This window comes from Muscardinus avellanarius (genome assembly GCF_963383645.1).
Source record: "Muscardinus avellanarius genome assembly, chromosome: 5".
Taxonomy (NCBI): Eukaryota; Metazoa; Chordata; class Mammalia; order Rodentia; family Gliridae; genus Muscardinus; species Muscardinus avellanarius.
Window position 1 is genome coordinate 140,994,910 of NC_137790.1, and position 282,560 is coordinate 141,277,469.

At 52.2% G+C, this 282,560-nt stretch overlaps 8 protein-coding genes across 10 annotated transcripts; 4 read left to right on the top strand and 4 right to left on the bottom strand.

Moving 5' to 3' along the window:
- Positions 1-1,913: 1,913 nt before the first annotated feature.
- Positions 1,914-5,176, bottom strand: GNAT1 (G protein subunit alpha transducin 1; the record flags this gene model as incomplete). Its single annotated transcript, XM_080695510.1, has 8 exons — positions 1,914-2,104; positions 2,180-2,333; positions 2,404-2,533; positions 2,886-3,014; positions 3,089-3,246; positions 3,883-4,024; positions 4,089-4,131; positions 5,071-5,176. 8 exons carry the CDS (start codon positions 5,174-5,176, stop codon positions 1,914-1,916), a joined length of 1,053 nt encoding a protein of 350 aa, XP_080551636.1.
- Positions 5,177-8,657: 3,481 nt separating this feature from the next.
- On the bottom strand, positions 8,658-30,327 carry SEMA3F (semaphorin 3F; the record flags this gene model as incomplete). Of its 2 annotated transcripts, XM_080696107.1 has the most annotated exons (18): positions 8,658-9,068; positions 9,656-9,789; positions 9,943-10,010; positions 10,158-10,315; positions 10,470-10,511; positions 10,598-10,686; positions 11,675-11,897; positions 12,001-12,145; positions 12,264-12,333; positions 12,421-12,535; positions 13,287-13,426; positions 13,552-13,671; positions 15,156-15,249; positions 16,539-16,631; positions 17,168-17,287; positions 17,359-17,421; positions 17,500-17,660; positions 30,216-30,327. In XM_080696107.1, the coding sequence occupies 18 exons, from the start codon at positions 30,325-30,327 to the stop codon at positions 8,658-8,660; spliced, it is 2,358 nt and encodes a 785-aa protein (XP_080552233.1). The 2 variants fall into 2 exon arrangements, with proteins under 2 accessions (XP_080552233.1, XP_080552234.1); XM_080696108.1 differs by lacking the exon at positions 16,539-16,631.
- A 30,379-nt stretch (positions 30,328-60,706) lies between these two features.
- Positions 60,707-92,914, bottom strand: RBM5 (RNA binding motif protein 5; the record flags this gene model as incomplete). The annotated part of the gene is made up of 24 exons (XM_080695511.1): positions 60,707-60,832; positions 61,523-61,652; positions 61,729-61,826; positions 63,417-63,491; positions 63,712-63,891; positions 64,203-64,274; positions 64,348-64,497; positions 64,985-65,146; positions 71,209-71,300; positions 71,489-71,573; positions 71,955-72,040; positions 74,038-74,110; positions 74,190-74,267; positions 74,441-74,528; positions 75,124-75,221; positions 76,484-76,644; positions 77,908-77,973; positions 78,425-78,485; positions 80,646-80,729; positions 83,132-83,205; positions 83,668-83,737; positions 88,499-88,654; positions 89,504-89,669; positions 92,898-92,914. 24 exons carry the CDS (start codon positions 92,912-92,914, stop codon positions 60,707-60,709), a joined length of 2,448 nt encoding a protein of 815 aa, XP_080551637.1.
- A 1,955-nt stretch (positions 92,915-94,869) lies between these two features.
- Positions 94,870-96,498, top strand: LOC308263204 (E3 ubiquitin-protein ligase ARIH2-like; the record flags this gene model as incomplete). Its single annotated transcript, XM_080696109.1, is given in 3 exon segments — positions 94,870-95,146; positions 95,149-96,272; positions 96,427-96,498. Coding segments are annotated over 3 exon segments (1,473 nt in total).
- Positions 96,499-102,237: 5,739 nt separating this feature from the next.
- On the bottom strand, positions 102,238-210,372 carry RBM6 (RNA binding motif protein 6; the record flags this gene model as incomplete). 2 transcript variants are annotated; one of them, XM_080695856.1, is made up of 20 exons in its annotated part: positions 102,238-102,363; positions 103,254-103,383; positions 107,162-107,259; positions 110,645-110,719; positions 112,584-112,844; positions 114,368-114,463; positions 118,927-119,073; positions 119,717-119,802; positions 120,045-120,126; positions 120,557-120,599; positions 121,941-122,038; positions 125,289-125,449; positions 126,031-126,300; positions 132,270-132,330; positions 134,191-134,265; positions 168,228-168,301; positions 192,210-192,279; positions 194,955-195,041; positions 200,080-201,343; positions 210,329-210,372. In XM_080695856.1, the coding sequence occupies 20 exons, from the start codon at positions 210,370-210,372 to the stop codon at positions 102,238-102,240; spliced, it is 3,348 nt and encodes a 1,115-aa protein (XP_080551982.1). The 2 variants fall into 2 exon arrangements, with proteins under 2 accessions (XP_080551982.1, XP_080551981.1); XM_080695855.1 differs by having other exon boundaries at positions 126,031-126,306.
- A 20,418-nt stretch (positions 210,373-230,790) lies between these two features.
- Positions 230,791-237,190, top strand: MON1A (MON1 homolog A, secretory trafficking associated; the record flags this gene model as incomplete). Its single annotated transcript, XM_080695512.1, has 5 exons — positions 230,791-230,905; positions 232,221-232,706; positions 235,341-236,106; positions 236,815-236,962; positions 237,050-237,190. The coding sequence occupies 5 exons, from the start codon at positions 230,791-230,793 to the stop codon at positions 237,188-237,190; spliced, it is 1,656 nt and encodes a 551-aa protein (XP_080551638.1).
- Positions 237,191-243,892: 6,702 nt separating this feature from the next.
- MST1R (macrophage stimulating 1 receptor) lies at positions 243,893-258,424 on the top strand (the record flags this gene model as incomplete). The annotated part of the gene is made up of 20 exons (XM_080696649.1): positions 243,893-245,128; positions 249,061-249,249; positions 249,316-249,444; positions 249,585-249,755; positions 250,042-250,202; positions 250,509-250,674; positions 250,779-250,915; positions 251,216-251,383; positions 251,474-251,567; positions 251,662-251,871; positions 251,976-252,122; positions 252,202-252,367; positions 252,506-252,607; positions 252,679-252,885; positions 253,647-253,727; positions 253,851-254,032; positions 254,118-254,227; positions 255,340-255,505; positions 255,729-255,865; positions 258,169-258,424. 20 exons carry the CDS (start codon positions 243,893-243,895, stop codon positions 258,422-258,424), a joined length of 4,215 nt encoding a protein of 1,404 aa, XP_080552775.1.
- Positions 258,425-268,306: 9,882 nt separating this feature from the next.
- LOC308263657 (uncharacterized protein) lies at positions 268,307-271,918 on the top strand (the record flags this gene model as incomplete). Its single annotated transcript, XM_080696650.1, has 1 exon — positions 268,307-271,918. The coding sequence occupies one exon, from the start codon at positions 268,307-268,309 to the stop codon at positions 271,916-271,918; it is 3,612 nt and encodes a 1,203-aa protein (XP_080552776.1).
- Positions 271,919-282,560: the final 10,642 nt, after the last annotated feature.

Genomic DNA, 282,560 nt, shown 5'->3' on the forward strand with positions numbered 1-282,560 from the left:
CGGAATGGGTCCTGAGTGGGGGGCAAGGGGACCTGCTGCGGGGCAAAGGGCCACCGGTTTTGTCTGTAACCCCACGGTGGACTCCCTAGGATGCAGCCTGAGCCTCAGTCCTCTCCTGAAGTCTGAGCCTGGGGCTGATCAATGGGAGTGGACTCTGCCCCAGCCGCCCCTGTGGGCAGCTTGCGGATTGGCCATCGCCCTTGTCGACAGCCCCTCCCTCAGAGCACTGTCCCCAGAGCCCCGGGTGGATGTGGTGTCCTGGACAGGGCGGGCAGACGTGGAGGGGCTGGAGCGGGCCGGTGCTCCGAGCCTGCGTTAGGGAAGGCTCTAGTTTGCATCTCTCCCTGGCTCTCAGGGTCCCGGCCCCACCCCTGGCTGCTAATTGACCTCTGTGGGGGCTGCATGACCAGCGCCAGCTTGGACTTTGGACCGACCCCTGAAGCTACTGGAAGAAGCTGCCACAGACTTGTCACAGGAAACTGGGAGAAAGGGCTGTTTGCTGAACCCAGACCCACGAGGTGCCCCCTCCCAGGGGCAGGAGATTGGCCTGGGGCACGCTGAGTCACTGTGAGCCCCAAGGCCCGGCCTGCTGTGTCCTAGGGGCCAGCTGCTGTGGGGCCAGAGGCCCACGAAGGGCAGCACAAGGTTGGGGAGAGCCGGCCTCAGGGCTCGGGGTGCAGAGCTCTAGGTCTGTGGCTAGTGGGGCGGCAGGCTGGGGCCCAGGGGTCCTCAGGACCTGGAGCTACGGGCAGCTTGGGCTACAGGGTCTCAGAGCGAGGGACAAGCCTTAGTTCAAACACCTGTGAAGAGAAAAGGAAACTGAGTCAGTATTCCTGAGACTCAAAATAAATGGGTTTAGGCACGGGGAGGCGGTGTGTCCCTGGAAGCTGTGACACCCAGGGTTGGGGGCAGGGTCAAGAGAGGCTAAGAGGGTGGCACCGGATGTGGTAGCCCACGCTTGTAATCCCAGCACTTGTGAGTCTCGGGAATTTACTGAGACTCTCTGCAAACTAGCAAGTCCCTGTTTCAAAACAAAAATATTAAAAAGGGCTGCAAACCCAGGTGTGGTGGTAGGCCTTGTAATCCCAGTACTTGGGAGGCTGAGACAGGAGGACCGTAGGTTCACCGCCAGCCTCAGCTACTCAGTGAGGCCCTTCACAACTTAGTGAGACCCTGTCTCAAAACGAAGAACAAAAATAGGGCTGAGGATGCAACTCAGAGAAGTAGAATGCCCTGGGTTCCATCCCCAGTACCACATTAAAAAAAAGTGGCACTGGGCATAGTGGAGCACCCTTATAATCCCAGTACTTGGGAGGCTGAGACAGGGTTTGAGATCAGGGGAGTCTCAGCAAATTTAGGGAGACTTAGGGATTTAGGCAGACCCTGTTTCAAAATTAAAAAAGAGAGAGAGGGCTAAGGTGTAGTCTCTCTCAGCGGTAGGACTCCCCTGAGTCCAATCCCCCCAGTAGACACACACACACACACACACACACACACACACACACACACACCCTTTCTCTCTCTCTCTCTCTCTGAGGGCGGAGCCTGAATGGTGGATGGGCGGGGCGTGTTGCACCGGGCGGGGGCCTTGCTGGGTGGCTTTTTGCGGTGGGCGGGGCCGGAGCGGTGGGCGGGGCCTTGCTGGGTGGCTTTTTGCGGTGGGCGGGGCCTTGCTGGGTGGCTTTTGCGGTGGGCGGGGCCGGCGCGGTGGGCGGGGCCTTGCTGGGCGGCTTTTGCGGTGGGCGGGGCCGGCGCGGTGGGCGGGGCCTTGCTGGGTGGCTTTGCGGTGGGCGGGGCCTTGCTGGGCGGCTTTTGCGGTGGGCGGGGCCGGCGCGGTGGGCGGGGCCTTGCTGGGCGGCTTTTGCGGTGGGCGGGGCCGGCGCGGTGGGCGGGGCCGGCGCGGTCTGCCTGCCTCAGAAGAGGCCGCAGTCTTTGAGGTTCTCCTTGATGATGATGTCGGTGACGGCGTCGAAGACGAACTTGACGTTCTGCGTGTCGGTGGCGCACGTCATGTGGGAGTAGATCTCCTTGACGTCGCGCCGCATGTTGAGCTCGAGGAACTGCACCTTGATGTAGTTGCCCGCGTCCTCGTAGGTGTTGGGCCCTAGACAGACAGACAGACAGACAGCCGTGAGGGAGCGCGGGCTCGCTGGGGCCTGGGGCGGCGGCGGCGGCTCACCGTCGTAGTCGGGGAAGCAGATGCTGAGATGCGCCTTCTTGATCTTCTCGGAGAACACGTCCTTCTTGTTGAGGAAGAGCACGATGGACGTGGTGGCGAAGTAGCGGTGGTTGCAGATGCTGTTGAACAGGTGCAGGCTCTCGTGCATGCGGTTCTGCGGAGGGCAGCGGCCGTCGGCGGGCGCGGGGGCACGCGCCCCCGCCCGGGCCCCGCGGGGCACTCACCACCTCGTCGTCCTCCACCAGCACCATGTCGTAGGCGCTCAGCGCCGCGATGAAGATGATGCAGGTGACGCCCTCGAAGCAGTGGATCCACTTCTTCCGCTCCGAGCGCTGCCCGCCCACGTCGAACATCCTGCGGGAGCGGCTGAGCTCGGCCTGCTCGCCCGCCCGGGCCCCCCAGCCCAGGCCCCCAGGCCCCCAGGCCCCCAGGCCCCCCAGACCCGCCCATCCCAGGCCCCCAGGCCCCCAGGCCCGCCCACCCCAGGCCCCCAGGCCCCCAGGCCCCCAGACCCGCCCACCCCAGGCCCCCAGGCCCCCAGGCCTGCCCACCCCAGGCCCCCAGGCCCGCCGCCCCAGGCCCCCAGGCCTGCCACCCCAGGCCCTCCCAGCACCCCCTGCTCCCCAACCCCCCAGACCCCCAGGCCTGCCCACCCCAGGCCCCCCAGTCCCCCAGGCTCCCCAGCCCCCCAGGCCCCCCAGCCTACCTGAAGTTGAGGTCCTTGAAGGAGAACTGCGTCTCGATGATGCCGGTGGTCTTGACCCGCGAGCGCAGCACGTCCTGCTCGGTGGGCACGTAGCCCGGCGTCACCAGGCGCTCCAGGTCCGAGAGGTAGCTGCGGGGAGCGGCGCGGTGGGCGGGAGCCCGCAGCCCCGCCGCCCCCCAGCCCCGCCCGCGGCCGGCGCTCACTAGCCCGCCGAGTCGTTGAGCTGGTACTCCGAGGCGCGCTCGAAGCAGGCCTGGATGCCCGAGTCCTTCCACAGGCGCTGGATGATGTCCGACATCTCCTTGGGCATCGTGCCCTCCTCGATGGTGTCCGCCATGTGCATCAGCTTCCGCGCGTCGTCCTGCGGGGCGGCGCGGTGAGCGGGCGGCGCCCTCGGCCTCCCGCCCCGGCCTCCCGCCCGGCCTCCCGCCCCGGCCTCCCGCCCCGCCTCCCGCCTCCCGCCCCGGCCTCCCGCCCGGCCTCCCGCCCCGGCCTCCCGCCCGGCCTCCCGCCCCGCCTCCCGCCTCGGCCTCCCGCCCTCCCGCCCCGGCCTCCCGCCCGGCCTCCCGCCCGGCCTCCCGCCCCGCCTCCCGCCTCGGCCTCCCGCCCTCCCGCCCCGGCCTCCCGCCCGGCCTCCCGCCCCGCCCCGCCTCCCGCCTCGGCCTCCCGCCCCGCCTCCCGCCCGGCCTCCCGCCCGGCCTCCCGCCTCGGCCTCCCGCCCCGCCTCCCGCCCGGCCTCCCGCCCCGCCTCCCGCCCGGCCTCCCGCCCGGCCTCCCGCCCCGCCTCCCGCCCCGCCTCCCGCCCCGCCTCCCGCCCCGCCTCCCGCCCCGCCTCCCGCCCCGCCTCCCGCCTCCCGCCCCGGCCTCCCGCCCGGCCTCCCGCCCCGCCTCCCGCCTCCCGCCCCGGCCTCCCGCCCGGCCTCCCGCCCGGCCTCCCGCCCCGGCCTCCCGCCTCGGCCTCCCGCCCCGCCTCCCGCCCGGCCGCCCCGGGCCGCACCTGGCGCGCCGAGTCCCCGTACTGAATGTTGAGCGTGGTCATGGCGCGCACGATGGCCAGGATGGACTGCAGCGTGTTGCCGTAGATGATGGCGATGAACTCCAGGCACTCCTCCAGCGAGTACCCGTCCTGGTGGATGATCCTGCGGCGGGGCGACAGTCAGCGCGCGCGGGGAGGGCCCCGCCGCCCGCCCGGCCCGCGCTCACTTCATCTGCTTGACGATCGTGCTCTTCCCGGACTCCCCGGCGCCTGGAAGGGAAGCGAACCGGCCTCAGGCTCCCCCGCCTCCCGGGACGGCGAGGCGAGGCGGGGGCCCTGCCGCCCCGCCCAGACCAAGCCCTGACCCTGCAAGAAAAGGGCCAAAGGCGGCCCCGGGGGGGGGGGGGGACCTCGACGGCGCGGGCCTTCCCGGGGCTGCGGGGCCAAAGTAAAGCAGCCCTGGAGCGCCACGGTGTGGCCACGCCGGGCACTTCACGGATGGGATTATTCCAGCCGGTGTCCAAGAGGCTCAGAGGGAATTAGTGACTTTGGAGGGAGGCAGGACACAGTTGGCATCCCCTTTGAGCCTGCCCTTTCGAGGGCGTTGGGCACAGTTAATGGGATTCCCGGCTTAGCCTCCCTTCGCCCCCTCTGTCCACCCGCAGCCACCGGCTGGAGCCTGCCCACCCACCGAAAGCAGCCCCTTGGCCTGGTGGAGTTGCACAGTGGTCCTGAGACAGGCTTGGGCCGGCTCCGTGCCCCTCGTGGCCAAGGGGCTGAGTCTCCGCCCGTCGACCCCCTCAGGCTTCCCTGGGGACCTTTTCACCCCCTTTATGCTGTTTAAAGTCCTGGCACCCAAGGGCCATCATTTGTGGGTCTGGGTGGTCCTGGAGGCTCCCTGCCCCTGGGGAGACTGTGACCTCCTTCCCAGAGGAGCAGCCCATTCTCGGGCTCCAGTGAGGGCCCTGGTTTCCAGGCCTCGCCCAACACAGGCGACGGGAGGCCTCCACGCACCGGCACTAGGGTGCGTTGGGCACCCATCTCTGCAGGGGGAGGCTGTCCTCAGCCCTGGGCATGGGGCACCACACCAGGCATGGCCTTGCGGACTCCACTCCTACCCATCCCGGCCTGCTCTTCCTCCTCCCCGTGCCACCCGGCCTCACAGAGGGCTGCCTGTCTGGCCGCTGTCCCTCCTGGGGCCCGCCCTACCCAGAAGCAGCAGCTTCACGGTCCGAGCGTCCTTCTCAGCATCTTCCTTCAGCTTCTTTTCCAGTTCCCTGGAGTGCTTCTCCTCGGCACTGGCCCCGGCCCCCATGGCCCCCGCGGCCGGCGAGCGGCTGGCGCTTCTGAATGGAGGAGATCTCGAGAGTCCGGCTAGGCCAGCCCTGGCCTCCCGGACACCCTCTGACCTCGAGACTGGCTCTCCAGAGGCCTGGGCTGGCCCTGGTGGGGCTGCTTAGTGGGATTTGGGAGCAAGGGCCGGCCAAGGGCCAATCAGAGACAAGGGCAGGTGAAGCCAGCTCAGCCCCCAACCCTTCTAATCAGGCTGGCATGGCCCCAATCCCTCAGCTGCTGACTCTGCACCCCCGCTCCCCCTCCCGGCCTCTGGAGAGGTCCTGGACAGTTCCACCCCTGCACCACAGCAGGAAGACATGTTGGGTAGGGTGGGGACTGAGAAAAGGGGAACCAGACCCCAGAGCCCTGGGGATGCCAGCAGGAGGGTGTCACCTGCCCAGCCCCGGGCTTCCCTGGGCACACAACAGGCAGTGCGTGAGGGGGGTGGGCAGCTCCGGGCCCGGGATCTGTGCCCTGCTTGGGGTCACGAGGAAAAGGCAGGCTGCACTTGCCCCTTTCCAAGCCAGGCTTCCACTCGCTGTGTGTTTCTGATGGGCCCAGCAGGCACACCTGCGGGAATATTTCCGTCCTGACGCACACATGGCCTATACGCCTGTGCCCATATGGGTGTCTATCCCTCTTTTTTTACTTTTATTTTTTTGTGGGTCTGGGAATGGAACCCAGGGGCATTCTACCTCCGAGCTACATCCCCAGACCTATTTTTAATTCTTTATTTCTTTTATTATTATTTTTGGGTTTCTTCTTTTGGTGGTACTGGGGGTGGAACCCAGAGGCTTTCTACCTCTGGGCTATACTCCCAGACCTATTTTATTTATTTATTTATTTATTTATTTATTTATTTATTTATTTATTTATTTGGTGGTACTGGGGGTGGACCCCAGAGGCTTTCTACCTCCAGGCTATACTCCCAGACCTTTTTTATATTTTATTTGGAAACAGGGTCTCACTAAGTTGCTGAGAGCCTCACTCAGTAGCTGAGGCTGGCTTCGAACCTGTGCGATCCTCCTGTCTCATCCTCCCAAGCGTGGGGATTACAAGCGTGCGCCACCATGCCCGGCTTCCCAAACCTATTTTATATTTTATTTGGAGACGGGGTCTCACTACGTTGCTGAGAGCCTCACTAAGTAGCTGAGACTGGCTTTGATCCTCCTGTCTCAGCCTCCCAAGCACGGGGATTACAAGCATGCGCCACCACACCCGGCTAATTCTTTACTTTGAAACAGGGTCTCACTGAGTTGGAAGGGCCTCACTGAGAGCTAAGGCTGTCTGTGAACTGGGATCCTCCAGTCTCAGCCTCCAGATGCTGGGATCCAAGCGTGCGCCGCCACGCCCGGCTCCCCTACACCTCTTCTCATGCTCGTGCTCTTCCATGCATGAAAGGTAAGTGTTCACATACCTTTGTTTGCATGTTTATGGGTGTGCACGTGATAGACATGTGAATGCATGCTTGTGTGTATATGTATACGTACATGTGTGTGTGTATTCACAGGGCTAAGGATCGAACTCAGGGCCTCATGCGTGCTCGGCACGGGCTCTACCTCTGAGCCACATCCCCAGCCCCATGTGTACTTCGCTTTGTGGGTACACGTAGTGGCGTGGGTTCTGCGTGCCTGAATGTGCAAAGGCGTGCGGGTGCACCTGGCTGTGTGCGTGCCCGTGCCTGAGCACGCGTGGGCTTGCCTGTGCCCGTGTACATTGTATGTTTGGGTGCACCAAGGCCTCCGGCTGCAGAGCGGACAGGTCTCCAGCATCTCTTCTGCAGGCCTGTTGACAAGTGGGGAAACTGAGTCCAGAGCATGGAGGAGCGGGCCTGCCTGCCCACCTCGGGCACGGCCGGGTGCGGGGAGCTTGCTCCACTCGACATCAGGAAACCCAAGCTAGGGCTCTCAGGGCTCTCCCGTGGACGCCTTTCCTGAAACCCAGCTGCCCTTTGGCATTCAATGCTGCCATTGACCCAAAAGGCCACGAGGGGGTGCCAGGGCCCCAACATTCGCGTTAAGGCTGCCCTAAACAGGTCCGTGGAGGTGGCTGCCGCCAGACCACAGCCTGGCAGCCTCCAGGGCACCCTGCAGGGCAAGGGGGGTCTGTCTAGGAGCAAGACTGTTTTCATTCGTGCCACTTTTAGCCTTCGGGCTCCATCCACCCCACCCCACTCCACCCCAGAGATCTCCTTGGCGCTTCACACTGCCCAGGGGCCGGGGCCATGCAGGAGCCCAGGCTCCAACAAGACCTGGTTGCTACCTGCTGGCTTTTAGAAGTGGGATGGAGCCAGGAGTGGCGGCACATGCCTATGATCCTGATACTTCGGAGGCTGAGACAGGAGGATCCCAGGTTTGAGACCAGCCTGGCAATTTAGTGAGACTCTCAGTAACCTGGCAAGACCCTGTTTGTAAAACAAAGAATAAAAATGGCTGGGGGCATAGCTCAGAGGTAGAATGCCCCTAGGTTCACTTCTTAATACCCGACAAACACCAAAAGGTAGAAAGTCCCTGGGTTCAATGCTCAGTATGACAAAATTAAATAGGTAAATAAGAACAGATGTGGACAATACTGCCTCCCAGCCCCCATCACCAGTGTGGCCCTCAGCTCCCCACACCACAAGGAGAAGCCAAGTCGGTCCCAGAGCCAGTGTTTATTAGCAAGATGGAGCCAGAGGAGGCCGTGCCCAGACCGCAGGGGGCTGCCGGGAGCCCAGCCATCTGCCCAGTGCCCCCAGGGCTTGAGGTGGGCCCGGCACCCTGGAGCCCCTGCAGGCCTAGGCCTCCCTGATGGACCCCTCCCCACAGGGCTGCGCCCTCCAGCCCCCCTGCACCTGGCCCCACAAGAGACGCTGAGGAGGTAGTGGGTCAGCCCTGCTGGCCAGGCAGGGCGAGGAGGGCTGAAGGTTCTGCCCTCAGGCAGGACTCCTCTCTTCCTATCCCCAATAAATAGAGAATAAATACCTGGGGAGGGCTGGCCTCGACTGAGCACCCTGGCCCAGGCGGGGCCAGAGTCCTGTGACCCCTTCTTCCCTTCTCTGCGTGCCTGAGCCCGACCCCACGCTCCACGCAGTCCCAGCGCCCATGCCTGCCCCCAGCACGGTCGGCCGCGGTCGGTCCAGGGCCCGTCCAGAAGGTCTGGCTCCCTGTGTCCTGCAGATCTTGGCGGTGGCCTCGGAGCAAGTGGACTTCCAGCTGAGTCTAGGGCCCGTGCGGTCCCGCCTGGCCCTGCCGACTTGCGGGGGCCCGGTGAGGCGGGCTGAGTTTTCTGTCATCTCTGACCAGTGCAGGTCTAAGTTCTGGACGAAGCTGCCGCTGAGGCAGGCTATGTACAACCCACCAATAAATACTGTCTTTGCAGGGGCAGGGTGTGTATAGAATATAGATATTTTATATATATATATATATATCTTTTATATTAAAAGGGATGAAGCTGACCCACACAGGTTCAGGCGGCTAGCCTCATGTGTCCGGAGGGTGGTGCCGGCGGTTCCGGGGCTTTCTCTGGTCCTGGGGCTCAGGCGGCCGCGGTGCCCCTGGGGCCTCCCTGGGGCCGGGAGGCACGTGGCGCCGGTAGTCCTGACAGTACTGGTGGATCAGGCCCACTTCTGGCTGGGCCAGCAGCTGCGCCAGCTCCTGGTAGGGAGGCGTGGGGAGGCCCGCGCCAGGGGGCGGTGGGGCACTGGCGGCCAGCGGGGGGAAGAGGGCGGCGTGGACGGCTTCCCGGCCCAATACGTGCAGCTGCACCCGTGTGACGACGTGTTTGAAGTTGTTCTCGGTGGCCGTGCAGGAGTAGAGGCCGCGGTCCCCGAGCTGCAGAGCGCGGAGCAGCAGGCCCTGCTCCGTGCGCAGGAAGCGGTCCTCGGCACGGATCTGCGGGGAGGGGGGTGTCTCAGGGGTTGCCACGCGCCCCTGCGGCTCCCAGCAGGGCCACCTCTGGCCACTCCAGGCCGGCAACCCACAAGGGACTCCCACATACCAAGAACGCCCTAGGGAAGTGTCCACGTCATGAGGGATGCCGAGTAAGGGTCCCCACATATTTTCCTTTCAGGAGGGAGGACCCCAGGAGGGTCCTGTTCAATGAAAGAGGATTTTGGCACACACGCGGCATTTAAGTTTCATTTAATGAGAATACTCCGCTGCAGTGCCCACGTGGACTTTCCAGGTGAAGAGGGGCGTCTGTGGGGCTTTTCCACTAGCTGAGGACCGGCACAGGATTACCATGTCCGGGAGCTCACCCAGGGAAGGTGGCACACCCAGTGGGCACATGTGTGGGACTTGGTCAGGCGTACCACAAAGCCTGCAGTGGAGCCTTTCCACGGGGCTCCTCTGCATCTATTTCCACGCAAGAAAGGAGGCGTGCGGGCTCACGGAGCAGGGGCTGCACCAGGTTGGCACTACGTCTCACTGATGTCCCAGGGTACCGCATCCCGGTGCGGTATGTGGGCGCAGAAACTCACCTCTCGGCGCCGGTCGCCAGCGTCTCTCTGGAACAGCCACTTCACGGTGGCTTGGGGTGAGCGGGGCTGGCACTCGAGGAAGGCCGCGCTGCCCGCCACGCCATACTGCACGGACTCCACCGAGTTCTTGTTGGCTGCGGATGGAGAGGGGCCTGAGCGGACACAGCGGCGCCCGGGCGGTCTCCGGCAGGCACCCGGGGGCCCCGCTGGGCATCCACCGCGTGAAAGGTGACGGGACACCAAAGCCCCGCCCGGGCGCCCTCGCCCCAGCCCCCCACGCTCCTCACCGTTGGAGTTGAAGCCGCGGCACTGCCTGATGGGGTTGCCGTGCCTTACGTCCTGTCTGCGGCTCCGCCTGCGGGAGGACAGCTCTTGAGAGAGTGCTCCCAGGACGCCTGCCCCCTGCCCGGGCGGTGATGTATTGCTGAGCACCAAGCATCCGCATCCACCTCCAACCCCCAGGAGCAGCCCGGCTGGACCGCGAGGGTCTGGCGACCCACACCTCTTGGAGGACGCTGTGTAGCGAGAGCAGGCCTGGCCGTCCCAGGCGCAGTAGGGGTCCCGGGCGAGGCAGCAGTCGGCACAGGCGGCCCCGTAGGCCTGGCAGCGGTGCAGGCTCAGGTGCGTGACGCCCACGGCTGAGGCCACATACAGTTGTTGCTGGGGACGGGGCAGGGCATCAGTTCCTTCCCCACACAGCCACACTGGCAGCCGCCGGGGCTCCTCCTCTTCCTCGTCCCGTGCCTGTTTCTCCATCCCTGTGCCAAGGGCATGGCCCCATGCGGACCCCCGGCCCATGCTGCCAAAGACTCACCCTCTTTGAAGAGATGGTCATGGTCTTAATGGGCGCTGGGTCCTAGGAGAAGACAGACATTAGCTGGGGACCTGGGGCTGATGGCGGGGGCTGGGCTGGGGCGGCCAGGACCGGGGCATCCCACAAACCTTGAAGACCTCCACCTCCTCTAGCATGAGCTCCTCCACCTCCTGGTCATCCTTGGGCAGCACAATGACCTTCTGCACTGTCCCGCGGTCTGGAACGGGCCGGGCGGGACCTCAGTGGGGCTGGGGACACTGGGGAAGGGGCAAAGCCTCAGCCCCTTCCCCACCAGGGTCCCAACCCCCCGAAGGCAGTGGAGTTTGGTGCTGAGGTTGTAGGTGTTCCCTGGCACCAGGGAAGAGGGTAGGGGACCAAGGGGGCTGCGGCGATGGCTGCCTCGCCCCCAGGATGCTGGGGCGTGCGTGTACACGACAGAGTGCCTGTATTTGAGTCCATGGACGCTAGGTATGTTAGCTTCCCTGCCAGACGAGGCCCCAGGTGCCCAGTGTCTCCGCTCTCCTGGGGATGGGAATGGGGTCTGCTATCCTGATCTTCAGCTATCCTAGCAAAAGGGAGGTGACGAGGACGAGGGTGACAGGGCTGATGCTGGGGTCTGGATGTGACGACCCCCTGGAAAAGCTCATCAACTGGCAGAAAGGCTCACAGGTGAGTCAGTGGACCGCAGGGCCTCGCATGTCGTCAGTAGGTAACCCCGGTGACGGGTTAGCAACTGCCTGTGTGGGGTACTGGGCACTCTCCTATTTTATTCTTTATTTGGAAGCAGGGTCTCACTAAGTTGCAGAGGGCCTCACTACTTTGTCGAGGCTGGCCTTGAGCCGGCGATGTTCTGTCAGCCTCCCCAGTGCTGGGATTCTAAGTGTGTACCACCGTGCCCAGCCTTATTTTATTTTGGGAGTCGCGCTAAGTTGCTGAGGCTGTCTGCGATCCTGTGATCCTCCTGTCTCAGCTTCCCACCCAGCCAGCTGATCCCGGGCAGACCTCTGGAATCCTGCGCCCTAAAACGAACCTTTTTTGCCCCAACGTGCACTTGTCTGGGACTTTGATCACAGTGATTTAAAAGCTGACTACGACAGCTGGCTGTGGCGAGCCCGTGGTGACTCGGGCAGGGCGGGTTCCAGCCCGGTCGGCACTCCCCCACCCCCGGGCCCAGCGTGGGAGGGGCCGGGAGCAGCGGCGGGTACCTGTGCCCAGGAAAAGCACCTCATAGCGCCCGTCAGCTGCGTCCACCTGGTCCACAGCGACAGTGGTGAGCCGGTAGGGGGCGCCCGTGCGCACCACCAGCGGCCGCCGCTGCAGCGGGTACACGGCCTGGTACATGAGCGGGTGGCTGCGCATGAAGCTGATCACGTCGTCAGGGTAGTCCTTGGTGGACTTCATGGACGGCGTGAAGGTCCCGCCAGGACACTGCGGGGAGGCGGCGGGGTCAGCGCGGGCCGCGAGGCTCGGCTCGGCCCTGCCTGGCCCTCCTCCTCCGCTTCCCCGCGCAGCACCTGGCTGCAGGGCGTACCGTGCCGGGCCGCGGGTAGGGCATCTTCCCTGAGAAGGGCATCCACTGGTAGTTGGGGCCTTCCTTGTGAGCGAAGGGCCCGTTGAAGACCATGCGGATGTCAGCCATGGAGTAGACGCACACGGCCGAGCCGCGGAACACGGAGCTGCGCGCAGGGCGGGCAGCTGGGCGGTGGCGGCCTGGGCCCCGCCCCCCAGCCAGGCCCCGCCCCCCACCAGCCCCGCCCCCAGGCCCCGCCCCGGCCGGCCCCGCCCCAGCCTCACCCCGAGGAGGTAAAGACGGCGTAGATGACGGGGTTCCTCACGTCCTGGGTCCGCTGCACGAACACGTCCTCTGTGGAAGAGGCAGAGGTGCCGGGGGCCTGGGCGGCAGCCCGCCCCCCGCCCGCGCCCGCCCGCCCCCGGCCGCGTCGGGACTCACGGAGCTCGTCGAAGTGCGTCTCGATGCCGTCCTCGCCGGGCACGGAGCACACGAGCCGCGCCTTGAGGAACGTGCTCCACTTGTTGACCAGGCAGCAGTGCCCGCCGTCGTCGTTCTGCGGGCGGGCGGGGGCTCAGCGGGCGGGGGCCTGGGGGGGCTCAGCGGGCGGGGGCTCAGCGGGCGGGGGTCTGGGGGGGCTCAGCGGGCGGGGGCCTGGGGGGGGCTCGGCGGGGCGGGGGCTCAGCGGGGCGGGGGGGGGGCTCAGCGGGCGGGGGGTTTGGGGGGGCTCAGCGGGGCGGGGGTCTGGGGGGGCTCAGCGGGCGGGGGCTCAGCGGGCGGGGGTCTGGGGGGGCTCAGCGGGCGGGGGCTCAGCGGGCGGGGGTCTGGGGGGGCTCAGCGGGCGGGGGCTCAGCGGGGCGGGGGGGGGGGCTCAGCGGGCGGGGGTCTGGGGGGGCTCAGCGGGGCGGGGGTCGGGGGGGGCTCAGCGGGCGGGGGCTCAGCGGGGCGGGGGGGGGCTCAGCGGGCGGGGGTCTGGGGGGGCTCAGCGGGGCAGGGGCTCAGCGGGCGGGGGGGGGATCTGGGGGGGGCTCAGCGGGCGGGGGGGGATCTGGGGGGGCTCAGCGGGCGGGGGCCTGGGGGGGCTCGGCGGGGCGGGGGCTCAGCGGGGCGGGGGGTCTGGGGGGGCTCAGCGGGCGGGGGGTCTGGGGGGGCTCAGCGGGGCGGGGGTCTGGGGGGGGGCTCAGCGGGCGGGGGTCTGAGGGAGGGCTCAGCGGGGCGGGGGTCTGGGGGGGCTCAGCGGGCGGGGGTCTGGGGGCGGCTCAGCGCGGCGGGGGTCTGGGGGCGGTTCAGCGCGGCGGGGGCCCTACCAGGCAGATGCGCCCGACGCGGGCGTACACGGCGGGGCTCTGCGGCGCCTCCGCCGACCGCTCGCGGAAGAAGAAGTAGAGCTTGTCGTCGTTGCGCTCCGCGCTGTCGGGGATGAGCTCGGCGTGGATGAAGGACGGGTCTGGGGGCGAGCCAGCGCTGCGTGAGACCCTCTGCTAAAGCCGCCCCTTTCCCGGGCCACGCCTGCACTCGGCTGGGCAGGCCGGACAGGGCCGAGCGCTCCTGCAGGGCCCCAGGGGCGCTCACCATTGAGCCACCGGGAATTGTACTGATCCGTGCGCATGGCTGTCTGCTTCCCAAGAGTGCGGAAGATGGCTGCGTCCGTGCCCATGAAGTCGATGTACACACCGGCATAGAGCTCCTCATCTGTGGGTGCGGGCAGCAGTCAGGCGGCTGCCCCTTGCCCAGGCCCACACAGCTCCATGTCCCTGGCAGGGTCCCACGGCCCCCAGGCCCCATGGGCAGAAGGGCACCACCCCCGGGTGCTGGTGAGCGTTGGCAGCTGGCTCTGGGAGGGCTGTGTCTAGTAGCAACGGCCAGCTCCTGTGATGAGCCTCCCTCAGCTACTGAGCTCAGCTGCTGACCTGAGGCCACCGGAGCTGGGCAGAGCCGCCAACACCACTGTCTACACCAGGACAGAGGAACACAGCCCCAGAGCACAGGTAGTAATAACGTGTAGCCGGCCGCTCATGGGGCGCATGCTTGTAATCCTAGTACCTAGGAGGCTGAGACTGGAGGATCGCAGGTTTGCGCCAGCCTCAGCTACTCAGTGAGACCCTGTTTCAAAATAAAATATAAAAAATAGGGCTGGGGGCGTAATTTGGAGGTAGAATGCCCCTGGGTTCAATCTCCAGTTCCACTAAATAGATAAATAAAAATAAAATGTGTAGCAAAAAAATTAGGAAGTAATTAGTTCTGAGTATTAGCTATTGTCATCACCTTTGTTTTAATATTATAATTTATTTGATTATAAGCTTTATGGTTTTTTCTTTTTTGGTATTGGGGATCAAACTCAGGGGAATTCTACCCCTACGCTACAGCCCTAGATCTTTTATTTTAAAACAGGGAGGGTCTGTTACTGAGGGTCTCACTAAATTGCTAAGGCTGGCCTGGAACCTGTGACCCTCCTGTCTTGGCCTCCCAAGCCCTGGGATTACAGGCGTGTTGTGTTTAACTGGCTCACAGAAGCCCTGAGCTGGTGTGCACACCACTCAGCCTTTGCTAAGCCTGCCCAGGCACTGGCTGGTCTGGGCCCACCATCCGGCTGGAGCCTTCTCATTTGTCAGGGGGAAGCCAAGGCCCGCCCGGCCGGGGCCTTTCCCAGGCTCGCAGGAGGCACAGGGCCCAGCAGCTTCTCCAGGCACTGGGCTGAATGGCCAGAAGCAGGCAGAGTACCTGGACCAGGGGCAGCAGCTGCTCCCGAGCCCCAAGACAGGACCCCTCCTTAGAGAAGTACCCCAACTTGCCCCGACCCTTGTCCTGTTCAGAAGCATGCTCTCCTCAGCTGGCCAGAGCCAGGGCCTCCCTGCTCCGCGGGGACCCTCCGAGCCTCCCACACACGGAGACTGAGCCGAGGCCCCGCCACCTTCAGGCCAGCTCAGCAGCTTCACCTCTCCAGGCCCTCTACAGCCCCACTTGCGAAGACCACACTGTGCATTCCTGGGGTGACCGGCCTCCAGGGGGCTGGATGAGGAGTCACGCCACCTTGTCTCTGCCCTCAGCTCACCCCGCGGTCCAGCTTGCTTCTCCCTGCCAGGGAGGGCCCCTGGTCTCTACCCGGGCAAGGGTTGATGCCCCCACTCTGGTGGACGTGTTCAGACTGTAGAAGCAGGGTGGGTGGGGGAACTCACTGATGAGGGCCGAGGCTGTGTCCAGCTTGGGATCGTAGGGACACTTGCCCTTCCCTGACTCCAGTCTCTCGGGCTCCAGGTAGAAGATGTAATCCTGCAGGGCAGAGGAGGGCTCAGCACTGTCCACAGTCCCAGCCATGATGGGTAGGGCCTTCAGGTTCCCAGGGCGAGAATGAGGCCCAGAGCCCAGCCTGCACTTGCTGTCCTGGGGCCAGGTGTCTGGGACAGCCGGCTGTGGTTCTAGGGGACCTGCTTCCTAGTCTTAAGCCCCCAGCCAAGACACAGATTCAAGTCCCAGACAGCCCGGTCTTGGGGGCCATGAGACGGCAGGGGGTGGGTTTATGAGACCCCCATGATAACTGGCTTAGGAGGACACCGTGAGGCCCGACTCTTGAGTTGTGGCTGCCTGTCTTGGGCCACAAAGGGATGCAGACCCGGCCGTGGTAGGGCCACCGCGCAAGGGCCCGAGTTCCTTCTCTTGCCATCAGGCCTGAGCAGGCTGGAGGCTCTGAGGTCTCTGTATCCCTGGCTTTGTGCTCTACCTTGGTCCTCAGGGTAGAACAGGCCAGTCTTCCGGCCTCTCAGCAGGGCCCCGGGCGCCAAAGCTCACAGGGAGCCAGGAATGGGGGATCCCACCCAGACCACATTTAATTCACCACCCCCACACCTCCCAGCCTGGGAGATGCCAGGAGGAAGGCCAGCGAAGGCAGGGCCAAGGTGAGCCCGTGGCCTGGCAGGGCAGGCAGGGAAGGGCAGCGGCGCAGCGGCAGGGGAGGCAGCAGGTGGCAGGATGGACATGGGAAGGTACACACAGGCCCGCTTCCAGTCACACCGCACACATGCCTTCCTACACACACGGGGCTGCACACGCAGCCCACACGCACTGCCGCTCACACCCTGCGCACACACGGAGCGGCCGGCCCCTCGCGCTCCCCGCTGCGCACACTCTGTCAGTCACTCACCGGCAGCCCCTGCCCCCCTGCCCGCCCCGGCCCAGCCCCAGCTCGGCTCTGTCCTGCCTAGTGGGCTGACCACCCCAGGAGGCCCTAAGGGAGTCAGGACCCCAGGTGAGCACGGGAGGCCCGGCAGGGACACAGGGAGCGCGGCCTTCCCGCCCGCCCGAGGTGAGAGGAAGGGAGTCAGGCGTCTGCTGGCCCAGCTCAAGCTGTCTCCACGCGTGTCCCCAGGCTGAGGGCTCCTGTCTCCCCACCTGATGGCTTCAAGATTTCTTGCCTGCGGGGTCACATTGAGAATCCACACCTGCCTTCAGGGCCTGAGGGCCGCTGTGGGGCGTGGTGGGGGTGGAGGGGAGCCAAGGAGGCCAGCCCAGGGCGAGCTGACAGCCGGAGCTGCCAGGCACAGGCCTGGAGGGGTGAGGCCCACCTGGCGCGGGGCCGTGGGTGTCGGGCGGAGGGCGCCATCTGTGGCTCTGCTGCCGCGGCCTCTGACCGCCTGCGTCTGGGTCCACGGCGGGGCCTGGGAAGGTGAGGGACAGAGTTAGAGCGAAGGGTGGCGGGGGCTGGGGGAGCGGGCTTGGGCTGCCAGTCTCTCACGCCACACGGGCCCTACCGTCCGTAATCGCGCACACACAGGCCTGACACGCGCCCGCACACACAGGAGCCCCTCAGGCCCAGTTGCGCTCACAACACACAAGCCCTACAAAGTCACGCCAGCTCGTGCACACACCCACATGGAAATGGAGGGGCAGAAGCAGGCAGGAGGCAGAGCTGGGAGGGGTGCTCCCCGGCCCCTGGCCCGGGAGGAAGGCAGCTTCCCCAGGCCACAGGGGAGGCCAGCCTGGGCGTCCGGCGCCCCAGTCGCAGGCAGGCACAGCTCTGAGAACTGTGGAAGGCACCGAGCTGGCCGCATGCCGTGCTAGGAGCCTGGCGCTAGCTCTGCCGCCTCCGCACTGACCGGTGAGCCTGTGAGAAGGGCGCTGAGGACACAGACCCGTCACTCACCCAGGCTCACAGAGCACCAGGCTGGGCGGCCGCCCACGGCACAGGGCTTACCTGGGCTCGGCGGCCGCGGTTCACGTAGGTGCACATGGGGTTGTAGGCACCCGTCCCGCACACGTACAGGTGCGTCCTGTTCCAGGGCTGAATGAGCCTGACGAAGTTCCCGCACTCGCCCTGGGACCAGAGCGGAAGCCGTGAGGCCGAGCCGCCCAAAGCCCACCCCGCTCCCCGGGAGCCACACTCACGTTGCCATTCTTGCCCGAGAGCACGCACTCCTCGATGCGCTGGGGGGAGGCCGCCCAGTGGATCTGCGGATGGGGTCAAGGTTAGTGGGGCTGGGCGCCTGCGGTTCCTGCCCGCCCCGCTCCGCTCAGGACGGTCCTTACAATGAGGGGCTCCCGGTTGATGTCGTGCAGGTCCAGGGACAGCACGTAGTCCTTGCTGCCCACGTACATGCGGTCGTGGTCCTCATCCTTAAGCAGGATGCGGTAGTCGGTGGTGTTGAGCAGGAAGTTGAAGAAGTGGGCGGTGCCCGTGGCCTTCAGCTCTGTGGGGAGGGGCAGAGCACCGGTTAAGCCCCTCGGGGTCGGCTGGCCACACAGGCCGGGACACTGAGGCCGGGTGTCTGTCAGGACACCTCTACACAGCTGTCTTAGCCTCCAGCTTCGTCGTCTCCAGTCCCTGGCAGTCCGGGAAGAGAAAGGGGTACAGACAGGCACGCTGGCAAAGGAGCCACTCCCCAACTGAGGTCCTGATGGGGACGGCGGCCAGTGCAAGGCACTAGAGCTCCAGGCGGGCTCACTGCTCCCACGCCCAGGGTGGGGCCAGCTTCCCAAGGGCCTCAGAGGGTTAATGAGCAGACGCTGGCACAGGGCCTAGTCGCCCTGTCCACACTCCGGCTGCCCACCAGGCAGAGGGCATAGCTGGTGCAGCACGGCCCCCACCTGGTCAGAAGGGCCAGCCAGGGCACCTGAAAGCCCCGAGGGAGCCACCCCCCACACTTGAGGCTCTGCCCAGCCCTCAGGCATGGCAGGAGCCTCTGAGGGAGGTGCCCCTGGCCAGAGGGTCCTGGGCTGGAGGGACAGGTCCTGTTGAGTCCTGGGCTTCTCTTCTGCCCGGGCCGCCAGCCGCGGCCCTTTCTCAGGGACATGGGGAAGCCCTGCTCCTTGGGGATGAAAGGAGAGAGCTCAGCCAAGGACAGGCCCGGGAGTCTGGGAAGCCTGGGATCCGCACCGGGGAGCAGAGGGTCCTCGCCAGCCCCTCCTCTACCCAACCCCAGCTCCTTTCAGCTCAGCGGGAGAAGCTGATGAGGAAGAGGTGCGCTCACACACGGGGCTCAGATGGCGGCACACAGATGCACACATGGCTCGGGTGTGCAGGTGTGCACAAATGCCCCGCAGCTGAGGGGTCCCTGCGCGGGGTGACCGCGTCCCACCGAGCACCTGGAGCAGGGACAGCTGGGCTGAGGCCCTGAGCGCAGCCCCACGGCAGCTCCTGCAGGTGGCTCAGCTGGACGGACCTGCTGACCCAACTCCAGCTGCCGTGCCAGGGACCCTGGGGGGCTGGGGGACGGCCTGGGAGCGTGTCAGGGATGCAGGGCAGTGAAGGGCCCACCCAGAGCCACGCCTGGTGCTAGGACCTCACCCTGAGGGGGACGGAGGTAAGGCCTTGCCCTGTCCAAACCAGACTGCGTAGCAACAAGGAAATCCAGGTGATGACCTTGGCCAGCCCCGGGACGCAGGGACGCCAGGACGCCAGAGATCAAAGGGCTGATCCCTGCCTGGCGGTGGCCTCGCCTGCCCGGCTGGCCGGCGGCGCCTCTGAAGTCCTGGGCAGGGCAGCCTGGGCACCTGCCCCACACCTGCTGTGGGCACTCGAGCCCCCGCCTGGCCACCCCATCACGGTGACAACAGGACAGTAAACACTCCCCGCCCCGTGGTCGGCCAGGGAGGAAGCGGGGCTGCCAGTGGAGCCCCGGCAGGGACAGCCGCCAGGGGTTATTTATACCCTGGCTGGGGCACTGCTGTTCTGCCCTTAGGCGTCCTGCTGGGCTCAGGGCACCTGGGGGAGGCGGCAGAGGCTCCAGACCTCCAGCTCCAGGGACCTAGCCAGCCATAATCCAGACCCAGAGCCACATCCCAGCTCCCACCCACTCCCAAATTCCCAGCGCCCCAGGATCCAGCGCCTGCTGAGAGGAAGGCTGAGGAGTGCGCACTCACAGATGAGGAGGCCTGTTGCAGGGCGAGAGGCCAGCCTTGCCCGCCTCCTGCCGCTCCCCTCCCTGTGGTGCCTGGGTGCAGTGGGGTGCGGGCGCCTCTCACCCCTGCCACGTGCTAGGCCTCGTGCTCACACATCCAGCTTGCAGGTGAGCACGCTGGGGCCAGGAAGGGAAGTGACAGCCGGGCGGGGCGGGGGGGGGGGGGCTGGAGCCAGGCCTGCCTAGAGCAGGGCCAGGCCCGGAAGGTGGCTCACCCTCCATCCACAGGACACATGACTCAGGACCTCTGGGACCCTCCCAGCGGCCACAGGATATGGCGTCAATGGTTCTGGGGTCCAGGACCCTCTGGCATCACAGGACACGATGCTTCAATGCTTTGTCACTGGGGAAATGGTGGCGGGGGAGAGGCCCCCAGGAGGCCGAGCAGGATGGGGAAGGGGTGGGACCCGGGCTGGAAACCTTGGCCGGGCCCCAGTAGGCCACTCTGGCTCTCTGAGCCACACTTTTAAGCCTGAATATGTGGGGCCCTCCCGGCACTGACGGGCACGGTGACCCTGCATGGGGTGACCCTGCGTGGGGTCCTGCCGCCATGGCAGAGCAGCCAGGCAGCCGGGTGTTCCTGGGTCCCCCCCACCAATTCCATGGCGTCTCTGCCTTATGAGGACAGGAGAGTTGGGATAATGAGGTCCTGAATTCCTTCCCTGAGGAAACCCGCTTCCTTCTGAGGAAGCCAATGTCACAAACCCTTGGAGGACACCCACCCCCCATCCCATCCCTGCTACCCACTCCTGGTACAGGGGGTAGGGGGAAGGAAGGAAGGAGCTTCCTGTTGACTCAGCCCCAGCCCTCCCCAATGACTCCAGCATGGCCTCACCCTCCCCGACTCCTAAAAGCAGAGCTGAATCCAAAACCATTCATCCAGACCAGTGCAGGGAGGGAAACCAAGGCAGAGGGGGAGGGGCTTCCAGTGTCCCAGACAGAATTAGGCATAGGGCTCTGGCCTGACTTCTATTTTATTTTATTTTCTGACACTGAAGATTGATCTCAGGGGCACTGAACCTCTGAACTACACCTCCAGACCTTTATTTTTTTATCTTGAAATAGAGTCTTGCTAGGTTGCTTAGGGTCCCACTAAGTTGGTGAGGCTGGGGTTGAACTTGGGACCCTCCTGCCTCAGCCTCCCTAGTACTGGGATTACAGGTGTGTGCCACCACACCTGGCTGGGCTCTGGCCTTATTAACTTACAGTGGGAACGCCAATGGCTTTGGAAGCAAAGGTACTGACAGTCCCTAGTTGCAGACAGGTAGACTGAGGCCCTGGAAGAGCGGTACGCAACCAAGATCAGGTAACACACGGTGCAGTCAGTGCCTTGGCCCCAGCTGTGTGCCACAAGAGAAAGGAACTGCAGGTCTGTACTCCTCCAAGAAGCCGGGGCAGCCCAGTGCAGTGGCTCAAGCCTGTAATCCCGGCACTCAGGATGCTAAGACCAGAGGACCACAGGTTGAAGGCGGGCCTCAACAAGAGAGAGAGAGACGCTCGGCGACTTAGCAAAACCCTGTCTCAAAGACTAAGCTGGCGCACACTTGTAATCCCAGTACTTGAAATAGGGGATCGCAGGTTGTGGCCAGCCTCAGCAACTTGTGAGGTCCCCTGCAACTCAGTGAGACCCGTTTCAAAATAAAGAATGAAGCCAGACGCAGTGGCACACGCTTGGCATCCCAGCATTCGAGAGAGAGGCTGAGATGGGAGGATCCTAGTTCGCAGCCAGCTTCAGCTACTTAGTGAGGCCCTTTGCAACTCAGTGAGACCCTGTTTCAAAATAAAGAATAAAAAATAGGACTGGGGATGTAGCTTGGAGGTAGAATGCCCCTGGGCTCCATCCCCAGTACTGAAAAGCAAGCTAGCAAGCAGGCTGAGGGTATAGCTCGAAGGTAGAACACCCTGCATCCAATCTCTACTGCCACAAAGAAGCGGGGGCTGGGGGTGCAGCTCAGAGGTAAAATGTCTCTGAATTCAATCTTAAGTACAAAATAAAAAGTCAGAGCAGGTGGTCAGGCAGACCTTGGACTCCCTGAGGACACGTGCAGCATCAGCAGAGCTAGGTCCTACTGGTCCCGGCTCCCCGAGAGGGACTTGGGGCCCAGGTGACACGGGGGGGGGGGGGAGATGTGAACCCGGTCTGGTCACCTCCTCGGAGCATCCCTGCCTCTACCCAACTTACCCCAGGCCCAGCGCCACCCCTCCCTGAGGCCATGGAGAGATGTAGGGGGCCGGCTAAGCTGTGACCTGGGGGAGGGAGGGCCCGCCTGGGGGAGCCCCGCCTCGCCTTCTCCCAGCGTGGCCTGGGCTTGGTGGGGCGGCATCCGGGGAGGAAGAGCCTTTTCTGGGACAGACACCTCATTTCCGCAGTCACTCCCAGCTCTAGGCCTCTCCCAGGGCCAACGCAGGCTCTGGCCCGGGCTGCAGCACACACCCCAGTGCTGGGGCCGGGCCCTGGGCCTCTCTCCATCTCTGCAAAGCAGAGTGATGCCTTCCTTTAAAGGAGGCTGGGACAGGCGTGGTAGCATGCACCTGTCATCCCAGTACTTAGGAGGCTGGGACAGGAGGATGGCAGGTTCATGGTCAGCCTCAGCAAGTACTGAGACTCAGCAACCTAGTGAGACTCTGTTTCAAAAGTAAAATAAGAGCCGGGCGTGCTGGCGCACGCTTGTAATCCCAGCATTTGGGAGGCTGAGAGGAGGGTCGCGGTTCGCGGACAGCCTCAGCTACTTAGGCCCTCCTCAACTTAGTGAGACCTGGTTTCAAGATAAAGAATAAAAAATAGGGCAGGGGGGTGTAGCTCAGAGGTCAAATACCCCTGGATTCCACCCCCAGACCTGCAAAAAAATAAAAAGTAAAAAATAAAAAATAGCCGGGCGTGGTGGCGCACGCTTGTAATCCCCACGCTTGGGAGGCAGAGAAAGGAGGATCGCGCAGGTTCTAAGCCAGCCTTGCTGGCATAAGAGACCCTGTTTCCAAAAATAAAAATAGGTCTGGGAGTGTAGCCCGGAGGAAGAAGGGCTTCCAGGAACCCCAGTACCACCAAAAATAAATAAATAAATAAATAAATAAAGACTGTAGGCCAGGCCAGGCCCCAAGGGGCGTGTCCATAGCCCTCTGCGGCCTGGTCTCCAAGGCACCAGGTCTGCTCAGTGAGGCAGGGCAGCCACAGAAAGGAGCAGAGGTGGCACCCCACCCCCTCGGTTACAGCCTCACAAAGCAGTAGGGTCTGACTGACAGGCGCCTCCCTGGTCTGCCAGGGAGGCAGAGCTGCGGACTGACAGGTGATAGACAGGTCTCTGCAGCCGGGCCTGACCTCTGACCTCGGGTGGGCTAGGAGGGCTCTGAGCCTCAGCAGAGGAGAAATGAGGGTGGGGGCAAAGAGGCGCAGCGTGAAGAAGTGGCTTTGTCAGCGCTTCATCCATGGGCAGGCAGGCCTCCTGACCTTCTGGGAGAGACGGAGGCTGCCCCACAGGACATCCCTGTGGGCCCTTAGGAGGGTGGCCCTCTTTCACTCCCCAGAGCTGGGGGGGGGGGCAGAGGAAGCCCCAGGGGCTAGACTGGCCCCCTGGCTCCCAGCCTAATCCTCTTTTAATGAGCGGCCAGCCGGAAGGCCTCAGCCCCTGGCCACAGCCCTGCAGCTTGGAGCCCCAGCCAGGCTGAGCCGGGGACAGGCCAGCCCAGCTTACACGCATACCCCACTCATACCCTCCACAAGACCTCACTGCTGAGCGGGCCGCCCCAGGAGCCAGCGCCCACAGGCCCGCAGCCTGCACTCTGAGGCCTCTTGGCTCTTGCCCCTTGGTAGAGCCAGGTCTTACCTGGGGCTGGGCAGGAGAGGCTGTCACCGCGGGTCCCCTGTCCCCTGGGTGCTCTGGATGGGAACCCCGGAAGCTGGACCTAGAGTCCTGCCTTGGGCCTAAGCTGTGCTCCTGGGCGGCAGGCTCCATCTCCCTCTGGCCCTTCTAAGCCCCTCAATATTGCCCCAATCCCCTCCCTGGCCAAACCTGCCAGCGTGAAGACCCAGAGGCCTCCACAGGAGCCACCAGCACCCCCCAGGCAGGTGAGCCAGGTCGGTGCCAACGAAACCAATTACAGCCGCTCTCACCCAATTAGCGACTAATTATGGCCTTGCAGTCCATTCAACATAATTAACATGTAAATGACTCCTCGTGTTTATATTCAATAACCACTCTGAATTTAATTTCAATGTCTGAACCGGGACCCAGTTACCATATTTCACCACCTAGAGCGAGAGTGGAGGCGCAGGCGTGGCCCAGGCGCGGAAGGCTGGCCTCCCTGGTTCAGCCCTCCCGGGGGGGTGTGGAGGTGAAGTGGGAGGTGAGGAGCCCCAGGCCTGGAGATGGGAAGTCCTCTGGAACAAGGGGCTACTGTAAACATCCCAGCTGTTCAGTAAACACAGGGTCGTTGGTGAGAGCCAGCCGGCGCTCCCTCTTCCCTCCCTGTTGGGGCTGGGGCTGGCCCGCAGGCCCAGGCATGCTGTTCCCACGCCCGCTCTGCCCCAGTGCCCATCTGCCCCGCCCAGGAGGACGGGCTGGGGTGCTCATCCTCACGCCTGGAAGACCAAGGAGGGAGAGCAGCAAGGCCAGAACCCAGCCTGCGCCTTGTCCGCCCCCACGATGCCCAGGCACTTCTGACCCTCCGTCCTTGCATATGGGGGCTCTCTAGATAGGCCTGCCACTGCCACTGCCATCACATGGCCCCGGGCACCTGACCCCCAGGCCTGGGCCGAAGGTTCAGGGGACCAGGAGGTCTTCAGAGACCCCGGTGCAGTTCCCTGTGAGAACACACTGGTCAGCTCAGCTTGGGAAGGACACAGTGTGGTCAAGAGACCTGTTGCAGCTGGTGGAGGGGACTGGCCAGGCGTGTGGCCCAAGAAGGGTGAAAAGGTCGGGGAGGTTTATCCCCAGAGGGAGGGCTGGGCCATCCTTTTCTAGGTGGAGAGAGGTAGCTGACTGAGCTGCCCCCAGTCCCAAAGGCCCGGCCCCACCCCTCCTCCCACATTCCAGACCTGGCCCGGAAACCCCTCACTCCTTCCTCCACCACCTCCTCCTCCTCCTGGGACAGCAAAAGACAACAGACTCTCCATGGCTCATTTACCCTGATAAATCACCCAGCCAGACAGGCCAGCATGGGACCTACCGGGCTGGTGGGTGTCAAGACCCTCCCCTGCCTGCGCCCAGCCCCCTCTGCGGCCCTCCTGGGGCTCCTGCATCCCCCCTAGCCTCAGCATACCGCCCTCGCAGGATACCACAGTACCAGCCCCTCACCGTCATCCTGTTGGGGAAACTGAGGCACAAAACACACTGATCCCTGGAGGCTGCAGTGGGGCTGGGCCCAGGGCCCGGGAAATTCTTAACCAGCAGCCAGGCCGGGACGGCAACCCCTAGGCCTGGTGCTGGGGCAGGAAGGGGTTGTGGCTGTCCACCTGTGATCCCAGGACTTAGGAGGCTGAGACAGGAGAAACACAGGTTCGAGGCCAGCCTCAGTGACTGAGCTAGACCCTGTTTCAAAACGAAAAATAAAAAGGGCTGGGGGTATAGCTTGGAGGTAGAAAGTCCCTGAATTTGATCCCCAGTACCAAAAAAAGAAAAAAGGCAGTGCAAGCAACCTGAGGGCCCCAGCTGCTGCAGGAGCCCCCGAAATCCTAGCCATTGCCAGGGAGCTCTGGGAGGCAGCTCGGCTAACCAGAGGCAGGAGGTTGCAGCAGACTCTGCTGAGGAGGGGGTGCGGGCTCTTGGCTGGGCCGGGCCTGGAGGAGAGGCAGGAGGGGGAGGAGGAAGGAGAGTGGGGGAGGAGAGGCTGGAGCTGAGGTCTCAGGCCCCAAGGGCTTCCTGGTCCCTGGAGGAGCTGATGCTTGCCCCCCACTACAGCCCTGCACAGCCAAGCAAGCCATGCAGGAGGGCCAGTGTTTGGAGGCGGCCCTACCCCCCCACACAAAGGCTGGTCCCCTGGATCCCAGGCCAGCAGCCTCTGCCCAGGCCCCATTCTGTGCTGGGTCAGGACTGGTGACCACAGTCCGAGCCCAGGAAGCTTCCGCCCTCTCCCTGGGCCGCCGGCAGCCTGGGTAGGGGGCTGCGGGCCTGCCAAGCTCCAGCGCCCACGTGAGCTGGGCTTGGATTTCGGCTGGAGCCTTCTGGCATCCAGGCCTCTGGCAAAGGTCCTCTTGCTATTTCTAAGAAAAATGCAGCAGGAATCCTCCCTGCTTCTCCAAGGGCTCCCTTGAGGCGGGGCTCAGATTCCCAGGACAGGCCAGGTCAGGCCATCGAGTACATACCCGCTGGGCTGCAGGAGCCAGATCAGTGTCCAGGGAGCCTTGGGGGGTCCCTGCAGCCGGCCAGGTGCCCCAGCGGGCTCAGGAGCTCAGCTTGGCCGGGCCGCTTCCGTTCACGGAGATGCGCCCCTAGCGTTGGGCCTGCCCACAACACGCAGTGCCTCTGCCACAGGGAAGAGCTAAGAGCCTAAGGTGCCCAGCGCAGGCCCCCGGCCCTGCCCCCACCTCCGCAACCCCTCTCCCTCTGAGGTACTTCCTCTTCCACGGCAGGAATTCTGGCCTGCAGTCCTCTCCAAGCACCATCTCCCTAAGCAAAGGTTAGAACTCCACAGGGAGGTGCAGACTGCCCGGGCACCCCTTCTCTCCGCCACCTGTCGGCCACCTTCCTGGTCAGGGAGGCATCCTTCGCTGCTGGGGTAGAAGCAGCAGTCGCGCCAGGACCATCTTCAGCCCCACTTCCCAGGAGGAGGTGGAGTCCCAGAGAAGTTCGGCCCTCAAGGTCTACCTACCCACAGCCAACACGGGGTCACACAGCCATCACGGGCAGAGCTGGGGTTTGCCTGCCTTTCAGGGCCAGCCAGCTCAACCACCATCACCTGTGTTCAATCAAATCTAATTGCCCACTCTGGCCTGGGCGGAGCTGGCACCACCTCTGCAGGGGCTGAGGTCCGAGGTGCACACCAGGTGCTGGCAGCCAGGCGCCCCACTGAGGCTCGCTGTGTCCGGGGCCGCCGGGTGAAAGATGCCTTTATGGGGCTGAGTGAGATTTTTATCCCAGCCGTTTCTCTTTAAATTCTTTACGATTACGAAGCAGCGGGGGCTGCCAAGAAACATGATTTACTCTTTGAGCATGCACAGCTCCTCGTTCGGTGCCAAGGGAAGCCAGAGCCAGCAGGGAGGGGCGGGCGACGTGCCAGCAGGCCAGAGACAAGGCCTGTGTTGCGGAGGCCCCGCCAATGGCGGTCTCATCCGAAGCTTGGCTGGACCTGGAGGGCCCCGACCACAGGTGAGTTCCGGGTCAAACACGAGGACCCCATCTCTGCCTTCTCCATGGGCCAGTTCTCACCAGGCTTGGTAGCTCCAAACCCCCTGTGGCTGTGGAGGCCACTGAGCCAGGTCCAGCTCCCTGGTGTCAACCTGGCCTCTAAGCCCTGGGCCTCCTCCCTGCTATGCAACTGACAGCTTCAAGCCCAGGTTTGGAGGCAGGGAGTCCCTGTGGCACAAGCAGGCCCTTTAGCTCCCAGGCCAGGCCAGGCCCTGCTCCATCGGGCGCCTTCCTCTCCAACTCAAGTGACCGAGGACACGCTGGCCCCTGCTGACTTCTAACCTTGTCATCTCCAACAAATCCTGGCCACCTTGGTCCTCGGATGCCACATGAGTGGCGGCATTGCTCCGAGCCAGGCCATGGCAGGTAGGTGGATGGCAACAGCCCCCAGCCAGTCATCCGTCCCCACTGGGAACCGGCCAGCGACACCTGCGTCAGAGGGCCCAGGTCCCGAGAGGCTCCAGACACTCAAACCCTTTGCCTGTGGGGCACTGGCATGCCCATCCCTGACTTGAGGGCTCCGGGGGACTTTGCTCCATGGACAGACCGAGTTGGCAGCCTGGGGACAAGCAAGGCTCACTTGTGCTGTCTAGCAGGCAGAGGCAGAGGGCGGGCAGGATGCGGGACCTCCAGCCCCGGCTCACAGCAGGAGGCCGTGCCCACAGCACCACCCCATCTCCACTCTCGGTCCTGGGACAGGCTCAGGCATCAGAGCCCGGCAAGGCCAGCACATGAGTGGCCCGGGAAGCCCCTGAGCCTCCTTCCTGCTGGGAAATGCAGGCAGCCCCTCCTGGGGCCTGGGAGGAACCCGGAGGGACCGCAGCCTGGGGACATCCTGGCACCTCCTACCGTTTCTGTCATTTTCATGTTTCTTGACCTCCCTTGCAAGGTGATCTTCTGCTCCTGCCCCGCCTCAGTTTCCCCAGTAGCCTTGCTAACTGTCATCACAAGACCCTTCTCTCCTGCCAAACACCTCTTGGCACCTAGTCCTGGCCCAAGCCAGTCCAGGCAGCAGCAGTGCATGGGGGGGTTGGCTTCCTGGGAAAGAGTAAACAGTCCCCACGCTGAACAAAGGCCCTGGCAGGGCCTCGCACCTCACCAGTGCCACTGCCGCTGCCCGGGCGGAGGTAGTGCTGGGCCGGGTCATCTCAGGGAAGGAAGCGCTTTTTCACCCAGACTTGGCTTGTAGCTTCAGCTGAAGAGGGCTCTGGGTCTCGGCGAGGTGGGAAGAGGGTCTGCTTCCAGGCTCCCAGCCCCAGGCACCCAGGAGCTTTCCAGAGCCCGGGGCTGGGGCTCCTGGGAAGCTGCCCACTGGACCTGCCACTGCCCGGCCACGCTGTGGCCACTGAGGGACGCCAAGGAGGGCTGCGGGAGCCCCGGGCCTCAGTGACGCCGGGGGACCTTTGCCCTCACACCCTGCTGGCTGGAGAGCTGGCCGGGGTGCCAGGCGGATGGGCGGGCACAAGTCAAGCCTGGCCTCGGTTCCTGCCTTTGTTCCTCCATCTGCCCTGGATGGGGTGGCCCCTCACGCCAGTGCCCCCGCCTTGGAGGGCCTAGCCCTACCAGAACAGAGCCAGCACCTCCCGGCCCAGGGAGATACTGAGTCTGGGAGCCCAGGTGCGCAGCAGTCCTTCTGAGATCACCCCTCTCCTCATGCGCAGCCTGGAGAAATCGCTGTGCCTATTTCCTAGTCCCTGGCCCAGCTGCGGGACCCCGTTACTCTGGGTCTGGGTCTCCACTCCAGCCCACACTCCAGCCCACACCCTGGGTGGGGCCTCCTCCGGGGGCCATGTGATGTGTACACACTCGGTGTCGGTGTGTCGGGGACACATGGGGGTGGAGCCAGGACTCCTGGGCTTCCCAGTAGCGCTGGCCAGCAGGGTGTCTGCTGTCTTTTCTGCAAGCCTGCCCATGAGCACCCCGTCCTGTCCCCCAGAGTCACTGGGGGGAGGGGGCCGGCACACAGTAGGGCTCAAGTATCTGCTAAGTTTTTGTGGCTAAGCACAGAGCTGGGAGGCAGGTCAGGTGTGAGCAGGCAAAGTTCTTCCCAGCTGGGGGCTGCCTGGGCAAAGGTGCAGCGGCCCCGGTGGGCCGCCCCAGGCCACCTCCAGCCCCACCACAGGAGCACGCTGGGCCAGCGCCAGCAAATGGCTTTTAGTCACCGTGGGTGGCGGCTGCAGAGCTGAGAGGGACGAGCCAGCAAGGTCTGGCGAGGCCGGGCACCAGGACTGTTTCTGGCCTGGCCTCTGCCTCCCGTCTGACCTTGGCTCTGCCCTGAACCTCAGTTTCGCCCTTTGGAAAATAGGGACAGAGCCTTTGCCCCCAGCGGCCCCAGAAGGCCTAAAAGGACACGCAGAGGTCCTCCCCATGCCCCAGCCCCTTGCTCCTTTGCATGGATACAAGGTCCCCAGGGTGTGAGGACAGAGCCTTCCCCTGTGGGGGAAGAAAAGGCCCCTGGTGGCACCCAGGCAGGGAGGAGCTGCGGGCGGGACAGCCCCTTCACGATTTATTAATCTGCTGTAAGGAATTTCACCAGGGAAGGGTGGAGGTATGGCAGAATACATCTCACCTTCCCAATCCTGGGAAATGGGGGGCATTTTTCTCACCCAAATGTGTTAACCCCTCTCTGCCCACCCGGGCACAGCCTCCGACATCCACAGGGATGCCCCTCTCTTCCCACCAAGGCCATGGTGGGCTGAGGACAGGGGAGGGGCTCAGGCAAGCCTGAGAAGGAAAGGTCAACTTAGCCTTCCACCCAATATGGCTGCCCGGAAATCTGGCCAGCCAAGGAAGGCTGCCGGTCCCACCCAGGGCAGGAGGCTGGAGGAAGTTACCCTGGCTGCAGGACAGCTGAGGCTGAGAGCTCAGCAGTGACCCCAGGCTCCCTGGCCCTGGTGTGGCTGCTGCCCCTCACCCCAGGCCCAGGGCAGACTCTCAGGACCGCCCCCTGGAGGAAGCAGCCAGCCAGGTGGACTAGTGCTGACTTAGGTATGAGCACCCAGTGTTCACCAGCCTGGTGGCCGGGTGCGAAGGGGACAGAGCTGGGGCCACAGCACTCCCAGGCTGTGGACCTGGCCCCTCAGTAAAGCCCTCCAGTGGACCTGGGCCCATGGCAGGAACCTGTAGTCCCAGCTACTCAGGAGGCTGAAGTGGGAAGATTGCTGAAGCCTAGGAGTTCAAAATCAGACCCAGCAAGATAGCAAGAGCCCTCAGCAAAGGAAAAAACAAAAACAAAACCTTCCTAGGACTTTCCAGGCAAAGCGCTCTCTGGAGGTCTGGGAGCCAGGCCCTCAAGGTATGCCTTCTCCCTGAACCCAGGTGGCTGTCCAGGTTCCTCCAAACTCCAAGTGATCTGGCTCCAGTCCTTCCCAGCTTCACCAGATCCCCTGTCCCTGCGCAAGGCTGTGCCCTTTGTCCCTTTTTTGCCCTGACCCTCCTCCTTCCTGTGTGGTAGCGCCCAGTGCTAGGAAGAAAGGATGGTTTCTGGAAGCCCACAGCTGCTTACCTTTGAAAGAGAGCCTGACGCGGGGTGTGGCCGGGAGGTGGTCCTGGGTGGGGCTGGTCGGCCAGGCCCCAGTCAATGTGGAAGCCCAGAGGAGGAGGCCAGCGACCAGCATCGTGGGAGGGGCCGAGGGCCCAGGAAGCAGGCGGCTCTGCAGACACCTGGAGGAAGCAAGATTGGCATGCGTGAAGCAGGTGATGTGAAGCAGGTGACTACGCGGTCCCTACCATCATTTCCTTTGGGCAGTTTCTCAGTTTCTACCTGAGCAGAGTCATGGGGGGGTTCTCCACGCTTACATGCCCAGCCCTGGGCCACGAGAGGCCCCACATGCAGACCTCTTACATACACAGGGGAGCCTGAAGACCAGGCCGCTGGCCTGGGATCACCAGAGCTAATGGAGCGGCTGGAGACGCCCCTGTCCCCCACAGCATCCTCAGAGCCCTCAGTGTCTTTCCCACCTGGAGGGATGGGGAAGGGGGGATCCATCCCTTCCTGCTCCAGCCAGTCTGGAGCTGGCTATTGGGGTGACGAGGGGGCATGAGAGAGTTGGGGGGATAAGTGAGACATGCACAGACAGCCCAAAGCAGAAGAGGCTGTACCAGCTGAAAAGAGGAGCAGAGAACAAGAGGGCCCACTTCTACTAAAATCAAAGCAGGAAAGCCCCAGGTCAGATAGGCAGAAGGACTTCCTGCCACAGAAAAGCTCCAGCTGTGTCCCTAAGGGCACAGAAGAGGAGCTGGGGTGTCCAGGGGCTTGGGGCAGGGTCTGAGCCAGTGGCATAGTCTCCTGTGGAGCCCCCACCTCCCTGGCAGGTCCAAGTTTCAGCACTGTGTTTTTCAAATATTGTCTCCCCAGGCAGGCTGGCTGTTGGGTAAACGCAGCCCAGCACCAGTTGTCAGAACATATTGCTCCCTCCCGGCACGAACCGGCGCCAAGTCCCCCCCGGCACGCAGAAGCACTGGGGTGGGGGCCTCAAGAACACCAGCATGGGCCCCATCCCCCAGATCTGCCCTGTCTCTTCCCTTCTCCCATGGGAAGCAGGGCCCGGCACATTTCTAGGACTCTGGGATGGGGGCGGGTGAGAAGGAGCCTGCTACCCCCCACCCCGCTGCCCAGGACACGCAGGCCCCACACCTGCCCCTGAGCACCCGGTGACCCTGCCTCCCCAGCCAAGGCGCACCATGCTGCTGCCTCCCAGACAGGGAGCTGGGACAGGAAGCTCCGGCTCCCGGCCTACTCTGTGCACTGTGGAGCCCGCTCCGGTCCTGGGATGCCTGCTGCACCTCTGTGCTCCTAGCCCCCAGCCCAGGCACTGGGGCGGGGGCATCAGAAACAGACCCCTGACCGGTGGTGCCCCTAGCAGGAAGCACCCTCCGGGCACAGTGGGGAGGCCCCCACTGGAGTCTTGGAGAGCCACACACCCACGCCTGCATGCCCACGCAGGTCCCCGCAAGCAGAGTTTGCTCAAGAACCTGACCTGCTAGTGGGGCGGGTGGGGCTCTGGGGAGCGGGAGGTCCCCTCCTGGCCTCTGAGAGCTTTGGATCTGTGCATCAGGGCCCTCCTCCTGATCTTATTTTTCCTGCATCCTCGGTCACAGTGACAAGGTCAGGGTCACCAAGGACAGGGCCGGAGTCGCTGTGTCCAGGGAGGCGGGGACCCTCCCACAGTGCCCCTACAGGCCTTCAGAGGTGACCGAGGCGGCTGAGGTCTGAGGCCCATGTCCAGGCAGGCTGCATCTTAGGCAGCCTAGGGGTGGCAGAGAGGAGAAGGAAGGAAGGAAGGAAGGAAGGAAGGAAGGAAGGAAGGAAGGAAGGGGAGGGAAGGAACGAGGGGAGGGGGAGGGGGCTCCCACAGTCCCTTCCCCTCTCCCAGCCCCCCAAGAGCCTCCAGATGGGATCCAGCTCAGGTGGGTGGACAGAGGAGGCACAGCCACCGCCACCTGGGAGCCCACCAGGAGGAGATCGCAGAAGGAGGGGTGGAGAGCTGGCGGGAGGCAGCAAGGGAGGAAGGCAGGCGGGCGGGCGGGAGGAGGAGAGAGGGAGGAGAGAGGGAGGGACGGAGGAGAGACGCCTGAACAAAGAAACGAGGAGCTGGGGCTGGCAAGGGGTGCAGGGAAGGGGCGGCCAGAGGAAGAGGTCCGGAGGCACCTGGGGGCGGGACAGGGGGCCAGGTGGTCCGATCGTCCAGCCCGATCCAGACCTCCCAGGCTCAGGGTGGGGGAGGGGTGGGCAGCCGGCCTCAGGGAAGGGAGGTGGGCTCCTGGGGGCCGGGAGCTGCCTCGATGGAAGGGAGACAGGAGCTGGGGCTGTGGGGGAACCGGGGCGGAAGTGATTAAAAGCACCCCATCGCTACCCAGCCCCTCAGACACAACTCCCCTGGAGCTCCTTCCTGGCGACTGGCTCCCCCTCCCCCCACACCTCAAGGACCAGGAAGCCGAGCCGCCCCAGCAGAGCCGGGACTGAAACCCCGCTTTTGTGGCCGGGGCTTCCCAGTCAAGGTCACCTGGGCCTGGCTCCATCCTCCCCCGAGGTATGCGGAGCAGCAGGCCAGGCTGGGCTGCTGGGCTTTCTCTCCGGCCCCCACCTCCGCACTTCCGGGCCGGCTCCTTCAGGGCCGAGGGGCAGCAGCAGGGGTGGGTGTGCGGGGGCCCTAGTGGTGACCAGACACCAAACCCCACGAGGCCTGGGCACACCCCCTGAGCAGCCCCGCGAGAGGCCCCAGCTCCATCCCACAGCCTGGGCTGGGTCGGCTCCCAACGCCTGGACACAGTTTCCTCATCTCTGCAACTAGGAAAGCGGCTGCTGGGAGCAGACAGGGGGGGAATTCAGAAGGGCAGGGGTCCCCAACCAAGTGCCTTCAGTTTGTTGCCTCCGTAGGGCTAAGGATCTGGTGGCGAAAGGCTGCGATCTGCAGAATTAGGAGTTAGGGACCCGGCCACCCCAGCTCCAGCCCAGGGGAACGCTCTCGCCGGTGCTACCCGAGTGCCGGGCCACTCAATACCCTCCACTCCCAGATGCTGGGGCCAGCGCCAAGCCCCTGTGGTCCCTGTCCACCTCATCACTGGGGCTTGACTGCAGGCTCACCTGCGCCCCACATGGGGGGCCCCTAAACCCAAGCAGGACTCCTCGCTGTGAAAGCCAGCCCAAGATGCAGAAGGGGCAGGGGGCAAAGCGCCGGCCAAAAAGCCTCCAGGCTGGCAGCCCTGCCCCCTGATCTGCCCTACAGCGCTCCCTCCCACGGCCCGGGTCTTCGGGCAGGGACGCTGAGGCTGGGCAGGCTCACCCCGGGGGCGCGCGCTGCCCCCGCGTGAGCGGAGAGGGAACGGAGAGGGGCAACCGGGATCGGAACTCCGGGCTCCGACGGTGCGAGGGTGAGGGCGAAGGTTTGCGCAGAGCCTTGCGGAGAAAAGTTGCTGGCGCACTGGCGACCCCGCGGGCCCCTCCCAAGCCCCCTCCCAGCCAGAGGCCGGGGAGGGTCCGGCCCAGCAGCCCGCGGGCCGAGCCCGGCGCACCGGGCACTTGCGCGGAGTTGCAGCCCGCGGGTCCCGGCGGGGCGGGGCGGCGCCGCCCCCTCCCCGGCCGCGGACTCACCTCTCCGTGGCGGCGGGGCCTGGGCGCCCGGGCGGCGAGCGGCTCCCCGTGGGCCGGCGGCGCTAGCGGGCCCCCGGGGCCATGGCCTGCCCGCGCTCCGCCGCTCGCCCGACCCCCGCGGCCGCGGCTCGCCCGGCTCGGCGGCGCGGGCACGTCAGCAGCCGAGGCCCCGGGCCCCGGCCCGGGCCATGGGAAGGCTCAGGGGCGCGCGGGGCCGCGTCCCCCGGGGCGGGCAGCGGGCGCCCCCTGGCCGGCGCGCCCAGGGCGCATTCCCCAGCGCGGCGCCGGGCGGGCTGCCGGTCCGCGGGCGCACCGGCCCTGCTCGCGCTGCTCGGGCCCGGGCCGCCGGCTCGTCGGCGCGCCGCTCGGCTCTCGCGGCCGCTGGCGGGACGGGGCGCGGGGAGCCGCGGGGGAGCGCCGGCCATTGGCCGCCCGCGGGCCGATTTGCATGGCCCCGCCCCGGCCCCGCCCCCGGCGGCCCGCCCGCCGCCGCCCCGCCCCCGCTCCACCTGTCCGCGGGCGGGGCGCGGGCTTCCCGGGCGGGGGCCGCGCGGGAGGCGGCGATCGGCGGCCCGCGCCCCGCCCCGCCCGGCTTTGTCTCTCCGTGGAGACGCCGCGCGCCGCGCCGGGTGTTTACGCGCGCCCTCGAGTCCCCGGCGAGAAGGGCGGCGCGCCCGGAGCCGCCCGCCCGCGCTCACCTGCGCACCCTGGCGCTCCCGCCTCCCACCCGCCGCCGGCCGCGCCCCGGCCCGCGCCCGAGCCCCGCGCCGCCGGGCCTGGGACCGCCCGGGCCGCTCAGCAGGTGGCGGTGCAGCCCCTGGGACGGCGGGCACGCGGGACCTCCGCGCGGGCTGCCCCTCGGCTCTGTCCGGCACCCAGCCCGCCGCTGTTTCGGGCCAGCGGCTCCCACTGCCCTCCCCTGGCAGCCCTGTATCCCAGGGAGACCGAACGAGCCGGGGACGCTTGCTTTCCAAAAGCCTGGTGAGGGACCGCAACCAGAGAGGGGCCACCTGGCCCTGGGAAGGGTCCTCTGCTCAGCCCAGCCCCCAGAGCACCTCCCCGCCGCCCTCCCTGGGCCTCGGCAGTCCGGTCCGGAGGCTTCCTCCCCCCTTCTCTTCCTGGCTAATCCTACCAGGAGCAGGGCTCTGGGCCCCTGTCCCGGGTGCCGGCAAGTGCAGGGGGTGGGCATTGAGATCCTGCTGCGGGCCTCCTGGCTCAGGGGTGGGGTGCTGCCCGCCTGCTCCCTGCACGGGCTCCTGAGCTGAGGGGGCACCGGCTGGGTTGGGGGTGACTCTGGTGACTTGAGGGACAGCGCCGGTGTCTCTCCCCTCTGTCCCTCTTGACTCAAAACACTGGCGTGGTAGGAGTGTAGCTTGGGGGTACAGGGTGTGTTTCGCCCGCTCAGGGCTCTGGGTTCCATCCCCAGCACCAGGCATGAAAAGGCAAGACGCGGTAGGTGACTATCATCCCCCTCATCGCCTGCCTCTGTCCCAGGAACACCGAGGAGGCACCACCCGCCATGGCCTCCAGCATCAGCAACAGGGCATGGTGGCACCGCAGTCCTGTGTCCACGCCAAGCCCTCGTGCTGCATGGGGCCTGGACTGGGCACACGGGCATCATGGTATGTTGTTGCACAGTGTGATTTGCAGAAATGTTGTGTAGCCCTCTTCCATTTTGGCTTCAAGTTCAGGGATCCACAGATCCCTTGAAGCCAGCCCTGGGCACTAGGGTTGGGAGGCCCCACCGGCCAACAGGGTTGATGGGTATTTGCCCCGGGTACGCCACAGATGAACCAAGGAGCAGGCCCTACCCTACTGTCTTCACTGTGGAGAAGAGGGACAGGCAGGGTGGCACCTGGAGGGGGCTGCATCTTCACGAGCAAGATGAGAAGACCCTAGCTCGGAAGGACCAGGCTAGCATCGGCTGGCTCCAGACAGGCGCTCAGGGGAGAGGTGAGGGCCAGAGCCCGCGTGGCATGGGAGTTCAGTAAGCCTTGATGTACTTATTGTGGTGCTGGCAGTTGAACCCAGGACACTTTACCTCTGAGCTACACTCCCAAACCTGTTTGATATTTGACTTTGAAACAGGGTCTTGCCAAGCTGCCGGGACTGGCCTCAAACCTGCAAGCCTCCTGTCTCATCTCAGAAGTCCTGGGGTTACAGGCATGTGCCTGGCTTCAATAAATCTTTAGTGAATGAACACGAGAGCGGGCCTGCCTGCAGCCCCAGCTCCGGGAGGGACTGCGAGCCCCGAAGCCAGGAGGACAGAAGGAGACCTCAGTGCCATCCACCCAGGCCTCTTGCTCCTCTGGACCGCTGTCCCCGCCCGCCCGATGTGCTCCCTGCCGCCCCAGGTCCCACTGTCCTCAGCTGTTCCCGTTCTGCCTGCCAGGTAGACAGACAGACTTTTCGTTGGCCAGGCATCCCCTGGCCCACAGTGGTACCAACGTGATCACACAGACAGACCAAGTCTGGCTCCCCTCAGACCTAACGTGTGGGGACCCCTCCTGGGGCCGGCCTCTCCCTTCCCAGGTGGGCCCTGCGTAACGTGCCGAGGAGTGCGGCCCTGTCCTCACTGTAGCCCTGGGACTTCTGGGGGGCTCTGGCCAACAGTGGGGTCCCAGTTGGGAAGAAGCTGGCGGGGCCCCAGCCTGGCTGACTGCTCCTGCAGAGGCAGGAGAGCCTGTCAGCTCGCACGCCCCAGCCCAGCGCGCCTGCTCCTCCTCCAGCCTCTGCAGCAGCCCCTGGACCTCATCCTCTGTCCAGGATGCAGTGCCCACGCTGGGCAGCCTCAGAGAGACCCCGCCCCTCTGGACTCTGCCTCTGAAGACTGGACTTGGGAGGCCTGAGCCTCTGCACCCACCCGCCAGCCCTGGAGGAAGGTGGGGGCTACAGGGCACCCCCACCCCGCCCCCCACCGGCCCCACTGTCGGGGGAACCTGTTTCCCGGCCCAGCAGGCGGAGCAGGCCCCGGCCCGCCCAGCCCAGCCTGGCTCAGGTTTCCCCACTTTCTGGTTTCCTCATCTCCCCTGCCCCAGGCGCCGCCTGCTCTCTGGCCCGGGAACCGGATCCTCAGATCCTGGCCTGGTGAGGGGGAGTGGGGGGGGGGGGCAAGGCCAGCCTGCAGCAGCACCAAGGCAAGGCGGGGGAGGCAGCGAGGAGGACCCGGGCCCAGGGCCAGGAGGAGGTTCCTCCTGCCCGACCTGCCCCGGAGCTGGCTCCCAGCCCATCAAAAGCTGGAAGGTCCCACCTCCCTGGCTGCTCCTAACCGCCCCTGCTGTTGGTCTCTCTAGCAGGAATCTAAACCCGAATCTCCTCCAGGCATGGCCCCAGCACCTCTTTCACCCACAAACGCTGCTACCCCTCTCTGCACCAGGGCTAAGACTGCCTCGTCCTCCCACCCTCTTGGGCCCCTCAGGCCTCCTGAGCTCTTTCAGGGCTCCTGCATCTCTCCCATCTCCCAGCCTTTCCCCAGAGCTCCCTGGGGCCAAGAATGCCTCTCCGGCTTCCTTCTAGATCCTTCGGGCCTCTGGACAAAAGCGGCATCTCCCAGGAATCCTGGGCCAGAAGCTGCCTTGGGCCCCTGCAGGTCCTGCACCCCCACCCAGGCACTAAGAGTTTGTATCCCAGGGCCCAGCACAGTGGCGCACGCTTACAACCTCAGTACTTGGAGGCTGAAACAGGAGGATCACGGGTTTGGGGTTTGTGGCCAGGCACCTTAACAAGGACCTTGGCAACTTTATGAGATCCTATTTCAAAAGTAGGGCTGGGGGTGTAGCTTCTAGGTAGAATGTCCCTGGGTTGGATCCCCAGCACTCCCCCAAAAGAAGAGAGAAAGATAAAGACCTCCCTCTCTCTCTCTCTATCTATCTATCTATCTATCCATCCTGTCCTGGGGAACCCAGGCTCCTCTGCATTTTCCAGGCTGAGTGGGTCCTACATGTTACCCTATACCTCTGCTCTGTGTGTGTGCGTGCGTGTGTGCGTGCGTGCGTGTGCGAGCCGGGCGGGTTGAGTGGGCCTAACCTCTGCTGGCTTCCAAGTGACCCGTGGCCACCGGCCAGCCTGAAACATCCTGTTTAGACAGAGGCCAGACAGCCCTCCCTCACGCCCTCAAGCCTGTCCAGGCAGAGAGCTCAATCCCTGTTTGACCCTCAGGGCCAGACCCAGGAAGAGTAGGGGCAGGGACCTGGGGATCCTCTGCCCCTGTGGCAGAGGTCTCAGCCCCGGGAACCTGGGTCCTAGGTCAGTAATGGTTGGCCAGTCCCAGCCTCTGGGCAATGGACCTGGCTGAGGACACTCTGCCTGGGTATAAAAATGCCCAGCTCAGGACCCCTGCTTGCCCAGCCCGGCCTGGCCCGCAGGGCAGCTCAGGCCCAAAGCCCAAGAGCAGCGCCCGCTCTCGCTCACAGCCACTTACAAAGCACTGGCAAACTCCTCAAGTTTTACTTTGCACCACACAAAACTCAGGTGAAGCCGGGTATGGTGGTGCAGGTCCTAATCTCAGTACCTGAGAGGCTGAGACAAGAGGGTGGCGGGTTTCAGGCAGCCTCAGGAATTTAACAAAACTCTATTTCAAAACAAAAAAACAGAGCCGGGCGTGCATGCTTGTAATCCCAGCATTTGGGAGGCTGAGACTGGAGGATTGCGGTTCGCGGACAGCCTCAGCTACTTAGTGAGGCCCTCTGCAACTCAGTGAGACCTGGTTTCAAAACCTTGCTGGCTTAAGAGTCCTTGTCTCCAAATAAAAGTATAAAAAAAATCAGTCTGGGAGAGTAGCCCGGAGGTAGAAGGGTTTCCAGGAACCCCAGTACCACCAAAAAAAAAAAAAAAAAATAGGGCAGGGTGTGTAGCCCAGAGGTCGAATGCCCCTGGGTTCCATCCCCAGACCTGCAAACAAACAACAACAAAAAAAAACGGGCAGGGTGTGGTGGTGGTGGCGCAAGCCTGTGATCCCAGCATTCAGGAGGCTGAGGCAGGAGGATCGCGGTTCGCCTCCAGCCTCAGCTAGTGAAGCCCTCTGTGACTCAGTGAGACGCTGTTTTCAAATAAAGAATAAAAAAGTAGGGCCGAGGGTATAGCTCAGAGGTAGAATGCCCTGGGTGCCACCTCCAGTACCGCAAAATAAATAAATAAAAATAAAAAGGGCTGGGGGTAAAACTTAAGAGATAGGATGTCCCTGGGGTCCATCCCCAGCACCAAAAAAGCAGTTCTCTTCCTGTTCAGGGCCGCCTCCCGCTAGGAGGAAGGCCGTCCGTCTCCTGCTGTTTCCCAAGCGTTGAATGGCTGACTGAGCGCTGCAGCCCCGCAGCCGAGGGTGGGCAAGGCGGGCGCCCATTTGCTGTTTCTGGGTCCCTGACCGCGCTTCAACTTAAAAGGCAGTGGTGCTCCAACCCTGAGCTCCCGGGAGCAGGGCTGCTAGGAGAGGGCAGGCTCTGAGCGTGCGAGGCTCTGGCTGGCCCGGCGGCATCTGCTGAGCACGCTGCCTCCACGTGTCCGGTGGCCCGGCCCTGGGGGAGGGCGGCGGCTCTGCAGCCAGGCCTGCGAGCTGGGATCTGGACTTGCTTAGTTCCCAGTGACTGGGGAATGTCCCTTTCGTGACAGCGGTGGCGGGTGGTGCGGCCTCCCCAGCCCCTCGCTCCCAGCAGGGGAGTGGGGCCCCATGAAGGCGGCCCCTGGCAGGGGGAGGGCACGTGCAGACACGGGGCACCCCTATCCTAGCCCTGCTCCCTACGTGTGGCGCCAGGTCATCCCCGAGGAGGGTTGCAACCTGCGGTCTCAGTCCCTGCCCTCACACCACAGAGCGGGGTCCAGAGCACCCCAGTGAGGTCTCAGCCTCCCGGAGCCAGAAACAGAGAGGCGCACCAGCAAGGCTGTGGCACAGCAGCCTGGGACCAGGCGGTAAGGAATGCTTCTAGAATGCAGAAAGCCTCCCTTTACAGCGTGAAGCCTCAGCGCCTGGGAAAGGTCCGGGCGCAGGGCTCCCCAGGCGTGTAGGGGCTGGACCTGCACCCGGCCCTGGCCGAGCCCGCCTCCAGCATGGGGGACCCCCTTGCACTAGCTGGCCATGGGGCCAGCCCTGCTCCTGACCCTGGGGCTCTGTGCCTCCTCCCGCCAGGGTTTCAGTCCCTGGGGCCTTGGCAACACCTGCTCTGTGGCCCCTCACCAGGGCCCTGCTACCTGGGGAGCCCAGGCGGGGGGCCCGGCTCTCCTCGGAGGTCAGAGTATCATCATGTACCCATTTTTTCTTGGTCCTGGGGATGGGACCCAGGGGTGTTCTACCTCTGAGCTGCATCCCGAGCCCTTTTCATTTTGAAACAGGGTCTCAGTAAGTTGCCGAAGCTGGCCTCCAACCTGCGATCCTCCTGTCTCAGCCTCCCAAGTCCTGGGTGGGATTACAAGCGTGTGACATGGTGCCCGGCTTGTGGACCTTTTTTAACAGGGGAGCCCTGGGACCTTGAGGAGTAGAGGCCTGGGGAGCGCCGTCTGGGGACTCCAGACTAGGGCGCCCCTAAATGTTGGGGTAAGCCACTGCGAGGGAAAAAGTGAGGGCTGATTTGAGGGTGGCCGACGGCGCAGGCTGGCATAGGTCAGACAGGGAGGGGCCCAGGGTGTGCTGGAGCTTGGGGGTCTTCAAACATGGCCAGGCTTCCCCCAGCCTTCCCTTGGAACACATCCATTGGGCCTGACCTGGGTTTTGGGGTGGGAAGAGGGCCCCTCCCTGGCATCTGTAGCCCCGGCCAGCTCCCTACCCCCTTCTCCTGAAACCTGGTATAAGCAGAATCTGAGGGCATGTTTCTGCAAAGTGCAGGTTTGCTGCTGGAAGGAACCTTCTAGATGGAGGGATAAGAGAAGGGAGGGCGGAGGCAGGGCCTGCTCGGAGGGGACAGCAGAACCGCAGACCTATGCACTCCCAGAGACTTCGGAGAACCTGGATCCTGCCACACAGTACGCGTGTGTCCCGGCCCTGCCCAAGCACCTACCGTGTGCCACCCGGCCTGCAGCCACTGTCCCACCTCACAGGGAGAGGGTCGCGTGTGTGTGGTGTGCTGGGGTGGAACTGGGGTGGAACCCAGGGCCTCCTGCGGGCTAGGCAAGCGCCTGCCACGGAGCCCCGCCCCAGCACAGGGAAGCTGGGCCAGGGTACTGGTGGAGGTGCACAGAGGGGCACTGCTGTCCCCAAAGGAGGGGATCAAATAGGGCCGGGCGCGGTGGCGCACGCTTGTAAGCCCAGCATTCAGGAGGCTGAGACAGGAGGATCTCAGTTTGAGAACAGCCTCGGCTACTTAGTGAGGCAATTCAGTGAGACCATGCGGTGGCGCAGGCTTGTGATCACAGCACTCGGGAGGCTGAGACCGGAGATCGCGGTTCGCGGACAGCCTCAGCTACTTAGTGAGGCCCTCCGCAACTCAGTGAGACCCGGTTTCAAAATAAAGAATAAAAAAATAGAGCAGGGGTGTAGCTCGGAGGTAGAAAGCCCCTGTGTTCCACCCCCAGGCCTGCCAAATAAAAAAAAAAGAAAAAAAAGAGAAAAGAAAAAAAGAAAGGAAGGAAGGGAGAGAGAAAGTACGGAAGGACCCCACACCCTCACTCTGGGTACCTCCACAGGCCTGTGGGCACCAGGGAGCCGCCTCTGCTCCCTGCCACCTGTTTTTACTGGGGACTGAAGTCGGGGGCCTTTTACCTCTGTGCCACACTCTTTTTTTTTTTTTAACTTTGAATCAGGGTCTCACTACGTTGCTGAGGCTGGCCTCATTCCGGTGATCCTCCTGTCTCAGCCTCCCAAGTGCTGGGATCACAGGTGTGCGCCAGCGTGTCCGACTTCTCTGTCACCTGTTGATCAAACCCCCCCACCCCCAGGGGGAAGGCGTTTGTGTCTCTGGGTCCAGGGGTCTAGAGAAGCCATCTCCACTCCCTGCTCTCCCCTCTGGCCACAAGGTGCGGTCTCCTTGCCTTTCCACACAGGGACCCTCACCCTCCACCTTGCCGGACCTTGGATAAAGACATCGCTTGATGGATGGGAACCAGGGCCCTGAAAGGGTCCCGAGTCAGACCTAATTTGCCTGCTCTGTGACCAAAAGGCAGTCGAGGGTCTCTGGAGGCGCCTGGGCGGCTCCTCTGCTCACCAAGGCGTGCTGGGGACCCAGCCTGCAGCACCTGGGGTTCAGGCCGGTGCCCAGGCTCCGCCCCCAGGGGCCTTCCCCGTCTCCCTCGTCATCTCTGGGTTCAAGTGCTCCCCAGAAGCCCGCCCTGGGTGTCCAGCTAGTCTGCCCCACAGCTCCCAGGGCGCGCTTTGCCCTGGTCTCTGTCAAATGTCACTTTTTCATTCTGCAGACACTTTTTCATTGCCAGCCCTGTGCCACGCCCAGGCACCGGGACTTGCTTGGCATCCCAGTTTGGCCTGAAATTTCGACAAAACTGAGCCGGGCGTGGTGGCACACGCTTACAATCCCAGTACTTGGGAGGCTGGGACAGGAGGATCGCGCAGGTTCAGAGACAACCCCAGCTACTTAGTGAGGCTCTCAGCAACCTAGTGAGACCCTGTTTCCAAATAAAATATAAAAATAGGTCTGGGAGTGTAGCCCGGAGGTAGAAAGCCCCTGGGTTCCACCCCCAGTACCAAAACAAACAAAAAAATGGACAAAACTGTGTTCCCGAGAGGCAGGCTAGATTCTCATGTCTGGAGCCGAGGGCTGCGGGCCTAAGCAAGGGAAGACCTTGATGGCCCCGGGTGGGGGATCTGTGTCCCTGCAGGGACGCCTCTGCCTGCTGGAGTCCTCGGAAAGTGCAGAGCCAGCGGAGCCTGACCTGCCTCAAAGCCCTGCAGCCTTGGCCTCAGGCCCACAGCCCCCCAGGAAGTGGAGTAGGCCCAGGCTTCTTGTTTGCAGTACTGGGGATCAATCCAGGAGTATTCTACCTGCCAGCTATATCCCCAGCCCAAGTGTGTGTGTGTGTGTGTGTGTGTGTGTGTGTGTGTGTGTGTGTGGTACTGGGGATGGAACCCAAGGGCATTACTACATCTGAGCGACACTCCTAGCCCCGTTTTTTATTCTTTATTTTGAAACAGGGTCTCACTGAGTTGCGAAGGGCCTCACTAAGTAGCTGAGGCTGGCCGTGAACTGCGATCCTCCTGTCTCAGCCTCCCAATGCTGGGATGACCAGCGTGCCCACCACGCCCGGATTTGCGTCTCCAATTTTTATTATTTATTTATTTATTTTTGCAGGTCTGGAATGGAACCCTGAGGCCTTCTACCTCCAAGCTATACCCTTGCCCTATTTTTTATTCTTTATTTTGAAACAGGGTGTCACTAAGTTGTATTTTTATTTTGAAACAGCATCTCACTAGGTTGCTGAAAGTCTCACTACTTGCTGAGTCTGTCCTCGAACCTGCGATCCTCCTGTCTCAGCCTCCTGAGTGCTGGGTTTTTAAGCGTGTGCCACCATGCACCACAAGGGGCTCTGCTTTGACCCCAGTGGCCGCCATGGCTGTCAGACCTCCAGCCCCCACAGCAGCGCAGCATGCGGGACCCACTCATACCTCCTCAGGCAAGGCCAGCCCCACTGACCTCCCCAGAGGTAGCCACCTGGCCCACCTGCCTCCGCCCTGGATAAGCCAGCCTCGCTCTGGCCGGACACCAGCCTCCAGCCCAGGATCCTGCAGACAAGCAGGCATCAAGGGCTGTGAAAGTGGCCAGACGCCAAGGCTGGGTCAGCCCAGGCCAGCAGGGAGGCGTCCTGGCCACAGGTGCCCATGGGGCAGGACTGATGGGTGGCTGCCCGGAGGGGTGACACCACTGCTGGGCCTTCTGGGAACAATCAGACTTCATCCTCAAAAGATGGGTAAACACAGGAGTGTGGTGGTGCACACTTGTAATCCCAGCATTCGGGAGGCTGAGACTGGAGGATCTCGGTTCACATCCAGCCTCAGCTACTTAGTGAGGCCCTCTGCAACTCAGTGAGACCCTGTTTCCAAATAAAGAATAAAAAATAGGGCTGGAGCTGGGCGTGGTGGCGCACGCTTGTAATCCCAGGATTCGGGAGGCTGAGACAGGAGGATGGCGGCTCGTGGATGGCCTCAGCTACTCAGTGAGGCCCTGTGCAATTTAGTGAGACCCTGTTTCAAAATAAAGACTAAATAGGGCAGGGGGGGTAGCTCGGAGGTAGAATGCCCCTGGGTTTCATCCCTAGAACCGTGCGCAGCCCCCCCACACACACCCGCACACACACGTGAGGCCTGGAGGAGTAGGGCCTTGCCCTGAGCGCCCATGAATAAGCCTGCCTGCATTGAGGTTCCTGGCAATCTTGGCCCTACTTCCCTGAGCCCTCATGCCCGCTGGCTGTGTGCCCCACCCCAGGGCCCAGGAGCCACCTTGCCCCTTGCCAGGGAGTACCTGGGCTGTCCCACCCTCCTGTCCCTCCCTGGCTGGCCTGCAGGGCTGGTGGGGCAGCTGGGGGAGGGCTGCGGATGGGTCTCCCAGGGGCGGGCTGTGCCCGTCCAGGTGTGGGGCTTCCGGAGGCCCCTTTGTCCTTATCTTGGTTCCTAGGTGGCGGGGCCCAGATAAGCGGTCTAGGCGGCTGAAATTCCAGCCTGGCAGCTCTCCACCACGGGCGTGGGGGCTTGGGATGCACCATCCGTGCACTGTCCCCTAGACCCGCCCAGAGAGGACCCTGCACCAGGGCCCCCAGCAGCACCTGCACACTGGGGCCTGCACCCCACCCCGCCCCGCCCCTCCCCATTTCTTGGCAGCTCACCCCTTTTCTACCTCCCTTAGCTGGGGTGGGGGCTTGCGGGTAGGGCGCCTCCAGCCAGCGGGAGCCCCACTCGGAGAAGCCGAGCCCTGAGTGATCCCAGAGACCCCCCAAGCCCAGACCCGACCACCCTTCCCAGGATCTCGGCCTCCTGCTCCCCGTCCCCTCCCCCCTCATTAAGCCTCCTAAACCCGCCAGCTCCCTGAAGCAGGAAATTGCATTCTGCCAAGATTAAATGGACTCGAACGCCCTGCCTCTGCTTGCGAGGGGGGAGCTGAAAGGAGACAAGTTTGCTTGAGGTGCGGGCCAGGACCCCATGGAGGGGGGAGCCCGCAGGACCGAGGGGGGTATGGGCAGGGGACAGGAGCTGAGGAAGCCACTCTCTCCTGGGGGCGGGCGGGGGAGGGGCAGTTCCCATGGGGGGGGCAGGGCGGGAGGAAATGGTGCCTGGGAGGTGAGAGAGGATGCCTGTCAGGTTGGGACCAACCTACAGGAAACGGGAAGAGAACTTTGCGGGCACACAGTGCCCAGGAGAGGTGGCCACACTCTGCCCTGCCCCCCCATGGAGCAGGGCAGTCTGCGACCCCGTGTGACCTGAGGCCTGGGGAGCCCCGCACACCCCATTTCATGCACAGGCGACACTGAGGCCCCTCCACAGCAGCACACCCAGAGGACACCGCCCCACGTCCCAGATGAGGGCTGCCCCGGGCCAGAGGGCCCCCAGACCCAATCCCACAGGAGAGGAGAGTGGGCGAGGGACCCCTCAGGCCTAGGGTCAGGCTGGGGTCTAGGTTTGCGTCTGCTCAGATGGCTGGGCTCAGGTGGACCACCCTGGCTGGGGGTCATCCCTGGGAGCACCCGCCTCAGAGATGGGGCAGGCATATCTGTGGAGCAGCCTGGAGGCTGGGGGCTGAGGGCCGCCCTCCCGGCCGGGCCCCACTCAGGCCCGGCCCACCTGGCTTCCAGACCCTGTGCGTTCACGTGGGTGCCCACTGCAGGCAACCTGAGCCGGGCGGGTGGAGCCCCAGGACGGAGGCCGGCTGGCTCCATTCTGGCGCTGGTGAGAGCGGGCTGCAGGCATCCCGATGTGTGGGGAGCCGGCCCTGGTGTCCAGGGAGGGCGGGCAGGCTGTGCTATGCGGCACCCAGCAAGGGCTGAGAAGGCGCAGAGGTGGGGTGAGGAGGACCCCACAGGCGGGTCCCCGTGTTCCTGGCCTGAGGGTCCCTGGTCACTTCCTGAGAAAGGTCAATTCCTCTCTGTCTGGGGCGATTGAGCCCAGGGGCATTCGACTGCTAGGCTCTAACCCAGCCAACGGAGTGTGTGTGTGTGTGTGTGTGTGTGTGTGTGTGTATCTTGTTGTGACCCTTTTTGTCCTTTAGTGTACTTGGCATTGAGCCATGGAGCTGCACCCCAGGTCTATTTTATCTGTACTGGGGTTGAACCCAGGGGCATTCTACTTCTCATCTATACCTTGCCCTTCTTATGTTTGTTTGTTTTTTTTTTAATTTTTGCTTGTGCCCAGCTTATTTTATCATTTATTTATTTATCTGTTTGTTTGTTTGATATGGTACTGGGAATTGAACCCAGGGGCATTCTGTCTCTGAGCTACACACATTCCCAGCCATATATATATATATATATAATTTTTGTGTGTGTGTGTGGTACTGGGGGTGGAACCCAGAGGCTTTCTACCTCCGGGCTATATATTTATTTGGAAACAGGGTCTCACTAAGTTGCTGAGAGCCTCACTAAGTAGCTGAGGCTGGCTTCGAACCTGTGTGATCCTCCTGTCTCAACCTCCCAAGCGCTGGGATTACAAGTGTGTGCCACCATGCCCGGCAAGACCCTGTTTCAAAGTAAAAAATGAAGAGGGCTCGGGGTGTAGCTCAGAGGTAGACTGGATGCCCCTCGGTTCAACCCTCTGTACCAAAGGAAAGAAAAAGAAAAACAGCGGAGATGCACACCTGTCAGCCAGGCCGCGGCTGCCCAGAGAACAAGGGCATCTGTCTTGGTTTTGAGCTAGCACCTAGCTCTGCTTTCAAATGCCCCTGGGGAGGCCGGGCCCTGATACCTGGAGCCCTGGGGACCCCTCTCCAGGGGGCAAGGGCAGTTCAGGATGCCTTGAGGTTCAGGAATCCGGCTGTTCTAGGGAGACCACCTGTGAGCGTGACACCCATATACTCGGGGCGGGGGGAGGGCAGGAGCTGTTGGCTCTGACCCTAGAGGAGAGGAGGCGCTGGGAGTCTGGGCAGAGTCTAATCAGTGGGCACGGGCCCGCGGCCTGTACTCCCTCCGGGGCTGATAGCCTTGGGTCAGCTACCCCTGCTGCTCTGCGCCCTGTGGCCCTCCAACTTGGGACCTCTGGACAGGGCTCCAGCACGGCATGCCTGCTGGGCCCCGGGCCTCTGTGGAGTTAGGCTCAGCTGGGCCTTGCGGCAAGCGCCCTGGGCCAGGTTTGCCAACCCTGCTGCTCACGCAGAAACCTCCAGTGCCCGCGGGACGTCCGCCGTGGGGCCTCCAGTGGGGCCCTAGACGACCTGTGCTACGGCGCAGAGCCAGTTTCCTCAGTGGCCCAGGATGGAGCTCAGGATGGCCTAGTGTGCACAAGGCCCTGAGCTCAATCCCCAGTACCAAACAAACAAGCAAAGATCAATCCCCAGCCAGGTGCACTGGTACACACCTGTAATCCCAGTAATGGGGAGACTGAGACAGGAGGATCGTAGGTTTAAGGACAGCCTCAGCCACTTAGTGAGGCCCTATTTTTTATTTTTTTTTTATTTTTGTGGTACTGGGGATGGCGCCCAGGGGCGTTCTACATCCAAGCTCCACCCTCAGTCCCATTTTTTTATTCTTTATTTTTTTTATTCTTTATCTTGAAAGAGGGTCTCACTGAGTTGCAAAGGGCCTCACTAAGCACCACACTCAGTGAGACCCTGTTTTTTTTTTTTTTTAAAAATCAAATCAGGCTGGGGTGTAGCTTGGAGGTACAATGCCCCTGGGTTCTCTCCCCCAGTACCCCCCCCACACACACACAGGGCTAGGAATGTCGCTCAGTAACTGGGAGGTAGAGCACTTCTGGGGTCAGTTCCTAGTGCACAAAAAGAAAGACAGAAAAAAAAAAGAGAAAGAAAACTCAGCCCCTGCCGTCAGGGGTCTTCAGGGAGACTCCGTCTGGGGGGAGGTCTGGCCTGCCCTAACTTCCATGACCCTGGGAGGCCACCGCGGGCTCCTCCACCTGGGGGCTCCGAGCCTGGGCTGCCCCTGAGCAGGCTAGCCTGCGGCTTCTCTGTCTGGAGCTGGGAAGGAGGCGCGGCCTGCGTTAGGGCAGCGGTCAGCCTCCCCCATCCTCCGCCGCCTCCTGGCTGAGGTCCTGCCGGGACTCTTGCTCACTTGCTGGCTGTCTTGGCAGGAAGGCAGAATCAGCCATGCCTGCATCGCTCTGCCTGGGCCCGTGGACCCGGTGGGAATCCTCACGCGGAGGAGCGCCAGGCGCAGACTTCACCGTGCTGCGGTGGAGCCCAGGGACCTCGCTGGGCTTGGTGGGCAGGGCAGCCGGGACGCGTCTCCAGGCGGAAGGGACTCAGCTCATCTGCTGTTCACTGGAGAAGACAGCCAGGGAGGGGCGTGCGCACCCCTAACAACCTGTCTGGGGCCCAGGACTTCCCTGCCGGGGGGCAGGAGGGAAAGGGGAGCCTCACAGGGGTCTCACGGCTGGCTGTGGCCTCAGGCACTCAGCTGGTGGGTCCGGACCCCCCAGGGGCTGTTCCTACAGGTTTTAGCCCTGTGCTTGAGTCCCAGGAGGGCTGGGAGGGGCTCCCTTTTGTCTCTGGCATTCATTTGGTGGCCCTGAGGCCGCTGGCCTGGGAGATGGGGGAGAAGGGCCGATGTGTAGCCTGTGGCCAAGGTGGGCATCTGCCTGTCTGTCTTGGGCGGGAGGTGGGGGCCGGGAGGGGGTGTCGCCCTCATGAATTTATGGTGACTCTAGTGAAGCCTGGTATAGGCAGGGCTGGGGGCCGGGCGGCTCCTGGCCAGTGCGTGTGCCTCTTCAGCCGCTCAGATGCCCCTGACCATATCACGCCAGCCCCACCCCAGGTTCTGCCGGCTAAGCTTCTTAGAACCAGGACCCAGCACAAACAACATCTGTGCCCTGTTGTCCCAGGACGTGACCCTGGTGTGTTGAGACCCTTAGAGGGGCCTGGGGACACCGTGGGGCGCCTGGGAAGGCCCTGGGGACTCCCTGCTCCTGTACACCCACACCCAATCCACACACTGCGGCCACAGAGGCTGCACCCTTGCCCAGGTCTCTGCCCGCCACGTGGTCCTGTTCTGGGCCTAGCCTGGTGGAGGGATCCGGGAGGAACTGGTGCGGGGGGGGGGGGTCTTCCCACCAGCCCCTCTGACAGGCCACCTCGCCTGGGGGCTCTGCTCCCTCCCCCGCAACAGTCTAACAGTCAGAGAAGAAAAGAGAAGAAACGAAGTGTCTGAGGATGAGGACTGAGGGGTGGAAATTACCTCAACTGAATTTTAAAAACCCCTGGCTGGTTTCCATAGTAACAGAAAGGTGCATCCTATCACCATGGCAACAGGCAAACACCGAGGCCTGCTGCTGGGATTGGGGATTTGGGATGTAGCCCGAGGGGGCGGGCCGGGGAGCCGGGTCTGGAGTTAGTCCATCCCCGCCGTTCTGGGGGTCCCTCGTCCCCTGGCAGTGGAGTCCCAGGAGAACAAATTGTGGGGTAATCCCCTGCCTCCCACCGCCCACCCCTCCCGTCTCACCGTCTCCAGCCTGGGAGCCTGGAGTGGGGTCCCAAGCCTGTGTAACTGGATTCTTCGCTGGGCAGAGTCTGGGCGTGGAGACCGACCGTCCAGCTCAGCCTGGACCTTAGTGGGTCGGGGTGTGGCAGTCCCCATCGGGGTCACTGGCCTTGAGGAAGACGCGCTTGGCCAGGGGTCAGCTCCAGGATACCCTGAGGACAGCCAAGCCATACCTTGAAGACAAGGACACACCTGGGTGAAGGCTGTGCACCTGGGGGTGGTGCTTCTCAACGGGCAGCAGCCACCCTGCGAGGATCTGGGGGACACCACTGGAGCTCCAGCAGCCCCCCTCGGCTTCCCCGAAGCCAGGGACTTTGTGGCCATCATGGGAGTGCCAGAGACAGAAGGAAGCCACGCCTGCCTCCCTGCCCCTTGGCGACCCGAGGCCCGTGGCCCATGCCAGGGGCTGGTCATCAGGCTCGCTGGCCCTGTGGCCTGTCGTTCTAGCCCCAGAGTGGGTCTCTTGGGCCACCCGGTGACGCCAGGAGCTGCTTGTTAGACACACCAGGGACCCTCCGCCCTTCCATTAATGCACTAGCTCTACTGTGGCTGAGTCAGAGAGCAGAGAGCCTGTGGGCCGCGCGGCCTTGGAGACCTGGCCCTGCAGGAGCGCACACAGCCCGCGTGCGCGTGTATGTGTGTGTGTGTGTACGCGCGTGTGTACACAGTGAGCGACAAAGTGGTGTTAGCCTTTGTAGGATTTCAGGAAGACACCTGAGCTGCTTCCTCCTGGGCTGTGTGTGTGTGTGTGTGTGTGTGTGTGTGTGTGTGTGAGTGTGTCTATCTATGGACAGAGGGCTGAGGTAGAGGTTTGCAAAACCAGTCCTGGGGCAGAGAAAAGACTTTTCTTTGGCACTGGGAAACAGAACCCACTGAGCTGCACCCCCAGCCTTTTTGACTTCTTTTTGTTGGTATGTTGTAGTCATACATCTTAATGGGATACCAGGTCCTTTTTGTGTGTGTGTGTGTGTGTGTGGTACTGGGGATGGAACCCTTCTACCTCCGGGCTACACTCCCAGATCTATTTTATATTTTATTTGAAAACAGGGTCTCTTAAGCCAGTGAGGCTGGCTTTGAACCTGCGCGATCCTCCCGTCTCCGCCTCCCGAGCGCGGGATGACAAGCGTGCCCACCACGCCCGGCTCAACCAGATCCTTCTTAATTTTTACTTTATTTTTCAGCACTGGAAATTGACCTCAGAAGCATTCTACTTCTGAGCTACACCCCCAGTCCTATTTTTTTTATTCTTTATTTTGAAACAGGGTCTAAGTTTCGGAGAACCTCACTAAGTAGCTGAGGCTGGCCCCGAAACTATGATCCTCCTGTCTCAGCCTCCCCAGCTTCCCAAGTACTGGGATTACAAGTGTGCACTATCATACCCAGCTAAGATCCTTTTTAATTAATTAATTAATTAATTAATTACTGTTTGAGTACTGGGGATTGAACCCAGGGGCATTCTACCTCTGAGCTATACCTTCAGGACTATATTTTATTCTTTATTTTGAAACAGGGCCTCACTAAGTAGCTGAGGCTAGCCTGGCCGCGAACCTGAGATCCTTTTGTCTCAACCCCCAGCTGATTGTTTTTATTTTTATGTTGAAGCAGGGTCTTGCTAGCTTCCCCAGGCTGGCCTGGAAAGCGCTATCCTCCTCCGCTGACTCCCTAAGTGAAGGAGTTACAAGTGTGTGCTACTGCACCTGACTAAGGACTTTTTATCACTAGCACCCTTGGTATGGAGGGGCTGAGGCAGGTCAGACTGGCAGGGGTGCCGTCCTGGCCCCTGGGGGGGGGGAGTGCCCAGACCACACCTCTCCAGGCCTGGGTCTGCATACACAGGTCCCGGGCTCAGCCCCGCAGCCCCGCTGAGAGGTTTTGAGGTTCTGATCTCCATCTGTGGCCTCTCCCAGGGCGCAGCTCCAGGTGGGGTGCAGCCGAGTGGACAGTGGTGCTCCCCCAGGACTTGGGCCTGTAGCCTGCAAGTGGGCGCACCGGGTCCAAGGCAAGAGGCCGACCCAGAGCTGAGGCCCACTCTGTACCAAAGGGATGGCCGGCCCCAGGCTTCCAGGGGGGAAGGGGGCCTGGGGCCCGCTGCGCAGAAGCCAGAGAGGGAGGCGGGGGTCCCCCTGGCTGCCCCTCCACTCCTGAGTCAGAAGCAGGCTTGGAATCCATGGCTGACCCCACTGGTCACCTGGGCCCACACTCGGGCCAGGAGCGCCCAGTCTCACTGGAATCCCCGTGGCTGCCTTCAGGGCTGCCTTCAGTGTCCTCGCTGGTGACTGTCCCCTGGCTACAGCAGTGCCCACACGGGAGTAGAGGCTAAGTGTGTCCCCAGGACACTCCTGTCTCTGCCTCCTGAATGCCGGGATCACAAGGTGTGCCACCATGCCTGGCCCGCCCTATCTTTATTTTGAAGCAGGATCTCAGTCAGTTGCAGAAGGTCCCACGAGGCGCACCTGCGATCCTCTTGTCTCAGCCTCCCAAGTGCCACGCCCGGCTTGTTTTTGGTGGTAATACTAGAGATTGAACCCAGGCACATTCTACCTCCAAGGTATACCGCAGCCCTTTTTAATTTTTTTATTTTGAAACAGGATCTTGCTAAGCAGCTGAAGCTGGCCTCAAACCTAGGATCCTCCTGTCTCAGCCTCCCCATGCTGCGATCACAGGCTAGGGCCACCGCGTCACAGTGGGCAGAGTGTGGATTCCAGCACCCTGCCTGGCTCTGCTCAAGTCGCATGTGCTGGGGTCGGTGCTTCTGCTCCACAGGTGCACGGGGCTCAGCATCTCCTGCTTCCGGAGCCGCACCTGTTCACGCACTGAACATCGAGCTGCTGGACCTGGGGCCCAGATGGGGAGATGCTGGAGATGGGAAGGGGGCCAGCCCAGAGGAGCTTGTCCTGGGCTGGGGGCAGGAAATGGCTGGGATCTGTGACCTAGAACAGGGGCTGGAGTCACTCCCTGATCTTGCCCCTCAGAGGGTGCCAAGCGGCCCTCCTGCCAGCCCTGCTCCCCGCGACTGCGGGTCTGTGGTGGGGGAGCCTTGGCCGGGTGCACCTCGGAGGCAGATCCCTCCTGCCCTAGCTCCTGAGCCCTGTCCCCTGCCAGCTGCCCTCCCCAAGCCTGCCCAGCCCCCTCTGAATGTGGAGCCCAGAGAGGGGCACTCCAGGGAGCTCAGCACCGGAGGCCGGGCGTCGCCCTCTCCGAGGAGGCTCGGGTCCTTGGCTGAGGCCGCTTCTGCAGCTCCCTCTCAGGACAAAGGTTTGGGCTGGACCTGGCAGACCCCCGCTTATGGCCTCATAAATATTTATCAGACTCCAGGGGCCTGAGCCTGCAGCTGGCTGGGCAGGGGCGGGGCGGGCAGATGCAGGAGGGTCTGGGCGTCCCTAATGAGGGAGTGGAGAGAGGAGAGTGCCACCTGGGCCCAGGGCTCTTCGGGGAGGAGAGGACAGATGGACAGCGAGACAGTCGGAGGAGCCTCAGGGACTCCGGCCTCCCATGCACCCCAGGAATGTGAGGAGGAGCCTGGAGGCGGAGGCTGAGAGGCGGCACTGCAGCCTCCTCCGTGGGGCATCCTGGAGCTGCCCCCCCAGATGGTACCCTCCTCTCCAACCCTGGAGCTGGGGCCGCCCCCTCTTCCCGCCCTCCCTTCTGCCCACACCCTCGCTAGAAAGGCTCTGCTGTCCAGGCCCCCCACGATAACCCTGTTCTCCATCCCCAGACCTGCCTCCCACGTTCAGGGCCCCCCTTCGCCCACAGGAACCCCTCCCCGAGGCCCTGCAAGCCCCTTGGGCGCCCAGCGCACAGTCCCGCTGGGGCCACAGGTGGGATGGACGCTCCCGCTCAGAGCGGGGCCTGGGGAAGTGGGGGGACTAGGGGCAGAGAGGGCACGCTTGGGGCCCGGAGCCTCCTCAGGCAAGCGCGGCCTGACAGGGGGGACTGCGCCAGGCAGCGAACCCCCAGCAGATAATGAGGGCGGCGGGAAGGCGGCCGCGGGCGCAGCCTGGGGGAAGCCGCCTCGAGCCCAGAGCGCTCATTAGTGCAGCTAAGTGGGTCAGCCGCTCCCCCAGCCGCGCCAGGTGTGGGCGGGAGGGAGGATCCGAGCCCATTGTCTCCCTGCGAGCCCCAGGCCCCGCTCCCGCACCCCCTTCCTGAGCCTCTGCCCCTTAAGGCCCCCCCTAGCGCCCGCCTCTCCCCCTCCCCCGGAGCCCGACCTCCTCCCCAGGCCCCTGGAGGCAGCCCTCTCCCCGCCGGTGCCCACCCCCAGGTGCGGCCCTCAGCCAGCCTCCCTGAGGCACCCTCCAGACGGAGCCACACCTGGGAGAAATTGAAATCTTAGACGCTTCCCCGCCCCCGCCCAGGAGGCTGACATCCCAGTCCCAGCCGCCAAAGGAGAGAAACGCGGCTCTGGGGGGCCCCCCCGCACAAGCATCCGGGTCCAGGCGGGAGCCCGGCAGGGCCTTCCTGACCCCCTCCCCGGTGCCAGCTGGCCCTGGACATCCCCGCGGGCTCGGGCTCCAGGGGCCAGGATGATGGAGACCATCCTAGTACTGGGGGAGGGGCGCGGAGCAGGTCTTCTGTGTGGGGGCGCCGGGTCCCCCTCTCAAATCCGGGCAGAGCTGGCTGAGAATGGAAACTGGGAGCCTGTGAGCTATGCCTCCCTCCTGGCCCCTGGACAAGGGCTAGAAAATGGATGAAACGCTGCATGATGTGAGGTTAGGCCTGGGGGCTGAGTGACCAACCTGTCCTCACCAGCCCCACGCCGTCCCTGGGCCTCCGTGCATGACTTCTCTGGGCCTGGCTGCACAAGAGTTAATCTCAGGGCTCCCACCCACCCCACGTGCACAGTCAAATTCCAGGAACGCTTTCCATTAAGGACCTTGGAGCAGATTTCATTTACATTAATAAGAACCAGAGAAACCTGTGGGGGGGTGGCTGTGCTCGCTGCTCAGTTGTCTTGAGTCTGGCGGGGTTCGCCAGGGGCTCGCGGGCCTCCTGGCCCTAGAGGACAGGCCTGTGCCAAGCCAGTGCTGGGTGCTAGGGGAGAGGTGGGGCCCGCAGAGCCCGCTGGCCCTGAGGGCCCGGTGGTGAGCCTGGAGCTCTTGGAGCAGACCCACTGTGGCCCGTCTTTGAGCCTCAGTTTACCAATCTGTTGCTGTCCTCTCTCCTGCCCTGGAGGGGGGATGCCCAGGCTCCAGCCCATCTGCTTAAGGAGTTGGTACCCTTCCTCAGCCTTCTCCCCCTCCAGCTTGGCCTTTCCGCCCTACAGGGGAGCAGCAGTTGACCCTCTTGGGTCTGTTCAGCGAGCTCAGGAACCTGCTTTGGGTGGAAACTGCCAAGATTCACCTACCTGGAAAAAGCCCACAGAATGACTGCGTATGTGCACGAGAGTGCGTGCCGGGCGCTGGCCGGGGCCAGCCCTGCTGAGGTCCTGGGGCTCCCCAGCCCTTCCCGGGGCCTGGCCCCTGGCCAGGGCAGGCTGCTCCTTTGTGGGGGATGGAGAGCCTCTGTCCCCCTCCCCCAGGGGGCAGGGCCGGCTGCGTCTGTATGTAGCTACGGCTGAGCTTGGATGACTGCTGTGCCAGTGGCCAGGACAGAGTGGGCATGAGTGCAGCTGCAGGTGGGAGCCTGGCACACTTGGAGGGTGCTTGAGCGTGCGTGCGTGTGTCCTGCTGATGGTCCCCCAGCCCAGCCCCGGGTGGGGGAGGAGGAGGAAGGAGAAGCCCCAGTCCTGGTAGTTGGCTGTGCTGGGCCTGGGGACCCTGGGCTGAAGCCAGCCCTGCAGAATAGGATCTGGGCTCCCACACCGCCCTGCCCTGCCCCCCTCCAGCTTGGGGGTGGTGGGGAGAGGCTCGTGGCTCCTTCTCCCACAGCCTCTGTCCAGCTGGGAGCCTGTCACAATGGAAGGTGGGCAGGGCCCCGCCAGGCTTCCGAGCTGCCTCCCCCAGGCGGAGCTCCCGCTCAGCTGTCTTATCTCAGCAGCCGGGGCACTGTGCAATCAGACGCCCAGACCCCTCTGTGCCCGCCGCCCCCTCCCGGCCCCCTCAGCCCTGCAGACCTCTCCAGCTCTTCCTGGGACCCTCCCGGCCGGCTCTGTGTTCCATCCTCTTTCCTGTCTTGGTCTGGCTTCTCTCTCCAGGCTGTGGGGCATCCCAAGGCCCAGGTCCCTTCAGGGTTGGAATGCATCGTTGCTGCTGGAGCCTAGGCTTGTCCCCACACAAGGGACGTCTCTGCTGACCCCTAGGACCTGGGTGGGTGCACCCAGGTTGGAATCGGGGCTCCGCATTCACCAGCAGCTCAACCCAGCGAAGCGACCTCCAGCAACTGCTTGGAGCTTGTGCTGAAAGTGGTGCTCACAGGAAGCCACTGAGGGCCTGTCGCTGGCCTGCCTGCCTCCTTCCAGAAAGCTCTTCCTAGCTAGGTGTGGCCCAGTTCGGACAGGGCTCTGGTCTTCCCCCAAGTCCACGGGTCCACCCCGTCCTGCTGCCCTTTGGGAGGCCAGGGGGGACCTGTGGGCACCCCATTTCCATCCGGAGCCCGGGCAAGCTTGCCTCCGAGCTGCAGGTCTGCTGTGGGCCTGTTATGAGTGTTTCTGTGAGTCAGTAATCATGCGGAAGGGTGGCAGGAGCCTGAGAGGCCGGAATGCATTATCGACCACAGAAATTATTTACCTGGTTGGCAAGGATTGCTGAGACTGAGCACTTACTGCGTGCACCACCAGCCTGGCTCTCGCCTGGCCTCTGGCCGCAGTGGGAATACCTCCCCTCCTAGCCAGTGGGGTCCTTGGTGTGGGGCGGGGGGGCTCTCAGGAGATTACAGGCTGGCAGGCTTGGAGCCCCCCACAAAGAGCTCCAAGACCCAAGTTCTAGGCAGGTCTTCCTGAGTCTTGGAGGCCTGGGAAGAGGCCCTGGGAACCCAGGACCTCAGAGTTGGTGGGACGCCTCCAAAACCCAGCCCTGCCAGCTAAGGTGATGGAGTGCTGCCACCTGGAGGCCACCGGCAGCACAGTCCTCTCAGACAAGCTCCCGGCTCCCTCTCCTCTGTCCCTAAGGGCATTTGTCCCTCCGGAATCAGGGTGGCTGGGCCCCGGGTGCCCTTGAGACCCCCCAGCCAGACTATGCATGCCTGGGAAGCTTAGCTCAGGCCTGGCTGCTCATCTGGGCTTTACAACTTGTTTGATGCACGGCCATGACAGCTGCTCCTGGACGGCCCTCAAAGCTCTGCACGCTGCAGCAGCTGTCCCAGGCGGGCAGTCTGGACTCAGGCTCGGGAACCCTGGAGGTTCCCTCGAGGTCAGCAGAGGCCCTTTCCAAATTTGGGTGTTAGCTTTGCCGAGTTGGGAAGTGTGGTTACTTTCAGCATGGCACATCAGGCCTGCTGGGAGGCCCAGCGCACAGGCCAGGGCAGAGGCGCACCCGGGCTTGCGTGGAAGCCACCGAGTCCTGGGGCTCGGTCCCAGCCTCTAGCTGTCCGCTTAGCCCAGGTGCGGGGTGGCTGCAGTCGCCTGCCTGAGTAGGCTGGTGAAAGGTGCGGCTGCCCAGGAGGGTGAAGGCCAGAGGGGCCTGCGTTTTTGCCTCAGTCTTGTGCCCTGAGGATGGGCCGGCGGTGCTAAGGGCAGGTGCTGGCCCAGAGCAGTGCAGGGGGGCAGCCTGGAGCCACGCAGGGGAAGGGGCCGGGCAGCGCAGAGGGCCGAGGGCCTTCCAGGCGTGGGGAAGTCAGCTGTGCTCCATGCTGGTGGGCGCTGGCGCCCCAGGAAAGGGGCTTCCTGGCAGCCTGGGCCGCGCAGGGTGCCCGTCATTAAGAGCTCACCGAAGAGCTGTCCAAGTTGCCTGTCAGATGTCACTAATTAGGCTGCCGGCGGCTGGCTGCTGCCAGGTGCCATGTGGGCATCCGGCATCTCCCTTGAGGCAGCGGGATGGGGCTGACCTGCCCCAGGGCTGCCTCAGCCGGTAGGCATGTGTCCCGGAGAGTCATCCCTACCCTGGCTTCAGGAACTCCGGGCCTCATTTGTGAGGTTCAAAAGCCGGGTGTGGTGGCACACACGCCTGTAATTCCAGCATTTGGGAGGCTGAGACAGGAGGATCTAGGTTTGCAGACAGCCTCAGCTATTTAGCGAGGCCCTTTGCAACTCTGAGTTTTTTTTTTTTTTGGTGGTACTGGGGTTCCTGGAAGCCCTTCTACCTCTGGGCTACACTCCCAGACCTACTTTTTATATTTTTATTTGAAAACAGGGTCTCTTCCGCCAGTGCGGCTGGCTTTGAACCTGCGCGATCCTCCCGTCTCTGCCTCCCAAGCACAGGGATTATAAGCATGCGCCACCACGCCCGGCTAGTGAGATTGTTTTAAAATAAACAACAAAAATAGGACTGGGGTGGGCTTGTAGGCCGAATGCCCCTAGGTTCCATCCCCACTGCACCTGTGCATGCGCGCGTGCACGCACACACACACGTAAAAGGCTTATTCTAGGTGGACATGGTGGTACACATCTGTAATTCTACTACTTGGGAGGCAGAGATGGGAGGATTGCAGATTTGAGGTCAGCCTCAGCCACCTAGTCAAAACAAAATGTAAAAAGGGCTGTGACCTTTCCCGACTACTCCCAGCCTGCAGAGCTCAAACTGGCTGCCTGGCAGTGTAGTGCGCCTCACGGCGGTGGCCCACGGCTCTGAGGCCCTGGCTCGCTGCCGGCGGTCTTTCTCCAGCTTGGTGCTGGAGATGAGGCTGGGCTGCCTGCACCTAGGACAGAGCCTGCAACGTCCCAGCATCCCATGTCTCAAGTGGTGGGGCAGCGGGGTGCTGCGGGAGGGAAAGCCGCCATCTAGCTCTTGTCTCAGCAGAGGGCAGACGGCCACCACCCGGAGGTTCTGCCCGCCCTGGCCTATCTGGAATCACCTGAAAACTGGACAAGTACTTACATTCACTTGGGTCTTAGAAACTGCACGTGGAATGGCTGGGCATGGCAGCCTCTGCCTGTACTCTTAGTACTTGGGAGGCTGAGATGAAAGGAAGGCCAGGCTCCAACTTAGTGATGACTCAAAGAAATTTGGCAAGACCATATTTCAAAATAAAAAATAAAAGCCGGGCGTGGTGGCGCACGCCTGTAATCCCAGCATTCGGGAGGCTGAGACCATAGGATCGCGGTTCACGGACAACCTCAGCTACTTAGTGAGGCCCTCTGCAACTCAGTGAGACCCGGTTTCAAAATAAAGAATAAAAAATAGGGCAGGGGGTGTAGCTCAGAGGTCGAATGCCCCTGGGTTCCACCCCCAGACCCAAACACACACACACAAAAAGCGGAGTGTGGTGATGCATGCTTGTAATCCCAGTACTGGGGAGGCTGAGACAGGAGGATCTGGGTTCACAGCCAGACTCAGTTACTTAGTGAGACCTTGTTTCAAAATAAAGAAAAAACCAGGCCAGGGGTATAGCTTAGAGGTATGATGCTCCTGGGTTTCATTTCCAGTATTAAGAAACTAGAAGCGGAAAAACTCACTTGATTATGGCTGAGTTTCCATGTTAAACTCTCGGTTCAGTTTAAAACACGCCTGAAGCCGGGCGTGGTGGCACACACTTGTAATCCCCGCACTTGGGAGGCTGAGACAGGAGAATTGCACGGGTTCGAAGCCAGCCTCAGCTACTTAGTGAGGCTTTCAGCAACCTAGTGACACCCTGTTTCCAAATTAAAAGAAAAAAAAAAAAAGGTCTGGAAGTATAGCCTGGAGGTAGAAAGCCTCTGGGTTCCACCCCCAGTACCACAAACAAAACAAAACAAAACAAAACCGGCCTAAAGCAAGGTGTGGTAGGCATGGTTGTGAGCCCAGTGCTTGGAGGCTGAGGCAGGACTGTAGGTTTCAGGACAGCCTCAGGAACTAGTGAGACTTATCAACCTAGCAAGACCCTGTCTCAAAAGAAAAATGAGGCCAGGTGTGGCCCACACTCTTAATCTTAGTACTTGGGAGGCTGAGACCAGAGGATGGTGGTTCACAGCCAGCCGCGCTATTTAGTGAGGCCTCTGCAACTCAGTGAGACCCTGTTTCAAAATAAAGGATAAAAAATAGACTGAGAGTGTAGCTCAGAGGTAGGTTCAACCCCCTGCCCCACCATAGGAAAAAAAGATGTTAAAGTCCTGCTGGGTGTGGTGGCGCACACCTGTAATCCAGTGACTTGGAGGCTAAGGAAAGAAGATTTCGAGTTTGAGGCAGCCTGGGCAATATAGAAAGTCACTGTCTTAAACAAAACACAAAGCTGTGTGTGCTGGCGCACACTTGTCATCCCAGCATTCGCGAGGCTGAGACAGGAGGATTGCGGTTCGCAGACAGCTTCAGCTACTTAGCGAGGCCCCTTGCAACTTTCAAAATAAAGAATAAAGAATAAAAAGTAGGGCTGGGGGCCGGGTGTGGTGGCACATAAGTTTGTAATCCCAGTGCTTGGGAGGCAGAGACAGGAGGACCGCGCAGGTTCGAAGTCAGCCGCCCTGGCTTAAGAGACCCTGTTTCCAAATAAAAAATATAAAAATAGGTCTGGGAGGACTTCCAGGAACCCCAGTACCACAAAAAAAAAAAAAAAAAAAAAAAAAAAAAAGGTAGGACTGGGGGGTGTAGCGTGGAGGTAGAATGCTCCTGGGTTCCATCCCCAGTACCCCCCCCCCCCACACACACAGTAAAAACTCTGGCTGGGATGTAGTTCAGAAGAAGAATGAATGGCCAGTGCCATGGGGGTGGGGGGAGGAAGTCTAGGGTTCCAGCTCAGAGGTGGCGTACCCCCAGGTTGACCCTGGGAACAGCCCAACAGCACGCGCTGGAGGGGGGCTTGGTGAGCCCGCCTACCTGTGTGGCCCTGTGTTAGATCCCAGGCACAAGATAAACAAAGTAAAGAGGAAGGACGGGCAAGGAAAGCGCAGAGTGCCACCTTAAGACTCACCGGCCCTCCCGGCCCGCTCCACCACCCTCACCCCACCCCGGGAAGAAAGAGGCAAGACACCCCGTTGTCAAGGTATTTCTTTTGTAAAGGAGCCAGATTTGGCAACTAGGCTGAAAATCTTCCAAAATTCTGTACAAATGTGTAATATACAAATATACACAGGCTTCTGCCAAGAGAAGACACCAGGAGACAAATGGCAGCGGCGGCTGGCGTCAGCACCAGCAGGGCCTCAGCCCTGGGAGGCCACGCCACGCTACATATGTACACGGAGGAGAAAAACCCGCTGCCCCAAGGTCTGGCCACGAGCCGGGAGTGGGGGGAGCCCGAGGACGAGCGCTTCACCCCAACTGTTAGCAGCACGAGGGCGCCCTCGAGACCGCGCGAGGCAGGAGCCGGCCAGCTCGTGCTCCTGCGGGCTCTCAGCATCACTCCATCTCAGTGAACCGGGCAAACATGGCTTTCCGGACGGCATCTTTGTAGGAGTCGGCACCCGACAAGCCATACGCGCTGCCTTTTGCTCCGAGGCCAGCTCCTTTCAGCCGGACTTGAGCCTGGAGGAAGACATTGTAAGTGGCTGGCCGGCCGGCTGGCAGGCAGCGCACCCCAAGCAGGCCCAAGGTGATGAGGGAGGCAGGATTTCCTACGGGGCACTGGAGACGGAAGTTCTGGAGCAGGTGAGCCACAGCCCAGGGTGCCTCAGTAGGCACCCGTGCCAGGCAGGTGCCAGCGCTCCGTCACACCTCGCGAAGGTGGGCCTGGGACACCAGCAGCACAGCCACGCAGCCGCGCACGAGGGCGAACGTGGCTGCCAAAGCCTGGCCTCGGCTGCCTCCACCAGGTGCAGCGGCGAGCAGGACCCTGGGACCATTTTAGTCCAGGCGTTGGCTAACTTATTCATTTACGTACGGCTTTTGTGTGGCCCTGGAGATTGAACCCAGGGGCAGTCTACCCCTAAGCCATACTCCCAGCACTATTTTGCTTTTATTTTGAAACAGGGTTTAGTTAGGTTGCTGAGTCTCACTACTGGCCGAGGCTGTCCTCACACCTGCGCTCCTTTCTCAGCCTCCCAAATGCTGGGATTACAAGTGTGTGCCACCACGCCCAGCTCATCTTAAGTGTGAAGTGAGCGAGGTGCGGGGAGGAAGCCCCCTGAAGACATGAGCCGCACCGCTGAGCATCCAGACCCCTGGCACTGCCCCCCAGCACGCTGCGGCCAGCGCCTCGGGCCACCACCTACTCACCTCAATGGGCGCGGTGATGCCCTGGCACTTTCTCCCCAAGCCCGAGCCTTCCCGCCAGCCCATGGCCTGCAGCATCTTGTTGCCGATGTTGCTGTGGTCAAGGCCGTCTTTGGTGGGCTGCTCGTAATTCCTGCCGGTGGCAAACACACAGTTACTTAACACAGCCTGAGCCCAGCCAGTGAACTGGGAAACGGCGCGTCACATACACAGTGCCAGCATCAGACTGCTTCTTGCGTTTGGGCTCTGGCGGTTCCGGGATGCCATACTTTTCTCGTCTTTCTGCAGCTCGATCTCGGTATTTCATCTACACGGAGAGAAAACACCGCTGGAGCGACCCAGACTTCCACTGCGACAGTCCAACGAGCCTGCGCTCAACGACTTTCACCGCCGTATTTTTTATGGGTCTGGGGTGGAACCCAGGGGCATTCGACCTCCAAGCTACAGCCTCCACCTTATTTTGTATTCTTTATTTTGAAACAGGGTCTCACTGAGTTGCAGAGGGCCTAAGTAGCTGAGGCTGTCCGCGAACCGTGGTCCTTCGGTCTCAGCCTCCCGAGTGTTGGGATGACAAGCGTGCGCCCATGCCCGACAGACCACAGTATTTTTTAATGTGGAGTGTGGCCTTTTAGACTGGTCCTAAGTACCAAGTGCCCTTTCCCCCCACCTAGTTACATCACCTGTCAAGGCCCTGAAAGGGAGGAGGGAAGAGCTGCCCATCCCCCTCCACACGTGGACAGGCCCAAGTCCAAGGAAAGAATGTCCAGGCAGCTTCCAGGGACCCCTCCAGCAGTCCCTGGGAAGCAGGCGCTGTATCTAGCGGGGCACGCAAAGCCTTAGGTACAGACACCGACCAATGATCTCGGGGGAGTTTCTTTGTTTTTTGTGGCACTGGGATTCAGCCCAGGGTCATTCTACTCAAAGCTACATTCCCAGCCTTGTTTTATTTTATTTTTATTTGGAAACAGAGTCTCGTTAGGTTGATGAGAGTCTCACTACTTGCTGAGGCTGTCCTCGAACCTGTGATCCTCCCGTCTCAGCCTCCCAAGTACTGGGATTATAAGTGTGCACCACTATGCCCAGCTCAGGTGGGAAGTTTCTAGCCCACAGGCCTGTGTACATTAAAACCCAGGTCACTGGTCCCATGGGTTGGGGTCCTCAGCCTGGCCCACACCCCAGACACCTCTCCCTCCCACGCCACCTCGTGGCCCACTAGCTCCTGGGCCTAACTTGAAGCTTCCCAGAAAGGCTTCCCTGGCCAGGCCAAATGAGCCTTCTCACCTTCGACAGCTGTGTGTCTCGAGTGTGTGGCATTCAGAACCTGTGGGCAGTCCTGAGGGAGTGCTGGATGATATTGGATGCATGTGTGCATACACACACAGACACACACACAGCCCGGGGTCTAGTCCACACGAACGAGCTGGCGTGGTTGGGTGACCTCCGTGAGAAACCCTTCCATCCCACCCTGGATCTGACTGCTACAAAGACGACTGCAGAGCCAGCATGGTGTGGCTGCGCTCAAGAGGCCGAGGCAGAAGGGTCGCTGGAATGCCAGGCGTGGTGGGCACGCTTGTAACCCAGCATTGGGAGGCTGAGACCAGAGGATCGCAGTTCACAGACAGCCTCAGCTACTTAGTGAGGCCCTCTACAACTCGGTGAGACCCGGTTTCAAAATAAAGAATAAAAAATAGGGCAGGGGGTGTAGCTTGGAGGTCGAATGCCCCTGGGGTTCCACCCCCAGAACCGCAAAAAAAAAAAAAAAAAGTCACTGGAGCCCCAAAGTTCAGGGCCAGCTTCAAAAACATATGGAGATCCTGTGTCAACACACATTCCAACAAGACAAAAGCCGCTCAAGGCGCTTCTCTGCCGCCTTCTGGCCGCACACCGCCTCACCCACCTCTCTCTCCCTTAGCTCCAAGGCTTCTAGCTCCTGCTCGCTCAGCCGGGACCGCCGGTACATGTCCATGTTTTGCTGTACGAGAGAGTTCACAGTTAGAGCTCGAGCGCCCTGGCGTGGTACGCTGACACACAGCACCGCCTGTGAGCTCCAGGCCAAAGCGCAGCGGCCGGTGCGCACTCGGCCTGGTGCGGGCGGCACGGGCTCCTCTCCACTCCACACAGCTCCTAGAGGCAGCCAGTCACGGCGGCGCCCGCGCCCCACCTCAGTCACCACGAGGGGCGGGCCCGGCCACCTTGTGCAGGTCGGAGAGCTGCTGGTGCCTGACCAGGGCGTCTCTGTTTGGGAACTGGCGCCGGCACAGCAGGCAGGCCATCTTCTTCCAGTCAGCCAGCTTCTCTTCCTCGCTCTCAAGTCTCTCCACCAGCTCCTCCTCGTTGTCACTGTCGCCACTGTACGCAGCAACCAGGCCCCTCTGGGGACAAGAGGCGGCGGGTCACGGCAGAGTATTAACAGGATACCGCAGCTCTGACCTGGACTAAGTGGCGCGCCCAGCCCCGAGTGTGCGGACGCCTCGCCACCCCGCCACCTGCTACCCCTCCTCACAGTGAGGCCCTTCACACCTGTCTGGAGCACCCGGCCGACAGACAGGAAACGTGCTCCTGAACGACTATTTTCAAACCACTGACCATGGATAGACACCTCGACACAGCAAGCCAGATGAGGCGCTATCGAGGAGAGTATGCCACTCGTCTCTCCAGACACAAGGAGACTCAGCCTTCTTACTTTGAGGGGATTGTCCTCTTCTCCGTTCCGGGCCAGTTCTGGGACGAGCTGCTGCCTTTCCGCCAGGGCTCCCTGGGAAGCAGGACGAGCCGTCAGCTCAGGTCTCCACGGGCCCCTGGGAAGCAGGCCCTGCCCGCCGCCTCACCTTTCTCTCAAAGAGGGCGAAGCCGGCGTCGGCCGCGGCAGACTCCCTGCGCTCTTCTTCCCTCAAAGGGTTGGTGGGCTGGAAGCTGTTTTTAAAATTTTCTTTCTGCTTGTTTAAGCTCTTAGCCCAGCGCTCCATGTCTTTGGCAATCTAATGTCAGACAACAGAGGGCACCAAGAGCATTTAACCCCTGTCCCACTGCAGCGGGCTGCCAGTTCTCTCAGCCCGGCTTCTGACAGTCCTCTTGCGCGTGCCTCCACACCCGCAGCGCTACTGGGCACGGCCAGAGACCGGACGAGGGCTTCTCACTCGAAGCCCGAGCCTTCCAGGGGCTCCTCTGCGGAGAAGAGCTTCAAACCCAGGACGTGGCATGCCAGGCAAGTGCTCTATGGTGAGCTGAATCTCCAGCTCGCCCAGATTCAATAAAAGCTATAACCTAAAAAAATGAAGAATCAAGCCGGGCGTGTAATCTCAGTACTTGGGAGGCTGAGAAAGGAAGATTGCAGGTTTGCAGCCAGCCTCGGCTACTTAGCGAGGCCCCCTTTCAAAATGCCCCTAGGTTCCATCCCTAGTACAAAAAATAAAAAATAAAAAATGAAGACTCAGCCATCTGGTAGCCAAGGGAGATGGTGTACACCTGCTGGGCCGTTTTGCTCTTGGCTTTCTCCTTCTTCTCCTTCCCTTCCTTGGTGGCAGGCAGGCCTGCCTGCTGGTGGGAGCTGGACTCTGCAGCTGGCACGTAGGTCTCCTTCTCTCCATCCCAGTAAAGGTACTGCTGTGTCAAGGAATTATAGTAGTACTAGAAGGAAAAGTACAATTAATGTGGGCTTTCTGCTACGTCAAGTTTTGTTGTTATTTTTTCTTTTTCCAGCACCAGGGGATGGAACCCACGGGCATTTGACCTCCGAATTACACCCCCTGCCCTATTTTTTATTCTTTATTTTGAAACAGCATCTCACTAAGTCGCAGAGGTCCTTACTAAGTAGCTGAGGCTGTCCACGAACCGTGATTCTCTGGTCTCAGCCTCCCCAATGATGGGGTTACAAGCGTGCACCATCACGCCTGGCTTGTTATTAAGTCCAGAGGTGGTCTACCTCTGAGCTACATCTCCTGTTACACCCTCCTATTTTATTTATTTATTCATTCATTTTTTGTGGTAATGGGTATGAAATCCAGGGGCTTTCTACTTCCGGGCTATACTCCCAGACCTATATTTTATTTGGAAATAGGGTCTCACTAAGTTGCTTAGAGCCTCAAGTAACCGAGGCTGGCTTGGACCCTACACAACCCTCCTGTTTCAGCCTCCCAAGGGCTGGGATTACAATCGTGTGCCACCATGGTTGGCTCCTTCTGTTTTATTTTGAAACAGGGTCTAAGTTGCTGAGGCTGGCCTCAAACCTCCCATCCTCCTGTATCAGCTTCTCAGGCACTGAGATTACAGGCATTTGCCACCATGCCTGGCTTAAACATTTTTTGGGGAGAAGGGGGATATACTGGGGATTGAACCCAAGGGCTTTCTAACACTGAACTACATCTCCAGCTCTTTTTTTTTTTTTCTTTTTGGTGGTACTGGGGTTCCTGGAAGCCCTTCTACCTCCGGGCTACACTCTCAGACCTATTGTTTTTATACTTTTTATTTGGAAACAAGGTCTCTTAAGCCAGCGCAGCTGGCTTCGGACCTGCGCGATCCTCCTGTCTCCGCCTCCCAAGCGCGGGGATTACAGGCATGTGCCACCACGCCTGGCCTCCAGTTCTTTTTCTTTCTTTTGGTGCTGGGATTGAACTACAGGCATTGTACCTCTGAGCTACATCCCCACCACTATTTTTCTGTGGTACTAGGGGATGAACATTCTTTGACCTATACCCCTAGTCCTTCTGATTTTTTTTTTTGGTACTGAGGATGGAACCCAGAGGAATTGTACCTACGAGCTGCACCTCCAGCCCTATTTTTTTAGTCTTTTATTTATTTATTTTTGCGGGCCTGGGGATGGAACCCAGAGGCATTTGACCTCCAAGCTACACCCCCTGCCCAATTTTTTATTCTTTTTATTTTGAAACAGGGTCTCACTGAATTGCGGAGGCTCTCACTAACTAGCTGATGCTGTCCACGAACCGTGATCCTCCGGTCTTAGCCTCCCAAATGCTGGGATTACAAGCGTGTACCACCATGCCCGGCTATTCTTTTATTTTTTGAAACAGGGTCTCACTGAGTTGTGAAGGATCTTGCTAAGTGCTGAGGCTGTCCGCGAAGCGCAATCCTGCAGTCTCTGCCTTCTGAATGCTGGGATTATAAGCTTGCACAACCACATCCAGCATGATTATTTTTGAAACGGTCTCACGAGATCGCTGAGAGTCTCACTACGTTGCTGAGGTTGGTCTTGAACCTGCGATCCTCCTCAGTCTCAGAAAGTACTGGAATTACAGGCATGCAGCAATGTGCCAGCGTTTTTGAGACAAGTTCTATGTTGTTCTGGTTGGCCCTTAACTTTCAATCCTCCTGGCTCAGTTTCCTGAGTTACTAGGTTTAAGGTGTGTACCACCAGAAATGCCCCCCCCCCTTAAGTGATGCTGGGAACTGAACCCAGGGCCTTGTACATGCCAATCAAGTACTCGACCACTGAGCTATGCTCCTAGCCCTGACCTACATTCAAACTCACAGAAATATTTTGTCTAAAGATAGGTCAAAGCTGGGTGCACTGACACATGCCTGTAATCCCAGTACTTGGGAGGATGAGACAGAAGGATTGCAGTTTTGAGGGCTGCCAGCACGTAGTGAGATTCTCATCAACCTAGTGAGACCCTGTTTTGAAATAAATATAAAATAGGGCTGGGGGTATAGCTTGAAGGTAGAATGTCCCTAGGTTTAATCCTCAGTAACGCACGCATACACATGCACACACACACACAAATTAAGTATGCTTTCTTCTCAGCTGGGCCTGGTGGTACATGCTTGCAATCCCAGTACGTGGGAGGCTGAGACAGGAGGATCAAAGGTTTGAGGACAGCCTCATCAGTGAGATTCTCATTAACCTAGTGAGAACCTGTCTCACAATAGGGCTGGGGGTTGTAGCTTGGAGGTGGAATGCCTCCGGATTCATTTCCCAATGAAAACGCGCGCGCGCGCACACACACACACATGGCTTCTTCTCAAGAGTCGGGTCCTCATTCATCCTTTGGCCTACCTAGAGGGTACCCCAAGAGCACAGTCCATCTTTTCCACAGAGACTGTTTACTCAGACCAGGTAGCCAGAGCAGATGAGCGCACCATGGAGACGCACACCTCCCAGGCTGAGCCGGCGACCAGACGGCTGTGGGGCTGTGACTAGCAGCCCCGGACCTTCAGTCTCGTCACCCGCTCTCCCTGCTCACAGGGACCTGGGAGAGGTCTGTGTGCCCTCCAGGAAAGGTGGTGTGCCTAACACAAGCTGTGCACTGCCCACGGCCACACCAGGGAAGCGGCCGGACTGCACAAGGGAGCGTGGGGAACTGTGCAGAGGCGGCCGCGCACAGCGCTCTGCTTCTCAGATGCCGCGGCTCTCGATGCCAGGCTCCTGGTGGAAAGTACTGACTTTACTGTTCTACATACACAGCTGCTGTTCATGAGCATTTATTTATGGAGCGTTAAAGTTGCTTTTCCTCTTTAAAAACTGCACACACCACAAAAATATTACTGCAGATATGCCCTCAACACAGGCAGGCTAAGTAAAAGAAGCTGGACACAAAAGGACATATACTGTCTGATTCCATTTCTATGGTTGTCTAGAACAGATAACAGAGACTAAAAGACTTGAGCCAGGAGGATCATAGGTTTGAAGACAGCCTCAATAAGTAGTGAGACTCCTGAACCTGGCAAGGCCGTTTCCAAATAAAAATAAACTAGGGCTGGGGATATGTGGCTCAGAGGTAGAATGCTCCTGGGTCCAATCCCAAGGGGGGGAGGGGGAGAGGGAGAGGGAGAGGAGAGAGGGAAGGGAGAAAGAGAGAGAGGGAGACACACACACACACACACACACACACACACACACACACACCCACCCTACAGGAATGTGGAGTAACTCTTTACTGTATAGGGTTTCTCCTAGGGGTGATAAAACTCAGTTATACACCTGAAATAGTTAAAGTGGTGAATTTTTTTTTGCAGTACTGGGGATGGAACACAGAGACATTCTACTACCTCTGACCTATACTCTAGTCCTATTGTTTGTTTTGGTGGTACTGGGGTTCCTGGAAGCCCTTCTACTTCTGGGCTACACTCCCAGACCTACTTTTTTTATACTTTTTAAATTTGGAAACAGGGTCTCTTAAGCCAGCGTGGCTGGCTTTGAACCTGTGCGATCCTCCTGTCTCCACCTCCCAACCGCGGGGATCACAAGTGTGTGCCACCACGGCCAGCTTCTAGCCCTATTTTTTATTCTTTATTTTGAAACAAGGTCTCACTGAGTTGCAAAAGGCCTTACTAAGTATTAGCTGAGGCTGCCCTCGAACTATGATCCTCCCGTCTCAGCCTCCTGAGCGCTGGGATTACAAGTGTGCGCCACACGTCCGGCTTAAAGTGGTGAATTTTATGAATGTGCATTTTATCTTAATTAAAAAAGAAATACGAGCTGGGTGTGGTGGCTAATGCTTGAAATCCCAGTATTTGGGAGGCTGCTACAGGGGGATCACAGATTCAGTGACAGCCCCAGCTACGTAGTGAGACTTTGTTTCAAAAAAAGAGTGAGAGTGGTGGCATTTGCTTGTGATCCAGCGCATTCAGGATCGCGGTTCGCGGATGGCCTCAGCTTCTTAGTGCGGCCTCTGCAGCTCAGTGCGACCCTGTCTCAAAATAAAGAATAAGCCGGGTGTGGGGGGCGGACGCTTGGAATCCCCGCGCTTGGGAGGCGGAAACAGGAGGATCGTGCAGGTTTGAAGCCAGCCGCACTGGCTTAAGAGACACTGTTTCCAAATAAAAATAGGTCTGGGAGTGTAGCTCGGAGGTAGAAGGGTTTCCAGGAACCCCAGTACCACCCCCCCCCAAAAAAAAAAAAAGAATGAAAAATAGGAAATAGCCGGGCGTGGTGGCGCACGCTTGTAATCCCCGCGCTTGGGAGGCGGAGACAGGAGGATCACGCAGGTTCGAAGCCAGCCGCGCGTGCAGACTTAGGAGACCCTGTTTCTAAATAAAAATATAAAAAAAGGTCTGGGAGTGTAGCCCGGAGGTAGAAGGGCTTCCAGGAACCCCAGTACCACCAAAAAAGAAAAAAAAAAAAAGAAAAATAGGAAATAGAGCATAGAGCAGGGGGTGTAGCTCAGAGGTTGAATGCCCCTGGGTTCCATCCCCAGACCTGCAAGTAAATAAAGAAAGAACTCAGTAAGACCCTGTTTCAAAATAAAGAATAAAAAAATAGGAAAATAGGGCTGGAGGTAGAATGCCCCTGGGTTCCACACTCAGTACCTAAAAAGAAAAAGAAAAAAAAAAGAAAGAAAGAAAAGAAGAAAATATAGGACTAGGGATGTTGAAATCCAAGGCAGGCATGGTGGCATATCCCTGTATTCCCAGTACTTAGGAGGTTGACAGGAGGACTGCAGGTTCAAAATCAGCCTCAGCAATTCAATGAGACCCTGTTTCTTTTTTCCTTTTGGTCATAATGGGGGTGGAACCCAGGGGCTTTCTCCGGGCTACACTCCCAGACCTACCTTATTTAATATTTTATTTGGAAACAGGGTCTCACTAAGTTGCTGAGAGCCTCACTAAGTAGTTGAGGCTGGCTCCGAACCTGTGCGATCCTCCTGTCTCAGCTTCCTAAGTGTGGGGATTACAAGTGTGCGTCACCACGCCCGGCTAGTGAGACCCTATTTCTAAAAGAAAAATAAGCCAGGCATGGTTGCACACACTTGTTATCTTAGTAATACTTAGTGATCCTCTGCAACCTAGTGAGACCCTATTTCAAAAAATAAAAAATAGGGCTGGGAGCTGGGCGTTGTGGCGCATGCTTGTAATCCCAGTATTTGAGAGGCTGGGACAGACGGATCATGGTTTGTTGACAGCCTCAGCTACTTAGGTCCTTTGCAACTCAGTGAGACCCTGTTTCAAAATAAAAAATAAAAAAATAGGGCCAGGGGTGTAGCTCAGAGGGAGAATGCCTCTGAGTTCCAACCCCAGTACCACACACACACAACAAAAATTAAAAAACAAAGAGTTAAAACTTATTTGGATATGTAGATCAGTGGTAGAACACTTGCCCAGCATGCTCTAGGCCCTAGGTTTGATCTCTAGTATAGCAAAACATAAAACTCACCTGGGCCTGATCCACATATTTCTTGGCAGAGAATATTTTATTTCATGCCTCATAAATCTACCAAATAAAGCCAGGCGTGGTGACACACACTTGTAATCCCCGCACTCGGGAGACTGAGACAGGAGGATCGCACAGGTTCGAAGCCAGCCTCAGCTACTTAGTGAGGTTCTCAGCAACTTAGTGAGACCCTGTTTCCAAATAAAAGTATAAAATAGGTCTGGGAGTATAGCCCGGAGATAGAAAAGCTCCTGGGTTCCACCCCAGTACCACAAAACAAACAAACAAACAAAACAAAGCAAAAACTACTAAATAAAATTAAGTCAGGCATGGTGGCGCACACTTATGATTCTAGTACTTGGGAGGCTGAGGGAGGATCATAGGTTTGAGGACAACCTTAGCAAATAGTTGAGACTCTCATCAACCTAGAGAGATTCTGTTTCAAAATAAAACTGAAATAGGGCTAGGGGTGTGACTCAGAGATAGAATGCCCCTGGGTTCAATCACCAGTACTACAAAAAAAAAAAAAAAAAAAAAGAAACAAGAAAAACGAAATCCTGCCTCTAGAGGAAAGCAGCATACTTACCTGCGAGTTGGGGTCGTAATAGAGCCCTGTGGTGGGATCATAATAATATCCTGAAGACTCATCATACTGGTAAGTGGAAGTGTCAGGGACAGCTTTGAAAACAAGATCAGCAGACAGTCACACAGGTCAGAACTGGCCCGACAGCTAGCTCTAGGCCAGTGAGCTGAAGCAGCCCCCAGCATTCTCTCTCCTTACATCCCCCGTGTCCCTCTGAGGAGCCTCAGTAACAAAGCCCACTAGGACCTTCCAACCGCCAACAGCCCCATGAGGTTTGGCTTACCATATTTGGTACCAGGAACTACACCAGTGGGGGAAGCGGCTGGGGCCTGGGTACTTGTGCTAGTGCTAGGCTGTGCTTCCGCAGGCTGGAAAGAACAGCAGCTTCAATAGTTTCAACTGGAAAGCCCTTTCAGAGCTAACTCACTGCAATCACCCAGAAGGAAGGGCTTCCCTCACACATACACTGCAGCAAGGACCTGGGGCGATCCTTCAGCAAAGCACACGCTGATAACCTTCTAAAGGTCAAGCTGAGGCATGCACAAAGTATAAATACAACCCATTTGTAATTTATACTTAAAACACATGCAAAAACACGAAACAAAATTATTTTACTAATACTATAAGACAAAGAAACAGGTGGGGATGTGTATTCAGTCCTGGCGTATGTAGCTAGAAAGGGAAATTTTGGTCAGCAACCCAAAGTTTCCCCCAAAGCCTTGATTCTGTATTCAGGAGGGTAGGATTACCGGAGAGCCAGGTGGATTGGAGGTCTGATTATACAGCTGAGGACTCTGGGACACCACAGCTGCTGAGGTGGTGGTCACTGCTGTGCCTGATGGTTAGGGAGAGAGGTTAGAGAGAACTGTCACCCAACTCCAAGCCAGCTGTCCACAATGCCCAATATAGTCTTTGTTCCTTCACCCCTGGAACTGGGGATTAAACCCAGGGTACTCTACCACTGGGCTACAACCCCCACCCCTTTTGATTTTTGAAGTTGCCCAGGCAGACCTTGTAATACTCCTGCCTCAGCTTCCTGAGTAGCTGGGAGTATAGGTATAAACTACCACCCTCAGCTGGGCGTGGTGGGCACGCTTGTAATCCCCGCGCTGGGGAGGCAGAGACAGGAGGATCGCGCAGGTTCGAAGCCAGCCGCGCGCGCTGGGTTAGGAGATCCTGTTTCTAAATAAAAATGTAAAAATAGGTCTGGGAGTGTAGCCCGGAGGTAGAAGGGCTTCCAGGAACTCCAGTACCACGAAAAAAAAAAAAAAAAAAAGAAAAAAGAAATAAATTAAAAAAATATATATATATATAAAATAAAAACAAACTACCACCCTCTTTCCTTTTTTTGTTTCATGGTTCTGGGGATTTAACCCACAGGCATTCTACCTCCAAGCTATATCCCCAGCCCTATTTTTTATTCTTTATTTTGAAACAGGGTCTCACTAAGTTGTGGAGGGCCTCACATAGTAGCTAAGGCTGGCAGTGAACCTCTGATCCTCCTGTCTCAGCCTCCCAAGTACTGGAATTACAAGTGTGCACCACCATGCCCAGCTCCCAGCCTTGTCTTTTATTCTTTTCTTTCTTTTATTTTGGGGGTGAGGGGGGCCTGGGGGTGGAACTCAGGGGCAGTCAACCTCCGAGCTACATCTCCTTCCCTATTTTTTTATTCTTTATTTGGAAACCGTGTCTCACTGAGTTGCAGAGGGCCTAAGTAGCTGAGGCTGTCCGCGAACCGTGATCCTCAGGTCTCAGCCTCCCGAATGCTGGGATTACAAAGCGTGTGCCACCAAGCCCGGCTTGTCTTTTATTCTTTATTTGGAGAAAGGGTCTCAGTACGTTGCGGAGGGCCTCACACAATAGCTAAGGCTGGCCGTGAACCTGTGATCCTCCTGTCTCAGCCTCCCAAGTGCTGAGATTACAAGCATGGCCACCATGCCAAGCAGTCCTTCCTCTATGTCAGTTAATAACCTACTTCTCCTAAGGAACATGGAATCTATGACATTTTCATCTTACAATCCTCCTAGAATGGGATACAAAATTAAAGATTCTGTATGATATAGCAAAGAAAAAAGAAAAAAAAAATTAGTATTTACTCTGGGTTAAGAGGTTTGACTATAAGGCTTTTAAAATTCTGGACCAAAAATGTAAGCAGCAGCTTCTTTTTCTGTCGTACTGGGGAATGAACCCAGGGGTGTTTTGCCTCCAAGTTACCCTGCCAGCCTGGTTTATTTTTATTTTGAAACAGGGTCTAAGTTGCAGAGGCTGGTCTCAAACCTGCAAGGTGGGATTTCAGGCATGTGCTACTGGCTCAGCAGAAAGGTAGGTAGGTAGGTGTGTGTGTGTGTGTGTGTGTGTGTGTGTGTGTGTGTGTGTGTGTGTGTGTGTGTGTGTGTTGTTTACTGGGACTGAACCCAGAGGCATTTGCTCTCTGAGCCACACTCCAGCTGTATGTTACTTTTTTGTTTGGAAACAAGGTTTCAGGGTTGCTGAGGGCCTCACCATCCTCCTGTTTTAGCCTCCATGCCCAGCTAAGCAGAGGCTTCTTTTTATGACCCTTTCACGTGTGAACACTCCTCTAGGGTTACACTCTGCTCACCTGAATTTATATGTGCACTTAGGACTTCTGACAAGAGGGGAAAGACAGGGCTGACTCCTGGTGTACACGAGCCCCCCTGGCCTGCCCCAGAACCTTGAATACACGCTAACATGATCAGCCCCACATCCATGCAGGGGTATGGACTTGTACCTGAGGCCTAATTAAGACACCTAGTCACATTTCCTCAACCACAGCTGCTCCAACAAAGGCAAAAAGAAGATGCTATTTACCACCTGCTGCAGATGGTGCCTCAGATTCCAAGCCTCCAGCTTGCTGCTGATAAAACTGCTGGTAGTCCTGTGAGTACTGGAGAAAGATACACCATTAGCTCCGCTCTTAGGTACAGCCCACTGACTAGACACCGAATCTTAGTGAAGTTACCTACCTGAGCATACTGGGCATAACCATCTTGGCCTGGCTGCAGGTAGCTATAGTCAATACTGCTTCCTTCACCACTCTGAGGCTGCAAAATGTCAAAAGAAAAGGAAGCAAAGACACACTCAGTGGGCACCAAGAAGCTAGGAAGTACTTCCTAAACACTTCTGTGAACTTCTATTTTAGGTACCACAGGAGAGGCCATTCCTGCAAATGTGGGCCTCTTGACCATACTATCTTCAAGAAGACCCTCCCTCTCACCTGAGTTGATGACCACTGGGCGGCAGCAATGGCGGTGCTAGCTACAGAGAAGGCGCTGACTCGGTTGCCGTCGGGAAGGACCAAGTCTCTGAAACCACAAAGGGCCAATCATGTGATTCCACCTTAGTCTGTCCCCACTTAGTGCCACCTCAGTGGTTCATGCCAGCTTTCGTCAGGGCTCACATGGCAGCAAGGCCACGTTTCAGTGGCAGCGGCGCAGGGGGTGTCTGGGAAAATCTTTCAGTAGACCAGAGTCCCTTCTCGTAACAAAGCTCTGCTCTGTAGCTGCCATCTGCTGGGTGAGCAATGACACCAAGAAGGGAAGCTTAATGTGCTAGACCAAAGCACTATACACACGAAGCTCTGAGCACGCTGCTCAGAGGGAAGGATGACTTCTGCAGAGGTCTGCACCGTACTGCTGCCGCCTGCGCAGAGCACATTCTCAACCCATTGCTACCCTCGCCTCAGCCCTACTTTAAAAGCACTGCTGGCAACTTGCATACACTCGTTATGAGCACAGGAGGGAACAAGCTCCAAGAAAAGGTAATCAGCTCCCTCTTGGCCACGAACCAGGGAAAGAGCGTCTCAGTACTGAAAGCTTGGACTTGGGGTACAGCTGGCAGAGAGCCCTGGACAAGGGTACAGAGGCAGCGGTCTGAAATAAGAACAATCAAGTCACTCACTTTCTGGCACTTTTTGCAAAATCAACCCCAATAGTTTTCCCATCAATTTTCAAAGGAGGGTGGAGACTCTGCAATATCTGAAGCAGCTGAGAGGCATCCTGAAGGAGAATGTAAAGAAAAACAATTCCATGATGTAATTAGAATCCCTCTTTACCCGCTATCCAAGAAGCAAAGCATCTCGCCAAGTGTGGTGGCGCGCGCCTGCCTGTAATTCAGGTACGAGAAGGCCAAGGCCCCCAGTTCAATCCCCAGTACCCAAAACACAACAAATGGCAAAAATAAAAAAGACTTCTCTCTGTGTTTGTAGATACAAAACCTTGAGAAGAGATATACCTCAAGGACATAAAAGTATCCAGTGTTATGCTAAACCAATGTAAAGCAAAAGCAAAAGGCTTGAGCTGAGCCTCAGACCTCAGTTCTGCCAGTCCTTTGCAAGGATATGCATCACCTTTTAACACTTACTGAAGAGGTAAGCGCTATAATTTAGCATGGCTAGACTGTGATTGTACTATATAGACTTGAAACCTGGGCCTCAGAAGCTTCACATACACTACTAAATTGGGTGCAACTGGCCAGGCGTGGTGGCGCACGCTTGTAATCCCAGAACTTGGGAGGCTGAGACAGGAGGATCTTGCTTCATGGCCAGCCTCAGCCACTTAGCAAGGCCTTCCGCAACTTAGTGAGACTCTGTTACCAAATAAAGAATAAAAAATAGGCCGGGCTATTACACACTTGTAATCCCAGGATTTTATTTGGGAGGCTGAGATAGGAGGATCGTGGTTTGTGGACAGCCTCTGCTCCTTAGTAAAGAATAAAAAATAGGGCTGAAGGTGTCGCTCAAGTAGAATGCTCCTGGGTTCCATCCCCAGGTCTGGGGGGAAAAAAAAAAAAAAAAAAAAAAAGGGCTAGGGGTGTAGCTCGGTGGTAGAATGCTGCTGGGCTCAATTCCCAGTAACAACAACAACAATAACAAACACACACAAATAAATAATAAAAGAGTGAACTGTATTTGTCTTTGGGGAATGAACCCAGGGGCATTCTACTTTCAAACCTACACCCCCAGCCCTATCGCCCTATTTTATATTTATTTGGAAACTGTGTTTTGCTAGGTTCCTAAAAGTCTCACTACTTGCTGAGGCTTTCCTCGAACCTGAGATCCTCCTTTCAGCCTCCCCAGCACTGGGATTACAAATGTGCACCACCATGCCCAGCACCTATCTGTCTTAGAGCTGGTTTTTTTATTTCTTGGTGCTGGGGGTTAAATCCAAGGTTTCCCCCATGTAAGCACAACTCTACAGCTGAGCACCACCCGCAGCCCCATGCTGTTTCTCATGGAGGAAAGACTTGACAAGACCCTTACCAGGGCCGAGGACAGCTGCACAAAGGCGAAGCCTCTGTTCTGCTGGGTCTGCTTGTCTTTTATGAGGCGAATGTTATTGACGGCTAGAGATGCATAGGGAGACAGTGCTGTCATGATGGAATCCACCACAGTGTGCGGAGCTATGTTCCGGAGAATGATCGCTGGAGTAAATGAAACAAGACACAAAGACGCATTCGCACCACCAATGCTTCACGAGCAGGCTAAATGCAAACAGGAGAGTCATTTGGGGAAGAGGCTCCTAGCCTATTTTTCACTCTGACATAGAGAAAATTCTAAAAACCAATCTTAGCCAGGAATGGTGGCATAACTTAGTAATCCCAGTATTTGGGAGGCTGAGATAGGAGGATTGCAGGTTCAAGGCCAGCCTCAGCAACTCAGCAAGACTGAGCTGGGAGTGTAGCTCAGAGGTAGCATGCCTTGGGGTTCAATCTCTACCACCACATACACACAGTGCACCAAAACAAACACACAAACAAACAACAATCCAAAAAACCTTTTTTTAAAATGGTACTGAGAATTAAACCCAGGGGCTTTCTACCTCCACGCTCCACCCTACACCAATTTTAGCTTTTTTTTTTTTTTTGCGATACCGGGGATGGAACCCAGGGGTATTCTACCTTCAAGCTACACTCCTAGCCTCTTTTTTTTTTTTTTTTTGGTGGTACTGGGGTTCCTGGAAACTCTTCTACCTCCGGGCTACAGTCCCAGACCTATTTTATATTTTTATTTGGAAACAGGGTCTCTTAAGCCAGCGCGCCTGGCTCCAAACCTGCGTCATCCTCCTGTTTCTTCTTCCCAAATGCAGGGATTACAAGTGTGCGCCACCATACCCGGCTATTCTTTATTTTGAAACAGGGTCTCAGTGAGTTGCAGAGGGCCTCATTAAGTAGCTGAGGCCGTCTATGAACCACAATCCTCCCATCTCAGCTCCCCAAATGCTGAGATTGTAAGTGTGTGCCACCATGCTCGGGTAGTTTTGTTTTAAAACAGGATCTTGCTAAGTTGCTGAGTGTCACTACATTGCTGGGGCTGTCCTTGAACCTTCGATCCTCCATTCCCAGACTCCAAAGAACTGGGATTACAAGTGTGTGCCATCACACCCAACTAAAAACCAATCTTTTAAGGATAACCCAAAGCTGCTTTTGCATATATCTGTAATCCCAATATTTGGAAGTCTGAGACAGGAAGATTGCAAGCTTGAGGCCAGCCTCAGCAACTTAGTGAGGCCCTCAGCAGTTTAGATCCTTTTTCAAAAGAAAAAACAAAATAGGGCTAGGGGTATAGTTCATAGGTGGAATGCCCCTGGGTAAAAGTATACACACACAAAAAAAGGGTAAGGGAACTGAAATTCCCCACAGAGGCCAACTTTTAACACAAAACCAAAGGACTGCGCCTGAACTTACTATCACAGTAGTAATCCACGGACTGAACCGACTCCGTGGTTCCAGGGGGCACTTCTTGTTCAGAGTCTAGAAGGGGAGAAAAGGGGACTCCACTGAAGACAAAGAGACCTCAATGCAGTTTTAGTGAAGAAATACATTAAACCCCCAAAGTTCTTATTTTAAGCACTTCTAAGTTTTTTGCTCTTTTCAAATAATTTGTGGTTAGAGTGAAACCTATTTTGCCACAGGTAACGTGGGATGCAAACACTGGGCCAGCGCAGGCCTGGGCTTACCCGCCCTACAGAGACGCCGACAGGGAACGCAAAACCAGGCGGGCAGATGTCATTTTGGAAAACAAAAGAAAATTCCGTGCTCTCACATCGTCGGCAACATGTACCTAAGCTCAGGCAGGGCCCGAGGGGCACGGGCACGCTGCTTGTGTGAATGTCTAGGATGCATGCTGTGCCTCGGGTCATGGACAGTCATCCTATCAGTCAGGTTTTCATTGCATTTTCCAAACATCTGAATCCACGCTTACCAAACTTGTCTGCTCCACATCGGAAGCATTTTAGTCTTTTCCTGAAATTGTTAAGGCAGCACTGAAAAAAAAAAGTTTTATCTGTAATTATTTCTTACATAGGCCAAACTTTCTATTAACAACGTGGGCTATGGCCATGAGGCCACAGGCGAGTCTAGAAACTAAGATAAAAAAAAGCAGAAACTGATCATGTATCCACGACAAAGGGGATGGCCTAAAAATGTAGAGCGTTACACTCTGTAAATTTTTTTGAGAAGAACAAATTTTGTCATATTTTGAAGTAGAATTCTACTTTTATCAGGTTGAGGAAAGGTTTCAATTCACTCAAAAACCTTACAGGAATCCACTGGCAAAGTCTTTATTTATTTTTTTTGGTACTAGGGATTGAACTCAGGGGCATTCTACCTCCGAGCTCTAGTCCCAGCCTTAATTTTTTATTCTTTATTTTGAAATAGGCTCTCACTAACTTACAGTCGGTAAACCCGAGATCCTCCTGTCTCAGCCTCCAAAGCACTGACATTACAAGCATGCACCACCACGCCCGGCTTCTTTCTTATTTTAAAAGAGCACTCTACAGACTACTCTATATATGCAGACATGATGTAATCTGAATGCTACCTAGTCCCCCACTGGATACCTGCAGAACAAAGAATTCTTTTCTTTGATGGTACTGGGGGTGGAACCTATCTCTGAGCTATGCCCCTAGCCCTGTTTTATTCTATTTATTTTAACACGGTCTTACTAAGCTGCTGATGCTAGCCGCAAACCTGTGATCCTCTTGTCTTCGCCCCCCAAATTAATTGGATTACAAGCATGTGCCACCATGTTGGACTTAGAACAAAAAATTTGAGTACTCTCAAAAGAGTAATGTAAGCCAGGCATGGTGGTGCTTCCTTTTAATCCCAGCCACTCAGAAGACTGAGGCAGGAGTTAACGTTTGAGGCAAACTAGGTGTGGCCTATAATCCAAGGAGCAGGGGGACTGAGACAAGAGGGCTGTAGGTTTAAGGCCAGCCTCAGAAAGACCCTGCTTCAAAATAAAAAGGGACAGTGGCATATCTTGGAGGCAGAATGTCCCTGGGTTCCATACTCCCAGTACCAAAAGACAAAAAAAGACAAAAAAAAAAAAAAAAACCAAAAACTTGGATTGAGCCAACAATGATGGTGCATGTTTGTTTTTTTTTTTTTTTTTTTTGGTGGTACTGGGGTTCCTGGAAGCCCTTCTACCTCCGGGCTACACTCCCAGACCTATTTTTACATTTTTATTTGGAAACAGGGTCTCCTAAGCCAGCGCGCGCGGCTGGCTTCGAACCTGCGCGATCCTCCTGTCTCAGCCTCCCAAGCGCGGGGATTACAAGCGTGCGCCACCACGCCCGGCGATGGTGCATGTTTGTAATCCCAGTACTTCAGAAGTTGAGACAGGAGGACGGCAGGTTTGCAACCAGCCTCAGCTACTTAGGCCCTCCCCAACTGCAATGAGACCCTGTCTCAAAATAAAGAATAAGGCCGGATGTGGTGGCATATGCTTGTAATCCCAGTACTTGGGAGGCTGAGACAGGAGGATCACGCAAAGCCAGGTCTCAGCAGCTGAGTGAGACCCTGTTTCAAAATAAAATATAAAATAGCTGTAGGAGTGTAGCCCAGAGGTAGAAAGCCCCTGGGTTCCATTCCCAGTACAAAAAAAAAAAAAAAGGATGTGGTGGGGCACGCTTGTAATCCCAGCACTTGGGAGGCTGAGACAGTAGGACCACAGGTTTGAGGTCGGTCTCAGCAACTTAGCAAGACCCTGTTTCAAAATAAAAAGGACTGGTTGTGTAACTTGGAGGTGGAATACTCCTGGGTCCAATCCCCAGTACCACAAAAAGAGAGGTAAAACACTTCTATGTTCAACCCCCTGTACCAGAAAATAAGTAGAAAAAAGGGACCATGCTAACAGTTGAGAGCTCCAGAATCTAATAAGAAGTGAAACACACCTAAAACTTTAATTGAAACGCTGGGCTTAGAAACCTGATCTCTATAAAATGAAACTTCCTCAGAGTTCTGGGGACTGTGTCCTCTTAATACAGGAGGACCCAAAGAAAAGTCCGAAAGCAGAGAAAATATTCTATGAGAGCTGGGGATTGTGCAATTATCAACTTCCTTATTTGGATACAAACAAAACAAATAAAGAGAAACCCAGCATAATCCTGAAGGAGTTTTATTTGGGAAGAACACGTGCTTACCTTGTTACAAAGCCAATCTTCAAACTTAGGTCTGGGATTGCTATAATGCATTGCAATGTGCTTTCCTTGAATCACCAACTTTTTCTGTAAGAAAAGAAGTAGTTAGTTATTTCCATTGTGAGGAATGTGTGTCCATTTTCCCAGGGCAGAGCACACTTCGGAAAAATCAGTGCTCTGGAATTAAATGGACAACATACGGGGAGGACCAACCACCGCCACCTATACTCTGCCCATCCAATCCTTCAGATAGGCAGTAAGAGAATGGGATGTGGAGCAAAGGTAAACGGAGTCAGGGAGCGCTGAGAAAGCTGCCAAACGCTAAACGCTGCCATGCACCAGGCTGTCTCCAGCAGAGACAGAAGTCCTAACATTCAGCACTGACAGGCTGCCTGAGAGCGAGTTATTGCAAAAGCAGAAGACAGGCCTCTCCCAGTTGAGGCTGTCTCCTGTATCAGCCCTGAGCATGGTGTCCTTGGGCTCTGCTCCACTGCTTCCCACTTCCCCAACCGTAAGCAAAGCCTCTCATTTCCCCTTCCCCAGAACTCATATGCTTCAGGACGTGTCCTCGGGGTGACAAAGGGAAGGGAACTCATTTTAAAGGGGATCTGACTGCAACTCTGTCAGGAGGGACTATTCTGAACGCCACCAACTCTAAAACAGCTAAATGAGATTTCTTCCTGGAACGCAACCGTGTCATGTCCGAGGTGAGAGATGTGCTTCTCACTGAAACGGATGATACTTGCTACAGGATGAGTAATCAGGAGGCCAATGAAGTTTCTTCAGGGGGTTAGGGAAACTGCATAAAGTGTGCGCCACATCGTCCTTCAAGTCAATCATATGACTAAAGGGACTTAACTTTAAAAGGTCAAAACTCCAAGCTGAAAGTCTAGCTAAGAGTAAACCTAGTACCTGCCCCCAAAGAGCCTTCCTTTAACAGGAACAGCTTTCCTTTTTAGGGGCTATGGTGGGATTAGGGATGATCTGATAATGTTAGACCAGATTTAAGTAGGTTAGAGACGATCAGATTTTTAAAAGGAGTCTAATGCCTCTAAACATACATACTGTTGAGCAATTTGGTTCTCATAAATCCTGGAAGATTTGAGACATGCTGTGAATTTTGTCTCTGCAATATCCAAAGGCAAGATTGCATGTCTGGCCAGGAGGGAAAGAGCTGACGGGCTCTCACTCACTGTGATGTACAGAGGCACACATAAGCTAGGAGATAGGCCAACAGGTCATCCCACTATGAGGGATGTGTGTTGGGGGCTCCTAACTATCACTGAGTCCCTAATCCTACTGGACTTTTATTTCTGGAGTGAAATTTGAATTGTAATGAAGTATTACATATCAATATAGCTTTGTATACATTAAAATTGTGGAGACTTTGACTTGTAGGTTTTGATTTCTTAGGAGTCTTGAACTCCTAGGTTAGCCATTCTGACACATCCACCACATCAGAAGATGCTGTCAAGAGGCGGACTTGCACGAAGTCTGCGCAGGTCCTGGATTCACTAGGATGACCTCCCTGTAATGAGATGAACGAAGCTGCCCTTGCACAAGATCAGGCTGTGACTTCTGGGCTAAGAAACCCAGAGTCTTAAAACTCCTAACAAATCGTCCAAGCGAGACCCTTGTTAGGAAGTCTTGTCAACAATTATATTACCAATCAAGGACTATGAGCCTATTTACGGGCGACTCAAATTCTAAAGATGCTGCAGAAAAGCATCACCGTGAGCCCAGCAAATCTGCCAGAATGCACTTGGTTAAAGGCATTCAAATCTGTGCCTTGGAGCTTATGCAAAAACTTTTACTTAAGTGCCAAGGACTGAACATTATCTGGACAAACTGAAGAGTACTTCAGTTACGGCTACGTCAAAGAACCATCAATAGTTTGAACAGACTATAAAAGGCATGTTCAGGGAGATCGGAATGTTAAGGCCACTCTAAATAGATTAGATTGGCAGCAGGACACCTCTCCCAGGCTAATCTCATCAGACTCGCTGTTCATAAATTCCACTAGGTCATTAAATAGTCCCGAAGACCCATCTGAGTAGTCATGCCTCCGGGGCTGCGTGTAGTCTCCGGGCAGAAATAAGAAATGACTTACAAAACTGCCTGCCACACATTTTTATTATGTTCTCTTCTTTGTCAAATGGAGAGTCTGATACTACGCTTATGCTCAGTGAATACAATGAACATACATGTATCAGGTGGGGAAAGGTAAAAATCAAGGTATCTTGGCAATTACCAGACAGGTACTCAGTAGTTAAAGCTCTGCCAGGTAGTCATGTTTAAAAGCAGAATAAATTCTGCAATGCAGTACTTGGGTACTATATTTATTCTAATAATATCAATTTTAATATATACAAAGCTTTTTTTTTTTAAAGTCACTCCTTTGGAACAAACCACTCCTTCAACCTTTTTTTTTTTAATTGTACAGACTTGTTCCATTTTCATGAATATCTAGACTTGGTGAGTGAAGCAACCTGATTGGCTTCCATCCAGCTGGTAGCATCTTGCAAGTGATAAAACTCCACGAAGGCGAAACCACGGCTTACACCTAGAGACAGCATTCAGATATAGACGGGATACTCGTGTTAGTCAGTTCCTTTATAACAGGCGAATCTCTCCCACTGCTCCAACACTGCGTGACCAAGCCAATTGGGGAGCAGCTTACAAATGTGACTCGACTTGGGGATCTTCTTGATACTTTGCCATGGCAAGGAGCAGGCCGCCTGAGCTAAACGCCACTCCACTGATTCCACGCTTAAGTAACCATGCAACCGGCTAGCCACAGTCAAACGAGTTTACCAATCACTACTTACCGAAGGCAAAAAGCCCTATAAGCAAAATTTAAAGAAGGTCCTCAGATGCTAATACCGTTTTCAAAGATTCACATTCCTTAGCCATGGCAAACCTTTGTTCTGAACTCATGTGCTTGGAGATGGGGCAGCAGGATGCTCTTTAGGGACTGAGGTGGGAGTGGGAGAAACAGAGCAGGAGGAGCGGAGCAGGCGCTCACCTGTTTTCCGCTTCATTAGCCTCACATCAGCGGGCTGAGGGCCTTCAAAGGACTCCATCATCTCGCGAATCTGCACAGGTTTTACATTCATAGTTAGGCTTTAGCCACATACTACTTCACAACAAATAAGGTTTAAGGACAAGGAATCACACTGTGTTTAATTAGCCACATTTCTAACTTATATCATCAAACCACAATTTTCCTAAAAGGTATAAAGAAAAGGAGTACTTAGCGTAGAAACCAACATATTATAACAGCCTTAATAAATTAACAGCATTCATTAAGCCAGGTCTAGAGGTACACGGTTGTCATCCTAGTACTTGGGAGGCTGAGGAGGAGAATCTCAGGTCTGAAACCAGCCTCAGCAACTCAATGAGACCCTGTTTCAAAATAAAAAATCAGCGCCGGGCGTGGTGGCGCACACTTGTAATCCCCGCGCTTGGGAGGCTGAGACAGGAGGATCACACAGGTTCGAAGCCAGCCTCAGCTACTTAGTGAGGCTCTCAGCAATTTAGTGAGACCCTGTTTCCAAATAAAATATAATGTAGGTCTGGGAGTATAGCCTGGAGGTATAAAGCCTCTGGGTTCCACCTTCAGTACCACCAAAAAAGAATAAAAAATAGGGCTGGGGATGTAGCTTGTGAGGTGAAATACCCGCGGGTTTCATCCTCAGTACTGCAAAAACAAAAACAAAAAACAAATAGGCCTGGGGTCCTAGCCTGGACGTAGAACATTGGAAGTAGCACACCCTCCTCCCGCCACAGAAAGCATTATGGCTATTAGGATTGTTCTAGGATGTCAGGCCCAGGCCCTACTCAAGGGTACTCCAGTACTGAGTTATATACCCATCTCTTTTTATTCTTTTGAAATAGGGTCTAGGAAGCCAGGCGTGATGGCGCACACTTGTAATCCCAGCATCTGGGAGCTGAGATGGAGGACTGCAGGTTAGAAGATAGTCCAGCAAGGAGTGAGACATCAGCCTAGTGAGACTGTTTCAAAGTAAAAATACAACAGGGATGGAGGTGTAGCTAAGAGCTCGACTGTTCCTGGGCTAAATGTCCAGTAACCCCCACATTCCCAAGTAGCTAAAATGCTACTAGTGTGCTGAAACACAAGAAGGCTGAGAGGTATAGTATGAAGCAAATCTGTATGTTGGGCCAATGAGTTATAGTGCTGTTGTCTGTGAGTTCAATGTTAATGAATCAAGAAGCATCTTTGTGTGTGTGTGCGCGTGCACGCACGTGTCCGTGCAGTGTTAGGGAATGAACCAAGGGAATTCTATCTATGAGCTACATCCCATGTCCTATTTTATATTTTATCTGGGAATAGGGACTTGTGAAATTGCTAAGAACCTCAATAAATTGCCGAGGGTGGGTTCAAATGGGTATGCTTCTGACTCAGCCCTCCTAAGTACTGGGATTATAGGTGTATGCCACCTGCCTTTAAGGCATCTTTATTTTTTTTTATTATTATTTTTGGGGGTCTGGGGATAGAACCCGGGGCATTCCACCTCCAAGCTACACCTCCTGCCCTATCTTTTATTCTTTATTTTTGAAACGGGGTCTCACTAAATTATGGTGGGCCTCACTAAGTAGCTGAGGCTGGTCGCGAACCGCGATCCTCCAGTCTCAGCCTACCGAATGCTGGGATTACAAGTGTGTGCCACCACGCCTGGCTGCTTTAAATAAGAATACAGGAAGACATCGTTAAATAAGAATACACGAAATAAGTTTTGACATATGGGATGACAAGCAAGTTGCAGCTCCCAAGCATGCAGGACTTCTGTGTTTCCCCCAAGAGCAATTGTTGCTGCAGGTATACACTGGTGGTGACTTTTGGGAACATAATTACCATGAATAAGGCCGATCAACTCTATTTTCACACCAATGGACACTCAGCCACCAGGAGATTCTGGCTCATATTTAGTAACAAGTAAGTCAACAGACTGAATATAGTTACTATAAAAGCAGTGACACCTAACATTTATAGTAACTACAGAGTTTCTCTAAGATCTTGCATATTACAAAGGGAGGGTGCCTAATCAAAAAGGAAAATAGAAGCCGGCCGTGGTGGGCACGCTTGTAATCCCCGCGCTTGGGAGGCTGAGACAGGAGGATCACACAGGTTCAAAGCCAGCCTCAGCTACTGTTCTCAACTTAGTGAGACCCTGTTTCCAAATAAAATATAATGTAGGTCTGGGAGTATAGCCTGGAGGTAGAAAGCCCCTGGGTTCCACCCCCAGTAAAACACACAAGAAAGAAAGAAAGAAAGAAAGAAAGAAAGAAAGAAAGAAAGAAAGAAAGAAAGGAAGGAAGGAAGGAAGAAAGGAAAAGAAAAGAGAAAAAAAATAAAGACAGTCATAGCGGCGCACGCCTGTAATCCCAGCATTTGGGAGGCTGAGAGGGGAGGATCGTGGTTTGGTTTGAAAACTGCCTCAGCTACTTAGTGAGGCCCTTTGCAACAAAGAATAAAAAATAGGGCTGGGAGTGTAGCTTGGGGGTTGAATGCCCCTGGGTTCCATCCCCAGGACTGAAAAAAAGAAAAGAAAAAGAAAGCAAAACAACATAGGTGATACACTCAAGTTAAAGAGACAAAGTAGTGTGACTTTTTATCTGGTGTTTCTGGGACTGAACCCAGGGGCTTTCTACCTCTGACACACCCCCAGCTTCCCTCTGCCTAAAGTTTTGAAACAAGATCTCCCTGAGTTGCTGAGGCTAACCTTGAACCTGTATTTGAGAGGCTAAAACAAGAGGTTGCAGGTTCGAAAACAGCCTTAGCAAGTTGGTGAGTCCCTGCTTTTTCTTTCTTTTTTTGGTACTGGGGTTTGAACCCAGAGGCATTCTAGTTCAGAGCTACACACCCAATCCTGTTTTTTATTCTTTATTTTGAAACAGGGTCTCAGTAAGTTGCAGAGGGCCTCCACTAAGCCACTGAACCTGCGACCTTCCTGCCTCAGCCTCCAAAGTACTGGAATTAAAAGTATCACCACACCCAGCCAGTGAGGCCCTGATTCAAAGCAAATGAAAACAGGCCCAGGGTATAGCCGGGAGACTGCTGTCTCAGTCTCCAAGCACTGGGATTACAGGCATGTACCACTGCACCCAGCTACTACCCACTATTTTTTTTATTTTGGGGTACTGGGATGGAACCCAGGGGCATTCTACCTCTGAGCTACACTGACTGAGCTGCAAAGGGCCTAAGCAGCTGAGGCTGTCTGTGAACCTCGATCCTCCTGTCTCGGCCTCCCGAATGCTGGGATAACAAGTGTGCGCCACCACGCCCAGCTCACTCACTATTAAGTAAAACATACTGACTCACAATCATTTTAATTGTTCATTTTTTTTCTTTTTGCCATACCAGGGAGTGAATCCAGCGGCATTCTATCTCCAAGCTACACCTCCATATCCATTTTTTATTCTTTATTCTGAAACAGGGCCTCACTAAATTATAGAGGGCCTCATTAAATAGCGGAGACTGGTCCTGAACCCACAATCCTCCTGTTTCAGCCTCCCAAGTACTGGGATTACAAGTGTGGAACACCACACTCGGCTAATTACGTTGTACTTCTGCGTTTAGAAACCAAAGCTATGAAGCCAAAACTTATCCTCAGCTTTGTCTAAAATTAACTGAAGCCGGGCGTGGTGGCGCACGCTTGTAATCCCCGCGCTTGGGAGGCTGAGACAGGAGGATCGCACGGGTTCGAAGCCAGCCTCAGCTACTTACTGAGGCTCTCAGCAACTTAGGAGACCCTGTTTGCAAATAAAGTATATAAAATTAACTGAAAATCTGTCAGCGTATTACTTTGGTTACTTCAAGACAAGAGGTGTCGGTAACTTGGTCCTGGCTAAGTTGCCGAGACTGGCTTTGAACATGCAATCCTTGGTCTCAGCCTCCCAAGTACTGGGATTACAAGCATGTGCCACCACACTTGGCATTTTTTTTTTTTTGGGGGGGGGGTCATAATAGGGATTGAATCCAAGGGCATTCTACTTCTGAGCCATACCTCCAGCACTTTTTATTTTGAAACAGGGTCTTACTAACTCACCCATCCTATCTCAGAGTCCCAAATGCTGAGATTATGTAAGTGTGCCACCATGCCAGGTGCATTTGAATATCTCTCTCTTGTTGTGGTAATGAAGATCGAACCCAGAGGCATTCTATCTCTGAGCTACACACCCAGCTCTATTTTATATTTTGAAACAGTATGCAACTTAAATTGCAGAGGACCTCACTAAGTTGCTGAGGCTGGCAATGCATCTGCGATCTTTCCTCTTTCCATCTCAGCCTCCCAAATACTGGGCTTACAAGAGTGTTCCACCACTCTTGGCCTACTTTTTTTTATTTTGAAACAAGATCTCACTAAGTTGTGGAGGGCCTCACTAAATTGCTGAGGTTTGCTGCAAATCTGTAATCCTCCTGTCTCAGTCTTCCAAGTACTAGGCCTTCCTTTTCAACGTGCCTCTCTGAGGTTCCAAATGGACAGTATAATTTTCACCAAAGGCTGGCCAGATTATGTTTTCGCTGATACATCCTACCTAAGAGGTAATCAACTCAATAAAAACGTATTGATTACCTTCTAAGAGCTAATGAAGGAACAAGAGCTGGTCCTTACACTTGGGAGGCTAAGACAAGAGGATTACAGGTTTGAGAATAGCCTTAGCAAGTAGTGAGACTCTCATCAGCCTAGAGAGACTGTTTCAAAATTAAAATAGGGCTGGGGTGCAGTTCAGAGGTAGAATGCTCCAGGGCTCAAACCCAGCACCCGACATGCTAATGACAGTCAAAGCTGGCTGTGCTACTGGATGACGTAGCAGAAATGGCTTCCCCTTACGTCGCTCTCCGTAATGGTGATGGGGAGGCCACGCAGCATGATGGTCTTACTCTCCCTCTCATCACTGATGTCATGCCTATAGTCATGCTCGCCATAGTCGCCATCCGAATGGTAGCCATCTTCAGACCGGTCACTGTTCCTCCTTTCACGTTCTCTCTGTGCACAGTAAACAAAGTGACAATGAAATCAAGGCTGTTCCCTTTGATACAGGCGCTCCTAAAATTTACAACTGGGGAAAGAGTTAGGAGGTAAGAGTTTCCCACACTACTGTCCACTGCCGTGCTCTCGAACAGTGATAGTACATCAACATGCAATTAGAAATAAAAAATAAAATGGCTTCTTAGAAGCATAGAAAAGGGCCCAAAAGGTGCAAGACTACACAAGCAACACATACTTCTAAACAAAGTTACACATACTGTATGGGGAATGTGACAGAGAGGTGGGATGAGAAGACCAGAGCCACGACGTGCACCACAGACTCCAAAAGTCTGAGGCACAGACCTGGCACATTACACAACCTCATCGTCCCCTCTTCAGCGTGGGAACAGTAACTGCTCTTTGAGGCTGCAGTGACACTGAACAGCCAGTGAAATCAAGTGCTCAAAGGGCTACACGTGACTCCTCTGTAAAGGCCTGGATTGTTAGTATTATTTTTTGTAGTACTGGGGATGGAACCCAAGGGCATTCTACCTCCAAGCTACACCCCCAGCTCTATTTTTTATGCTTTATTTTGAAAAAGGGCCTCACTGAGTTGTGGAGTGTCCTCACTAAGTAGCTGAGGGTGGCTGCGAACCGTGATCCTCCTGTCTCAGCCTCCAGAGTACTGGGATTACAAGTGTGTGCCACCAGGCCCGGCTCTATTATTTCTATTACTCTAAGTCTCAGGTTGTCTTGGAAGGGTATAGTCAACTCAAATATATTTTTAAATAATAGAAAGCTTGACTTTTCAAGAATATTGAAGTACAATCTATAGCAAGTCTATAAAAACGGCTGCAGGCCGCTCACCTCGGGACTGTCATAGTCTCGGTAGTCGTCGTATCTGTCACCTCTCCGGTCATCACTAGACCTTTTGTAATCTGAGTCTCTCCGCCTGCTTCTGGATTCACGCTCATCACGCTCATCTCTGTCTATAATGGAACCGTACCTTCCACTACGCTCTGTTCTACTCACTCTGTAAAGGAAAATGATTTTCATTTAGTCTAAAGTAAGTCATGTTTGTGCCTTCAGAAAACACACACACACACAGTCTATAAAATATACCCAAATAATTAAATGTACTCCATAACATTTTCTATTAAATTCCAATTTTCAAAGATATCTACAACCCTAATTATAAAGATAATTTTAAATAATCTATGCTAAATCAGAAAATATAGCTATCAAGCCAGGCGTGGTGGCACATGCTTGTAATCCCTGCGCCTGGGAGGCTGAGACAGGAGTTATCACACAGGTTTGAAGCCAGCCTCGGCTACTTAGTGAGGCTCTCAGCAACTTAGTGAGACCCTGTTTCCAAATAAAATAGAAAATAGGTCTGGGAGTGTAGCCCAGAGGTAGAATGCCCCTGGGTTCCACCCCCAGTACAACTTAAAAAAAAAATCAATTTTTTATCAAATGTTTGGGCTGAATTTCTTGAAGAAAGGGTCATAGTCTCAAAATCTTATGTTTTCTCAAGTTGACAGTCTACACATTATATTATCCTTTCACTTTCAACTGAAATACTAGTGACCAAAGAGAAGAAGAAATTTCTCATTTTTCATCTGATTTCAAAGAAGGGTACATCCTATTTCATCTACTTTCAAGGGTACCACATCTACTAGGAAATGAACTAAGAGCTTGAATGAGCTAAGTTACCCCCAACCCTACCCCAACCAGGCTATTAGTTAATTCGCTCTTATATAACAGGACGATTACAGATTACAGGATCAGACAGGAGGATTGCAGGTTTGTGGCAGGTACTTAGCCCCCACCCCCCAACTTAGTGAGACTTTGTTTCAAAACAAAGAATAAAAGCCAGGCATGGTGGCACATACTTGTAATCTCAGCATTGGGGAGGCTGAGATAGGAGGCTTTGCAGACAGCCTCAGCTACTTAGTGAGGCCCTCAGCTACTTAGGCCTACCACAACTTAGTGAGACCTTGTTTCAAAATATAGAATAAAAATTAGGGCAGGGAGTACAGCCTGGAGGTCTAATGCTCCTGGGTTCCATTCCCAGACCCGCAAAACAAAGAATAAATAATCAGGCTGGTGGTGTAGCTTGGAGGTAGAATGCCCCCAGGTTCAATCCCCAGCACCACAAAAAAAAAAAAAAAAAAAAAAAAAAAAAAAAAAAAAAAGTGAATGTAAACTGGGCGTGGTGGCACACGCTCTTACATAGGAGGCTGAGACAGGAGGATCACCCAGCCTTGGCAACTTAGCTTGGTATTCCACAACTTATTGAGAACCTGTTTCAAAATAAAAGATAAAAGAGGGCTAGGGCATAGCTCAGAGGTAGGATACCCCTGGGTTCAATCTCTAGTACCATAAAAATGAAATTAAAGTATATAAATTTAATAACAAGAATAAAAAAAAGTCTAAGACGACTGCATGACATTAAGTTTGGGACCAAAAGAGCCTAAAAGGGTAAGTTTGTTGGAAGCCAGGCATGGTGACACACACTTATAATCCCAGTACCTGGGATGTTGGGACAGGTAGATTGCAGGTTCATAGCCAGCCTCAGTTTAGTGAGACCCTCTACAAATAAGTGAGATTCTGTTACGATATAAGAAATAAAAAAGTCGAACTAGGGGTATAGCTCAGAGATAGAATTCCCAAGAGTTTAGTACCTAGTGCCCATACATACACACAAAATAAGTTAACTGGAACCAAAGACTGCTGCCTCAACATTAAAATGATGACATCAAGTGATATAAACAAATCTCTTTAGGCTGTCAGGTCCCCCCCCCCCAGGGATTGAATCCAGGTGTTTTCTATCTCCCCTGCCCTTTTTCTTTTTTTTGCAGTCCGAAGATGGAACCCAGAGGCATTCGACCTCCAGCTACACCATCTGCCCTATCTTTTATTCTTTATTTGGAACAGGATCTCACTAAGTTACAGAGGGCCTAAGTAGCTGAGGCTGTCTGTGAACTGCGATCCTCTGGTCTCAGCCTCCTAAATGCTGAGATGACAAGCGTGTGCCACCATGCCCGCCTCCCAGCTCTTTTTCTTTTTTTTGCAGTACTAGAGATGGAACCTCCAAGCTGCATCCCCAGCCTTTTTTTTTTTTGCGGTACTAGGGGTGGAACCCAGGGGCATTCTCCCTCCAAGCTATACCCCAGCCCTATTTTTTTATTATATATTTTGAAATAGGGTCTCACTGAGTTGCAGAGGGCCTCACTAAGCAGCTGAGGCTGTCTACGAACCACAATCTTCCTGTCTCAGCCTCCCAAATGCTGGGATTACAAGCGTGCGCCACCACACCGGCTCCCTATTTTTTATTATTTATTTTAAAACAGGGTCTGAGTTGCAGAGGGCCTCACTAAGCAGCTGAGGCTGTCTACGAACCACAATCCTCCTGTCTCAGCCTCCCAAATGCTGGGATTACAAGCGTGCGCCACCACACCGGCTCCCTATTTTTTATTATTTATTTTAAAACAGGGTCTGAGTTGCAGAGGGCCTCACTAAGTAGCCGAGGCTGTCCGTGAATTGTGATCCTCCCGTGTCAGCCTCCCAAATGCTGGGATTACAAGCAAGTGCCACCACACCCGGCTTTCCTTTTTTATTTTGAAACAGGGTCTTACTAGGTTGTTGAGTTTCACTAAATTGCTGGGCTGTCCCCAAATCTGCGATCCTCCTGTCTCAGTCTCCCAAGTTACTGAGATTACAAGTGTGCACCACCATGTCCAATTTAAGCTGTCAACTTGATCTACCCCAGGACCTAGCGTCACTACTAAGAAGGCTGGAAGTTGGATAAAGGGTACAACAGCCAAATGCTCTCATTTTAATTCTCTACTAATTCTTTGGCTCTTTCCCCTTCATATAAAACATGGTTTCAGCTCTATAAATTTGATCATATTGCTATTTAGGGGACAATAATCCCAGCATTTGGGAGACTGAGACAGGAGGAGATTGCAGTTTGCGGACAGCCTCAGCTACATAGTGAGGCCCTTTGCAACTCAGTGAGACCCCATTTCAAAATAAAAAATAGGGCAGGGGATGTCTCTGAGGTAGAATGCCCCTGGGTTCCACACAGTACCACAATAAACAAACAAACAAACAACTCAGCAACATCACAAAGGTGCTCATTAGTAATGTCTAGCCCCCAAACAGATGCTCAAAATATCTGCCTCATCGGTAATTTTTAAAAAATATTTCAGTCCCTACTGAAATGTTGAGGCTACAAGTACATAATGCAGTAACTTACCGTTTGTCTGATCCCATTGTCCCAGAGAAGATCTAGCACAGCGCCAAAGGTTCAATTTTTATTTTTCTAGGAGACAAAAAGAGATTGAGCAAAATTCAGAAATCATGTAACGCAATTGCTCTACAAACTATGACAATACTGAGGATGAGATTTCATGGAACCATCAAATCCTTAACAGTGGCTAAGGTAGGGGGGGAAGCCGGGACCAACTGTCAGCACTAAAATCCTGCTAATACTTTGTTAAGAATGAACATCGCAGGAAGATATTCCATATTCAATAAGAAACTCAAACAAGAAAGCAAACAGATTTCTCCCTGCTCCTACTTGAGGATTACAAAGCAAAAAGGGCAGAGCTGCAATCAGCTCACTGTACACAGATCGAGGCAACTCCAAGGGGACAGGTGACCATCAAAATCTCAACCAAGTGTCTTCGCGAATATAAAATTCAACGTTAAGTCCATGACACATCAAATTCAAAATTTTCTGACGAAAAGGTAAAAACCTCTTGGACGCTGGAACGCTGATTTGATTGGAATCTGCTACATTTATGAGGCACGGCTGATCCCAAGCTATTTCAGTAAGACAAGCAACCCCCAACTCGACTTGATTCCTCGGTGGCAATAACCAGCAGTCGGCGAGCTCGAGCGGTTGCAACGGGACCCGGCGCGGGCACGGCCGAGCCCGGCCCCGACCTGCACAGCGTCCACCCGAGGCCGTCACACGCCAGGGCCGGGGCGGCGCGCCCGCCGGGCAGCCCCGTCTCCGCCCGGCGCCCGCCTCCACCCCCGAGCTAGCGTCGCGGCCGCGATGCCACCCGCCGCCGAGGCACCGGGCGCCAGGCCCCGCACCGCCATCACCGAGCCGCCTTCGGAGGGGGATGAGCGGCGGCAGCGGGGCGATGGCGGTGCGCCTCTGCCAGGGCGGCGCACTAGAGGCCGCGTCCCAGCACGGGGGAAACGCCTGGCGCTAGAGCTGCGGGCCCCGGAAGCTGACAGACCTGACGGCGAGGAGGGCGCGGCCCCCCAACGCCCCGGGGACGTTAGCCCTGGGCTCCCGGCTGGAAGGAGCGGCTCTCTCCGGCAGCTGACAGGGAGGCTCGACGACGGCACCGGCGCCACGGCCCGAGCGTCGTCACGATGGCCGCCGCACTCACCCCCGGGAGGGACCGCAGCGGCAGCGGCGGCGGCTCTGCGCCCCAGAACCTCCCGCACCGCTCGGCCGCTCCACAAAATGGCGCCTCGGCCGAAGACAGTCTCCTACCCACAGTGCCCCGCGCGCGCCCCGCCCCCGCCTCTGGGCGCCGTCCAATCAGCGAGCGCGCCTCGGTGCGCGAAGACTGCCGGGAAGTGTGGTCGCCCCGCGGCCTGTCACTGCCGACGCCGGCTGTTCATTTCTTGCGTATTTCTCTTTCTTCACCTCGACAGAGTCACGGATCGCCTGGGAGGACCCGGATGAGCACTCCTCCGGCCTCCACCAGGCCTGGAAGTCGTTTGCTTTGCTACAAGCGACTGACACATTGTAAAAGACGTTTCATGCGATCTCAAAAGAAACATTACAGGCCACTTCACTGGACTGATGTGCTACTTTCCAAACATTATCTTTTTACCTTCATACGCTAAGACAGGATATTAAACCCACTTTGTTTTTTCAAGTGAGGCACTAGAGGTTTATAGATTGATATTTTCTAAAGCAAAGACTTAGAATTAAGAGTTACTGGAGGAAGCAGCGCGGCCCGGCCGCCGCTGGCCCAGCGGCTCCGCACCCGGCTGCTCCGAGTGGCCCGGCCCGCCGAGCGGCCGGCCGCGGCTCCCGATGGAAATCATATGACAGTGTATTTGGGCGACATCTGCCTGAAAGATTTAAAAAATTACAGAAAACAAAAACACTAATGCATTCGAGAAAGTGGTAAAGTTTGGGGGGAAGGGGGAAAAAGCACCTGCTTTCCTGATCTGCAACTCAACTGGATGCTAAGATGTCCGTGGACATGAATAGCCAGGGGTCTGATAGCAATGAGGAGGACTATGACCCAAATTGTGAGGAAGAGGAGGAGGAAGAGGATGAGGACCCTGGGGATATAGAAGACTATTATGTGGGAGTAGCCAGCGACGTGGAACAGCAGGGAGCTGATGCCTTCGATCCGGAGGAGTACCAGTTCACTTGCTTGACCTATAAGGAGTCCGAGGGTGCCCTCAATGAACACATGACCAGCTTAGCCTCTGTCCTAAAGGTTTCCCATTCAGTTGCTAAACTTATATTAATTTTCACTGGCAAGTCTCAGAGATGTTGGACAGATACAAGTCCAGTTCTGCTCAGCTGCTGGTTGAGGCTCGAGTTCAGCCTAATCCATCAAGACATGTACCTGCAGGCCATCCCCCTCACCACTGCGCAGTGTGTATGCAGTTTGTACGGAAGGAAAACCTACTCTCTCTGGCCTGTCAGCACCAGTTTTGCCGCAGCTGCTGGGAGCAGCACTGCTCAGTCCTTGTCAAGGATGGCGTGGGTGTGGGAGTCTCTTGTATGGCTCAGGCCTGTCCACTCCGTACACCAGAGGACTTTGTGTTTCCGCTGCTTCCCAATGAAGAATTGAGAGACAAATACAGGCGCTTCCTCTTCAGAGACTATGTAGAGAGTCACTACCAGCTCCAGCTGTGTCCTGGTGCAGACTGCCCCGTGGTTATTCGTGTACAGGAACCAAGAGCTCGCCGAGTGCAGTGCAATCCCTGCAACGAGGTCTTCTGTTTCAAGTGTCGTCAGATGTATCACGCTCCCACGGACTGTGCCACAATCCGGAAATGGCTCACGAAATGTGCAGACGACTCTGAAACAGCCAACTACATGAGTGCTCACACGGAAGATTGTCCCAAGTGCAACATCTGCATTGAGAACGGAGGCTGCAACCACATGCAATGCTCCAAATGTAAGCACGACTTCTGCTGGATGTGCCTGGGCGATTGGAAGACCCACGGCAGTGAGTACTATGAATGCAGTCGGTACAAGGAGAACCCTGACATCGTCAACCAGAGTCAGCAAGCCCAGGCCAGGGAGGCCCTCAAGAAGTACTTGCTCTACTTTGAGAGGTGGGAAAACCACAACAAAAGCTTGCAGCTAGAGGCACAGACATACCAGCAGATTCATGAGAAGATTCAGGAAAGGGTCATGAACAATCTGGGAACTTGGATTGACTGGCAGTACCTACAGAATGCTGCCAAGCTCCTGGCCAAGTGTCGATACACCCTGCAGTACACCTACTCATATGCTTACTACATGGAGTCTGGTCCCAGGAAGAAGCTGTTTGAGTACCAGCAGGCTCAGCTAGAAGCTGAGATTGAAAACCTCTCTTGGAAAGTGGAGCGTGCAGACAGCTATGACAGAGGGGTGAGTACCTGGTGTCCTCTGTGGTGCGGGTGAGGGAGATGCTGGTGGGTGTTGGGTGGGCTTTGATGCCATGAAGCCCTGGCAGGTCGGTGTGGCCAGCGCTCCCTGCTCCTGGCAGTGGCCATGCAGGTGCCCATCTGGCTTCCTTCTGCAGGACTTGGAGAACCAGATGCACATAGCAGAACAGCGGAGGAGAACCCTGCTGAAGGACTTCCATGACACCTAGGCTGGGACGTGGGAGTGCCGGGCTGCGGGGGCCGTGGCTGCACAGCCTCTGCCGCCGTACTGCATGCCGCAGGCTCTGCCCTTCATGAACCCCAGGACGGCCAGGGCCCACTCCTGAGAGACACTGGCAACACACCTTTTGGTTGATTTCTGTTTTCTTCTCATCTTTTTGCTTTTTGTTTCTACCAGGGTAAAGGCCGTGTTGAATTGAATTGGCCTCTTTTCAGGACTTTTGATTCCCCCTGGATGGTTATTGGGAGGGAGGGAATTTTTCTTTTTCCTTTTTGAATGGCTTTTTAATAGTATTAGATCATTACAACTTATGTAATTTTCAAAGGTTGTACAATTATTTAAAAAAAAGGCAAACCATAGTATAACAGCCCTTTTTAAAAATAAATTGGCATCGGAGTGTTTAAAAAAAAAAAGAATTAAGAGTTACTACTTGGACGTCTAATTGGCATGTCAGTTAAAGCAGCCCAAAGCATCCTTGTCTCCTCTGCAGCCCCGTCTAGCTCATAAATGGAAAATCCCTGCTTTCTGTTGTTCAGGACAAAACCTCAGGCTGTCACTTGGCTCCTCACTTTCCCACACCTAATCTGTCAGTAAACCCTAGGCAATTTGCCTTCAGGGTCTATCTAGATCTCACCACTTGGAGATGTCTCCACTGCTGTCCTACTCAAAGTGCCCTGTCCTTGATTTCCATAGTAGGCAACGGAGAGCTAATAATAGGGGTGGAACTGGGAATTGAACTAGTTTGCTTTCAGGAAGCAACGTTATGGGCCACTTCACTGGAGAATATAAACTACTAAAATATTAACTCCAGAACCTGGGTGTGGTGGCGCATGATTGTAATGCCAGTAGGTGGGAGTCTGAGGCAGGAGGATCACGGGTGGGAAGACAGCTTCACCAAGTAGTGGGACTCTCATCAACCTTGCGAGACTCTGCTTCCAAATTAAAATAGGAGCCGGGCCTGCTGGCACACAGTTGTAATCCCAGCATTTGGGAGGCTGAGACAGGAGGATCTCAGAGGACAGCCTCAGCTACTTAGGCCCTTTGCAAGTCAATGAAACCCTGTTTCAAAATAAAGAATAAAAAATAGGGCTGGGGGGTACACCTTGGCGGTAGAATGCCCCTGGGTTCTATCCTCAGTACCACACACACACAAACAAATAAAATATATTTAAAAAAAATAGGGCTGGGTGTAGCTTGGAGGTAGAATGTCTCTAGGTTCACTTCCAAGTACCAAGGGGGTGAGGGGAACTCCAGAGAAGAGTCTGCTTAGTCACTACTCATCCCCGGTGCTTCTATGGGTGTGTGGTGCAGGATGCGCGCTCAGTATTTGCTGAGTGAACAAGTCCACCCACTACCAAAGCTGAAAGTGTAACGTGTGTGGTAGAAAAACCAAGAATACTTGGAAGGAGGAGGAAGTTTGGGCCTCTGATGGTCAATGAGATGGTGGTCATCTCTCAAAACAAGTTTCTTTTCTTCGCTGATGGAGATTGAATCAGGGGTATTTCTGATCCACACTCCCACCTTTTTATTTTTATTTTGAAACACAGTCTTGCAAAGTTGCTGAGGATGTTGTTAAGTTACTGGGGCTGACTTTGACCCTGTGATCCTCCTGTCTCAACCTCCTAAGAACTGAGATTATAGGTATGTGCCACTGGGCCTGGCTAGGACCCTGTTTTAAAATAAAAAAGGGTGGCACATGCTTGTAATCCGCCTTTGGGAGGCTGAGACAGAAGGATTGGAGTTTGCAACCAGCCTCAGTTACTTAGTGAGGTCCTTTGCAACTCAGTTGAGACCCTGCTTCAAAAAAAAGGGGGGGAGGGGGTATAGCTTGGGGATAGAATGCCCCTGGGTTGCATCCCCAGTACCAAAATAAATAAATAAATAAATAAATAAATAAATAAATAAATAATAAAAAGGAATAGCCAGGTGTGGTGGCACACACCTTTAATCTTTGTACCAAGGAGGCTGAAAACAAGAGGATCACAGGCTAGAGAACAGCTTCAGCAAGGAGGAAGACCCATCAACCTAGTGAGACTCTAAAAATAAAAAATAGGGCTGGGAGGCAGCTCAGAGGTACAATGCCTCTGTATTCGATCCCCAGTACCACAATAAGACAGACAGACAGACAGACAGAGAGAAAGAGAACCAAGGCATGATGGTGCACGCTTGTAATCCCAATACTTGGAAGACTGAGACAGGAAGATCACAAGTTTGAAGCCACTCTTCTATGCCAGGGCCTGGTGGTGCAGGCCTGTAATCTCAGTACTTGGGAGGCTGAGACAGGATGATCACAGGTTGGAGACCAGCCTCAGTCACTTAGTAAGACCCTGTTTCAAAATAAAAACTAAGCCGGGTGTGGTGGGGCACGCTTGTAATCCCCGCGCTTGGGATGCTGAGACAGGAGGATGGCACAGGTTCGAAGCCAGCCTCAGCTGCTTAGTGAGGCTCTCAGCAACTTAGACTCCAGTGCTGATAAACTAGGAACTATATGATCAAAATTTAAACCGGTAAGAACTTTCCACACATCTGTGAGAAGCACCATTTTTTAAAATGGTACTGGGAATTGAACCCAGGAGCATTCTACCTCTGACCCCACACCCCCAGGCATATTTCTTATTTTTATCTATTTATTTTTGGTGGCACAGGGAGTGGAACCCAGAGGCCTTCTACCTTCGGGCTACATTCCCAGATCTATTTTATATTTTATTTGGAAACAGGGTCTTGCTAAGTTGCTGAGAGCCTCACTACATAGCTGAGGCTTATAAGCGTGTGCCACCACACCTGACTTATTCTTTATTTTGAAACAGAGTCTCACCAAGTTGCAGAGGGCCTCAGGAAGTATCTGAGGCTGGCTGTACACTTCAATCCACCTGTCTCAGCCTCTCAAGTACTGGGATTACAAGTGTGCACCACCACGCCTGGCTGAGACTGTTTCAAAATAAAAAATAAGTCAGGTATGGTGCTGCATGCTTAAAATTTTGGTACTTGAGAGGCTGAGATAGGAGGATTGCAGGCTTGAGGCCAGCCTAAGCAACTAGAGAGACCATGTTTAAAGAATATAAACTAAAAAAGGCTGGAAGCCCCCTTTGGGTTCAATCCTTACTACCATACACACAAATCCCTAAAACCACACACACAAAGCTGGGTGTGGTGGCATATGCTTGTAATCGGGGAGTTGAGACAGGATAACAGGATCGAGGACAGCCTTAGCGACTTAGTGAGTCTCTGTTTCCAAATAATAGCTAAAATAGGGCTGGGGGTATAGCTCGAAGGTAGAATGCTCCTGGTTTCCATCCCCAGTACCCTCACCACCACACTCACACAATGAAAAGAAAAACAAAAAAACAAAAATTAAGCCGGGCATGGTGGGACACGCTTGTAATCCCAGCACTTGGGAGGCTAAGACAGGAGGATTGCAGGTTCATGGCCAGCCTTAGCAACTTAAGCCGTCAGCAAATTAGTGAGACCTTGTTTCAAAATAAAGAATAAAAAACAGGGCTGGGGTGTATCTCAGAGTAGAATGCCCCTGGGTTCAATCCCTAGTACCGAAAAAAAAATATTATAAGATTTAGGCCTTATTTTCAAAATCTCTAATACGATTGCAAAATTAAACTAGGAAGTAATTTTATAAAATACCTATGCAAAGCCGGGCATGGTGGTGCACGCTTGTAATCCCCAAGCTTGGGAGGCTGAGACAGATGGATCACACAGGTTCGAAGCCAGCCTCAGCTGGCTTGAGACCCCGTTTCCTAATAAAATATAAAATAGGTCTGGGAGTGTAGCCCAGAGGTAGAAGGCCCCTGGGTTCCACCCCCAGTACCACCAGAGCAAAACAAAACAAACAAAAAACCAAAACACAACTACGCAATGGGTGAAACTAGCTTCTGTCTGAGCTTACATATTTCTTTTTGGTTTCCATCCTAGAGATTAGGCCCAGACATGTTCTACCTCCAAGCTACACCCTTAGCACTTTTTCTTTTAAACAGTGTCTCGCCAAATTGCCAAGGCTAGCCTCGATCCTCCTGTGTCAGCTTCCCAAATCCCGAGATTCCAGGTATGGGCCCCACACCTGGCTGGTGTTGAAGTATTTCTTTCAGGGAAAGTGCTGCTGTCATCAAACAAGGCTCAAGTCCACTGAGGTGTCATCACATCTGCAATTATTCAGTGTCCACCTTTACTACTGGGCTGAGTCTGAGAGAGCTTGGCACTGGTCCTGCAGTAGGCCCCAGTGACAAGTAGACTAAACCCTCCAAACATTCACCAGCTGATACATTAATAAGTCACTGCACGATGCCAGTGGAGACAGACAGGACCAGCCTGCGATCCCAGTACTTGGGATACTGAGACAGGAGCATACAGGTTGGAGGCCGCTCTCAGCAACTCACCAAGACCTTGCTTCAGAATAAAACCACAGCCAGGTGCGGTGGCATGTTTGTAATCCCAGCGCTTGGGAGGCGCTCAGCAACTTAGTGAGGCCTTGTTTCCAAATAAAGTTTAAAATAGGTCTGGGAGTGTTGCCCAGAGGTAGAAGGCCCGGGGATCCATTCCCAATAACACACACACACACACACACACACACAAAAAAAAAAAAAAAAAAAGAAAAAAGAAAAAGAAAAATAGAGAGAGAAAGGCAGGCAGGCCCTGGGTTCTAAATCCAGTACTAAAAAAAAAACCAAAACACCCCAAACAGAACTAAACTTGGATGGTGCTTCTACTGAGCAACCAAAAATGAATGAACACCGTGAGCATTATAACATTAGCGGGTCGTTATTATGAAGCATTGATGAATCACAAACTCACTCCATCTACATCTAATGGGGTGACAAGGAGTTAGCGCTCACCAGAACAAAACTGGACCCACTTTCAAAAGGGTTGTGAGCAGTAGAGAGTATGGAAGCACACTACAGACGTACCTGTGGCATCTCTCAGATGGGCGGCCTCTGGGCTCACCCCTGTCTGGCCTGAAAGGTTCAGATGGCTCCTGGTGGCAAGTCCCAGAGACTGCGGCCCTAACCCTAAACTACCATGGTCCCAATTTGGTTTCTTTGCTTTCCTTTTGGAGGCTTAAACAGATATCAAAGATTCAGAGAGTAGCAAGGCATGGGGGTGCAGCCTGGAACCCCAGCCCTAAGGAGGACTGGTCGCTGGAGGCCAGCGCAGGGTAATTTAGGGGACCCTGCCTCAAAAATAAAAAGGGCAAGCCTGTAATCCCAGTACTCAGAAGGCTGCGATAGGAAGATCACAGGTTAGAGGCCAGCCTCAGCTGGAAGCAGGGTCTCACTAAGTTGCTGAGAGCCACACTGAGCAGCCGAGGCTGGGTTGAACCTGTGCGATCCTCCGGGCTCAGCCTCACAAGCGCGGGGATGACAAGCTAACGAGGTGCTGTTTTCATGGGTTGAATTGGAAAGATGAAGGAGAAACTTGATGGCATCCACACAGCGATGTTCGCAGGTCGCACTAGCAGCCCACTCGAGCTGAGGGAGGGTGGTGGGCCAGAGCCCTTGCAGCAACAGCTGCCATTTCAGCGTCACGTCACACCGGCCCCAGGCACTCACTGTCCCACCACTAGACCCTTGTTCTACACATCTTTGGGAGAAAAACTTAACAGAAAAGACTCACATTGAAAAAAAGTTTATTTAAAAAAGTTCTAGCAGCAAGAACAGTAACAAAACAAAGAGAGACAGACAAACAAGATAAGAAGGAGGCTGGTCCTGTGGACTCAGCTGCCTTAGTCGAGCTCTTTATACCGAGCAAACATCACTCTCCGAACAGCATCCCGGTAGGTCTCGTTGGACTGTCTCCTGTTGGTTCTTCCAGGAGCCCCGACACCAGGCCCCTTCACCCGGCCTTCAGGCTGCAAAACAGAAGTGAAGTGGGGCCTCTGAATTATTCACCCTCGGCGGATTGCTGACCATAAGCAGTTCTGGACTACTAAGGAGAATATGGGAGATTTTATTTTATTGCTTGCTTGATTGATTTTTTTGGTGGTACTGGGGTTCCTGGAAGCCTTTCTACCTCCGGGCTACACTCCCAGACCTATTTTTACATTTTTATTTTGGAAACAGGGTCTCTTAAGCCACCAAGGCGGGCTTTGAACCAAGCACAGGGATTACAAGCGTGCGCCACCACGCCTGGCTACGGAAATTTTAAAGAAACTTTCAGAGCCAGGCATGGTGGCATACACTTGTAATCCTAGCATTTGGGAGGCTGAGTCAGGAGGATTGTGGTTTGTGGACAGCCTCAGCTACTTAGTGAGGCCCTCCGTAACTCAGTGAGACTCTGTTTCAAAATAAAAGAATAAAAAATAGGGCAGGGGGAGCCGGGCTTGGTGGCGCACGCTTGTCATCCCCACACTTGGGAGGCGGCGACAGGAGGATCACACAGGTTCGAAGCCAGCCTTGCTGGCTTAAGAGACCCTGTTTCCAGAAATAAAAAAGTATAAAATAGGTCTGGGAGTTTAGCCTGGAGGTAGAAGGGCTTCCAGGAACCCCAGTACCACCAGAAAAAAAAAAAAAAAAAAAAAAAAAAAAAGAAAGAAAGAAAAATGATCTGAATCTCATACTATCCTACCACATGCTCTAAGAGTGTGATGACCCCCAATCCAAATACTTTCTCCCCTTCCCACTGCGACTGCCAGGCTCCTGAGCAGTCTCATGCTAAAAGGCAAGGGCATCACTCGAGGCCAGGGAGTGAAAAGGAGGTGTGTCCAAGGCTCAAGGAACCCCACGGCAGAGACCATCCTACCTCCTCTGATGCACTCGATCCAGGATGGCCGGATCCCAGGCCTGTCTCCTTTCTCCAGCCAGTGGCCTGTTGGACACAGCCTCCTTTGCTGCTACTGTCAATGTCTTCTTTATCAACAGGTTTACGATCACTGCAAGAGAAGTAGACATACTTATACCATCGTTTTTTTGGGGTACTGAACCCAGGAGCATTCTACACCCCTCACCCCAAGCCTGATTATTTTATTTTAGCTTATTTTTTGTGTGGTGCTGGGGATAAAACTCAGGGGTATCAGACCTTTGATCTAAATATCCCCAGCTAGCTGGGCATGGTGGCGCACGCTTGTAATCCCAGCATTTGGGAGGCTGAAACAGGAGGATCACGGTTTGCAGACAGCCTCAGCTACTTAGTGAGGCCCTTTGAACTCAGTAAAACCCTGTTTCAAGATAAAGAAAAAACAGCTGGGCGTGGTGGCGCACGCGTGTAATCCCCGCGCTTGGGAGGCTGAGACAGGAGGATCGCGCAAGTTCGAAGCCAGCCTCTGCTGGCTTGAGACCCTGTTTCCAAATAAACATAAAATAGGTCTGGGAGTGTAGCCTGGAGGTAGAAGGCCCCTGGGTTCCATCCCCAGTACCACCAAAAATAAAATAAAAAATAAATATCCCCAGCTGATTTTATTTCATTTGGAAACAGGGTCACATCTATGATCCACCTGTCTCCGTTTCCCAAATACTGAGATTACAGAAGTCCTCCGCCATGCCTGGCTAACTTTATAAAATTTTAATTTTTTTTCTTTTGGTGGTACTGGGGTTCCTGGAAACCCTTCTACTTCAGGGATACACTCCCAGACCTATTTTTTCTCTTTTTTATATTTTTATTTGGAAACAGGGTCTCTTAAGCCGGCGAGGCTGGTTTCGAACCTGCACGAGTATCTGTCTCCGCCTCCCAAGCGCGGGGATTATAAGCGTGCGCCACCACGTCCGGCTAGAACTTTAATTTTTATTGGTGCGCTATAGTCCTCATCACAACACATAATGTGGATCACTAGATGGTGGCATCTATTCACAGTCCTCGCCCCCCACTCCCCATTTCCCTCCCTCCCAATACTGAGTGTCCAGGTTAATAAGGTTATATTCACATGTATACACATTCAAATGTAGCTTTTCCATTGACTAATCTCAGCCCTCTTCCTTTCCCACTCTTCCTTTCTAGCTTTGCTGAGGTTTCCTCTCCATTATCTGGAGTCCTTTTGGTATCCCTAATACTCCTAGCTTGAGCATTTTAGAAAAAACATGTCCCTTCTCTTTCTGTGCTTGGCTGATCTCACTTAACATAATGCTCTCCAGGTCTTCCCATCTTCTTGCGAGTGACATGATTTTGTTCTTGCTTATTGCCGAGTAGAATTCCATTGTGTGTATTTCCCATACTTTTGCAATCCATTCATCTGTTGATGGAGACCTAGGTTGGTTCCATATTTGGGCTATCACGAATTGTGCTGTATGAACATGGGCATGCATGTTACTGTAGTTCTCTGATTTCAACCCCTTTGGAAAGTTACCCAGGAGTGGTATAGCCAGATCACATGGTGGATCCATTCCCAGTCTTCTGGGGGAATGTCCACACTGATCTCCATAGCAGATGAACTAGTTTGCACTCCCACCAACAGTGTAAGAGTTCCTACTTCCCCACATCCTCGCCAGCATTTTTTATTTGATTTCTTTATGCTTGCCCCTCTGATTGGGGTTAGAAGGAATCTCAGTGTAGTTTTGACTTAAATCTCCCTGAAGGCTAATGACATCAAACATTTTTTCACGTATCTACTGCTGATCATTTGAGTCTCTTCTTTTGTGAAGTGTCTATTCAATTCAGTTGCCCATTTCTTAATCGGGTTGTTTCTGCTAGCGTAGAGTCTTTTGAGCTCTTTGTATATTCTGGATATTAGGCCTCTATCCGAGTAGTGGCTGGTAATGATCTTCTCCCATTCTGTACGATTTCTCTTTAGATTTTTTTTTTTTTTTTGTGGTGCTGAGGATGGAACCCTTCTACCTCTGGGCTATACTCCCAGACCTATTTTATATTTTATTTGGAAACAAGGTCTCTTAAGCCAGCGAGGCTGGCTTCGAACCTGCATGATCTTCCTGTCTCCGCCTCCCAAGCCCAGGGATTACAAGCCTACGCCACCACACCTGGCTCTCTTTAGATTCTTGATGGTTTCCTTCGATGAGCAGAAACTTTAGTTTGATGCCATCCCACTTGTTAATTCTTGCTTTAATTTCCTGCGCTTTGGAGTCTTGTTGAGGAAGTTACTGCCTGTGCCTAAATGTTGGAGCCACTACACCCGTCTTATACATTGTTTCTTTCTTTTTTAAACTATACCATCATTTTTAAGGTGACTTGCTGGTGAGCCTAATAAAACCTGGTCTTCTTGATTTGAATCTGCCTTCTATAATGTGTATTAAGTTACATTTTTAAGTGCCTGCTATTTATATACTAGGCTTATCCGATACAAAAATACAATAAAGGAACCCCAACTGTGGCCAGGCGTGGTGGCACACACATCCGCGAGCCTGAGACCAGAGGATTATGGTTCACGGACAGCCACAGCTACTTAGTGAGGCCCTTCACAACTCAGTGAAACCCTGTTTCAAAAAATAAAATGAGCCGGGCGTGGTGGCACACCCTTGTAATCCCTGCGCTTGGGAGACGGAGACAGGAGAATCGCACAGGTTCGAAGCCAGCCGTGCTGGCTTAAGAGACCCTGTTTCCAAATAAAAATATATATAAAAAAATAGGTCTGGGAGTATAGCCTGGAGGTAGAAGGGTTTCCAGGAATCGCAGTACCACCAAAAAAAAAAAAAAAAGACTGAGCTGGGTGGTGGTGGTGCATGCTTGTACTTCCAGAGCTCGGGAGGCTGAGACAGGAGGATCACACAGGGTCGAAGCCAGCCTCAGCTACTTAGTGAGGCTCTCAGTAACTTAGTGAGACCATGTTTCCAAATAAAGTATAAAAATAGGTCTTGGAGTTTAGCCTGGAGGTAGAAAGCCCCTGGGTTCCACCCTCAGTACCACAAAAAATTTAAAAAATAATAATAAAAAAATAAAAAGCATGGCCAGGCGTGGTGGTGCAGGCGTGTAATCTCAGTATGGGGAGGCTGAGACCCGAGAATCGTGGTCGTGGCTAGCCTCAGCGTACACGGCAGCCTCCTCTTCATCTTTCCCGCGAGTCATTCCTCCCAAAGGCAGCGTCTCCCTTGACACGCCGTCCCGGAGCCTTTTCTAGTCTACTGCACACAATCAGACAGTGCCTGGACACTGTGGGTTAACCGGATTCTGTGTAGCCAGGGCTTATGACTTGGCGCTGACTGGAACCAAGTTAGAAAACCAGGGCCAGGACTGGTAGCTCAGCCTGTAATCCCAGTACTTAGCAACCGAGACAGGAGGGCTGCAGGTTCAACGCCAGGCTCAACACTCAGTGAGACCCAACAGAGGAGGGAGGTGCAGTTCAGAGATAGAAGAGCCTTGGTTCAGCCCTCAGTACCCCTCCCCACAAAAAAACAATAACCAAGTCTAGGAAGTTAGAGATTTTATATTTTTATTAGTATCCAACCACTTTATTTAGCACCTATATGTGTGAACCCAGGTTCTCTGAAGCAAAAACACAAGACTCTGACATTTATCTCCGTCCTGTAAGGAGGGCACAGCATTACTGCTGAGAAGAAAAGGATTCCTAACGAGGGCCGCTGCAGCCCTGGCTCCAAGCAGATCAAAGAGCCAGCCAACCTTCTGCCTGTCCACAGGCCAGGGTGGCTTCAAGCTCAGGGTGCTCAGATAAACCTCACTTCCCCGAGAGAGGAAAAGCAGCGCCACATTTGGAGAAGACACTTTTACCTCCAGTCTTGAGGCTGGGAGTGGAGAGGCTTCTGTCTTACCTGTCAGCTTCCCTGGAGGGTTTAACTCGTTTTCTTTCTGGAGAGTCAAAAGCCTGGATCTTTTCCCTGCGATCATTTCCTCTTTCCTTAAACTTTCCCTGTTGGTAAGCAGAAGAGAAGAGCTGAGATTTCCACTTGAGGTGTCTGGGACTCCTGATCTTTTTTTTCTTTCAAGAGGAGTCTTCTAAGCCAGGGGTGGTGGCGCACGCTTGTAATCCCAGCACTAGGGAGGCAGAGACCAGAGGATCGCAGGTTCGCTGCTGACCTTAGCTACTTAGCGAGGCCCTTCGCAACTCAGTGAGAACCTGTTTCAAAATAAAGACTAGAAAATAGAGCCAGGGGGTAGCTCGCAGGCACAACACCCCTGGGTTAAAATCCCAGTACCTAAAAAAGGGGAAAAAAAAAAAAAAAAAAAAAAACAACAAAAAACAAAACAAAACAAAACAGGTGTCTTCTATGCTGCCCAGGCTGGGCTGAAGTGATCCTCCCACCTCTGTCTCCTCCCAAGTGCTGATACTAGAGACACACTAGGCTCTGATATTTTAAGGTAAAGATTGGCTGGTGTGGTGGCACATGCCAGTATTGGAAGGATCAGAGAAGAGGATCACAGGCTCTAAGCCACTTAGCAAGGAGTGAGGCTCTTGGCAACATTGTGTAACCCTGTTTATAAATAAAAGGTAAAAATAAAAAAATAGGCCTACACAAGCCAGGTGTGGTGGCACATGCTAGTAATCCCAGCATTTGGGAGGCTGAGACAGGAGGATCACAGGGTTGAAGCCACTTTCAGCAATTTAGTGAGGCCCTCAGCAACTTAGATCCTGTTTCAATTTCTAAAAAAAGGCAGCCATAGTAGCCCACATCTGTAATCCCAGCACTGGTAGGCTGAAACAGGGGGATCACACAGGATTGCAGCCAGCCTCAGCAACTTAGTGAGGCCCTCTGCAACTTAGTAAGACTCTTGTTTCAAAACAACAAAATAGAAGCCGGGTGTGGTGGCACACGCTTTGTAATCTCAGCATTTGGGAGGCTGAGACAGGAGAATCGCAGGTTTGCAGCCAGCCTCAGCTACTTAGTGAAGCCTTCTGCAACTTAGACCCTGTTTCAAAAATAAAAAAATAGGGCTGGACGTATACCTTGGGGGTAGAATGCCCCTGGGCTCAATCTCCATTACTGGAAAAAAACAAAAAGTTGCCTATCTTTAGCCAGGCATGGAGGGGCACGTCTGTAATCCAAGTAGTTAGGAGGCTGAGACAGGAGGATCACGGATTTGAGATCAGGTCAGCTATTTCATGAGACTCTCAGCAACCTAGCAGACCCTGTTTCAGGATAAAAACTTTTGAAATGGGGAGGGAGGGGCTGAGGTTGTAGCTCAGAGGTAGAAAAACTTGAGTTCAATCCCAGTATCAACATTATTAAAAAAAAAAAAAAAAAAAAAGCCTGGCGTGGTGGCGCACACTTGTTTGTAGGCAGCCTCAGCTACTTAGTGAGGCCCTCTGCAACTTAGTGAGATCCTGCTTCAAAATCAAGAATTAGAAACAATGGGCTGGGGGTATAGTTCAGTGGTAGAATGCCTGTGGGTTCCATCCCTAGCAATACCACCCCCAGAAAAAAAAGGTCGAAAGTTGCTCAGTTGGTAACTCCTGCAATCTCTTGCTCCTTCACACTCTTCTAGAGAATGCAGCGACTTCACTGTCTGGTGTATTTGGAAAGCACAAATCAGCATGCTTAGCGCAGCTGTCTTTCTGCTTCCAAGAAGCAGGCGATCCCCCCACCCCAGACTTCCACAGGTGGTGAATCTCTTTTTTTTTTAGTGACAAGGTCTCACTAAGTTGCAGCCAGATTCACCAAATAGCTGAGGCTGGTCATAAACCTGTGATCCTCCTGTCTCAGCCTCCCAAGTACTGGGATTACAAATGTGTGCAACTTCTCCTGGCTAACAGGTGCATTATTAATCATCACACAAGACCTGCCCCAGAGCTGGGTGCGGTGGCACATGCCTGTAAACCCAGCAACTTGGGAGGCGGAGACAGGAGGCTCTCAAGGGCCAGCCAGGGCAACTTAGTGAGACCCTGTCTCCAAAACAAGTGGGTGATGGTAGAGCACAGGTGCATGCCTGTGACCCCGTGCCTGGGAGGCGGAGACAGGAGGACTGCAAGGTCCAGGCCAGCCTAGTCGGCCAATTTAGTGAGATCCTGCCTCAAATAAATAAAAATAAAATATGAGTTACAGATCTAGTTTAGAGGCAAAGCATTCCTGGATTCAATCCCTAGTACCACAAGAAAAACAGATCTGCGCCTGGCTGGTAGAGCCTGGCTGTGTGCTGCGTCTACCTAGCTGTGTGGCCTGGAGAGCAAGCGGCTGTCTCCAACTTAGCCTGTCACAGCAAGAATGCTACCTCAGCAGCTCCAGCCCAAACTCTTCCATGCTCCCAGCTGATTTCTTTTTTATTTATTTATTTTTTTGGTGGTACTGGGGTTCCTGGAAGCCCTTCTTCCTCCGGGCTACACTCCCAGACCTATTTTATATTTTTGAAACAGGGTCTCTTACGCCAGCGCGGCTGGCTTCGAACCTGCGCGATCCTCCTGTCTCTGCCTCCCAAGCGCGGGGATGACAAGCGTGCCCACCACGCCCGGCCTTGATTTCTTGCTCAGATGAGCAGGAAAGAGTAGTACTTTTTTTTTGGTACCAGGGACTGAACCCAGGAGCATTCTAACCTCCAAGCTAACTCCCATCTTATTTTATATATTATTTGGAAATAGGGTCTCATTAGGTTACCGAGAGTCTCGCTAAGTTGCCACGGCTAGTTTTGAACCTGCAATCCTCCTGTCTCAGCCTTCCAAATACTGGGATTATAAACTTGTGTAACCACACCTGGTTAAGAGGAGTACTTTTTATTCAACTACCTGGAGGAGGACTTAATACCACCTATAAAAAAACATTAACATTAACATTACTGGGAATGGAATTCAGGGACATTCTACCTCTGAGTCACCCCCCCTTCCAAAGCCGTATATTTTATTCTTTATTTTTTTGTGGTACTGAGGATGGGACCCAGGGGCATTCTACCTCCGAGTTACACTCCCAGCCTTATTTTTTAGTCTTTTTTTTTTTTTTAATTGAAACAGGGGTCTCACTGAGTTGCAAAGGGCCTCTCTAAGTAGCTGAGGCTTTCCATGAGCTGTGATCCTCTGGTTTCTGCCTCCCAAATGCTGGGATTACAAGTGTGCACCACCATGCCTGTCGCTTATTCTTTATTTTTTGAAACAGGTCTCACTGAGTTGCAAAGGGCCTCACTAGGTAGCTGAGGCTGTCTGCAAACTGCGATCCTCCTGTCTCCACCTCCCAAATATGAGGATTACAAGTGTGTGCCACCACGCCCGGCTTAAATACATCCATTTGAAGGTAGAAACACAGACTTTTTTTGGGCCTCTACACTAGAGTACAAAGGAACTGGGGTCAATGTAACAGGTCACCAAAGTTTACCTCCCGTTCTCTCCTCTCCAGATAGGCTAGCTCCTGCTCCGATTGTTTTATCTTCCGGTGGATTTCCAGGTTTTGCTGAGAAAAGAGGAGATTCTGTGAATACAGGTCTAGAGATAATGGTTTTAGAAATGCTTCAGGCTTTTCCCGATAGCTGCTTTAGGACTGTAGCTTTTCTCATGGACCATCCTACCTCACAAGCAACAACTCTAGCTGCCTTGCCTCAGTTTCATCAATGAGGAAGCAGGATTCGAATGCAGGCTTGTCACAAAGTTTGATTACATGGTGTGGCATGAGAGGGAACACTTCATTATACATTTCTCCAAAATGTGGAAGAGAAAAACCTGGTTCACCTATTTCTCTAAGTAACAGGAAAGAGGACCTGAGCTCGCCAGTGAAGGAAAACACGTGCCTGCACGCTCTGCCCACCACTGCCATCGCATCCCCAGACAGTCACCCCACACACCCACCGTTCTTTCAAGGCCCAGGGAAGCATGAAAAAGAACACCTGGGCCCTACACACAAACACAGTGCTGTGAGTCCCAACTCAAGCCTGACGCCACTCAACAAGTTGTCTCATATCTATCAAAGAGAGGGATTCCAAAACAGCTCTTGCATGGTGACCTGCTTCTCTGTACTGAATGACTCCAAGGAAAGAAAAAATGTAATGGTGTATTGAACAAGGGCTAGTTCAGTTTGTGGATTTATAACCGTGGCTCCTCTTTTTTGACAACTACTTTTTATCACTTTTCCACTTAGTAGTTTCTGCCAGAGAGCTGAGATTCAAATGTTTCCTCTGATGATTCAGAATTCTAGAAGGTCAAAGGGATTTGGGAAGCTGGGTGTGGTAGCACACCCTTGTAATCCCTGCCCTTGGGAGGCTGAGACAGGAGGATGCCCAGGTTCAAAGCCAGCCTCAGCTATTTAGTGAGGCTCTCAGCAACTTAGAGAGACTCTTTTTCCAAATAAAAAACATAAAATAGGTCTGGGAGTATAGTCTGGAGGTAGAAAGCCTCTGGGTTCCACACCTAGTACCACAAAAAAAAAAAAAAAAAAAAAAAAGGGACTTGGGAAATAGTCTATATCAGGGATTGTCACCAGGAGCTTCTTAGAATCCTAGAAATTTTGGAGAGCCTCCACAGGGCTAGTTAGGAAAGTGGTGTTGTGGCTATTACCAACAACAGAATTTTTCAGCTTTTAGCTATGTCAGATTATGGGTTGTATGTTGGAAAAAAATCTAATCCAGCCCTCTCAAACCTTTCCCTGAAAAATCTGCTAGAGAAAGAGTGTGAAAGAAATTACTCTGAGAACAAGAGTCGGAGGGCTTTCTTAGCTCGTGAGGACCAACGTATATGAGCTTCAGGTTCCCACCGCTGTGGTCTAAGGCGACAGACGTTATGTTCAAGAGATGGCAGAATGACCCATCTACAGGGCAGGCCACGGGCTGTCACAGCTGAGCAGAACCGGGTCAAGTTCCCATGTACCAAAGAAGAGGGGGCTTATCTGAGGTCCAACTCTTAGGACTGTAGGGGCACAGCCTAAAGTCAGAGAAACTCATGCATAAAAGGTAGAATATCAACTCATTCTTTAGTTGGACTGATTTAATGACAGGAACTGGAGATGAGAAAGGCTGAGGAGGGGCAGTATAAGCTTCTTTTTTTTTTTGTTTGTTTGTTTTTTGGTGGTACTGGGGTTCCTGGAAGCCCTTCTACCTCCGGGCTACACTCCCAGACCTATTTTTGCATTTTTATTTGGAAACAGGGTCTCCTAAGCCAGTGCGCGCGGCTGGCTTCGAACCTGCGTGATCCTCCTGTCCGCCTCCCAAGCGTGGGGATTACAAGCGTGCGCCACCACACCCGGCCTAAGCTTCTTTATTCTCTATAATACCCTCCAATGCCAAGAGCCCAAATTTGAAAGGACCTGGTCCCCCTTCTCTTAATACCTTGTGCAGGTCTGACAGCTGTTGGTGTTTGATTAGAACTTCTTTATTGGGAAACTGCCTCCTGCAGAGCAGACAAGCCAGTTTGTTCCAGTCAGTGAGTTTATCTTCTTCGCTCTCCTTCTTGCTCAGCTCCTCCCGAGGTTGGGGCTGTGCTGAGCGGGGCTGCAGGGGCGGGGTCTGCTCCTCCTCCTCTTCCTCCTCATAGTCACTGTCTCCTCCATATTCACCCAGGAGGCCGATCAGTGGGTTTACCACCTTAGGCTGGAAGAAAAAGGCCAGGGATCAACACCAAACTCAACCTACATTTTGGGGCCCATTTTTTGGGTACTTTGGTATGTATCTCCCTTCTTTGTCTCTTTTAGATGGAATGGTATGTATCTTCCTTCTTTGTCTCTTTTAGATGGAATAATGAATGGGCTTCAAAATGGCCCGCTGACCTTGCTGTTCATTCCCAGATAGAGGCAACATAGCTAAAATTTGACCTTGTTCTTTGTTTCCTCAGGAAAACGGGAGAAGCTCCCTTGGAAGCAACTCTAGCAAGAGAAGAGTGGGGGAAGAAATGAAAGGGACTGGCGCTGAAAACATAAGAACTAAAAGGGCACAGACAGGGAGCTAGAAACACCTCCAGTCCACTGTAACCACAGAGAGAGGAACTTAGGAAATGAACCGAAAGCAACCCCAGTGATAAGCTCCAGTGGACAGACTCCGCTCCTGAGCAAGGCGAAGGCATCTTCAGGGTAGATGCTGTGATGACCTCAATTAATGATGCGGGCTTGGCAGAGAGGACCTTAGAGGAACTGTTTATAAGGATGCAGGGCTACCGGCCTATAATCAATCAACACAATAAAAGACACAGCCATTACTGCTATGTACTTGTATTCAAAAATAATGTTCAGAATTACTAGTTATCACTCACTTCAGAAACTGAATCCCAATGTAAGTGCCATTCAGAAGCCAGGAGTGGTGGGGCACGCTTGTAATCCCACCATTCGGGAAGCAGAAACAGGACTGCGCTGGTTCGAAGCCAGCCTCAGCTACTTAATGAGGCCCTCGGCAACTCAGTGAGACCCTGTTTCCAAATAAAGAATAAAAAATAGGGCTGGAGGTGTTGCTTGGAAGTAGAATGCCTTGGGTTCCATCCCTAGCTACCACACACACACACACACACACCCAAAAAAAAACAAAAAAAACAAACCCCCAGCACCATTTAGTCTGGCCAGGCCGGCCAGCTATGAAGACGACAGGTCTACCCCATCTCAGAGACACTTGTGTGGCACGAGAAGGCACAAAACATCACGGCCAGGAAGACCAAATTACTTGGTGATTTTTTTTCCCTTGGTACTACTGTGGATGAACCCAGGGGCATCCTATCTCTGAGCTATATGCCCAGCCTTACTTTGTTTCCTGTATGAAAACAGAGTCTCACTAGGCTGCTGAGAGCCTCATTCGGTTGCCAAGGCTGGCTCTGAACCTGCGATCCTCCTGTCTGAGACCCCCAGTGCTGTGATTCTAAGCGTGCACCACCACGCCCGGCTCCTTGGTGATTTAGAAAGTACCGACAAGACCAAGATTAAATTTAAAGGGTCGCACATCTCATCTGGTAGGAATGGCACAGGTTGGAGAGGAAGAGAGAACTGTCTTTGATTCTTCAGTAATATTCCTATTAGCAGACAAAAACTTGAAGACCAGGCTCAGTTGGGAGACAGAGAATGGCGCAGCAACAGGAGAGTAAGGCGCCAGCCCTCCAGCTCCCACCCACGAGAACCAGCCAGCGTGAGCCTTACCGGAGGAGGGCTCTCTTCCTTTTTCGCAGTGGGAGGCAGGGGCTTCTTGAAGACGTCCTCTGGAGGGGTCTTCTCCTCACTGGCATTTTCCTGAAACTAATCAAACCCAGAGATAATTCCCCTCCATGGTACCAGGGATTGAGCCCAGGGCCTGGCCCATTCTAGATCCCCAGTCCTAATGTAATTTTTTTTTTGGGGGGGGTGGGGGGGAGGTCTGGGGATGGAACCCGGGGGCATTCGACTTCCAAGCTACACCCGCTGCCCTATTTTTTTTTTTTTTTTGTGGTACTGGGGTTCCTGGAAACCCTTCTACCTCTGGGCTATACTCCCAGACCTATTTTATATTTATTTCGAAATAGAGTTTCTTAACCCAGAGAGGCTGGCTTCGAACCTGCATGATCCTCCTGTCTCTGACTCCCAAGCATGGGGATTATAAGTGTGCGCCACCACGCCTGGCCCCTGCCCTATTTCTTATTCTTTGAGACAGGGTCTCACTGAGTTGCGGAGGGCCTCACTAAGTAGCTGAGGCTGTCCACGAACCGCGATCCTCCGGTCTCAGGCTCCCAAATGCTGGGATTACAAGTGTGCGCCACCACTCCCGGCCTAATGCAATTCTTATATGATACTCATAAAAACTGAGTTAAGCTTGTTGAAATTTAGGCTTATTTTCCAAACTTTCAAACATCTGTAACGTTGCTATAGTGACTTTAACGTAATGTCCATGTGACTCAGTGGTAGAATGCTTGCCTAGCACGCACAGCCCTGAGCTCAATTCCTGGCAGCAACAATGAACACTCAGCTTGACATTTAGTATATGATTAACCCATGCCGGGCAGCAGAGGCATTCGCGCAGTACTGTCTCTGTCCCGCACTCCAGCCTCTTCCACAGGAAGCAGTACCTTCAGTTAAAATGACCGGGTATAGTGACAACGATCAAGGGGCAGGAGCAGAACTAAACATCAAGCCAGTGACGCTAAAATTTAAATTCTTAGACACAAATGCATGTGCACTGTCTCTTCTCTTTTTCTATATCTTTATCTTTAGATAAACTAGCAATATTAGAAGAAAAAACAAAGAAAGCTATAAATTGAAACAAGAAAATTCACTGATTTCCAATAATACATAAATGGTTTAAAGGTAAATCAACGTATTTCTTTAGAAAATGATCTGATATATCATATGTACAATGTTTATCATCTTTGATTCTAAAAATTTATTCTAAAGAAGTAATTTAAAAGGAAAAAAAAAAAAAGCCAGGCATGGTGGTGCACGCTTGTAATCCCAGCAAGTGGGAGACTGAGACCTGAGGATCACAGTTTACAGATGGCTTCAGCTACTTAGTAAGGTCCTTCACAACTCAGTGAGACACTGTTTCAAAAAACAAGACTAAAAAAATAATCAGCCAGGCTTGGTGGGGCACACTTGTCATCCTAGTATTCGGGAGGCTGAGACAGGAGAAGCGCGGTTCGCAGCCAGCCTCAGCTACTTAGTGAGGCCCTTTGCAACTCAGTGAGACTCTGTTTCAAAAATAAAAAATAAACAGGGCTTGGGGTGTAGCTTGGAGGTAGAATGCCCCTGGGTTCCATCCCCAGTACTGAATTAAAAAAAAAAAAAATTAAAATGCTAAGTGTTGCATACTAGGACAGAAAGAGACAAATAGCTGGGCATGGTGGCATACACCTGTAATCCCACTACTTGGGAGGCTAAGAGAGGAGAATCACAGGAAAGAGTGAAAGATACAAATAATAAAAGACTCATAAAAAAAATGAAGGTTTTTTTTTCTTGGTAGTACTGGGGATGGAACCCAGAGGTATTCTACCCCTGAGCTACACCCCCCACCCTCTTTTTTAATTCTTTTATTTAGAGACAGGATCTCATTAAGTTGCAGAGGGTCTAAGTAGCTGAGGCTGGCCATGAACCTCCAATCCTCTTGTCTCAGCCTCCCAAGTAAGGGTATAGTTTTTTTGCTTTGTTTTTAGAGGCATCCTAACTGAGCTACAGCCCCAGCCCTTTTATTTTACATTAGAACAGGGTTTGTTAAGTTGCTGAGATTGGCCTCAAAACTGTGATCCTCCTGTTTCAGTCTCCAAAGAATTGGGATTATAGGCATGTGCCACCACGCCCAGTTGAAAGTATAGTTTTTTGTTTTTTGTACTGAGAATAGAACCCAGAGGCATTCTACCTCCAAGCAACATTCTCGGACTGATTTATTTATTTGGAAACAGGGTCTCAGTGGGTTGTTGAGAGCTTCGTCAAATGCTGAGGCTGTCCTTGAACCTGTGACCCTCCAGTCTCAGCCTCCCAAGTACTAGGATTACATGCTTGTGCCACCATGCCCAGCTCAAAGTATAGTTTTGTTTTTTTCTTTTGGTATTGGGGTCGAACCCAGAGGCACTCTACCTCCCAGGTACACTCCCAGTGCTGTTTTATTTTTGAAACAAGGACTCACTAGGTTGATGAGAGTCTCACTATTGCTGAGGCTGTCCTTGCATCTGTGATATTCCTGTTTCAGCCTCCCAAGTACTGGGATTTAGATTTAATGCAAAATCTTACCATAAAAGCACTGAAAATAATAAAATTATATAAATATGAAAACTGTGATAAAATAGAAAATGAACACAGAATGGAAGTGGAAGCCTCAGAAGCCTCCCGAGATTGTACCTACAGAAAACACGTCTTAGAGAGTAGAACCCTGACAAGGAAGGGGGAAGAGCAGGCACGTGGAGCCAAGGTGCCAGGGCCCAAGCAGTCTTCCCATGGTAGGGAAGAGAGCTACAGGGGCTGTAAGACACAGAGGACTGCCTGTGCCAGACAGCAAAGCGCCTCTCATTGTCCTGTACTGGAGATCGATCCAAGACCCCGTGCATGCTAGGCCAGAGCTCTGAACCACTGAGCTGCTGCCTTCCAACTGAGAGCCTCCAGAGTCTGCCTCCTGAGTAGCTGGGGTAGCGGTGTGAGCCAGTGCCCCAGCTAGCTTGTTTCTGGGAGGTTAGGGGTAACGAGGGATTGAACCCAGGGCCATTCTATCTCAAAACTACATTCCTATTTATTTTGTGGTACTGGGGATGGAACTTAGGGGCATTCTACCTCCGAGCTACACCCCCAGCCTAATTTTTAAATTTTGAAACAGGGTCTCACTGAGTTGCAGGGGGCCTAAGTAGTTGAGGTGGCGGCGAACCTGTACTCTTCCTGTCTCAGCCTCTGAAGTATTGGAATTATAAGCATGCGCCACCATGAAGAACATGAGAATATTTTTTAAGTAACTTTATTTTATTATTATTTTTTGTGGTGTTAGGGATTGAACCCAGGGGCATTCTGCCTTTGAGTCATATCCCCAGCCCAATTTTCTTTTGGTTCTTGAGGGTCTGAGGATGGAATCAAGGGGCATTCAACCTCCAAGCTACACCCCCTACTCTATTTTTTATTCTTCATTTTCAAACAGAGTCACACTAAGTTGCGGAGAGCCTGAGTAGCTGAGGCTGTCCATGAACATTCGGGAACCTCCCGAATGCTGGGATTACAAGCATGCGCCACCACACCTGGCTCTAATTTCCTTCCTTCCTTCTTTCTACCTCCAGGCTATACTCCCAGACTTTTTTTTTTTTAATATTTTATTTGGAAACAGGGTTTCACTAAGTTGCTGAAAGCCTCACTAAGTAGCTGAAGTTGGCTTCGAACCCGTGCGATCCTCCTGTCTCAGCCTCCCAAGCGCAGGGATTACAAGTGTGCGCCACCATGCCCAGCCTTCTTTCTTTCTTTAGGGATGGAAGCCAGGGGCATTTGACCTCCGAGCTACACCCTCTGCCATATTTTTTATTCTTTATTTTGAAACAAGGTCTGAGTTGCAAAGAGCCTCACTAAGTAGCTGAGGCTATCCGTGAACCGTGATCTTCCGGTCTCAGCCTCCCAAATGCTGGGATTACAAGTGTGCGCCACCACGCCCGGCTTCAATTTTATTCTTAAAAAAAAAAAAAAAACCCTGGGGATTGAACCCAGGGACATTCTACCTCCTCCAAGCTATACTCCCAGCCCTATTTTTATTCTTTATTTGAAACAGAGTCTCATTAAGTTGCATAAGGCCTAAGTAGCCGAGGCTGGCTGCGAATCTCCTCAGTACTGGGATTGCAAGTGTGCACTACCATACCCAGCCTTGTTTGTTTGTTTGTTTGTTTGTTTGTTTATTTATTTATTTGGTGGTACTGGGGTTCCTGGAAGCCAGTCTATCTCTGGGCTACACTCCCAGACCTATTTTATTTTTGGAAACAGGGTCTCCTAAGCCAGCGCGGCTGGCTTCGAACCTGTGCGATCCACCTGTCTCTGCCTCCCAAGCGCGGGGATTACAAGCGTGCGCCACCACGCCCGGCTTGTTCTTTTATTTTGAAACGGGGTCTCACTAAGTTGCTGAGGCTGAACTTGAACCTGTGATCCTTCTGTCTCAGCCTGACAAGCACTGGGATTCCAGGCGTGCACACCAGGCCTGGCTCTAGTGTGTTTCTATGCAACTGAGTGCTGCGCTCAAGTGTAGCCCGCGGTAAGGACAGCAGACTCCGTCCTCTTACCCTTGTCACTCCTCTGTCCTTTTTCTCCTTGCTGTCTTTTTTAGACACTTCCTTCTTGCTACTTGTCTTTCCTTGACTGATGGGTCTCTTTTCCTTGATCTCCTCTTCCTCAGGTGACCCAGGGTCCTGGGGCACATAGACTTCTTGCTGCAATACAGAAGGGAGGTAAATCTACAGAAGCCTTTACTTTCATGGAATTCCAGGCCTGAGAAACACTGTTCCCTTCTACGGAAAAGAAGAGCTGTCTCACTCACAAGCCCAGAGTCTCTAACAATCTCCCAGTTCCAAAGACCAGGACACATCTGTACCACCCCGTGCCCGCTCTGTCCACAAGCAGCATGTTTCTTACCTGTCACACCACAAAGCACTGATTTTCGATACAGGCAACAGTTCAGTTCCTTTATTTATTTATTTATTTATTTATTTATTTATTTATTTATTTAATTTTCTTGGGTGGTACTGGGGGTGGAACCCAGGGGCTTTCCACCTCTGGGCTATACTCCCAGCCCTTTTTAAATATTTTATTTGGAAACAGGGTCTCACTAAGTTGCTGAGAGCCTCACTAAGTAGCTGAGGCTGGCTTCGAACCTGTGCGATCCTCCTGTCTCAGCCTCCCAAGCGCAGGGATTACAGGCGTGCCCACCACGCCCGGCTCCCATAGATTTAAAGTACTCCACTTTTCATGCAATGAACATCGAGAGATTCCAGGAAATAAAATCCTCAAAGTGACAAATTATGGGTGTTTTCCCCAAAAGAATCACTGACAGAATAAAGAAGTCCAAAAACTCACCTGGGTATCGGGGTCATAGTAAGTTCCTGCCAAGGGGTCATAATAGTAGCCAGTAGCAGAGTCGTATATGTAGCAGTCAGATGATGCTAGAGGGGATGGAGTCAGAGGCAGCATTAGTGGCTGGCGAGCGAGGCCCGAGGCTCACCCAGAGCAGCTAAGGAAGAGGGTGGCCATCCTTGCAGGTGCACGATCTAGAGCGGCACTCTCCTGGATGAGTGCCCTCGGGCAACAGCCTCTCTTGGGAACATGGTGACCACACAAACCAAGTCAGGAGTAGCAAGCCAGTCAAGCAAAAGATCACAAGAGAAACGAAACAAAGCTTACTTACACTGCTGTCCTTGTCGATTTGAATCTGAAGACCAGTCTGAATTCCTGCTACCTCCCCTCCTATCTCGGAAATATTTTTTACCCTATCACAGAAAGGTAAGTTAAAATTATGGAACTACCCAAGAGCCGTTGACCTTAACAGCCCACGAGTGTGGAGAAGAGCGGTACTCCAGTGCCTTTCATTTTTTTAGTACTGGGGATTGAACCCAGGGACATTCTACCTCTGAGCTATACCTCCAGCCCTATTTTTTATGCTTTATTTTGAAAAGAGGTCTCACTAAGTTGTGGAAGTAGCTAAGGCCGGTCATAAACCCGAGATCTTCTTGTCTCAGCCTCCCAATCCCAGCTTGTACTGGGATTCCAAGAATGTACCACCACCCCTGGCTTTTATGTTCTGAGTGAGGGTCTTGCTAGTTGATCAGGCTGGCATTAAGCTGGGATTGTAGTTATGTGCCACTGTACCTGGTTTACCACTTGTGGACTTGAACCCCCCCCCCCCCCCATTAAGCCTACCTGGTAGTAATGTGTGTGGTCAGAATGGTCCCCAGAGTCATTTCTGCAACAAACAACACAACGTGTCAAGATTGCTACCAGAGGCACTTGATAGGGAAAGAAGCCAACCCAGACAATTAGCGGGCTGGGGGTTCAGACACTAGAGGCTGAGGGAAACTCCTGCATGATCGAGTGGAGGGTGCTAGAGTAAGATCTGTCACATCTCTGTGAGCTTCTTATACCCCGAGAGTGTGTGTGTGTATTGCTAGGGGTTGAACGCAGTGACTATATCTGAGGCTATACTCACGGTCCTATTTAACTTTTTTTTTTTGGTGGTACTGGGATTCCTGGAAACCCTTCTACCTCTGGGCTACACTCCCAGACCAATTTTATTTGGAAACAGGGTCTCTTAAGCCAGCGAGGCTGGCTTTGAACGTGCGTGATCCTCCTGTCTCTGACTCCCAAGCGCGGGGATTACAAGCGTGCGCCACAATGCCCGGCCCTATTTAACTTTCTATTGGAAACAAGAGTCTCTCTAAATTGCTAAGATCCTCACTGAGTAGCTGAGGCTAGCTTGGGACCTGAGATCTTCCTGTTGTGGCCTCCTCAGTACCGGGAATACAGGCATACACCACCACCACACCTGGCCTTTTTCTTTCTTTTTAGGTGGTACTGGGGACTGAATTCAGAGACATTCTACCATCAAGGTACATCCCTAGCCCAATTTTATTTATTTATTTGGAAACAGGTCTCTCTAGATGGACAGGTGTCTCACTACTTGTTGAGGCTGTCCTGGAACCTGTGATTCTCTTGTCTCAGCCTCCCAATAACAGGAATTTCTGGTGTGCGCCACCATGCCCAGCTTTTCTTTTGATTTTAAAACCAAGTCTTGTTAAGTTGCTGAGGCTAACTTTAAACCGATGGTCCTCCTGTCTCAGTCTCCCACGTACTGGGATTCTAGCTGTGTGCCTGGCCTGTAAGCCTGTCTTTGGATATAGTCATTTTCCATTTACCTCTCCTGGGTCAAGATGAAGGAGAAAAGTAATAGGTCTCCCTGTTTCTTGGGGACAGGATCAAGATCAGAGGTTGCAAGTCAAGACAGCATTTACTTTAGGATTCCCAGAGCCTCAGGTAACATCAAGATATTTCTGCATATCTGAGACTGTACCATCACTGGGATCCAAAACTATAGGCAGTCAGAAGGAAAAAACCTAATAATACCATTTAAGAATAAAAATGATTCTAGAGTCAGAACAAGGCAGATTTAAGAAAGAGAAAATTAATACTAAACATGTATCTGAAGGAAGGCACACTAAGAAAGCCATGCCTTATGTCTAACTAGGGAGAGGAGCTTCTCCCCAAAATTGAAGTGGGGCAGCACAAGGGCCACAGCCCTCAACCTTACCTTCGTTTCCCAGTGGCTAGGTTCACAGCGACCATCTTCCCGTCAATGCTAAATGGTGGGTCGAGGTTCTGCAAGATCTTCACTACGCGAAGTGCTTCCTAGGGAAGCAAAGACACAGCTGAGCCAAAGAGGGAAAAGGGAAGGTCATGAGAAAGAGAGGTAAATATGGACTTTCCTTCTCAGAAAAGAAATGTAGTAAACATAGGTTCTGCTCATAATTTTAGCAGTAAGAACACACTGGCAAGCCTGGTGTGGTAGCACACACTTATAATCCCAGAATTTGAGAGGCTGAGACAGGAGGATCCCAGATTCAAGGCCAGCCTCAGCTACTTAATGAGACCCTAATTCAAATTAAAGAATGAAAAATAGGGCAGGGGTGTGAATGCCCCTGGGTTCAATCCCCAGTACCATAACAAAACAAACAAATAAAAAACCCAAAAAATAAAAAATCACACTGGCACATTCTTTTTGTTGGTTTAGTGAATTGAACCCAGGAGCATTCTACCCCTAAGCTACTGGGGAATTGAAGACAGAGGCATATTACCTCTAGGTTACACCCTAGCCCTATTTTTTTCCCCTTCCTTCCTCTCTCCCTCCAAACCCCCTTTTCTTTCTTTCATGGTGCTAGGGATTAAACCCAAAGGCATTCTACCTCTGAAGTACACCCCAGCCCTACTTTTTAATACTTTATTTTTTTATTTATTTTTTCTTTTTGTGGTACTAGGGATGGAACCCAGGGGCATTCCGCCCCCGGGCTACACCCCCAGTCCTATTTTTTAGTCTTTATTTTGAAACAGGGTCTCACTGAGTTGCAAAGGGCATCATTAAATAGCTGAGGCTTTCTGTGAACGGTGATTCTCCTGTCTCAGCCTCCCAAATGCTGGGATTACAAGCGTGTGCCACCACACTTGGTTTACTCTTTAATTTGAAACAGTGTCTCACTAAATTGGGGAGGGTCTCACTAAATAGCTGAGGCTGGCAGAGAACCTATAATCCTCTTGTTTTAGCCTCCCAAATACTGGGATTACAATCATGCACCACTGCCCAGCTCCTTTATATTTTTGAAACAGCATCTAGCTAAATTGCTGAGGCTAGGCTCAAACCTGAAATCCTCCTGTCTCAGCCTCCCAAGTACTGGGACTGTACTGTGCCTGGCTTGAAAATAGGTAACTTTTTTTTTTTTTTTTGCTGGTCTGGGGATGGAACCCAGGGGCATTTGACCTCCGAGCTACACCCCCTGCCCTACTTTTTATTCTTTATTTTGAAACCGGGTCTCACTGAGTTGCAGAGGACCTCACTAAGTAGCTGAGGCTGTCTGCAAACCGTGATCCTCCAGGTCTCAGCCTCCCGAACGGTGGGATTACAAGTGTGCTCCACTACGCCCGGCTTTTTTTTTTTTTTTTTAAATAATGTTGATACTGGGATTGAACTCAAGTTTTTCTACCTCTGAGCTACAACCTCAGCCCCTCCCTCCCCATTTCAAAAGTTTTTATCCTGAAACAGGGTCTGCTAGGTTGCTGAGAGTCTCATGAAATAGCTGACCTGATCTCAAATCCGTGATCCTCCTGTCTCAGCCTCCTAACTACTTGGATTACAGACGTGCCCCTCCATGCCTGGCTAAAGATAGGCAACTTTTTGTTTTTTTCCAGTAATGGAGATTGAGCCCAGGGGCATTCTACCCCCAAGGTATACGTCCAGCCCTATTTTTTTATTTTTGAAACAGGGTCTAAGTTGCAGAAGGCTTCACTAAGTAGCTGAGGCTGGCTGCAAACCTGCGATTCTCCTGTCTCAGCCTCCCAAATGCTGAGATTACAAAGCGTGTGCCACCACACCCGGCTTCTATTTTGTTGTTTTGAAACAAGAGTCTTACTAAGTTGCAGAGGGCCTCACTAAGTTGCTGAGGCTGGCTGCAATCCTGTGTGATCCCCCTGTTTCAGCCTACCAGTGCTGGGATTACAGATGTGGGCTACTATGGCTGCCTTTTTTTAGAAATTGAAACAGGATCTAAGTTGCTGAGGGCCTCACTAAATTGCTGAAAGTGGCTTCAACCCTGTGATCCTCTTGTCTCAATATCCCACATACTGGAGTTGCAGGCATGTACCAGCATTCTCGATTATTGAATACTTTTAAGAGAAAGAGGAAGCCAGGCCTAGTGGTGCACTCTTGTAATCCCAGAACTTGGGAAGCTGAGATAAAAGGATCTCAGGTTTGTGGCCAGCTTCAGCATTTTGGTGAGACTGTTTCCAAATGAAAAAGGAGGGTGGCTGGAGGTACAGCTTAGAGGTAGAATGCCCCTGGGTTCAAACTCTAGTATCTATGTGTCTATTTTTCTTTCTCTCTCCTACACACACACACACACACACACACACACACACGAGAAAGAAGAAAAGTCCTGTTATTATCAAACATAAAACCATTTGCAGTCAGATTTTCTAATACAGACTTGTCTGTATTAGAGAACTGGTTGAAGGATCGCAGTTCGCGGACGGCCTCAGCTACTTAGTGAGGCCCTCCGCAACTTAGTGAGACCCTGTTTCAAATTAAAGAATAAAAACTAGGGCAGGGGGTGTAGCTCGGGGGTCGAATGTCCCCAGGTCCCATCCCCATCCCCAGACATACACACACACACACACACACACACACACACACACACACACACACAGAGAAAACTGGTTGAAGTGTGTGTGTTGTACTGGGGATTGAACACAGGGGTATTTGACCTCTGAGCTATACCTCCCACTCTATTTTAGTTTTTATTTTGAAACGGTATCACTAAGTTGCTGAGGACCTCAGTAAATTGTTAAGGCTGGCCTCAAACATGCATTCTTCCTGTCTCAAGTCTCCCGAGCCGACATTGTAGATGTGTGTCACCAAACCCGGCACTAAGATCTTGAAGGGCTCAGATTCTTCAAAAGTGAGCAAACTGGAAATTGTAAACAGAAATTCACCTGGACAACCAGACAGAGGGTTTTTTTTTTTTTTTTTGTGGTACTGGGGGTCCTGGAAGCCCTTCTACCTCCGGGCTACACTCCCAGACCTATTTATACTTTGTATTTGGAAACAGGGTCTCTTACGCCAGCGCGGCTGGCTTCGAACCTGCGCGATCCTCCTGTCTCCGCCTCCCAAGCGCGGGGATTATAAGTGTGCGCCACCACGCCCGGCCAGAGTTCTAACTTTTGAGGTCAGTCACTCACTTGAATGGAAGTTAAACACAAAGGAGAAAACTCCTAAGAGGGGCTATGCCAGAAGGAACCATGATAAATTCAAAACGCTAACTAAGCCCCTTCAGACCTTCTTAGGGCTTTTCAGCCACCCACCCCTAGCCCCTTTCAGCATGTGGAAACTCACCGCGTGGGAATCAAGGTCTATAAAGCCATAGGTGTGGCCCATGGGGCCGGTCCTGTTCTTGATGATGCGGACGTTGGCAGTAGTGAGGCGGACATAGGGCTCCAGCACTTCCACTATCACCTCCGGCGGCGTGGAGCGATAGATGCGCTTTAGCATGATGGCTGAATGGACCAAGCACAAATGGGAGGAGGAGAAAGAGGGGCAGGTGAGCATCTGCAGCACGAGGAGCTCGATGCTCTTTACTTTCTTGGTGGTGGCGGTACTGGGGCTTGAACCCAGGGGCGTTCCACCTCTGGGCTACATTCCAGTCCTTTATATTTCTCATTTACGTAGTAGTGCCTCACTAACTTACTGTGCGCTAGCTTACACCTGCGATCCTCCTTTCTTGGCCTCCCAGGTACTGGGATCACAGGCGCAACACCTCCTCCAGCTTCAGATCGTCAATTGCACTACAGGTTTTACTCTGCTCTAATAAGGCCAGTTGGATAAAGAAATGCTAGACAAATATGTTCAGTATTTCCCACCAATATTTAGAAACCTAAAATCACGCCTTACTGTGTTTGTATAGCAAAGTGCTAATCTTGAGGAGCAGATTCCTCCCACTAGTGGAGCGCGGCTGGCGGAGAGCGCGGCCATGGGAGCCAGCCTGTGAGCAGCGCTACTTCAGCGTGGAGAAGCATCTGGCCGCTAACCGAGATGGCAGCGGCAGTCAGTCTGCAACATGTCCTGACGACGCACTTACTTTTGCTCTCTCCATCCTGGCGTGTCTCTCCAGACCACGACTCCTTCTCTCGGTCTCTCCGGAAAGCGAACCCTTCCCTCCGAGAATGAGGCAGGTACCGTTCTGCATCCCTCTTCTGATGCCCCGTGCGTGCTTCGTGCCCTTCGTCCTGCTTCCTGGATTCAAGCTCCTTATCAGCTGGCCCTGGGGACTGGTTGAGTTTTTTCCCCAATGATGCTGGTATGGATGTTTTCTGAGGCTGAGGGTAGGTTATTAATTCTTGCTTGGCCTCTGTCAGTAGGGCAAAAGAACAAAATCTTAAAAGGTTTTATCAAAAGATACTACTGTGATCCTCCCTTACATGCTACCAAATATTGATATGGGAATGACTTTATATAAATTCAGAACTACATTAAAAAAAAGGTCCTGACATTTCCTGGGGTAAGGCTTTAAGCAAGGCTAATGAGTTAACCTACAAAACAGTTCAGAGAAGAAACCATCCAAGCATTTTGAAAAGTGTTTTTATTGGGGGTGGTGGTACTGAATTGAACCCGGGAGTATTCTATCTCTGAGCTACATCCCCATTCTTTTTTATTTTTCATTTTGGAACAGGGTTTCATTAAGTTGCAGAGGACCTCAATAAGTTGCTGAGACTGGCTTTGAACCTTCAATAATCCCATCTCAGCCTTCCAAGTACTGGGATTATAAGAGTGCGCCACCACTCTTGGCTAAAAAGTTTTTTGTTTTTTTTGTTTTTTTGCAGTACCCTATTTTTTATTCTTTATTTTGAAATAGGATCTCACTGAGTTGCAAAGGGCCTAAATAGCTGAGGCTATTTGAGGACTATGATCCTTCTGTCTCAGCTTCCCAAAAGCTGGGATTACAGGCATGTCATTATGCCCAGTTTAAAACGTTTAATCTTAAGAGCTTTCTATCACATACCAACCACTTACATACAACAAATCCTACTATGACTCCTTGGATCTAATTATTATAATCAATGACAGGAAAAGATTAAGGGACAGAATTATCAAGGATATGGCTCTTGCTAGAGGTTTGGCAGAAACATACATCCTGAATATATGACTAGTAGTCTTCTTCTTCCAATGTTACAGTACTAAACAGCGGTCACAAATTCTGTAAGACTACAGGGAATAACCCTGCCTACAGCTGACTTATAGGTAAGTTATTACTATGAGCAAAGAGCCTCCAAAATATAAATGATTCATTTAAAATCTCCTTTTAAGGAGCTGGGCATGGTGGCGCACGCTTATAATCCCAGTCCTTGAGAGGCTGAGACAGGAGGATCATGTAGGTTCAAAGCCAGCCGCTACTTATGAAACGGTTTCCAAATAAAATATAAAAATAGGTCTGGGAGTATAGCTCAGAAGTAGAAAGCCCCTGGATTCTATCCCTAGTAACACACACAGGCACGCGCGCGTATACACACACACACACACACACACACACACTCTCTCTCTCTCTCTCTCTCTCTCTCTCTCTCTCTCTCTCTCTCTCTCCTTTTAAGCCAGAAATGGAAGTGTACACCTATAATCCCAGTATGTGGAAGGCTGAGACACATGGATTACAGGTTTGTGGCTAGACTCAGCTACTTAGTAACGCCCTCCACAACTTAGACCCTGTTTCAAAGCAAAGACTAAAAAAATAGGACTGAGGGTATAGCTCAGAGATAGAATAGTCCTGGATTCAAACTCCAGTTACAAAAAAGTATAAATAAGTAAAGACAGATAGACAGACAGACAAGGCAGCCAGGTGTAGTGGTGCACACTTGTAAACCCAGTACTTGTGAGGCTGAGACAGGAGGATCATAGGTTTGCAGCCAGCCTCAGCTATTAGTGAGGCCCTCCACAACTTAGTGAGACCATTTCAAAATAAAGAATAAAAGAGCCAGGCGTGGTGGCGCACGCTTGTAATCCCCGCGGCTTGGGAGGCAGAGACAGGAGGATCACGCAGGTTCAAAGCCAGCCGCGCGCGCTGGCTTAGGAGGCCCTGTTTCCAAATAAAAATGTAAAAATAGGTCTGGGAGTGTAGCCCGGACGTCCTTCCAGGAACCCCAGTACCACCAAAAAAAAAAAAAAAAAAAAAAAAAAAAAAGAAAAAGAAAAAAAAAAAAAGAAAAAGAAAAAGAAAAAAACTGGGGATGTAGTTCAGATGTGAAATGCTCCTGGTTCAATCACCAGCACTAAAAACTAAACAAACAAAAAAACCAAAACAACTTTCCTTTTATGGCAGGATAATATATGTATATCTAGATATAGTGTGTGTGTGTGTGTGTGTGTGTGTGTGTGTGCGTGCGTGCATGCTAGTTATTGGGGACTGAACCCACAGGCAGTCAACCTCTTGAGTTATATGCCCAGACCAGTTTTATTTCTTATTTGAAAAAAAGAGTCTTGATAGGTTGACAGCCTCACTAAATTGCTGCAGCTGGCTTTGAACCTGCAATCTTCTTGTTTTTGCCTCCCATGGACTACAATTATAGGTGTGTGTCACCACAGAGAGATTACTTAATAGCAGTTACAGGTGATTAGTAAATATAGGCTTTATTTGTTTTTATGCTAAGATACCTCAGCCAGCTAGTGTGCACCACCATGCAGGTCAAAGAAAAAAAAAGGTCTTAGCCACCTTATTAAGTAGAATACCCAAGGGTTTTCTACTGATTTGTTAAAAGAGCATAAGACCCCAAGATTGAGTCCAGCCTGAGCAACTTAGCAAGACCCTGTTTCAAAATAAAATCTAACAAGGGCTGAGATGTAGCTCAGTGGTATAGCACTTGCCTAGCAGGTGAGGCCCTGTGTTCAGGTTCAAGAAACAAACAGTAGCTCGAGGAGCCAACCCTGCTCAATGTGAAGTGCCGATCAGGCTAAAACCTTCAGCCGTTCATCTCCCTTCGCACGTGCTGGTGTGACTCTCCCCCATGCGGTGTCTGGATGCTTGCTTGCCTCAAGACCTCGCGAACAAGTAGAAGCTGTGCTGTCGGCCAACGTCCAACTCTAACCTCAGAACAGGCCCTTCACAGGAGGCCCGAGCCCAGGCCGCACTGTTTGCCCTGGGCTTCTTAGGGACAGCAGCAGCAACAGGCATGCAGCATGACCACGGGGCTGCTGCCTGCGTGCCTCTGATGGTCTCTGAAAACCTAAAAGTATGTGTTTTCACAATGCATATAAACATCAAGTTATTATCCTGTACCTCATAACTATGCAGAACTAGTATATAAAATTCAATTAGAAAGGTTACATGCTTGATAAATTGGTAGGTTTGTCTTTTATGGTATCGAGGACAAAACCCATGACCTCACACCAGTTAGGCAAGCGCTCTGCTACTGAGCTACTTTCCTGCCCCTTTTAATTTTTTTCTATTCTGAAACATGGTTGAAATTGCTGAGGCTGTGAGTGAACCTGTGATCCTCATCTCAGCCTCCCATCTGTGCTACCATGTCCGGCTCCATTTTAATTTTAACTTTTTGTAGCACTAGGGATGGAACCCAGGGGTGTTCTACCTCTGAGCTATACCCCCAGATACACACACACGCACGCGCGCGCGCTTTTTATTTTTTGTGGTAATACTAAGAATCTAAGGATTGAACCCAGGGGCATTCTACCTCTGAGCTACACCCTCAGCCCCAATTTTTTTTCTTTATTTGGAAACAGGGTCTTACTAAGTTGTAGAGGGCCTCATTAAGTAGCTGAGGCTGGCTATTAACATATGATCCTCCTATCTCAGCCTCCCAAGTACTGGATTACAAGTGTATATGACCTCAAACTTGCAATCCTCCTGCCTCTGCCTCCTGAGTAGCTGTGGCTACAGGCATGTACCACTGTACCTAGCAAGGCTAATAGGTTTATTCCTTTATAAAAGTAACATATTTCCCCAAACTCAATTATTTTCTCCTGTTAATATTTTAACTGTTGCCGGGCGTGGTGGCGCACGCTTGTAATCCCCGCGCTTGGGAGGCGGAGACAGGAGGATCGCGCAGGTTTGAAGCCAGCCGCGCACGCTGGCTTAGGAGACCCTGTTTCTAAATAAAAAATATAGAAATAGGTCTGGGAGTGTAGCCCAGAGGTAGAAGGGCTTCCAGGAACCCCAGTACCACCAAAAAAAAAAAAAAAAAAAAAAAAATTAACTGTTATTTACTGTTTTTCTGATGAAGATCCTAAAATGCTTCCAAATAGTGTAAACTGGAAAACAATATGTAAATGGTTCTCAGTAACTACTAAGAAGAGTGTATGTAACAACAGATTGATGCACTGTAGACTCCGTGTTTAGGGCAGAGCTGGGGACTGAACTCGGGCCCTTGCAGACCCTAGGAAGGTGCTCTCTACCACAGAATGACATACATCTCCAGCACTTTTTGTAAAATTTCTATTTGAGACAGGGTCTCATCAAACTGCCCGTGCTGGCCTTGAACCTCCCAAGTCTCCAAAGCGGCTGGGCTCACAGGTGTGTGCTGCTTCACATGGTCCCAGACACGCTCTCTTTAAACCCAAATACTTCAATGTAGTGTGTGTGGTACTGGGGACTGAACTCAGGCATCCTACCTTCAAGTTACACCCTCTTTATTTTTTGCTTTCAAACAGGGTCTTGCCAGGTTGCTGAGAGTTTTGCTAAGTTGCTGAGGCTGGTCTTGAATCTGCGATCCTCCTGTATCTCAGCTTCCCAAGTGCTGGTATTATAGGATGTGTCATGTATTCTAAGCAACAATTCTAGTGACTCTGCTCAGCAGCCCATTTAGCCTTTTAGCGTGAGGAAACTACATCCCATCTCTTTCCTCTGGTGGACCTCTAAATGTCATTTACTATCAGGTCAGATGAAGTTAGACAACAAATCTAACTTAAGAGTTTTACAGAAGCTGGGCATGGTGGTGTATGCTATAATCTTAGTACTTGGGAGTCTGAGACAGGAGGATCACAGGCTTGTGAACAACCTAATCAAGTAGTGAGATTCTCATCAACCTAGTTAGACTTCGTTTTTTCTGTTTTGTTTTTGGTACCAGGATTTGAATTCCAGGAAAATTCCAACTCCAAGCTACAGTCCCAGGCCACAGCACTACTTTATTTTTATTTCAATACAGGGTCTCATTAGGTTGATAGATCTCACTACTTGCTGTAGCTGTCCTTGAACTACAATTCTCCTGTCTCAGCCTCCCAAGTACTAGATTACAAGAATGTGCCACCAAACCTGGTCCTGTTTCAAAATAAAAATAAAATATGACAGGCGTGGTGGTGCACGCTTGTAATCCCCGCGCTTGGGAGGCGGAGGCGGAGACAGGAGGATCGCGCGGGTTCGAAGCCAGCCGCGTGCGCTGGCTTAAGAGACCCTGTTTAAAAAAAAAAAAAAAAAAAAAAAAAAAAAATATATATATATATATATATATATATCTGTCTGTGAGTGTAACCCGGAGGTAGAAAGAAGGGTTTCCAGGAACCCCAGTACCACCAACCAACCAACCAACCAACAAACAAACAAACAAACAAACTAAAAATAAAACAGGCTGGGGTTATAGCTCAGAGGTAGAATGCCCCTGGGTTCAATCGTCAGCAACACACACACACACACACACACACACACACACACACACACACACACCTTATAGAACAGGAATATGGTGCCACATGACTGGCATCCCAGCCTTTGGGAAGCTAAGAGGACTGCAGGTTTGTGTCCAGACTCAGAGCTCGGTGAGACCGTATCAAAATGAAACAAACATTAACAAGGGCTGGAGGAGCCGGGCGAGGCAGCACATGCTACAATCCTAGCACAGGAGGATTGCAGGTTTGTGGTCAGCCTCAGCAATTTAGGCCTTCTACAATGCAGACCCTGTTTCAAAACAATAAAAAATAGGTCTCAGAGACAGAATGTCCCTGGGTTCAGTCCACAGAACCAAAAAGAAAAAGAAGAAAATGTTTTATAGATCAACTTGCATTTAGGGATGCCAACTCTCCCAATCAAAGCAGGCATGAAATTTGTTCTGTTCAGTGCATAAAATAAACACCACCAGCAGGGTGTGGCAGTCCACACTTGGAATCCCAGTACTTGGGAGGCTGAGGCAGGAGAGTCGCAGGTCTGAAGACAGCCTTGACAGCTTAGTGAGGCTCTTGGCAACTTAGTGAGACCCTGCTTCCAAATAAGAAATAAAATCAGGATAGGGGTTTAGCTCAGAGGTAGAATGCCTCTGGGTTCAATCCCCAGTGCCAAAAATAAAATACAATAAAATAAAACCCACCACCGCCACTTCTGCTTACCTTCCCTTGGGCACTTGCAGAACGAACACGAAGATCGATGCCCACCAATACTGGTCTTACACTACGGAGAAATAGGGAAGAATTAATCAGGAACGGGGGGAAAACCTTATAAATACCAACACAGCAACACTTACCAAAACGTGAAAGAAACAAACTCTACCCCAGGTCCTCTCAAAGTCAAGAATCTGCTCACCACCCCCGCCACTCCCCCAAACTGATCAAAGCTAGAAAACGGGATCTGCTGAGCTACTGTTTGAGAAATACCTTTTCTTTTTTTTTTCTTTTTCTTTTTTTTTTTGAGAGGGGGTACTGGGGATTGAACCCAGAGGTATTCTATCCCCGAGCTATACCCCAGCTCTATTTTACTTCTATTTTGAAACAGGGTCTCTCTAGGTTGATGAGAGTCTCACTACTTGCTGAGGTTGTTCTCAAATCTATGATCCTCCTGTCTCAGCCTCCCAAATGGTGGGATTATAAGCGTGCACCACCACGCCCAGCTCATGTTTGTTGCTTTAAACCACTGGAACTTGGCGTGTGTGTGTGTGTGTGTGTGTGTGTGGTCACTATATCAGAACTCTTGTGACATATACAGTCCAACTGGCAAACGGCAGAGTCAAGACCCTAACCACAGTAGGTGTCATTTAAGTGCCACAGAACTCACTCACTATTATTTTTGGCACTAGGGGTTGAACCCAGGGCATTCTACCTCTGAGCTACATCCCCAGCCCTTTTTTTTTTAAATTTTATTTTGAAACAGTCTCATTAATTTGCAGATGGCCTCACTAAATTGCTCAGGCTGGTCACAAACCTGGGATCCTCCTGTTTCAGCCTCCCAAGTATTAGAATTACAAGCGCGTGCCACCACACTTGGCTTATCCCAACCCTTTTTATTTTGAAACCAGGTCTCACTAAGTTCCAGGATGCTGGTCTCAAATCTGTGATTCTCCTGTTTGGCTGTCTGGGTCTTCCAAGTACTGGTATTACATGCAGGTGCTACTGCAGCCAGCTTTAAAAAAAAAAATTTTTTTTTTTTGTGGTACTGGGGATGGAAGCCAGGGGCATTCTATGTCTGAGCTACACTCCAAACCTGATTTTATTCATTTATTTTTGAAACAGAGTCTAAGTTGCAGAGGATCTTACTAAGTTACTGAGGTGGGGGGCTTGAACCTGTGATCCTCCTGTCTCAGCCTTCCCAAGTACTGGGATTACAAGTGTGTGCCTCAACTCCTAGCTAAATGTACTTTTCAAACACAAATCCTTTATAAAAACTGTCAAAGAGTAACTGAGAAGTGGTTATAAGGGTAATTGCTATTCTTTACTGCTATTTGTTATTATTTACTGCTAATTGTTATTATTTACTGCTAAAGAAATGAATTCTTAGCCAAGCATGGTGGCGCATGCTTGTAATCCCCGCGATTGGGAGGTGGAGACAGGATGATCGCGCAGGTTCGAAGCCAGCCTTGCTGGCTTAAGAGACCCTGTTTCCAAAAAAAATAAAAAAATAAAAAAATAAAGCCGGGCGTGGTGGCGCACGCTTGTAATCCCAGCATTCGGGAGGCTGAGACCGGAGGATCGCGGTTCGCAGACAGCCTCAGCTACGTAGTGAGGCCCTCTGCAACTCAATGAGACCCGGTTTCAAAATAAAGAATAAAAAATAGGGCAGGGGGTATATCTCGGAGGTAGAATGCCCCTGAGTTCCATCCCCAGACCCACAAAAAAAAAAAAAAAAAAAAAAAAAAAAAAATATATATATATATATATATATATATATATATGTGTGTGTGTGTGTGTGTGTGTCTGGGAGTGTAGCCCGGAGTTAGAAGGGTTTCCAGGAACCCCAGTACCACCAAAAAAATAAATAAATAAATAAAATAAAAATAAATAAATAAATAAATAAATAAATAAAAATCCTCATACTTACTCCTTTGCAGTACCAAAAATCCGGGCTTGGTAAATACTCAAGGGTGACCTCTTGGTCATGAATCATTAGAGTTCCCTGTAAAGAAAAAGACAAAAGCCGTTCAACATCAATCCTCGGAGAAAAGGAGAGGCAGGAAGGCACAGAGAGCCTGTCCGGTCCCCAAGATGAACATTTTACAAAGAGTGAGCTATGTCAGTCAAAGGAGGTGGCTGTTTGAAGCCACAGTTGGGGAGGTGCGGCAGAGCGAGCCCAAGCGCAGGAAGGGGAGTGGAGGCAGCGCTCTTCTGCTCCAAGGCCAGCCAGCAGGCTGGGTCCAGTCTACTCCTCCAGTGGTCAGGTAGCACACTCTCCTGCGTCCCAGCAAGTCCCTCGCCTGGCTCAGGAGCTGGCATACTATCAAGAGTAAACTTCCCTCTGAAGCAGAGAGGCACAGGAGCCCTCTCAATTGTCTTCTTTTCCATGGCTGACTCCCATCTCCTTGGAGAAGCAATAAGGTCTACAACTTTGGTGTCTAAAAATTTTCTTTGGAACACTGGCTGCATGGCAAAAAGCACCCGGAGAAAGAGGTCAACACGGGAGATAGGAAGGAAGGAGGAAGGTGAACGCTTCACAGCATATGCTTTGTCAGAGCAGGAAACCCAACGGCCAGCGGCAGCGGTGGTGGTGATGGTCAAAGCAGCGCCACTCTGGCCTGGAGCCCATGGACTGAGCCCCCCCCCAGCCGGGGCAATCACCGGCAGATACGCCTTTGGGAGGGTGTGGTGCAGGACAGTTGGGAGAGGGGGCTTAACAAGCCTGTAGTTCCAAGATCCCTTGCCTCTCTACTTTGGACAAGTCACGAATTCTATTTCACATCTAGAAAAAAATATGCTTTGTTTAATAAACATGAGCCAGCAGGTATGGTTTGGAACAAGAGGGAGAAGATCTCTGCCTACTAACAAGGGACCCTCACCCACACCTGTAAGTGAACTAACCGAGATTCGACTCTGGAACTAGCCCCTGCGCTGTATTCATTCTCCGCCCTCTAGGGTCCTCTGTGTCTCCTCAGACAGGGCTCTGACTTACACAAGCCATTTCTTTGCAACTGGACCTCAGTTTCTTGCTTGAATCCACACATCTGTCAAATAATGCTTTACCTCTCTGCTTTTCACACCAAGAGAGTCAAGAGAAATACACAGAATAAGATTATTGACTTGTCAAAACCAAATGAAAACTGCCCACCTATCTAGGTCTTAGAATCTGGTCAGAAATTGTTTCCTGGCTTGTTCTTAAGGCTAGAAGACAATGCTGATTCCTAAGGCGGGAGGGGACGGGATGGGGGATTGGTGAAGGGATAGATAAGTAATGTGTACATGTATGCCTGTTACCTTTCACCTCATCAAGGCATGACTATAATATACCAATTAAAAACTGCTAACATTTAAGTGCTTACTCAGAACCAGCAACTCCCAAGTACATTGTCTTACTGATCCCCTACAATCCCAAGAAGTTACATTTCCACTTTACAAATGAGGCATCATGTTCAGAAAGCCCAGACCATTCATCTGACAAAGGCCAGAGTTGGATTCAACTGGGACTACAGAGACAGGACCTTCTGCCTGTCACCAACTTCAGCTGAGTCGGCATTAGGGCCAGGCACTCGAGCTTCGGGATTCACCAGGCAGAGGACCAGTGAAGCATCGCTTCATCAAGCTCTCCCAATGCAAAGGCTGGTCGCGATGTCCCCGTCCACACCCAGAGACAGAACATCGTGTCATTTAAGACACAGACTCTAGGCCAAGTTCCCTACATTTGAATCCTATGTCCACTCCATGACCTTCAGCAAGGTCTTGAACTCAGGGGCATTACACTTTTGTGCTCCACCCCGTGCCCTATTTTTCATTTTTTATTTTGAAACAGGGTCTCATTAAGTTGCAGAGGGCCTCACTAAGTTGCCGAGGCTGGCCACGAGCCCGTGATCCTCCTGTCTCCGCCTCCCAAGTACTGGGATTACAAGCGTGCACCACCATGCCCGGTGGGTCCTGAACTTGTCTTTAGGTGTCCTCATCTGTGGAGTGTGGCTGACAGGACCTACTTCACAGAGCGGTTGTCGAGATCATGTAAGTAAGCACACATTAAAAAGCTGAGCATGGAATAGAGAGTGATGGCTCAACAAACTGATTATTTCAAATCCTAATACTCAGAAAGAGCTAGTCTCACAGGCGAGACGTGGCAAGGTCAAAGAGCCACTTGCTTCTCCTCCCTTGCTGGCCTGGAGGGACACCTCACAACCCATGCCACGCTCCTCAAAAACTACGCTTTCCCAGGGAAAGGCCACCACACACAGCAGAAGCTTATCGACGACAGCGTGTCACTGCTAGCACTTTGTATTAGTTGTCGAATTTCTGGTCCAGATAGTAAGAATACAGTCTGAATTTTGTTGAGGCTGTATTATCTGTACCAAACAGTGTCTGGCACAGAAAAGGGGCTTAATAAACTGTTACTGAATGGAGACTGAGCAGAAGCGACTGCTCCCACAGGGCCAGCATGCTGAGTGCGCAGAGGCTCTGGAGGAGGGTACTGCTGTCACAGCACATGTCTGTCCACCCAATCCATAATGCCTGTGGCGACCATTTGAACAGGGAACAGGAGCAGCCACTGGAGCAAGGCGACAAGGAACCAGCCAGCTGCAAATTCTGATTTCGCCAGGTAGAGACCTCAGTAGATTCTTAAATTCCTAAGGCAAGGAGCACTTCATACTTCTCAGCTAACAGCATGCCGTTCCGGTAGCTGTGGACAGATGGGCTTTTGTGGACAGCAGGCAGCGCCCCCTGCTGGAGTCCCACGGTACGTCAACGTGGAGGTTCCCTTCGCCTCTGTGAAGAGGCAACAATGTCTTCCTCTTACAGACCCTACGAATCAGGCAGCATTTCAACTCTCAAGTGGACAGACCCCTGGCTAGCAGCAATCACTGTCGCAGAATAGAGAATGTCACATCACTGATAAGATTAGCCAGTTGTTGGAATAAGAATAAACAGTCACAAGAAAAATCGGAATCAGAACAATCAGGTCTGTCTATAATTTGATTCCTTAGCTATTCCCAAACACAGGAAGCCCAGATCTACCGAGCACAGACGTGACATATGTACACGGTGCCCTCCCATCCTGCCTGACCCTTTCTCCAGATCTTACACCGCAGCTACCTGCCCGGTCTCCTAGGGCGGTCACCTGTGGGGAGACGGGTGGAGAACAGGTGGGTGAATGACAAGATGACTTTCTGTGGCTGTCCGCTCTTGGTCGACTTCTCTCTCTGCAGTCCTGCAGACTGAACCACAGCAAGCACTCTTCCACTGAACTATATCCCTAGTCTTTTTTGTCCAGACTGGCCTTGAACTCACGATCCTCCTCCAGCAGCCTCCTGAGTAGCTGAGATTATAGGTGTGCGCCACTGTGCCTAGCAGAGGCTCATTTTTCTTTTTCTTTTTGTAGTGCTGGGTATTGAACCCAGGGGAACATTACCACCAAGCTACACCCAGAGCCCGACCCTTTTTTTTAAACATTTGCTAAGCTGCAGAGGGTCTTGTTCAATTGTTGAGGCTGGCCTTGAACTTGCACTCTTCCTGTCTCTTCCCTTTTTAAAGTGTGTGTGTGTGTGTAACTGGGGGTGGAATACAGGGGCATTCTACCTCCAATCTACAACCCCCAGCCCAATTTTTTATTCTTTATTTTGAAACAGGGTCTCACTAAGTTGCAGCGGGCCTAAGTAGCTGAGGCTATCCGTGAATCCAGATCCTCCTGTCTCAGCCTCCCAAGTACTAGGATTACAAGCGTGCACCACGATGTCCCTCTTTCAGATATCCATTCCTCTCCCCCCCACCCCAGCGGTAATGGGGATGGAACCCAGAGGCATTGTACCTCTGAACTATACCCCCAGCCCTATTTTTTTTAGTGGTTATTTTATTTATTTATTTATTGGATCTGGGGGTGGAACCCAGGGGCATTCGACCTCCGAGCTACACCTCGTCCTATTTTTATTCTTTATTTTGAAACAGGGTCTAAGTTGCAGAGGGCCTCCCTAAGTAGCTGAAGCTGTTCGTGAATCACAATCCTCCAGTTTTAGCCTCTCAAATGCTGGGATTACAAGCGTGCACCACCACACCTGGCTACTGTTTTTATATTTGAAACAGGGTCTCACCGAGTTAGAAGGGCCTAAGTAACTGAGACTGTCCATGAACTGCGATCCTCTGGTCTCAGCCTCCTGAATGGTGGGATTGCAAGCGTGCACCACCACACCCGGCTTCAAATATCCATTCTTAACTATTATTATCTACCATCTTCACACATTGAAACTTTTTTTTTGGTGTGTGTGCTATTGAGGCTTGAACCCAGGAGCATCTACCCCAGCTACACCCCCAGCCCTGTTTTTTATTCTTTTTCTCTTTGGTGGTATATACATGGGATGGAAACCAGAGGCTTTCTACTTATAAGCTACACTCCCAGACCTATTTTATATTTTATTTGAAAACAAGGTCTCACTAAGTTGTTGAGGCTGGCTTTGAACCTGTTCGATCCTTCTGTTGCAGCCTCCCAAGTACTGGGATTACAAGTGTACACCACCATGCCTGGCCTATTTCTTATTCTTTACTTTGAAACAGGGTCTCACTAAATTGTGGAGGGCCTAAGTAGCTGAACCTGGCCTCAAACCTGCGATCCTGTCCCAGCCTTCCAAGTACTGTGATTACAAGTATGTGTCACCATGACTGGCCCATATTTGAATTTCTTTTGTGTGTGTGGTACTGGGGGTGGAACCCAGTGCTTTTCTACCTCCGGGCTATACTCCCAGACCTATTTTATATTTTATTTGGAAACAGGGTCTCACTAAGTTGCTGAAAGCCTCACTAAGTAGCTGAGGCTGGCTTTGAACCCGTGCAATCCTCCTGTCTCAGCCTCCCAAGCGCGGGGATTACAAGCGTGTGCCACCACACCTGGACTTACATTTGAATTTTTAATCCATTATTTAAATATTGAATGATTAAACTACTCAAGTGTAAGTACCATAAAGACTACAAGCCTGATTAACTAAGTCTAACTCCTTAAGATGTGCCATAAGTTAGAAATTAAAATCCAAGATATGCTTTCCAGCAGTGTTAAGCTTAAATTAGACTAAAACCTGCTAAAACCTCTCTAACCCAAATCCCTCACTTGGCAAAGTCACACATATGTGTACTGAAGTATATTTCAAGGGGTCTTCATGTGAAGCTGCAAAAAACAATATATAAACCAAGAGCAGTAGAGCATGCCTATAATCCTAGTACTTGGGAGGCTAAGTAAGAAGGATTGCAGATTTGAGGCCAGTCTGGGCAACTTAGTGACACCTATATCAAAAATCAAAAACGGGCTGGAGGTGGAGCCCCAACCACGCCACACATGTACTTCAGAAGTCCTTATTCCATCTCAAGAGCTTTACAGAAGAGCAATCTCTGGGTTTGAGGGCTACTGGATTCAACATCTACATTTTTTTTCCTCGTAGTACTAGGGATTGAACTCCTAGCCCTATTTTTTGTCTTCATTTTGAAACAGGATCTCACTAAATTGCTGAGGGCCTAAGTATCTGAGGCTGACCATGAATCTGTGATCCACCTGTCTCAGCCTCCCCAAGTACTGGGATTACACAAGTGTGTGCCACCACGCCTGGCTCAATATCTATACTTCTAATTCCTTCTTCACTGGCTGCTCCTAGACTTTGCCATTCCATTCTGTGACTGTCAGCCAGTGAGGACTAGTTATCTCAAAGCCAACCCTCTGGGATTCTTTTTTTCAGGGCGCAGGGTGGGGGGGATTTGAAACCAGACTAATTCTCTAATTCTACATCTGAGCTATGGTATTTACATATACATACATACATACATACATACATACATACATACATTTTTTTCTGCGCGGATCTCAGGATGAAACCCAGGGGAATTTGACCTCCAAGCTACACCCCCTGCCCTATTATTATTATTATTGTTATTTTTTTGACGGGTCTGGGGATGGAACCCAGGAGCATTCAACCTCTAAGCTACACCCCCAGTGCAATTTTCTTTATTCTTTAATTTTAAAACCGAGTCTCACTGAGAGGGCCTCACTAAGCAGCTGAGGCTGTCCGCGAACCGCGATCCTCCAGTCTCGGCCTCCCGAATGCTGGGATTACAAGCGTGCACCACTGCGTCCTGCTCCCCTGCTCTATTTTTTATCCTTTAATTTGAAACAGGGTCTCACTAAGTTGCAGAGGGCCTCACTAAGCAGCTGAGGCTGTCCGCGAACTGTGATCCTTTGGTCTCTGCCTCTCGAATGGTGGGATTACAAGCATGCACCATCATGCCCGGCTTGGTTTTATATTTTGAAACAGGGTCTTGCTAATTGCTGAGAGACCTTGCTAAGATGCCGAGGCTGGCCTTGAGCCTGAAATCCTCCAATTTCAGTTTCCCAGGGACTGGGATTACAGGTGTGTGCTACCACGCCTAGCTCCCTTCTAGAATTCTTAAGGTACTTGGAGATAGAAAATGAAAAGAACACGTTTGCCAACACAAGCTTAGTTCTAGTTACATTGTGTATTAAGAATACAATTACAAACCAGTTGTATGTAGCGGAGCACAACTGAGTGTCTCAAACAGGAGAATCACAGGCCCGGACAGTCTCAGCAATGTAGCAAGGCCCTCAGCCACCTAGTGAGACCTGGTTTCAACAATACAGCACGGCTGAAGGTATGCTCACAGCATCCCTAAATTCAATGACCGCTACACATACACACAGCCTGGCGTGCTGCCACATGCTAGTGATCCCGGTGCTTGGGCGGCGGAGACAGGAGGGTCACAGGTTCATGGCCAGCCTCAGCTACTTAGTGAAGCCCTCTGCAACTTAATGAGACCCTGTATTAAAATAAAGAATAAAAAATAGGGCTGGGGGTATAACTCAAAAGTAGAATGCTCTTGGGCTAAATCCTGGTAAAACACACACACACACACACACACACACACACACACACACACAGCAATTCTAGCTGGGTGTGCTATGTGCTATATTAGTTTGGAGATAGGAGGATTGCAGGTTCAGGACAACCTCAGCAACATAGTGAAACTCTCAGCAAACTAGCAAGACTTTTTTTTTTTTTTTTTTTTTAGTACTGGGGTTCCTGGAAACCCTTCTACCTCCGGGCTACACTCCCAGACCCATTTTTATACTTTTTTTATTTGGAAACAGGGACTCTTAAGCCAGCTCGGCTGGCTTCGAACCTGCGTGATCCTCCTGTCTCAGCCTCCCAAGCGTGGGGATTACAAGTGTGCGCCACCACACCCAGCTTTATTTAAAAATAAAACAATAAAATAGGGCTGAGGGTATATCTCCAAGGTAGAATGTTCCTGGGTTTCAATGCCCAGTATCAGAAATAAAATATAAAAACAAAAATACAATTGTTGTATGACAGAACAGATTTCCCACAAAATCACAGAGACAGGATCCAAATGCAGAGAGCCCGCCGTGAGCACTGGAAGTGCGAGGCACACTGAGGCCGGCCAGACCCTTCGCTGCCTTACTCTTCCAAGCACAGGGTGCGACAGCCATATTATATTATTGGTGGCTGAGAACTGGTGCTTTTATTAGAGAGGACAATCTATTTACAGAGCGACTGACCATTTACAAAGGCAGTCCTCAGAGGCGTCATCTCACTAGATGCTCAGAAATAAGTAGCGCCCGCCACCTGAGAACGCGCTGACACGAGCCAGTACAGCCGCGGTGCAGGGAGTGCCGGAGGGGTTACAGAGCCAGGCTGCAATGCATCGAGGCACACAGAACCAAGTAGGCTATCTTTTTACCATAAGGACTTTTTTTTTTTTTTTTGAGGTACTAAAGATTGAACCCAGAGGCATTTTATCTCCAAGCCATATCCCCAGACCAATTTTATATCTTATTTGGAAACAGGTTCTCACTACGTTGCTGAGAGCCTTGCTAAATTGCCAAGGCTGGCTTTGAACCTGTGATCCTCCCGTCTCTGCCTCCCAAGCGCTGGGATTACAAACCTACACCACAACACACTAAGAGGTGGCTTCTAATGAAAAGATATATAAGGTAGTCTAAACAAATTTGCTGGCACTGGGCTCACAGGGAGTTTGTAGAGAGACTGCCATCTGGCCTTGCTTCTTGACAGCATCGGCAACCCCTCAAACAGGCTTACGACTGCCTGTCTTCCCTCCCGTCCCTCCTTCCAGAGGGATAATGGGGACCAAACCAAAGGGTGTTCTACCACTGAGCTACACCCCAGCCCTTTCATTCTGTGACAGAATCTCACTCAGCCTTTTTAATCTTTTTTTTTTTTTTTTTTTTTTTTTTTTTAGTATTGGGCTTTGAACCCAGGGTCATTGTACCTCCAAGCTATACCCCCAGCCCTACTGATCTCTCTAGGTTGATGAGAGTCTTATTACTGAGGCTATACTTGAATCTGTGATCCTCCCATCTCAGCCTCCCAAGCAATGAGATTACAAGTGTGCACCACCTGTTTTATCTTTCATTTTGAGACAGGGTCTCACTAACTTGGTGAGGCTGGCCTGGTCAAGCTTTCACTCCCTAGCCAGGCATAGTGGCACATGCTTGTTATCCTAGCCCTTGGAAGGATGAGAGAGGAGGATCATAGGTATGAGGACAGCTTCAGCAAGTAGTAAGACTCACAAACATCTTGTGAGACTCTGTTTCAAAATAAAAACTAAAAAATAAGGCTGGAGGTATAGTTCACAGGTAGAATGCCCCGGGACTCAATCCTTAGTACCAAAAAAATAAAAATAAATAAAATAAAAAATAAAAAGCTTGCAATCTTCCTGCCTTAGCTTCCTGCTTAGCTGGGATTACAGGCCTATGCCACTGCTTCCAGTTAGTCTTACTGTCCTTAAAGCCCCTGTAATTAAGTAATCTGGCTAAGACTAAAAGGGCTGCTAGTAAATTACTACTATCAGAAATTTCAAGAATCATAGTAAAATGGACCTTCAGAAATAGCCAAACAAGGGCAGGGCGCGGTGGTGTATACTCATAACAAATCCCAGCGCTTGGGAGGCTGAGACAGGAGGATCACAGAGATTCGAAGCCAGCCTCAGCTACTTAGTGAGGTTCTCAGCAACTTAGTGAGACCCTGTTTTCAAATAAAGTAAAATAGGTCTGGGAATATAACCTGGAGGCAGAAAGTCCCTGGGTTCCATCCCCAGTACCACAAAAAAAGAAAGAAAAAAAGAAAGAGAGAAAGAAAGAAAGAAAGAGAGAAAGAGAGAAAGAAAGAAAGAAAGAGCCAAGCAAGAAAACAAAATTAACAGCTCTTCTCCTCCCTCCCTCCTTTCCTTCCTTCCTTCCTTCCTTCGTGTGTGTGTGTGATGGTACTAGGGATGGAACCTGGGAGCATTCTACCTGCAAGCTACACCTCCAGCCCTCTTTTTTACCTTGAAACAGGATCTCAACTAAGTTCCTGAGGGCCTCACTACGTTGCTGAGATTGGCCTCTAACCTGTGATTTTCCTGCCTCAGCCTCTCAAGTACTAGGATTATAGGTGTGTGTTACCATGCCTGGCTCTTAGATTTACTTTAAAGTAAGATTCTTGCCTGTATGATGATGTATCCCCGTAATCCTAGTACTTAGGAGGCTGAGAAAGGAGGATCACAGGTTGGAGGACAGCTTTAGACCTGTAAGTTGGTCTTGCTGTGGCAACCCAGCAAGACCCTGTTTCAAAATAAAAATAGGGCTAGGGGTGTAACTCAGACGTAAAATGCCTCAAGGTTCAATCCCTATAAGTAAGCAAGCAAGCAAGCAAGCAAGCAAGCAAACAAACAAACAAACAAACAAACAAATAGGGCTAGGTGTGTAGCTTAGAGGTAGAATGCCTCTGGGTTCAACCCCCAGTACTACAAAATAAAGTGAGAAAGAAAAGCTGATCCTAGTTCTTCTGAAAAAAATGTCTTGTCATTCCAAAAGAAAAGCAGTAGTGTTGGGACGTAGCTCAGTGTTGGAGTGCTTGCCTAGGATTCATGAGGCTCTGGGTTCAAACCCCAGCAACTCAAAAGGCAAACAGAAGATAGAAACACAGCGGATCATCTGCAGTCTCAGCCAATCACGCGAACTGCCCTGGACGCAGAAGGAGCAGACCGCCTACTGCGGTCTATGAGCCGCATTAAGTCTGTATCAGTGGCACAGACAAAGAGGCAAAATACAAAGAAGTTAAATGAATAAGCAATCTCAGTGCTTTTCACACCGTACCCCTGACTTCGCTTTTTAGTTCTAATTACTTCATCAACCCCAGTCCAAAATCATTAATGAGAAAGTTCAGGGAAACACAGAACTGTTTCACACTGCACTGTGTTCCGGGAGCCCCACGTCCCTCAGGCCAGCTCACTGCAGTCACACTGTCTCAATGTCCCGCAACCTCACAGTGGCCCGAACATGACAGTTACATGCTGGCAACCTGATCACACCAAAGAGAAGTACCGACATTCCTCCCTTAAATGAAGCGGTGAAAGCCCTCAGTAAGGACAGAAGAAAATCAGAAACACCAGCTGAGGCTGCTACGCTCTGCAAAAGAATGAATCTTGAAGGAAAATGAAAGTTGTGCTCATTTTGCAGTTGCTACTCCTCCCCCGAAAGCTAAGGCCACGGCACGTGCACGTGCTTAGTTAATGGAAACAGCCTCGGTGGTGACGCAGGCCTGTAATCCTGTGTTTGGGAGACTGAGACAGAAGGGTCCACAGGTTTAAGGCCCTCATGGTAACGTACTTAGATCTTGTTATAAAATCCAAAATTCTTTTTAAAGAACTGGGGGTGTTGCTCACTGGTAGCATACCACTGCATTCAATCCCTAGTCCCTCTTCCCAAAACATAAAAAAGGGATTAAATTTGTTATGTGTGTACAGAATAGAATAAGAACATGAGGTTCGGCAGTGTCTGCAGTTTCAGACACCCACTGAGTGTCTTGGAATATATCCCCTCTAGACAAAAGGAGAACGCTGTAATTGAAATAGCCAAGGGAACTAGATGGAGTGGCACACACCTGTAGTCCCAGCTATGTGGGCAGCCTAGGCATAAGGACCGCTTGAGCCCAGGAGTTTGAGGGCAGCCTTGGCAAGATAGCAGATTCTGCTCTTTAAAAACAAAACAAAGAGCCGGGTGTGGTGGCTTACACTTGTAATCTCAGCATTCAGGAGGCTGAGACCGGAGGATCGCGATTCGCGGACAGCCTCAGTTACTTAGTGAGGCCCTCTGCAACTCAGTGAGACCCGGTTTCAAAATAAATAAAACATAGGGCAGGGGGTGTAGCTCGGAGGTCGAAGACCCTGACCTGCAAAAACAAACAAACAAACAAACAAACAAACAAACAAACAAACCCCACAAAACAGCCAGAGGTCTATGATAGCAAGTAAGCCTGCCAGAAAGATAGAGCACTCAGCAAATTCTTTCGCTATAGACATCTCATTAAAAAGAAACAATCAGATTGTGCTTGTAATCCTAGTACTTAAGAGGCTAAGACAGGAAGCTCTCAGCTATTTAGTGAGGTACTCTGCAATTTAGTGTTTCAAAGTAAAGAATAACAGGAGCTGGGTGTGGTGGCGCACACTTGTAATCCCAGCATTTGGGAGGCTGAGACAGGAGGATCGCGGTTCACGGCCAGCCTCAGCTACTTAGTGAGGCCCTTTGCAACTCAGTGAGACCCTGTTTCCAAATAAAGACTAAAAACTAGGGCCGAGGGTATAGTTCGGAGGTAGAATGCGCCTGGGTTCCATCTAAAATTTCTAGCACACAAAACTAGAACTATGCCCCACTAAAATGCAAATGTTTTTGAACTTTTAATTTTTAACTTTTAACTTTTTTAATTTTTAATTTGTTATAATTTTGCATCTGATAGCAAAGGTTTACCTAACCTCATGAGAACCTCAGCCTATTATTCTGGTTAGTATATAACTTATCTCCAAAGACAAGATCTTAGAGGAGTACAAAATCACACTTGAACACATTTTACTGACGGTTTGTAGAGTTCAAGTTTTTAGAACCTCCATTTAATTATTTCTCTTTCTCAGTTGATTTCAGGCACACAGCAAAGAAATCACAGTATTCATAATTAGAATGCTTTTTGTTTTCTTGAGGTACTGGGGATAGAAGCCAGGAACCTTTTCCCTCTGAGCAACACCCCCAGTTCTATTTAATTTTTATTTTGAAACAGGTTATCACTAAGTTGCAGAGAGCCTGTTGCTGAAGCCTGCCCAACTGCGATCCTCCTGTCTGTCTCCCCAATACTGGGGTTCCCAGCCCAGTTTAGAGTGCATTTAGAAAGAACTCTAGAACTCTCAAATAATTAAGAACTCTAGAACTCTCAAATAATTAAAAGGTGCACAGGGCCAGATGAAGCCCAGAGTGAAGGCGGCTGGAGCCACCGTCTCGGTTATACTCTTACATTCTGTGAGGACCAGTGTTTAGTTCCCTGGCTATTGTCTTATGGAAGGAAGAGACTCTAAAATCATTTAGATGTGCTTCACTGTCTAGGTCTCTGAAGAGGTTCTCACAGGGGAAGAGAAAAGGGAGTTTATAAAATTGATATGAGCCTGGCGTGATGGCACAGGCTTGTAATCCCAGCATTGGGGAGGTTGAGACTGGAGGATTGTGGTTTGTGGCCAGCCTCAACTACTTATGAGGTCCCCTGCAACTCAGTAAGACCCAGTTTCAAAATAAAGAATAAAAAATAGGGCTGGAGGTATAGCTCGGAGGTAGAATGCCCCTGGGTTCCATCCCCAGTAGTGTACTGGTATTGGGAAGGGAGTTTAAAAAGTATTAATGTATCAATCCTGGGAAAGATGTCCAACCTTGAAACATATCTTCTTTACTAAGAAAGCCAGGGTTAGCCAACATGTCCTTGCATTCCTAAGAACAATTTAACACAGTTTGGGGGCCTGTGTTTGAAGATAGAGATGCCTCCCTCTCAGGCCATAAATCTGGGCCTGTGTTTGGAGACAGAGATGTTTCCCCCTTTTAGGCCATAAACCCAGCTGGAGAGATAACAGAAGCAGAGCAGGGGCTGGCGATAAGGTGTAACATGATCTCCAAAAATCAAAGGGACCTGCTGGACTTAAACAGGATAAAAACTCAGTAAACTGAAGTTCTTTGGCATTTTCACTTGAATTGCCCCCCTGTGCCCCGCTCCGGCACAGGGCTGTGACTATCTCTATATTTCTATCTTTTTTATTTTATTTATTTATTTTTAATTAATTTATTTTTTAAATTGGTGCATTGTAGTCATATATCAATCACATTGGAGTACAAGACTTGAGAGGATATACAAGCACACATCATCCAGTTAGCCCTCCTCCAGCCCCCATCCCATTCCCTCCCCCTCCCTCCATCCCACACTTCTTTGGTGAATTACTTCGATACATTTGTTTATGTACCTCCTGCGTTTTAAAGAGGCTCCGTCCTCCAGTATTACATACCCCCTGATTGGTCACATTAGTTGCTTCACTATAGGGCCCTTTCTATAGCTCAACCTCTTCCTGTTGCCCTTTTCCTCCTAGTTATTGCTGATTAAGAGAAGCGTATGATTTATATTTTCTGCGATATTTCTCTGTGCATGCTGCGTTGCAAGTACCAATCCCACTCTTGATGGTCCCAGTAGTGGCCTGGCTACTCAGTGGACTGATCCAGACCTCGCTGGCTCAAGCAGCGGCCTTGCCTCATGGGAGGCCCAGTTCTGTTTTCGCTGGCCCCTGAACCAGTCTAACCCCTAAGCTGGCTTTGGTCCCGGCCTTGGAGGCCGCAGGAGTGAACTTGCCTCACGCCAGGCTCCGATGCTGGCCATTGGCCCCTGCACCGGTCTAACCCCTTGGCAGGATTCCAATCCCGGCCTTGGAGGCCCCAGCACCGGCCTAACTCCTCGGCAGGCTCCAATGCCGGCCTCGTTGGCCCCAGCACCAGCCTAACCCCTCAGCAGGCTCCGATCCCGGCCTCGGAGGCCCCAGCACTGGTCATGCCTCACGGCAGGCTCCGATGCCGGCCTCACTGGCCCCAGCACCGGCCTAACCCCTCGGCAGGCTCTTATCCTGGCCTCAGAGGCCCCAGTACCGGCCTTGCCTCAAGGCAGGCTCTGATGCCGGCCTCGCTGGCCCCAGCACCGGCCTAACCCCTTGGCAGGCTCCGATCCTGGATTTGGAGGCCCCAGCACTGGTCATGCATCAAGGCAGGCTCTGATGCCACGGCTTTTCTGTTTGTCTCTGTGTGTCTGGTGGTGGTGGGGGGGATTATTTCACACCACACACCTTTCCCCCCCCGAAACCTATCCCCTGCAACAAGTAGCACAAAAATGAATGAATGAATGAATGAATGAATGAATGAAATCAATATTGGGGCTGGGCGTGATGCGCTTGTCATCCCAGCATTTGGGAGGCAGAAACTAGAGGATCGCAGTTCATGGACAGCTTCAGCTACTTATTAGCAAGGCCCTTTGCAACTCAGTGAGACCTTACTTCAAAATACAGAATAAAAAATAGGGCTGGGGGTATAGTTTAGAGGTAGAATACCTCTGGGTTCCACCCTCAGTATCAAAAAAAAAAAAAAAAGGAGAGTTACCAGGTATGGTGGCACACATTTGTAATCCCAGTACTCGGGAAACAGAGACAAGAGGATCACAGGTTCACGGTCAGCCTCAGCCTAGCAGAAAGGAATTAGGTCAATAAAGTTGGCTGCATGGAGTAGGCTGGGTCTGGGAGAGTAGACTGGCCCCCAAGAGAGCAGGGTATCTGACAGAAGGAAAGCCACCCCACGCCAGGCTCCCTCTTCAGGAAGCTGTTTGCATTTCCTGCCTTGCCGGGAGGAGCCACCACCAAACATGGGAGCCTGCTGCCTACACCTTCCACATACCAGAACTGCAAGGCAAGTGAAGCTCCTTTCCTTAAAGGGCCTGTCGCAGGGTATTTTGTTATAGAAATATAAAACAGACTAAGATACAAGGTTAGTATACAAACATCAATTGCTTCCCTGTAGATCAGCAAAACAGTAAGTGGAATGTGAGATTAAAAGGAAAATAGAATATCAGCACCAAAGAAATACTTGGCTACAGCCCCGGGCATGGTGGTACACACTTGTAATCCCAGTGTTTGGGAGGCTGAGACAGGAGGATCCTGTAGGTTTGAAGCCAGCCTCAGCTACTTAGGCTCTGAACAACTTAGTGAGACTTTGTTTCCAAATAAATTATACAATAGGGCTGGGGGTGTAGCCCAGAGGCAGAATGCCTCTGGGTTCCATCCCCAGAACCGCAAAAACAAACAAAAAAACAAAAAAAACCCAAAACAACAACAACAACAACAACAACAACAAAAAACCCCCCCAAAAAACCCACTTGATTATAAATCTAAAACTAGCCAGGTGTGGTGCCGCTCCGCTCGCTTGTAATCTCCGCGCTTGGGAGGCTGAAACAGGAGGATCGCACAGCCCCAGCTACTTAGTGAGGCTCTCAGCAACTTAGTGAGACCCTGTTTCCAGGTAGAAAGCCTCTGGGTTCCACCCCCAGTACCCCCCCAAAAAAAAATCTAAAAATATGTAGAAGATCTCTGTAAGAATCTACAAAACTGATTTAAAAAAGAAAAATCAAATGTGTAACGAATCCAAATTTATGCAAAGAATATTCTTCAGATGTCAGTTCTTCCTAATTTGATATATAGGTTCAATGCAATTTTTGTTGTTGTTGTTGGATGGAACCCTTCTACCGCTGGGCTACACTCCCAGACCTATTTTTTATATTTTATTTGGAAACAGGGTCTCTTAAGCCAGCAAGGCTGGCTTTGAACCTGTGTGATCCTCCTGTCTCCGCCTCCCAAGAGCAGGGATTACAAGTGTGTGCCACCATACTCGGCTAGGTTCAATGCAGTGTTTTTTTTTTTTTTTTCTTTCGGGGATGGGGATGGAACCCAGGGTATTTGACCTCCGAGCCACTTCCCCTGACCTATTTTAATTTTTTATTTTGATACAGGATCTCACTAGGTTGCGGAGGGCCTCACTAAGTAGCTGAGGCTGTCCGTGAACTGCGATCCTCCGGTTTCAGCCTCCCAAAGGCTGGGATTACAAGCATGCGCCACCACATCTGGCTCGGTTCAATGCAATTTTAACCAAAATACTGGCAACTTGTTTTGCGGACATCAACACACTGATTCTAAGTTTCTGTGGAGGGCGTGGTGGTGCACGCTTGAAATCTCAGCATTTGGGAGGCTAAGACAGGAGGATTGTGGTTTACAGACACCCTCATCTACTGAGGCCCTTTGCAACCCTGTAAGATCCTGTTTCAAAAATAAAGAATAAAATATAGGGCTGGGGGTGGGTATGGCTCAGAGGTAGAATGACCCTGGGTTCCACCCCTCACCCCTATACCGAGAAAAAAACAACAACTAAAGTTTAAGTGGAGATGCAAACCCCCTAAATAGTCATCACTGTACTGAAGGAGAAGAACAGTCAGGAGACTGACGCTGCAAAACCTCAGGCCTCAGGACACAGCTGCAGTAAACAAGACAGAGCGGCGAGACAGCATACAGACAGATAAAGGAAGCAGAGCCAGAGAAAGGCCACAGTCCCAAGTGATCTTGCACACAGCAGGAAAGGCAACCCAACACAACAGTCACTCCAGCAAAGGACACGGGGAAAACTGGACAGCTACATGCCAAAGGTGACGTTACACTCACTAAAATTACCTCAATGGAAATTCAAAATCATGAAACCACTTGTAGGGAACACACGTAAGAGAAAACAGAGATGACCTATAGTTTACTGATACTTTTTACACACAATATGAAATAAACCACACATAAAAGAAAGAATTAGCCGGGGGTGGTGGCGCACACTTGTATTCCCAGCATTTGGGAGGCTGAGACCAGAGGATCATGGTTCGCGGACAGCCTCAGCTACTTAGTGAGGCCCTCCGCAACTCAGTGAGATCCTGTTTCAAAATAAAAAAATTAAAAAATTGGGCAGGGAGTGTAGCTTGGAGGTCGAATGCCCCTGCGGCGTTCCATCCCCAGACCTGCCCCCCCACCCCCAAAAAATTGAAGGGATGAAGATGTAGTACTTGCCTAGCATGTGGAAGGCCCTGTCCAATCCCTAGCACCAGGGGGGAGGGAAAGAGAGATTATCAAGAGAATGACAAAACCAAGCGTGGGGGTGCACGCTTGTAATCCCAGCATTCAGGAGGCTGAGACAGGAGGATTATGGTTCGCAGACAGCCTCAGCTACTTAGTAAAGGCCCTTTATTACACTGTGAGACCCTGTTTCCAAGTAAAGAATAAAAATTAGGGCTGGGAGTGTAGCTGAGAGGTAGAATGCCCCTGGGTTCCATCCCAGTACACCCCCCCACACACACACACACGGAATACAGAATGACAAGACGCAGACTGAAGAAAAATTTTAAAGATTTATCTTATAGAAGACTATTACCAAAAATATGCAAATAATTCTTAAAACTCAACCAGAAGAAAACAAAACTCTATTTTAAAAAAGAAGTAAAATAGCTGGGGATATAGATCAGTAGTAAGTAAAGTGAATACCTGGCCAAAAGACCTGGGTTTGAGTCCTCAGGCAGGGGTGGGGGAGAGGATGTAAAACAGAATTATGATATACATACCTCAATTTATCTGTCTTTCAGATAGAACCCACAGAGAAGCACTCACCAAGGTTCATTCCCTTAAGGATGTTTCTAATTGTTAATGAGTCTAGGTCTAGACTCATTAAATGTCCACCAGTAGAGCACTGGATAAGAAAAGAATGGTGGCCACATGATGGGTTAGTACACTGCTACAACACAGGGCTCCTCAAAGCATTAACCACAAAACAAACCCAGACAACGTAATAACTCCACTTCTGGGATATGCCTTTGTGAAAGAAGGCAGAGCTAGAGACATGTCTGTAAATCCTGCTCACAGAAGTACACTCGCAGAAGCCAAAAGATGACGAAAGCGGGCGTGGAGGCGGAGACAGGAGGATCGCGCTGGTTTAGAGCCAGTCTCGCTGGCTTAAGAGACCCTGTTTCCACATAAAAAAAAAAAAAAAAAAAAAAAAAAAAGTTAAAAAAATAGGTCTGGGACTGTAGCCCGTGGGAGTGTATCCCGGAGGTAGAAGGGCTTCCAGGAACCCCAGTACCACAAAAAAAAAAAAAAAAAAAAAAAAAAAATTTTGCCAGGCATGGTGGCACACGCTTGTAATCCCCATGCTTGAGAGGTAGAGACAGGAAGATCGTGCAGGTTCGAAGCCAGCAGCACTGGCTTAAGAGACCCTGTTTCCAAATAAAAATGTAAAAATAGGTCTGGGAGTGTAGCCCGCAGGTAGAAGGGCTTCCAGGAACCCCAGTACCAAAAAAAAAAAAAAAAAAGGACATTCTGACACATGCGACAATCTTGATATTTTATGAACCTTGAAGACACTGTGCTAAATAAAATAAGAAAGGACAACTATAATGATTCCACTTGGAATAATGGAATTTGCAGAGATGAAGGACATAACTCATGGCAGACTACTTGGCTAGCATGCACAAGGCACTGGATTTGACCCCCAGCACGAGGGGGGGCGGGGGGCACAGGGGCTTAAAAATGGTAAAATTTAGCCAGACATGGAGGTGCACTCTTATAATCCCCGCGCCTGGGAGGCTGAAACAGGAGGATTGCGCAGCTGGCTTAAAAGACCCTGTTTCCAAATAAAAATATAAAAAATAGATTTGGGAGTGTAGCCCGGAGGTAGAAGGGTTCCATTCACAATACCACCACCAAAAAAAAAAAAAGTAAAATTGTGTTATATGTGCCACAAAACTATATATGCACTTTTAAAAAAAAAGTTGGGCATGGTGCTATACACCTGTAATCAAAGTTACTCAAAGGGCTTAAGAGGCCAGCCTGAGCAATTTAGCAAAATCCTGTTTTAAAATTAAAAAAAAAAAAAGGGAAGCTGAGCATGGTGACACACGCAATTCCATTCCCAGTACTGCAAAAAATAATAAAACAAAAAGAGTTGGGGATGTACAGTAGTAGAATATGTGTGACGTCCTGAGCTTAATCCCTAGAGAGAAAAAATTATAAAAGTCTAAAAAGAAGCTGGGCATGGTGGTGCACCAGTAAGGTAGGATCATGGGTAAGAGACAACCTCAGCAACTGAGACCTTATTACATTTTTTTTTTTTATTATTTGGTGGTATTGGGAGGCTGAGACAGGAGGATCACACAGGTTTGAAAGCCAGCCTCAGCTACTTAATGAAGCTCTCAGCAACTTACTGAGACCCTGTTTCCAAATAAAGTATAAAATAGGTCTGGTAGTATAGCCTGGAGTTGGAAAAAACCCTGGGTTCCACCCCCAGTACCATAAAAAAAAAAAAAAAAAAAAGTCTAAAAAGAGTAGGGCTGGCCCAGGAGGGGTGGCACATACTGTAATCCCAGCATTTGAGAGGCAGAGACAGTAAGATCACAGTTTAAGAACAGCCTCAGCTACTTAGTGAGGCCCTTCGCAACTCAGTGAGACCTCTTTCTTTTCTTTCTTTTTTGTGAGTCTGGGGATGGAACCCTGGGGCGTTTGACCTCCATGCTGCAACCCCTGCTTTATTTTTTTTTATTCTTTATTTTGAAACAGGGTCTCAATAAGTTGCAGAGAGCCTCACTAAGTAGCTGAGGCTGTCTGCGAACCGTGATCCTCCCAAGTACTGTCTCAGCCTCCCAAGTACTGGAATTATAAGAGTGCACCACTACGCTTGGACACCTTTGGTTATTTATTTTGGTGGTACTGGGGGTGGAACCCAGGGGTTTTTCTACTTCCAGGCTATACTCCCAGACCTATTTTGTAATTTATTTGGAAACGGTCTCATTAAGTTGCTGAGAGCCTCACTAAGTAGCTGAGGCTGGCTTCAAACCTGTGTGATCCTCCTGTCTCAGCCTCCCAAACACTAGGATTACAAGCGTGCGCCACCAAGCCCAGCTTACCTTTGGTTAACTAAAAAACTTATTCTGGCCGGGTGTGGTGGTGCACACTTGTAATCCCAGCATTTGGGAGGCTGAGCCTGGAGGATTGCTGTTTATAGACAGCCTCAGCTACTTAGTGAGGCCCTCAACAACTTAAGTGAGACAATGTTTCAAAATAAAGAATAAAAAATAGGGCAGAGGATATAGCTCAGAGTAGAATGCCTTGGTTTCCAACTCCAGTACCAAAAAAAAAAAACTTAATTTGGTTCCCATACCAAATAAGTCTTAGTCTCCTGCTCCTAGCCCAAGAGTACACAGTCTAAGTTTGTGACTGACAGTCTGGAGTGGGAACAAGAGTAGTAGTATTAGCCGGGCGTGGTGGCGCACGCTTGTAATCCCCACGCTTGGGAGGCGGAGACCGGAGGATCGTGCTGGTTCAGAGCCAGCCTCGCTGGCTTAAGAGACCCTGTTTCCAAATAAAGAAATATATAAAATGGGTCTGGGAGTGTAGCCCGGAGGTAGAAGGGCTTCCAGGAACCCAAGTACCACCAAAAAAAAAAAAAAAAAAGGTGTGAGTGGATCCTCTCGTCAAAGTCACTCACCATCTGGCTGTCATGATTTCAGCAAATGGGAAATAGTGTGGAAAATAAAAGTAGGACTTTCAAGCAAGAGATAAATTGTAATTGATCGGGTATGGAGAAGTAGAAACTAGTACATTATTGGTGGATTGCAAATTAAGGCAAACACTCTGAAAAACAGCATGGAAGATCTTCAGAAAAATGAAAATGAACTTGCCATATGACCCAGCAATACCACCTATGGGTATCTACACAAAAAATTGAAAACCAAACTACCAAACCAACGCCCGGCTATACTATTCTTATAATTGTTATGATTTAAAAAAAAAAAATACAAATGTAGCCGGGCGTGGTGGCGCACGCTTGTAATCCCCGTGCTTGAGAGGCGGAGACAGGAGGATCGCGCAGGTTCGAAGCCAGCCGTGCTGGCTTAAGAGACCCTGTTTCCAAATTTAAAAATAATATAAAAATAGGTCTGGGAGTGTAGCCCTAAGTTAGAAGGGCTTCCAGGAACCCCAGAACCACACACACACACAAAAATTAAAATAAAAAAATAAATGTAGCCGGGCGTGGTGGGGCACGCTTGTAATCCCAGTGCTTGGGCAGCTGAGACAGGAGGATCGCACAGGTTCCAAGCCAGGCTCAGCTACTTAGTGAAGCTCTCAGCAACTTAGTAAGACCCTGTTTCCAAATAAAGTATAAAATAGGTCTGGGAAGCCGGGCGTGGTGGCGCACGCTTGTAATCCCAGCATTCGGGAGGCTGAGACATGGAGGATCACGGTTCACGGACAGCCTCAGCTACTTAGTGAGGCCCTTTGCAACTCAATGAGACCCGGTTTCAAAATAATATAAAATTGGGCAGGGGGTGTAGCTCGGAGGTCAAATGCCCCTGGGTTCCATCCCCAGACCCGCCAAAAAAAAAAAAAAAAAAAAAAAAAAGACCCTGGCTTCTACCCCCATTACCACACACACAAAAAATAAATTAAAAATAAATAAATAAATAAAATGAATGTATCTCTGAACTGGGATCTTATTAAGGTAATGACAATGTTTTAATTATGGATTATGATGATGCTTGTACACTTGGCAAATTTAATAAAAATCACTGAATTGTATACTTAAGTCATTGAGTTGTATGGTTAAAGTGGCCAAATAAGATATGTAAATGATCTCACTAAAATCTCCACCTGTATTAAAAGAACCCCTAGTCAGGTGTGGAGTAATTCCAATACTTAGGAGGCTAAGACAGGAAGATCACAGGTTCAAGGACAGCCACAAGTAGTGGGACTCCCAGCAACCTTTGCAAGTCCCTGTTTGGAAACAAAAAATATAAAAGGTTGGAGGCATAGCTCAGAGTTGTAAAATGTCAAGGTAGAATTCCCAGTGTCACAATAAATAAGTGAATGAATTAAAGAAGCCCTACATTTCTGTTATACTAGAGGTCAGTGCTGCTGCAAAGGGTCCTCGAAAGAAACACGAGAGGCCATCCACCCAAGCTGTGCGCAGCCTCCCCAACACTGGGATTACAAGCACGCACCACCATGTCGGCTTAAAAATAATTTTTTTAAATTTTCTCTTGAACTTGATTCTCTTTTCTCAACATCCAGAGTAGACTGGATGACAATAATGTACCACAATGCATGGAAAGACCATTTAAGCCTCCAGCTTTCTGACAAACTGACGGACAATCATAGGAGGGGAAATTAAAACTGTATTTTATTTTAGACTTGGATTGAATCCCGCTGGGCTAGTATCCTGAGCAAATTTTCTTGCTACATGTAAAAAAAATATTTTTTTAAAACCGAGATATAAATGGGGCGTGGCGGCACACATTTGTAATCCCAGTACTTGGGAGGCTGAGACAAGAGATCACGCAGGTTTGAAGCCAGGCTCAGCTACTCAGTGAGGATTTCAGCAGCTTAGTGAGATCCTGTTCCCAAATAAAATAAAGCCCCTGGGTTCCATCCCCAGTGCACACACACAAAAAAATTGAGATATAATTCATATTCCATAAACCTTTGTGTGTGGGGGGGGTACTGGGGATTGAACCTGGGGCTTTCTACCTTTGAGCTATACCCTCACCTCTTTTTATTTTTTATTTTGAAACAGGGTCCTACTAAGTTGCAGAGTACCTAAGTGGCTGAGGTTGATCAGAAATCTGTGATCCTGCTGTCTCAGCCTCCCAAGTACTGGGATTATGAGCATGTGCTACCATGTCTAGCCTGCCCTAAAACTATTTTAGATATAAATTGGTGACTGACACTAGCAAAGTTGTCCATCCCAAAAAGAAACCTCACATCCATCAGCAACGAGTCACTATCCTTTCCTGACCTCTCCTTCTAGTCCTGCTTGCCTACCACCTCCACCCGGTAGTGCCTGGTAACCACTAATCTACTTTCTAGAGTGACACTTTTTCCTCTGGAAAGAACATTCCCATAGGTTAAATACCAATTTCTTCATCTGATCAAACATTTTGGTAATACATCAGAAGTATATATTAGCTTTTGGGGGGCAGTATTGGGAACTGAACCCAGGGTCTCACACATACTAGGCCAATGCTCTACCATTGAGCTATATCCTGGTCCTTTTTGAGATACGGTGTTGCGGGCATGGTGGGGCATGCCTGTACTCCCAGTACCTGGAAGGCGAGACAGGAGGACCCCAGGTTCAGAGCCAGCCTCAGCAACTTAGCAGGGCTCTCAGCAACTTAGAAAGGCCCTGTTTCTAAATAAAATAGAGCTGGGGGCACAACCAGAAGTGAACACTCCTGGGTGCCATCTCCAGATCCATAGAAAAGGAAAGGTGTAGGGTGTAGCTCCGTGGGAGAGTGCCCCTAGATTGGGTTCCAGTACCATCACGGGGAGTGGGGGAAGCTGAGATAGGGTCTCACTAGATTGTCCAGGTTGGTCTTGGACTTGTAACCCTCCTGCCTCAGTGACCCAAGGAGCTGGGCTTACAGGCATGTCCTACCATGCCCAGAGAGCATGAGCATTACTAGTCTCATCTCACCACCTGAGATTAAAAATAAGTATTGTTCTAAATGAGCGGGGTGTGGTGACGCACGCTAGTAATCCCAGCATTGGGAGGCTGAGACAGGAGGATCATGGCTCATGGCCAGCCTCAGGGCTGTGGGTGTCGCTCAAAGGTAGAATGCCCCTGGGTTCCATCTCCAATACCAAAAAAAAAAAAAAAAAAAAAAAAGTATCAGCCTACCAGTACCCTTAACAAGAAAGGTGCACATAGAACCCAGGAGCTAGAGAACGAATGGCAACACCTAAACAGTGGCCCTGTGGGGAGCGAGACCAATATCCCTTTAACCTGCAAGGCTGCCTCTGCACACGTGAGGACTCCTGACGGAGGAGCATGCAGCCCGGCTTCGCACAGGAGGGCAGCGGCCTGCGGCCGGGGCGCCACCCCTTCACCTGCAGTGCAGAGGGCTCTAGGCAGGGGCACCCTGCAGACTAGCCGTAAGAGATCCAGCTGCTACCCAAAGCAATGATGCCACTCTCAAGCATCTCTGAAACCCCAGGGTACACAAGGAGCCAAGGAAAAGGAAGTTATTCTAAGCAGAGTCCAGAATCACTACTGACTCCCAAGCACTTACTACATACCAGCTAAGTGCAATTTACTTTATACTTAGATGCTCTAACCTCAAAACTTCTCTAAGGTGGGTACTGTGATTATCCTTTCATTTTACAGGTAAGAAAACTGAGATTCAAAAGTTACGGAAGAGGCCAGGCATGGCAGTGCACACGTGGAGTCCCAAGATGAAAAGCAGAGACGAAGATGACAGGTTTGAGGATAGCCTCAGCAATAGTGAGACTCGGTAACTAGCGAGACCCTGCTTCCAAATGAAGAAAATACAAAGGGCTGGGATGTAGCTTAGCAGTAGAAAGCCCCTGGGTCCCACCCCAAGTGTCCCCCCAAAAGAGGAAAGAAACCCCCAAAACCAAAGTTGTTACCAAACAGCCAAAGCGTGGAGCTGGAATTCTAAGCCTCGCAGAGCTACTAACCCTGTGTCATCTAGAGGCATCCTGGGTTCCGATCTTCAGTATGAAGTCAGTGTTTGTTGTCATGATGAAAAGAGATGAGATGGAAAAATTTGTGAAGAGGTTTGACTGTTTGATGGTTACTGGACAGCCAACCGAGGAACACTCTGCCTCTAGCTATACCTCCCGCTCTATTATTTTTTTTATGTTGGAACAGGGCCTCACTACGTCACGGAGGGCCTTGGTCAGTTGCTGAGGCTGGCTGTGAGCTTCTGCCATCCTCCCGTCTCAGCCTCCCATGACCTGGGATTACAGGCATGCACTTTGATGCCCACTTACAGAGTTTTTTGAGCTCAAGAGTTGGGACGGACAAGCCAAGATCAGGCAGTTCAATGTGTTGGATCTCTGGTGAGGGCGGCGAGTGACACATGATGGCGGGCCCGCGGAGGACCAGCGGCCACATCTTGACCCGGGGAAGGAGACAGAACCGGGCCAGGCCGGTGCTGCTCCTTTTATGGCAATTCTCACCCTCTCTCCACACTCGGAGGCCTCACAGAGCTATCTTCCAAGCACATGCCCCGTGACTTAGGAATCCCACCAGCACCCATCTTCCACAGACTTTTCTCCTTTGTTAATTTTTATTTTATATATATTTTATATACACACATATACATAACTGTGTGTGTGTGTGTGTGTGTGTGTGTGTGTGTGTGTGTGTATAGATAGGTAGATAGTTGATTTTTGGTTTTTTTTGCAGTACTGGGGCTGAAACCCAAGAGCATTCTACCTGGCAGCTACACTTGCCCTATATTTTTTTAAATTATTTTGAAACAGAGTTTCACTGAGTTGCAAAGGACCTCACTTAGTAGATGAGGCTGGCCTCAAATCATGATCCTCCTGTCTCAGCCTCCCGAACGCTGAGATTACAAGCGCGCACCACTACACCCGGCTTTATTTATTTACTTATTTATTTACTTATATTTTTTACTTTGAACCAGGGTCTTCACTAAGTTGTGGAGACCCAAGTCAAGTAGCTGAGGCTGTCTGTAAATCTTCAGTCCTCCTGTCTCAGCCTCCCAAGTAACAAGTGTACATCACCATGCCTAGCTCCATGAACTTGTGTGTGTGTGGTACGGGGATTGAACACTAGAGTATTTCTATCTCTGAGCTATGCGCCAGCCCTTTTTATTTATTTATTTTTGTTTTAAAACAAGATTTCCGTCTGCTGCTGAGAGTCCCACCAAGCTGCTGAGGCTAGTCTTGGACCTGCGGTCCTATTTCAGGCTCCCACGTACTAGGATTAGACAGGACTGTGCCACCACACCCAGCTACATGGCCTATTTTTAAAAGGGCATTTTTATAGTCAACACCTGCACAAATAGAAATAGGCACCAGGCATCACACCAGCAAATTTGAGAAAATGCTAATTCCTTCAGATCAAATACCAATAATTTAAAGGCGTCAGTACAACTGGCCATCCACTAAAAGGGATCTATATGCCAACACAATGCTGCTTACTAGTTTCCAAATGCTGGTACAAAGGCACACACAGCAAAGGAGACGACGCTCACCCTCAACCCCACGAACGTGGACAACAGAATCAAGGGCAGCCGATGGTGCTAGAACAGTTTCCCAACAGAGGTGGAACAAAAGGCCCTCCCTGTCAGTGTGCACGCACGGCCCCTCTTGCTCAGCACTGCTGTGGCGTCTTTCTGTTCAACATCTTCCTACAAGCCCGCACCTAGCTGTCATTCTGAGCAACCCACAGCCGTCAACAAAGCAAGCTGGCACAAAGCTCCTTTATGTTCATCCCCTAGACCTACAAGTGTCAATCAATGATAAAGACACTTCACATTAAGAAGAATTATAAAAAATTCATTTCATCAAAGCCCTAAAACATGCGCGCACACACACACCCAAGTCCTACTCAGAGGTGCCCAGATCTCTGCTGACTCAGATTCCAAGTCAATTTGGCCCGTAAGGAAATGTTGGCAGAAAGAACAGATCAAGGGACAGAAACATTTCATCTGCCATACACACACTTACTTGATTCACGGTGAAGAATGAGGACTTCCCCATATTCTTAGGTTTTCATAGGTCTCTTAAGTACCAGGTGATAAGGACTTTAATACAAATCCATTTCCTTAAAGTGTTTCTTGTTTTGATTTTGTTTTTTTTTGCGGGTCTGGGGATGGAGCCCAGAGGCATTCTTCCTCCACGCTGCACCCCCAGCCCTATTTTCTATTCTGTATTTTGAAACAGGGTCTCAGTAAGTTGCAAAGAGCCTCACTAGGTAGCTGAGGCTGTCTGTGAACTGGGATCCTCCTGCCTCTGCCTCCCAAATACTGAGATTACAAGTGTGCAAACCACCCCCAGCTCTTAAAGTTTTAATAAACCCCAGATATAAAAATGTATTTATTCTCCTAGAATTAGACTGGGAATTACTTGGCATGTGGGAGAAGGGGAAGGAAGGGAGGGATGAACATAATCGTCTCAATGCTTCCAAGGGCTTGGTGCTATGCTAAGCGTTCCGTATCCATCATTAACCAAACACCACAGATGTGGTGTGACACACACCACAGGTTCAAGGCCAGCCTCAGCAAATGGAACGTTGCTTCTCAAGAAACTTCCCTGTCGACCTTGACCTTACAGTGTGTGCTTTGGGGCAGGGCTGCACTAGGGATTGAACCCAGGGGCAGTCTATCTGAGTTATACCTCAGCCCTTTTCATTTTTTTTTAAATCAAGGCCAGGGGAAGTTAAAAGGCTTGCCAGAAGTAACCTAGCTAGAAAGTAATATCTGACTTCAGATGTTTCCCCCCTATTCTTTGTGGTATTGGGAGTTGAACCCAGAGGCATTCTACTTCTGAGCTATACTCCCAACATATATATGGTGTGTGTGTGTGTGTGTGTGTGTGTGTGTGTGTGTGTGTGTGTGTGTTTTACAGGGGTTGGAACCCAGGAGAGTTCTACCTCCAAGCTACACTCCCAGCCTGATTTTATTCTTTTGTTTTGAAACAGGGTCTCACTAAGGTGCAGAGGACCTCACTAAATTGCTGAAGCTGGCCAAGAACGTGTGATGCAATCTTCTTGTTTCTGCCTCCCTATCTTCTTTCTGCTCTATCACGAAGGCTGTCCTCAAACCTGCGTCCCACCTGCCGTCTCAGTGTCGATGCACTCCTCATTCTTTTCCTTTAGTTTGCTGAGGATTAGCCCACGGCCGCGAGGATGCTAAGCTAGCAGAGGCGCTCCACCGCCAAGCGACAGCCTCAGGACAGAATTCGTAAAACTTTATACTGTACAAATTCCCCAGATATCTCATTCTCAACTTTTCCTTCGAAATGCTCTGGGCTTGTGGCAAAGCTGTTGACTCGATCGTAACGCTCATGCGGCTCAGCAAGAGAAGGTCCTATCGTGTGGCGGTGCCCCGGTGTCCTATGGCTTTGACAAGTACAACACAATAAACTGGAGCTGACTATGTAAGGAGATGGACGGTATGTTGAGTGTTTTCTGTTTTTCTTTTTGCAGTACTGAGGATAGAACCCAGGGGCATTCTACCTCTAAGCTACATCCTCAGCCCCCTTTTTTTACTTCTTTATTTTGAAACAGGCTCTCATTAAGTTGTATTGGGCCTCACTAAGTAGCCGAGTCTGGCTGTGAACCTGAGATGCTCCTGTCGCAGTCTCCCAAGTACTGGGATTACAAATGTGCACCACCACGCCCACCTCCAATTTTTAATTTTGAAACAGGTCTAAGTTGTTCAGGCTGATCTTGAACCAGCCTAGCCTTGAACCTATGATCCTCTAATCTTAGTCTTGCAAGTACTGGGATTACAGGCATATACCACAATGCCCAGCTTGGAAGACATCTTATTGAGTAACCCCAGTGAATATTAAAACTGAGATCAGACAAAAACTTGTAATTTGCCGGGCGTGGTGGCGCACCCCTGTAATCCCTGAGCTTGGGAGGCGGAGACAGGAGGATGCGCAGGTTAGAAGCCAGCCTCGCTGGCTTAAGAGACCCTGTTTCCAAATAAAAATATAAAAATAGGTTTGGGAGTGTAGCCCAGACATAGAAGGGTTTCCAGGAACCCCAGTACCACCAAAAAACAAAACAAAAACAAAAACAAAACCTTGTGATTTAATTGAGAGAATACTCTATGGGATTTGTATTATATAATCTTTATATCCTTAGTGGACACTATATAATCTTTATTTCCTGTATATACACTTTTTTCCCTCTATACTGGATTTTTCTTTTTTTTCTTTTTGCGGATCTGGGGATGGAACCCAGGGGCATTCGACCTCCGAGCTACAGCCGCTGCCCTATTTTTTATTCTCTATTTTGAAACCGGTTCTCACTGAGTTGCAGAGGGCTGCACTAAGTAGCTGAGGCTGTCCGTGAACCGCGATCCTCCGGGTCTCAGCCTCCCGAATGCTGGGATTACAAGCGTGCCCCACCATGCCCGGCTCTATACTGGATATCGAACCCAGGGGCATTCTACCTCTGAGCTATACTCCTACCCTATTTTTTTATTCTTTCTTAAATTTTTTTTATTTTTTGCGGATCTGGGGGTGGAACCCAGAGGCATCTGACCTCTGAGCTACATCCCCTGCCCTATTTTTTATTCTTTATTTTGAAACCAGGTCTCACTGAGTTGCAAATGGCCGCACTAAGTAGCGGAGGGTGTCTGCGAACCGCTATCCGTGATCCGCGATCCTCTGGTCTCAGCCTCCCAAATGCTGGGATTACAAACATGTATATTTTTAATTTTGAAACAGAGTCTCACTGAGTTGCAGAGGGCCTAAAGAACTGAGGCTGGCTGTGGACCTGGGGTCCTCTTGTCTCAGCATGCGCCACCACAGCTGGCTCGATTTCCTTCCTAGTAATGAGTACAAGCTCCTAGAAGGTGGGCCGCCTCTCAACTGTCCCCCAGAACAGAGCGCCCGTGGCCGCTAAGGGCCCTCTGGTTCACACCTAGAGAATGCCGCCCTCTCCGTGAGTTGTGGTGTCGGAGTCAATGGCGGCCGCTGCCCAGGAGTCTGGGGGCCTGCAGTGCACAGTGCTGTAGAGTGAAGGAGCATTTCCAATGTGGCCTCAACAGAAAACGTGCCTGAGGATAAGCTTGATTTTGTTTTTGTGATAAGGATTGATGGCTGCCAGCTGGGCCTGGGGCACACACCTGTAACCCCCATACTCGGGAGGCTGAGACAGGAGGATCACAGGTTTGTGGAGAGCCTCAGTGAGTAGTGAGACTCATCGACCCAATGAGACCCTGTTTTCAAAATTAAAACAAAATGAGGCTGGGGGTGCAGCTTAAAAGTAGAATGCCCCTGGGTTCTATCCCCCGTACCAAAAAAATTAAATTGAATTAAAAGAAGGCTGCCCTGCTTTACATTACACTACTGTGTGTGCATGTGTGCGTGTGTGTGCGTGCGTGCATGCGCACGCATGCGTGATGGGGATTGAACCCAGGGGTGTTCTACCTCTGAGCCACAAGCTACCCCCCCTTTGTATTCTGAACAAAGCTAGGTTGCTGGGGGCCTAAATTGTTGAGGTTGACATTAAACCTGTGATCCTCCTGTCTCAGACTCCCAAGTACTAGCATTATAGGTGTGTACCACCATGCCTGGGTGATATTACTCTTTACAGGGCTGGATACTTCAGACATGATTTTTTGTTGGGATAGAGAGAAGGGGCAGTTCAGAGAGAGAGAGAGGGAGAGGGAGGGGGAGAGGGAGAGGGAGGGAAGGAGTGTGTGTGTGTGTGTGTGTGTGTGTGTGTGTGTGTGTTAAAATGGGGAGTGAACCCAGTAGCACTCTACCTTGGAGCTCCAAGCCCTACTTAATCTTTTCTTTGGAAATAAGAAGCTCTTTATTTACTTTATTTTTTCTTTGCTAAGTTTTGGAGGGCCTTGCTAAGTTGCCCAGGGTGGCTGCAACCTGCAATCCTAGTATTGGGAGGCTATATGCCATAGTTCTATTTATATTTCCACAACTCCCAAAATTTATTCTTTTATTTTCTGGTACTGGGGTTGAACCCAGGGTCATTCTACCTCTGAGCTACATTCCCAGGCTCATTTTTTTTTAATTCTTTATTTTGAAACAGGGCCTCACTAAGGCTGTCCACAAACTTGAGATACTCCTATCTCGGTCTCCCAAATATTGGGATCACAAGAGTGTGCCACCACTCCTTAAATTCTAGGCAACTCCTAGAATTTAAGTTTAGTACAGGGCAGGAATGGGGAAAGGGCTAATGAGTGATATGTGCATGGATGCCTCTACCATCTTGTACTCCATTAAGATGTATGACCACAATGCACCAATAAAAATTTAATTTTTTTTTTTGGTGTGTGTGTGTGTGTGTGTCACTGAGGTTCCTGGAAACCCTTCTACCTCCAGGCTACACTCCCAGACACCATTTTTTTTTTTTTTTTTTGGAAACAGGGTCTCTTAAACCAGCGAGGCTGGCTTTGAACCTGCACGATGCTCCTGTCTCCGGCTCCCAAGTGTGGAGATTACAAGCATGCACCACCATGCCCAGAAAAATAAAAATAGTACAGCGGGAAAGAACGGATAAGAACAAGGTTGTTCATGAAATTTAAAAAAATTCTGAAATTTGGATAGATTATCAGAAAAGACTTAACCATAAGCATATGAATTGAAACCTTCATTCTTCTCCCTAAAATTGGCAATTCCACAATCTCTGATAGAAATTAGTATCTGCTAGGCCAGGCGTGGTGGTGCACGCTTGTAATCCCAGCATTTGGGGGGCTGAGACAGGAGGATAGCGGTTTGTGGACAGCCTCAGCTACTTAGTGAGGCCCTTTGCAAACCAGTGAGACCCTATTTCAAAATAAAGAATAAAAGCCGGGTGTGATGGCGCACGCTTGTAATCCCCACGCTTGGGAGGCGGAGACAGGAGGCTCGTACAGGTTCGAAGCCAGCCTCAGGTACTTAGTGAGGCTCTCAGCAACTTAGTGAGACCCTGTTTCCAAATAAAATATAAAATAGGTCTGGGAGTATAGCCCAGAGGTAGAAATCCTCTGGGTTCCACCACCAGTACCACACACACACACGAAAAAAATAAATAACTAAAATAAAGAATAAAAGCCAGGCATGGTGGAGCATGCTTGTAATCCCAGCATTTGAGGGAGCTGAGACAGAAGGATCGTGGTTCACAGACAGCCTCAGGTACTAAGTGAAGCTCGCTGCAACTCAATGAGACCCTGTTTCAAAATAAAGAAAAAAAAAAATGGGCTGGGGGTGTAGCTCAGAGGTTGAATGCCTCTGGGTTCCATCCCCAGACCCGCAAAATAAAATAAAATAAAGAATAAAAAATAGGGCAGGTAGGTGTAGCTCGGAGGTCGAATGCCCCTGGGGGATTCCATCCCCAAACCCACACAAACACACACACACACAAAAAGAATAAAAAGTAGGGCTGGGGGTGTAGCTCGGACGTAGAATGCCCATGGATTCCATCCCCAGTACTGGGGGAAAAAAATTCGTATCTGCTAAGGAATAGATTCAGCGATGGGCACAGAACAGTTAATAAGAACCCTGTTATTAAGTCGAGGGGTATAGTCCCAATCCAGTCACTCTCTGAGGATCTGAAGAGGGTTGTGCTGCTAAAAACAAAAAGGGGGTAAGAACACATCAAAAAGTTTGCTCATTCCCAAAGTATTTAGAACATGTCATAAGGGGAGAACACGGCCAAAGAACAAAATAGAAAATATCATGCACCAGGCAGAGAGGAGGAAAGCTGATGAAAGGGGTTAGATCACAAAGAGAAAGAGATTCCATGGGCTGGGCATGGTGGCACACACTTGTCATCCCCACGCTTGGGAGGTGGAGGCAGGAGGATCGCGCAGGTTCGAAGCCAGCCTTGCTGGCTTAAGAGATCCTGTTTCCAAATAAAAATATAAAAAATAGTTGTCTGGAGTGGAGCCTGGAGGTAGAAGGGTTTCCAGGAACCCCAGTACCACCAAAAAAAAAAAAAAAAAAAGGAATTTCATGTTATAGCTACACTTTCCTGGCAGAGTCTTCTTTTATTTTTCAGGTGTGTGTGTTACACTGGGAATTGAACCCAAAGGCATTCTACCTCCAAGTTATACTCCTAGCCTGATTTTATTTTTTTAAATTTGGAAACAGGATCTTGCTAGGTTGATGAGAGCCTCACTACTTGTTAAGGCTGTCCTTGAACCTGAGATCCTCCTGTCTCAGCTTTCCAAGTACTCAGATGAGAGGCAAGTGTCACCATGCCCACTGAGTCTTTCTTTCTTTCTTTCTTTCTTTCTTTCTTTCTTTCTTTCTTTATTTGTTTGTTTATTTATTTATTTATTTTGCAGTGCTGGGGATAGAACCCTGGGGCATTCTACCTCTGAGGAACCACGATCCTCCTGTCTCAGCCACCCAGATGCTGGGATTACAAGTGTGTGCCACCATGCCTGGTTTTAATATTTACTTATTTATTTTTATTTTTTATGGTGCTGGGGATTGAACCCAGGGCCATTCAACCTCCAATCTATATCCCCAGCCCTAATTTTTATTCTTTATTTTAAACGGGGTCTAAGTTGTGGAGGGCCTACGTAGCTGAGGCTGTCCGTAAACCTGCAATCCTCCAGTCTCAGCCTCCCAAATATTGAGATTACAAGTGGGTGCCACCACACCCAGCTCTGAGTCTTTTTTTAAAAAGCCAAAGATTTATATGATTTGAAGAGAAATCAGAATACTGGCAGAGCCTTATTTAAAGAGGCCGGGCTGTCTACATTCACACCGTTCAGTATAGGCAGTGGGTACATGGAAATCAAACTATATTCCTACATTTTTTATTTTCACTTCACAGATAAAGAAACTAAAGCACCATGAAGAAAACTACTTTCTCCAAGAAAACAGCTCGACAAAATGGATTTCATCTACTTAGCAACTGCTCCCAAAACTGTCGGCATGGTTCAACTAACGATAGATCACAACTCTAGGTGGCAAGCTGAATGACTCATGTAGATCAAAGAAAAGGTAGGTAGGGGCTCAGATTCGCCAGCTGACACGCAGCCAAGGGCTGGAGCACGCCACTGCAGCGGGAAGACAGCGCCAGGCGCAGCGGCAGCAGGTGCTCCTCCCCGACCACCCCTTCAAAGGCAGCCGTGCAAGTGGAGCCCCACGGTGCACTCCACCGGCATCTCAGTGTGATCACCGAACTAGTAATCCTAGTAGTCCGTGCCATGCAGATCCCATCCCAGGCACATCCCAGAGGAAGCACTCCAGACCTTTCATTTCCACAGCCACTCTTTGGAATCAGTCCAACTCCAACTGGACTCTAGTTTATAAAATACACTCTGTGTCCATGAACTTCTACAGAAACCTCAGCTTTTAAAAAGAGTTTCTCCTCACAACTGCTTTTTGGCAGGAACGTAGGATGCTCCAAAGATACTTGGTTTCTTGTACCTTTCCAAAGTGAAATCATTTGAAACCCTCCCTCCACATTTTAAAATCCTTTCAGCATCATTGACCGAAGTATAAAGCAACCTGGTTGGCCTCCATGCATCCGATGGCATCTTCCAAGAGTGAAAACTCCACGCAGACATAGCCATAGTCGTAACCTGGGGACAGCATTTAAATACAGACGGGAGTGGTGTTAGTGCCTTGCAAACACAAAAGACACACTTAAATTCCCCGCTTCTGAACCCCTTAAACAAGCCCTCCCCGTGAGCCCTCCCTCCCCTACACTGGGCAAAGTTGCTACCCCAAACAGAAAAAAGTACTGAAGCAAGGTCTGGATGTTTCTGAACTTTGAGATTCATCCTAAAATGGCTTTTCCTATTAACCCAGAAGATCTCTGCCCTCTTTAGCACTGTTGATCTGGCGAGGGTGGGCCCAGAACTGGGTAATCCCACAGGAAATTCATGTGGGGACCCAAACAGTTAACCACAGGCTGAATCTTCTGGAAAAACATAGTCAACAAGAGCAGGAAAGTATCTGAAAAAAAAAAGTATCCAGAGAAGAAGCAATTATCCCAAGGCTATGCTAAATATCACTTTTCAAGCAGAAAACATGTTCAAAGGAAAATGCTAACAGACTGAGGAAACCATTCTGTCTGGACACCACAGGAGGCTTCTGGTAGGCAGGGGAGAGACCGTGTCAGGTCTCCTCTTTGTTTCCTATTTCAAACAAGCTAAAGTCTTTACCAAAGGAAAGAGGTATAAAAGCATAAATATGAACAGCAAGGTCCAAAACTGCGTATGCACAACGACTGCCAGAGAGCCGGCTGGGGAAAGGCAGCAGTTGTTAGCAGTCGACACACATTCAAGAAGTGCACGTACCACGAGTTACGAGGGGCCCAGCGCGCGCCGCCTTGCCCTGGGCACCGCCACGGGCAGCAGGGCCCGGGGCTCTCAGGACCCATGAGGTTAGGCCGGCATGGGATTTACAGGTCTGAACCCCCTTCTCGCTCGTCCTCTGACTTCCCCGACAGCCACCGGATGACCGGAGCAACGCACTTGCCACTGCACTGCTCCATGAGCGGCTCCCACGCACCCTCACTGCCTCACAGAATAAAGCTCGTTTCTAGGATGCCACGTGTTCACGTGAGAAACACAACTCGGGAAAAGAAAACATACAACCTATGGTGATGGTAAGCACAAAGTATAGCAACAGGAGCCCAATATTAACCACCAAGGGACCAGAGATCAGACACCAAGCGCAGCAGAAAGTATAATCTGGAGTCAGGTGTGGGGTGCACACTCTGATCCCAGTACTTAGGAGGCTGACATAGGAGGATCGCAGGTTCAGAGACATCCTCAGCAACTTAGCGAGACCATCAGAAACACAGCAAGACCCTGTTTCAAAATAAAATATAAAAGCTGGGCCTGGTGGTGCACACCTGTAATTCCAGTACTTGGGAGGCTGAGACAGGAGGATCACAAATTCAAGGATAGTATTGGCAAGTAGTGTGGTTCTCATTAACCTAGTGAGAACTGTTTCAAAAAATAAAATAAAAAGTAGGGCCAGGGGTGTAGCTCAGAGGCAGAATGCCTGAGTTCAATCCCCTAGTGTCACACACACACCAAAACAAAACAAAACAAAACAAACAAACAAACAAACAAAAAAAACCCGCTGGTGTATAGCTCAATATGAACCTTTTAAGTTTTAGGAATGACCAGGAAAAATAAATGGAAACAGCACCATCTTAGGTTGAGATTTTTCTATTTCTCAGCTTTGAGGAACAGAGTAAAACTAATTCCAGTCTTCTTTAAACTTACCATAAAATCATTTTCCACTGATTAGTAACTCTTTGAAGAAATAAAAATACTTTAGAGAAACAATGTACCTGTTTGCATCTATCCCATTAGCAATAGAAACTGTTGTTACTAGATTCCTGACCAAACTAAGTGAAAGCCTGACACAGAAAACAGTCTACAAAATTTGTGAAGGGCTCTGAATGTTCTTTGGTAACACTGTAGAGGAAGAAAATACACTAAAATACTTGTTACCTATTGCACTCCGAAGCCTGCCCTAATCAGAAGGGCCAGCCACCGGACAACCTGAACGCGTGGTCACCTCTACCACTGCTTCGAAGGAGCGCCTCGGGGCATAAAAGCAACCCTCTCCTTACCAACAAAAATGAAAAACACGGATGCCCACGTTTCCTTTCTACGTCTAGAGAAGCGACTCATGTGGCCCCGAGGAACACACAGAATCCACAGATGAAGAGGAAATTCATGACAACATTCATTCTTTGCTAAAGAACAGACTCTGATACTCCAGTCACTGGGAACAAACATACACAGTCTGTAAGAGGCAATATCAAATAGCACCTGTACACATCAACTGCTAATATGATTACATTCACAAGCCCTAAACTCCAATTCTTCCTGAAATTTTAGCTATCAAACAAGAACAGAAATTTAAGGTTTAATATTAATTTAATTTAATATTGCCTGAAACTTTTTAAAAAGCGAATCTTGATCCTAGGCATTCTGTATGTTTACGATTCCTAGTTCTACCATAAAGACATTCAGAAATTGCCAAAATAGACAATACTAGTAAATAATATTTACACAGAACTTGTTAGAACAAGCCTCTTATCTCAAAGCACTTTATATATACTGACCTAATCCTCACAAGACAACCTCACAAGGTAAATATTATTAATCTCATTTTACCCATGGGAAGCCAGCAAAAGAAGGATAATTTGCTCAAAGTCATCTTATTTGTAAGTAACAATACTGAGCTTTAAACCTAGTCAGTCCAGATTCGAAAGTATTCACTCCCAGGCCGGGCGTGGTGGGCACGCTTGTAATCCCAGCGCTTGGGAGGCTGAGACAGGAGGATCGCACAGGTTCGAAGCCAGCCTCAGCTACTGACTGAGGCTCTCAGCAACTTAGTGAGACCCTGTTTCCAAATAAAATATAAAATAGGCCCGGGAGTATGGCCTGGAGATAGAAAAGCCCCTGGGTTCTACCCCCAGACCACCAGTCCCACCAATAAGACAAAACAAAACACCAAAAAATAAATAAATAAATAAAAGAAAGTATTCACTCTTCACTCTCTAGAAATGACTCTATTAGCTCACCAAATATTGTTCGGAAGAGACGGAAGCAAATGATGATTATAAAAACTTCCATAGCAACATGGAAAGACATTTAATGTTTTTAAAGCTGTACAAATGAATATATCCTTTCGTATAATTATGTAAAGGTATACTTAAAAAGGGACTAGAGTTATATACAATGTAATTATGTCTAACTGGGAAGTCAGACAAAAACCAGCATGTGAGATGAACACCACGCGCCGTCCAATCATACTGGGCGTCCCAAGGTGAAGAACAACATACCATCTTTCAATATAGGAAAGTCCAACATTGCCAGTTTTTCTTCCAGCGTCGCAAGGATCACTTTTCCTTTGGCTGACACCAGATGAAGAGGTTGGCTTGCATTTAAGGGCCACAATGTACGAAAAATACATCACTTTAAATAACAGAATCACAGCCGGCACAGTAAATGCTCACACTTAAACTTGGAAACAAACCGGCTGAAACCACAGATGCCTGCCATCCCCACCTCCCACCATCATTCCACAAGAGGGAAGACAGGGCTAGGGGTGGGGAGACAGCGCGCGAGCAAGCGCAGAGGAATATACAAAATCTGAACCGCAGTAATGCAAGCCAGCTGCTCACCAAAGTGACCCGAGGCTTGTTCTGCTCTATTCGCTATAGTAGGACAGTCGGGGACTTGCTGTGCTTACCTCCCAAACGTAGTATCTGTGTGTGTGAGGAGGGGTGCTGGGGAATGAACCCAGGGATTCTACCTCTGAGCCAAGCCCAGCCAATTTTATTTTTATTTACTTACTGACTTATATTTATTTAGGTGCTAGGGATGGAAGCCAGGGGCATTCTATCTCCGAGATATAGCCCAGCCCAACTTTTTATTCTTTATTTTGAAACAGAGCTCATTACGTGTTGGAGGGCCTCATCAAGCAGCTGAGGCTAGCCGAGAACCTGGCTCCTCCTGCCTCAGCCCCCAAGTACTGGGATTACAAGTGTGCCTCACCAGACCCGGCTTTTCTTTTTTAAAGCAGGGTCTCACTAAGTTGCTGAGGACCTCATTAATTGCTGAGGCTGACTGTGAACTTGCAACCCTATCTCAGGCTCCCAAGTACTGGGATTACAAGTGTATACCAGCATGCTCAGCCCAAATGTAATTTTTTAATTCACAGAAAATGTTCTAGTAGGCACAGAATGTATTTCATCTAGAGATGTTACATTCTGAAAATGACCAATGAATCTTATATTTAAAACTGCAAGAAATGAGCCGGGCGCGGTGGGCACGCTTGTAGTTCCAGCGTTCGGGAGGCTGAGACCGGAGGATCGCAGTTCACGGACAGCCTCAGCTCCTTAGTGAGGCCCTCTGCAACTCAGTGAGACCCTGTTTCCAAATAAAGAATAAAAAATAGGGCTGGGGGTGCAGCTCAGAGGTAGAATACCCCTGGGTTCCATTCTCAGTACCTCAAAAAAAAAGATGTGAGAAACCACTTGAAATGATCAAATGGTGAACTTGGCATGAACAGTCGCATAGACAGATTTACCCAAAAAGAGTATCAAGCCGGGCGTGGTGGGCACGCTTGTCATCCCCGCGCTTAGGAGGCGGAGACAGGAGGATCGCGCAGGTTCGAAGCCAGCCGTGCTGGCTTAGGAGACCCTGTTTCCAAAAATAAAATAGGTCTGGGAGTGTAGCCCAGAGTAGAAGGGCTTCCAGGAACCCCAGTACCACCAAAAAAAAAAAAAAGAAGAGAGTATCAAAAGGTCTATTTAAGCCGGCGTGGTGGCCCACTTGGCATCCCCGCACTTGGGAGGCCGAGACGGGAGGATCTGGGTTCGCAGCCAGCCTCGGCTCCTTAGTGAAGCCCTCTGCAATTCAGTGAGACCCTGTTTCAAATAAAGAATAAAAAATAGGGCTGGGGTGTAGCTTGGAGGTAGAATGCCCCTGGGTTTCATCCTCACTACCACAAAATAAATACACAAACAAGTGTCTATTTTATTACCTTTAACTTTAACTTGCTGAGAGAAGACTGATTGGCTGACAGATCTTTGTGCTTACTTATGACTATAAAAAGCATACCTGATTCATTTTCTGACCTTAATGTACAAGTTCCATAGAAATAGGTATGTTCCTTATACTTTTTAGACAGTTCAGAAGGATGAGTGGGGGATTTAAAGTAGTAACATTAAAATTTCATTATCTTCTCCATTTTCTTTAGCCGTTTGGTAGTCTGTTCCCCAAAAATGTATCTGTGACAAAAGCTAGTCAGGTAGTTAAAGGAGAAACAATGTACAGAAAAGAAAGACCTGATGAATAACACCAATCTTAGAACTCACTCTTCCCGTCTATCTCAGAAAAGCTGATTAAGTGGTGCTGACCTGTAAGGCCCAGCTTTCATAATGATTATAAGAAATATTTGTTTAGGTAAAGATGATGAGCAGCCCTACCTTTAAAATGATCTAGAAAAGCTGGGCATGGTGGTACACATCTGTAATGCCAGCACTTGAGAGGGTGAAACAGGGAGATCAGAGGTTCGAGGACAGCCTCAACAACTTAGCAAGACTCTCAACAACCTACCAAGGCCCTATTTCAAAGTTAAAAATAAAATAGGGCGGGGTATAGCTCAGAGGTAGAATACCCCTGGGTTCAATCCCCAGTAAAACACACACACACCTAGAAAAACTCAACATGAGATAGTTCAGCTGAATCTCCTACTAAGAGACTTGTGGTTGACTTTGAAAAGGCCAGCATATACAAGTCAACTATAAAATGTAAACGGAGGACTAGAACGTTAAGACATAGGCAGGTGGGGACGGGGTTTTTTATTCGAGATACCATTGAGGGAGGAAAAAAAAAAACCAAAACTTTTTTTCTCTACATAAGTAGCAGAGCTAGGCATGGCAACAGAGCCTATATATACTTCCAGTACCACAAACAAACAAACAAACAAACAAACAAACAAGCCGGGCGTGGTGGCGCAGGCTTGTAATCCCCGCGCTTGGGAGGCGGAGACAGGAGGATCGCGCTGGCTTAAGAGACCCTGTTTCCACATAAAAAGTAAAAAAATAGGTCTGGGAGTGTAGCCCGTGGGAGTGTATCCCAGAGGTAGAAGGGCTTTCAGGAACCCCAGTACCACCAAAAAAACAAAAACAAAAACAAAAACAAGGAATACTATTTCTGTGGGGGAAAAAAACATGACTATAAAAAGTACTCTTTTTTTTTGGGGTGGTACTGGGGTTCCTGAAAGCCCTTCTACCCCCGGGCTACACTCCCAGACCTATTTTTATATTTTTATTTGGAAACAGGGTCTCCTAAGCCAGTGTGCGCGGCTGGCTTCGAACCTGCGCGATCCTCCTGTCTCCGCCTCCCAAGCGCAGGGATTATAAGCGTGCCCACCACGCCCGGCAAGTACATAATTATTAATAGGAGTCAAAGTGGACTTAGATCTATAGATCTTGTTTTACTAATATCATTTCACAGGTAATACCGCTTTTTAGAAGAAAAATAAAATACTGTCAAGTTAAGAGATTTTAGGGAAAAACTAAACAGAATTGATTCACGCCTCTGAATTCCTACCTATGGGAACATTACAAGAAAGGAGGCCTGTCCTTAATTTCCAACAGATACTTTGCACTGCTTAGTAAATATACACCTGGGAGCCGGCCTTATGAAAAAGAGAAAAATGTCTAATGTACATATCAAATTGACATCTGGAAAAAGGGTGGATCCACGTGCAATCCCTCGCTCGACATCTTACACGCATTTAAATTCTCTCCCCAACTACGCACCGAAGGACTTCAGATTCAATGTAAAATGCATCAAACAAGGAATATATGTACTGATTGCGTAAGTTTTTGAAAAACGCATATAATTTTATTTTATTTAGTCCTCTATCGGTATTTACCTAATGATTTGGTTATGGAATGGAACCCAGGAGGACTTCACTTCTGTGCTATCGCTCTAGTCCTTTTCATTTTTTCAATTGGTACACAGTCTTGCTACACTGATAAGGCTGTTTTCAAACCAGCAATTCTTCCATCTCAGCCTCCCAAGTACATGACAGGCATGAGTCACCATGCCTCCCTCCCAACTGGTTATTAAGGTAAAAGAGGTATTTTTTTCAAGGTCCAGATTAATCCCAGGGTCCCTTCATCCTCATGCCAGGTCTCTAGTCAAAGGATAATGTTTGTAGGCAACTCTCACCTAGCCAATCTACTTCAATTCCAAGGGCAACAACACTACTATACTGACACAAAGAAAGGCAGTGTCCTCGCTCTCAGAGTTTAATCTGATAAGAGTCATGACAATACTCACCTCAAGTCAAAAGGGGGACCTGAGGGCTGGGGCTGGACTCAGTGGTAAACTGCCTGCCCATAATGTACAACGCCCCATGCTTGATCTCCAGCACCACAAAAAGAGGAGAGGAATGAGAGTAGAAATTTTTTAAAGAATCAGTAATAGCCAGGTGCCCTAGTACTTGGGAGGCTGAAACAGGAGGATCACAGGTTTGAAGCCAGCATCAACTTAGAGGCTCTCAGGAACCTAATGAGACCTTGTTTCCAAGTAAGAAATAAAACTGAGCTGGGGGTATAGTTTGGAGGTAGAATGCCTCTGGGTTCAAACCCCAGTACCAGCAGGGCATGGTGGCGCATGCTTGTAATCCCAGTACTTGGGAGGTTGAGAAAGAAGATCGTGCAAGTTCGAAGCCAGCCTCAGCTACTTAGTGTGGCTCTCAGCAACTTAGTGAGATCCTGTTTCTAAATAAAATATAAAATAGGTATGGGAGTGTAGCTCGGAGGTACAAAGTCCCTGGTTTCCATCCCCAGTACCACACACACACACACACACACACACACACACACACAAATAAAAAAAACTCAAACCCCAGTACCACAAAAAATAAAGTATGTAATCTCATTCAATTTTTTGACACAGAGACAGACACACAGACACCCTCCCTCACTTCAGAACAACCATAAGGGATGGGAAGAGCCCAGTGTGGTGCGCACACTTGTAATCCCAGTATGTGGGAGCCGGAGACAGGAGGATCTCAGGTTTGTGGCCAGGCTCAGCAATTTAGCAAGTACCTCAGCAAATTAGTGAGATCCTGGTTCAAAATAAAAAATAAAAACAGGGCAAGGGGTGTAGCTCAGAGGTATGACACCCCTAAACTCAATCCCCAGTATCACCCCCCAAAAAAAAAAACAAGAAAGAGGAAGAAGGGAGGGGTGAGCCCTTGCAGGTCTATCACCCCAGCCCCAAACTCTCCAGCCTGCCAGGAATAACAGGATCAGCATGGAAAAAGGGTCAGCCTAAAGAGCAGCATCAACAGTGGCGGCCTGCCAGGGAAGAGGCAGTACCCAAACAACTAAATCGTCATGGCGCTGCTCAGGCGCACCTCGTGGGCCAAGCTCGTGGACCACAGGGCCACGAGCAAAGCAGCAATGATGGTAACTTCTCTGCTGTGGGTTTTCAAGGGTACAATGAAATAATGTATTTAAGCATCACTGTGCTTCAATTATGAAGTGTTGTTTCTCAAATAATGTCCCAGTTTTAGCATTTTTGCAGCTGACAGGTATTACGAATCTTCTTACAGATTTCCACTGTACACATGTAAAGTGTCTCCTCCCCCCAGAGGTCACAAAGCTATTTCATTTTCACTAAGAAAAATATGACCGATAAACAAGCAAAAGGAAACACTTCTAAGAGGACCGGGAAGAGTCTACAAAGGCTGTGATGTGCACTGGAAGGTGGTTGCTCAGGGCAACTACCCTGCTACGTATTCTACCGACATGTTCTAGGTGAACCAGCATCCAGAATGGGACTAGACAAGTGGCATTCTGTTGAGACTTGACACTTGACCAGCCACCAGACCACAGGGTAAGGTACACACAGCTGATATGAAGAGAAGGATTAGAAAGCAACCCCGCATGTCCAGCAGACGGCCTATGCCCAACGAAAGGCACTACATACCAAGCTCCAACTTTGGGGTACTCACCCGTGGTTACCATAAAAGCATTGAGTTCTCGGCCCCAGTACCTAGCACAGAACTGTCAAACCCCTCGGAAATTCCCGAGTGACAAGGTTAACAAGAGTTTGTTTTTTTTAAATTCTATGAGTCTGGGTAGCCCCCCTACTCTGCCGGCTTGATAGCCTGGGATGAGGGGTGGTCACTAAGCAGTCTTGAGCTGGTCACCTGCGGCCAGTGACTTAGTCAAGCACACCACGATTAGGTTAAGACCACACAGAGATGGTTAGGCGGCGCCCATCTATAATCCCAGTACTTGACAGGACTGTTAATTCCAACCAGTCTCACTGTTTCAAAGTGAAACCCTGTTTCAAAGTAAAAAATCAAAGGGGGCAGAGTGAACTGGAGTATAGCTCGAAAACAGTACTGCTGGGTTCACCCCCAATTACCACAAAAAAAAAAAAAGAAAACCTCCCCATGGAGGGTTCGGTGAGCACCCACACTGGTTCACACATCCACTGAGAGGGTGGCACATCTGACTTGATGGAACACAGACACTTACACTCAGGACGCTCAAACCTTACCTTGTGTACCATGTAGCTTAATCTTAAACTGGTACATTTAAGTGTTTCCCAAGTTCTCTGGTCTGTTCTGGCAAATTATCGAAGAGAAAGATTATGGAAACCCCCACTTTGTAGCCAAGGCAGACAAATACAGATAACCTCAGGAGGTGGTATTCTGAAACTGGTGTATGAGACAATCTCTTTGCTTATTTTTGGTGCATGGAACCCAGGGCCTTGCACATGCTAGGAAGCACTCCACCACTAAGCTTTAACCCCAGGCCCAGTAAGGGCAGCTGAAGAACTGAGGCTAACACAGAGTGCCAGACCTGGAAGCCCCAGTGGTGTCAAAACTGGTTAGAGCAAGGAGGCTTCCGCCATCTCCCTGCTCCTACACCACAGGGGCGCGCGCGCTGGGCGGCTGCCGCTCTTCACTTCTGCAGGTGCTCACAGCGTGGCCTTGCCAGCCGCCCGGGGCCACTCTCCCTGCCCCACAGTGCGCCAAGCTCAGGACCAGCACCACTGTCCCAGCTGACCTCTCCAAGCTGCCGTCCACACTACAGCCTGCTCTCAGCTGAGGTTTCCAAGAAATGGCCTGTCTCACCAGATCCGGACAGACACTGTCAAAGAGACTCACTGTCTGATAAAGATGAGTACATTCCGTATGAATTCAGAAGCTAAAAAGAAAAAGTATAAATTTTCTAACAATATCGTTTTGTTAAGTATAACAGTAGAAATGACAGAAGGAAAAATTTGACCCTCAGGTTGGGGTGGAGCTCAGTGGTGGAGCACATGCAAGACCCTGAGTTCAACGAACAGCACCAAAAGGAAGAAAAATAGGACAGGCATGATGGTGCCTGCCTGGAATCCCAGGACTTGGGAGGCTGAGACAGGAAGATCGCAGGTATGAAACAGTCTCAGCAACAGGGAGATTCTCAGAAACCCAGAGACTGTTTCTTTTCTTTTTTTTTTGCAGTACTGGGGATGGAACTCAGGGATATTCTACCTCTGAGCTATACCCCCAACTCTATTTTTTATTCTTTTATTTTGAAACAGGGTCTCACTGTAATGCTGGGATTAAACCACGCCCGACTAGTCTTTTTAGTTTTTTATTTTTATTTTTGGTGGTACTGGGGTTCCTGGAAGCCCTTCTACCTCCAGGCTATACTCCCAGACCTATTTTTACATTTTTATTTGGAAACAGGTTCTCCTAAGCCAACGCGCGCGGCCTGCTTTGAACCTGCGCGATCCTCCTGTCTCTGCCTCCCAAGTGCGGGGATTACAAGCGTGCGCCACCACGCCCGGCTTCATCTTTTTAGTTTTTGAAACAGGGTCTCACTGAGTTGCAGAGGGACTCACTAAGTAGCTGAGGCTGTCCGTGAACCATGATCCTCCAGTCTCTGCCTCCCAGTTGCTGGGATTACAAGCCTGTGCCACCACGCCCGGCTTAGACCCTTTCAAAATAAAAAATAGAGACTAGGCATGGTGGCTCATGCTTGTAATCCCAGCATTTGGGAGGCGGAAACCAGAGATCATGGTTTGCAGACAGCCTCAGCTACTTAGTGAGTCCCTCTGCAACTCAGTGAGACCCTATTTCAAATATTAAAAAGACTAGTCGGGCGTGATGGTGCACGCTTGTAATCTCAGTACTTGGGAAGCTGAGACAGGAGGATCATGTAGGTTCAAAGCCAGCCTCAGCTACTTAGTGAGGTTCTCAGCAACTTAGTGAGACCCTGTTTCCAAATAAAATATAAAATAGGTCTGGGAGTATAGCCCAGAGATAGAAAGCTCCTGGGTTCCATCCCCAGTACCACGAAAATAAATAAATAATAAATAAAATAAAAAATAGAGCTGGGTTGCCAGGCGTGGTGGCGCACGCTTGTAATCCCCGCACTTGGGAGGCAGAGACAGGAGGATCGCGCAGGTTCGAAGCCAGCCACGCACGCTGGCTTAGGAGACCCTGTTTCCAAACAAAAATGTAAAAGTAGGTCTGGGAGTGTAGCCCGGAGGTAGAAGGGCTTCCAGGAACCCCAGTACCACCAAAAAAAAAAAAAAAAAAAAATAGAGCTGGGTATGATAGTGCACGACTGTAGTCCTAGTACTGGGAGCCTCCTGTCTCAGGCTCCCAGTCTCGCAGTGCTACTGCAAGAGACCTAGTGTCAGTCACTGAATATGCTTACTTCCCAAGAAGAAACATCCTCCCTGGGACAACAGAACCTGCCCATTTGCCATGGGAATGCTGAGAAGGAGAAAGCTATTACACTGCTTCCTACCAGTACTTCCTACCCATCCTAACTTCCTAACTCTAAGTGATAAAACAATACTAAAGTAAATTTGTAGCATTTCAAATGATTAAAGTTACTTTGAGCCAGGTATGGTGGCACACCCTTGTAATCTCAGTACTTGGGAAGCTGAGACAGGAGGATCACAGGTTCAAGGACAGTCTCAATAACTAGTGAGACCTATTTCCAAATAAAATAGGGCTGACTTAACTCAGAGGTAGTTAAATTCCCCAGTACCAAACACACATAGTTACTTTCTGAGCTGAGGGTATAGTTCAGTGGTAGACCATTTGCTTTGCTTTGCCTGAGTGAGGCCCTGGTTCCATCCCCTATACTACCCAAAACAACAGCAACCAAAAAAGTTGCTTTCCTTTTTTCTTTTACTGTTGCAGTGCTAGGAATTGAACCCAGGGGGCTTCTACCTCTGAGCTATATCCATACTAGCCTTATTTTACCTGCAAACAGGGTCTCACTAAATTGCTGAGGGCTTAGTAAGTTCCAGAAGCTGATCAGAACCTGGAATCCTCCTGTCTTAGCCTCCCAAATACTAGGATCACAGGTATGCACCACCAAGCCCCACTACTTTCTATTTTTGAAAGACATTGAGAAACATAATTTAATAGTTTGCCCCCTTTTGAAAAAAAAAACACATCACAGCAAGCTTACACACTGTTTAGTATACATAAGATTAAGAGCAGTTCTGTCTGCAATTACATGTCACACAACCATGAGAGTGAGAAGACCCACAATCATCCTCAGATCTCCGGAGGAAGTATACTCAGTCATCAGTACATCCACAAACTTAACCAACCAAAGGTGGTTTAGGGAATAATGACAAGAAAAACAATCCAGATATGTGCAGTGCAAACATATTCTTTTAAAAATATTTTTGAGCCAGACGCGGTGGCACATGTTTGTAATCCCTGGATTGGGGAGGCTGAGACAGAAGGATCGCAGTTTGCGGACAGCCTCAGCTAACTAGTGAGGCCCTTTGCAACTCAGTGAGATCCTGTTTCAAAATAAAGAATAAAAAATAGGGCTGGGGATGTAGGGAACCCCTGGGTTCCATCCCCAGTACTGCCAAAAAAAAAAAAAAAAAGAAATAAAAGAAAAATGAATTAAAAAAATAATAGGGCTGGAGGTATAGCTCAGAGGTAGAATGCCCCTGGGTTCCATCCCCAGTACCGCCGAAAATATATATACTATAAATATATATGACATATTATTTATATGTGATTAATATTAATTATATAATTATATTGTATATTACTGTAAATATATATACATATACATATATATATATATATATATATATATTTTTTTAGCTGGGTGCGGTGGTGCACAGTTGTAATCCCAGTACTTGGGAGGCTGAGATAGAAGACTCACAGGTTCTCTGCCAGCCTCAGCTACCTAGCAAGGCCTTCAACAACTCAGACAGTTTCAAAATACAGAATAAAAAATAGGGCCGGGAGTGTAGCTCAGAGGTAGAATGCCCCCAGGATCAATCCCCAGTACCACCCCCCAAAAAACATATTTTTTAATCCACATTTAGCAGGTGGAGGGCTAACTGTAAACCATAACAAACTACTGACACAGCACTCACATTGTACTGGGTACTGTATGACGTCCATAGGTTGTAAGCAAGAACTGTGCTATTTGAAATACGGCACTAGAGCTCTGCTGCCTAGAGAGGGTCCTGGACTCAGTCCTCCACAGGTATCAAGGAAGGACTCTATACTCCATGCACAGAAGATCAACTGAGAAGCCAGGCGTGGTGGCGCACGCTTGTAATCCCAGCATTTGGGAGGCTAAGACCAGAGGATTGCGGTTCGGGGACAGCCTCAGCTACTTAGTGAGGCCCTCCGCAACTCAGTGAGACCCGGTTTCAAAATAAAGAACAAAAAATAGGGCAGGGGGTGTAGCTCGGAGGTCAAATGCCCCTGGGTTCCACCCCCAGACCCACAAAAAAAAAAAAGAAGATCAACTGAGGACGCAAGCACCATCCACACTACTCTCTTGTCCCAGCTGTGGAGAACAGAAGCAAAATCAGGTAGAAAGGCATGGGCTCTCACGTACGCATTAGCTCTGTACACACGTGCGTGTGCACACATTTGACGAGGAATTAAACCCAGGGCCTTGCACATTCTAGACGAACTCGCTAACACCAAGCTATACCCCCAGTTTCTTTTTTCTTTCTTTCTTTTTTTTTTTTTTTTACAGTACTGGGAATTCAACCCAAAGGCATTCTACCTCCAAGCTACACCCGCAGCCCTATTTTAATCTCTACTGTGAAACAGAGTCTAAATTGCAGAGGGCTTCAGAAGTTGCCAGGACTAGCTTTGGACCTATAATCCTCGTTGTGGTAGGCCTTCCCCAACCCTTCTGTAAATTTTATTTTGAGATAGGGTCCTAAGTAGTTTTAAAGGCTGGCCTTGAACTTTGGTCCTCCTTGCCTGGGTCTCCCAAATAGCTGAGATTACAGGGAAGAATTACTTTGTCTACTTACAGAAGGTCCACTTGCCTTTTTTTTTTTTTTGCAGGTCTGGGGATGGAACCCAGGGGCATTTGACCTCCAAGCTACACTCCCTGCCCTATTTTTTATTCTTAATTTTGAAACAGGGTCTCACTGAGTTGCGGAGGGCCTAAGTAGCTGAGGCTGTCTGCGAACCACGATCCTACGGTCTCGGCCTCCCAAATGCTGGGATTACAAGCATGCGCCACCTTGTCCAGCTTTTTGTTTTTTTGGTAGTACTGGGGACTGAACCTAAGGGCATTCAATCTGTGAGATACATCCCCAGTCCTTTTTTATCCTTTTCTGTTTCAAAATAAGGTCTAGCTAGTTTGGTGAAGCTGGCTACAAACCTTTGATCCTCCTGTCTCAGCCTCCCAAGTACTGGGATTAAAGGTGTGTAGCACTACACTTGGCTTGAGTCACTTTTTGGGGAGAAAGGGGCACTGAGGATTGAACCCAGAGGCTTTCTACCTCCGAGCTACACCCTAAGCCTAATTTTATTTCTTATTTAAAAACAGGGTCTTAAGCCAGTTGTGGTGGCCCACGCTTGTAATCCCCGCGCTTGGGAGGCTGAGACAGGAGGATCGCACAGGTTTGAAGCCAGCCTCAGCTACTTAGTGAGGCTCTCAGCAACTTAGTGAGACCCTGTTTCCAAATAAAATATAAAAAAGGTCTGGGAGTATAGCCTGGAGGTAGAAAGCCTCTGGGTTCCACCCCTAGTACCACCAAAAAAAAAAAAAAAAAAAAAAAAAAAAACCAGTTGCTGACAGCCTCCCTAAATTGTGAAAGTTGTCTTTGAACCTGCAATCCTGTCTCGGCCTCCCAAGTACTGGAATTACAAACATGTTGCCACCACACCCAGCTCTTGAGTCACTTTTAAACTGCGCAAAAAGTTCTAGAATACCAGGATCAGTGGCACACACCTGTAATCCCAGTACTTGGGAGTCTGAGACAGGAGGACTGCAGGTGCGAAGCCAGACTCAGCAACTTAGTAGACTCTGTTCCCAAGTAAAAAATAAAATAGGTCTGGGAGTGTAGCCAGAGGTACACAAGGTCTTTGGGTTCCATCCCCAGCACCAATAAACAAACAAAAATTAAAAAGGGCTAGGGACATGGTGGTGCATGCTTGTAATACCAGTACTTGGGAGACTGAGACAGGAGGACCACAGGTTCACAGCCAGCTCAGCTACTGCTGAGGCCCTCCACAACTTAATGAGACCTTGTTTCAAAATGAAAAATAAAAAATAGGGTTAGGGTATAGCTGGAAGGTAGAATGCCTCTGGGTTCAATCTCCAGTACCACAATAATGAGCAAAAGGGGAGGAGGGCTTAAGAGTGTGGCTCAGGGGTAGAATGCCTCTGGGTTCAATCCCTAGCACCAAAATAAATGAAATCAAAACATTTTCTCCGTGTGTATGGTACCGGGGATTGAACCCAGAGACATTCTACTTCCAAGCTATAACCCCAGCCTGACTATATTTCTTATTTGGAAACAGAGTCATGCTGGGTTGCTAGAGCCTTGCTAAATTGCCAAAGTTGGCTTTAAATGTGAGATAACACTGTCTCAGCCTCTCTAGTACTGTGATTACAGGTGTGCACCACCAGACCCAGCTTTTTTTAAAAAAAGGGTTTTTTTAAAGGGCTGGGGATGCGCAGTGGTAAGTTGCTTCTGGGTTTAATCCCCAGGACCAAGGAGGTAGGAGGAAAGGAAAGGGAAGAAGAGGGAGAGAAGGGGGAGGGAGCAGATGGGGAGGGGGAGGGAAGGGAGCTACCAAACCAGCTTTATTTCAGTTTTTCAACTTCTTATTGGAAACGATTTCCAGGTTTTATATATATATATATATATATATATATATATATATATATATATATATACACATATATATATATATATATATATATATATATATATATATATACACACACACACACACACATATATATATATATATATATATATATATATATTTTTTTTTTTTTTTGGTGGTACTGGGGGTGAAACCCAGGGGCTTTTCTACCTCTGGGCTACACTCCCAGACCTAATTTATACATTATTTGGGAACAGGGTCTCACTAAGTTGCTGAGAGCCTCACTAAGTAGCCTAGGCTGGCTTCGAACCTGTGCGATCCTCCTGTCTCAGCTTCCCAAGCACTGGGATTACAAGCATGCGCCACCATGCTCCCTACCACGCCTGGCTACAGGTTAGAAAGAATTTGAAAGAATGAGAGCATAAGAAAGCTGGGCGTAGTGGAACCTACCTTCTAGGCACTTCAGAGGCTGAGTTAAGAGGATCGCTTGAACACAAGAGTCTGAGGCCAGCCTGGACAACATGGTGAGACTCCTAACTTTTTTTTTTTTTTTTTTTTTTGCGGGTCTGGGGACAGAACCCCGGGGCATTCAACCTCTGAGCTACACCCCTTGCCCTATTTTTTTTTGTTCTTTATTTTGAAACAGGGTCACTGAGTTGCGAAGGGCCTCGTAAGTAGCTGGGGCTGTCTCTGACCCATGATCCTCCTGTCTCAGCCTCCCAAGTGCTGGGATTACAAGTGTGCGTCACCACGCCCAGCTAACATAGCAGGTTACACTTGTAATGCCACCATTTGAGAGTCTGAGACAGGAGGATCGCACAGTTCAAAGCCAGCTTCAGCTACTTAGTGAGGCCCTTTGAAATTTAATGAGACCTGGTTTCAAAATAAAGAATAAAAATAGAGATAGGGGTGTAGCTCAGAGGTAGAATGCCTCTGGCTCCATCCCTAGTACCACAAAAAGACTTTCAGCAACCTAGGAAGACCCTGTTTCAAACCCCAAAATAAAAAGGGGTAGGGGTATAACTTAGAGGTAGAATAGCCTCAGCAACTTAGTGAGTCCCTCCACAACTTAGGAAGACCCTGTTTCAAAATAAAAAGTAAAATAGTGTTGTGGATGTAGCTCAGAGGTACAATTTAATAAGATAAATAAGTTTAATAAGATAAAAGTACAATTCAAGCAAGGTGCAGTGAAACATGCTTGTAATCCCAGTACTTGGGAGACTCAATAAGAGGACTGCAGGTTCAAGCCTAGCCTTTCAAAATAAAGAGTACTAGGGATATAGCTCAGATGTTGACTGTCCCTGAGTTAAATCCCCAGTGCCATAAATAAATAAACAAATAAATGAATAAATACTCCAGGTGTGGTGGCACAGGCTTGTAATCCCCGCGCTTGGGAGGTAGAGGCAGGAGGATCACGCAGGTTTGAAGCCAGCTGCGCTGACTTAAGAGACTCTGTTTCCAAATAAAAAGTATAAAAAATAAGTCTGGGAGTGTAGCCCGGAGGTAGAAGGGCTTCCAGGAACCCCAGTACCACCAAAATAAATAAATAAATAAATAAATAAATAAATAAATAAATAAATAAATAAATAAATAAATAGTGCGATTTAGAGCCAGGTGTGGCAGTACATGCTTATAACCCCAGCATTCTGGAGGCTGAGAACAGAGGATCACAGTTCAGTAACAGCCTCAGCTACTCAGCGAGGCCCTTTGGAACTCAGTGAGACCCTGTTTCAAAACTAAAAAGACTTAAAAAATAGGACTGGGGATGTAGCTCAGAGGTACAATACTCCTGGGTTCCAACCCCAGCACTGAAAAAAAAAAAAAAAAAGTGCAATTTAGTAGCCTTAAGTTGATTCACAATAACATATAGCCATCACTGCTGTCTGGTTCCATTTTTTAGCATCTCAAAAGCAAAGCCCACATCCATTAAGCTGTCTCCACTCTCTCCTGCCCTGGCAACCACAGTCTGCCTCTAGCTCTGTGGATAGGCCCACTCTGGATAATCCAGTGGCACACATTTGTAATGCATTTGGGAGTCTGAGACGGGAGGATCGCACAGGTTCGAAGCCAGCCTCAGCTACTTAGTGAGGCCCTTTGAAACTTAGTGAGAACTGGTTTCAAAATAAAGAAATAAAAATAGGGATAGGGGTATAGCTCAGAGGTAGAATGCCTCTGGGCTCCATTCCTAGTACCACAAAACAAAAACAAAAACAAAAAAAAAACAGAAGCAGGACATGTGGTCCTTGTGCCTGGTTGCTTTCAGAATGCTTTCAAGGCTGTCCAGGTTGTGGCTGGCATCAGCATTTCGTTCCTTCTTATTCTGGTGCAGACAGGTTTCTGAGTCTACTCCCTTTCACTCAGTAAAATGACCCTGATATTCAACCATGTTGTTATGAACATAAGTAGTTTCTTCATTTTTATTGCTGGGGAGTATTCCCTCCTCTTTAGAATATTCCAGAAATTGTTAGTTGAGTCACCAGAAGATATTTCAACCCAGATACTTTTTCCAGAAATATGTCCATATAACTCTCCAGGAGTGGTGGTATCTTCCCAGAATCCCAGCTACTTGGGATGCTGAGGCAATTCCAAAAATCAAAACGTCAAAGCCAGCCCATCTTGAAGTAAAGTTTAAAAAGCCAGGTTGGGAGGCTGAGACAAGAGGATCACAGGTTCACAGCCAGCCTGAGCAACTTAGCGAGACCCTATTTCAAAATAAAAAATAACATATGGCTAGGGTTGTACCTTAAAAGAATGCCGCTGACCGTCGTGGCGCACGCTTGTAATCCCCGCACTTGGGAGGCTGAGACAGGAGGATCACTCAGGTTCAAGGCCAGCCTCAGTTACTTAGTGAAACCCTGTTTCCAAATAAAATATAAAATAGATCTGGGAGGTAGAAACCCTCTGGGTTCCACCCCCAGTACCACCAAAAAAGCAAAATGCCCTGTGTTCCATCCCAAGTATGTATAAATAAACAGATAAAAAATAATGACTAGAGAGCTGGGTATGGTGGTGCATGCCTGCCATCTCAGTACTTGGGAGGCTGAGACAGGAGGATTGCAGGTTTAGCACTAGCCTCAGCAATTCAGTAAGACCTGGTTTCAAAAGAAAACACAGGAGTCAAGCATGGTGGCATGCATTTTTAATTCCAGTACTCGGGAGGCTGAAACAGGAGGATTGCAGGATCATGGCCAGCCTCAGCAACTGGTGAGCCCCTCCACAACTTAATGAGACCCTGATTCAAATTAAAGAATAAAAAATAGGGCTGGGGGTGACTCAGAAGTACAGTTTCCCTGGGTCCAATCCCCAGTTCCATAAATAAATAAATAAATAAATAAGAAATAAAAAACACAGATGGGGTTATAGCTCAGAGGTAGAATACTCCTGGGTTCAATCCCCAGTACCACAACAAAACAGAAGGACTGGGAATGAAGCTCAGTGGCACAGCAAGCAAGGTGCTAGGTTCTATCTCTAGTACAAAATAAATAAATAAATAAATTATATATATATATATATATATAGATAGATAGATAGATATAAACTCATGATTAATTTACAATTAATGGGGCTATAATTTATGGGGTTGTAATATATTTGCAAATGAAAAAAAAAAATTTTTTTTTTTGGTGGTACTGAGGGTGGAACCCAGAGGCTTCCTCCGGGCTATACTCCCAGACCTTTTTTATATTTTATTTGGAAACAGGGTCTCACTAAGTTGCTGGAAGCCTCACTGAGTAGCTGAGGCTGGCTTCGAACTCGTGCAATCCTCCTGTTTCAGTCCCCCAAGCGCAGGGATTACAAGCGTGAGCCACCACGCCCGGCTGCAAATGAAAATTTGAAAACTCAAAATGCAGAACATATACATCCCCATACAATCTTTTATATGAAATTCCAAAATCTAAAAACCCCTTACATATCAACTGTTTTTGGTAAATTTTCAGCAATCTTTTGAGGCAAATCTTGGCCTGCAAGCCACTGTCTCTTTAGAGTCTTTATTTACTACTACTAGTGAAAATATTCATAATTTTGCTATAGAATTACAAATTATATCTAATAATAAATCCCTTTAGGGGATTTTTTTTGGTAGCAGTAGGGATTGAACCCAGGGCCATTCTACCTCCGAGGTACACCCCCGCCTGATTTAGGGGGTATAATTCATATATGACCTATGTAACAAGTTCCATTTCTTTTTCTTTTCCTTTTTTTTTTTTTTTTTTTGGGTGATACTGGGGATGGGACCCAGGGACCTTCTACCTCTGGGCTATACTCCCATACCTTTTTGTGTCTGTGTGTGGTACTGAGGATTGAACCCAGGAGTATCCGACCTCCAAGCTACACTCCAACCCGTGTGTGTGTGTGTGTGTGTGTGTGTGTGTGTGTGTGTGTGTGTGTTACCAGGGATAGAACCCAGAGGCACTGTACCTCTGAGCTACACTCCCAGCCCTAGTTTTTAGTTGTTTATTTTTCTTTTGCGGGTCTGGAGATGGAACCCAGGGGCATTCAACCTTCAAGATACACACCCTGCCCTATTTTTTCATTCTTTATTTTGAAACAGGGTCTCACTAAGTTGCCAAGAGCCTCACTAAGTAACTGAGGCTGTCTGCAAACCGTGATCCACCAGTTTCCACCTCCCAAATGCTAGGATTACAAGAGTGCGCCACCATGCCCAGCTTTAGTATTTTTATTTTTGAAACAGGGTCTCACTGAGATGCAAAGCACCCCGCAGAGTAGCTGAGGCTGTCCATGAACCAAAGTCATCAGGTCCCCGCCTCCCGAATGCTTGTCAGATTACAAGCATGCGCCACCATGCCCAGCCCTATTTTTTTATTCTTTATTTTGAAACAAGGTCTCACTTAAGTTGAGGAGGGCCTCACCAAGTAGCAGAGGCTGGCTGCGAACTGTGATCCTCCTGTCTCAGCCCCGCAAGGACTGGCTATTTTATTTTTTATTTGGAAACAGGGTCTAAGTTGATGAGAGCCTGAGTTGCGAAGGTTGGCTTTGAACCTACAATCCTCCATTCTCAGTCTCCCAAATACAGAGATTACAAGTGGACACCACCATGCCCGGCTCACATTCCATTTCTATAATTAGGAAATTTTGTAAATCTATATATAACCCTACAGGTGGTGGATAAAAGCAGTGGCTCTATATTTACATAGTCTTTCATGAGACAAAAATTAAAAAGTTACTACAATCAGTGAACAGCAACAAACTGCTAAGGAATAGCTGGCCCTGTTACATCACTAAAAGGATGGATTCTACCCAGGCTCTCCTCTATGAGCCACATCCATCACAAGCAGCCACAAATGTGGAAAATAAGGCTTAGAGTACAGCCCAGATGTAGAATGCCCTACGTTCAATCCCCAGTACCATAAATAGTGTGTTTCTTAAGATAATTCTCCTCTGCAGAATCCATTTGAAGAAGCAGTTATCTAATTAATGCAAAACGTCTATTCCATAGTATATTAGTTAAAAGTCAACTATCAGCTGGGCATGGTGGCACATGCTTGTAATCCCAGTACTTGGGAGGATGAGACAGGAGGATTGCAGGTTTGCAGCCAGCCTCAGCTACTTAGTAATGTCCTCTGCAACTTAATGAGACTCTGTTTCAAAATAAGAGTGAGCCCTGCGTGGTGGCGCACGCTTGTACTCCCCGCGCTTGGGAGGCTGAGACAGGAGGATCGCACAGGTTCGAAGCCAGCCTCAGCTACTTAATGAGGCTCTCAGCAACTTAGTGAGACCCTGTTTCCAAATAAAATATAAAAGGTCTGGGAGTATAGCCCGGAGGTAGAAAGCCTCTGGATTCCACCCCCAGTACCACCAAAAAAAAATAAAAATAAAATAAAAGAGTGAAAATATAGGGCTGGGGTGTAGCTCAGAGGTAGAATGCCCCTGAGTTAACCCCCCCCATACTGGAAAAAATAAAGGTCAATTATCAACCAGAGTGGTGTCACACATCTGTAATCCCATCGGGAGGCTGAGACAGGAGGATCGCAGGATTGAGGCCACCCTTAGCAACTTAGCAAGACCCTGTTTCAAAATAAAGAACATAAAAGAACTGGTGATGTAGCTCAGAGTTGGAATCCCCGAGTTCGTTTTCTAGTATCACGCACACATAAACGTAAACTTTAACTTCAGAGATAACACATGCTCTTATACGGATATTTCTTTAACTAGACTGCTGTCATTCTATGTTGTATGAAAAGATTAATACTCAACTTTCTTCAATTTACAATTCTACAAACAGTAACACTTAAAGATTGCTATTGGGAGTACTGAGGACTGAGCCCAGAGGCACTGCACCGCCAAGCCATACCCCTAGCCCTTTTCATTTCTTGTTTTGAAATAGGGTCTTGCTAAGTTGCTGAGAGTCTCACTACTTGCTGCGGCTGTCCTTGAACCTACCATCCTCCTATCTGAGCCTCCCAAGAGAATTATATGCATGCACCATCATGCACAGCTTACCTTTTTTTATAAACCATTTAATATTATGTAGTTAATCCTAAGAACATTGGTCGAAAGCTTTCAGTGCTTGGCATTCCACTTTTGACCATTTTTCTATAGTAAAATAAAAGGCAAATTGACCCAACTTGGTACTCTGAAATACTACGAGTATGTTCTGTGAGTTTTTTATTTTTTGTGGTACTAGAGATTGCATCCATGGCATTTAGCCTCCGAGCTACATCTGCAGCCCTCTTTCATTCTTTCTTTGGAAACAGGGTCTCACTGAGCTGTGGAGAGCCTGACTGAATAGCTGAGGCTGTGCGCGAACCTGCGATCCTCCTGTCTCAGCCTCCTAAGTACTGGGATCACAAGCGTGCGCCACCGCGTCCAGTTCTGTAAAAAAAAAATTTTTTTTTTTTTGGTGGTACTGGGGGTAAACCCAGAAGCTTTCTATCCCCAGGCTATACTCCCAAACCTATTTTATATTTGATTTGGAAACAGGGTCTAAGTTGCTGAGAGCCTCACTGGATAGCTAAGGCTGGCTTCGAAACTGTACGATCCTCCTGTCTCCGCCTCTCAAGCACAGGGATTACAAGCGTGCCCACCACACCTGACTCAATTCTGTAAAATTTAATATGCAGTTCAGACCACAGGATGAGAGTCAAAGAGAATGTTCTTCATTTCAACAAGAGTTGTCACAGTACTCCATTCTCAGACCAGGACTAAAAATGTTAAGAAATCACTCATTTCCATACCATTTCTCTGGAAAGCTGTAAATTTCAGAGTGAGTGAGTGAGTGAGTGTGTGTGTGTGTGTGTGTGTGTGTGTGTGTGTGTGTTTACAAGGACTGAACATTGAACCAGGGGCACTCTACCTCCGAACTATACCCTTGGCCCCATTTTATTTTGAAATAGGAACATGACAAATTGGTGAGACTGGCCTCGAACCTGCAATCCTTCTGTCTCAGCCTCCCAAGTACTAGGATTATAGGCATGTGCCATCACACCCAGCTGCAATTCCATGCTGAAGCAAGAAAATACCAAACTTTACATACAGCAAGTTGATTGAGTCCTCCTAGGCATCAATGTAAGCATTCCGCCACCATGAAGAGCATAAAGAGCAAGTCTGATAATTGAATCCTATGTATTCAGGGACAGATGCTACAACACTCACTTTATACCTCACAGACACGTAGAAGAGCTGGAACATGCATCCTCATTACCCACGTGTGGACAAGCATCCACAAAGAACCAGCCTAGACTAACACTGGTTATCTGAAGGCACCAACAGGAAGCTTCTGGAAATCTTAATTGTGGTTTCTTAAAAAACTTTTGAGTAGCACGTGATGCAAAGATGTGACAAAGACCCTTCCTAAGGCCACATCCATGTGAAGAAACTCACCTGTGTTGTGCTCCTTCAACTGCAACTCCTTTATAGGCATGCCATCGGGAGTCCGAAAGGCGTTACGAATCTGCGAGAATAATGACACAAATCATGGGGGGAAATCTCAATTTTATATTTCTCCTGCTGGCTTTTATTATATATAATAATACTTTATAAGGGCAAAATTAAGTCATGCATTCTAGGCAGTCAGAAAATGCTAAACAAGTAGCACCTGCTACTCAAAATTTCCCAAGTGTAAAAGGGATCTAGCTATACTGCTTCTGGGTGCCTTTCAAAAGACACTACAATCAAAAACTTACAGTAACATATATTTGTGTATGTTTATAGTCACCAATTCACAATAGCCAATTATGGAAACAACCTAGGTGTCCATTAACAGATGAATGGATTACAAAATTATGGGATACATACAGAATGGAATTGTACTCAGCAATAAAGAAGAACGAAATTATGTCATTTACAAAAAAATGGATGGACCTGGAGAACATTATGCTGAGATTCGCCAGTCACAGAAAGGGAAGGGCCCTATGTTTTCTCTCATATGCAGAAGCCGGGGAGAAATGAGAATTCAAGAGAGACTTCAGATAATGGAGGAGAAGCCCCGGGGGAGCCAGGGAAGGGGGCAGAGGGAGGATCAATAAAGGAGAACACTTCCCTTGTGTTATCTACCTAAGGGAGAACACCAACGCAATCTCAAAGTCCTGTGTGCAAAGCGGAAGGGGAAAGGATGGGAAGGGAGCCAGGGGAAAGCCCACCAGGTGTGCATGTATGTCACTATCACCGTGAACTCCATTGTGATGTGAGACCAGAACTCGCCAATAAAAGTGTAAAATTAAATGAATGAGAACTACCACAGAAGCAGAGAGCGCAGCCTTGCGGAGAGCACAGGCTCTGCAGTGGGCCTGCCAGCCCCTCCTCCTTGCTTGCTGCTTGGCCCCTAACCTCTGGGTGCGTACTCCTCATCTGTTAGATGGAAAGCGATGCCCTGGGCTGCTCCTAGGCCACAGTCAACCCAGGCAGCTCAGTTTTTATCATCAAATGAGCCAGCCTCAGTAACTTAGCAAGGCTCTGTTTCCAAATAAGAAATGATACAGGGCAGAGGGTACAGCTTGAAGGGACAATGTCTCTGGGTTTAATCTCCAGTACCACACAAAAAAGAAAAAGTTTCAAGCCAGGCATGATGGCACATGCTTGTAATCCCAGTTCTTGGGAGCCTGAGACAGAAGGACTGAAGAAGCCAGCCTCAATAACTTAGCAAGGACCTCTAACTTAGTGAGACCGGTTTGCAAATAAGGTCTTAGTGGCGCATGCTTGCAAATCCCAATATTTAGGAGATAGAGACAGAAGGATCACAGGTTCAGGACCAGCCTCAGCTACTTAATGAGGCCCAGTGAAACTTAGTGAGACCCCGTTTCAAAAAAATAAAAAAGGGCTTCAGGTATAACTCAGAGGTAGAATGCTCCTGAGTTCAATCCCCAGTACAGAAAGAAAGGAAGAGAAAAAAGAGAAAGAAAGAAAGAAAGTAAGTAAGTAAGTGGCTGGCAGTTTAACTTGGAGGTAGAATGTCCCTGAGGTCAATTCCCAGTACCAAAAAAAGAAAGCTTCAGATTTTGAAGCATTTTAGAATTCAGATGTTCAGATTAGAGATGCTCGACCAGTAAAGTCTACTCCAAAATTCCAAACTGAAATACTTCTGGTCCCAATCATTTCAGTTGAAGGATCCTCCACCTACAGTGCTTAACATCTGGAGTAAACGCATGAATAGCACCTCCCAGGACACTGTCATAATTAAATGAACTAGAGCCGGGCGCGGTGGGCACGCTTGTAACCCCAGCGTTCGGGAGGCTGAGACCGGAGGATCGCGGTTCGCGGACAGCCTCAGCTACTCAGTGAGGCCCTCTGCAACTCAGTGAGACCTGGTTTCAAAATAAAGAAAAAAAATAGGGCAGGGGGGTGTAGCTCGGAGGTAGGATGCCCCTGGGTTCCATCCCCAGACCCACAAAATAAATAAATAAATAAATAAATAAATAAATAAGTAATAGTAATTAAATGAACTAATGCTAAACTGGGCGTGTTGGCGCAGGCTCCTAATCCCAGCATTCGGGAGGCTGAGAGAGGAGGATTGCAGATTGAGGACAGCCTAGCTACTTAGTGAGGCCCTCTGCAACTCAGTGAAACTGTTTCAAAACAAAGAATAAAAACTAGGGCTGGGGGTGTAGCTCAGAGGTAGAATGCCCCTGGGTTCCATCCCCAGTACCGCAAAAAAAAAAAAAAAAAAAGCACAATGCCTGGCACAGTTAAGCACTGCTGACTCTTACAACATTCTTCCACAAGTTCTGCCATAATTTAGTCACCAATCCTTTGCAACTGAAAGGTTATACAGCTTCCAGTTTTCACTACTGTAAATCATTACACCTTTATGTATGCATTCCTGAAACAATCTCCCTAAAGGGTGATTACCGGATCTGAAGACAGTAATCATTGTCAGATGTGTTTTATAAACCTTACCTCTATGAATACATGCACAACTGGTAAAATCTGAATATTTTCTATGGATTACACCAAAACGATTTTCTGCTTTAGATATTATATTATAGTTATCCAAGATGTTAACACAGGGAGACTAGCCCTCCCTGTAAATTTATTTGTACTTTCCTATGAATCTGTGATTTTTCAAAATAAAGTTTAAAAAAATTCTAACTGACAGAGACAGGAGCAAGCAACAGAAGACATAACCCTCACCTCCTCTTCTGTGGCGTTTTCAGGCACCCCACCTAACCGAATAAGCCTGCTAGGCTTCTCACTTGGGCCACTTCTATAATCTTCATCCTTAAGTTCAGAACATAAAATTATTTCACAAATACTTATACTTCTGTATATAAGATGAAATTCAACATAAACTCAGATATTCAGCATCAAAATCAAAGTGATTTGCACCATGTGAAGACAAGATTATCATTTTCTCTACTGGTCTGAGTTCCAAATTTTGTCTTCAAATCATTGGACTAGGGCCGGGCATGATGGTGCACGCTTGTAATCCCAGTGCTTAGGAGTCAACAACAGGAGGATCGCACAGGTTCACAGCCAGCCTCAGCTACTTAGTGAGGCTCTCAGCAACTCAGTGAGACCCTGTTTCTAAGTAAAAAACATTAAAAAAAAAAGGTCTGGGAGTATAGCCCAGAGATAGAAAAGCCCCTGGGTTCCAGCCCCAGTACCACACACACAAAAAAATCATTGAACACTAAAACCATGTGCTAATACCCAAGCCCAATGAGGGAACCCTGAAATAACAAAACAGAATGGTAAGAAAAAGAGCTGGGCATGGTAGTGCACGCTTATAATCCCAGCATTTGAGAGGCTGAGACCGGAGGTTCGCAGTTCACGGCCAGCCTCAGCTACTTAGTGAGGCCCTTTAGCAACTCAGTGAGACCCAGTTTCAAATTAAAGAATAAAAATAGGGCAGGGGGTGTAGCTTGGAGGTCGAATGCCCCTGGGTTCCATTCCCAGACCCACAAAAAATAAATAAATAAAAAACAAAGAATATGAAATAGGGCTGGGTAGTTATAGCTCAGAGGTAGAATGCCATTGGGTTCAATCCCAGCACCACATAATATATAGTTAAATAAATAAGCTATCTATAAGCAAATTTCAGAAAAAAGTCAAAAGATGTCATCTGAGTATGACTTAACATAATTCAGAGAAATCTGGACTTTTTGTATTTAGAAATTTTGCCTCTAATTTTCCCCCATTTAAAAAGTTTTTTTTCCCCCTTTGGTTATCCTGGAGATTGAACCAAAGGACAAATTTTTCCTCTGAGCTACATCTCCAGGCCTATTTTGTTTTATATTTTGAAATAGGGTCTAAGTTACAGAGTGACTCGCTAGGTTGCTGAGGCTCGTCATGAACTTGTGATCCTCCTGTCTTGGCCTCCCAAGTACTTGGATTACAAATATGCTCCACCACATCCAGTTTTTATTTTATTTATTTATTTATTCATTTACTTATGTATGGCACCAGGGATTGAACCATCCAGCATTCTACCTCTGAGCTAACACCCCAGCCCTATTTTATTATTTTTGAAACAGGGTCTCACTAGGTCATAGAGGACCTCACTAAGTAGCTGAGACTGGCTGAGAACCTGCAATTCTCCTGTCTCAGCCTCCCAAGTACTGGGATTACAAGAGAGTACCACCTGGCCTGGTGTGTGTGTGTGTGGGGGGGGGGGTGTACTGGGATGGAACCCAGAGACATTCTACCTCCGAGTGGCACCTCTAGCCCTATTTTTTATTCTTTATTTTGAAACAGGCTCTCACTGAGTTGTAAAGGGCGTCACTAAGTAGTTGAGGCTGGCTGAGAACCTGAGCAATTTTCCTGTCTCAGCCTCCCAAATGCTGGGATTACAAGCTTGCGCTACCACGCCCAGCTTCAGGTCCGGCTTTTATTTATTTTTAAATTGTTTTGCAGGCCAGGCGTGTTGGCTCATGCTTGTAATCCCCGCGCTTAGGAGGCTGAGACAGGAGGATCGCACAGGTTTGAAGCCAGCCTCAGCTACTTAGTGAGGCTCTCAGCAACTTAGTGAGACCCTGTTTCCAAATAAAATATAAAATAGGTCTGGTAGTATAGCCCGGAGGTAGAAAGCCTCTAGAAAGCCCCCAGTACCACCAAAAAATAAAATAAAATTTTAAAAAATTGTTTTGCAGTCCTGGGAATTTAACTCAGTGGCATTCTACCTCTGAGCTTTATAAACCCAGTCCTTTGTTGTTATTGGTACTGGAGACTGAAGCCAGGGGGTGTTCAGCCTCCTAAGTGGAATCAAAGGCATGCACCTACATAGACCACAGGACTTAACTTTTGAGAAAAAGTCTCCTATAACTAAGTGACAACATCTCCTAATTAAGCCTGACACAATCACTGACAGTGTCCTCTTCAACTCTTCAAAGCAGGCTAGCCAGGAATGCTGGCGCATGTCTTTAATCCCAGTATTTGGAAGGCTGAGATAGGAGGAGTGGAAGTTTAGTGCCAGCCTCAGCAACTTAGCAAGACACTGTTTCAAAATGAAAAATAGGGCTTGGGTCTATCTTGGAGGTAGAATGCACCTAGGTTCAAATGTCCGTACCACACACACAAAAAAAAAAATCAAAATAAAACTTAAAAAGCAGCTTGATTTAGACTCTAACAGTCTCAAAACCAATATTTGGTTAAGATATATTTATATTATTGTCCAAAATAACAGAAACTTAAATAGAGATGGTTAATGTCTTTGTCTATTGGGCAGGAGTGTTACTGAGGATTGATATCATGGGCATTCTACCTCTGAGCTACATCCCCAGACCTGTTTTTTTCATTTTGAAACAGGGTCTAAGTTGTTGAGAGTCTCACTAAATTGCTGATTGCATGCATGAGCCACCAACTAAAATAGGTTCAAAATCCTTTTTTTAGCCAGATGTGGTGGCACACGCTTGTAATCCCCGCACTTGGAAGGCTGAGACAGGAGGATGGTGCAAGTTCAAAGCCAGCCTCAGCTACTAAGTGAGGCTCTCAGCAACTTAGTGAGACTCTGTTTCCAAATAAAATATAAAATAGGTCTGAGAGGATAGCCTGGAGGTAGAAGAGCCCCTGGGTTCCATCCCCAGTAACTAACACACACACACACACACACACACACACACACACACACACACACCACCACCACCACCACCACCATCAACAACAACAACAACAACAGAAAAAAAAATTAAAAAATAAAGACGATAGGGGTATAGATCACAGGTAAAACAACCATGTGTTCAATCCCCAGTTCCACATACACACAAAAAAAGATGATTTTTATTATATTGCAACCATAAGTCTCCTTACTTAAAAAAAACTTGTAATTTAACATCACTTCTTAAACGAGATATGGTGGCACATGCTTGAAATCCCAGTACTTGAAGGGCTGAGACAGGAAGACCACACGCAGGTTTGTGGCCAGCCCTGGTTACTTAGGGAGGCCCTCCACAACTTGGTGAGACCTTGTTTCAAAATAAATAGCTGGGCATGGCAGCCCACACTTGTAATCCCAGCATTTGAGAGGCTGAGTCAGAAGAACAGCTAAGGCTGTTCGTGGACAGCCTCAGCTACTTAGACTCTCAAAAACTTAGTGAGACCCTGTTTCCAAATAAAGTATAAAATAGGTCTGAGAGTATACCCTGGAAGTAGAAAGTCCCTGGTTTCCACCCTCAGTACCAATAAATAAATGAATAAATAAATAAATAAATCCTTAATCACAAGGCTTGATTATGCAAATGTTATGAAAAACAACTTCCAAAAATTGATACTTTCATACTAATTATCTCAGAGTATTTACATACGTACAATGAAGCAAAATAATGAATAACAAAATAAAAATATGACCTAAGCCAGGTGTGGTGTCACATACCTATAATCCCAGTAGCTAGAAGGCTGACAGGAAGATCATAGGTTTGAGGACAGTCTTAGCAAGTAGTGAGACTTTCATCAACCTAGCAAGACTCTTTTTCAAAATAAAAATGAGGCCGGGCCTGGTGATGCACGCTTGTAATCCCAGCATTTGGGAGGCTGAGACAGGAGGATCACGGTTTGTGGACAGCCTCAGCTATTTAGTGAGGCCCTCTGCAACTCAGTGAGACCCTGTTTCAAAATAAAGAATAAAAAAATAGGGCTGGGAGTGGCTTGGAGGTAGAATGCCCCTGGGCTCCATTCCCCCGTACTACAAAAATAAATAAATAAATGAAAATGAAAATGAAATAAGGCTAGGGGTGTAGCTCAGAGGAGGAATTCCCCTGGGTTCAATCCCTAGTACCATTAAAAAAAATTGCACAAACAAATAATCTGAGCCAAGTATGGTGGCACACACCTGTAATTCCAGTATTTGGGACACTGAAATGGGAGGATCACAAGTTCAATATCAGTCTTAGCAACACAGCAAGACCCTTTTTCCTAAAAACATAATTAAAAAAGTGCTGGGAGTGTAAGAGTGTAGCTTGGAAGTAAAATGCCTCTGGGTTTGTGGTGGTGTATGCTTGTAATCCCAGCATTTGGGAGGCTGAGAGTGGAGGATCGCAGTTCACGGACAGCCTCAGTTACTTAGTGAGACCCCTGCAACTCAGTGAGACCTGGTTTCAAAATAAAGAAAAAATAGGGCAGGAGACGTAGCTCAGAGGTCGGGTGTCCATGGATTCCATCTCCAGACACGGAAAAAAAAAAAAAAAAAAAAAGACTCTGGGTTTGATCACCAGTATCACAAAAAATAGAAGGGGTGGGGAAATAGGGAGGGGAGGGGAAAAGAAAATATAGTCTGAGCTGAGACCTCTCTCCTTTTTTGCAGCACTAGTAGTGGAACCCATGGACATTCTACCTGTGAGCTATACCCCTAGCCGGATTTTTTAATTTTCTTTTTTTTCATTAAAAACTTTTTTTTTGCAGTACTGAAGATAGAACCCAGAGGCATTCTACTTCCAAGCTACACCCCCAGTCCTGTTTCTTATTCTTTACTTTGAAACAGGGTCTCATTAAATTGCGGAGGGCCTAAGTAGCTAAGGCTGGCCACAAACCTGTGCTCCTCCTGTCTCAGCCTCCTAAGTACTGGGATTACAAGCATGCACTGCCACGCCTGGCCCTTTTCACTTTAACAAAGGATCTTGACGAATTGCCAAGGCTGGGCTCAAACTTGCAAACCTCTTGCCTCAGCCTCCTGAGGTGTCAGAATTACAAGCATGTACTGCTATGCCTGGACAAATTTTGCTTTTTAATGGTACTGCAACAAGAGATAGAGAACTGAATGCCCTGGACTCTATACTTCATCCTTCAGAAAAGCTTTATAAAAAAGAAAATCACTTCATCAACATACCTGAAGGTCCCGTTGTGCATCTCGGGCTGTTTTGCCCTCTGGAAAAGACTTGTTCTGGCCATAGCCAAATATCTGGCCTCCTGGTAACCTGTGGTCCACATCGCGGTACTCCATACTTCTATAATCAGTGTCTTGTCGGCCAAGAAAATCCAAATCGCCTTCTTCTTTAAACAGACCAGGATCTGGAGTCTGTTTTTCATCTCCAGAAAGCTGTGACTTGTCTTGGTCTTGAATTGGACTCTGGCTGTTCTGAAAGTCTGATGAAGGTTCGTGTTCAAAGGCTACACCTTGTGTTTCTCCTTTTTTTTCTGGGTGCTCAGATTCTCCCTTCTGAACACCAAAAGCAGGCCTTTCTACTGTATGATCATGTGTGAATTCTTCTCTCTTGTTCACATGTTCTCTATCTTGTGTAGAGGGCTGGATATAATCCAAACTTTTTGGATTCACAGGAGGGATCTCCCTATCTCTAAATTCCATACAAGGTCCCATCTCTCTGCTCCTAAAATCCTGGTCAGTCCTGGACCGGTGTCTACCTCTGAAATTTGAATGTGGTGTATCCCTGTCCCTAAAGTCTAGATCAGCAGTACCTGAACCTCGGCCTCTAAAGTCCACCTGTGTTTCATCTTTATCCCTGAAGTCCAAACCAGACACATCTCTGTTCCTAAAATCAGAGCGAGACTGATCTCTGGTCCTGAAATCCAAGTTTGGTAAATCTCTTCCCCTAAAATCGGCATGGGATCCGTCCCGACCTCTAAAATCTAAACTGTAAGTGCCCTGGCCCCTATAGTCAGACGGAGGGGCATCCCTACCTCTAAAGTCAACAGTGTGAGCATCCCTGTCTCTGTAGTTCATATGGGGTATCTCTCTACCTCTGTAATTCATCGCAGTCCCATCTCCACCCCTGTAGTCCATAGGTGGCCCTTCTCTATCCCGAAAATCCCCAGAGTGCATATCCCGCCCCCTGAAGTCCAACTGTGATGTATCTCTGCCCTGGAACTCAGCAGATGAGAAATCCCCCCCCCTGAAGTCATGTCCAGGCCCCTCCCCTCCTCGATAGTCACCATGCGGTCCATCTCTAGCTCCGCAGCTGAAAGAATGCTCCTCTGCGCTTGCAAAGGGAGGCCCCGAGTGCCCCTGGAAACCAAAGGGGAGTGAGTCTCTGCCAGCAAAGTTGCCAGAGTGTCTCTCTTGAGCATGACTCTTAAGGGGAGGAGGAGGATAATCCCTGTTCCACCCGGGAGCAAACCTTTCTTCTTGGCTCCCACTGTAGAAACAAAGACAGTGTTATTCATATTGTCCAGAGAGTTTGAAATCTACACACCAGCATATTCTTCTCTAATCACAGCACATTCTTCTTTAAACATTTTTTTGGGGGCAGAGTTCTGTTACAAGGTCCTAGATCTGCAGAATACAGCAAAGTTTTGCTATTTTAAGACGAAGTGACGGAGTAAACTGCTATGCTCCCATTTCAGAACACGAAGAAAGTCAACACAAGGTTTTCAACATGTCTGCTGCAGAAAAAGCTTTCACCCAGTCCTGCAACAGGGAAAATTTGCAATACCAGATAAGCTAACAATGGTGATATACCTCAAAAACTTCCATCCCCTACAGCCAGGGAACTTAGAACTCCAAGGTCAACATGCTGACTTCTTTACATTGGGGAAAAAAATCAGTGCACTGTACATTTCTTACAATAAATTTCAGAAAGTGTCTTTCCCATTGCTGCATCCAGGGATGACATTCTAAAATATTTCATTTTAGCTACAGCATGAATACCACCCAATCAAAATGGATGCAGGCCCAAAGAAACAGTGGCACCATCACCAGTAAGAGTACACCAGTGTCCACCAGTTGAGCTTTACTCTGGCTGCATCTAAATCCCAGCTCTATAGTGCCTCAACATCAAAGTGCTTAGCTAGGTCCTATTGTTGTAATTCCATGTGGCTATCACAGAAGATAGCCCAAATCACGCCATGAAGCATGTCGAAGTCACCTAAGGCAAGCATCAGTATCCAAGAGCTCGAAGCTAAAAGGATCCTAGAGACAACATCAGGCTGATAATCCTGACTCCAATGCTTCGTCCCAATTATTCAGAGTAATATGTTTTTTGTTTTTTGTTTTGTGGTACTGGGGATAGAACCCAAGGGCTTTCTACCTCCGAGCTGCAACCCCAGCCCTATTTTTTATTCTTTATTTTGAAACAGGGTCTCACGGAGTTGCAGAGGGCCTCACTAAGTAGCTGAGGCAGTCCACGAACCACGATCCTCCTGTCTCAGCCTCCCAAATACTGGGATTATAAGCGTGAACCACCATGCCTAGCTAAGAAAATGTATTTTAAAAATCAGTTTAAAGAATTCAACAAATAAACAAAAGATGGCCCTACCTTTCAGACTTCCCATCTTCTTCCCTTTTTCTAAACTCCAGAGCCGTTTACACATTTTGGTTTGGGTAGAGATTAAGGGAATATAAGTAAGCAATTAGGAGCTGGGCTTGGTGGCGCAAGCTTATAATCCCAGTACTTGGGAGGCTGAGACAGGAGGATCACAGGTTCAAAGCCAGCCTTGGCAAGTTAGCAAGGCTCTGATCAACCTAGTAAGACCTTGTTTCCAAATAAAGAAAATTTGGCTGGGAGTGTAGACTGGAGGTAGAATGCCTCTGGGTTCAACTCCCAGTACCAAAAAAAAGTAAGCAATTAGGCACCTGGGATCCTGGATAAGGACACATAAAAAAGGAAAAAACAAAATGTGAAGGATCATGTGCTGTTTATCAGTGAACAAAAGTATAAAGGTAGTAAGACCAACTCAGTCCTCTTCGTCCCGAACATACGGCTTCTATTATAAGATCCTTCTGACCTCAGATACACCATTGGAGTAAAATTCAGAAAAAAGTGATCTGGGGTCACTCAATTCAAAAGAAAAAGTTATACGACCAAACCTTTTTTTTCTTTCTTGTGTGTGTGTGTGTGCGCGTGCGTGTGTTTTACTAGGGATAGAGGCCAGGGGCGTTCTACCTCCAAGTTACCAGACTACACCCCCAACCCTGGGTGTGTTTTTTCTTTTTTTTAATTTGGAAACAGGGTCTCACTAAAATGCTTAAGCTTACTGGAAACCTACACTCCTCCTGTCTCCGTCTCCCAAGTACTGGGATGGCACCCAGCTCAACCCCTCGCCTTTTTTTTGGGGGGGCGGGTCTGGATGGTACCTCCGAGCTCTACCCCCAGCCCTATTTTTTATTCTTTACTTAGAAACACAGTCTGAGTTGCAAAGGGCCTCATTAAGTAGCTGAGGCTGGCCCCGAACCACAATCCTCCTGTCTCCACCCTCAAATGCTGGGATTACAAGTGCCATCATGCCCGACTCAAACTCTTTCTTAAACAGGATTTAACAACATTAGATACAATAATGAGCATGTAATGAATTTTAATAAATTTTCAGAATATGATGACTTTCACTGGCTACCATTAGGATCATTCATGTCTGTAAAGTTTATCATAAAAGAACAAGTTTAAATATTCTTAATAGGCCACATAATCTAACACTAAAATTAAAATGGTATATTAACTATAGTGTCTCCCATATTTAGTAGCGTTCAATAGGGCTGGGTGTGGTGGCGCACCCTTGTAATCCCAGTACTTGAGAGGCTGAAACATGAGGGTCACAGGTTTGCAGCCAGCCTCAGCTACCTAGTGAGGTCCTCTGCAATTTAGTGAGTCCTGATTCAAAATAAAGACTAAAAGATAGACGTGGTGGCTCATATTTGTAATCCTGGTACTTGGGAGGCTGAGACAGGAAGATCACAGGAGATTATATATATTTGTGTGTGGTATTAGGGATTGAATCCAGGGTCTCTCTACCTCTAAGCTATACCCCAGCCCTATTTTTTATATTTATTTATTTATTTATTTTTGGTGGTACCAGGGGCTTTTCTACTTCCTGGCTATATTTCCAGACCTATTTTATACTTTTTTTGGAAACAGTCTCACAAAGTTGCTGAGAGCCTCACCAAGTAGCTGAGGCTGGCTTCAAACCTGTGAAATCATCCTGACTCAGCCTCTCAAATGCTGGGGTTACAAGTGTGCGCCACCACACCTGGCTCTATTTTTTTTTTTTTTTTTTTTGGTGGTACTGAGGTTCCTGGAAGCCCTTCTACCTCCGGGCTACACTCCCAGACCTATTTTTACATTTTTATTTGGAAACAGGGTCTCCTAAGCCAGTGCACGCGGCTGGCTTCGAACCTGCGCGATCCTCCTGTCTCTGCCTCCCAAGCGCGGGGATTACAAGCATGCGCCACCACGCCCGGCTCTATTTTTTATTTTTTGAAACAGGTTCTTACTAAGTTGGAGAAAGCCTCACTAAGTACCAAGAATCTGTGATCCTCCTGTCTCAGCCTCCCAAGTACTGGGATAACAAGATGATAAAAGCAGGCCGTGGTGGCGCATGCTTGTAATCTCAGCATTCAGGAGGCTGAGACAGGAGGATCGCGGTTCGCGGCCAGCATCAGCTACTTAGTGAGGCCCTCCGCAACTTAGTGAGACCCTGTTTCAAAATAAAGAATAAAAAATAGGCTGTGGGGCCGGGCATGGTGGCTTGTAATCCTAGCATTTGGGAGGCTGAGACGGAAGGATCTGGGTTTGCAGTCAACCTCAGCTACTTAGTGAGGCCCTCCACAACTTAATGAGACCCTGTTTCCAAATAAAGAATAAAAAGAATATGGCTGGGAGTGTAGCTTTAAGGTAGAATGCCCTGGGTTCCATACCCAGTACCGCAAAAAAAAAAAAAAAAAAGCTGTGGGTGTAACTCGGAGGTAAAATGCCCCCCTGGGTTCAATCCCCTATAGATAGATAGATAGATAGATAGATAGATAGATAGATAGATAGATAGATAGATAGATAGATAGGAGATACAAGCCAGGTGTGGCAGTGCACACTTGTAAACCCAGTACTTGGAGGCTGAGACAGGAGATTGGAAGGTTCATGGTCAGCCTCAGCAACTTATAATGCTGTCCACAACTTAATGAGACCCTGTTCCAAAATAAATAATAAAATACGGGTGGGAGAGTAGCTCAGAAATAGAGCACTCCTGAGTTCAACACCAAGTACCACAAAAATAAAATAAAGATGATAAAAATGCACCATACACTGGGGTGTGATGTAGACAGGATAGGATAAAAAGGATCCTAAAAGCAGCATGTAATAATTTATATTTAAGACAGGGAAATGTAATTTTAAATAAGTGGGTCAAAGAAAAAGTATACTGAAAACAGGGGAAAAAGTTATGCAACAGCGCTAAATTTACCCAACATTTTTTTTTTTTTTTGCCTCCAAATGCTGGGATTATAAGCATGAGCCACCACACACTGCTTACCTAACATTTCGGAATACTTACTTAAACCATCTTGAATTAATTCTGAGAAATAACATTACTTATAAAATAACCTGAAGCTGGGCGTGATGATGCACACTTGTAGTTCCAGCATTTGAGAGGCTTAAACCAGAGGAGAGGATCACGGTTCGTGGACAGCCTCAGCTACTTAGCGAGGCCCTCCGCAATTTAGTGAGACCCTGTTTCAAAATAAAGAATAAAAACAGGGCAGGGGGTGTGGCTCAGAGGTCAAATGCCCCTGGGTTCCATCCCTAAACCCACAAATAAATAAATAAAATAACCTGAGAGCCAGATGTGGTGGTGCACACTTATAATCCCAGTACCTGAGAGGATGAGACAGGAGCATCAAGGTTTGTGGACAGCCTCAGCTACTTAGCGAGGCCCTCTGCAACTCAGTGAGACCCGGTTTCAAAATAAAGAATGAAAAATAGGGCTGGGTATAGCTCAGAGGTAGAATGCCCCTGGGTTCCATCCCCAGTACCTCAAAAATAAATAAATAAGTAAATAAAATAAAATAACCTAGTCAAGTGTGGTGGCTCACACTTGTAATCCCAGCATTTGAAAGGCTGAGACAGGAAGATTGTGGTTCAGACAACTTCAACTACTTAGTGAGGCCCTTTGGCACTCAGTGAGACCCTGTTTCAAAATAAAAAATAAAAAGTAGGCTGGGGTGTAGCTCAGAGGTAGAATGCCCCTAGGTTCCATCCCCAGTACCATAAACTAATTAATTAATTAAACTGAGTCAGACATGGGGTGGCATGTGCCTGTAATCCCAGTATTTGGGAGGCTAAAACAGGAAGATGCAGGCTTGAAGACAGCCTCAGCAACTGAGGAGGCTCCATTTACAAATGAAATAAGATAAAGCTAGGAGTTAGCCCACTGGCAGAATGTGCCTAGGCTCCATCCCTGGTACCACAAAAAACAAAATAAAGTAAAATAATCATCTTTAAATAGAGGTAATAAAAATCAGATTATAATCTAAATACTTTAAAATGTTCAACTAAAAGCCCACTGATCCAGCCGACAGACCCACAAACTTTTTCACAAAGAGGCTAGTAAACATAATGGGTTTTATGAATTATAAAATCTGCTGCTGAAGCATGAGGACAACCACAGATAATTTGAATGTAAATACATGTGGCTGCATTCCAAAAAAACTTCACTTAAAAACAGTCTGTGAGCTGTAGCTTATTGTCCACTGACAACAAAACATAGTGTTTTAAAAGGAAAAATACATAGCCGGGCGTGGTGGGCATGCTTGTAATCCCCGCGCTTGGGAGGCGGAGACAGGAGAATCGCGCAGGTTCAAAGCCAGCCGTGCTGGCTTAAGAGACCCTGTTTCCAAAAATAAATAAAAAAGTATAAAATAGGTCTGGGAGTGTAGCCCGAGGTACAAGGGCTTCCAGGAACCCCAGTACCACCAAAAAAAAAAAGGAAAAAGGAAAAATATACCCAGCATCACTACCACTGGATTAAAGATCCTGAACAGAAAGTCAAGACTATTTTACTCAGAAAGTAAAAATGAGCTGGGCATGGTGGCCCACGCTTGTAATCCCTGTACTTGGGAGGCTGAGACAGGAGGATCACAGGTTTGCAGCCAACTGAGGCCCTCTACAATTTAGTGAGACCTTGTTTCAAAATAAAAAATAAAGAAGGATTAGGGGTGTACCTCAGAGGTAGAATGCTACCACACCTGGCTTGCCTGGCTTATTTTTTTATAAACTGCCAGGTCTCCAACCTGTGATTCTTCTGTCTTAGCTTCCCAACTCCTGGGATTATAGACATGTGTGCTACCACACCCAGCTTGGTTATTTTCTTTATGATTATTCTTCCTTTCTTCTTACACCAATATTTTTTTTCTATTTGAATTAGGGGTGAAATCTAGGGGCCTTCTACCTCCAGGTTATACCCCCAGCACTATTTTTTTTTTTTTGTTTGGAAACAAAGTCTCAATTTGCTGTTTTTGTTTTGTGATACTGGGCATTGACCCAGACACATTGTACCCCTAAGCTACACCCCTAGCCCTATTTTTTATTCTTAATTTTGAAACAGGTTTCACTAGTTGAGGAGAGCTTCACTAAGTAGCTGAGGCTGTTCTTGAACCTGATACTCTCCTGTCTCAGCCTCCCAAGTATCACCACACCTGGCAATACTTTTGAATTTAAAGGTCAGATTTCTTAGCCACCAAGTAAAACTACAAGAAAAACCACATTCACATAGCATTTCATTAGTGGGAAACACAATGCATAGTTTTAAAAATACTATCACTGTGCATATTATATTAGCTATTAAAAAAATTAAAGTTAAGTCAGGCGTGATGGCACACACTTGTAATCCCAGCATTCAGGAGGCTGATTCCCAGTTCACGGATAGCCTCAGCTATTTAGTGAGGTACTCGACAACTCAGTGAGACCCTGTTTCAAAATAAAGAATAAAAAACAGAAAACAGGGCAGGGAATGTAGCTCGGAGATTGAATGACCCTGGGTTCCATCCCCAGACTCGCAAAAAAAAAAAAAAAAAAAAGTAAAATACAGTGGCACATGCCTATAATCCCAGTACTTAGGAGGTTGAGACAGGAGGATTTTAAGTTTGCAGCCAGCCTCAGGAACACAGTGAGGCCCTCCAAAATTTAGTGAGACTATTTAAAAATTAAAAATAAAGCGCTAGCCAGGCGTGGTGGCGAACGCTTGTAATCCCAGCATTTGGGCGGCTGAAACAGTAGGATTGCGGTTTGCAGACACCCTCAGTGAGGCCCTTTGCAACTCAGTGAGACCCTGTTTCAAAATAAAGAATAAAAAATAGGGCTGGAGCTGTAGCTTGGAGGTAAAATACCCCTGGGTTCCGTCCCCAGTACTGCAAATAAATAAACTGCTAGAGGTATAACTCAAAGAGAAAATCCCCCTGGGTTCAATCACCAGCACAAAAATAAATAGATTAGGCAGGCAGAAAGAAAAGCAAACAGACAGACAGACAGACAGACAGACAGACAGACTAGGGTATAGCTCAGAGATAGAATGACCCCCTGATTCAATCCTGAGTACCACAGACAGACAGAGAGAGAGAGAGAGAAAGAAAGGAAGGAAGAAAGAAAATAAATTACTAGCCTGGTGTGCCATGGTGCACATCTGTAATCTCAGCAACTCAGGAGGATGAGGCAGAAATATTTCAAGTGCCAGACTAGCCCGAAAACTTAGCAAGACCCTATCCCAACCATAAATGTGTGTGTGTATGTGTGTGTGTGTGTGTGTTTGTGTGTGTGTGTGTGTGTGTGTGGTGTGCGTGCGTGCATGCGTGTGTGTGTGTGTTTCACTGGGGACTGAACCAGGGGCAAGTAATGAGATGCTCATTAACCTAGTGATACCCTGTTTCAAAGTAAAAATTTAAAAAGAGGGCTGGAAACCGGGCATGATGGCACATACTTGTAATCCCAGCACATGGAAGGCTGGGACGGGAGGATCGCACAGGTTCAAAGCCAGCCTCAGCTACTGAGTGAGGCTGAGACCCTGTTTCCAAATAAAGTATAAAATAGGTCTGGGAGTATAGCCTGGAGGTAGAAAAGCCCCTGGGTTCCACCCCCAGTTAAAAAAAAAGGGGGGGGGCTGGGAACTGGGTGTCGCGATATATGCTTGTAATCCCAGTACTTGGGAGGCCGAGACAGGAGAACTGCATGTTCACAGCCAGCTTCAACTACTTAGTGAGGCCCCCTGTAACTTAGTGAGATCGTGCTTCAAAATGAATAAAAAAATAGGGCTGGGGCCAGGCATGATGGTATGCTTGTAATCCCAGCACTTGAGAGTCTGAGACAGGAGGACTGCGGTTCACAGCCAGCCCCAGCTACTTAGTGAGGCTCTCTGCAACTGAGACCCTGCCTTAAAATAAAGAATAGCTGGGCATGGTAGCGCACCCTTGTAATCCCCACACCTGGGAGGTGGAAATAGGAGGACTGCGCAGATAATAGACTCTGTTTCCAAATAAAAAGTATAAAATAGGTCTGGGAATAGCTCGGAGGTAGAAGGGCTTCCAAGAACCCCAGTACCACCAAAAAAATAAGTAAATAAAAAATAAAGAATAAAACAGGGCTGAGAGTATATCTCAGAGGTATCCTTCCTGTCTCAGCCTCCCAAATCCTGAGATTAAAAATGTGAGCCACAGTCGGGCACGGTGGAACACACTTGTAATTCCAGCTCTTAGGAGGCTGAGACAGGAGGATCACAGGTTCATGGCCAGGCTCACCTACTTAGTAAGACCCTCCAGAAATTAGTGTGATCCTATTTCAAAATGAAGAATAAAAAATAGGCTGGGTGTGGTGGTGCACGCTTGTAATCCCAGTACCTAGGAGTCTGAGACAGGAGGATCGTGGGTTTGCGGCCAGCCTCAGTTACTTGGTGAGACCTTCCACAACTTATGCTTTTGTGTGTGTGTGGGGGGGGGGGTACTGGGGATGGAACTCAAGGGCATTCTACCTCAGAGCTACACCCCAACACTATTTTTTATTCTTCATTTAGAAACAGGGTCTCACTGAGTTGTAAAGGGCCTCACTAAGTAGCTGAGAACCGCAATCCTCCGGTCTCCACCTCCCGAATACTGGAAATTACAAGTGTGCACCACCACGGCCCGGCTCACAATTTCTTTAGGACTAGAAATAAGTTGCAGATAGAGCTCGGTGGTAAAGCACTTTACCACGCATGAAGCGTGAATTCAATCCCCAACTTCCTACCCCCAAAAAGAGAAACAATTAGAACCGTTTACATAGTTTCTACTTCCAAAAAAATCAAAGCTATTTCTCCTCAAAGAAAATGACAAGACAAAAAGCTATATAATTATCCATAAATATTGACAATTTCAATATTCCTATTTCAGGACTTACCGAAAAGGTCCTGTTCTGTTAGCAGATCGAGAGTCCCCCCACATGTCTTTCTACTCCAAGAGGGTCTCGATAAGTAGATTGTTTTTAAACAAACTCAGAGCAGTGCCTGTAAAACAAACCACAAAAATTAAGTGCTTGAGAAAATAAAGCAGACTAACTAGTTACTCCCTGCTTAGTATACCCAGCTCCATCAACATCTTAACGCATTAAGAATGTTTCTCATTTTATTTATTTTATTTTGGCACTGGGGGTGGAATCCAGGGGCTTTCTACCTCTGGGCTATACTCCCAGACCTATTTTTTAATTTAGAAATAGGGTCTCCCTAAATAGCGGAGGCTGGCTTCAAACCTGTGTGATCCTCCTGTCTCAGCCTCCCAAGATCGGGAATTACAAGCGTGCCCACCACGCCCGGCTTTGTTTCTCTTATTAATTTTCTCAGTTCCTGCTTGGATTTTAGAAACACCATCTTAGTATCAAACCTCATTCTTGGTCTATGTTGCTAATCTTGCACCATCCAGCACAGCTAATCAGAAGAGTTTATTATCTTCACACAGTTAGTGCTTTAAAGACAGACATGAAACCCAACTCAAGCTTAAATTACCTCCAACAACTATTGCTGCAGCTGAAAATTTTTCATGGATTTGGCAAGGGTTTCATAAATATGAAACTAGAAACACAAGAAAAAGATAAAGTAGACTTCATCAAAATTTAAATGTTTTTGAACAGTTGATATAAAGATAGTGAAAAACCAATGGGGTGTGCTGGCCCATGCCCAATATTAGGGAGACTAAAATAGGAGGACCACAGGTTCCAGGCTAGCCTCAGAAACTTAGCAAGACCCTCAATGACTATAAAAGTCAGCAAATTGTCAGCTAGGTATGGTGGAGCATGATCCAGCACTTGGGAGACTGAAACAGGAGAATCACAGGTTCACAACCAGCCTTAGGAATTTAGCGAGGCCCTTTACAACTTAGTGACACCCTGTTTCAAATTAAAAGAATAAGCTGGGTGTGGTGCCACACGCTTGTAAGCCCAAAATTTGGGAGGATGAGACAGAAGGATCATGGTTCACGGACAGCCTCAGTTACTCAGTGAAGCCCTTTGCAACTCAGTGAGACCCTGTTTCAAAATAAAAAAATTTAAAAAACTATAGGACTAGGGGTGTAGCTTGGAGGTAGAATGCCCCTGAGTTCCATCCCCAGTACCACAAAAAATAGCAATAATTTTTAAAAAATAAAAAGGGCTGGGTATGGTGGTGCACACTTGTAATCCCAGAGCTTAAGAGGCTGAGACAGGAGGATCGCACAGGTTCAAAGCCAGCCTCAGCTACTTAGTGAGGCTCTCAGCAACTTAGTGAGACCCTGTTTCCAAATAGAGTATAAAAAATAGGTCTGGGAGTATAGCCCAGAGTTAATCCCAGTACTTAGGAGGCTGAGACAGTACTTAGTGAAGAACTCCACAACTTAAGTGAGTTTCTTTCTTTTCTTTTCTTTCTTTTTTTTTTTTTTTTTTTTTGGTGGTACTGGGGTTCCTGGAAGCCCTTCTACCTCCGGGCTACACTCCCAGACCTATTTCTACATTTTTATTTGGAAACAGGGTCTCCTAAGCCAGCGCACGCAGCTGGCTTCGAACCTGCACGATCCTCCTGTCTCTGACTCCCAAGCGCGGGGATTACAAGCGTGCGCCACCACGCCCGGCCTTAAGTGAGTTTCAAAGTAAAGAATAAAAATTTGGAGCCAGGGGTGTAGCTAGGAGGTAGAATGCCCCTTGGGTTCAATCCCCAGTACTGCAAAAGAAAAGAAAAAGAAATTGGGTGCAGCCCAGAGGTAGAATGCTCCTGGTTTCATCCCCAGTTCTGCAAATAATAACAATAATCATCACCATCATCATCCAGGTGTGATGGTGCACGCTTATAATCACAGTACTAAGTACTAGGGAGGCTGAGACAGGAGGATCGCAGTTCGCGGCCAGCTTCAGCTACTTAGAGAGGCCTCCACAACTCAGTGAGATCCTGCTTCAAAATAAAGAATAAAAAATAGGGCTGGGGGTGTTGCTCAGAGGTAGAATGACCCTGGGTTCAATGCCCAGTACCACAAAAAATAAAATAAATACAAACAAAGCTGGGCATGGTGGCGCACACTTGCAATCCCAGTTACTTAAGAGGCTGAAACAAGAGGATCCCAGGTTCAAAGTCAGCCCTGCTTGACAGCTAAGGCTTTGGGCAACCTAGTGAAACCCTGTGTTTTCAAACAAGAAATAAAATAGGGCCCAGGGTGTAGCCTGGAGGTAGAATGTATCTTGGTTCAATCCCCAGTACTAATCAATCAATCAATCAATCATAACCCAGGCTTGAGGGCACATGCTTGTGGACCCAGTACTTGGAGGCTAAAACAGGAAGAATACAATTTGAGGACAGCCTCAGCAAATTATTGAAACTCTTTTGTGTGTGTGTGTGTGGGGGGGGTACTGGGGTTTGAACTCAGAAGCATTCTAGTTTCAAGCTACACCCGAGCCCAATTTTTTATTTCTTATTTGGAAGCAAGAAACAGGGTCTCATAGGTTGATGAGTCTCACTACTTGCTGAAGCTGTCCTCAAATCTCTGCTCCTTCTGTCTCGGCCTACCAAATGTACTGGGGTTGTAAGTGTGCACCACCATGCCCAGCTGGAACCATCTTTCTTTTCTTTTCTTTTCTTTTCTTTTCTTTCTTTCTTTCTTTCTTTCTTTCTTTTTCAGTACCAGGGGTGGAACCCAGGAGCATTCTACCTTCAAGCTATACCCCCAGCCCTATTTTTTAAAATTTACTCTTTATTTTGAAACAGGGTCTCACTGAGTTGCAAAGGAACTCACTAAGTAGCTGAGGCTGGCCGCAAACCCAGATCTTCCTGTCTCAGCCTCCCGAACGCTGGTATTACAAGCATGCGCCTCCATGCACTGCTGAAACCTTTTCAAAATAACAAAACCAAAGTCAGGCATGGTGGCACATGCTTGTAATCCCAATACCTGGAAGGCTGAAACAGGAAGCTCAGAAATTCAAAGCCAGCGTCAGCAGTTTAGTGAAGATTTCAACAATCTAGTGAGACCATATTTCTTTTTTCTTTTGCAGTACTGGGGATAAAACCCAGGGGCATTCTACCTCCGAGCTACACCCCAGCCCTATTTTTATTCCTTGTTTTGAATCAAAATAAAGGCTGGCACCAACCTGTCCTTGAACCTGCAATCCTCTTGTCTCAGCCTCCCAAGTACTGGGATTACAAGCATGTACCACCACCACCAGCTTAGAACATCTTCCTAAATAAGAAATAAAACCAGGATGGGGGTGTAGCCCTGAAGTAGAATACCTCTGGGTTCGATCCCCAGTACCAAAATAAAATAAAATATAAAATAAAACCAGGCTGGGGTGTAGCTCAGGTTTCGTCCTTAGAGTCAATGCCCAGTATCAAAACAAAAAGAGTAAGTACTGATAAGAATGTGAAGAAATGGAAATGGGCATGACTTATATATGTCAGCCAGAACTGCCCTACCAAAATGCCGCTGACCAAGGGGTTTCAACAACAAAAACTTATTTTCTCACAGCTCTAGAGGCTGGGAATCCAAGACCAAGGTTAGCAAGGCTGGTTGCTGCCGAGACCTCTCTCCCTAGCTTGCAGACTTTCTTGCAGTTCCCCCACCAGCCATTTTGTTCCGTGCATGTACTCCTGGTGTCTAGTGTTACCATTAGACAAGTCCAAGGGCTATTATGACCCCTAGTAGTTGTGGGAGGAGTGGCACTGGGAATGAATTAAGGGCATTCTACTAAGCTATACCCGTAGGGTCTTGATAGGTTGTTGAGTCTTGCTGTGTTGCTGAGGCTGACCTCAAACCTCTGATCCTGTCTCAGCCTCCCAAGTACTGGGCTTACAGGTGTGCAACACCATGCTCCACTGATGTCTATTAACTTTATATCCTAAATGATCCTATCTCCAAATACACTTTCACTGGGGGTCAGGGCTTCAACAAGTTAATGGGGGGGGAGCACAATTTAGTCTCTAACAGAATCCTTATTCTCATCACCGGGTATGGTGGCGCACACTTGTAATCCCAACATTCGGGAGGCTGAGACCAGAGGACCACAGTTCGCAGACAGCCTCAGCTACTTAGCAAGGCCCTTTGCAACTCAGTGAGACCCTGCTTCAGGAATAAAAAGACTAGGGCTGAGGGTGTAGCTCGAGGGTACAATGTCCCTAGGTTCAATTCCCAGTACCCCCCCACCCACACACACAAAGAATCCTCATTCCCTGCTAGTGGGATGGTAAAACAGTACTGGCACCATATAGTGGTTCTTCATTAATTGAGAATCCACACCTTCCCAGTACTTGGGCGGCTGAGGCAGGAAGATTGCATATTCACGGCCAGCCGTAGCTACTTAGTGAGGCCCTCCACAACCTAGTGAGACCCTGTTTCCAAAAAAGAATAAAAAACAGGACTGGGGGGTATAGCTCAGAGGTAGAATGCCCCTGGGTTCAATACCCAGTGCCACAAAAAAGGGAGGCATAGCCTGGAGGCAAAATGCCCAAGTTCAAACCCTATTAACAAATTAATAGTTGAAACCAGAGGGTTGAAAGTATAGTTCAGTGCCTGATCTGTGCAAAACCCTGGGTTCAATCTCCAGTACTGTGAAAAAATAAAATATACAGAGATAGAATATTAATTAACTCAGAATTTTGATCCAGTCATTCCTTTTCTGGGTCTTTCCCAAGAGAAGAGAGCAGGGATCTGCACAGATATTTGTATACTCATTTCATGGCAGCAGCATCCACAACGGCCAAAAGGCTGGAGGCCTCAGTGGAGGGCCTCTTGTGAGAGGCCTGCCTGGGCAGCTCAACGACACTCTGTCTCAAAATAAAAATTAAAAAAGCTGGATGTGGCAGTGTTCTACTGTAATACTTGAGAGGCTGAGGCTGGAGGATCACAGGTTCAAACCTCACCTTAGCCATTTAAGGAGGCCCTCAAAAAATTTGCAAGACCCTATTTCAAAAACAAAAAAAATATTTTTGTAGTACCAGGAATGGAACCCAGGGGTTTTCTACCTCTAGGCTACACTCCTCGACCTATTATATATTTTATTTGGAAACAAGGTCTCACTAAGTTGCTGAGAGCCTCACTAAGTAGCTGAGGCTGGCTTCGAACCCGTGCGATCCTCCTGTCTCAGCCTCCGAAGTACTGGGATTACAAGTGTGCGCCACCACGCCCAGCTTGACCCTGTTTCAAATTTTTGAAAAATTAGCTGGATGTGGTAGTACATGCTTGTAATCCCAGTACTTGGGAGGCCCTCCACAATTTAGCAAAATCCTGTTTCTTTTCTTTTTTTTTTTTTTTTTTCTTTTTTCCCCCGCTACTGGGGATGGAACCCAGGAGCATTCTACCTTCAAGCTACACTCCCAGTCCTATTTCTTATTCTTTATTTTGAAACAGGGCTTCACCAAGTTGCAAAGGGCCTCACTAAGTAGCTATGGCTGGCCACTACACTGTGATGCTCAGGGCTCTGCCTCCCAAGTACTGGGAACCATGCACACCATGCCCGGCTTAAAAAAGACCTGGTGGTGTACACTTGTTAATGTGTTACATCCCCAGTACCAGGGGAAAAAAAGTTAAAAAGAGCTGGAAGTAACTCCATGAATAAAGCAATTGTCCAGTCTGGGAAGAGGGAATAGAGCTGGGCAGGGGTGGCCTGAAATACCAATAATCCCAGGATTTGAAAGGCTGAAACAAAGATCATGGTTCAAGGCCAGCTTCAGCAACTTAGTGAGACCATGTTTCAAAATAAAAATGGCTGGGGGTGTAGCTGTGAGGTAATTTACCCTAGGTTCAACCCCCATTAGCCCCCCCAAACACACAAATAGGTATTTGTAACCCAATGTTTATAGCAGCATTATTCAATATAATAAAAGGTAAAAACCTGTGTTACACACAATAGAGTTTAAGTCCATCACAAAAAGGAAAAAGGTTGATACATGTTATGACATGAAAGAACTCTGAAACTATTTTACTAAGAGAAATAAACCTGCCACAAAAAAGACTAATATTGTAACTTCCTTTCATACTTGGTACCTAAAACATAAATTCATAGAGAACCAATATAGAGTAGAGGCTGCCAGGAGCTAAAAAGAGAATTGGCCTCCCAAGCACGGGGATTACAAACGTGCGCACCACACGCCTGGCGTCCTTTTTTAATTTTTAATTTTTTTGTTTTGGGGGTTTTTTCTTCGGTACTGGGGATGGAACCCAGGGGCATTCTACCTCCAAGTTCCACCCCTACCCCTGGTTTGTTTGGTGTTTGTTTGTTTGTTTTGTGGTACTGGGGATGGAACCCAGGGGCTTTTCTACCTCCAGGCTATACTCCCAGTCTATTTTATACTTTATTTGGAAACAGGGTCTCACTAAGAAGTAGCTGAGGCTGGCTTCAAACCTGTGAGATCCTCCTGTCAGCCTCTCAAAGTGCTGGGATTACAAGCGTGCACCACCACACCAGGTTCTTATTCATTATTTTGAAACAAAGCCTCACTAAGTAGCTGAGGCTGTTTGCAAACCAAGATCCTCCTGTCTCAGCCTCCCAAATACCAGGATTACAAGCGTGCACCACCACACCTGACTTAATTTTTTTTTACTTTTAAATAGTGTCTCACTAGATTGCAGAGGCTGTACTCAAACCTAAGATCCTCCTGTGTTAGCCTACCAAATACTGGGATTACAGGCGTGCTAGGTTTTTTAAAGCACTCAATAGGTGTCAGTTAACTAAATGAACAAGATGAGTGTGCTGTGGAAGCCCAATAGATAATTTAATTCTAAATACTTGGTATAAACCAGGCATGGTGGCACACGCTTATAATCCCAGTAGTTGGGAGGCTGAGACAAGAGGATTGCAGGATCATGGCCAGCCTCAGCTACTTAGCGAGGCCCTCTGCAACTTAGTGAGACCCTGTTTCAAAATAAAGAATAAAAAATTGGGCTGGGGCCAGGCGTGGTGGCGCACGCTTGTAATCCCCGCGCTTGGGAGGCAGAGACAGGAGGATCGCGCAGGTTTGAAGCCAGCCGCGCTGGCGTAAGAGACCCTGTTTCAAAAACATAAAATAGGTCTGGGAGTGTAGCCCAGAGGTAGAAGGGCTTCCAGGAACCCCAGTACCACCAAAAACAAACAAACAAAAAAATGGGCTGGGGGTATAGCTCGGAGGTAGAATGCCCCTGGATTTAATCCTCAGTACCACAAAAAGAAAGAAAAAAAGAAAGAAAGAGCGAGCAACAAGGTCTAGCTAGGTTGATACAAGTCTCACCACTTGCTAAAGCTCTCCTTGAACCTGTGATCCTCCTGAGTTTACAATGTGCGCCACCACACTGGCTCTGACCTTTAAATTTTTATAACTTTCCCATAGTTTCAATCCTTACAACTCTGAATCAGATGACACTCGTTTACACAGTTAACCATGTTGGCAAACAAGTATTATCAAATGTCTGTCTTAGGATGCATTTGGTAACCTCCTCTTTGTTTTTTGTGGTACAGCAGCTTGAACCCAGGGACATTCTACCTCCAAGCTACACCCCAACCCTATTTTTTACTCTTTATTTTGAAACAGGGTCTCACTGAGTTTCGGAGGGCCTAAGTAGCTAAGGCTGTCCAAGAACCTTCAATCCTCATGTCTCTGTCTCCCAAGTACTAGGATTACACGCGTGCACCACCACACCTGGCCTGTAATCTCCTCTTTGACAACTCCACCTTGTCTGAAAGACAAAAAGCTAGGATACTGAAGACAAGAAAAATAAATCCAAATCTGGGTACAAAATTCCAGAGAAGGCTGCGGTGTGCCTCCATAGCAGAACACTTGGCTAATATGGGTAGGCCCTGGTTTCCAGTCCCCAGGGTGGAAGAAGGGGATATGAGGAAGAGTGCTTAAATTGTTCAGAGAGACCTAGTTAAGATAACCAGATAAAGCGAACGTGAGCGCCTGCTTTGTGATCCCAATACTTGGGAGGCTGAGCCTGGAGGATCACAGGTTCCAGCTGTTGAGGCTAGCTAGACTCAACAACTCAGTGAGGCCCTCCGCAATTTCATGAGACCCTGTCTAAAAAAAAATGTCTAAAAAAAAAAAATAGGACAGGGGTGTAGTTTAGGTGTGGGTTGAGAAAACAAGGTTTGGATTTGCCTTCCATGTTTTCTCAATACATCACCACTTGCTTTCTGCGGTGCCAGTTCTACGGTCACCAATTCTTGCTACCTCTCCCTACAGTCCTCACCAGTTAGGTAACGGTGACATATTTAAGTCATTCACACAGATGGCATTACTCAACAGGAAGCTGGAAACTAAAAAGCGAGGGCACAATCCCCAGATCAGAAAAATTAACCAGATGCCCAGGCGCATCGGTATTACTTTTCCACTTAGAGCCAGCCACTCTCAACTTCACGTGCAAACCTAGAACATGCACACGCAATTAGCTTCACCGTTCGTGTGCCCTGTACAAAAGAAGCCTTTTCTCGTTATCCAGAAAAATTTAAAAATCAGAGTTCTGCACCTCAATTCCAAAGTTAGGAGGAAAAGTCATATTTCCAACACCGAAAGGAATCGCAAGCGGGGAGAGGCGGGAGACATCCCTCCCCTCCCGCACCCGCCCAACGGGCGCCGAACCCAGCAGAGCCCTCCCCGCCGCGGCCGGGGCTCGGGCCCGGGCTCCAGGCCGGGGCCGCGGCGACGCCGGGAAGCCGGGCGGCCAGGGAGCGCAGGCCCACCGCGGCGGGCGGCGGGAGCGCGGGGCGGCCCCGCCCGGGCCCGCGACCGTTCCCGGCGCCGCACCGACCGCGGGCCGCGCGCCCTCGCCACCCGGCCGCCCGCTCTCTCCCGGCCAGCCCGCGGCCGCCCCGGAGCCCGGCGCCGCGGCTGCCAGGCCGCGCGGGCCCAGACGGCCCGGGCGCCCACGTCCCCGCACGCCTCGGCACGCCCTCCGCCCCGCCGGGCCCTCACCGAGGCAGCGCAGCCGCGCGGCCCGCTCTTCCGGAGCCGCCGCCACCGACCCAGCGCCGAGGAGACCGGAACTTCCTCCCCGCGGGCGACGGCTTCCACAAAGGCGCCGCGCCGCCGCCGTCAGCGCTCCGCCCGCCGGGAGATGGAGTACGGCGGCCGGCGGCGCAGACTCCACTCCCGCCGTGCCCCGCGCGCGGGGCCCGCCCTCGGGGGCGGGGCGTAAGGGCACGCCGGCCGCCGTCCTCCAATAGGAAGGCGCGCCTCCCCGCCCGGCGCCTGGGCCTGCGGGGCGGGGCTCGACCCTGCGGGGCGGGGCTCGACCCTGCGGGGCGGGGCTCGACCCTGCGGGGCGGGGCTCGACCCTGCGGGGCGGGGCTTGACCCGGCGGGCCGGCTACCCGGTCTCTAGGAGGGACGGAGGTGGCCGACGGCTTTACCTGCCTCAGCTTTGCGCCCTGCCAGGAGGGAGCCCTGGTGCAGCCCCGGGCTGCCTAGCTCACAAATGAAGGCAACGGAAGGCAGCCCCTTCGGACCTAAGTCGCTGAGGGAAGGAGCTGTCGTACGCGCAGAAGGCCCCGGGTCTGGGGATAGGTACAGAAGCAGCACTTGCAACCGGGCGTGCTGGCGCGTGCCTCTAATCCCAGCACTTGGGAGGCTGAGACTGAAGGATCTCAGGTTCGAAGCCAGCCTGAGCAATTTAGCAAAAGCGTGTTTCAAAGTAAAAGAATAAAATGGGCCTGAGGGTGTAGCTAGTAGGAAGAATGTTCCTGGGTTCGATCTCTAGTACCATTAAATAATAATAATAAAATAATAATAATAATAAATAAAAAGGGCTGGGAGTGTAGTTCAGAGGTAGAATGCGTCTAGGTTCAACCCCAGTACCAAAATAAATAGGTCAGGCGTGGTGGCACACACCTGAAATCCCGGTACGTGGAAGGCGACACAGGGGGAATCACTGTTCCCAAGCCCAACTTAGGTTCTCAGCTACTTGGTGAGACCCTGTTTCCAAATAAAAAATAAAATAGGCTGGGGTATATCTTGGAGGTAGAATATACCTGGGTTCAATCCCAGCACCACAAAAGAGAAAAAGTGCATAACAAAACTTTAAAAAATAAATAGGAAAATCTACCCAACTCCCAGAGGGTTGTGCTAACTGTCTGGCAATAAATCTAGGCCAGCGTGATTTGTGCAAGGTCACGGAAGATCTGGAAGGAAACTGCAAATGGGTACTTCAGTGGAAAACAAGGCAGCAAATGCAGCTTTCGGTTGGCAGCTAACCTCCAGAATCTTCCAGATAGATTGTCTACACTGCTAAAAGGCTTGTTGGTTCCAGCCAACTAGTGCCACTATCAGTGGGCTCTCAGAGAAGGTAACCTGATTTTGTAGCCTAAATTCAACATTATGTGATCAAAGAAGTCCGCTGCAAGAAATCCCCACAAAACCTTCAGGCTGCATTGTAGAGATAGGAGATTGTCGAGCTGAGTCGTCGTTAAAGTTATGTTCAGGTTCCAGGCCAGTGTGCAATAACTTAGCAAGACCCTGTTTTAAGTTAAAAAAAAAAAAAAGTAAGCCAGGTTTGGTGGCTCATGCCTGTAATCCCAGTACTTGGGAGGCTGAAACAGGAAGGTTGCAGGTTTGAAAACAACCTCAGCAACTTAATGAGGCCCTCGGAAACTTGGTGAGACCCTGTTTCAATATAAAATAGGACTAGAGCCGGGCGTGGTGGCGCACGCTTGTAATCCCCGCGCTTGGAAGGCACAGACAGGAGGATCGCACAGGTTCGAAGCCAGCCGCACGCGCTGGTTTAGGAGACCCTGTTTCCAAAATGAAAATGTAAAAATAGGTCTGGGAGTGTAGCCCGGAGGTAGAAGGGCTTCCAGGAACCCCAGTACCACCAAAAAAAAATAAAAAAAATAAAAAATAAATAAAATAGGACTAGAGGTGCAGCTCAGGGCTAGTATGCCCCTGGATTAAATCCCTAGTACCACAAAAAAATAAAAATAAAAAAGCTGAGGGCAGCTGGATGTGGGAGCTCACGCTTGTAATCCTAGTACTAGGGAGCCTGGGACAGGAGAATCAGGATTTGTGGAAAGCCTCAGCTACTTAGGCCCTTTACAAGTCTGTGAGACCCTGTTTCAAAATAAAGAATAAAAAATAGAGCTGGGAGCTGGGCATGGTGGTGCGCGCTTGTAATCCCAGCATTTGGGAGGCTGAGACAAGAGGATTGCGGTTCACGGACAGCCTCAGCTACTTAGTGAGGCCCTCTGCAACTTAGTGAGACCTGGTTTCAAAATAAAGAATAAAAAATAGGGCAGGGGGTGTAGCTTGGAGGTCAAATGCCCCTGGGTTCCATCCCCAGACCCGCAGGAAGAAAGAAAGTAGAAAGAAAGAAAGAAAGAAAGAAAGAAAGAAAGAAAGAAAGAAAGAGAAAGGGGGCGTAGCTCGGAAGTAGAATTCCCCTGGGTTCCATCCCCAGTACAAAAAAAAAAAGTCAAAATGTCTAGTAGTATCCAGGCATTAGTGTTTTTGTTTGTTTTGTGGTACTGGGGGTTGAACCCAGGGGCATTCTACCTCTGAGCTACACCTCCAGCCCTATTTTTATTCTTTATTTTGAAACAGGGTCTCACTGAATTGTGGAAGGCCTCACTAAGTAGCTGAGGCTGTCTGCGAATCGTGATCTTACAGTCTCAGCCTCCCGAATGCTGGGATCACAGGTGGGGCCACCACGCCTGGCGTTAGTGTTTTTTAAAAGTTCCCAAGTTATTCCCTCTGTGCAGTCAGAGTTGAGAACCACTGATTTTAGAACCACATACTGATTTGCCTAAAACATGGCAAAGCCAGGCATGGTGACACTTGTCATCCCAGTGCAGGAAGATCGCAGGTTCCAGGTCAGCCTCAGCAAGCAGTGAGACTTCTGTCAACTTAGCGAGACCCTGTTTCAAAATAAAAATAAGCCAGATGTGGTGGTGCACACCTGCAATCAGAGTACTTGGGAGGCTGAGACCGGAGCATCACAGGTTTGAGGACAGCCTCAGCAAATAGACTCTCATCAACCTAGGGAGATCCTGGTTTCTTTTTTGTCTGTTTCTTTCTTCCTTTCTTTTTTTTTTTTTTTTTTTTGCGGTTTTGGGGATGGAACCCAGGGGCACTCTGCCCCCAAGCTACATACCCAGCCCTATTTTTTATTCTTTATTTTGAAACAAGGTCTCACTGAGTTGCAACGGAACACACACACACACACACACACACACACACACACACACACACACACACAGAGTGCAGCTTTTGCGCATGCCCACATCCTTCACAGCCAGTGTGGCTGAGCCCGCTGACATTTATCCAGCCCCTTAAACTTGCCCTGTGCTCTCACAGTCCACGGGAGAAACAACGTCAGCGTCCGTTTCCTTCCCTTTGGCCTCGGACGGAGCGGCCTCCGCGAGCCTGGAGGAGGCGGCCTCGGGGAGGCCAGCGCCGCCCGGGTCCGCCCGGCTCGGCGGGGCTCCGATCGCGGCCCCGGGCCCCGGGCCGCGGACTACATTTCCCACAATGCAGCCCGGGGCGGGCCGAGCCGCGGGAGCCGGGCCTGGGCCGCGGGAGGCCGGCGGAGGCTGAGTTCCTGCGCCCGGGCGGGGTGCGGGCGCCGGGGTCGGCCTTCGCCGTGACCATGTCTGTGGCCGCGAGGGGCCGCGGCCCCGCGAACCTGCGTCCTCAGGCCAGGCCCGGCCGGACACCGCTGCCCCATCCGGGGTCGGGCAGAGGACAGTGACCTGCACCCTCTGTGCGTCCCGGGCGCCCTACGAAACAGGTGAGTCCCTACTGCCAACCCACGTGGCCTGGGGATCCCGGGGGCCGGACCGCTGTCATCCTTGGAGGGAGGGGCTTGAAGACTGGGGGTCTCCGCCACCCCAGGCAGCTCAGCCAGCTGGCCGCCAGCTGGGCATACATAATAAGTCTGGAGCCCTTCTTTCAGCCGGGAGGGTCAAGGGGGGCCCCACCCGACCCCACACCCACCGCTCGCATACTCGACCCTCCTAGTCCTCTCCAAAAGCGACCGGGCTGTTGTGGCGAGAGCCAGGCAGCTCCTGGAAGAGGCTTAGGGCTTAGGACTTTGTTCTCCACGGGTGCCCTGCCTCAGGTAACTGGGCTGCCCCTTGTACTGAGCCACCCTTTCTGGGCTCCAGTTTGCTTGAGGGGTGTGAGCAGCCTTTGTCAGGAAGGAAAGGGGCTGCAGAAGCAACTGGGACCCGGCCGGGCCCTCAACAAAGTGGGCATCCTGCCGAAGCAACCTTCCACAGGCCCTGTGCAGTCACCACAGCACCAAAGCCCAGTCCCCACAGCCGGGGAAGCCTGTCCCAGCCAGGAGGTGGGGCAGGTGATTAGGAGCCAAAGGGAGGGGCTCTTGCAAGGCCCACCCACTCCAGGGCCACGTGAAGAAGGGAAGCACGAGAAAGTGTGATTGCACCAACCTGTTTGGTGACATTGCTCTGGCCCCTGCAGGACACTTCTAGGAAAAGTAGCAAGCTCTGGGGCAGTCAAGGGCGCTGCCTGAAAGGGTCACCACAGAGACACGGGCAGTCCTGGGCACCCGCCCTGCCTCCTAGCCTGCTCTACAGGCCCTGGGCCAGGGGCGTCAGTGTGGTTCACGGTGGTTCTCTCAGCCTTCAGGCTGAGTTCCCAGGGTACACGTTGAGAAAGTGACTTGCCCCATCAGGCCTGGCTGGAACCCCAGCCTGACCTTGGAGAAGACGGCCTGGGGCATGGTCTCTTGTGGCAGGCGCTGTGCCCAGCCCCAGACAGCTCACTGACCCTGTCCCCTTCCCGTGGGGTACCATACTGGATACAGTCAGTCACACTGGCTTCAGTCTCTTGAAGCCCAGGTGGGATCTGTGGGAGGTGCGCCCTGGCTCAGGGCAGGACTAATCTGCTGTATTTGAGGTTTGTGTTGGATATTTGAGCCAGCAGTGGAAGGCCACAAAACGGGCACTTTGCAGACCAAGCAGTTAAACTTGGGAGAGACTTCCAGAGACAGCAGAGAGCCGGTGAGCCGTCTGTGCAGTTCTAGGCGTGAGCAGCCGGTGAGCTTCAAGGTACCCCCACTGAGGCCGTGGGCTGTTCTTGGCCCTGCAGGACAGGTGGGACACTCAGGGAGAGCCCACAGGTCAGAATCCTGTTTGCCCAGGCCGTGCTGGGCAAACCCTCAGAAGGAACTGATTTATATGATAGAGATCTGGACCTGTGTATAAGTGCAGGTACTCATGGTCAGAATGTAAAGTAAGAGTAATCAGCCAGGCGTGGTGGCGGGGCACATGCCTGTAATCCCAGTACTTCGGACGCTGAGACAGGAGGATTGAAGGTTCTAGGACAACCTTAGCAAGTAGTGAGACTCCCATCAACCTAGCAAGACTTTGTTTCCAAGTAAAAATAAAATAGGGCTGTGGGTATAGCTTGGGGGTAGAATGCCCCTGGGTTCAAACCCCAGTGCCACACAAAAACTAAATAAAGAAAAATAAGCCAGGCGTGGTGGCGCACGCTTGTAATCCCAGCATTCGGCAGGCTGAGACTGGAGGATCACAGGTTTGTGGACAGCCTCAGCTGTTTAGGCCCTCTGCAACTCAGTGACACTCTGTTTCAAAATAAAGAATTAAAAAAAAAATAGAGCCAGGCGTGGTGGCGCACGCTTGTAATCCTTGCGCTTGGGAGGCTGAGACAGGAGGATCGCGCAGGTTCGAAGCCAGCCTCAGCTGGTTTAAGAGACCCTGTTTCCAAATAAAATATAAAATAAGTCTGGGAGTAGAGCCCCGAGGTAGAAAGTCCCTGGGTTCCATTCCCAATACCACAAAAATAAAGAATAAAAAATAGGGCAGGGGGTGTAGCTCAGAGGTAGAATGCCCCTGGGTTCCATCCCTAGTACCACAAAAAAATAAAATAAAACTAGGATTCTCTACTAACAAGGCAGGCCCTTGTTCCTGAATACTGAAGTACCACTCCTGACGAGTTTTCCCTCCAGGCAGGGTTTTCCCCTCATTGGAAGTGGACGAGAGTTGGGCAATCACAGATCTTTTGCTTTCTCCCTTCCAAAGATGTTGACTGAACCCTTGCATGTGGCTCTGCTGATCTGAAATTTGTAGCAGGCCTCAGGGTGACCTTCAACCCCCAGAAATAAAGCAGGGTGAGCAGGCTTGTGCCGGAAGGCCTCTCTGATAAGCAGCAACCTGAGGACGCTGGAGGAGTGAGTCACGCACTAGCCCAGGCCGGGAGAGAGGTGAAGTGGAGGACCAGGGCAGAGTTCAGCTGGAAGCAAGGGTGTGCTCAGGATGCCTGGGAGCGCTGCGAGGCCGGGCTGGCTGGGCGCAGGCAGCATTAGACAGCGGGGAGAAAGGGTAGGAGAGAAAGCCAAGAAGTAAAGGAACACACAGCCAGTTGAGAGGCTGAGGCAGGATTGCAAATTTGAGGCTAGCCTTGGCAACGTACCAAGACCCTGTCTTAAAAGAAAATAAAATAGCCAGGTGTAGTGGCACATGCCTGTTATTCCAGCACTTGGGAGGCTGAGAGAGGAGGATCACAGGTTCTCAGCCAACTCAGCAACTTGTGAGGCTCTCCACAACTTAGTGAGACCCTGTTTCAGAATAAAGAATAAAATAGGGCCAGGCATGTTTGCACATGCTTGTAATCCCAGCACTTGGGAGGCTGAGACAGGAGGATCACACAGGTTCGAAGCCAGCGTCATCTATTTAGTGAGGCTCTTAGCAACTTAGTGAGACCTTGTTTCCAAATAAAGTATAAAATAGGTCTGGGAGTATAGGCCAGAAGTAGAAAGCCCCTGGGATCCATCCCTAGTATCACAAAAAAAAAAAAAAAGTGAAAAGAATAAAAATGCCAGGCATGGTGGTGCACGCTTGTAATCCCAGAGCTTGGGAGGCTAAGACAGGAGGATCGCACAGGTTCAAAGCCAGCCTCAGCAAAGGTCGAATGTGGCTGTGCTAGGACCTGGTAGGTGGTGGCCAAGACCATGTCAGGATGGCACTCTGGGAGCCTCATACCCACAAGCTCCATCTTTTTATTTATTTATTTATTTTGCGGTCCTGGGGGTGGAACCCAAGGACATTCTACCTTTGGGCTACACCCCCAGCCCTATTTTTATTCTTTATTTTGAAACAGGGTCTCACTGAGTTGCAGAGGGCCTAAGTATAGCTGAGGCTGTCCGCAGACTCGGACCATGGAAAACCGACCTAGCGGAGATGTCTCAGTCTCCCAAATGCTGGGATTCCAAGCCTGCGCCACCACGGCCGGCTTACAAGCTCCATCACTGCAGAGATCGTCCTTCTCTCTTTCAGGGATCAGGGCCCAACCATGGTCACTTAGCCTGGTGGTCAGGACAGCTCCTTCCTCCCGACAAGGGGGCCCACTGTAACACCTCTCACACACACACACACACTCCAATTCACACTATTCGGTATGGCACACCAGGAAGTGCTCAAGGCCGCCAAGAATGTCCCAGCAGAACTCACTACAGCCTGGTTGACAGGGACCAACACTCCTCCTGCTGAGAGGGTGCTAGGAACGGCGAGCTTGTTCCCTGGACTGAATCTGAGATCTCAGTTCTGACTGAGTCAGGGCTGCCCCAACTTGCCGGGCGTGGTGGTGCACGCTTGTAATCCCCGCGCTTGGGAGGCTGAGACAGGAGGATCGCACCGGTTCGAAGCCAGCCTCAGCAACTTAGTGAGACCCTGTTTCCAAATAAAGTAGAAAATAAGTCTGGAAGTATAGCCCAGAGATAGGAAAGCCCCTGGGTTCCACCCCCAGTACCACAAAAATAAATAAATAAATAAATAAACTAAAAAAAAAAAATAGGGCTAGGGGTGTAGCTCAGAGGTACAATGCCCCTGGATTCCATCCCCAGTACTGCAAAAAATAAAATAGGGGTAGGGGTGTAGTTCAGAGGTAGAAAGTCCCTGGGTTCAATAGCCAGTACTGCAAAAAATTTAAAAATAAAGATAAATAAAAAATAACTAGGCATAGTGGCACATGTCTGTAATCCCAGTACTTAGGAGACTGAGACAGGATATATATATATATATATATATATATATATATATATATATATATATATATATATATAGTACTGGGGATTGAATCCAGGGGCATTGTGCCTCTGAGCTACACCCCAGCCCTATTTTTTATTCTTTACTTTGAAACACTAAGTTGCAGAGGGCCTCACTAAGAAGCTGAGGTTGGCCATGAACTTGTGATCCTCCTGTCTCAGCCTTCTGAGTACTGGGATTACAAACTTGTGCCACCACACTCAGCAGGATTCTAAATTCAAGACCAGCCTCAATAATTTAGCAAGACTTTCAGCAGCCTAATAAGACCTCATTTCAAAACAAAAGTCAAAAGGAACCAGGGTGCCAACCGCAACTCAGTGAGACCCTGTTTCGAAATAAAGAATAAAAATAGGGCTGGGGGTATAGCTCAGAGGTAGAAGGGCCCTCATTTCCATTCCCAGTACCAGCCGGCCGTGGTGGCGCACTCTTGTAATCCCGCGCTTGGGAGGCTGAGACAGGAGGATCGCGCAGGGTCGAAGCCAGCCTCAGCTGGTTTAAGAGACCCTGTTTCCAAATAAAATATAAAATAGGTCTGGGAGTGTAGCCTGGAGGTAGAGGCCAGAACCACCAAAAAAAACCAAAACCAAAAACTATTCCCAGTACCACAGGGGGGGGAAAAGAGGCCAAGGGTAGCCAGGCATGGGCACAAGTTTATAATCCCAGTACTTTGGGAGGCTAAAACAGGTGGAGCTCAAGTTTGTTTTTTTCATTCGACCTCCAAGCTATACCCCTGCCCTTTTTTTTTTTTTTTTTTTTTTTTTTTGTGGTACTGGGGGTGGAACCCAGAGGCTTTCTACCTCCGGGCTATACTCCCAGACCTTTTTTATATTTTATTTGGAAACAGGGTCTCACTAAGTTGCTGAAAGCCTCACTAAGTAGCTGAGGCTGGCTTCGAACCCGTGCGATCCTCCTGTCTCCGCCTCCCAAGCGCGGGGATTACAAGCGTGCGCCACCACGCCCGGCTGCCCTATTTTTTTTTTTTTTTATTCTTTATTTTGAAACCAGGTCTCACCGAGTTGCAAAGGCCTCACTGCGTAGCTGAGGCTGTCCGCGAACCGCAATCCTCAGGTCTCAGCCTCCCGAATGCTGGGATTACAAGCGTGCCCACCACACCTGGCTGAATCTCAAGTTTGAGGACAACCCTAGCAAGGAGTGAGACTCTCATCAACCCAGCAAGACCCTGTTTTCAAATAAAAATAAAATAGGGTTGAGGGTATGACTCAGGTAGAATGCCCCTGGGTTCCATCCTCGGTACCACAAAATAAAAATAAGGCGAGCGTGGTGACGCACACTTGTAATCCTAGTACTTGGGAGGCGGAGACAGGAGGATTGCAGGTTCGAAGCCAGCCTCAGTAGCTTAGTGAGGCTCTCAGCAACTTAGTGAGATCCTGTTTCCAAATAAAATATAAATAGGAGCCGGGCATAGTGGCGCAGGCTTGTAATCCCAGCATTCAGGAGACTGAGAAAGGAGGATCGCGGTTTGAAGACGGCCTCAGCTACTACTTAGTGAGGCCCTCTGCAACTCAGTGAGACCCTGTTTCAAAATAAAGAATAAAAAATCAGGCTGTGAATGTAGCTCAGAGGTACAAGACCCTGGCTTCAATCTCTGGATGGAAGGGAAAAAGGAAGGAGCCAGATGTGGCGACACATGCCTGTAATCATAGTACTTGGGAGGCCGAGACAGGAGGATCACGGTTCGCAGACAACCTCACCTACTTAGTGAGCCCCTCCACAACTCAGTGAGACCTTGTTTCAAAATAAAGAAAAAATAGGGCTGGGGTGTCGCTTGTAGGTAGAATGCCCCTGGGTTCCATCCCCAGTACTGCAAAAATAAAATAGGGCTGGGATGGGAGTGTAGCTCAGAGGTAAAACACCTCTGGGTTCAAAAATATCCAGGACCTCAAAAATTTTTTTTTGTGTGTAGTACTGGGGGTGGAACCAAGGTGCTTTTCTACCTTGGGGCTATAATCCCAGACCTACTTTTATACTTTATTTGGAAACAGGGTCTCACTAAGTTGCTGGGGCTGGCTTCAAACCTGTGTGATCCTCTGGTCTCAGCCTCCCAAGCGCTGGGATTACAAGCGTGCGCCACCACACCCAGCTAGTAAATTCAATTTTTACGTGTCATATTAAAATACAAAAAGAAGCCGGGCGTGGTGGCGCACGCTTGTAATCCTAGCATTTGGGAGGCTGAGACCGGAGGATTTCGGTTCACGGACAGCCATAGCTACGTAGTGAGGCCTTTGCAACTCAGTGAGGCCCCGTTTCAAAATAAAGAATAAAAAAGATAGGGCAGGGGGTGTAGCTAGGAGGTCAAATACCCCTGGGTTCCATCCCCAGACCCGCAACAACAACAAAAGTACAAAATACAAAAAGAGAAGTAAAAGGAAAGACCGCAGGGTGAAGAGTGGACCATCCCAAGAGGTGGCATTTCTCTTTCCTTTTCTGTGTTTTCCACAATGGAAATGTCTTTTTTGCAGTACTGAGGATGGAACCCAAGGGGCATTCTACATCAGAGCTATACCGCCAGCCTCATTTTTATTCTTTATTTTGGTTGGTTTTTGTTTGTCTGTTTGTTTTTTGTGGGCCTGGGGATGGAGCCCAGGGGCTTTCTACCTCCGAGCTACACCCCCTGCCCTATTTTTTATTCTTTCTTTCTTTCTTTCTTTATTTATTTATTTTTGGTGGTACTGGGGTTCTTTGGAAACCCTTCTACCTCTGGGTTACACTTCCAGACCTATTTTTTTAATATATATTTTTATTTGGAAACAGGGTCTCTTAAGCCAGTGAGGCTGGCTTCGAACCTGCACAATCCTCCTGTCTCCGCCTCCCAAGAGCGGAGATTACAAGCATGCGCCACCACACCCAGCATTATTATTCTTTATTTTGAAACAGGGACTCACTGAGTTGCAGAGGGCCTCACTGAGTAGCTGAGGCTGTCTGGGAACCGCGATCCTCCGGTCTCAGCCTCCCGAATGCCGGGATTACAAGTGTGCCCACCGCGCCCGGCTTTGTTTCTTTATTGATTTATTCAGGGGCCCTGGGATGGAACCCAGGGGCCTTCTGCCTCGGAGCTACCCCGTTTGCATGTTGTTCTTCATCTTGAATCTGGCTCTTACTAAATTCCTCACACGTAGCTGAACCTCCTGTCTCCGCCTCCCAAGCAATGGGATTACGCCACCAGGCCCAGCAAAATGTCTTTTATAATCAGAAAAGGAAGGTGATACTTATTTCTTCCAAGGGAAACGGAGCCCATCCCAAGGGTGGAGTTAGGTCCTGTGAGAGAGCTGTCCCCACCCGTGAGTGCCCTTGGCACCCCAGCTTCACCCCAAGATCTGCTTGCCCGCAGGAGAGCCCGCAGACGCCGCCGCCATGCAGAGGAAGAGGAGCAGCGAGCTCCCCGACGCCGCATTGGCTCCCCCAGATGCACCGAGCGTGGACAGGGCCGACAGCCCCACCCCAGGCCTGGCCCAGGGGACAGAGCCAGGTACACAAGCATGCGGTGGCAGGCGCCGGCTGGGGTCAGGGCCCAGCACGCACCCTCCTCTCTGCGCTGGGTGTCGGGGAGCTGGGGACTGCAGGGATGCGGGCTTAATCCCCTTCTGCTCAGCCGCCTCTCCCTGCTCTGGCTCTAGGTGGCTCTCCCACCCTGCACCACCCTGCACCTCCCTGGCTCCTCTCCCCGCCTAGCTCGTAGCCGATGCCACCACCTCACAGACCACCCTGCTCCAGCCCTGCTCTGGAGAGGACTTGGTTATCTTAGAATGTTTAGTATGTGTGCGTGTCCCAGCCCTCTCCTCGCAAGCCTGTGAGCGCCCTGAGCCATGGTGGTCATATCTACAATGGCAGGTATGATGAGGAACCCCCAATACAGACGCAGATTGTATCTGCTTTCCGGGAGTGGTGGCACACACCTTTAATCCTAGTCATCAGAAGGCTCAGACAGGAGATTGCAGGTTCGAGACCAGCCTCAGCAATTTAGCAAGCCCCGGTTTAAAAAAAAAATGGGATCCGGGCAAGATGGTACACACGTGTAATTCCAGTACTGGGGAGGCCGAGGAGAGAGAATCACAAGTTGAAGGGGACATAGTAAGATCCTTTCTCTTATAACACGGGGGTGGGTGTAGCTCAGCTGTCGACCACTGCCTGGCATGTGTCCCGTTACAACTGGCCTGGTCCCTGTTGTGGGGAGCCACGGGCCAGTGTGCCCCAAGTGGCGATTGGAGGATCACTGAGGAGGGGTCGGGGCCTAGGACAAGGTCACGGGCAGCAGCAGTGTGAAGAATCAGGTTCCTGCCTCTGGGGCATACCTGTAGTTGGGTAGGGCAGTGATTGGCCAGTGTCTCAAAACAAATGAGAGCATTGGCTGGAGCGCCTGGGGCTGGCGCTCAGCTGAAGAGGTGACCTCTTCCCCAGAGCTGGGGAGGAGCCGGCAGCCAGTGTGAGGGCAGGCAGGATGCGCTGCAAGCAGACAGCAGGGACCGAGCTCCTGCGGTAGGGGGATATGCTGAGGCATCCAAAGAGCAGATGGACGGACGCCAGTGTCTGTGGGTTGGGCTAGACGGGGACTCGGGAGGGAGGCGGCCACCAGCCACCACCGCTGCCTTGAGGGTTTGGGTCCTCCTCCCAGTGTGCGGGAGGAGACCGACAGGCTGTAGGTGGCCCAGCATGGTCCCTGGCGGGAAGAGACGCTCCGTGGCCCCCTCATGACAAGCCCCCTGCCGGACCGCCCAGGTTGGGTGCCTTTCTAGAACGCAGCCGCCAGCCGCTCCCTTCTAAGTACCAGTGCTTTGGGCCTGCAGGTGCCGGGCAGGAGGGAGCCATGTTCGTCCATGCCCGTTCCTACGAGGACCTGACTGAGTCAGAGGATGGCACTGCTTCCAGGGACAGCCCGAAGGAGGGTGCCGGGGGTCCCCCACCACTGCCTACGGACATGCGCCAGATCAGCCAGGACTTCAGCGAGCTAAGCACGCAGCTGACGGGCGTGGCCCGGGACCTGCAGGAGGAGATGCTGCCTGGAAGCTCTGAGGACTGGCTGGAGCCCCCCGGGGCAGCTGGGCGACCAGCCACAGAGCCCTCCAAGGACGGCCCGGCCGAGGCGGAAGAGGAGGACGCCACGGAGGCGTGGCGCCTGCACCCGAAGCATGTGTTCGTGCTGAGCGAGGCGGGGAAGCCCGTGTACTCCCGCTACGGTTCTGAAGAGGCGCTGTCCAGCACTATGGGCGTCATGGTGGCCCTGGTGTCCTTCCTGGAGGCAGACAAGAACGCCATCCGCTCCATCCACGCAGGTGAGCACTTGGGGGGAGCGACGGTCAGGTTAGTTCGCCGCAGGTTTGGACTGCGAAGACCAAGGGCTGGGATGTGCTGTGGCCAAGGGGAGGTGCCGCCGACCCCTCCCTGAGCCTCAAGGTCCTCGCTGAACAGAGGAGAACAGCTCGGCCAGTCTCATGGGGCTATGAGGAGAGCTCAAGGTGGAGCTGACCTGACCTTTGTCGTGGAAAGGGTGAAATCTCCTAGGGAGGTAACCAAAGAAATCATCCCAGATCTTTAGCCCTGACCAACCCTTGCCAGTTCAGTTAGGACTTACCCTAAGAATGTTTTTCTAGCTGGGCATGGTGGTGCACACTTTTAATCCCAGGACTTGGGAGGCTGAGACAGGAGTATCACAGGTTCAAGGCCAGCCTTAGTAACTTAGCAAGGCCCTCTGCAACTTAGTGAGACCTTGTTTCAAAATAAAAAATAAAATCGAGCCGGGCGTGGTGGCGCACGCTTGTAATCCCCGTGCTTGGGAAGCTGAGACAGGAGGATCACACAGGTTCGAAGCCAGCCTCAGCTACTTAGTGAGGCTCTCAGCAACTTAGTGAGACCCTGTTTCCAAATAAAATATAAATTAGGCCTGGGGTATATAGCCTGGAGGTATAAAGCCTCTAGGTTCCACCCCCAGTACCAAAAAATAAATAAATAAAATATAAAATAGGAGCCGGGCGTGGTGGCGTACACTTGTAATCCCAGCATTTGGGAGGCTGAGACTGGAGGATCACGGTTCACCAACAGCCTCAGCTACTTAGTGAAGCCCTTTGCAACTCAGTGAGACCCTGTTTCAAAATAAAGAATAAAAAATAGCTCGGAGGTCAAATGCCTCTAGGTTCCATCCCCATACCCGCAAAAAAAAAAAAAAAAAAAAAATAGGGTTGGGAGTGTAGCTTGGAGGTAGAATGCCCCTGGGTGCAATCTCCAGTGCCACACACACACACAAAAGCCAGGTGTAATGGTACATGCTTGTAATCCCAGTACTTGGAAGGCTGAGACTGGAAGATCGCATGTTCAAGGCCAGTCTCTGCAACCTAGGCTCTTAATAACCTAGTGAGACTTGTTTCTACATAAGAAATAAAATCAGAGCTGGGTTTGATGCCGCAGGCTTGTTTGATGGCGCAGGCTTGTAATCCCAGCATTTGGGAGACTGAGACAGGAGGATTGTGGTTCACCAACAGCCTCAGCTACTTAGCAATGCCCTTTGCAACTCAGTAACACCCTGTTTCAAAAATTTGAAAGACTGAGCTGGCATGGTGGCACATGCTTATAATCCCAACATGCAGGAGGCTGAGACCAGAGGATCACGGTTCTCAGACAGCCTCAGCTACTTAGGCCCTCCACAATTTAGTGAGACCCTGTTTTAAAATAAAGAATAGCTAGGTGTGGTGGTGCATGCTTATAATCCCCGTGCTTGGGAGGCAGAGACAGGAGGATTGCACAAGTTCAAAGCCAGCCTCAGATACTTAGGCTCCCAGCAACTCAGTGAGACCCTGTTTCCAAATAAAATATAAAATAGGGAGTGTAGTGCAGAGGTAGAAAGCCCCTGGTTTTCCACCCCCAGTACCACAAGAAATAAAGAATAAAAAATAGGGCAGGGGTGTAGCTCGGAGGTCAAATGCTCCCCAGACCCTCAAAAAGAAAAAAAAAGAAGAAAAAAAAAGACTCAAAAAAATCTGGGCGTGGTGGCGCAGTAACACTCTGTTTCAAAAAAGTATTGGGAGGCGGAGACAGGAGGATCGTGCAGGTTCGAAGCCAGCGGCGTGCGCTGGCTTAAGAGACCCTGTTTCCAAATAAAAAAGTATAAAAAATAGGTCTGGGAGTGTAGCCTGGAGGTAGAAGGGCTTCCAGGAACCCCAGTACCACCACCAAAAAAAAAAAAAAGTAAAAGAAGCCGGGCGTGGTGGGCACACTTGTAATCCCCGCGCTTGGGAGGCAGAGACAGGAGGATCGCGCAGGTTCGAAGCCAGCCGTGTGCGCTGGCTTAGGAGACCCTGTTTCCAAATAAAAATGTAAAAATAGGTCTGGGAGTGTAGCTCGGAGGTAGAAGGGCTTCCAGGAACCCCAGTACCACCAAAAAAAAAAAAAAAAAAGTAAAAGAAGCTTGGGAGGCTGAGACAGGAGGATCGTAGGGGTCGAAGCCAGCCTCATCTACTTAGTGAGGCTCTCAGCAACTTAATGAGACCCTGTTTCCAGATAAAGTATAAAATAGGTCTGGGAGAATAGTCCGGAGGTAGAAAAGCCCCTGGGTTCCACCCCCAGTACCACCAAAAAATAAACAAAAAATAAAAGTAAAAGACTCAAAAATAGGGCTGAGGGTGTAGCTCGGATGTAGAATGCCCTGAGTACCATCCCCAGTACCACAAAAGAAAGAAAGAAAGAAAGAAAGAAAGAAAGAAAGAAAGAAAGAAAGAAAGAAAGAAGGAAGGAAGGGAGGAAGAAAATGTTAGTCTGCGGTGTTGCTTGGAGGTAGAACACGGCTGGGTTCAATCCCCGGACCAGGGAAAACGTTTTTGTCTCCGAAGAGTTTGTCTGTCTGAGGGGGTCAGTCTGAAGCAGAGCCGGCGGAGGGCTAGCGCTGACGAGGCTGCCGCCCTGCCGCCCGCCCGCAGATGGCTACAAGGTGGTGTTCGTGCGCCGCAGCCCGCTGGTGCTGGTGGCGGTGGCCCGCACGCGGCAGTCGGCGCAGGAGCTGGCCCAGGAGCTGCTGTACATCTACTACCAGATCCTGAGCCTCCTGACCGGCGCGCAGCTCAGCCACATCTTCCAGCAGAAGCAGAACTACGACCTGCGGCGCCTGCTCTCGGGCTCCGAGCGCATCACCGACCACCTGCTGCAGCTCATGGCGCGAGACCCCAGCTTCCTGCTGGGCGCCGCGCGGTGCCTGCCCCTGGCCGCGGCGCTGCGCGACGCGGTGGGCGCCGGCCTGCAGCAGGCGCGCGCGCGCAGCCTGGTCTTCTCCGTCCTGCTGGCGCGCAACCAGCTGGTGGCGCTCGTGCGCCGCAAGGACCAGTTCCTGCACCCCATCGACCTGCACCTGCTGTTCAACCTCGTCAGCTCGTCCACGTCGTTCCGCGAGGGCGAGGCCTGGACGCCCGTGTGCCTGCCCAAGTTCAACGCGGCCGGCTTCTTCCACGTGCACATCTCCTACCTGGAGCCTGACACCGACCTCTGCCTGCTGCTCGTCTCCACCGACCGCGAGGACTTTTTCGCGGTGTCCGACTGCCGCCGCCGCTTCCAGGAGCGCCTTCGCAAGCGCGGGGCTCACCTGACGCTGCGGGAGGCGCTACGCACGCCCTACTACAGCGTCGCGCAAGTGGGCATCCCCGACCTGCGCCACTTCCTCTACAAGTCCAAGAGCTCGGGACTCTTCACCAGGTGAGGGGGCACGGCCAGGGCCGGGGCGCGGCGCGATCCAGCAGGCCGGGGCTTTTCCGTGGCTCCAGGGGCCCAGGCCTTCATCGCCGCAGGGGCGTGCGCCTCGGAATGGCCAGCCGACCCAGGACGGGAGCTGGGACCGGGGGGCCGGCTCCTTTCCGCTTTGGCCCGGCATCTGCCGCAGCGCCCTCCCGCGCTTGAGGGAGTGGGGTACACAGCTCCCCCCTTTTAGCCCACCTGCCCTCTACTCCAGACTTGTCGCTCTCTCTTGGACGCCTAAACTCAGCTTGGCCTCTGCACGAAAGGATCACCAAGGACACCATGAACTGGGGATGCGGGTGGGCTCCAGCCAGCCACAGAAAGCCGTGGTGGGGGGAGTGAGCGCCCCACCCTAGGACATCCCGAGAGCAGGAGTCTCCCCGCCTGGGAATAGATGAGAAGGCACTGGGCGTGTGGCGCACGCTTGTAATCCCATCATTGGGGAAGCCGAGACAGGAGGATGGTGGTTCACGGCCAGCCTCAGCTACTTAGTGAGGCCCTTTGCAATTCAGTGAGTCCTTAGTCCCTGTCTCCAAATAAAGAATAAACAATAGAGCTGGGGTTGTAGCTGGAGGTAGAATGTCCCTGGGTTCCATCCCCAGTACCACAAAAAAAGAGAGATGGTACTGGGAACTGCTCCTTTGCCAACACTCCCTCGCCCGCCCGCAGTCCCGAGATCGAGGCCCCGTACAGCAGTGAAGAGGAGCAGGAGCGGTTGCTGGGCCTCTACCAGTACCTGCACAGCCGGGCCCACAGCGCCTCCCGCCCGCTCAAGACCATCTACTACACGGGCCCCAACGAGAACCTGCTGGCCTGGGTAAGGTGGCCCGGGCGGGCATCGCCGGAGTCCTGGGCAGGGCCCTGAGGGCGTCCACCCGAGATGACCGCCCTTTGCCCCCTGCAGGTGACCGGCGCCTTTGAGCTCTACATGTGCTACAGCCCCCTGGGGACCAAGGCGGCGGCCGTCAATGCCATCCATAAACTCATGCGCTGGATCCGCAAAGAGGAAGACCGCCTCTTCATCCTCGCGCCCCCCACCTACTGACGCGTGCGGACTCCGCTCTCCTGGCCCCTGCCCAGCCACAGGCAGGGACTGTGGGTTGGTGAGGGCATTAAAGTGCTGAGGAAGACGCTCACGCGCCATCGCTGGTCCTTCCACCCACTGCCCTCACGTGGAGACGTGGGCCCTCCTCCCTCTCCCTGTTCACGTTGCCCAGCGCACAGGAGCAGGTGTGCCTTTGAGCGCTCCCCTGCCCTGCCCAGCACCGGACACGCGCACTGGGAGTCAGCCCGAGCCTGGGGCTGGGTGGCTTCAGGCGAAGCCTCGCCTGTATGTCAGGAGTCTCAGGTGCCCTACTGTCCTCACCTTGCCCCCTGCACCCCTATGCTCTGTCCCAGTCCTGGGCGGGCCCCAGCTGCGTGTCTGCGGGAGCTCTGGCCAGAGCCGTGCTCAGTAGCCTGCTGCGGTTCACCATGGCCAGCTGAGTAAGACAGGTGTGCTAGCCTGGGCCACGGTGTGGCCGGGGGCCCATGGGGAGGCAGCCAGCCCTTCAGCACAGCACAGCCCCCCACCCACAGGCCTCTGGGAAGCTGTCCCTACTCAGGCCTCCCCAGGCAGGACTGTCTGCCTTGGAACGGCCCTGGGAATGATCGAGAGGGTCTGAGAGGCCGACTGGAGCCTCCAGTGGATGTGCCTGGAGGGATTATGCCATTGGGTACACCCGGCGTGGTCAGACCTGCGGGAAACACAGCGGGCGTCCAGGAGGCTAGGCAGACCGTCACTCTACCACGAAGCCTCAGGCAGGACGCAGGGCCAGGGAGAGGCCTCCACCTTGCTGGGGGGCGCTCCCAGGCCGCAGCAGCTGAATTCTCATTGGCTGGGAGTGTTTATGCAAAAAAATCACCCAGTCGCCCTCCTGCAGTCTCCGAGAGTTGGGCTGACATTCTTGCCTCTGAGAACAGCCCATGGTGGAGAGGGCATCTGTGCGGGTAGCAAGGCCCAAGATACCAGAACAGTTGTACTTAGCATCCCAGGAAACGGCAGTACGTCGGTGGCACCAGCCTAGATCACATCAGAAGTGCCGGAGGGCCACCTGCTCGATTCCTAAGCCCCGGAGCATTAGGGCCTGGCAGTGCTGCTCACCCTGGGCCACCTTTCTGCCTGTTCTGAGCGTCTGTTCTTCCCCTCGTGCCTCGCTGGCTGGGACACGTCGGGGACCGGGTGATGCAAGGCCAGCCATCCCGGAGGCTGTGTCTTGGCCAGCAGTCAGCCCAGAGTGCCCCTGGTGGCTGCCTGGGCCCGCTGGGTTCTCACCTTCTCTGGAGTTCATCTGTTGTGGGCAAGGTGGGCAAGGGGTGTCACTGTTTGGTAAGTGTGTGAACCCAGGACAACAGCACCTACCCTTTGGGGGTCGGGTGGGGTGGCAGGCAGGTAGAGAAGGTGTTCCTAATGGGAACCAGCACTCACCAGAGAAGGGCCTGGTAAGGAACTGGTGGACAGTGGCGGGGAGTCCTCCGCGAGGGCTGCAGTCTTCCACCCCCACAGAAAGCCTAGCGGAGGGGAGCCACCCACAGCTGCAGTGATGTGGTCACATTGCAGTTGGAGAAGAACCCCTCTACTACAGGGACTTCTGGGTAGAGGAAGGGTCTGGGCCCAGGCCTCCAGAGCCTTTAGGGGGGACTGAGAGCCCAAGGAAGGCAAAATGGCTGGCATTTGTTCATGGTGACAAGCTGCTGGGATAGGTAGGTCCTAGGGCAGCATGGGCCAGGCATGGGGACTTTGCCTTGGGGGAGTGTTTATACTTTTTTTTGTAATAAGGATTCAACCCAAGGCCATTCTGCCTCTGAGCTACATACCCGCCCATCTATTTATCTTTCTATGTCTATATCATATATGTGTATACATACATATATATATGTGTGTGTGTGTGTGTGTGTGTGTGTATTTTTACTTATTTTGTTTTTTTTAATTTATTTTGTTTGTGTATGGTACTGGGGATTGAGCTGAGGGGCATTTTACCTCCAAGTTACACCTCCAGCCCTAGTTTTTTATTCTTTATTTTGAAACAGGGTCTCACTGAGTTGCAAAGAGCCTCACTAAGTAGCTGAGGCTGGCCGCAAACTGAGATCCTCCTGTCTCAGCCTCCCAAATGCTGGGATTACAAGTGTATGCCACCACACCCGGCTTTTTTTTTTTTTTTTTTTTTTTTTGCGGGTTTGGGGATGGAACCCAGGGGCATTCGACCTCCGAGCTACACCTCCTGCCCTATTTTTTATTCTTTATTTTGAAACCGGGTCTCACTAAGTTGCAGAGGGCCTCACTGAGTAGCTGAAGCTGTCCGCTAACCGTGATCCTCAGGTCTCAGCCTCCCAAATGCTGGGATTACAAGCATGCGCCACCACGCCTGGCGACATTTTCTTATTTTATTTTTTATTTTATTTATTTATTTTGTGGTACTGAGGGTGAAACCCAGGGGCTTTTCTACCTCCAGGCTATACTTCCAGACCTATTTTATATTTTATTTGGAGACAAGATCTCCTAAGCCAGCTGAGGCTGGCTTCGAACCTGTGCAGTCCTCCTGTCTCAGCCTCCCAAGTGCGGGGATTATAAGCATCCACCACCATGCCCTGGCAGTCTTTTTATTTTTTGAAACAGGGTTGCACTGAGTTGCAAATGGCCTGGCTAAGTAGCTGAGGCTGTCTGTGAACTGTGATCTTCTGGTCTCCGCCTCCCAAATGCTGGGATTACAAGCATGAACCACCATACCCGGCTCAGCTTTGTATTTATTTCATATTTATTTTTATATATTTGGAGGAGTACTGGGAATTGTCCCGGGGCATTCTGCTTCCTGTGAGTCTTGCTATACTACTAAGGCTGTCCTTGAACTTGTGATCCTCCTCTCTCAGCTTCCCAAGTACTAGGATTATAGACGTGCACCACTACAACCGGCTATTTTTATATTTTAAAACAGGTCTAAGTTGTTGTGACAAAACTAGAACTTGTGATCCTCCTGTCTCAGTCTCTCCAGTACTGGGATTACTGGCATGCATCACCACAGCAGGTGGGAGTGCTTAGGCCTGCAGCCCCTATGAACTGACCCTCCCCACAAGCCACCAGCAAAGCTCTGAGACCCCGCTGCTCAGGAGGGGGCATTGGCCTGGGGGCAGCTACCATTGTGGCCACGTGGTGGCAGCAGAGAGCCAACTGATGGTGCTGCACCCTCAACCCAAAACTGGGGTGGGCTGTGATCTAGGAGGGTTTATGAATGCTTCTCCCCGTCCCTTAGGAAGCTCTCCCAGCAGCATCTGGAGGTGGGACGAGGCTCTGGAGAACCTGTCTGGCCTCCAGGTAGAGAGCATTTCGCTTCAGCGTGGCTGCTGTGACCACCTCCAGATGTGTTGGCCGGGGAATGCTGGCACCTGCCGGGGCTTTCACCCACTGTTTCTTCATTTCCGGGCCAATTCTGGATCCGGAAGGGAGTGTCTTACTTGGCCTGTGTCCTCTAGGCACTGGGTGTGGCTGCCCCTGTTCCTTTCCTCTTTGTCACCTGGAGCTCCCTGAGCTCGGCCTGGGAGAGGGGAAGTCCTGCCCCCCCCCCCCCCCGGGGAAGAGCAGAGTTCTTCCCTGGAACGGAATAGGTGGGAAATGGAGGAAGCAGGGCTCCCTGGGCCAGGCTCGAACCCATGTGGCTCCTTCCTCCCCAGACCTTTACCCACTGCAGCCTGGAACCCACCAGTAACAGCCCAGGGCCACCAGGTGAAGATCCCCTCCCTCTAGGGTGCAGGCCCACCAGGCCGAAGGGGCTGTCAGGCTGAAGATCTTCCCAGGACCCCTTCTGGTACTGCAGGAGACTGCCTGCCAAGGGACCGTTGCTGAAGTCCAGGTGAAGGAGACGGTAAAGTAGAAGCAGGTACATTTCAGAGACTGAAAGACTGAGGCCCAGAAAGATTTGCAAAGCAGAAGTCAGGCACAGTGGTGCGTGCCTGTAATCCAGTACCTGGGAGGCTGAGACAGGAGGATCGCAGGTTGGAGGGCCGCCTCAGAAACTCAGCAAAGCCATCTGCAACTTAGTGAGACCTTGTTTCAAAATAAAGTTGGGCGTGGTGGCACATCCCTGTAATCCCAGTACTTGGGAGGCTGAGATAGCAGGATCGCAGGTTCAAGAAGAGCCTCAGCAAGTAGTGAGATTCTCATCAATGTAGTGAGACCCTGTTTCAAATTAAACAATAAAAGTATGGCTGGGGGCTTAGCTTAATGGTAGAATGCCCATGGGTTCGATCCCCAGTACCAGAAAAGATAGGAAAGTAGGCCTGAAGGTATAGCTCAGGAGTAGAATGCCCCTGGGTTCAATCACAGCACCACACACACACACACACACACAAATAATAATAATAGTAAATAAAATAAAATGGGGGCTAAGATGTGGCTCAGAGACGGACCACCGCTGGGTTCCATCATCAGTACTACACTCAAACACACACAAAGGAAGATCTACAGTGCAGATTAGAGGTACCCGGGCAGCCCGGCGTGGTGACGCACGGTCAGAATCCTAGTGCTTGGGAGGCGGAGACAGGAGGGTCGCACGGGTTCGAAGCCAGCCTCAGCTACTTAGTGAGGCTCTCAGCAACTTAGTGAGACCCTGTCTCCAAATAAAGTATAAATAGGTCTGGGAGTATAGCCCGGAGGTAGAAAGCCCCTGGGTTCCACCCCCAGTACCACAAAAAAGAAAGAAAGAAAGAAAGAGTGAGCTCAGGGAGCCGTAAGTGGTGCACGCTTGTAATCCCAGCATTTTTTTTTTTTTTAGGTGGTACTGTGGGTGGAACCCAGAGGCTTTCTACCTCCGGGCTATACTCCCAGACCTAGTTTACATTTTATTTATAAACAGGGTCTAAGTTGCTGAGAGCCTCACTTAGTAGCTGAGGCTGGCTTTGAACCTGCGCGATCCTCCTGTCTCAGCCTCCCAAGCGCGGGGATTACAAGCGTGCCCACCATGCCTGGCTAATCCCAGAATTTGGGAGGCTGAGACAAGGAGGGTCGTGGGTCGCGAACAGCCTCAGCTACTTAGTGAGGCTCTTTGCAACTTAATGATACCCTATTTCAAAGTAAAGAATAAAAAATAGGGCTAGGGGCATACCTTGAAGGTAGAATGCCCCTGGGTTCCATCCCCAGTACCACAAAAACTGAAAAATAAAAATAAAGAATAAGTCGGGTGTGGTGGCGCACTCTTGTAATCCCAGTACTTCGGAGGCTGAGACAACAGGATCGCAAGTTCACAGCCAGCCTCAGCTACTTAGTGAGGCCCTTTGAAACTCAGTGAGACCCTGTTTCAAAACAAAGAATAAAGCCGGGCGTGGTGGCGCATGCTTGCAATTCTAGCACTTGGGAGGCTAAGACAGGAGGATCGCAGGTTTTCGGCCAGCCTCAGCTACTTAGTGAGGCCTTTTGAAACTCAGTGAGACCCTGCTTCAAAATTAAGAATAAAAAGTGGGGCCAGAGGTGTAGCTCGGAGGTAGAATTCTCCTGGGTTACATCTCCAGTACTGCAAAAAAAGATGAATAAAATAGGGCTGGGTATGATGGCACATGCTTGTAATCCCAGTATTTAGGAGGTTGAGACAGGAGGACCCTACAGGTTTGAAGCCAGCAGACAGCCTCAGCTATGTAGTGAGGCCCTTCACAAGTCAGTGAGACCCTGTTTCAGAAATGAAAAGAATAAGCACACTTGTAATCCCAATGCTGAGAGGCTGAGACAAGAGGATCACACAGGTTCAAAGCCAGCCTCAGCTACTTAGTGAGACCCTTTTTCCAAATAAAGTATAAATAGGTCTGGGAGTGTAGCCTGGAGGTAGAAAAGTCCCCGGGTTCCATCCTCAGTACCACCAAAATAAATAAATACATAAATAAATAAAAATTAAAAAGACTAAAAAATAGGGCTGGGGGCATAGCTTGGAGGTAGTAATGTCCCTGAGGTCAATCCCAAGTACCACACACACACACTCAGGCCTTGGGAACCCGATCCCATGTTCTCTCTGTATCAGGGGAATTGGGACAGACCCAGGAAGGAGAGGTCGTTCCTGCAGCCAGCTGTGGGGGTCACCGCAGCGGCCGTGGCCAGCTCAGAGCTGGGCAGGCCTCCGCTGGGTGGGCACAACACACCTTCCTCTGACACTCAGGCCTGGCGCGCCGAGGCAGGGCCCCTGCGCCCCGCGTGCTCGGCCTCGGGCACCTGGGTCTCTGCGCCCCGCAGGGCGGCCCGGCGGGCCCTGGGCAGTGGTGTCTGCAGGTGTTGGGGTGAGCTAGGTCCAGGGAACAGGAGCCAGGTGGTCCTGCCCGCCTTCCACCTGGACGGGGTATTTGCGGGGACTCGACGGGCAGTGACGGCTCCGGCCAGCTCTGGTCTCTCCACCTGCTCCCGCCCAGGGCCACCGAGAAGCCGGCGCCGGCGGGAAGGTGTGGGACCCGGCCTCCGGGGCTGGGCAGCGCGGCTGGGCGGGGACGCGGGCTCCTCCCCCGGCCCGCCCCGCCGCGCCCGCGGCCCGCGGCCTTTGCTCCGGGAGCTCCGCGGCCGGCGGCAGGTGAGGCGGCGTCGGGTCCCGGACCTGGGCCCTCGGGATTAGGCAGGGACCCGAGGGCAGGGGACGGCGCTGGGCGTCACAGGCCCGGAGGGCGCCGGCTGCCCAAGGGCTCGGGCCGGCTGGACGCGAGCCTCAGTGCGGACCTCAAGTGGGCCCCGGCCCGGCCGGACCCCATGGCGCTGCCCCCGCGCGCGCGGGCCCCCCTGGTGCCGCTGCTGCTGCTCTGGCGGCTGTGCGCGGCGAGCCGGGACTGGCAGTGCCCGCGCACGCCCTACTCGGCCTCCCGCGACTTTGATGTGCGGTACTCGGTACCCAGCTTCTCCGCCGGCGGCCGCGTACAGGCCGTGGCGACCTACGACGGCGGCGGGGATGGGAGCGCCGTGTTTGTGGCCACGCGCAATCACCTGCACGTGCTTGGGCCGGACCTGCAGCTAGTGGAGAGCTTGGCCACCGGACCGGCCGGGGATCCACGCTGCCAGACGTGTGCGGCCTGTGGCCCCGGCACCCACGGCCCAGCAGAGGACACAGACACCTTGGTGCTGGTGCTGGAGCCCGCGCTGCCTGCGCTGGTCAGCTGTGGCTCCAGCCTGCAGGGCCGCTGCTTCCTGCATGAGCTGGAGCCCGACGGAGCCTCTGTGCATCTGGCAGCCCCTGACTGCCTCTTCTCCACCCGCCACAACCTCCCCGAGGACTGCCCCGACTGCGTGGCCAGCCCGCTGGGCACCCGCGTCACCGTGGTGGAGCAGGGCCAAGCTTCCTACTTCTATGTGGCGTCGTCGCTGGACGCAGCCGTGGCCACCCGCTTTAGCCCGCGCTCGGTGTCCATCCGGCGCCTCAAGGCGGACGCCACGGGGTTCGAGCCAGGATTCCCCTCGTTGTCGGTGCTGCCCGAGCACCTGGCCTCCTACAGTATCAAGTACGTGCACAGCTTCCGCTCGGGAGCCTTCGTCTACGTCCTGGCCGTGCAGCCTGCCGGCGTGCCGGCCTCCGCCGGGGCCCTGCAGACGCGCCTGGCCCGGCTCAGCGCCCTGGAGCCCGAGCTGAGCGACTACAGGGAGCTGATCCTCGACTGTCACTTCGCGCCTAAACGCCGCCGTCGCCGCAGGGCCCCAGAGGGCAGCGGGCAGCCCTACCCGGTGCTCCGAGCGGCCCATTCCGCTCCGGTGGGCGCCCTTCTCGCCAAGGAGCTGAGCATCGTGGAGGGCAGTGAGGTGCTCTTTGGGGTCTTTGCCACCGGCAGGGATGCTGGCCCCGGCCTGGGCCCCAAGTCCGTCGTCTGTGCCTTCCCCATTGCCCTGCTGGACACCCAGATCGAGGAGGGCGTGGAGCGCTGCTGTGAGCCCCCTGTCCAGCCTGGCCTCCAGCGAGGCCTGGACTTCTTCCAGCCGCCCAGTTATTGCCCTGATCCGGTGAGCAGAAAGAAGGGGCCCTCACCTGTGAACAGCCAGCTCTGGGTGGCCCAGCACAGGCTGCTTCCCTTTCCTCCGAGAGGGAGCTGGCCGGGAGGGGAGGGCGTGCAGAGGGAAGCCCTGGCATTGCTTCTACTGGATTCCTACGTGTGTGGGGGGTGAGAAATCAGCCAGACATCAGCCCCGCTGGAGGCTCATCTTCCGGCCAGGCAGCCCCTTCAGCCTCTCAGCCATCACGGCCTCTGATTTTTTTATTTTTTTAGGTAGTTTCCCGGGTTGTGTCAGAATGGGATTGCATCATAATTGTCTCTGCCAGCACAGCCCCCACATTTTATGTAGAATGATGAGCATCCCCCCCCCAGTCTGCCCACCCCTCACGCCCTGGGGGCCCCACGGGGAGAAACACACACACAGGCACACACCCGGGCAGATGCTTGCAGACCCACAGACGCCAGCGCGTGCCCGCGGTTTCGCTTTCCTTAGGGAAGCCCCTGTCTGCTCTGATTTCCAGAAGGGAGAGAGCGGAGTTGGTAGAGAACCTGACCCCAGCAGGTCCCAGGAGCCTCCCGGGCTTAGAAGTCGGGGGTTGGTGGGGAGCATGCATAGCCTGTCGTCACTAACCCGTTCTCTGCAGGGTGATTGCAAGAGGATGTGGGACACAGTGGGGAGGCAGCTTGGCTCCAGAAGGTTCTGGAAGCCTCGCCCCAGGCTTGTGCAAGCGACTGTAAACACCCAAGGATGAGTAAAGGCTTAGGAGGGGCTGGAACTGGTCCACCGCAGACTCTGCCAGTGTGACTGAGGCCCTGCCCCAGACGGCGGGCTCAGGGCCCACGATGAAGGGAGGCCCCTTCCTACAGACCCTTCTCAGGCTCTCTCCAGCCCGTGTCAGGAGTGAGCACAGAAACAAGCAGGACATTCCTGAAAATGCCACCTTCTGCTGGGTGTGTGGCACACACCTGCAATCTCAGTGCTTGGGAGGCTGAGGCAGGAGGATCGCAGGTTCAGGGCTAGTCTCAGCTAACTAGTGAGTCCCTCTGCCACTTAGTCAGACCCTGTTTCAAAATAAAATGTAGCCGGGCGTGGTGGCATAACTTGTAATCCCAGCATTCAGGAGGCTGAGATTGGAGGATTGGGGTTTGCGGACAGCCTCAGCTACTTAGTGAGGCCCTCCGCAACTCAGTGAGACCCTGTTTCAAAATAAAGAATAAAAAAGTAGAGCAGGGGGTGTAGCTCGGTGGTCAAATGCCCCTGGGTTCCATCCCCAGACCCGCAAAGATAAATAAATGAATGAATAAATAAATAAAAAGTAAAGTCAGGCATGGTGGCACATGCTTTCAATATGTGGAAGGCTGAGACAGAAGGATCGCAGTTTCGCAGCCAGCCTCAGCTACCCAGCGAGGCCCTCTGCAGCTTAGTGAGCGCCTGTTTCAAAATAAAGGATAAGAAAGAGGGCTGTTGATGTAGCTCAGAGGTAAAAGGCCCCTAGGTTCAGCCCCCATTACTGCAAAAAGAAGTAAATAGGCCAGGTGTGTGTGGTGGCGCACGCTTGTCATCCCAGCATTTGGGAGGCTGAGACAAGAGGAACATGGTTCTCAGACAGCCTCAGCTACTTAGTGAGGCCCTTTGCAACTCAGTGAGAACCTGCTTTAAAATAAAGAATAAAAAATAGGGCTGGGGGTACAGCTCAGAGGTAGAATGCCCCTGGGTTCCATCCCTGGTACCGTAAATACATACATACATACATACATACAGGGCTGGGGTATAGTGCAGGGGTAGAATGCTCCTGGGTTCAATTCACAGCACAACAAATCAAACAGAAAATGCTGCTTTGAGGGCTAGGAATGTAGCTAGTGATAGTTTGGGGCAGGGCAGCTGGGCACATCTGGACTCAGAGTCCCAAGGGAAGCGGGGACTCCTTGCCTAGGACTGAACAGCCCTGTCTGACCCTATCTTCTTCCTTCCAGGAAGTCAGAAACTCCCAACCTGGCTAGTGGTCACTGGGTCGAAGATATCCAGAGCCGGGCGTGGTGGCGCACAATTATAAGCCCAGTACTTGGAGGCTGAGACAGGGGGATCACAGGTTCATGGCCAGCCTCAGCTACTTAGTGAGGCCCTCCACATCTTACTGAGACCCTGTTTCAAAAATAATAAAATAGGGTTGGGGTGTAGTAGCTTGGAGGTGGAATGCCCCTAGGTTCCATCCCTAGTGGTGAAAAAAAAAAAAAAAAGGAAAAAGAAAAAAGAAAGAAAGAAAGAAATAGGGCTGGGAGTGTAACTCAGAGGTAGAATGCCCCTGGGTTCCATCCCTAGTGCTGAAAAAAAAAAAAAAAGGAAAAGAAAAAAGAAAGAAAGAAAGAAATAGGGCTGGGAGTGCAACTCAGAGGTAGAATGCCCCTGGGTTCCATCCCCAGGACCACACACACAGAAAAAAAGCGATCCAATATGACGTGGCTGTGCCAGGCACCAGGAGGACTAATACTGCGCCTACTCACAGTCTGGCCAGGGCTCCAAAAGGTGTGTGGACCAGTGTTTGCCCAGCGACTGGGCACGCAGCCACAGGGGCAGCACCCACTGTGCTCCTATGGCCGCCCAGGGCTGAGGGCTCCCTAGGTTCAAGTAGGGCCTCTGTGGGGCATCGGACACCTATGGCAAGTGTTTTGAAGAACTGGGGGCCTCTAGACAAGCCTAGGACCCAGGGTAGGGCCCCGGGCCTAGAGGAAGCAAACAAGGTGTGGCCCTGGTTGGGTTAGGGCCTGGGTTCAGCCCTAGAGCCCCACCTGTCCCTGAATCATACTGAAAACACCTGGCGGGCTTCCGGCCAGAGCCAGGGCCTTCCCTCTCAGGGAAGTCTCAGACCCTACCCACATGGGACACAGGCCCAGGGCCGGGGTTCTAGGCCCAGCTCTGCACCTGCTCCTGCCCCCCAGGGATCTTGCTCAGCCCCAGGTCTCAGCAGTGGAAGAGTGCCCTGGGGCTGGTGGGGAGTCCAGAGCACCTGGACTGGCGATCGAGCCGCGCCTGCATCTTGAGCCCAGACACAGCACATCAGCTTCATGCCCTGGCCTCTTACTTTCCCAGAAACTCCCGCATCCTTCCGTGGAAACGCAGGCCCCCTCCAGACACCCCCTCGCTAAGAGCAGGGAAGATGTTAGTGTGTCCCAGCCTCCAGAGGCAGTGCAGCACCCGGCCACAGGGCTTCGGCATGTCCCTCTCGTGCCGAGGAAGGTCTAGGTAGCAGCAGATGGTGCAGAACCTTTGCAGAAGGACCGTGCTCCGCCCTTGGCTGGCCAGCAGCTCCTAGGCAAGTTCCCTGGGAGGGACGGGGTTGGCTGAAGTGACTTGTAGATGCACGAAGAGCCAGTAGGGGGCGAGAGAGGACTCTGGCTAAGGGCACAGGCCTTTTTTTTTTTTTTTTTTTTTTTTTTTTTTTTTTTTTTTGGTACTGGGGTTCTCGGAAGCCCTTCTACCTCCGGGCTACACTCCCAGACCTATTTTTTATATTTTTTTTATTTGGAAACAGGGTCTCTCCTGCGCGATCCTCCTGTCTCCACCTCCCTAGCGCGGGAATTACCAGCCTGCGCCACCACGCCCGGCCGAGCACAGGCTTCTAACTTGGCCTCCTGCAGGGCTCTGAGGCCTTGGACCAGTGGCCAGGTCTCAGCCTGTTTCCACTCCACAGGATGGCGGTAGGACGGGATGGGGTCTGCAAGCGTCAGTGACATTACCAGAGGGACACTGGCAGGGTAGGCCAGGTAGAAGAGCTGGCCCGAGCCGGGGCCTCCTTCCTTCCCATTTCTTGCTCCTGACTGGCAGGCCCACCGCCTTCTCCAGTCGGGCCAGTGAGGGCTGGGGTTTGGAGCTGCTGTGACCACTGGCTGAGGTCCCGGGGGGGTCGCACACAGGGCTGAACCCTCACTCTTTTCTGTCCTCAGCCCGTCCTGAAGGCCCCCAGCCCCAACATCAGCTGCCGCCACTTCCCTCTGCTGGTCCGCAGCAGCTTCCCACGTGTGGACCTCTTCAACGGGCTGCTGGGACCAGTGCAGGTCACCGCCCTGCATGTGACACGTCTTGACAACGCCACGGTGGCCCACATGGGCACGGCCGATGGGCGGATCCTGCAGGTAGGCTCCTCCCCCGCCCGCCCCACGTCTCGGCCCCGCCCCCTCCTCACACAGCTGACCTCGCAGGTGGAGCTGGTCAGGTCCCTTAACTACTTGCTGTACGTCTCCAACTTCTCCTTGGACAACGGGGGGCAGCCCGTTCACCCGGACGTCAGTCGCCTCGGGGACCACCTACTCTTCGCCTCTGGGGACCAGGTGAGGTGGGCAGGGCCAGGGAGGACGGCAGCCTCCCTGTCCAGTCTGGAGAGGCGGTGGCATCGGGCCTCCCCACCCATTCGGCAGTGGGCCCCGGCGCCTCGGCCAGGCACCCCTGAGCTGCCGGTGTGTCTCCCCAGGTCTTCCAGGTGCCTATCCAAGGGCCTGGGTGCCACCACTTCCTCAGCTGCGGGAGCTGCCTGCGGGCGCAGCATTTCATGGGCTGTGGCTGGTGCGGGGACATGTGTGGCAGGAAGGAGGAGTGTCCCAGTGCCTGGCAACAGGACCACTGTCCACCTGAGCTTACCAAGGTAGTTTCCCTGGCAGGACACGATTAAGGATGGGCTAATCGGAGCCTGAGATGGGGTCCCCAGGCCTCGAATGTCTTCAGTACCCACAGGAAGGGCGTCACTGGCAGAGAAAGGGGACAGCAAAGACTCGGGGGGGGGGCAGGAAAGTGCTTGAATAAGGGCTAGCCAGTGACCCAGAATGCCTGGAGTACAGGCCAGGCAGGGGGCACGAGGGCATGTGGGGGGCAGCCAGGGCTGAGAGGACCCAGCCCCACACACAAACTCAGGCTGCGTGCCCCCGCCCCAGTTCTACCCTGACAGCGGGCCCCTGAGGGGCAGCACGAGGCTGACCTTGTGTGGCTCCAACTTCTATCTGCACCCTGGTGCCCTCATCCCTGAGGGGACGCACCAGGTCACCGTGGGCCAGAGCTCCTGCCGGCTGCTGCCCAAGGACACCTCCCCCATCAGGTACAAGCTGCTCTCTGCCCTCCCTGTCCCGCTCCCCGGAGACCGTGTCCCTGGGGCAAGGGGTATGGCTCCATGTGCTTCACGTCTGGGGAGACCTCTCTGTCCCTTCTGAACCTTCGTGTGGCCTGCCTATCAATTTGGTCACAGGCTTGGCGAGGTTTGTGTCCCTGCCCTGTTCAATCCTGCTGCCCCGAGGAAGGCACGGGTGGGAAGAAGATATTGTGGGGTCAAGGAGCCCTGGACTCCTGCGAGCGTGCAGCCAGGCCCGTCCCCTTCCTGACTGACCTCAGCCCCCCGCTGCCCTAGCCCAGTGTTCCGGAAGGACTTTGTAGAGGAGCTTATGTGCGAGCTGGAGCCCTCGGCCACCCAGACGGCGGGAGCTGCCAGTGTCCGCCTCGTGGTGACTAATATGCCACCCGGCAAGTACTTCCGGGTGGACGGCACCTCCGAGCTGGGAGGCTTCTCTTTCATGGTGAGGCTACCTCCCCGTCTGTGCCCTAGGCCAGTGGTGGCAGGAAGAAGGGAAGGCATGGAGTGGAGGCCCGTTCCCACTGAGCCACCCTGTGCCCTCCTTAGGAACCTGTGCTGATGGCAGTACGGCCCCTCTTTGGCCCACGGGCCGGGGGCACCTGTCTCACCCTCGAAGGCCGGGGCCTGTCTATAGGCACCAGCCGGGCAGTGCTGCTCAACAGAACTGAGTGCTACTTGAAACGGTGAGGTGCTGGGGCCACAGGGCCCCCCGGGAGTCTCACAGACGTGCAGGCAGAGAGGCACTGTGGGATGGGGTCAGGAGGAAGTATCTGCCCCCAGCTCAGAGGCAGGAGAGCCTGCGGAGTCCAGGACCCCAGCCGGGCGCTGAGGAATTTGTTTCCTCCCTGCCGACTGGGAGTCTTGTCGGGACCACCCTACTTTCAGACGGCTCCCTGGAGTGTGTGGGGGGTTAACAGAGGAGCCGGAAGAGGGGCTGGCAGGCTATGATAAGGGGCCCTGAGCCCAATCCCTCCTTCCTGCAGGGTCAGCGAAGGGCAGATTTTATGCGCCACGCCCCCTGGGGCTGCTGTGGCCAGAGTCCCCCTTCGCCTGCAGGTGGGAGGCGCCGAGGTGTTTGGCCCCCAGACCTTCTACTACCACTATCGAGAGGACCCCGTGGTGCTGGGTATCAGCCCTGACTGCGGCTACACGTAAGTGCCACCTCCTCTCCCCCAGCGGCCTCTGAGGCTGCGGGAGCTGGGTTGGAGTGCACCCCGAACACACCCCCGCTGTCCCCACAGCGGCTCCCACGTCACAGTCTGTGGCCAGCATCTGACCTCCGCGTGGCACCTGGCGCTGTCCTTCCACGACGGGCAGAAGGCTGTGGAGAACAGGGTGAGCAGCGCCGGGCAGGACAGAGGGAGGCTGGCGCAGGGACCAGCCGGCCACCAGTGGGCGCCTGCCTGACCCTTCCCCTGCGTCCGGGCAGTGTGAGGGCCGGCTTCCGGAGGAGCACCGGTGCGCCTTGCCTGAATACCAGGTCCGCAGCCCCCGGGGCTGGGTGACAGGGAATCTGAGTGCCCGGGGAGACGGAGCTGCTGGCTTCACGCTGCCCGGCTTTCGCTTCCTGCCCCCACCCAGCCCACCCAGGGGTGACTTGGCCCCACTAAAGCCTGAGGAGCGCTCTGTTAAGTTTGAGGTAGGTGTGGGCGTGGCTGGGTGTGGCTATGTGGGCGGGGCTGTGGGCGGGGCGTGTTGCGGGTGGGCGGGGCCGCTGGCCTGTCCTCATGCCTGTCTCTGCAGTACATCGGGCTGGGTGCTGTGGCGACCTGTGTGGGTGTGAACGTGACCGTGGGCGGTGAGAGCTGCCAGCACGAGCTCAGGGGGGACGTGGTGGTGTGCCCCCTCCCACCGTCCCTGCAACTGGGCAGCGACGGTGCTCCACTGCGGGTAGGCAGCCTGGCTGGTCTTTGGTGGGGCCGGGGGCTGGGTGCCCACAGCCTGAGCCAGAGCTCTCGTCTGTGCCCAGGTCTGCGTGGATGGAGGGTGTCAGGTCCTGGGCAGAGTGCTGCGACCCCGGGCAAAGGGGGTCCCGCAGAGTACGCTGCTGGTTATCCTGCTGGCCCTGCTCCTCCTTGTGGCTTTGCTGGCCACCGTGTTCTTCTTCAACCACCGGCGGAGGAGAAAGCAGCTTGGTGAGCTGGCCATGTCCACCCCATCTGGCCCCACTCACAAACGGTGTTGTCCCCGAGGCGCCCGTGGCTTCGCTCGCCCAGGCTCCAGGCTCCCCCAGGCATCTGGAGAGGCTGGCCACCCAGGCTCTCTCTCCACAGTCCTTTCTTCCAACCTCGAAGACTTGGCCTCCCTGGACCAGACCGCCGAAGCCATGCTGCTGCCAGTGCTCTGCCCGGGCGCCGACCACACAGATGGCCTCGGTGAGATGGTGCAGGCGCTGAAGGCGGGGCCAGCCCTTCCCTGCGGGCCTCTCATGCCCTCTCCCCAACAGCGCTGTCTCCTCTTGACTGTCCTGGCTCTACCACGCGGGCTCCCGGAGCTGCCTCCTCAGAGGGCAGGGATGGGCCCTGCGCCCCGCTGCTGCAGACTGAGTCTGTCCAGCTCAGCGACCTGGACCCTGCACTCCTGGCTGAGGTCAAGGACGTGCTGATTCCCCACGAGCGGGTGGTCACCCACAGCGACCGAGTCATAGGCAAAGGTATGGGGGCCGGGGCTGTGACAGCAACGGAGTCCTGAGGTGACTGCCCAGACTCTGCTTTGGCTTCAGCCTGGGTGCCCTTGAGTGTCCCACTTGGCCTGTCTGATCCTCTATTTACTCATCTGTGCAATGGGGATTAAGAGAATTCTGAGCCGGGCGTGGTGGCGCACCCTTGTAATCCCAGCATTGGGGAGGCTGAGACCAGGGGATCACAGTTTGCGGACAGCCTCAGCTACTTAGTGAGGCCCTTTGCAACTCAGTGAGACCCTATTTCAAAATAAAGAATAAAATAATAGGGCCGGGGGTAGAGTTCATTGGTACAAAAGCCGGTGAGTTCCATCCCTAGTACCACAAAAGAGAGAGAGGGAGAGAGAATTCTGAGCCGGGCGTGGTGACGCATACTTGTAACCCCAGCATTTGGGAGGCTGAAACAGGAGGATCTCGGCTCGTGGACAGCCTCAGCTACTTAGGCCCTCTGCAACTCAGTGAGACCCCGTTTCAAAATAAAGAAAAAAATAGTGCTGGGGGTGTAGCTTAAAGGTAGACTGTCCCTGGGTTCCGTTCCTAGTACCCCCCAAAAAAGAGAGAGAACTCTGTACCCCCCAGGGGGATGAAGTAGGCACAGCAGGCCGGGCTCCGCCGGTAGTTAGCAGCCGCTAATTTCCACCGTCCATTCGGCTAGTGGTGGCCTGAGGCCTGCTGGACAGCGAGGGCGTGTGCTGGGAGCCTGGGCGCCAGGGCCCCTCCACCTCCTCTCACAGGTCATTTTGGAGTTGTTTACCATGGAGAATACACAGACGAGGCCCAGAACCGAGTCCACTGTGCTATCAAGTCGCTGAGTCGTAAGTGGGGGCCGCTGGCAGCAGGAGCCCCAGGCTGGGAGGTGCCACCTGGCGCGTGGCGGGAGCAGAGTGGCTTCCTCCTTCCTCCGTGCGAGCCTGGGCCTGAGCCGAGCCCCTCCACAGGCATCACAGACGTGCAGGAGGTGGAGGCCTTCCTGCGGGAGGGGCTGCTCATGCGCAGCCTGCGCCACCCCAACGTGCTGGCGCTCATTGGCATCACGGTGCCGCCCGAGGGGCTGCCCCGCGTGCTGCTGCCCTTCATGTGCCACGGAGACCTGCTTCATTTCATCCGCTCGCCTCAGAGGGTCAGTGCCTAGCTGGCGCGGGCCCGGGGCTGCGTCCGGGGCATGGGAGATGGCGCTGCCCTCGCTTACCACCCCTGTCCCCCAGAACCCCACCGTGAAGGACCTCGTCAGCTTCGGCCTGCAGGTGGCCCAGGGCATGGAGTACCTGGCGCAGCAGAAGTTCGTGCACAGGGACCTGGCTGCACGCAACTGCATGTGAGCCCGGGGGAGCGGGGGCCATGGGGCGGGCATGAGGGTGCCAGGCCGCCTGGCACCTCAGGAGGAGCCCGCTCAAGCCAGGCCGGGCGGCGCGCAGGGAGTCCAAGGCGGGAGCACCGCAAGCTCCAGGCCAGCCTGGGCAGCTTACCAAGACACTGCCTCAAAATAAAAACAGAAGGCTCTGGGAGCCGGGCGTGGTGGCGCACGCTTGTAATCCCCGCGCTTGGGAGGCTGAGACAGGAGGATCACACGGGTTCGAAGCCAGCCTCAGCTACTTAGTGAGGCTCTCAGCAACTTAGTGAGACCCTGTTTCCAAATAAAGTATTAAAAAGGTCTGGGAGTATAGCCGGAGGTAGGAAGCCTCTGAGTTCCACCCCCAGTACCACAAAAAAAGTATAAAATAGATCTGGGCATGGTGGCGCGCGCTTGTAATCCCAGCATTTGGGAGGCTGAAACAGAGGATCATGGTTCAAGGACAGCCTCAGCTACTGCTCAGTGAGGTCGTAGCTCACTACTTTTTTCCGCCTCCCAGGCTGGATGAGTCGTTCACAGTGAAGGAAGCGCAACTCAGTGAGGCCTGTCTCAAAAATAAGGAATAAAAACAGGGCTGGGGTGCAGCTCAGAGGCAGAATGCCCCCGGGCTCCATCCTCAGTAAAGCAAATAAATAAATAAATAAATAAATCAAAATAAAATAAAGTATAAAACAGGGCTGGGGTGCAGCTCAGAGGCAGAATGATCCTGGGTTTAGTCTCTAGTCCTGATAGAGATAGGTAGATAAATAGGTAGATAAAATAGGCTGTGGCCATAGTTTGGGTTGCATACCCCTGCGCTTAATCCCCAGTACCACACACCAGAAGGTCCGGGGTGTAGCTCTGTAGCTCAGTGGTGGCATGCCCAAGTTCAATCCCTAGTACTGCCCTGCCCCCATCCCGCAAAAAAACCCAAAAGCGCCCAGCTGGGCTTTGTTGCAGCCCGGGGCATGTCCTCTGCCTCCGTGTTTCTGTCTGCCCACTACAGGCCTGGCCTGGACGCTATGGCTCAGAAGGGTCTGGAACAGATGGGCCCAGGCCTGGAAGGAGCCAGCTCTAAGTATGGCTTCCGCCCCCAGGCTAGACGAGTCGTTCACGGTGAAGGTGGCCGACTTCGGTCTGGCCCGCGACGTCCTGGACAAGGAGTACTACAGTGTGCGGCGGCAGCACCACGCGCGCCTCCCTGTCAAGTGGATGGCGCTGGAAAGTCTTCAGACCTACAGGTTCACCACCAAGTCTGATGTGGTGAGGCCCGCGTGCCCCGCGCTCGGCGCCCAGGGCAGCCCCAGGCTAGGCAAGCCCCAAGTCGCCGTCCAGGCCCGGCGGAGGTGGGGACCGAGGGAGACGCTGTGTGGCGTTGGCCAGTGAGCCCCAAGCGGAGGGCAGGCTCCTGCGGGGGATGCTGGGAGGCAGAGGCTCTGCACCCCAGTTTGGCGTGTGAGCTCAGCCTCCTCCTCCCCTCACACAGTGGTCGTTTGGTGTGCTGCTGTGGGAACTGCTGACACGGGGTGCCCCACCGTACCCCCACGTCGACCCTTTTGACCTCATCGACTTCCTGTCCCAGGGCCGGCGCCTGCCCCAGCCCGAGTATTGTCCAGATTCTCTGTGAGTGTGCGGTGGTAGTGGGAGGGAACTGGGCCCAGAGACAGGCGAGGAGAAGGGCTCTGCATGGCTTTCTGGCTGGTCCTCTGGCTGATCAGGAAAGGGATCCTCTCTGGGCCTCAGTTTCTTCATCTGTGGACTGGTCCCGCCCCTGTGCAGGAGGCTGAAGACCTTGGGGTTGCCATGGTAACCGCATTCCAGCTCAGTCTGGGTTGAGGCTTGGTTGTGGTTTGGTTTCCTGGCTCTCCCGCCCTCCTTCCCTTAGAAGGGGGCTGTTTTCTGTCTTTCCCGCTCACTGAACCTCAAGGAAAGGATCCCCTAGCTCAAAGGCCAGCCCCACCGCATCTCCAGAGCAGGGCTGTGTCACTGGGTGCAGTTTCAGGTCCTGTTCCCAGAGGGATGGCGGCAGCACCCGCGCCTGCGGGGTGGGCTTGGCTGCCTGGGCCGCAGACATGCCTCAGCTGGCTCAGGTCTGCGCGGTTCCAACAGGAAGAACCAGGTCACAGGTAAAAGCCGGAGACTCCTGTCCCAGGCCGTGCTCCAGAGAGGGTGTGAGCAGCCCTTGTGCTGGGCCTTTCTCATCCATTCACCAGGGCAGGAGCCCGCCAAGGCTCTGAACAGGACCCCGGTCAGTCGCAGCAGGGACGCGGAGCTGGGCAGGAGAGGGGCTGTGACCGCATGCAGCGGGGTGCGAGCGTTTCCTGGAGCCGAGCAAGGGGCAGCCCCTAATATGAGGAGTCAGTGCCTGAGGGCAGGCTGTCCCTGGTGAGGGTGTGAGCATGGGCAGTTCTCTAATCCTGGAGAGGATTAAGCCAAGAGCCAGCAGGGGCTGCAAGTCCTGCGGGTTGAAGGGGCTCTGAGGGGTATCCACGGTGTCCGCTGCCCCAGGACAAGTCCTGGGGGGCCTCGGTCTGCTCATCTGTAAAGTGGGGATGAGAACAGAGCCCCCAGACATTGTGAGGTACTGTGTGTACGGCAGACATGACATCCCCGAGATGCTGGCCGCCCAAGGCTCTGGGCCCAACAGGCCACCAGGAGCCTGGTTGAAGAACCATGGCACCTTCCGCGCCCCAGCCCTCCTCCTCCAGGACTTTTCATTGCCTTGACTCCCTTGCGGGTTCTGGGGAGGACGGGTGATGAAAGCCAGGCGTGGAGGCTCACGCCTGTGGTCCCAGCTACTGGAGGCCAGCCCAGGCAACTTAGCAAAGGCAAAGATAAGTAGGGCCAGGCTCGGTGCCACGCCCGTGACCCCAGTACTGGGAGGTTGAGACAGGCTTGCAGGCTCAAGGCCAGCCTCAGCAACTTGGCAGACCCCCGGCAGCTCAGCAAGATCCTGTATATACAAATAGATACACAATTTTTTTTTTTTTGGTGCTACTGGGGATTAAACCCAGGGGCATTCTACCTCTGAGCTACACCCAGCCCTATATTTATTTATGTATTTGTTTGAAATAAGCACAGCGGGTCCCTCCGGCACCCACAGATATACGTGCGAGTCCGATATAGAGACGCCCAAAGCCTTTATTCGTCCAGAGGGTCAGCCGCCCGCCATCACAGGCAGTTCCTTCCCCTGCCCCGCTCCGGGAGCGAGGGAGTGAGCGCGCATCTGCCTCTCTCTGTCTGTGTGTGTCTCTTTCTCTGTCTGTCTCTTCGTCTCCCTTGGGGCGGGGGACCTCTTCTTTTTAGGTTCACACGGAACTCTCTCGGAGGTAAGGAGGCGGGTCCTTTCTGCCTCCTGGGCTTCCACCCCCCCTTGCAGGGCAGCGGCTCAGACCTTTCAGTATTTATTTTTAATTTTTTTGTAGTAGGAATCAAACACGGGCATTATACCTCCAAGCTACACTCAGTTCAATTTTATTTCATTTTTGTTTTGTTTTTGATTTTGCAATACTGGGGATAGAATCCAGGGGCATTCTACCTCCACGCTGCACCCCCCCAGCCCCCCCCTTTTTTTGGTGGTACTGGGGTTCTTGGAAGCCCTTTTACCTCCGGGCTACACTCCCAGACCTATTTTATACTTTTTATTTGGAAACAGGGTCTCTTAAGCCAGCGTGGCTGGCTTCGAACCTGCGCAATCCTCCTGTCTCCGCCTCCCAAGCACGGGGATTACAAGTGTGCACTGCCACGCCTGGTGTCAATTTTATTTCTTATTTGGAAACAGGAAACAGGGCCTCACTAAGTTGCCAAGAGCCTCACTGAGTTGCCGAGGCTGGCTTTTTTTTTTCTTGGAACTGGGGATTGACTCCATGGGCACCTGCAGGTGGCAGCTGGGGCCGGGTGGGTGTGCCTGACCCCGCTCTCCTCAGGTACCTGGTGATGCGGCAGTGCTGGGATGCGGACCCCGCGGCGCGCCCCACCTTCGGAGAGCTCGTGTCGGAGGTGGAGCGGGTAGTGTCCTCGCTGCTTGGGGACCACTACGTGCGACTGTGTGTCGTCTACGTGAACCTAGGCCCCGCGGCCCTGGACGAGGTGCACGGGCTGCCCGAGCAGACACAGCCCTCCCCCGGGCACAGGAGCACGGCGCGGCCCCGGCCCCTCTCAGAGCCGCCTCTGCCCACCTGACCTGAGCCCGGTGAGCCCATGGGGCTGGACCCACTTCGCGGCTCTGAGCAGCCTCTGAGCCGCCTCCGAGAGTGCCAGTTGGAGGGCGATGGAGCCCACCTTGTGCCTGCCCTGTAGCCTTCTGAGGCCTAGGGCGGGTCAGGACGCAGGATGCTGCAGGCCCCTCGCGCCGCCTGTGCAGGGGATCCTTCTGCGGCGTGAATGTATGGAATGCCTGCCCTGTGCCCTGCCTGCTGCGCACAGGGGACTCAGCGGTGGCCACAGAGATGCTGAAACTTGAAGGGAAAAAAAAGCGACTGGGAGGTTCTTACTCAAGCTCCAAATGTGAAGTCCATACTGTGCCAGGCGTGGGACGACAGGCCACCACACAAAGCACAAAATAAAAAGGAAGACAACCGCAAAGCGTGACCGTCTCAGTGCAAATGCCACACCAAAGTAACAAGTGGTTGCATAAGGAAATGGAGGGCTGGCTTTAGCGGTGCCTGGGGAGACGAAGGAGGCCTCCTGGCAGGTGACACTTCTGCTAAGATCCCGTCAGGTGGGGCAGATTGGCCAGAAGCAGAGGGAAGCGTTTCCACTGAGCAAGCGGCACATGCAAAGGCCCTGTGGCTGGGAAGCCTGTGCGCACAGGGACAGTGGGCGAGGTCCAGACCATATTGCAGGCCCTGGGGCCCGAGGCCGCGCAGGCAGCTGCCAGGTTCGGTCCTGCCCCGGCACCTCTCCAGGGCCCCTCCACACCTGCACTGTGCCCCACCCCTACAGAGCCCGGAGCCGCCCACACTGCCTTGCAACCTTGATCGAGGAGTGGGCAGCAAGGCCTCAGCACCAGCTTCCAGGTGCCGCTGGCCCAGCCAGTGTCCTCGCTCGCCCAGGCCACTGCACAGTAGCCCCTGGAGGGACGGCTTCTGTGGAGGAGGAGGCGCCCCCTCATCGAGTTTTCCTTTGCTTGTTTTGGTACTGAGGATTGAACCCAGGGACATTCTGTATCCGAGCTACACCCCCAGCCCTTTTTACTGGATTTAAAAACATATTTTTTGGTAGTACTGGGGATGGAACCCAGGGGCATTCTACCTCTGAGCGACACCCCCAGCTCTATTTTTTATTCTTTATTTTGAAACAGGTTCTTACTGAGTTGCAGAGGGCCTCACTAAGTAGCTGAGGCTGTCCGTGAACTGTGATCCTCTTGTCTCAGCCTCCCATATGCTGGGATTATACCTCTTTACTGTATTTTTTATCTATTTATTTATTTTTGGTACTGGAGATCAAACCCAGGGGTGTTCTAAATCTGAGCCACAACCCTAGCCCCATATTATTTTTTATTTGGAAGCAAGGTCTTGCTAAGGTACTGAGAGCCTTACTATATTGCTGAGACTGGCCTTGAACCAATGGCACATGTCCTTGCACCGGCACACACTCCCCCTTGCTCAGGAACCTCTCCCCACTGCACCCCACCCCAGGGCCTCCATCCCTCCAGCTGGGAGATTCCCAGCTCGCCCTCGGGGCAGGGCGGGCTCACCCCTCTGATCGCCACCTGTGTATGGTCACCCTGGGTTTAGAGCCAGCGCCCCTCCTAAGCAGAGTGAGAATAGCTGCCCAGCTATTCTCCACGCACCCTGCTACCCGAGCTGTCACCGCAGGCCAGCAGAGAGGCTCAGTCCTACAGGTGGGTAAGACTTGGAAGGGGCTCTTCTGCTGGAGGCCAGGGGCCCAGAGATGAGGGGCCGTGAGCTGCAGGTGGCCAGAGACCGGCTGCCTGCTTAAGGCTACACCTCCCATGTCTCTTAGCTGGCGGAGGTTGACCGTGAGTGTGCGTGTGTGTGTGTGTGTGCGTGTGTGTGTGTGTGTGTGTGTGTGTGGTCTCTGGCTGGGAGAGCGGGAAGCAGAGTGTCCTGGAGCGCGTCCTCAGCTGCAGTCGGAAGGAGCGCTCTCTGTCCCTCCGACTTGTCTCATAGCCGGCATCCTGTGGCCCCGTGCTGAGGTGTGAGGGCCACTCATGTGCCTAAGCCCTGGGTGGGTGGCAGGTGAGGAGGCCCAGGGTTCCTTCCCCACTATCCACAGAGAGGGGCTCCGAGAAGAAAGGGGTCTCTGGACAGGAGGGGCACGCAGCACGAAGGGGGCCGGAGGGCAGAGAGGGAGAGAGCTCTGAAGGGGGAGGCGCAGGTTTCCTGTGGAGCAGAACGTGGGGCTTTGGGCCTGTGTCAGGGCCAAGGGCCTCTCAGGCCAGGTTTCCCCAGGCAGCATCCCAGTTGCGGCCCAGCTGCCCACCCCCAACTTCTGCAGCCCCCCAAGCTCTGAGTTCCATTTTTATTTTTACTTGTTTTTTTGTGTGTGTTGTTGTTTGCAGTACTGGGGGTGGAACCCAGGGGCATTCTACCTCCAAGCGACACCCCCAGCCCTACTTTTTATTCTTTGATTTTGTATTTTTTTTATACTTTTTTCGACTGTTTTTTTTATGGGGCCGAGGATCGAACCCAGAGCTTTGCGCATGCTAGGCAAGCGCTCTGCCACTCAGCCAAATCCCCAACCCCTACTTTTCATTCTTTATTCTTGAAACAGGGTCTCACTGAGTTGCAAAGGGCCTCACCAAGTAGCTGAGGCTGGCTGCAAACCGCGATCCTCCTGTCTCAGCCTCCCAAATGCTGGGATTACAAGTGTGCGCCACCACGGCCTGCTTGAGTTCCATTTTTAGAGTCATCTGATAGTCCCAACTCCATCCAGAGTGTTAGGAGCTAAGAACTGTGTCGGGGTTTCAAAATAGTGACTAGGGTCGGGAGAGGACAGGTAGGGGCCATTTCTAGCCTGCAAGGGTGCTAGGGTGACGGGGGCGGCTTCTGAGTGGCCCCCAGGACTGGGAAGGCCCCCTGGGATGGCTGGGGGCAGGTGGCCAGGGCAAGGGGAAGTGCTGGTGGCCACAGGAGGCCAGGCTTGCCCCGGGGTAGGATGGGGGAAAGAGGCTTCCCCCCGGGCCCTGGAAACCTGGCCTTCACATCAAGATCCACGGGGAGCTGGCAGCAGCCCCACTACCTCCACTGCAGCCCAGTGGGGCTGGGGAGGCCAGGGTGGCACTGGCGGAGGAAGCGGGGTGAGTCACAGCCTCCTGACTGCCCGCTGCTGTCACTGTCGCCTGGCACCTGGAGGGCATGCCCAGGGTAGACTGACCTGCTCTGACACGGGAATCATTAGTCTGGCCTGAGAGTCCCATTATACCTTGGCCCCAGCCTCTCAGGGAATTTTCCCAGGGACCCAAGGGCTCAGAGAGGGGCCTGGGGTGTCCCGCCTGAGGGCCAGGCCATATCCCCACTGCGAAGCCAGTCTCCCCGGTGCCCTGTGCAACCTCAGGCCAGGCCCATGGCTGCTCCTGTGTGGGACTCGGGTGGGAGCTGAGGGAAACACCCCTCGGCGGGCGCCGTATGTGCAAAGGACCCAGTGGCGGCAGCGCCCCCTCCCAACCTTCAGGCTGCTCCAGCCACTGCACGCTCTGGCCAGTCACAGACTGTGCATTTGGGGTCCGGGATCCGGGATGCCTCAGGAAAAGGCTGGGCGGAGGCTGAAGCAGCCGGTGGCCGCGATCACAAGATGCGGTGAGCTTTGAAGCCTCCCTCCTGGTGGATGTGGACAAGGCCCTCGCGGGATGCTGCAGCCCAATCATGGAGAATTAGGAGCTCCAGAGGAGACGGCTCCCCGGGCTCCCCGGGCTCCCCGGCACTGAGCTGCAGGCAAACGGCAGTCTTGCCGACAAGTCCCTGCAAGCCAGGGAGCGCTTCTTCACCGGGCACAGCTGCCTTGGGGACCCCTAGTCATTTCTCAGACCCAGTCATCTGTTCTCCCGTGTTTTTTTATTTTGGTACTGGGGATTGAACCCAGAGGCATTCTATGTCTGAGCTATACCTCCAGCTCTCTTTACTTTGAAACAGGGCTTCCGTTAAGTTTTGCTGAGGCTGGCCTCAAACCTGCGATCCTCCTTGTCTTAGCCTCCCAAGTACTGGAATCAGAGGTTGGCGCACCACACCACGCCCAGCCCGTCCCGGCACTGGGCCTGGGTCCCGTGCTGCCCCTGCAGGAGGGTGTTTTGCCCAGGTCCCTCTCTGGCAGTCAGTGCCTCTGTGGGTGTTGGCACCTCCTTACCACCCTCCCTTTCCTGCCTTGTGCTAGTTTCTGGATGGGGGCTGCTGCCGAGGGGGTGAGGAGCTCAGCCAGCCCCTGAGCCAGCTGTGGGCAGCAGGCAGGGCAGCTGTGCTGATGCCTCCCTCTGGGCAGGTGTGGCTGGCCATCTTTCACGCAGAGTTACGTAAGCTTGAGTCAACTGGGGCTTAGAGCCGTTCATTGTGGCTATTTTTAAGCTGCAACACATCACAGCAGAGGGGTCACTGCACTGCCGGCTTGCAGGGAAGGTTGTTTAAACATCTGTTATTTAAATTTCCCTGTGCCTCAGAGCCCAGAAGCCACATCCTCTTGGCACTCCTGGGTCCTGTCTTCCACATCCCAGGGAGGGGCGCATGGTCCCTGCTCATAGGTCCCTCAGGGCCTCTCTGCCTGGCTGTCTTCCTCTGAGGCCAGGAAACAAAAGCTACCAGCTCCTTTTATTTCTTAGGGGGAGGTATGCAGGATGGAACCTCGGGGCATTCGACCTCCAGGCTACACCCCTTGCCCCCAGCCCTAATTTTTTTTTCTTGTAGTACCGGGGATGGAACCCAGGGACATTCTACCTCCGAGCAATACCCCAGCCCTATGTTTTATTCTTTGTTTGGAAACAGGGTCTCACTGAGTTGCAGAGGGCCTCACTAAGTAGCTGAGGCTCCTCGGAACCATGATCCTCCAGTCTCAGCCTCCCGAGTGCTGGGGTGACAAGTGCGCCCCCACGCCCGGCCCCAGCCCTATTTTCTGTTGTGAAGCAGGGCCTCACTACTTCCTATTGTGAACCCGTCTCAAACCAGGGATCTTCCTGCCTCAGCCCTCAAGTACCGGGATTCCAGGCGTGTGCCACCGCGCCGGGCAGGTGCTAGCTCCTTTGCAACATGGTTCTGTCCCTTGGAATGGGGGTATCCTGGCCAGGAGAAACAGCAGGCGGCAGGACGCCGAGGGCTCATGGGTGACCTGGCAGCTGCAGGAGCGCAAGGCACACAGCACCGGGCTCAGATCTGGGAGACCGAGCCACGTTCCTCCCTCCTTGGGACCTTTCTTTCCCGTCAGCACTGAGAGAGGCTTGGGGCACGCAATCCTCTTGGGCCTTCCCAGAGCCCTGCCTTTGTGTGGGCTGTCTTCCCGCTGGGATGCCTTCCCTCCACACACCCGCCTGGGTGCTGAGCCCCTGGCCGGCGGGCGGGGCGCACCTCTGGGCAGAGGGCCTCAGGTCCTGAGCCACTGTCAAGTGGATGCTATTCAGTGGCCCTCGGTTTTTGGAGACGTCCGAAGTCTTCGCAGGGCAGAGTGGAAGGCAAGTGGCCTGGAAGGGACTTGCCAGAGAGCTGCCTCCGGGGAGCACGAGGGAGCGGAGCACGGGTCTGTGCTGGAGGAACAGGCCCAGGTACTCCGCTGGCCATGGAGCTCCTGGGGGGGCGGGGGCGCAACCTTCGTTGCCTCTCTCTGCCTCCCTGCCCTTACCAGGAGCAAAGCCAGGGCCTGGGCCTCCTAGACAAGCATCCTACCACCATGCTATGTCGCCAGCCCTTTTAAATAGTATTTTATTTTGAGAAAGGATCTCGAAGTTGCTAAGGCTGGCCTCCAACATGCAATCCTCCTGGCTCAGCCTCCCAAGTGGCTGGGATCATCGGCTGGAGCCGAGGTGCCTGCCCGTAGCTCTCCCTCCAGGCCCTTCCTTCCCTCTCCTCCCCATCCCCAAGGCCTTCTAGGTGACAGGGCTTGGGAGGACTTCCTAGGGTACTTAGACTCTCCCCAGGGGGTGGGGGTTTCTGCCAAGCCCGGGGTCAAGGTGAAACTTGGGGTCAGGCCATGCCAGGCTGGCCCTCACGGGGAGACTCCCTCCCACTCCTCCCTGCCACCCCCTCCCCACCACCTAGCCCTCAGCCTGGGGAATGGGCTCAGCCTGGGGGAGGGGCCCTCTAGGTTGCTGTGGCAACACATGGGCCCTCCTCACTTCCTAGAATCAGAAATAGAATTGGACGCCCTTCTTCCTGTTGAAAGACTATTTAAAAACAAGTGGGGGGAGGGCACAGGACACTCTCCCCCCACCCGGCGGGAGCCTCTGGACCTGCCCTGCCGCTCCTCCCCCACTGCATGAGATGGGAATGGGCTTTGGCCAGCCAAGGAGCCTAAGTCCTAGGACTCAGCCTGACCCGAGAGGTGTACAGCTGGCCTGTCTTCAGCACTACCGGGCCCCTGGGAGGTCACTGGCTTAGTGACGCCAATAAGGACAGTGGCCATCCCAGGCTGAGCTACCTGCCACCTCTGTGGAGGAGGAGCAGGTCCACGCAGGGCAGGGCTTGGGTGTGGGCTTGGGCCGCAGTGCCTGCAGGGAGCATGCTGGATCCCCTCCAGAAGGACCCATGCCTGCATGATTTGGGCATGGTGCCCAGGCACACCGCCGGACTTCCCACGTGGGTCCAGACCTGGTGGTCTAGCTTCAGGTTGGCTTTACTATATACTACTAAAGACAGGCCTCTCCGCTGCCCCAACTTTTTTTTTTTTTTGTGATTGATACTGGGGATTGAACACGGGATGGTCTACCACTGAGCTATATTAAACTGGCCCGTTTATTTATTTATTTATTTTTGCGGTACTGGGGATGAAACCCAGGGGCATTCTACCTCCAAGCTACACCCCCAGCCCAATTTTTTATTCTTTATTTTGAAACAGGGTCTCTCTAAGTTGCAGAAGGCCTTACTAAGTAACTGAGGCTGGCTGTGAACCCGTGATCCTCCTGTCTCAGCCTCCCAAGTACTGGGATTACAAGTATGCACCACCATGGCCAGCTCCTTTTAATTTATTTTGGTGGTACCGGGGATTGAGCCCTGGGCATTCTACCTCTGAGCTCTACTCCCAGCCCTATTTTATTTTTTTATTTTGAAATAAGGTCTTGCTAAGTTGTAGAGGCTGACCATGACTCAGAAAGGCGGCAGAGCCCAAGGGTCTGTGGTGTGACATGCACTCAGGTACTTGTAAAATACTATCGACTTCTTGTAAAATGCTCTAAACCTCCGCTCTTCCTGTCTCAACCTCCCAAGTACCAGAATTACAGGTGCGCTCCTCTATGCCCCACACCTGGCTTTTTTTTTTTTTTTTTGAGATAGGGTCTCACTAAGTTGCTCCACTTGCAATCTTCCTGTCTCATCCTCCAGAGTCCTGGGGTTACAGGTATGTACCACTGCATCCGGTTCTCTCCCCTTTCTAGTTTGCTTTTGTTTTCTGTGATAAAGGTACAATAGAGTCGGGCGTGGTGGCACACCTTTAATCTCAGTACCGGGGAGACAGAGACATAAGGATCACAGGTTCAAAGCCAGTCTTGGCAATGTAGAAACCCAGTGAGACCTTGTTTCCAAATAAAGAAATAAAAAAAAATCAAGCTGGGCGTGGTGGCACATGCTTGTAATCCCAGCATTTGGGAGGCTGAGACAGGAGGTTCACGGTTCACAGACAACCTCAGCTACTTAGTGAGGCCCTGTGCAACTCAGTGAGACCCTGTTTCCAAATAAAGAATTAAAAATAGGGCTGGGGGTATAGCTCAGAGGTAAAATGCCTCTGGGTTCAATGCCCAGTACTGCAAAAAAAAAAAAAAAAAAAAAAATCAAGCTGGAGCCAGGTATGGTGGCATACATTTTGCAATCCCAATACTTGGGAGGCTGAGACAGGAAGATTGTGCAGGTTTGTAGCCAGCCTCATCTACTTAGTGAGGCTCTCAGCAACTTAGTGAGACCCTGTTTCCAAATAAAATATAAAATAGGTCTGGGAGTGTATCCCAGAGGTAGAATGCTCTTGGGTTCCATCCCCAGTGCCACAAAAAAAAAATAAATAAATAAAAGAAAAGAAAATAAAATCAAGCTGGGGGTGTAGCTTGGAGAGTGGAATGCTCCTAAGGTTCGGTCCCCAGTGCCAAATAACGAAGGTCCGATAGTAGCCAGCTCATTTGAGCGCTGTGAGGCTGGGTCACGTGCTCGCCACCATTCACCAGCATAGAAGGACCCCATCACTCAGACTGCATGAAATCCCTTTTTCTTTTCTATTTCCTTTCTTATTTCTTATGCAGGTCAGCAGTAAAATCCGACCAGCCGGGAGCCAGGCAGTTTCCCGGCCCGGCTGCCAGTCACAGTATCGGTCATTGTTATTATTGCATACGCTGTGCACGCCGTCTGCTTCGGGTAGAAAGACCTGCTCTGTCCTGCCTGCTTCCCAGGACCCTCTTCTTGGGCCAGGCCCTCGGCTGGCTCTGGGCTCTGCTAGCAGCCCTCAGGCCAGGGGCTCAGGAAGGCCCCCGGCATGTGGTAGAGGACGGCTCAGTGGGCAGACAGGTGGGCGTCTCGGGGCCTCCCATGCCGCACAGGCAGAGGGGAGGCTGTCATTCACATCGATGCCACCAAAGGAAACAACTGCAGCGACTCGCTTGCTCGGGCCAAGCATCTAGTATTTTACAAGTGCACGCGCACACGACAGGGTACAGACCCATGGGCTCTGCCACCTCTCTGGGTCAGAGCATGGGGCAAGCAGCTGGGCTCTCCCAGTGCCAGGTCCTCTGTCCCCGTTCTTGGGAGAAGGCTGCACTGGGGGAGGGGAAAGGCCCGAGGCCCAGCTGAGTCAGGCTTAGCCGCTGCGGCCTGAGGGCGTGGGGTCAGAGAGGTGCCAGGCAGCCTCAGTCCCTGGTCACACAGCCTCACACCCCACGGCCGACTGTAAACACTATTTTTAACCTCTGTGAAAACACACTGCCTCAGAGGACAAGCTGACAGCCGTGTTCTCAGGAGCCTGTTTCCTGGGAGGCAAGACTGAGGTCTGGTGGGCCCTGGAAGGAGGTCCAGGGCTCAGGAGGAGGAGGGCCCGTCCCCGCCCCACTTCCAAGCCCCCAGGCCCAGGATTCCCCGCCCCCTTTTGCTTTCTCATCTAGGGAGTGGCAGGTGGACCTGCCCAGCTGTTGTGGCCACTGACATTTCCCACCCAGCCTGTACCCCGGCCTATCTCCACTTGTCCTTCCTGTGCAGACAGCCCACGTGCTCAGTCCTGCACCTGAGTGCCTGCCGCGAGCCTGGCCCGGTGCTCGATGTGTCCCCGCCAAGCCCCAGCTTACAACTGCTGCTCAGCAGACCCTGTGGCCGCCGTGCCCTAGCCCGTGCCTCATGCCTGCCCCCCCAAGGTAAAGCAGACCCAGCACAGCAGGCGGAGGACATTCTGGAGCCTGAGTGGAGGCCCTGCCCCCACCCTGCCACCCCCATCCCCACCCCTGCGGATACTGGTCCTGGGCTTCGGGGACATGTGGCTCTGGGGAGGGGGCTCTATGAGGCACAGGCAGAGGAGAACCATCTGGAGCAGAGAGACTGCCAAGGAGTTGCTGTCCCTGGAGCGGGAGCTGGGAAGCAGGGAGGGAGCTTGGGTGGAGCCTGGGCCCCACAGCCTCTTCAGTCTCCTAGGACTAAGTGCTGAAGGGCCTGGGGCCAGGCCTCCCCCGAGTCTGCCCTCTTTATGCTGGCCCACCTGGGCACTGCCTGACTCGGGCTGTCCTGGGCCTGAGTGGTCACTGCTGGTCAGGGGAGCGGAGGCTGGCCGTAGGTAGCCAACTTTACGGAGGCTTCTCTCCCTCCCAGGGCCTCCCCCTTCTCCTCAGGGGTGGGGCCCCTGACTTCCTACAGGGTCACCTTCCAGGTCACTGGGGGCTGTGATGTGTGGAGTTGCCATGGTAATGAGGTGGGGGAAGGGCACCCTAGGGCATGGAGCAGGGCTATGGAAGCCACCAAGAAGGTGGGGGGCCCTGATCCATCGGGCCCCCAAGGCCACCCCTCAGCTGGCAGCCAGCAGCTGGGGGGTGGCTTCAGAGGGTCGCAGGGACCTTGGATACGCTCAGGATCCCTATACTTCAAGCAGGGGTTGTCATCGTCCCCCGAGGTCATCATTGATGGGGTCTACGTCCCCGCCTCCCAGGGCCGCATCTCTGAGCCCATTCACCAGCTTCTCCAGGACCCCGCTCCGGTTAGCGCCCCATGCCCCTATGGGCAGGCCTCCCAGGATGCCCCAAGATACTCCTCGACTGGCCTGCTGACAAGCCCCACCATGAGAGCCCAACAGCACCTCGTCATGGACAACGGGACCCTGCACTTACCAGTGTATGCGTGCAGCCACAGCCCCGGCGACCATGGGCCTGACCATCCCCGGCTTCAGGTGCTGATCGGGAGGGAGGTCAAGGCTCCAGCCAAAGTTCTGGTAGGCTGGGGCAAAGGGCCCGGCAACACTGACCAGATGGCCCCCACGGGCACCAGAAAGAGTCGGTGGGTCCCCTACTTTCTCCCGGGAGAAGTTGGCACAGCTGAAGGCCAAGGGCCTCTTCTGGTCCCGGTTCAGGCTCCAGCCCAAGATCAGGGCCCAGGTCTGGCTCAGGCTCCCACCGTAGCTACATCGTCTTTGCCGGCCCCGGTCCCTCCAACACCTGGTCAGGTTGCTACTCCAGCTGTGGATGCGACCCCAAAGCCTGCCGCGGCTGAACCCTGTGCCCACGCCCTCGACCACCCGACGGACAGCACAGCAGTCACCAAAGGCCTGTCTGAAGACCTCCTCCTCAGGAAGTGCGGGATGCAGTGCTCAGTCCTCCTGGAGGCTCCCACACCTGCCGCCTCCAGCCAGGACAAAGCCCACCCTGAAGAGAAGCCTCCTACCCCAGCACCTGCTCCGGAAGCAGTCCCAGACCACGAGCAGGAGGCTGGCAGGAGAAAGGGGCCACTTGAGCAGCTCCTGGCCCACGCCTCCAGCCCAGACAGCCCCACACCAGGCCCGGAACCCCCAGATCCTCTCACGTCCGAGAACACCAAGCACAACATCTGCAGCTCGGAGCCGGACAAGCAGTCTCCCAGTGGCACCGACAGCAGCTACTCCGGCGCAGCGCCGCCTGCCTACCAAGTCAGCGGCCACAAGCAGGCGGAACCCCAGACTCCCAGGGAAGCCATGCTCATCTCCCCAGGTGCCGCAACCTGCCAGCTCCAGGACAGTCTGGAAGACCGGGTGCTGGTGTTTGATGTGGCCACCGGCAAGAGCAGAATGGGGCTGCTGTGCCACGACCCTACGGGCTCACGGGCGGTGCTGGTAGGCTTCATGTCCAGTCGGCCGCTGGCCAGGCCCATGTTGTCCTCTACCAGCAACCACTCCAGCTTCTGGTCCACCACACCCATGCTGTCCAGCCCCGTGCCCTCCAGCCTCTCATCCGGCAGCTACCGAGAGGTGGCCCTGCTTCCCAAGGAGGCCAGGCTCAACCTGGAGTCACGGGACACCCCTGGTACCGGGACACCCGTGAAGGTTGGGATGTTCACTGGGCCTGTCCCACTGGGGACACCCCTCCAGTTTGGAGAGCGGCTACAACCCCAGGTTCCTGACCCCAGCTTGTCCAAGCCTGATGCTGAGAAAGATGAATACAGCAATACCATCTGGGTGCTGGAGCCCTCCATGATGCCAGATGCCCCCGCGGCCCAGCCCAAGAAACTGAAGTGGATGAACTCAGAGCCCGCTATACCCACTGACATCCCGGCAGTGCCCAGGCCGCTCCTCCAGAGGGACGCCGCTGCTGCTCACCCTGATGACCCTCAGACCAAGGACGCTGGGCAAGTCCCCCTCGCTGGCCAGACCCTCCTCAGTGGACAGAACCTCCTTCCTAGACAGCTGCCTCTCTCTGAGCTGGGCTCCCTAGCTGGGCAGCCTGTCTCTACCATGCAGCCCCTGCTCCCCGGCGGGCCCCCTCTCACTGTGCTGGCCTCTCCGGTCAGACAGCTTTCCTTCACCAGGCAGGCGTCCTTTGTCAGGAAGCTCCCCCCAACCAAAGAGCCCTGCCTCTCTAGAGGGCCGGTCACCTTGGGGGAGCGCGAGCAGGCTCCACAGGACGCCGAGCCCCCGGGCCCGCCCGCCCACGTGGGGGTGGGGGTGCTTCGTGTGCCACTGGCCCCCGAGGAGACCTGTATCTCTCTGAATACAGACAAGGTTGGTATCGGTCATGCCCAGGGCTCCGGCCTGCCCCGGTTCTTGTCCTGGCCCCCTGGCGGCCCTCCTGGGATCCACGAAGAACGCCTTTCTCTGGTCACGTTAGGCGCACCTGGCACCGGCCACAGGCTCCTGCCCGTGGCCATGGTGGGCCCCGAGTCCCAGAGCAGGCAGCAGTTCAGGCTGGCACCTGAGGACCTTCCCCGCTCGTCGGTGGTGGCGCACTTCGGCCTGCTCCGGGGGGCCTGCTACGAGGTGATGTCCACTGTGGATGCCCTGCCGGGGCGGTCACCAGTACTCCACCGCCGTGCATCAGGCCCCTGCCAGAACATGGCAGCGGTAGTGATCGACACGGGCACGGGCTTCACCAAGTGGGGCCTGGCTGGAGAGGACCACATCCTGGGCGTGGTGCCCTCCCAAGTCCAGCTGCTGCAGCACCCGGCCCAGGGCCAACCCCGGTACGCAGTGCCCGAAAACCAGGAGGGGTCCTTCCCGGTGCTGAACCGAGGTGTGGTCTCCGACTGGGACGCGCTGGAGGTGCTGTGGCAGCACCTGTTCTACTGCAGGCTGGGGGTGCAGCCTGAGGAGCTGGCGGTGCTCGTGGCCGACTCCCCCATCTCACCACGAACCAACCGAGAAAAGGTAGCGGAAATTCTCTTTGAGCGTTTCCACGTGCCGGCCATGCAGACGGTGCACCAGGCCCTGCTGACCCTCTATGCTTACGGGCGGACAACGGGGCTGGTGCTGGGCAGCGGCCATGGCACCTCCTATGTGGCACCCATCCTCACCGGGGACCTGGCGCCCCTCGACACCTACCGGCTGGATGTGGCTGGCACGGACCTCACCAACTACCTGGCTCAGCTGCTGCAGGTCAGTGGCCACTCGCCGCCCAAGGCAGGGCTGCTGAACCAGATTAAAGAGGCTTGCTGCTATGTGGCCATGGACACGGCGGTGGAGATGGCCCGCGCCCAGGCCCGGCTAGACTTCGTGCTCCCGGATAAGCAGGTCATCACGCTGGGCCCCGAGCGCTTCAGCTGCCCGGAAGCTCTCTTCCAGCCCAGTCTGCTAGGCCTCAACCAGCCGGGCCTCCCACAGCTGGCCCTGCTGAGCATCAGCAGGCTAGAGGCCAAGCAGCAGGAGCAGCTGCTGGCCAATGTAGTGCTGGACGGCGGCAGCACCCTGCTGAGCGGGTTCCCCGAGCGCCTGCAGCAGGAGCTGGGCCCCGGAGCCACCGTGCTGGGCTCCCCCCACCGTGCGGTTGCTGCCTGGCTTGGGGGCTCCATCATGGCCTGCCGGGCCTCCTTCCAGAGCCTGTGGCTCAGCCGCCATGAGTACGAGGAGGAGGGCCCGTGGGCTATCTACAAATACCAGTTGTGAGCACATAAAGTTCCGGTTCTGCTTGCTTTCGGCGGTGTTGCATGTTTTGGGCAGAGGGTGGCGTGTGGATTGCAGGAGCTTGGGCTTGAGGTCAGGGAGGGGAACCCTGGCTCTCCACGGCACACCCCACCTCTGCCTCTGGGACCCCTGGGGCCCTGCCACCCTGCCCTTCCTCCAGGGCCCTGAGGCCGCGTGGCTGGGATCGGTGCTGGCTCAGCCTGACCTTTATTGCACCCCAAGGGCAGCCAGGAGAGTGGCTGCTGTGGGTTTTGCCCCGTTGCCCTGACAACAAGTGTAATTACCCTTGATTGCCAGCTAGTTACCATGGTAATTTCAAACATAATGTAATAACCCACACAGCCTGGAGTGAGTCATGAGGTGGGGGGTGGGAGGGCAGCCCCCTCCCCTAGCTCCCCTCCCCCAGCTGGGCCCTCTTCTGGGAGCTAAAGGCAGAGACACAGATAAGGGCTGAGATCACAGCTGAGCAGTGCCGAGGTGGCTGGGAGTGTGGGCACTGACCCTAGGGAGGAACCCACTCGCTTCTCAGGGAGCTGGCCCAGAAACACTGGAACCTTCTAGACAAGCCTCGCTGGAGCTGCCGCATCAGCAGGGGCCTCTGCCAACCGGCCCGAGCATGAGGGCAGGGGTATTGCTTTGGTGCCCAGGACGGGCAGCGGAGGGCCGAGGAGCCTTGGGGCCTGCGTGGGGGCACAGCCCGAGTGGCGATGGAGGTGCTGCCTGCTTGGTGGGCTCTGGGTGTGGGGTTCACACCCGATCCTGCCCTTCTCACTGCCTAGTTTTTTGTGGGACCCAGGACCCTAAACTTGGGGCTCCCTTCTCCTCCCTTGCCTCCCACCGTGGGCAGCTCCAGGGCACACTTCTCCTTATGAGAGTTCCCACAGAGGCCTCCGGGCAATATCAATGCCAACGACCTCTGCTCTGTCTCAAACTCTGACCCAGGCTGAGGGCCTCCCACGGTCCCTGCAGCCAGGGGGAGCCGGAAGCGGGCCCTTCACCCTGTCTGGCTCAGAATAGGTGAATAGGGAGTGTTAAGAACAAAGCTCGGGCTGGGCATGGCGCACACATTTGTGATCCCTGCACTTGGGAGGCTGAGACAGGAGGATCGCACGTTCAGAGCCAGCCTCAGCTACTTAGTGAGGCTCTCCCCAACTCAGTGAGAGCCTGTTTCAAAATAAAGAATTAAAAATAAGGCTCAGGGTATAGTTCAGAGGTGGAATGTCCCAGGATAGCCGGTAGTAGTGGTGCACGCTTGTAATCTCTGCTCTTGGGAGGCAGAGACAGGAGGATCTCACAGGTTGGAAGCCAGCCTCAGCTACTTAGGCTCTCAGCAACTTAGTGAGACCCTGTTTCCAAATAAAATATAAAATAGGTCTGGGAGTATAGCCCAGAGGTAGAAAGCCTCTGGGTTCCACCCCCAGTAGCACTAAAGGAAAAAAAAATAGAATGCCCCAGGGTCCAATCCCCAGTAACTAACACACACACACACACACACACACACACACACACACACACACACCCCAAAGCTCGGGCTTGGCCCAGTCTGCCGCCTGGATGAGCCAAGCTGGAGGCGTTCAGCTGGTGTTACTACCCCGTTCCCACAGGGCAGGCGGAGGGTGAAGCTGCTCCCACCCTGGCTGACACTGAGGGCAAGCCAGGCCCTCCATACAAGATAAAGCTCTATCTATCCTCACACATGCTTGAGAGCTGCCTGGTGGGGAGCTCGGTGTGTGAGCGCATGATGTGCGGCCATCACAACCCTGCCCGCCCCTGGACAGAGTCCAGCCCCCATCTACGTCCTCGTAGCCCGATTCAGCCTTCACAACCCTGGACTCGTGGCAGGCAGGAAAAGGACCCTCCGTTCTAGGGAGCAGCTATGGCGTTCCCGTGCATGTGCCAGCCAGCACGCCTGGGTGCACACAGAATGCAGACCCACGTGCCCCGGGCACCGCATACACTGTGCTGTTGCCGGCAGCACACACATACACGTGTGAGTACACATCCTGCCACGTGATCTCACCCACGTGCACGGAGCGTTGCACAGGACCAAGAAGAGGTGGAGAATTGCCAGCAGTAGGCAGGCTCTCAGGAGCCACCCCTGCCCCTGCCCTTCACCCCCATACCAGCTTCTCCTTAGCCCTCGGGCCTGGATAGCCATGACCTCATAAAGACAGCTAACGCGGAGCACATGCGAGGCTGCCCCGAGGGTCTGAGACCCACTGTTCCCAGGATGCTGGGCGGATGGCAGAGGCCCGAGCGCCGGGCTGTCCTCTCATTCTCTAGACATGGCCGAGCATGCCGAGATGGGGGACGTGCTCCCAACCCTAACCTAACCCTAACCTCTGCTGGCTCAGCTGGCCAGGAGGTTGCTGCTGCTTGGCAGTCCTGTGGGTGTCCGAGACCGCCCGAACCCAGGGAGTACACAGGCGCTGTCAGCCTGGCGGGAGAACCCAAGCCAGGGAAGAAGGTGCAGGGATCCTCAGTGCCCTGTCCACAAGCCAGGCGAGGTGGCACAGGCTTGCCATCCCAGACCTCGGGAGGCGGAGACAGGAGGGTCTCAGGCTCGAGGCCAGTCTCGGCAATTTACCGAGATCCTCGGTAACTTTGCAAGACCCTGTTTCCAAATAAAAATAAAATAGAGCTGGGTGTAGCTCAGAAGTAGAAAGCCTCTGGGTTCAATCCCTAGTGCCAAAGTAAAGAAAAGAAGGGGAGGAAGAAGATAGTAGGCAGGCAGGCAGGCAGGCAGGCTGTGAGCCAGCATGATGGCGCACATTTGCAATCCCAGTACTTGGGAGGCTGAGACAGGAGGATCGCAGGTTCACGGCCAGCCTCAGCAATTTAGTAAGGCCCTCCTCACTAGTGAGATCCTGTTTTAAAATAAACAAGAAAGTAGAGCTGGAGGTGTATCTCAGAGGGAGGTAGAGCATCCCTGGGTTCAATCCCCAGAACCCCCCCCCCCAAAAAAAAAGAGGCTAAGACAGGAGGATCACACGTTCAAGGCTAGACTCAGCAACTTAGACCCTGTTTCAAAAAATATAAGTCTGTTGCAGTGGTGCAAGATTATGATCCCAGTACTTGGGAGGCTGAGACAGGAGGGTCACAGGTTCGAGGCCTGCCTCAGCTACTTAGTGAGGCCCTCTGCAACTTAGTGAGACCCTGTTTCAAAATAATAAAAAAAATAGGGCTGGAGGTGTAGCTTGGGGGTAGACTGCCCCTGGGTTCAATTCCTAGTACTGCAATAAATAAATAATAAATAGACATATAAAGGACTGTGAGTGTAGCTCAGAGGCAGAACACTCCTGCATTTAATTCATAATACAAAAAGAGAAAAAGAAGGAAATAGAAAAAATAACCTGTTTGGAGAAAGATATCAAGAGTATGGTCCAAGCCAAGTGTGGTGCTGCACACTTGCAATCCCAGCTCTCAGGAGGCTGAGACAGGAGGATTGGGGTTCGAGGCCAGCCTCGGCTACTTAGCGAGGCCCTTTGCAACTCAGTGAGACCCTGTTTCAAAATAAAGAATAAGCCAAGCATGGTGGTGCACACTTGTAATCCCAGCGTTTGGGGGGCTGAGACAGGAGGATCAGGTACCTTCCAAGTGCCAGGATTGCTTTGAAAGCTTCTTCCTTGCCGTGAGCTTCTCCCTTGCAGGACGTGGGCCTGGTGGGGCGTCTTGGTGCCCACTTCTCCTGGGTCCCCATATTGCAGCTCAGGCAGGACACCTGGGTGACCGCTCAGGAAGCGCCTGAGGTTCATAGGAAGGGTGGACGGCAAAGCCACACTCGCCACTGGTGACTTTGGAGGTGGGAGATCCAGCGCCTGGCAGGAGGGGCCTGGGCACCAGCCTGGCTGGTCCTTAAAGCTTCAGGGGTTGGGGCAACACGGTCAACACTTCAACACTGCTGCCTTGGCCTCTTGCCCATGCGCGCGCGCACACACACGCGCCCGCACATGCACACACGCAACGCCGCACGCGCGTACGCACGCGCGTGCACACATGCACACACACGCACATGCAGACATGCACACACGCACACACCGCACACGCGTACGCACACACGCACACACACGCACACGCCGCACGCGCGTACACACGCGCGCGCACACACGCACACACACGCACATGCAGACATGCACACACGCACACGCCGCACGCGCGTACGCACACACGCACACATGCACACGCACGCGCGCGCACACACGCACACACGTGCACACACGCGCGCGCGCACACATGCACACACGCACTCGCGCGCGCACACAGCACACATGCACACGCACGCGCGCACACACACATACACGCACACGCACGCGCGCACACACACGCGCGCACACCTGTCTGTTTGCCAGGCAGGGGACGCCCTGGAGCCCGCCCCTGTGGCCCTCTAAGTGTGTCCGATCGGGGAGCCGGGCGCCGCCCTCGCTCCCTCGCGCCCACCCTGCCCCTCCGCCCAGTGGCCGGACCCCGCGGCCCGGCCGCAACCTGCAGGAGCGCGGGCGGGGCTGCGGCTGGGGCTGGGCGGTGGGCGGGCCCGGCGGGAGCCCCGCCCCCGGCCCGCCCCGGCCCCGGGTGCGAATCCCCGGCGGCGGGCGAGGCTGGAGCTTCGCGAGCCGAGCGGCTGCAGCCCGGCGATCCTGCCCCGGAGCCCGCGACCGCCGCCGGCCACCGTGACCGCAGGTGCGGGGGCCGCAGGGGCGGGCGGGGGGCGGGGCGGGGGCCGAAGTCCGGGCCGCGGCGCCCGAGGGCAGGGGCGAGCCGCCGGCCCCGCCCGCGCTGGCGGTCACTCATTCCCGTGGCGACGGGGAGTCCGGCCCTCGGGGGCCGCGGCCGGGACCCCGGGGCCCACGTGCGCGGCGGCTGCGGGCTGCGCCCACACGTGCGCCTCCGCGTGTGCGCCGCGGCGGGGGCGAGCCGGCCCGAGGGCCGCGGGCAGAGCCCCCGGGGCCCCAGCGCCCCCCAGCCGTGCCCGGGCTGCTTTCTGCAGCTCGGGCTCCGCCAGGTCTCTTCCCTGGAAACGGGGCCGCTGGCCCCGCCATCGGCCCGAGCCCGGGACCACCGCGGCGCCCCCGGCCGCAGGGTGCTCCGCCGAGTCGGGCTGGTCCCCGGGGAGGGGCTCCCTTGCCTCTTCAAGTCCGGTGGGCCCCCAGGTGCCCCAGCGTGCCTCCAAAGGCATCCGCGAACCTCCCTCTCCGGCCCCAGGGCCTGGCTGCCACTCACAGACCGGAGGCAGTCCTCAGTCCTCGGAAAAGGCCACGTGCATCTCGTCAGGGAAACTGAGGCTGGGGCGTGGAGGTGTGCAGCTGTGACCGCGCTTGCGGGCGTTGGTGGTGTTGTTTCTGGCCCTCCTGACCGTACCCATTAGGGAGCCCAGCTGGGGAGTCGCAGCCCACCCGGAGAGGGCAGCAGATCTGGGGGGGCGAGTTAGGGGTCCAGGCGCAGCGCGCAGAAGCAGCCCTGTCTCTGAGCCTCGCTCCCATCCCCGTGCTGTGGTGCCTCGAGGTGCCGGCCTCCCTCCCCTAAGCTGGAAGGAGTCTGGGGACCTGGCCTGGCTCGGGGCGGACCTGGCCTCTCCAGGTGTGAGGATCCAAAGAGCAGTGTGGTGTGTGTGTGTGTGTGTGTGTGTTTCTGGGGATTGAATAATCCAGGGGTCTTCTACCTCGAAGCTATGCCCCAGCCCTATTTTTATTATTTTTATTTTGCAAATAGGGTCTTGCTAGGTTGCTGAGAGCCTTACTACTTGCTGAGGCTGTCCTCCAACCTGTGTTCCTCCTGTCTCAGCCTCCCCAGTACTGGGATTGCAAGCGTGCACCACCAGGCCCGGCAGAAGCTGGCCTCTTTTTGCTGCACCTCCCACGCCAAGTTCAGGGTATGTCTTGGGTACAGGGGAGAGTTCAGACAGCAGGGGTAGCTCCTGGCCCCGGGAGACAGCAGGTGGCCAGGGAGGCCTTGGGGTGCTGCCTGGCATCCGAGGCCCTTTCAGGAACGCCCTCCTACCTCCCCCTCGTGTCTGCCCCTGTACCGTCACCCTCCGCTCTCCCTCCATCTTCATCCTTCTGCTTTCGTGTGTCCCTGTACCCCCTCTTTTCTCCAAAGTCTCTCAGTCCCCCCACTGCCCCTTCCTCTATAGGGACCAGGATCACAGAGCCAGCGGGAAGGAGCCCGGGGCTGCAGGGTCGGGAATTAAAGAAGGAACCTAGCCGACATCTCTCCCCTCCCCCTCCCCTTATTTTAAAACTTCCGTCACCATAGCAACCCTTTACTAGTGCCTTCCCCTGCATTTCCTCTCCAACCCAAGGGAAGCCAGGCCTCCAGCGGCTCCTTCAGAGGTTCCAAGGCCAGGCCCAGGCTCTGGAGCCGGGTGGGGGCAGTGGCTCTTGGCCTTGCCTACATCTGAGGGCTGAACTTTCTGTAGGCCGCACTGGATTGCATTCCCTCCCTCGTCCAAGCCTGAGGGAGACCCCTGTTAGCCCAGAACTGTTGGCCATGGTTCTGGCTAGCTGGTGCCAGGCAGCCCCGCCAGCCTCCAGAGGCCTGGCCTGAGAGGAGGTCTCCACCTCCCTGGTTCTCCATCTGTGGCTCCTGAGAGAGGAGAGCAGGGGGCCGGGAGGGGTGTCTGCAGGCAGTGTTCACAGCTGCCACTAAATCGGAAGGTGTTGCTTGGTGGCCGGGCGGCAGCGGGAGGCCTCCTGGGCTGCTCTGGAGCCCCACGCAGGGACCAGGGCAGCAGGAAACTCCTGGTCATGGCCGCAGGGACCAGGGCAGCAGGAAACTCCTGGTCATGGCCGGGGAAGGTGAGCCTTAACCAGGTTGGCCCAGCGGCGGCCTGCTGCGCAGGAGCTCTGTCTGGCTTCCTTGCGCCCTGAGTCAGACTTGACTGACATGCAGGGAAGGCTGAGCCTGCTGCTGCACACCTGTGATCCCAGCACTTGGGAAGCTGAGACAGAAGGAACACGAGTTTGAGGCCGGCCCAGCAACATAGCAAGACCTGGTTTCAAAATAAAAAATCAAATCAGGCTGGGGGTGTAGCTTGGAGGCAGAATGCCCCTGGATTAAATCCTCAGCACAAAAAAACAAAATGCAGCAGAGCCCGAGGGCCCCTTATTGCCAGGGCAGCAGGGACAGGCTCCCTCAGGACCGCCCTGATTGCAGTGGTCAGGCCCAGGACAGGCAGTGCTGTGGAGAGGACAGCTCGGGAGGGGCGGGCAGCGCCAGGTTCTGCGTCCCCTCCAGCTCCCTTTGGGCGGCCCCAGGTGTGCACTGTGTCTCCTCTGTGGAGAGAGGAGGGCCCACATCTCCAGGGAAATGGCTGCCTCCGCGGCCCGAGTGGCCGTGGCCTGAGGCAGAGCCCCCCCTCTGTCGGTGGAGGAATAAGAAATCCAATCCCCTTACGCTGAGTGCCGGGCACCTGCCTACAATCTGAGTACTCGGGGGCTGAGACAGGAGGATCGCAGATTCAAGACCAGCACATGTTAACTAAGTGAGACCCTGTTTCAAAATAATATGTATGCTGGGCATGGTGGCACAGCCTGTTATCCCAGTACTTGGGAGACTGAAACAGAAGGATCGCAGGTTCAAAGCCAGCCTCAGCAATTTAGCAGGGCCCTCTGCAACCTAGTAAGACCCCATTTCCAAATCAGAAATAAAACCAGCCTGGGAGTGTAGCTGGGAAGTAGAATGCCCCTGGGTTCCATCCTAGCACTGCCGGGGCTCAGGGTGACGCTCAGTGGTAGGGCTGCTGCCTGGCTTGGGCAGAGCTCCTCTTGTGGTAAAACCAGGGACAAGTCTCCCAGGAGGAGCAGGAGCAGGTGGTGGGGAGGGCAGAGGTGCTCAAGTATGGTCCCCTTTTCCTCTCTTCACCCTGGGGCAGCCTAGGGACACAAGCAAGTTTAGACTGGTGAGCAGGGCAGCAGTTGGGAGCCATGGCAGAGGGAGCAGGACCCGGCTCCAGGTTGTTACTGCGAGCCTTCCATGGCAGAAGACGCCAAGAGTGGGTTTCTGTAGCCAAAAGATGACAGGATCAGGCATACAAGTTGTGTGTGGTGGCGCTGAGATAAGAGGATCGCAGGTTAAAGGACAGCCTCGGCAATTTAGCGGGACTCTCAGCAAACTAGTGAGACCCTTTTTCAAAATAAAACATAAAACTGGGCTGGAGGTGTAGCTCAGAGGTAGAAGAATGTCCCTGAGTTCAATTCCTCAAAGGGGGAAAAAAGGATCAAGCATACACAAAACCTGGCCTTGAGGCTTGGGAGCAGGATTGCTGCGGAGAACCTCACAGCTTCAAGGGCTCGCGCACCACCTCGCTCACTCCGCCTCCCCCGCTCCCTGGGCGAGGTGGACAGCGCCCTTGCCGTGCCCCCACTTCCTGCACCTGAGTGGACACAGCTGAGCCAGCAATCACCTGTCGTTGGACATTTAGGTAGTTGCTGGGTTTCTTATGTTATAAATAACTCTGCTATGACAGATACCATTCTGATGGGAGGCTTCGGGGGAGGGCGTTCCTGTCGGAAGGAGTGGGCTAAGCCAGGCACAGCAGGGAGACCGGGCCCTCCCAGCCGCCAGCCCTGCAGGCCGGGCTACCCCCCTCCTGGATGGAGGACGGGAGCTGGCCTCTCCCCAGGTGCTTGCTGGGTGTGGCCACGGTAGGTGGGGACACGGTAGACAGCTGTGCCTCTGCTCTCCCACAGGGATGGGCTTCCAGCGTATCTGCGGAGCGGGCGGAGCGGGCGGAGCGGGCGGGCAGATCTTCAAAGCCTTTAGTTCTGCCTCCCTAGATGGCTGATCCCTGACGGGAATCCTGCTGAGCCGCAGCAGCCGGATTCCCTGAGCCCTAGCCACCCACACGGAGGAGAGCTGGACCTTGCCCCCTGGCTCTGAGCACACAGTGGGGAAGGACCTCCGGGCCCTGGGCCCCGGGGGACTGGGTGGCCATTTCTGAGGGGCGTGTTGTTAAGGTCCTGGTCTTTGGCCCTGGCTGGCAGAGTTCCTCGTGCCAAGCACGCCTCCCTTCTCCACTGCCCTGGGGTTGTGCTGCCTTCAGGAAGGGGAGCATCCAGGTGCCCGAGGCCCCAGGCAGAGCCTGCTTCAGCCCCAGAGCCGGGTCTGGAAGGACTAGAGAGAGCCGCGGGTCCCTCTGAGTGCTGAAGCCAGCTGCCCGGCACTGGAGATGAGAATCAGACCCAGCGGAGTTCCCGGAGCCCAGGGGGCCAGGAACTACATCTAGTCAGGGCTCTCTGACCAGACGCAGCCGGGCCTGACACGTGGGCCTTATGGGTCCCAGCAGTGCGGTGCTGGGCAGTCTCGTTGGCTGACCCTGCGCACCTGCCGCAGTCCTCCTCCAGGGCGCAGCCCATGCTGCCACGTGGGCGGAGCCTCTCCCTCAGGGGTGCGCAAGCATGGGGCCCTGATGTAGTAGTTACAAAATCAAAGTAATTACGGCAAAATGCTTTTTTTTTTTTTTGTAGTACTGGGGATGGAACCCAGGGGAGCTCTGCCTCTGAGCTCCACCCCAGCCCTATCTTCTATTTTTTATTTTGAAACAGGACCTCACTAAGTAGCTGAGGCTGGCTGAGAACCCATGATCCTCCTGTCTCAGCCTCCCAAGTACTAGGATTACAAGTGTGCGCCACCTTGCCTGACTTAATTTTTAATTTGTTTTTATTGTGGTGCTGGGGATGGTACCTTCAAGCGACACCCCAAGCCCTATTTTTTATTCTTTATTTTGAAACAGGGTCTCACGGAGTTGCAAAGGGCCTAATGAGCTGAGGCTGTCCACAAACTGTGATCTTCCTGTCTCAGCCTCCCAAATGCTGGGATTACAAGTGTGAGCCTTGTAGCCGGGCGTGGTGGCGCACGCTTGTAATCCCCATGCTTGGGAGGCAGAGACAGGAGGATCGCGCAGGTTCGAAGCCAGCCGCGTATGCTGGCTTAGGAGACCCTGTTTCCAAATAAAAATGTAAAAAATAGGTCTGGGAGTGTAGCCCGGAGGTAGAAGGGCTTCCAGGAACCCCAGTACCACCAAAAATAAAAATAAAAATAAAAAACAAGTGTGAGCCTTGTAATCCCAGCCTGGCTCTAATTTAATTTTTTTGTGTGTGTGATACTAGGGTTGGAACCCAGCGGCATTCTACCTGCAACCCTACTTTCTATTCTTTATTTTGCAGAGGGCCTCACTAAGTAGCTGAGGCTGGCCGCAAACCATAATCCTCCTGTCTCAGCCTCTGGAACACTGGGATTACAAACATGCACCACCACGTTCTTTTTCTTTTTTTTTTTGAAACAAGGGCTAAGTTTTTTTAAACAAGGTCCTAAGTTGAGGAAAGCTCACTAAGTAATTGAGACTGTCTGTAAATCACAATCTTCCTGTCTCAGCTTCCCAAGTACTAGGATTACAGGCATGCACCACTATGCCCGACTCACTTTATTCTTTTTCTTTTCTTTTTACTTTTTTTTGTGTGTGGTGCTGGGGATGGAACCTAGGGCCTTCACCTCCAGGCTACACCTCCAGACCTATTTCATATGTATATATATGTAATTTTTTTTTTTTGGTGGTACTGAGGTTCCTGGAAACCCTTCTACCTCCGGGCTATACTCCCAGACCTATTTTATGTTTTTTATTTGAAAACAG